Below are 288,358 nucleotides of genomic sequence, written 5' to 3'. Positions count from 1 at the left end.
AAGAGGTTTTTTTTGTTTGTCTTTTCAATCTTTTAATTAAAAGTATGAACATCTATCTTGACATATAATTATTAGATTTCTGTAACTGTTGCCTTTAGAAAAAAGAAATAACACTACAAATTTTAGATAACATCATGTTTTCTTTTTTAAAAATTATGTGCTTAATGATCTATAAGATAAGGTTTGAAATTTAGAATATTCCAAATCGATATACATCTGAATTTAAATTGTTTTTGATAGATTAGGTAGAGAATGTTTGCCTTGCTAATTAAGGATTAATATATTTCTATATCTATCTATCTGACATAGTAGTACCAAAGTAGTTCAATGACATTATGATTTAGTCCTTTACTACAGTAATATGTGTTTGATTTCTCCTAGTATAGTAGTATAGTAAGCTCCATTTAAGGAAGCAGGTGAAGAAAGAATAATGAGGATGAAAAAATATATATCTCTTAAAGCAACAATTATACTAACTACACTTAGATGAGGTATATAAAATAGTCAAACATAGAAGCAGAGAGTGTAATGGTTGTTACCAGGAGATGAGGGGAGGAGAAATGGGGAGTTGCCATTCAGCTGGTACAAAGTTTCAGTTTTCTAGAGATATGTACATCATCTTGCCTATAGTTAGCAATACTACATTAAACACAAAATTTTCTTAAGGTGATAAACCTCAGGTTAAGTGTTCTTCTAATAATAATAATATTAATAGAATAACTGAATGCCTCTTCAGTTTTTAGGTTTGGGGACTTTTTCTTTCCCAGATAATTGGCTCATTTTATAGAAATGTGCCTTAAATTACCAATGTTTTCTATGAAAATTGTAGTTTCCCTTTCCTTTACCTAAAGACATAGACTGTGGTAGTATCCATAGAGCTTTGAATTATTTTCATCATAAAATAAGAAGAATTTACAATTTCTAGGGGCAAAAGGAAGAATGCTATTTAAAGAGTTGCACTTACATGTGCATTTGCTTTCCTTGGTTGGATGGCCTTTTGTATTTTAAGCAGTTCCTCTTGACAGTCACCTGATATATTTATTTATTCATTTGTTTGTTTGTTTTAAAGATGAAGTACTTATACCATAATCGTTCTGTATCAATGTGTGGCTGCCTTCATATCAATGCCTTTTTTTTAAGTGGGAGACCCCCACTTTACTTCTCTCATATGCATACTACTTTTTTTTAGCTTAAGTTGGAGAAAGCAACTTTTCTTCAATATCCCTCCCCTCAAAAGTAAAATAACTAGCTGAAAGAAGTGGGACTCCATTACATCTCAGGAGATAGAGCACTTACAGTTAAAGCAAGGTACATGTGAGACTCACAATCTGCGGTACTCGGGTTCTATACAGTCACTGCATATGTACATCTACCACAAACAGTGAATTAGCGAATACCGAAGCATTGCTTCTAGGAAAAATACAACGGTAAATTTCTGCAAACATCTGGATACGACTTTCTGGTCAACAGAAGAATACATAATCCTGTTTCACGTGTGTTTCTATTTAAAGAAACTTTATAATATGTATTTTTGATTGGTTGACATTGAACTGATGTCCAACAGTACCTAACTTATGCGTGAAGGAAGCTTACCTAACACACATATTTTCTCCATCAGGCACATCACAGCCTTCTTGTGCTTAGAAGCACTAGAAAGCACTTGAGCATTTTGTTTGGGGGATATTTTAAACAGTAGCAAACTATATTGTATAAGATTATATGAGCATATTATATGTGCATACATAACCATTTATGCATATTTATTATGCATTTGGTTGTTTATTGAAAAAACATGTTTCCTCTTTTAACTTTTAACGTAATTTTAGTAAAATATTTTCTTTTTAATCAATATTATGTTGTGTTTTTTTCTTTAGCATTTCCACAGTTTAAGTTTCTGAAACAGATTAGTGAGCACTGAGTTCAAGAAGAGAAGGGAGGGGAAGAGAAGAGAGAAGGCAAAAGAAAAAGACACCATCTATTTTCTACAAGAATTGCTAATGTGAAATTGGATGAATTTCTAGAACATGGTATTAAGATATTGTGGTTATGCTTTAAAAATTGGTCCAGAGTGTTATGAAAAAATAAAATAATTTTGCACTGGGTTTTTTAAGTCTCAGAGATTATAATAAGCTTGCTGTAAATCTTTTGGTATTTGCAAACCTAACCTTATTGTACTAAAGTTTCTTCGGGCAAGAGATGTGATTTTTTTTTTCTTCCTTTTTTAACACTCTCCAACCTGTAGTTTTGTCAATTTGCTTCAGTGCACATTAATTATCTCACCAATAGGAATGTCACTTTGTAGTCAGCTGTTACTATAGTATTGATCAATAAAGCCCTTTTTAACTCTTCAATAAGTCTTAAACCTGGCAGAGGTTTTAAAGTCAATAGTTATATTTACAAAGCATGCAAACCAGCAATTTAAAGGAAAACAAATAGAGCTATGTCTATAGTATCAGGCAACATCTAAATACTAAGAATATTCAGTATATTAACTTCTATAATGTTAAAAGACAAATCTATTCAGTTTGAAACCTACGTTTATTCTAGGTGCTATGAATGTTTAACACAAAGCACTAACATTAGAGAATCATGCAAATGCTGCTATAGATGGCAGGACAGTAAAACTATCATTATATAGCTACTGTGGCTGAGATTAAAATAATAATAATAATAATAATAATAATAATACTTAGTTTTGCAATTGTACATGCCCTTATCTTTGTGTTACAAAGTATGAAACAGGTGACTGAGCTCTGGTCCTAAATAAACCACTGACGTTTTCCTACAATTTTTAGCCATTTACACAATGACACATTACTGATTCAGGGAATTTTTAAACCTCTTCACACTCAATTATAATATTTTAAGAGTTTTTTTCAAGAATCTTATGTTCATGTGAAAAATTATAATAATAATAAAATATAAATTATGCCCCAAACAAGGTATGTTAGGTAAAATGGCAATTATTTTTCATAAAAGAAAATAAATATTCCAGTAGGCCAATTTGACACATTCGTGATCTTAGAGCAAGTAATTAACATTTTTACTCATTTTATATTAAATAAAAATTGTCTTCATAGCTTGATGATGTGATACTTTTGGTTTAGTGTCCAAGACACTACCTCAAAATTTAGTTTAAACTTTGCAAAATATATGTGCTATTCAGTTTCAGAGGGTGTTTTATTTATTTCAACAACTAGAAGCTTTTCAAATGATTTACTTATTTAAACTGAAATTTTATTAATTAAAATTTTATTAATTAAACAGATCTAGAAATTTCAGTGTATAAAAACGTATTAGAGAAATTTATCCCCAAACTGTGTTTATTAGATTTCAAGATGAACACAAGAATCTAGGAAAACTATTGTATGATCAAATACCACAGTAATTCTTACACTAATTAAGGACTCATAATAAGTAAAGTAGAAAATGAGAAGTTAAAAGATCTAGTTAAGTATGTATAACAAGTTTTCTAGTTAAGTGTAGAAATAAAATATAGACTGTAAAACCTACAATATTCTTATAAACAGAGTATAATTATGTAAATGATGCCAAAATATAAGCCAGGATTTAAATTACAGCAATTAAAATTAAAAATGACATACTTATTTAAACACTTATATTTATCACTTTACTATCTCTTTCAGGAATTTTCAAGTAGGTAGCATACAAGCAGGAATGAATTGTGCACAGTTGCCTCACTTTCATCTTTACTTGGTCATATAGATCTAAGAGTTTTTATTGATTTTGTAGTGAAAACTACTTAATGTTAATATCTGGCACATCTTGAACGTTATCTTTAGCTTGTTGTATATACTCATTCTGAAATTAATTCTATGGTAAAATATATGCAGATTTTAAACCATAGTGAAGGTTACAATTCACAGGAACTTCTTCGATTTTGCTTTTTAGTATGTTATGTTAAACTTATCTTTACTTACCATTAAAGATAATCTAAAGCTGGTGAGCTCACACATAATTGCAGTAAATAATCATTGATTCTTAGAAAGTGCTATCTAGATATGCTACATGTTTAACTTTACCCAGCAGAGAAAGTAATGAGCAATTACAAAGTGCTTATGTACCATGCACTTTACTAGCCTCTCTGAGAGAGAGAAAACATATATATTCCTATTTAATTCTCACATTATCCATAAAAGGTAGAGAAGATAATCCTTATACATGTATTAAAGATGAGGTGTCTGAAATAATTGATGAAATTGCTTGTTTAGCCAAAAGTCACATATAGATATTAGGGAGTACAACAAATCTATGTTTGATTAACATAATGACTTCATATATAATAATAAAAAGAAAATGTATTTTTCTTGAATGGATTTCACACTGAACATCAAAAATTTGAAACATCAACATTATCATCATAGACACATCTAATATTTATTGAACACTTATTATTTAGGTCAATCATCCATTCACTTTGCCCAAGATAATCCCAGTTTATATCTATTGTCCAAGAATAATTAGTAAGAGCATCCACATTCAATTTTAAATATCCTACCTAGTTGATAAATTATGTGATATCTCTACTGATAATTAAATAAGAATTTTATTATATTTTTAATGCATTTAAACATAAATTTCTAAAACAACTTCTCACATGAAGAAACAGAATTAGTTTATTCACTAATACAGGTTCATCCAGTCACTAAATGACAGAAACTGGGAATAAAGCCAGGTGCCTGGACGCTCCTACCAATGCAGTGCACAAGTAGTTTAGCTCTTCTCAACAGAGTGAATTTGACTGTTTTAATTCAAGGTAATTAATTGCTTGCAGCTTGCACTGGGTCATAAGTTCTCTGTGAATGAACACTATAAAATTTTTAGTAAAAATAGCATAAGGAAAGCCTTGAGGCAAAGTGAATCTTGACATAATCAGTTGTGTTCCAACAAGGAAAATGAGAGAAGAGCACTCCCGGTGGAGGTAGAAAAAGGAGTATATTTGTAAAGCTTTAGTAGCAAGTTGTCTTTTGGGACAAAAAAAAAAAAAAAATCAAGTTAAATTTTAATATAGGATTAGCAGTTCTTCACAATATCCCCCCACCCTACTTTTTATTTTTTTTAATTCAGTTAACGACTATCTTGTGCCCATCTACATGAGGTGTTGAGAATTAGGCATGGTCCATCCATTCAAAGATCTTACTTCTTAGCAGATTGCATAAGATTCCACTGTATTCCTCCTGATATACCTTCAATATTAATGCTATACCTTTAGCAGCAATGTATTTCATATATGTAGCAAAGCCACAGTATATTACAAGAAGTACAAAACGTATGCATATGTATAAATGTATCAAGAAACATACACATACAAGTGTTTCAGTGTGTTTGTGGATATACACATATACATGTTTGGGTGTGTATATATATCTGCGATGTGTACATACACACATGTTGGCATGCATACACTCACATATACACATGTGTGCACACACTGGGCTGTTAAAGCTGTCAAACTATGAGACTTACCATTTTCTGAAATTTTGCTATTTATTGTAGTAACTTGGAGCTTATATTCCTTATATGTTCCATAGGCCTTGGCATACTTCCTTGCCTATAATATGTATCCACATATTTATTGAAAAAAGAAATGAGGGCTTGGGTTTTATACAGTCCAAAGTTTTCATTATAAAAGCTTGAAATATTTGTTCTTTGAATTGCTCAGTCAAAATTGGATTTTGAAAAGAGGATTTTTTTTTCGTAATTTGATCAAGATGCAACATTCTTCTCAGTTTTTTATAGGTTTGTGCATTATATATATATGAGTGCATATGAAATCTCTTTCTCCATCCCTCTTTCTATACACATACACACATATACAGATACAAACACATGTAAACAATTTTAGCTATTAAATATACAATGTAATCTGCTCATAGATTAAAAAGAAAGTTGCTACTGAATTATCTCCATTAACATGCTATGATTACTATTAATTTTCTCTGCCTTCTCCATTATGATTGTTATAGCCTTCATTATTTCATCCCATTAGTCTCTGTTGGATGTCAATATATTCAATATAATTGTTAACTTTTCAAGCCTGACCTTCTTGATTTATTTCTGGAGGCTATGAAGAGATCTTTCCAACTGCATCGTACTAAAATACAAAATAATTGAAATAATTTTCATTGATGAAAAAACAGTTAACCTTTTGCTTTGGAAAGGGCTGCTGCATTTATGTGAGAGAAGCTTTCTAGTATGTTTCTATGTTTTTTCTAAGGACATATCTAAACACCTGATTTCACAGATCATCTCAAAACTGAAATCAAGAGTACTTTAAAAACTGGCCTAACACTAGCCACTTCAATTTTTTCCAAGACTAAATTAACCAACCATTAATAAATCAGATCCACAATTTCTATTAAAAACATATTTGATCAGAAATTGGCTTTAGTTTATTACACAGATTATTTCCCAGTATCAAGGCAATCTAAATAGATTGCACTTCTATAGTAACATAAAATATTGAAAATAACTTTTGTTTCAAAACTATCTTTTAATGAAATACCTAAATAGAATCTGAAATCCATAATGAGGTAGCACAATTAATTTGATAAACATTTTTATTCATTCAATATCCTATAGTTACAAAATATTTAATCCTTATTGAGTAATCAGTTCCTTTTTTTGGCAGCTGGCTAGTTTTGGGATCAGAACTTTTGACCTTGGTAATTGGGGTCATCAGCACCACACTCTAACCAAGTCAACTAACCAGCTAGCCCAAATAATCAGTTCTTAAAGCTACTAAATTTTGTGTTTATTCAGTGTATTTCTACATTGGCATTCTAAATTTGTTTTAATTGAAACTTCTTGAGGATTTACATTTCTTGTGGCACAATAAGTGGTGCAAATTTGTTTATGCCTCCGTCTTTCTCTTCCTTGATAAACCTTGTTTGCCCTCACTTCTGTATCTTAACATATCATATTTAATCTTAATGCTAACTCCCTTTTTTTATCTAAATTTACAAAGTTCTATTGAAAATCTAAATTCATGGGCTGTCAAAAAGTAAAAAATAAAAAAATAAATAAGATTTTCCAGTATAAGTCCTCATTTGAGTTATGAACAATACCTCAGATGGGGTCTTACGGGGTATTTATGACCAATACAATGTGGGCTGAAATAACGTGCAGCCCTTCTGTGTCTGGACTATTAGTGACTTCCTTCAGTGATTCTTATTCATTCTCCCAAGGTGACCTTAGTAGGTATATGTTGAAGATTATGGTGTTACAGAATGGAAGTATCCAATTGACAGAAGGAATTCCCTGCTAACAATGTTAAACAAGGGCATGGGAGCTCGATAAGATTAAAATGTTAAGCCTGTGTTAATCAGAATTTATCTCTTATAGAACCTGCTTTAATTCACCCTAAGTCACTGTAGGAAAACGAATTTTTGTAGCCCTCCCAATAGATGACTTTTTCCTCCCAGATGGCCTTCAAAAAACTGGGTGTGGAATGCAGTCGGTTTCTTCCCTGTTTGAAGACCATCTCATTCTTTTCCCCTTAAAAACTAGAAGCTTATATTCAATGTCTTTCATTTGATAAATGTTTATCAGCCACTTTCACAAATGGTGGCTTCTTGAATGCAGACATTGTTAATCCCCAGTTCACTCCACATACGTGGCCCCAAGGTTTTAAGACTTGTTTGACTCTGACTCGTTCTAACATTATTGTTATTTTTGTGTGTGTGTGATTTCACTTCCATATAATTGGTTTTTCCAAAAACCTCACTGCTTAATTTCTTGACCGCCTTACATTCTTCTAAAGATAATGTTCTGCCATCTTGTCTCAACCATTTGTTGCTGTGTGATAATTTCTTCCTTGATTTTATTTACTTATAGTAAGGACACTGAATATGAGATCTACCCTCTTAGATTTTTAACTGTACAATATAGCATTGTTATCTCTAGGCGCAATGCTGTATATCAGATCTCTAGAACCTATTTATATTGCATAACTAAAATGTTAAACCTGTTTATTAGCAAATCCCCATTTCATTATCCCCAAGCCACTAGCAATCACCATTCTATCTTTGCTTCTGAGAGTTTCACTACATTAGACACTTAGTATAAGTAAAATCATGAAGTATTTGACCTTCTGTGACAGGTTTATTTCGTTTAGCTTATGTCTTCAGGGTTTATCCATGTTGTCACATATTAAAGGATTTTTTTTAAGGATGAATAATATTCCATTGTATGTATGCACAACATTATTTTTTATCTGTTCATCTGTCAATGAAATTTAGGTTGTTTCCACCACTTAGTTATTGTTAATAGTGCCACAATAAACATGAGAGTGTTAATATCTCTTTAAAATACTGCTTTTAATTCTTGAGATAAACATACGTAAGTGGAATTCTGGATCATATGGTAGTTTTATTTTTAATTTTTTGAGGAACTTCCATACAGTTTTCTGCAGTGAGAGCACCATTTTGAATTCTCATCATTAGTGCACAAAGGTTCCAATTACTCCACATCCTAGCTAATACAGTTTATCTTATATATTTTTGATAATAGCCATCTTATCAGGTGTGAAGTGATATTTCACTGTGGTTTGGATTTGCATTTGCCAGATGATTAGTGATGTTGAGCATCTTTTTATATCTGTTGGCCATTTGTATGACTTCTTTGGAGAAATGTCTACTCAAGTCTTTTGCCCATTTTGTTAATCAGTTTATTAGTTTATTTGCTGTTGAGTTGTATGAGTTCCTTATTTGTTTTGGATATTAACCTTTCATCAGATATATGGTTTTCAAATATTTTCTCCAGTTCTTAAAGTTTCCTTTTCATTGTGTTGTTTGCCTCTTTTGATTTTAAGTTGGACATAGTCCCACTTGTCTATGTGGGTTTATTTTTTCTTTTCTTTTTTTTGCTTGTGCTTTTGGTGTCACATATGTGAAATCATTGCCAAGACTAAAGTCATGAGGCTTTTACCCTATGTTTCCTTGTAGGAGATTTACAATTGCAGGACTATGTTAAGTCTTCAATACATTTGGAGTTGACACTGTGTATGGTGTAAGGTAAGTGTTCATTTTCACTCTTTTGCATGTGGATATCCAATTTAAAAAATGCCATTTGTTGAGAAGCCTATCATTTCCCATTGTGTATTCCTGGCACTCTTATCAAATATCAACTGACAATATATGCATGGATTTATTTGCAGGCTCTTCATTTTGTTTCATTGGTCTATTTGTTTGTCTTTATGTTAGTACCATACTGTTTTTATTACTATGGCTTTGCAATATATTTTTGAAATCAGGTGTTGTGTTGTTTCAAGCTTTGTTCTTCTTTTCTGATAGTTTTGGCTATTTGAGGTCTCTTGTAGTACCATGTGTTTTTTACTATTTCTGTAAAAAATATCTTTGTGATTTTTTTTTTTTTTTTGACCAGTAAGGGGATTGCAACCCTTGGCATGGTGCAGTCTGCTCCATGCTCAGCCAGTGAGCACACTGGCCATCCCTATATAGGATCTGAAACCACAGCTTCAGCGCTACCAGCACTGCACTCTCCCAAGTGAGCCACGGGGCCGGCCCATCTTTGGTATTTTGATAGGGATTGCATTGAGTTATTAGATCTCTTTGAGTATTATGGACATTTTAACACTAGTAAGTCTTCCAATTCATAGATGTGGCAGTCTTTTGTCTGTTAGTGTCTTTAGCTATTTTCAGCAATGTTTTATAATTTTCAGTGTGCAAGTCTTTCACTTTCTTAGTTAAGTTTATCTCTAAATAGTTTATTCATTCTGATACTATTGTAAAAATGGCACTGTTTTCCTAATTTTCTTTTCAGATAATTTATTGTTAGTGTATAGAAATATGATTTTTTAATGTTTATTTTCTATCCTGCTACTTTACTGAATTTGTTTATTTGTTCTTAAAATTATTGGGTTTGCAAATGTTTGTGTGTGTGTGTGTGTGTGTGTGAAGTCTTGAGGTATCTCTCTATATAAGATCATTTAATATGGAAAGAGAGACAATTTTACTCTCTTTTCCAATTTGGATTCTTGTATTTATTTTTCTTGCATAATTGCTGTGGCTAGGACTTCCATTATGATATTGAGGGGAAGTAGTAAGTGTGGGTATCCTTGCCTCTTTTTTTGATTACATGGAAAATCTTTCAGTTTTTCAGTGTTCACTGTTGAATGTTATACTAGCTGTGGGCTTTTCATATATGGTCTTTATTATATTCAGATAGTTTAACTCTATTCTTAGTTTGTTGAGAAATTTTATCATAAAAGGGTACTGGATTTTTTTAAAATGCTTTTTTTGAATCTATTGAGATAGTCCTGTGATTTTTACCTTCCATTTTATTAATGTGATGTATCGCATTTATTGATTTTACATGTTGAACCATCCTTGCATCCCAGGAATAAACCCCACTTGGTCATTTTGTATGATCCCTATAATGTACTGTTTAATTTAGTTTGCTAATATCTTATGGATTTTGTGTCTATGTTCATTAGAGACATTTGTCTGTACTTTCCTTGTGATGTCTTTGTTTGGCATTGATATCAGAGTAATGTGGTGTTATAAAATGAGTTTTGAAGTGTTGCCTTCTCTTCATTTTTCCTAGAATACTTTTAGAAGGATTGATTGAATTCTTCTTTAAGTGTTTGGTATAATTTACCAGTGAAGCCATCTAGTTCTGAGCTTTTTCTTCTTGAAAGATTTTTGATTACTGATTGAATTGCCTTATGAGTTATAGGTCTGTTCAGACTTTCCTTTTTTTATACTTCAAGCTAGGTAGATTCTATGCTTTTAGGTTATCCAGTTTGTTGGGTATGAATGTTTTTAGTACTCTCATGATTATGGTGGTATCAGTTGTAGCAACTCCTCTTTCATTACTGATTTTGAGTCTTTGCTCTTTATTTTATAGCTAGTCTAGCTAAAGGTTTGTCAGTATTGTTTATCTTTGCAAAAAAACCAACTCTTAATTTTGTTCATATTTGTATTGATTTTCTAGTCTCTGTTTCATTTATTTCTACTCTAATCTTTATTATTTCCTTTCTTTTACTAGCTTTGGGCTTACTTTCTTCTTTATCTATTACTTGAGGTGTAAATTTAGGGTTTTGTTTGCTTGTTTGTTTTTATTTGTTTGTTTGAAATATTATTCTTTTCTTGTGTGTGTGTGTGTGTGTAACCAATATATAGAATCCTGAACCCTTGACCTTCGTCTTCTCAGCACCACATTCTAACCAACTGAGCTAACTGGCCAGCCCAAGATCTTCCTCAATGTAGGCATTTAATCACTGTAAACTCCTCTCTTAGAATTACTTTTGCTGCAATCCATAAGTTTTGGTATTCTGTGATTTCATTTTTATTTGTCTCAAGATATTTTTTATTTCCTTTTTATTTATTCTTTGACCCATTGATTTTTCAGGAATATTTTGTTTAATTTTCACATATTTGAGAATTTTCCAATTTTCTTCCTGATGTTGATTTAACTCACCAATCAATAGAAGTAGAGCCATAAATCTATTCCCACTATTTTGCTGAAAATGATATATTTGAATGTGAGGATTAGACTACATCTTGGAGTTGTTGGGATAGGCACTAAGAGAGTAATTTGGAGAAGGTTCTAAAATGGTAGGTATATAGGATGATTCAATACCACTTGTACTTGATCTAGTCAATGGATATTTTTCTTAAGAATAAATACATACTTCATAGAATAAGTTTTGTGGGAGGTCGATACCATTGAACACAAAAATAATATCGAACTGTGATATTTATAAGAGAGTTGATTTGTGACACTTGACACAGAAGGCTAAATATCATTTGAATGTAAATTTCAGTAACAGAACTGACCAATAATTTGTGAACAAAGAGTCAAAGAGAAAAATGGTTTTCACAACAAAAATACAAGGAGATAGATGTCCCCCACACAGCCCACCAGCAACTGTAAGTATGTTTTCTCCCTCTGCAAATCCAACAAATTACTCTGGTCTTTCTTTCTCTTCTTCTGTCTCTCTTAGCTCCACTTATGAGTGAGGAAATGCAGTATTTTTCCCTCTCTGTCTGGCTTATTTCACATAATTTTCTCCAAGCTCATCCATGTTGCTTAGAATGGCAGAATGTCATTCTTTTTTATAGCTGAGTAGTATTCCATAGTATGAATATACCCCATTTTCCTTATCCAGTCATCCATAAATGGATATTCAGGTTATTCAGATATCAGATATCCATATCTTGGCTATTGCAAATAGAGCTGCAGTGAACATGGCAGTGCAGGTATTCCTTCAACATGATGATTTCCATTTCTCTGGGTATAAACCCAGAAGCGAGACTGCTGGATCTTATGGAAGATCTATCTGTAGTTGTTTGAGAAACCTCTGTCCTGTTTTCCATAGTGGTTGTACTAATTTACAGTCTCACCAACAGTGTGAGAGTTTCCCTATCTCCACATCCTTGCCAGCATTTGTTATTCTAAATCTTTTTCATTATAGCCAGTCTAACTGCAGTGAGATGATATTTCAATGTGGTTTTAATTTGCATTTTCCTGATAATTAGTCATGTTGAACTTTTTTTAAGTGCTTGTGTTGGCCATTTTTATATCTTCCTTTGAAAAATGTCTGTTCAGCACCTTTGCCCATTTTTTAATTGGGGCATTTGTTTTTTTACTGTGTAATTGCTTGAGTTCCTTGTATATTCTGGATATTAAACCCTTGTCAGATGTACAGTTTGCAAATATATTCTCCAACTCTGTAGGTTGTCGTTTCACTATTGATTGTTTCCTTTGCTGTGCAGAAGCTTTTTTGGTTCATATAGTCACATTTGTTTATTTTTTTCTTTTGTTGCTTGTGCTTTTGGGCTTTTGTTCATAAATTCTGTGACCAGTCCTACTTCCTGAAGTGTTTCCCCTTTGTTTTCCATTAGTAATTTTATAGTTTCATGTCTTATACTTAATTATTCACTCCACTTTGAGTTGATTTTTGTATATGTTGAGTAGTGCAGGTCTAGTTTCATTCTTCTGTGTATAGATGTCCAGTTTTCCTTGGTGTGACAAGGCAGTACTCCAACCAACTGAGTTAACCATCAAAAATATTGTTGTGTGATAGTCGGTAATGGGACATATGTGGCTTAACTTTAATGTCATGTTCCATTGTGATAAAACCAAGTATGTCCGTAGATGTAGATAAATAAATAAACTGTGAAAGTAAAGGAATTTATCAGGGAATCCATAGTATCTAAAGCTAAAAGAATATTAGAAAACTACTTTGTTTAATTTACTTAAAAGATATGAGAAGCGAATGAGCCATCCAACAACAGTCCATTAAATGAAAATGAAGATAAAGGTATTTTTTGTTCTTAGTTCAGTGTTCTTTTCATTGAACCAAGCTACCCTTACATATAAGACACCATACTAGATCTTGCAAAATTTAGAAAGATGAACTGGGAAATTCTGAATCTCAGAATGTTTATTTTTATTTATTTATTTATTTATTTATTTTTACCAATTCTTTTTTTTTTTTTTGTCGATATACAATGTGGTTGATTATTGCGGCCAATTACCGAAACCTCCTTCCCTCCTCCCTCTCCCCCCTCCCAGCCAACAATGTCCTTTCTGTTTGCTTGTTGTATCAACTTCAAGGAATTGTAGTTGTTATGTTTAGAATTCATGTTTTGTTCATTTTTGTTCAATCATATCCAATAATGGTAAAAATGGTAATAAAATTGTTATTCATTTTATTCATTCACTCATCAATATTTATTTAAACAACTATCAGGTTTAATAATCAGTTGACAAAATGTGATATGCATATTATTATAATAGCATAATTTTTAGTTATATGAGTATTCTGTATTATTTCATATTCATTTTGAAGTTTCTTTGTTCATCTGTTAGGCAACTCTAGAAACCTCTGTTTTCATGAAACTTGGCAATAAGACACATTCATAGTCCTAAAGGGACTTACAATCTGGCTAGGCAAAATAAGCATATGTAAGATATACACATGGAAATACTATAGAATTTTCTATTTAAAGTCAAGGTAAGAAACACAGCCAATAGTTATATACAATTTCAGAGGAAGAGTGAATAAAGGTAGCAGGTGTTGAGAGAAGAGTTGTGGGGTCGGGTGGTGGGAGTTATGTGAGGTATTAAAGGACTGATTTGATTTCTCAAAGTGATGCCTTTATTGAAGCAAATGACACACTTATTAATGACATAGGCTTCCATTATCTGATTAAATGCTTGACTTTACTGACCTGTTACTTTACCATTGAGACTTCATTTCCTACCTGGCTAGCACAATTCTCAACATGTGAAAAAGAAGGTCAATGCTAATCAGAACACTTTTCACAAGGTTATACAAAATGCTAGCTAATCCTGAAAAGTTTGCTTTTTTTCTTATAGAAATATGTTTTTCTGTTGCTTTTACTTCCTTTCTTAAAGGTAGTAGCAGTACAGGTTTTTATTTTTTTTTTCTTTTTTCTTTTTTTTTTAAAGCTGGATGCAGCAAGTAAAATGCATGAGTGCTTATTTTATTTTAGGTTTGGATTAGATGAGAAAAACAGATAGGGCATTTCAGAGTGCCCTTCCTCACCTTGCAATGAATCTGACTCATGGGCAATTTATAGCAATACATACAGTTTTAAAAGTTGCTGCAGTAATAGTCAGCAGTCAAACTATTATAATTTAAACTGAGTAAGATGCCCCCAGGGAACACATTTTACTAGAAAGCTAAAATTTATTGAAAAACAATGTGAGTTAGGTTTTCCATTCGTTGTAGTTCTATTCCTGAGAAAATCAGTGGCAATAATGTTTGTTAAATTGGTGTCCTGCTTGATGCTTTTGCCGTGCAAGTTAAATGTTCAGTTTTAACAACTGAAGACAAGGTCAAAATTGTACTGCTTTTCTGTCCACCTCACTATAATGTAATTCATGTTTAAGAACGTTTCTAAGCGTTTCAATATTGCACATACTGGATGAAATATAAAAGTGTCCTTTCCTGTTTTTATGAAGATTTTCAGAAATATCTAATATAAACTTAAAAAGGTATAACACTATATAAAAATATTATTTTACATTAAAATAAATGTGTGACAATGGTGAGAAGCATGGTCAGGTGTATCTGGTAAACAATGCAAAATGACAAAATATAATGAGAAGAAAACTGCCAGAATTTTTTTTTTAATGTAACAGGAAAACATTTTTTAAAATCATATTCACTAAAATAATACTTTTTGTTATGATAAGTGTATTTTAAAACTTAAACAGAAGTATTACAGTTGAAAATGAAGACCAAAAATTATGGACATAACTTACAATATGTTTAATATTATTGTTTTGATGTTTCTGCCATAATTTGGGTTCATGCTTAAGACAATCATTCAGCCTGGCTTGCCTGAAAGAGCCCCAGTATAAACCTTAGCTCCAGCAGAATTATTAATAATAACCATTTCCCTCTAAACAGAAGGTTTGTATTATAAATTATATAGTAATATTTTTGAGGGATGTATATCAAGAAGCATTCAATCCTTTCTTTGACTTGACTTTCCCACTCGTTCCTGTAAACATTTTATGTTGTCTTCGAAGAATAACATGGCCATTTCAACAGTTTCTACAGAAACAACAGGTATGGAAAATTAAGATTTCTAAGGAAATACAACCTTACATAGCGCAGCATATCTTCAAAAGAATGTTGATTACTTTGTTATTTTTCCTCTCACTATAAAGGTAAATATGAGCAGTTTAGAACTTTGACAAACTTAAAGAATAAGAAAGGACAACCAGAAATTATTGGTATTATACAGGGACAATATCGTGTAATGCAATTTTAAAGACTTCTTTCATTTCTCTATGCTTAGTGTTTTTCATGTCTTTACATACTTGTTATCGAATAATATACACAATGTTCTGACTTAGTTTTATCTCTAAGATTGCAACATAAATATTTTATTATTAAGATCAATAATAATAGTCAACTAATAACCTTTGAGTAAATATACAAATGTTCATTTACTATTTTGTTCTTGGACATTAAATTTGCTTCCAAACTTTTAGATATGATAAACAATATTGGTACCTATGTATTTAAGTATAATTATTTGTTTTGTTATATTTTGTTTTTCTAAATTATTATAATTATTACTATAATTATTGTTATAATCTTTTTCAAATTCTATGTTATAATATCTGAATTTTAAAAACTCAATTTTAAATAGTTTTTCTTGCTTTTATTTTTTTTATTTTTTTTATTTTCTGCCTCTCACATTTGAATAGAAGGCTGTTATTTTAGGGTTCCGAGCACTGTAGAAGAAACAGTTCATGGAAGTAAATCTATTTCAACTGTAATGTCTCTTTCTGCAATTTTTTTAAATCTTTCAATTCTATTTTCCCATGAAGTTTTCGTTGTTGTTGTTTATTTCTCATTATACAATCTAATTGGGTTTTCATGGCCTTTACCAATTCTTTCTTTTTCCTCCTCCCTTTCCCCCTTTCCCACCCCTAGCTACCTCAGTTCTGTTCACTTCCCTTAACATGTTCAAAGAATTATTGTAATTATTGCATCATTTTTCCTATTTATTTGTTTATTTATTATTTATTAATTAATTTATTTATTTTTATTAACTCCCACATATAAGTGAGAAGATGTATTATTTTTCTTTCTGTGCCTGGCTTATTTCACTTAACATAATTTTCTCTAAGTTCATCCATGTTGCTGAAGATGGCAGTATTTCATTCTTTTTATAGCAGAGTAGTGTTCCATTGTGTAAATATACCACATTTTCCTTTTCCACTTGTCTAATGATGGGCAGTTAAGCTGGTTCCAACTCTTGACTATTGTAAATAGCACTTCAATAAACATGGAAGTGCAAGTATCCCTTCAACATGATGATTTCCATTCCTTTGGTATATACCCAGCTGTGGGATAGCTGGGTTACATGGCAGTTCTATCTGTAGTTATTTGAGGAACCTCCAGACCATTTTCCATAATGGCTGCACCATTTTACATTCCCACCAACAGTGTAGGAGGGTTCCTCTTTCTCTGCATCCTCACTAGCATTTGTTATTCTTAGTGTTTTTTGTATTAGGCAGTGTAACTGGAGTGGAATGATATCTCGGTGAGATTTTGATTTACGTTTCCCAGGTGCTGAGTGGTGTTGAGCATTTTTCATGTGTCTGTTAACCATTCTTATATCTTCCTTTGAGAAATGCCTGTTCAGCTCCTTTGCCCATTTTTTACCCGGGTTATTTGTTTTTTGCTGTTAAGTTGTTTGAGTTCCTTGTATATTCTGGATGTTAATGCTTTGTCAGATGTATATTTGCAAATATTTTCTCCCACTCTGTTGGTTGTCTTTTTGCTCTGTTAATTGTTTCTTTTGCTGTTCAGAAGTTTTTTAGTTTGATATAATCCCATTTGTTTATTTTTCTTTTTGTTGCCTATTCTTTTGGGGTTGTATTCATAAAGACCATGCCCAGTCCTACTTCCTGAAGTGTTTCCCCTATGTTTTCTTTTAGGAGTTTTATAGTTTCAGGACTTTAATTTATTTTGAGTTGATTTTGGTATATGGTGAAAAGTATGGATCTAGTTTCCTCTTCTAAATATGGATGCACAATTTTTCCAACACCATTTATCAAAGAGGTAGTCTCTTCCCCAGTATGTGTTCTTGGTTCCTTTGTCAAAGACCAGAAGGCTGTAGATGTATGAGCTGATTTCTGGAATATCTATCCTGTTCCATTGGTCCGTGTGTCTGTTTTTATGCCAGTACTTTGCTGTTTTGGTTACTATAGCATTGTAGTATAGTTTGAAGTCAGGTAGTGTTACACCTGTGGCTTTACATTTTTTTTGCTCAGGATTAAAAACTATTGATAAAAGAGTTGTACAACTTTATACTGCCACCACTTTTTTATGAGCTTTCCCTGGACCTATATGTTTGCAGACATTAAGTATTATTCCTTAAACATATTTTCTAATTTGCTTCAATTTGCTCTTCTTTCATTTTGACAAGAATAAACATGTTTCTAAATTTGTTGTCTTTTTTATCTCTTCTTTTGTGGCTGAAAATCCCTTGTTAAGATATATTCTACAAAAAGATAACCCTGGCACAGAAAGAAAAATATCACGTTTTCACTCATAAGTGGGAGCTAAGAAGCAAAGATGAAAGAAAGAAAGAAAGAAAGAAAGAAAGAAAGAAAGAAAGAAAGAAAGAAAGAAAGAAAGAAAGAAAGAAAGACCATAATAAAACGTTGAACTTTCAAAAAGAAACAACAGACCTACAGTTACTAGAGGTGGGAAAGGGGTAGTGAGATGGAGAATAGGAAGTAATTAGGTAAGGGACTCAAAAAGTAATTATGATTTGTAATGATGTATGTGTTAACAGTATTGATTTGATCATCACATACTGTACACAATACTGATAGTCAACTCTGTAGCCCATAAATATGTATAATAAAAATAATAATGAAAAGAAAGAAAAAAAGAGAAAAAATAGAGAAAATAAAAAAAACCAAAGGTTGATTCTTTAAAAAATTCAACAAAATTTGCAAACCTTTTCTAGACTGACCAAGAAAAAAAAAAAAAAAGAGAGAGAGAAGACTGAAATTACTGAAATCAGAAGCAAAGTGAGACATTATTAAAGAAGAAGAAGAAAAAGAAGAAGAAAAGCAAAGTGCACAGTATATAATTAAACAAAGCAATAGGCTATATTTTTAAACCAGATATTCAAATTGTACTGTATGAATTGGTTTTCATCAATGATTGTTGTTTTTCTGCTAGGCTATCAAGCGGTCAATATGTAGCTTGGTAGATTTACATGAATATATAATAAAAAAATCTCACAAAACTGAAATATATAATTATTCTTCCTATTAACAGATACCCCCTCACATTTTTGATAATGATTATTACTGTATGAGCTACAGAAGCATTTCATTGGCCAGTTAATGTAAAGAACAACCCCAAACTTATGTCCAGTGTTGACTAGGTATTTGATATTTTTCAAAACGCTCTAGGAGACCCCAAGATGGAGCCAGGATGGAGAACTTACTACCTAGGCTAATGGATTTTGTATTATTTAATCTGTACTTTTGTTGTTTTGATTGTGTTATTGACTATTCTTTGATATAGTGACTAAAATAATAATATAATTGCAATAACTGAATAGTATTGAAAATATAAATAGTGAACATATTTCCATTGGGATTGTAGATCTCAATCCACCGATACAAATGAATAAAAGAAATGATGATTTTTAGAAGTTGATAATAAAAGAGAAAGCTTAAAAACCAGGGAGTAGCTCAGAATTTAATTTAATGGTGAGCTATTTCATTTCTATTTCTGTGTTGTCTATTATGAAAACTGATTATCAAATAGTGGATAAAGTCATCAATATTTTCACATGATTTATAAAAAATCATAGTGGCCCAACTACTAAACAAGTTGTTATTTCAGCAAATGCATAGAATAATGTCTTTATTTTTTAATCTATTTTAATACAATTTGTCAGGAAACTAAAGGGACATCATTTAAAAGTGAATAAATTATCATGAAAGCAGGGAATATCGCCCTATTACTGAGAAGTTTGTACAAGCAGTCATATAGTTAATAACAAATCTTAGTGCTGGAGAGAAAGCAAATGAACCCAAGAGCACTGTTGTACATTACATAATATTAGTGGTGTGAAATCTTAAAGAATATTTTCTGTCACATTCATGTTGGTAAATATATTTATTTACAATTGTCTAAAGCCCTTTTCTACAGTGTTAAGAACAAGACTTTGGCATACATGTGGTCTGCATATTAAAGATGTATTCTAAAGAAACTCTTTTTTCCTTTTTATCATTCAAAATTCATGCTGCAGAAAAATAGATTTTAAAATAATTAACAATATTTTGAGAAACACAATGCATACTTAGAAAGATGTGTTGAGAGTCAAAATTATGCTTGGAATAAAAAGGCCATTGCTACTTAAATATAATAATGTGTATCTGAAAGTCAATCCAAACATCATTTATTCTGGAAACATTGCTGGCATTCACATGTGTGCCTCCTCATCTTGATTCCATGTTGGATAAAATAGAGATCATTGAGAATAAAATGAAATTAGATCCACTTTTCAAATATTCTGAAAAAAAAGGGGGGACATAACTTTTTGAGGGAAGTTGCAGAAGCTGTTCTGGGTTAATACATGGAGCCTCTGTATTAGTGAGGAAATAAGACCTCACCAGGGCCATATGAGTCATGAAGATTAACCATTTTTAGGAGCATTCTCATGAGTTTGCAGGCTAGGGGTAAACATTGAACTCATGGACACCCAATAGCTGAGTAATTTGAGTATTTCACTTTTGGGAGAGAAAGTACATGCAGATGAAAGTGGAATGGTTTAGAACTCTTGGTTTGTTAGATTGACTGGAGCAAGATTCATCAGTGACTGTGTTGTTACCACAGGCAATATATATATATATATATGTGTGTGTGTGTGTGTGTGTGTGTGTTTGTGTGTATATATATATATATTTGGAATGGCTAGTTAAAGATTCTTGTTTCCTGATGTCATAAAAAGCATATGGAGAGCATTTACCAGGGATAGTAGAAGAGGGTTTTGAGACATATTTATTTGATGCTCATAAATCCTATCTTACTAAATTAGTTATATAAGACATGTCACATATTAACATTTTCTGTACATGAAATTACACCGAGCCTCCATCATTCTATGTCAGCAGAAAATCCATCTTAGTCATGACTGGGGCTCCCAAAATTAGGCAAAGAAAGCTGGGGATCTTTAACACATTAGAACACTTAGGGAAATCTCTCTGATCTTTGGTTCACACTACTCATTGGTAATGTTTTGGTTGATCCTTGAAGAGAGTGGCCCTGGATCTTCTATGTTATGGTTCAGAATAAACATCTGTTTTAGAATCTTGGAGCCTGCTGTCTATGGCCCAGACTCCCAAGGTGCACCATGAAGTAGTTCCTGTCTGAGATTGTACAAGGAACATTTGTCCTTCACTCTACTATGATGTAACCAAAAAAACTTAATTTTTCAAAATCAAATGCAAATTCACTAATCACAATGAAATTTCTTTTTTCTTGGTGGCACAGTCTCCTTGAAATAAGGAAACAAAAATCAAGGAAGTTATTTAAAAAATACAATGGTTGATGATTACAGCAAGAAAAGACGAAAGTGGAAAAACCAAGAAAAAGTGCAAATTAATATCTCCATTCACTTTTCTGCTGTGATTTGAAAATGCTACTAAAATATCATATGGTAACAGGTGTTAAAGATTGAGAACTGATGCAGAGTAGGTAAAAATTTGCAGAATACAAAATTAGAAATTATTTATTGAATCACAGCATCAATTAACTATATTTTGATTTTGACACATCTGACACCCTAAAGAATCTTCACAGCAAGCTGAATATTTGCCCCTGTTTGTAAGTCTAGTACACAACTATTTCTCCATAAAATTAGAAGGCATATTTGCATGTGTATTCAAGCCAGAGGGAACATTGTGGTCGCCCGTAAAACTGGATGGATTACATTTTGGGTAACTGTACTGCAGCAAGTTAGTAGAGAAATTATTAATAGCTTAGAGACAAAAAAAAAAAAAAAAAAAAAAAGAATTTCCAGAAAACTTATTGGCCAACTGAATGGTTAAACTAATTTTGTAAAATGTGGAAAGATATTTTCTAGGAGAGAGAGAGAAAGAGAACAAATGATAGAATGGAGACCAAATTTGGCACTGGAGAGTGGGAATCAGAAGCCATGCTTCCTTGTCTGACTCAGATTAAATCCCCATTAGGTAGCTCACTGTATGCAAGAAAAAGAACTACACTTAATCTACACAATTTTTTGTGTGACTAAATTTATAGCACTGCTTCATATGCTTCATATGTACACACTAGAAAGTGGTCTGATGGGGACCGAATATTTAGCACAATTAGTTTGTTTTCTCTAGGACTTCTCCAAATTTCCAACACGAACATTTCCTAAGTGGGGGGGGGGAAGGAGAATAATCAGAACAACTCAAATGACACTGTGTTGAGAGGCTTTACAAAAAGGAAAAATAAATAAATATATAAATAAATAAAAATAAGCTCAACCCAATTAGAATAAAATAAAATAATTGCTTTGTGGGTTTGAAGAGGCACGTGGTCCCCAAAGTAAATATTGCAGTCCTCTTTTTGGATATATGCCAGTGATGTTATATTAGAAGAATGTTACAGGGAAACATGACATTATAAATATTTGAAAGCCATCCCTTTCCTCACCTTCTAAAGAGGAAAAAAAGTTTTCTTTTCTGGTAAACCACTTAGCCTTCAGTAAACAGGCTTATGATGGAACAGATCATATATCAATATATGGAAAGGAAAAGAGATTAAAGGGGGTAAAAAAAGAAGTTGTTGAAGTGGAATGCACAGAGAGAGAGGAAAAGGGAGTTGAATGAATAAACAATTGTTAGAAAAAGTGGAACAGTGAAGCAAAATCTGGGTGAAGAAAAATTAAGGATTTTTTCCTATTGTTTAAAATGTAATGCTCCCTTGTTCATCTCCTGTCAGAAACCTACAGTAAACTACTGCATTGCTTTTCAAAGGCTTAACATTGAATTTATGCTTCTTTAAATGTCATGTAATGCTGAAATTGGCCTTAAGATGTCTCCGTTCCATTTGGATTACACATGTGTGAAATGAGATGCGTCTGGGCAGCTGACAGGCAGAAGAGAGGTGGCAGCTGGGCATGGAGAGTAGCTGAGTTGTTTTAGTAGATGGTAAGTTATCCTGTTTGATAGAGTTTGCTCTTTTGGAGTAGCTTTAGGTGCTGAAGCTTGTGTAGCTTTTCTCTTTCCTCCATGGCTCTGGGTTCTACAGCTCTTCCTGGGCATTTATGGCCACAACGTACAATTGTTTCACTTTCCTATATTTTAATATGTGTCCTAATAATATATCCCATCCTAAGTTGGTTCTCTATCTCAGGGAAGCCAAAAAGAGCTGGATAAAAAGGTTAGTACACTTTGTATTGAAGTAGAGTTTTGGATTTTTCAGTCATTCTAGGATATAATACTTTATGGAAAATAATGCTATAATACACAAGATCATCCAAAATTGTGGAGTATATTACAGAGAGATTGGCCAAAATTAACCTTTGTTGCTGTGGGTGCTAATTTTTCTTATTAACTTTTCTCATTGTGCTAAATTGTCATGTTTCTGAGAAAAGCATTTGCTAGGTTTTTAGGAAATATGCTATTCTGCTGCTCTACATGTTATTCACACAAGACAGGACTATAGCAATGAAGAATACAGTGTATACACCTATGCTGAGTCACAAAGAAAGAGCAACGTCTGAATGACCAGATCAAATTCTTTACTTTTTCTTATAAGAAAAAGGGAAAATATATGCAATTCCTGTATGAACTGAACTTTAGTTTCAGAACGCAATTAAAATAGATTACACTTAAAAGAGAAACACAATATTAAATTTTCAAGTCAGTTATTCTTAACACTAATATGTTATTTGCAAATAATTAGAATACATACAATACAATGGTAATATTTTGAGAAGAATCTATTTTTTATATCTAATATATTTTTTAAAATATTAATTTATGAATTAAAGAAAACATTGAAATGGTTCACACTAGTATATTTCTAATCAGCTAACAAGCAATGCCCTATTAATACATGGTTAAACTTCCCTATGCCATTCTATAATGAACCAATTAAAAGAAATATTAGAGCTAATATCAGTCAAGTTCAAAGAGGCATTTTGGAAAATTTATGATACATTCGTATTTTTCTTTATATGATTATTAGAATTCAGCTATCTTTTCCTATGTCTCCATCTTTCTACTTTGTTATATTTCCCCCACTGGATTCATTCATAGATGAGTATTTCCCAACCTTCTAAGTGGGCTTCCATGAAAATTCCAACCTTTCTTCATCCCCAGTCTCTTCATAGAACCCATTGCTCCTGGCTCTAATGAAAATGTGAATATTCTTAAAAAAGAATAACTCCTCCTATTGTTGCATTCTGAAATTGAAGACACTCATCCCTTATTCTCCATCTACCATCTAGGTGGCTGGGATGATCATGTTCTACATAACTGCTGAAATGCATCCAAACCAATAGCTTAACAAAGATGAGAGGACACATGGATGAGATGCAAAAGGAAAAATTGGATATTTTGACAGAGACTGTTGAACTGGTATAACTATGAGAGAGAGTGTGACAAAAAAGTAGACAACATGCTCTGCTTTTATATAATTTTCAAATAATTGCAGTGACTTAGAATCCTCTAGAATTACCATACAACCTGTCAATCCCACTACTGTGCATATGCCCAAAGGAACAGAAATCATCATGTCAAAGTGGTACCTGCACTCCCATTTTCTTCACAGCTCAATTTACAAAAGCCAAGGCATGTAACAAACCTAAGTGTCCATGGACAACTGGATAAGGAAATTGTGATACATACACACACACACACACACACACACACACACACACACACACACACACACACACACAATGGAATACTACTCAGCCATAAAAAGAATGAAATTTTGCCAATTGCAGCAGCATGGATGAGCTTGGAGAAAATTATGTTAAGTGAAATAAGCCAGGCAAGGAAAGGAAAATATCACATGTCCTCATTCATCAGTGGGAGCTAGAATATATTTTAAAAAATAAGAAAGAAGGGAAGAAGAAAGGAAGGAAAGAAGGAAAAAATTAAGAAAGAAAGAGGAACAACAATCATAATAATACATTGAACTTTCAGAAAGATAGAATAAAACCGTAGTTACTAGATGCAAGGAAAGGGGAGGGGGAGGAGAGATAGCAATAAATGGATTAATGGGCGCAAAACGGCTAGTTAGGAAAAATAAGTTCTATCAATGTACAGTCAAGCTAGGCACCTGTAATTAACACTAATTTACTGCATGTTATCAAATGACCAGGAGAGAAGAAATCAAATGTCCTCAACACAAAGAAATGATTATGTTTTGTAGTGATGAATATGTTAATTATCCTGACTTGATCATCACACCTTATACACAGGTATAGATATTCAACTCTACCCCACAAATACGTATAATCAATTATGTTTCAATGAAAAAAAAAAAAAGAAAAAAAGAATCCTCAATGTACTAGTGCTGAAAGAGAATTGAATGGTGAGTTAGGAACTGAAGACCAAGAGGCATTAAACTTCTTATGGTGTTGAGGTAAGCACAGAATTTTTGTGCTGGGGAAAAACAAAGCATCCTTTGCGTAGAGTGGTATATATAGAATGTCATTTAGTGATCATTTCTTTCACCAATTTACACTGAGACTTCAATTCTTCTTCAATTATTCAATTCAGCTCAATTCTCCTGTGTTAAAAAATCATATATGTTCAGGGAAAAAAGAATGTTGTTGCATGAAAGCCAAACTAGAGAAGACAACTAGAAAAATCTGTTGATTTCTAATAAATTAATGGGTTTGTGCATTATTAACTAATAGAAAATTTTATAATTTGTCTTAGGAGATCTACTAAGTGATATTATTACACATGGGCCAGAAAGTCAAAATTTTTAATTTATTTTGCTACAAATTAATGGAAAGAAAACTAACACGAACCATGCAGTTTTCCCCTGTTAAGTGCAAGTTTAAGTAGGAGTTTACATGCTTCTTACATAAATACTCATTTGGATTTCATATAAGCAACTGACTATGTATGTAAAATTAATGATGCATTCTCAGTTCTAACAGCTGTCAGTTTACAGACATTATTAAAACAAGATACTTTTAGAATCACTTCTTTTAGAGTTGCCAAGATTGTATTTACCAATTTCCTATAAAATGCCAATATTGGAATCTGGCACACAGAAACAAAGCACACTGCAGTGTAAAAGAAGCAAATACACTCAAGAAGAATTAGCTTGAAGAAGCTCTAACAGATGCAAAGTGCTCCACAAACATTGTTCTGCGAAGTTTAACATATGTTATCAATTAAAAATTGCTTAAGAAATATTTAACAAGACAAATCTATCACACTAAGAGTCTGAGGAAATAGCTTTTGCATGTATGTGTCTTATTTTACTTTTGCATATTTAAGTAAAAAAAAAGTTTTGTTTGTTCAAGTTGTACTTAATTATCTTTTTTGAAAGATGCATTTTTCTGGGGTTTTTTTATATGTGGTAAAACACATTTCAATTGTTTATATTACATGAGTGACTGTACATAAAAAATTTAACATAATGAATTAAGTGAGGAGATATTTATTTCCATCTTATTTTTTTAGTGTTGTTAATGCCACATGGCTACTTTATTTTAAAAACTAATTATTTCCAGAGAGTGGAGACTGGGCAAATTTGAAAAGTATGAGATACACACACATAAATATGTGTGTATTATATCTTCTATTGCAAGAATAGATGGTGAATTGAGATTTAGAGCCCTAAAGAAACATGTCAACTATAACCCACAAAGTTTACAAAACACACCATAGTCATTGTCAGATTTTGGCAAGACCGTTTGTTAGGTGATAATTTGGTGGTAGGGAGAGTACTACATCTCCAGAAGTGCCTATAGGGATAGGATTGGACATTCTGGCATAGTCCTATATTAAAAGTGGTCTTGCTAGCCATGACAATTACAGTAGGCCTCAGGTAATTGTACTAATGAAGTTTATTGTGGAACCCAATAGATGGAGCTATGATCTAACATGTAAAGAGACAAAGAAATTAATTATGAGGCATAATAAAACAGCTATGTTCTCCAAATCCCATCAGTTTTTCAAGGAGCAAACTGATAGTGTTGAAAAACCAAAAGGGATTTTGGGTCAGTAAGTCCTTTGGTACACACAAACTGATTTAAATGATGAATAGATTTATTTCCTCATTCATTCATTCATTCATCTATTCATACAATGGGGGTGTTGGTGTTCCATGGGCGTTCAGGGGCTTGTGCTGAGTATTGTGGATACGCTAGGAGGTGTCTTTGCCCATGTATCTGTCAATCAGCAGGCCCATCATTTCTATCTTATATTAAGTAAAAATGTCTATGTATCTAACAACATGACATTGCTGAGGAGGTTTCTTCGGAAAGAGCTGCAGTCTTTATGAAGCAGTCTAGCTTTCCTACCTGTTTATAAACAGGGGCTAGTATTGACATTTTACTACAAGGACATCACCTAGATGTATTGATTAGTGTCAGTGAACAGACACTAAACAAATACAGATAGCTGGTGCTCACTCTAGGAATCTCCTACCTTTTAGAGCTGCTCATATTGTAGGTCAGAAAAGAAAGAAAAAAAGAGAGAGAGAGAGAGAGGGAGGGAAGGAGGGAGGGAGGGAGGGAGGGAGGGAGGGAGGTCATTTTGGTATGTATAATACACAAATCATTTTGACCCTTTTGTCATTTTTCTAACATATTTAAAATACCACTTTTGAAAACATTGGATAAGTAGGTTTTATACTTATTATAAATACTGTTTTTTTCAATATTATAATTAATATGTTTCTGAATTTCTAGATAAAAATTTACTTAGTTAACAAAATCTTTTAATTATAAGACATGTGTCTGAGCTTCCTCCTAATCCTCTATTCCTCATCAAATTTGTAAATTGATAATTTTCAAGTGGACAATTTAACTCAAAAAGTCCAATTTTTTATAAATATTTATAGATTTATAAATTCATAACTTTATGTATTTTTTCTCATCTTTGCCATACAATTTCTTTTTGAATGATGAACACATTATGGCTTCAGAAAAATAAGATCCTCTGTTTCTCCAGAGGTTGGAAGACACAGGATGAGTTTATAATCATTCTCTCTTTCTGCCTTGTTGTTGAAATAGCTTTTGTTTTCAGATCAGATGTTCTCAAATTTCATCCATGTGTTCATTCACATCCTTATTTTAGTGAAATTGCTAAGAAGTCTGTAAATATGCATTTATTAATTGCAATTATCCATCGTCATCTTTGAGATTATGATACAGACATCTTTGTATTTAAACTGAAGTTGCCATAGAGATACATGGATAGTCATCAAATGCCAAAGACTAAGTGTTATTCCTAATATTACTAGATAAGAGAAAATAAATTTGATGACTAGTCACACGGATCATTTACAATGTATGTGTATCTGTGTGTGTGTCTGTGTCCTGATGCCTATAGACACTTACTGCTAAGTGTTTTTCCTACCAGTTTTATTACGAGCTCAGTTCTGTACCCAAATCTAACAGCAGAAAATGTCTTCAGAAACAACGCTGCCAAAGCCATGCTTTGAGCTTTCTTTATTTTATTGAAAAGTCTAAATCTCATTTTTTTTTTAACCTGCCTGTCTAGATGTCTCACAGAAAGTGAGAGTTTATAGCAGCAGAGAAATGGCTGGGCAGACAATGACAGCTGAGGTTGAAGTAAATGGATTTCCCATACAAGATCCTGAGCTGTCAGTGCTGTCAGTCTACATTCTCATGATAAGCACACCGTTTTAAACCTTTGGCAATACTTTTGCAAGCCTTCTCCCAGCTTCGTTTAATTTCATGGTGCTTCATATATCTTACTCTGGCTGCAGCAATATGCAATAAGTTCAATGATTGTTTCTACTCTGAAAGTACTGAAGATAGTGCTGTCCTACCTATCACAGAAATTCAAGTGATTCTCCACTCCAAGGAAACTTACATGGAGACTCCCTCAAGGTCCAATATTTATATTCTTTTGATGTTAACTATAATGTTTAAAATATAGAAAAAGCTTATACAATATATGTCCTTCAGTGCTGCCAGTACATGAATGAATTTTTGCATAACATTCCATTTGTTTTAATTCTGCTTGTGGCAATAAATTCAATTTTAAGGATACTCTGTTTCAACTTACTTTTTCTAGTTCTAGAATCCTAAGAATACCCTGATGTCTTTAGAAGATGCACTGTATTGATTCTACCATCTTTGCTCCATATTTCATTCCCATCAGGTCCTTACTTTTTCACCAGGTTAGATTACACAGTTTGTTATGATATTCACTCCTTTGATGACACCCATTTTATTTTACTGCTACCTCCTATATTCAACAAAATATCTGAAAATATCTAAAGAAAAACACACTTTACTTATTTTTTTAACTTTTTTTTTTACAAATTTTATTTATTTGTTTGTTTTTATTACGAATATTCATGAGACACAAAGCTGATTGTCAACCTTTATGCCACAATGTGAGGGCCAGATTCATACTGGTAGCATACCCCTTACCAGAAATTGCTTTTGTACCCCTTGCCCCCTACCCAATTATCCCCAACCTCCCTTCAACTCTCTCTTCTCCCCAATTCCGCTTTGTAGCCTAAGGAATGTTCTCTCCTTCTATAAGACCAACACACTACTATGGTCTTTCTTTCCTTCCTTCTTTCTCTCTTAGCTCCCACATATGAGTGAGTACATGCAGTATTTATCCCTCTGGCTTTGCTTATTTTGCTCAATGTAACTTTCTCCAGGCTCATCCAGGTTGTTCCAAATGGGATTATTTCATTGTTTTTTATGGCAGAGTAGTATTCCATGATGTATATATACCACAGTTTCCTTATCCAATCATCCATCGATGGGCATTGAGGTTGGTTCCATGTCTTGCCTATTGTAAACAGAGCTGCAGTGAACATGGGAGTGCAGGTATCCCTTTGACATTATGATTTCCATTCCTCTGGGTATATACCCAGAAGTGGGATTGCTGGATCATACGGAAGATCTATCTGAAGTTGTCTGAGACACATCTATACTGTTTCCATAGTGGCTGTACTAACTTACAGTACCACCAACAGTGTAGGAGTGAGAAAAACACACTTTAATTTCTTGTCTACTAACTCGAAGTGTCTTTTGTTCTTGTTGTCAACCATGCCTTATTTTTCTGCTGAACTCACTCCACATCTCAGATCTTCCCTTTTTCTTCACACACCAAGCACTGCTTCTCTCATACATCACTCACAGCTGATGCCTTTAATTTTTGATTCATCAGGAAAATTTTTGATTCTCCTTTTACCACAAATCTACCCACAGTCTTGTATTAGCTGCCACACAATCTGCCTATAGGCTAATTACAATGCCTAAACTGTGAGAGCTACAATCCCTTGATTATCAGATCCCATACTTTGTAACCTGCCAAAAGGCATTGCTTCTGAAAGTGCTCCTCTTTCTTTCTCATCAAAGCTTCTCTCTTTAATGCATGATTCTATTACCTTAAAATATGCTATAATCTCTCTCTCTCAAAAACAACAACAAAAAAAAAACCCCAAGAAACAAAAACAAACACCCCTGACTCCACATCACCCTGGGCTTATCACTTATTTCTCTTTCTCCTATAAGAAAAATATCTCAAAATGTTTTAACATAGTCAATGCTCCCGTTTTCTCCCTTTTCATTCTCATTTTAACTCATTTTCCCCCTTTTCACTTGACAACATCACTAATGACTTTCATATTGTTATGTCCAATAGTTAATCTGTACTCTGACTTTGACTATGAACAACAATTAAAAGAGTTAATCATTTCACTTTTCTTAAAGCTCATTTTAACTTGAATTGTGAGTAACAAGTCTCTCTTTGCTCACCTCCTACACGCCACTGGCCAGTCTGTTTCACTTTTTTGCTTGGATTCTCATCAAATTCTTTTTCTCTGAATTGGGGAGTTCCAGAACTCAGTTCTTGGAACTCTTCACTTTACTACATTAACTCTCCCTATGATGACTTCATTATGTACATCTAAACAGGGTATCAGTTCTCAAATTCAGAACTGTCATGTCCCCATGAATTCCAAATTTAGCATATCCAAAATGGAACATATTATTTTCAAGACCTTTCCCTTAGCTAACATCCAATAATTTTCACTGTATTCATAAAAAGCATCTCCGTTCTTCTACATGTTCGGGTCAAAAACCATGCATCTTTGTATAATTTTTCCTAGAAGAAGACCCTGAGGCAAGGATTTGAGTGCAAGTATTTTATTGAGAAGGTGTATTAAACACTGGTAAGGAGTAAGAAGGTAAGGCAATCTAAGAAAAGGAGGAAAATAAAATGTGAGTTTAAAAGCCAACTTTAGTCAATTAGAGCTATATCCACAGGAAAATCTTGGGACGTGAAATAGGAAATCTATGTCAGAGTTATCACACATATAACAATATTTTCAGTGAGACATGGCATGAGCGGCCTCTCAGGATTCTGTAACTCCTATCAGAGAGAGTCTTTAGACAAAAAGATGCAGTTACAGACAGTGGGAAGTCCTTAGAAATCAGTGAGTAGGTAAGCTTTGATTATGGCTGGGATTTTAGCAGCATCTGGCATACTTTACTCTTCACACTTTTGAAATCTATATCCAGTCATCTTTACCTTTGAAATATAAAATCTGGCCATATGTGTTACCTCCACTATTGCACTAAGCCACTGCATTGGTTGCAGGCTCATGTTGGAACTTAACCCCCAATATGCTGCTGGAAGTTGGGGCCTCTAAGAGGTGATTAATTACCTTTAAGAAGTGATTAAGATCTTTAAGACTGTGCCCTCATGAATGGATTGATCCCTTCATGTAGTAATGGGTTGATGGTTTAATGGGTTGTCATAGACGTGGTTCTGAAGGCTTTATAAGGAGAGAAAGTAAGAAGATTTTTTTCTTACTCATGCCCTTCTCACCATGTGATACCCTGCATTGCCACGGGACTCTGTAGAGAGCTTGCACCCAGAAGATGGCCTTTGCCAGAGGTGTTCATTGGACCTTGGACTTCCCAGCCTCTGAAACTGTAAGAAATAAACATTTTTTGTATACATTACCCAGTTTCAAATATTCTGTTATAAGCAATAGAAAACAGACAATATAACCACCATCATTTATTACTGGTATGATGGAGTAGTAGTTGTGAAATATCTTGATTAGAATGGGTTCAAGAATGAACTGGAGACAAATTAGTATAAGGTAGTCAGTGAGACCACTCCTCCTTCTAGTTTTACTGTGCACAAAAGTAGAAATTCAGTGACTTCAAAGAAACGTGTGGTCAAGGAAAATATATTTTTTAAAGATGATGAAAATTACCTCACGTTGGTATGGTAATGAGAATTATCCAAATAGAGACAGAAACTAATGATGCTGAAAAAAAGAGGAAAGAATTTCTGAAGTAAAGTGCTTGAGTATACAAAAAGTGAAAGCACCCCTAGAATACCAGCAGGAGGTTTGGCTTTTGTTACTTTGGAATGTTAATGCAGAAGAATAGAAAAATGCAGAATTTATGAACACAGATACAGGTAAATTGGTGGTGGGAGGTATGCACCCACATTCTCCTCAGAAAGCCTCCATGTTTAAATGTGATAGTGAAGTTATTAGTGTGAATAATGATTATGAAGAGGAGTTGAAGGTTTGAGAAGAGAGGAGGGATTATGAGTTTTCAAGAAGAACAGGAGAATCAATGGAGTAGAGAAATATGTCATGAATTCCAAGTACCTCAAGAAACTACCTGAGATTAATAATTCTTTACACACATAATGGTTATTTTAAGTACAAACATAGTGAAGAATGCAGCAGGCAGGGGAAATAGTGCAGATGAGGAAGCTGTTTTTCACTAGGAAAAGTAACCCACAGCCATGGAGCCCGTTCTCTGGGATCCCTGACGTGTACTGTCCTGCAGACTGTTCTCTAAATTTTAAAGAATGCAGACTAGTTTTGGTGTTATAGAAGTGCTTCTCTGCCTCTAGTGCCCGGGGCTAGTTTTGTGACATCAAAGACCAACTGCTGCTTAAGATAGAGTCCAGGTGAAAAGAGCGACCAACAAATTTACTGCTTGACTTCATTCCCTTTAAATAGAACTTCCTTGATGGTCCTCTTTCAAAGCTCAGTTGTAGACATGCATCTTCTTTATAGGACATCATGTACAATAAAGAGAAGCAGTAACTTAAAATTTAACAAAAGAATACCTTTGAAAAAAATAAAATAAAATGTAAGGTTCATCTTATCACTCTGGACTAAAAATCCATCACTCTTGGGGTAAAAGCAAAGCAGTCACCTGTTATGACTTGTGTGATGCAGCCTCTGGATAATCATTTTATCTTACCACCCCTGCCCCACTCTTCACCATGCTTAATCTGCCCTTGTCACACTGGACTCCTTTGGATTCATCAGCCATGACAGGGTGGCTTCCATCTCTGATATTTTGCCTTGTTTCCTCTGCCTGAAAATCTTTTACCCGTGGTAAGAAATTGGCATACTCCTTCAATTTCTTCAAGTTAGCATCACTGTCACCTTATAAATAGTGCTCCCCACCCCCACGACTATGTAGTCTCCTTTTCCAACGTTACTTTTCTTCATAGCACTTATCAATGGCTGATTTATGATTGTCTGGCTTTCTCCCACAGACCATAAGTTTAGCATGAGGAGTTTTGCTTAGTTCGCTTTTGTTATCCTCAATGCCAAAATCAATGCCTGGAATCCAATTAACATTTCTTAAAATGAATTGAGTCATAAAAATGATAGACATAAATATAAATACCAGAAATCATGTGTTTCTTCTTTTAAATACTGTTTTTTATTTTGAATATCTAGAGCTGACATCAAGAATTATTAAAAGGGAACAATTAGATAGCTAGATAAACAAAGGAAAACAAAAAAGAGTGCATGAAGTGAATACCAGTCTTTTCTGATAAAATTATCAACTGCTGAAAATGTACTGGTGAATATCCTCATCAATTTCACTAAGTTGGATTTTGATATGATGACAATTTTTTGACAATATCTGTCAGCCCAGGACTGATTAAACTAATGTTGTAGGCCAGGTGGGTGGTCCTGTGTGCCACAGTATTTCATCAACTATCTCTGTGTTTTTATACTTTTGTGTGTATATGTTTAATAAAGGAACATAAGTTACAATAAAATATATTTTTCAAGGATGTTCAGACCCTTTTAACAAATGTAAGATATATTTAAATTCTATATGTTATTTAGACAGCCTTAACGTTTAGGCCAAGGAACACATTATCCATTTCATAATTTAAAAAATTATAATAAAAAATTAAATCTCCATAAAATTAAGGTGAAAAATATACTGAATCCTAATGTATGCACAGCTCAGCTTCAAGAATTTCTAACCTTCTGCTAATCTTTTTTCATCTATCCACTCTACTTTTTCCCTTAGATTATTTTAAAGCAGATTTCAATCATTCTGCCATTTATTTTATATGCAAATACTGAATAGATATTTCTAACAAAGGGTTGTATTTTTTAATATAAGTACCATGTTGTAGTCCCTTAATAATACGTAATAACCAGCCCTTTAGAATATCTCTGCATATTTTAAAAATTATCTTTTAAATGTTGTTTTGTTAAAATTTGAATGTAAATAAAGTCATCATGTCCCATTTGATCATTATGTCATTGTAGAACTGTGTAGGCCTTTTTCATGGGCAGAGCTAGAAAATAATATTTTTTTGTGTGTTGAAGAGAAAAAAAAATGTGAGTTCATGCAAAAGTTTCAAACACTTTCTTACTATAAGAATTTTTACTTAATTGTATTTCGTATTTGTATCTATTTTCTCTTACAATAGAAGTTATGGTTCCTTTAAAATATTGGCATAATTACTCATCTACTTGATTTTAAAATATGCCTACAATAGTTTTAAAATTACAATACCAATATTACTAAGGTAGAAAGGATGATTAAATGTTTAAGATCTCTTTGTGGATTTTTGTTTTTAGAATAAATTTCGCTAAGGACATTTAGACAAACATCTGATCTTAAAGTCACCTAAAAAAATTCATTTTTCTGTGTGGTTATGCCACAACTTGGAACAGAATTAGGATTGTTTTTTCATTTTGATTTTACTTTTGGGAATTTAAATTTTTTCTTCATGATATAATTGTAGTTTTTGATTATGGATAGGATTTACTAATATCAAAGTTAAAAAGTATATCAGAAAAATCTTACTGCCATCTCTATTCCCTTTAATCTGTTTTCTCCTTCTTCCTATAGGTAACAATTTTATTTGCTGTTGCTTTATCTCCTTCCACTATTTCTTTTTAAAAATTTTTAGTAAAAGAATAATATATATGATATCCTCATTGTCTATATAAATTTTATATATTCAGTATATCTAATAAACATACAGATAATGCTTGATTCTATATATAAATAATATATAATGAACACTTTTAAGTTACACACATTATGATTATACTTTCAAAACATACATGTATTGCCTATATGTGTATATGTGTGCATGTATTTCCCTCCCATTTTTTAAACAAAGTAAATTTTACTCTCTTCCCGCCATTAGAAATATATCCCAGATATCACTGCATATCAATATTTGGTAATTGTAATAGACTGAATATTTGTGTCCCCCAAAACTAATATGTTGAAATCTAGTACCCAATGGGATGGTATTAGAAGGTGGGGTCTTGAAAGAGGATTAAGTCACTCATGAGTGTGAAACCCTCAGGAATAGAGTTAGTGGCCTTATAAAAGAGGTCCCAAGGAGATCACTGGCCCCTTCTCTCATGTGAAGACACAGTGAGAAGGTGCCATCTATGAACCAGAAAGCCGACTGTCCTTAGGCACTCAATCTGCTGATGCCCTCATCTCTGACTTCCCAGACTCCAGATCTGCAAGAAGTACATTTCTGTTGTTTAGAAGCTACCCCATCTGCGGTATTTTGTTATAGTAGCCCAGAGGGACTATGATAGGGATACAATACCTAGATTTTTGCATAAGAATGTAGACATCATTCTGTGGTTAAAGCAGAGTTTATTCAACTTATTATATATTTATGGTCATTTTGATTGTTTTCTGTTTTTTGATATATTAAAAATTGTCAAAGTAATCAATTTGTTCAGAAATAATTTCATATTTTGGTTATTACAAATTTAGGATAGTTTTCTAAGATTAATGTGGTTGATTCAAAGGGTAAATGCCTATAAAATTATAATAAATATTGCCGAAATCCTCTCCATTTTGTTTATATAATTTTGCCCTCCCACAAGCAAGTCTTTTATAAGGGCACTAATCCTTATGACTTAATCATCTACTAAAGGCCCCACCTCTTAATACTATCACATTGGTGATTAAGTTTCAACATGAATTTTGGGAGGACACATTCAGAACACAGCATTGGATACCCATTGTTAATTTGGGGGTAAAATTTACTTCTGGTGACCTCCCAAGGTAAAAACAGTAATTTTCCGAAATTCGTGGTATTCAATAGATACAGGTTAAGGTTTAGCCAAAACCCTTACTAGTAAGGAAAAACTATTAGTCTGGTTTTGCTGCCTTTTCAAAGTAATTTACCTTAAGGACCTCGAGGAAAAGAGAACTATATTGAGGATAAAACTATGTTATTTGAGATTCCAACTCATAAAATCTTTGTGTCTATCTATCTATCTAATTTATCTATTTCTACAAATAAAAGGATTTCTTTGCATTTTGACAACATTTACCACCTGGTTTGGTGAACTGAGAGTAGTTCAGAAAGATCAAGCCGCATTGCAGTTTTCAACTTCACCCCTCTTTTTTCTCACGCCACAAGTATTCTATACCACATTCTGTCCATTTTCAAGATTTATTATTCACTGGATGTGCCATGGCTGCTGACAGGTTTATGCCCTTTCTTCTAGGTGTTGTTTTCTTCCTGACATGTGTCATCACTTGACAAACACCCGATCAGTCATCAAAATTTAGTTCAAATGTAACTGTGTGAAGTTTTCCCATGTTATATACAGATATTGTCATTCCTTTCTTTGTCCGTGTTTTGTTTACATAAATATTATCATTTAACTGTTTATACTTTTACCTATCACATATGAATGTGAGTCCTCTAAAGCGTGAAATGACAATAAACTTCATTTTTATTTTTCTTGATTATAACTGTCAAGAGAATTGCACACACACACAAATGAGCTACTTGATATTTCACATTGAAAGTAAGAATTACACATTAGGTTCTACATATATAGCACATCTATTACTACTCCCACAGCACACTTCGTTTTGTAATTCTCCTAAATCTGTAGTTCTCAGACTTTCATACATATTAGAATCGTCTGCAGACCTTTTAAAAAATGGATCCTACTGGCCTCCACCAGGAGAGATACATTTGTGCATTTTAAACAGGTACCCTTGATCATTGTGATACAGACAATCCACAGATAACACTTTGCGAAGCAATTTGTTGCCTACACTAAACATTTTAATATATTCAGGACTCCATTGAAGCATAAAATAAAACAGGCCATGCATGTTAAGCCAAGATAGGGTCAGATTAATTGAGACTACATTTTTAACGACGCTTTTGTGGCGATGCCCTTCCACCGCTAGGTGTCATTCTTAATAATGCCTCATTCATTTTGTGATTATGTGACATTTGAAGCTTTTATTCTCATCATATATAGACTTCAAATTTATGAAAGTAGATAATTAGTTTTATAACTCTGAGTAGAGCAAACAGGATTCTTTTCACAAACAAACGTTTCCTGTAGTCTTTTATTTTTCTAATAAGCCTTAAATTCCTTTGTTTCTGTTTATATCAATAAAAGGTGAGTGAGCTTTGATACGTCTGAAACCAAATATGCCAAGGTTGGGAACTGTGACTTGAGGTGATGCCGTCTATTTCCGTGACACTTCAGGCTGAAAGCCTTTCTGCCTGTCTCTTGATCTATACATTTAGACAGGTTTGACAGGCATGCTATTTTAGCAAGAAACCAAAGGAAGAAAAAAATGTCCTTCATTGTTTTTAAGCCTTAGGCTGCTCCAGGCTTCAGCCTGGAGGAATTAGATTCTTCTTCATAGGATGCAGTTGTTTTCTGGACTGAAATTTCCAGTAGGCCTGGAATTATTTTCAATTTACTTTAGACATGACCTCAAGGCAGAATTTTGTATTAGGTGAATAACTGATGGTTGTTATTCCAGAAAAAAGACAAATAAGCTTGAGGAATTGCAAATAAAATGAGTTGAAGAGAGAAATTCAACTGTTACTTGACATTCAAAATAAGAGGGTATTCTGTACGCCACTTTTCTTTGGAGCACTTTGGTCCCTTTTGCAGTGAGAATTTGTTTAGGGATTTTTCTGTTAGGGACTTGGTTCTAAGTTTTAATTGGCATTCTTTTAAATTTAAGAGTCTATTATAGCACTGCTTTCAAAATTTTTAAAGCTTATATTATTTTAGAACTGCTTCAAAACCAACTGCTAAAGTTTTATATTTCTCTGGCAAATGCTAGAGCTTTCCCTTTCTCCAAGTTTTTGTTCATTCCTCGATTCATTTATTTACAAATATTTACTGTTCTATAGATGTTTTTAAAGCATAAGAAGTCAGAGTATTACAATTATGAGTTTTTTGCTACTAAAATGCCACACGAAATATTAATTTAGTTCTAGATTTTTTGAGGAATTATGGTTAACTTACTACAATGACTTATGTCACAGAAAAGTTTTAAAAAGTATTTTAACTGACTATAAAATGTTTAAATAATTGGTAAAAGCGAGTGGGAGCTCTGTAGATACAGACATCTAATTAAATCAAACATTTGAAATTTTAATCTTACAGTAATTAAAATTTAGTCAGCTAATAGCTATTATCTCTATCTGGCATCTTTTTTAGTCATTGAAGGAAATTTCTTACTATTTCTGTCAAAAAGTACTGTTTCAAAAAAATCTAATAGTTCCAAGTTCTGTTCCATGAAAAAGTAGTATAATTGTTTTCTAAATTAGTACAGTTTCTGTAGAGATAAATGTGTCAGAAATATTTCTTGCTCTAAGGTTATGACAGAGTTAACCCGTTTTTTAATTTCATGTTTAGAATTCAAATTAATAACATATTTTATTAAAAAATGTTGAGTTTACATAAGTTTATAGTTCAAGAAAGAAATGGGTAATCTAGTTTAACATTTATTGATTATTTATATATTTCATCCGGGTATAATTCATAAATTTACACAGATTAGGTATGCCACCGTTTTTTTACTTGCAAAGTAAAACAACATGTTTCATCATTATGATGTAATCATTTTCAAAATTTCATATCTATAATGTACTTTAAAATTGAGCTACGTTTGCATATGTTAAGTATCCCAAGCATAATCGATATAATACACATATTAAACAAAGAGGACTGTTATATTTCTATGTCGTCTCCTGATATGCTGCTTGTATTAATTTACACAGGGTTGGATAATTGAAAGGACACAAGGATTCACAGGAAACATTCACATAAAGATTTAACAAATGTAAAAGACAAGACGCAAAAGGGGAAAGGAAGTGCAGTCATGGACATGCCTGAAGTCTTGCAGGCACAGGCATCAGTATCCTTTCTTAGTCACACTCCACTTTGGATTATGAACACTGAAGATATGTGCAAATATCGCAGTGTCAAGGAGCTCAGGCATGAGTTTACTGAGGAGTATTTCATATGCCCATTGGTCAAGAAGCTAAAGCTGGGCTCTATAAGTGATTGAACCAGGTGCAAACCATCGATCTAAACGTCAGGAGAGTTTCAAACTTTAAACAGTGCCACATAAGTCACTAGCTAGCACATCTTACTGTTATCTTGGCCAGAGATTAGTACCAGTCCTCCAGGCATACCCAGAAGTAAGCACAGTGCTGTCCCAGCCCCACCTGTAAGATAATACTATTCTTAAACACTGCTTGTAGTAGATTGAATTATGTGTCCCCAAAACTCACTGAAGCTTGAATTGTGTCCTCCAAATTTTATGTATTAGAATCGTAGCCCCCACTGTGACTCTTGAGAGGGTGGGAAATCCTATTTGGTAATTGAAAGGTGGAGCCTTGAAGAGGTGATGAGATTGCAGGACCTAGCAGTAGTGAATCGGATAAAAATAGTGGTCAGGGGCTAAGAGGAGAGGAGAATCTGTCTCTCTCTCTGCCCTCTGTGCTTCCACCAACTTGCAATGTGAGACCCCTGGGTCACTGTTGCTACCACCAGATAAACTTTGGACTTCCCAGAAACTATAAGCAATAAATTATGTTTTTCTTTATAAATCACCCAATTCCAGATATTTTGCTATAAGTAACAGAAGTGAACTAATACATTGCTTAAGCTGGGAAAGCCATTTAAGATCTCTGTAGTTCAGTATCCTTGGTCCAATCCAAAGTTAAGAGAATAAGCTTGTATTAGCAACCAGCAAGTTTTGCTTCTGTTCTGTGACTCTCAGTGAACTAAAATGACCTTAACTTTCCAGTTCGATAAAATCAGAAATGTTCTTTCTTGCCCTCTAAGCTGAGCTCTTTGACATCTACGTATACAAAGTCAGAAAAAGTACAAAAAGTTCCTTAGAAGCAACTATTCCAATTTTATTTCTATTCATTTTCTTTTGTTGTAGACACACATAGACTCTTTTCTCTTTCTCCTTCTATCTCATATGCCATATCCATTTCTTGTCTTTAAAATGCTAGAGGCTGACTAATGTAGGTGTTGCATATCTTTTTAAATAATATGAATCTAGGACGTGGGCAAAAAATAAGTTTGTCTCCTCAAAATATGTTGCTTTCCTTTTATCTTTTTGACAGCAAAGTATTTTCCTCCTCGTCTTGCAAGGTTAGCAGTCATTACAATATTTTTTTTTTCTATAACAACTAAGCGGTTTTGCTCAAGATAGGGTGTGCCAGTTTAGGTAAACTGATTTGTTGTACCTGACATCACAGTAAATATAACATTTGTCATTGAAAAATTAACATGCCAGCATTTTTTATTATTAGGATAATACTGGCTATTGTGAATAAATCATGGTAGTTATTTGATAATGAGTTAAGAGTTCATTTGATAATCCTGTAAGTTATATGAAAATATTTTAAAATAAAAAAAATGAATATAAAAAATGTGTATATGTCATTGTAATTATGTTATGTTGGCTTTGATTTATACTTACAAAATGTGAATTAAGGCAACAAAATAAGACTAATCTGATCTTACAAAAGTTTTATGTATAAAGTTATATATGAATTTTATGTTTTATACAAATACATCTATACTACTTCATCTTATTTTTTTATCTTATTTTTGTTTTCTGATGTCTTTCTTTTTGATTCATATTTATGTCATTCAAAATATATGTGTGACAACACAATAGCATATATATACACATAGTGAAAGACATTTTTGTGGGAAAATCATATTTTTATTCCTATTAGAACTTCTCTCTAAGTCATGACAGTAATTTAACATGGTGTCTTAATAATATTGCCAAAGAGTATCAGAAAAATCAAAGCAGCTAAAATATAAACAGTTAAAACTTTTAAACTTACTGAAAAATAGTACAGCATTTGTAATAAGCAATCCAGATTATTATACTCATGGCAATCAATACTCTCCTAATAATAATAAATACTGGTATGTTGAACTTTCAATGATGTAGATTATATTTGTTATCATGTTAGGTGCAAAAAATCACTTTAGTTCACCTAAACTGGCACACCCTATGTCTTGAGCAAATAAACATGGAAAAAGAGGAAGAAAGTATTACATGTCTAGGAAAGGCCCAGACATTTGCAAAAAGTAAATATTGCTAGAATGTCTGGAGTGTGCTGGGTAAAGAAGAATACGTAAGATTAATTTGAAGAGAAAGCTACAGGCCAAATCTTGCAGGTCTGGATAAGGGTTTGGAATATTGTCCAAGTGCAGTGGGGAGAGATCTTGTCAACAGAATAATAAGGTCCAAATTATGTTTTTAGAAGACTCTTTATGGTTTCTAGTTGGGGAATGATGAAAGTGGGACTAAGCACAGATGTAATGAAAACAGGGGAAGAGGCTATCACAATAGTCCAGGCAAGATATAATGTAACTTGAAGTAGCTGGTTGCATTGGGAAATAATATGTATTTAATACGGATCTAATATGTTTAGAAGATAGAGATAGTAGGTTCCCCATTTTTCAGTAGAAAATGAAAAGGAAATGACAAAAGAAAAAAGGATTAAACCATAAAAGTTGTATTTGAAGAGAAAAATGTTCTACTTCTCAGAATAATTACATGATATCTATTCTAAAAGTTAAAACCATAACAAACACTTCCAAATTTCCAGGAAACCACTATGATGCCTTTATTGTGACCTCTTTCATTTCCCTTTTGAAGTTTACCAACTTACAGGCCTACAGTCCATCTTCCATCTCCTGCTGAATTTCATGTGGTTTCATCTTCACTGAATAGTCTGAAACCCATCCTTTTCTAATCTCAAGACAGTTTTAAGAACAGGTTTTCAGTTGTCTCAAATTTTAATGTGTTAAGAAATCACAGTGGTTATTCTTTAGTTTCTGGCTTGTTTAAAGCACTCTTTTCCTTCTTTCTTACATACTACAGTTCTTAAAAATTACAGTCTTGTTAGTAAATTTTCTCTCTTACAGTTGAGGAAACAAAGTGATTTTGGCATGAATGGGAGTTTATGATCATCATGGGAATATGCACAGAGGTTAAATAAAATGAGAACTAAAAACACTCATTATGTTATCCATATAAAATTAGTAGTTATCTTAAGAAGAGCAAATTAATGGAGTGACAAGAGTGGAAAAGATAATAGAGTGGGTGGTGAGAAGGCAGGTGTGGCATATGTAGGTAATCTTTTACCTATATATATTTTTAAATAATTTTAATAAAAATGAATATATTTAAGGTGTACAATATGATGTTTTGATATACATATACATAGTAAAATAATTACTACAGTCAAGCTAATCAACATATCTATTTCCTCACGTAGTTACATTTTGTGTGAGTGTGTGTGTGTGTGTGTGTGTGTGTGTGTGTGTGTGTAGTGAGAACACCTGAAATTTACAATCTTGTATTTTCCAGTATACAATACAGAATTATTAACTATAGTTATCATGCTGTACTACTGGCAAAACTTTTAAATTTTGCCTGGAAAGAGAATTTAAGAAACAAAGCAATTAGATAAGATGAAGGAACAAAAGGATATAATATTTATAAAATAAGGTGCTGTGTTACAAACAATACAATGGTTATGGCTTGGTTAGATAAGTCAGTTAATATTTAGGGAAGTAAGTTTTCATTATCAAAGTCCTCTTAATCTTTTCTGTGCAGGAATATATTTTTGCATCTCTTTTGTCAAGTTTGGGGCCTGGTTCACAGCAGGTGCTCAAACATATTTGAATAAATGAGTATTGTACATTAATTACCTGGTGTATCTAAGCTAAAATTTCTTACCTTGAAACATGGTCTCATTTGTTTTGATCATTAAACTTGGGAAATGGTCACTACCATTTGTAAATCCTCATATCAAGATATCAACATTTTATAACCTATTTATTATACTGACCTTGGTAGTATTTTTAATCATCCATATACTATATATTTTTATCATTTTGCATAATTGAAAGATAACTTAGATATTCTTAGTATTATTTAGGGAGATATTGGATACCATTAGATCTAAAACTCTTATTTTCCTAAAACATACTCTCCGGAATTGTTAAATTGATTTATGTTCTTCAATATAACTGGAAGAGAACTACAAAATTAACTTAAGATACATGGCATTAATTCTGACCACATTTATTTGCAGGGATGTAACTTTTAATGTTGATAAAGTAAATTAAATAAAACTTCTTCAAAGGATACTGTAATATACTGTAGGTTTCATTGCATAAGAGTTCAATTAACAACCACATAATAAATTTGTGATGTGAATTATATTCTTATCCACTGCTGATTTAATTATACGTGAAGTTTTACTCAATTTTCTATCAAAAGTAGATTCTTATTTCCAGGAAATTTGCAGTCCGTATGTTACCTGGCGACCAGCGTCAGGCGGGCTGGAGGTCCTCAGTTCTTGCTTTGTGTTAATGAAGAATCAGAAACCAAAGAAAGCACAGTTAAAATTTAAGCTTTATTGCCAAGAATGAAAGAGGTTAAGGAAAGGGCGAAAGGAAAGAGCAATGTGCTGTGCAGAAACAGGTCAGGTCCTGGGCGGGAAGTGACCCAAACCAAACTCCAAGTGCAGAGTGGCCCCATAGGTGTTTGCCTGCAGATTTTTGTCTATTCATTTCGCATAAACATAAACTTGCTTGGCTGGCATCTTGATTGGCACTTAAGGGTTATCTCCCTTTTTCTCTGCTGTGCATGTCCTTACCCACAATTCATTCCTTTATAATGATATGTATTTATGAATTGCATATGCATAAGCTTTAATGAGTATTTAGCACGTTCAAAGGTGATCTTCGGTCTTGTGTTTTTGTATCTGTGCATGCTCCGAGCAGCAGAAACCAACGTTTTGTGGTTAAAATATGGTTGAAGTTCATCTTGTTCTGACTGGGAAATGGGTATTCCATGGGCGGGCTCAGGACGATGGGGGCGGGCTAGGGAGGACAGAGCCGGGTCTGGGACAGGTGTTTGTGGGCTACCAGACCTGTTACTTTCCTTTTTCTCTCTCTCTTTTCTCCTACCCGCTCATGCCTGGCTACTTAACGAACTCATTTTCAAAATCTTCAAAGTATCATTAAATAGAAAGACTCTTAAAATTAAAGATAAACCCATTTTTAAAAAAGGTAAAATTAGATCTATAGTTCACATCACATACAGTAATTAACCTCTAACTGATTATATTTCTAAATGTGAAAAATGAAACCATAAAGTTAATATGGATGAATTTATAAACTGAATAAAGGTAAACTCTTGTTTGTTTTCCTTCATTTATTGTTTATTTTATTTTATATTTAATTTACATGTTTGTGGGGAACATTGCATTGTGTGTATATATATATATATATATATATATATACATACTGTACAATGATTCACTTAGGGTAAATACCTTACTCATTACTTAGACATTTTACTTTTCTTTGTGGCGATTTTTAAATTTACAGATAAAAATTGCACTCAATTATTATGTACACATGATATTTCAAAATATGTATACATTGTGGATGCCTAAATTGAGCTTATTAACACATGCATTACTTCATATACTTACTAATTTTTATGGTGCGAACACTTCAAATCTGTTCTTTTCGCAGTTTTCAAGAATACAATATATTGTAACTAGCTATAGTCAGCGTGTCGTACAATAGATCTCTAGAGCTCATTCCTCCTCTTTAACAGAAATTTGGTATCCTTTGACCAATATCTCCCCACCCCAACCCCCACCAGCCCCTGATAACCACAATTCTGTTCTCTACCTCTGTGAAATCAACTTTTTTAGATTCTGCATGTAAGTGAGAACTTGTGGTATTTATCTTTCTGCATCTGGCTTATTTTACTTAACATAAAGTCCTTCAGGTTAGTCCATGTTGTCACAAATTACAGGATTTCCTTTATAAAGTCTGAATAGTGTTCCACTGTGTATATATACCACATTTTCTTTACCCAGATTCATTGATGGACACTTAGGCTGATTCCATATCTTGGCTATTCTGAATAATGCTGAAATGAACATGAGAGTGCAGACATCTCTTCGATATACTGATTTCATTTCCTTTGGATAAATACCCAGTAGTGGGATTGCTGGATTAGGAAATGCTTTTTAACATCTAAGTTCAAGCAAAAGAAAGAAAGAGAAAGAAAGAAGGACGGAAGGAAGGAAGGAAGGAAGGAAGGAAGGAAGGAAGGAAGGAAGGAAGGAAGGAAGGGGAAAGGATATATTTTATAAAATTGAATTAATAAAAATAAATTAAAACTTTGACATGACAAAAGTAAATCATAAACTAGAAATCAACTGACAAACTGGGAAAAAATATCTGCAACATGTAAAAGGCAAATATCAATATTATTTAAAATTTTTAGAAATAGAGAAAAAGAGGCAACAAGTGACAGAAAATGGACACAAGTTGTGAAAAATTAACAAAAACATAAACATGCTTTTTAAAATTATGAAAAAATTTAAAATTAATCTATACAAAAATATAAAGGACATAGAGATGGTTTTTCTCATCTAGCAAAGAGGCAACAAGTAAAAAAAAAGGGCAACACTTTCTATTAGATGATAAAATGTCACTCATAACTGCTGATGGAATGCAAATTGGCACAATTATTTAGGAAAAAAATTGACAATTTCTAACAAAAATACAACACACATGTATTTACATTTAGATCCAGTGTCCTTCTTTTAGTATCTTACCCAGAAAATAACCATCCAACAATATTAAAATGCATGTTAACAAATTTATTCATTAGGACATCATTTGAAATTAAAATATATACTAAACAACCTAAAAAAACCACACATAAGAAAGTTGTGGAATATATTATGGCACATTCCTAAAATGGTATACTGTGACCTTTAACAAAAAAATAATTAAAAATTAATGTGGAATGATTTGCAGAATATACCATTTAGCAAAAAAGAAAAATGCCAAAGAGCATCTATTGTATGCTAGCATTTGTATATGAAATAAGGGGACCAAATAAAATATACACATATTTGCTCATTTGTGCAAGACAAAACATACACACATACTCAGACACACACACATACACACAAACACACTCATGAAGGATTAAACCAGATCTAATGAGATTGGTCACCTACAATGGGACTTGGACTGTGTGGATAATATGGGGATGAAACAAATGGTGGTAGAAGGAAAAAAGGGATAATATTTTCTGAGTATAACATATTACTTAGAATTTTAGAATCATTATGTTTCACATAATCAAAAAATTATAAAAAATATGATCAAACATGGTAAAAAGTAGAATACAACCAAAAAGGAATGCACCTACTCATTCATTCTTTTAAGAAAAGATATCATACTGGCAGGATTGTAATTTAGGTAAGCCTAATTTAGTAAGCCTAACTTACTAAAGCCTAACTTAGGTAACTCTAGAACAGGACAATTTGACTATATACTTTCAAGTTAAAGGCAAAAAGAACTGTAAGAGATTACTAAACTCTAGTCAGTAATTTATTTTTTATCAAAGTCATTGACTAACAGTTGTGAACTACTTTATGTATATAGTAGCATTAAGAAATAAGTTAATATATTGATAATAATGATAGCCAAGTGTATTACTGTTGGAAAATGGTGTTAAATATCTGGAAAGAGAGAGGTTTAGTATCATCCCTTTGCAGCTGGATTGAAAAGAGGCTGGCTGAGCCAGCTGGGATGAAGCTATCATCTGTGAGATTATGACTGAATGCCAATAGGTCAGAATCCCACCCAAGCTTAAAGATAAGGGAACTAACTGCTCCTGACTGACTGCTTTGAGCTGGGACATTGGCCTTTTTCCAGTTTTCAGACTGAGACAAAAACATCAGCTCCTCTTGGGTCTGGAGCCTACTGAATTTATAGTTTTTCCTGCACACACACACATGCACACACACACACACACACACACACAGGAGCCTACTGAATTTATAGTTTTTCCTGCATACACACACACACACACACACACACACACACACACACACATACACACACACACCCTGTTGGTTCTGTTTCTCTGGAGCACTGTGATTGATACTGATTCTCAATTTCCCTAAGCCATTGAATTATTTTCTCTCCATTAAACCAAGACAGGTCCAGCATTTACAACTCACTCATTGTGCGCTACCTTTAGGTTCATGTTTCTGCCAAACAATCAAACTATTAGAGCCCTTTCTAACTCACAAGCTGAAACATTAAATGCAGAAATTAGTGCTTAGTGAGTCCATATCAATATTGACCCATTGCTTTAGAGAGGTAGATAGACATAGATTAGATAGAGAGATGTTAGATAGATTAGATAGATAGCGTTTTTTATATATAAACCTTCTTTGGTATGGTTTCTAGCTGTGTATACTCAGAAGGTCTAGAACAAATGACACCCCAGAAGCAATAAGGACAACTGGAGCCAAAGTTTTAATTTTTAAATGTAAATCTTCATGGAAAGGAATGGCAGTTCCTTGGAGAATTGGCCAATTTAGGCTGGGTCTTAAAATACAAGATAAATCTGGGGAAAAAGTGCAATGAGAGAAAGTAAAGCTAAATCATGAATGATGGGGTCATGGCAAAAGGACACAACATAGTTTTAGGAATCAGCTTAAAGCAGCTCCCACTGTCTAAAATGACAGAAGTGAATTGTAACTCATAGAATAAAATAAGAATACATGAATCTTCACTAATATAATTGAACAAGTCCACAAATAAACAAATAAAAGAAGAGGAAGGAAATATTTCTTATATTAAAATGGAAATTAATAAATGCAGAAAGAATAAAGGAATTAAAAAATCATGATTTCGTATTAACCACAAAAATATTTTTTCAGGCAAGTATCATCAGTGGATGATAAAGCTAATAAGTATACATTTTTACACAGTTTCACAATGTATCCTCATAAGATATTCCTTAATGATACGGGACAAAAGCACTAACTTTACAGAGAAGAAAACTCAGACACCACCACTAAGGAGGACTTGTAAGTAGAAGAAACACCTTGAAGATTCAAGTCAATTGAAGTTGACTCGGGGTGGTCAATGTAGTTGAAGACCAGTAGTTGTGGAAAGTGTCCAGTGAGGGTGAACTTTTTGGAGGCTATTCACCTTCACTGTTAGCAAGCACCTACAGTATTGTCCAGGCAAGGCCAGGCAGGCCAGACCCATGGTGTGAGTGACTGTGTTCTTCATTGCCACTCTTCCTTCAATAGTGTACATTTTTCTGGGACTGATTCTTCAGCCTCTCTTTGTATTCTGTAAGCTATTTCAAGTCCTTCCAATTGTGTTTTCTCCTTAACAAATCTAGAATCATTTTCAACAACAGCCAGAAGTCTGCATAGATAGTGTCCCCCACCCTAGCCTGTCTTTATTTTCTCTTAATTCCTCATTTTGCAATGCAGTCCTTATGAACAATTTGTATATTTGCAGTTTGCAGACCAGCACTTTTATAGACATTAAACCTTTCTATTTACAATTTTTTTTTCTTTTTTTCCTCCCTTTCTACTACCTCAACTTTTCACTTAAGTATTCTTTGGTTTTCCTTAAAGGAAATCCTGTGAACACCATCATTTCTGGAAATCTGTTCCTGAATCCTCTAAACAAAATGATGTTTTCACCTGTTAAATATTTTCTATTTCTGTTCCACTGTCTACTAGAAAGTGAATCAAACATTGTCAACATTAATGTTACATGCTCAAAGAGGCCAAGAGTGCCTAGTAAATAATAAGCAATCAGTAATGGTATCTATTATCATTTTATTATTATTAAACATATATACAGTTTTAAAAACCAATGCCTCACATTTAAAGAGGTTTCTTTTTCTGTAGAAGCACTTTCCACAAGGTCTCAAAGACCCATACGTGAAGTACCTTCATATCGTTTTCTGGATTCCTCTGTTTTTTAGTCCAACTCCTTCCCACAGCCAGTCACCATCTAATAGATGTTTCAACAGTACATATAATGACTTTCTACTCCATGTAACTTCCGCAGACATATACTGTAGTCTGATGCACTTAAGGCAGTAAAACATGAAAACTTCTGGGCCACAAGTTTACAATAGTCTCTAGCGGTTTTCATGTTTTGGAATGACTACTTGGTTTAAATTACTGGGAGGCTCTCCCTAAGGGTAAAACCCTTATCAACTATTTGAAGACTCTAATGTGGCTGTCAAGAAGAGATAATGAGCAGTTGAAAAACACCCCTAGCAAAATAAATTAAAGCTTCCTAGGACTGGTCCTAGCTTGTGATTTTGCCTAAGGCCAGCTTTTTGCCTAATGCTGCCCTGGATATATTAGGAAATAGGTTCCTCTTTTATCCCTTGCTTTGCAAACCACCAGTAATGTTAAGGGAAATATTAAGTAACAGTTCAGTTAACCTGTGAATATTTTCCTGCAGTTATTTCAATTATTTTTCTGGGCAGGGTAAGACAGTGAGTGTTTGTAACGACAAACTGGAAATAAGAGCAACTTCTACTTTTGTTTTCATTTTGATTTCTATTCTGTCTGTAGTTTGGTGTTGTTGGAAATTGAAATTAATCTTCAATTCTGACATATAAGTTAGAAATGTTAGATTAGATGTACGCTCAGTTCACAACTCTCTTCCTCAGCTTCGTTGGACAGTCTGTATTCACTTACAAACCAAAGAAAAAAATGATGGCAGTGTTAAAAATGATATACAAGTTTATGACAAAGTGCAGAGATGCTTAAAAGCAACAGCGTACTGAAATAGGTACATTTAGGATTATATACTTTTTAAAAATATGTAGTCTTGTCTCTTCAAATGTTCTTCTTAACTAAAAACAACTAAATTCCACCTCTTCCTAACTCTAATCCTAAATCAGAACTATAATGCTGTATTCCCCTAGCCATGTAACAAAAAATACCCTTGTACTCATATTTTATTAGGTTACATAATCATAGAGAATGTTACACTGATTAGCCAGCCCAGGTAAGTGGGTTTAGAAATATTCTTTATATTTCTAAGTGACCCAGAAAATCTGATGAAAACATGAACCCTAGTGTTCAGAGCTTCAGAGCACTGCATGTCCCCACTGACCATACCATTTTTCATGTGATCTCATGGGGTGAGGTGGAAAGGCTTATGTAATCCTCTGGAGTGATGAAGTATCTGTGCTCCATGGTAGTGGGAGGACAAGCAATTCTGAAAGAAAATATGTCATTTATTATTACTAACCCTCCATTTTTTGACACAACCAACCAACATCTCTTCAAAAAGCTAAAGTTAATGGGCCTCCTTATCTTCTGGTCCAGACTAATTTTGAACTTTCAGCTGTTTAAATATTAATATGCTGTGGAAAATAGAGGTTAATAATTGTCCTATCTATAAGCAAAAACATTTGAAAAACATTTGAGAATGAATTCAATTATGTATCAGTGAAAAATTACAAAGTGAATGATTTGTATTAGTGAAGTTATTTATGATATGTATACATCTTTATGATATTTACATAGACATGTTTCATGTTACTCTACTCTTCAAGCCAAAGCAAGTAATGTAAAATTAATCTCATCACTAAACTTTCTTTTTTTATCTTCTGAAAATGTTATTACAGCTAGAACACAAGTGGTAGGGTATAGATTACAAAAACTATACACTTTACTTAAAATTGTTTGATGTTATTGATTGTAACTTAAAATTTTGCATTGTTATAGAGTTTTTAAAGCTTCAAATTAACACTAATAACTTCTACATTTACAAAAATGTTGGCATGGTTTAATGCTTAAGCAAAGATACTGTATTAAATGTTATTTCACACTGACTTGGAAGAGTTCAGGCTTTAAACTTTTTATGAAATATTATATAATTCATAGATTCCTTAATGCACTAAAATTTCTCAAAAACTTTTAATATTGTTAAATAATTTTTAATAGGATACTAATTCCTAGTATGTTCTGATATGTTTGAAAATGTCTATACACATGACAATAAAATTTGGCTATCACAAAAACAAACAATACCCTTTCAACATTACTTAGTATACATAGTACCTGTTTTCATGATATTCATATTTACAGGTCAAAACTTGTAAGAGTTTGCACTTTTCAATTCTGGGTTTCTATGGGTCTATATCCATTAGCATTAAAGTAAAAGTTAGAAACATAAATTTTATAGCACTTTAATGTTCTTTCCATTTAAAATACAAAACAAATACTTGAAATATGAGTAAAAATTCAACAAGCAACAGGTTTACATTTTAAAAATGACCTACTAGCAACATTATACTTCTTCACATTTTCTAATTACAAATTTCACTCAAGATATATGTTATGATAGATTTGAACAAAAGGTTCACTTTCATTTAAATGCATAAAACACACTGAATATCAGATGTATTAAATCATTGAAAAAATTTTTCATACATATTTAGGCAATATTTAATACAACACGTGATTTTTTTAAAAAAAATAGCAACAGCTAATATGTTAATCAATTAAAATTTAAAATAATTATAAAACTGTGGGTAATGCCAAGTTTCCCATATTTATAGATATTTGGGGGAAATAATTCTATGCTTCATGTAACATAGAATGTAAAATACTGCTAATGAGGACTTCTGATTACTATGGCAGAGTAAGCTGAATTGGAAGTACTGGCCACTTATTGGAAACACATAAAGTGCTGGATACTTTCTAATACTACATATTAAATAATATAGAAGCAGAGGAAATAAATAAAAACATCCCAGATATCAAAAATCAGATCACATGAGCACAAGCTGAACCTGAGTCATTCATAAGATACCAAAAGGCAAAGTAAGAGTGATTAGAGAGTTGAGATTTTAATAACAATGTGATGACAGGAAATAATTCCTAAAGTCTTGTCAAAAGAGAGAACTCCAGCTGAGCTTGCATCTGAGCATACTGTGTAAAGGAAATCTGAAAATCTCTGCCACATCTGTGAAACAGGGATTATAAATTATCTATCCACCATCCTTGAGAAGCTACATAAAATCTTATTGATGGAAAGCTGGAGGTGAGGTAGACTTTCAGCCTACAAAAACTATGATATAAAATAGACCTCAAAAACATATCTGTTAGGCTCAAAATCTCACTAAATGTCTGGCTTGTTAATCCCAACCTAAAACATTAATCTGAAAATCACATAACGAGTACATATTACATATCTGTCCACAAAAGAAAAGGCATGTGGTCTCCCATCAGAATAAATCAATTGAAAATGAATCAAGGCAAAAAAAACCTGTTACAAATTTGTAAGGAAAGAAAGCTTCAGAAGATAAATCAGATGACATAATCTCTCACCAAACATATGAGATTAAAAAAAAACCAAACAAATATGAAAGAGTTTTCAAAAAAAGAATGTTTGACATGTAATTAAGAAAAAGGCAGTAATAGAAACCTTAAGCCAAGCACATTGACAGTATGAGAAAAGAATTAAGTGGAATAAAAAATAATTATATAAATAGGATATTGCCATGAACATATTAGCTTTTAGACTAAATATACCTAAAATAAAAAAAAGTTTGTTTTAGAAGATAGATCCAAGAAAAGTATCCATATCAGAGGCAGAAGTGTTAAAGAGTTATAAATTATGAAAGACAATTTAGTAAAATAGAAGATAAATTAAGTCAAATGTCTAGTAGGAATTCCTTTAAAAAGATAAATTCCACTGTACTCCATAGATAAGTACAATTATTATGTGCCAATTAAAAATAAAATAAATCTCAAAAAGTTAAATTGAAAATGAGAAAAAAAAGTATTGAAAATTCTAATAGTTAATAATTTTTAGGATTGAAAGAAAGTCATGAGTCATCTGACTGAAGGAACATTGAGTCCAGAGGATTAAAATGCATAATAACAGTTCTGTTACATAAAGTAAAAATGCATATTATCTTGCCCCCCAACAAAATCAAATCTTAAAAGCTATCAGAAAACAAAACAGAACAGAACAGATTACTTATTTCTATGGTCCGAATGCATTTCTCAAAATTCATGTGTTGGAAGCATAATCCCCAACACAACAGTGTTTGAAGGTAGGGCCTTTTGAAATGTGTTTATGTCATGAGGGCTTCACATTCATGAATGGATTAACACTGTTAGAAAAGGGCTTGATGAAAGGAGTTTGGTCTTTTTTGCCCTTCCACCTTCTGCCGTGTGATGACACAGGGTTCCTCCCTGCCAGTGAACGTAGCATTCAAGGTGCCATCTTGAAAACAGAGAGCAGCCCTCACCAGGCATCAAATGCCAGTGCCTTGATCTTAGACTTCTAGACTCCAAAACTGTGAGAAATCAATTTCTGTTCTTATTAAATTACCTAGCCTGTGGTGTTCTGTTATAGCAGCACAAAACAGAATAAGACACTAATGAAAGAATGGCTCCTTATCAGCAAACTTAATCACCATTAAGTAAACAAGAAAATATTTCCAAATTATTATCCAACTAGCATTGATGAATGAGGGTGAAATAATATTCTCAGACATGCAAATTTAAATTAAGCACTAGCAGAACCATGATGTTGGTGAAAATAAAGTATAAAACTTTTTGTGTATAAATATTGACTAAAAACCATAAATTAATTACTCAGTGGGGTCTTAAATAAGAAGCAGAATATGAAATATGAACAGGTGGCATTTGAAGTTAAAGAATATTAGAGTATATTAATATATGAGTTATAAAGCGATTGAATTTTTTTATACATGTTTAGAATGGATGTCAAACATTTACGGTAACACCTAAAAGAGAAACAGTAGAATGTCAATTTCAAAACCAGTGGAGGGAAAAGAAAAGAGGAAAAAAAGTACTAAAGCCCAAAAGTACAGTAAAAGGAAAGAAGAAAAAAAAGAGAAAGAAAAGAGTGAAGCAAAGAAAAATATGACCAATAAATATTCAAAACATACAGATATATCAAATTAAATCACTAACCACAATATGAAACTTACTGTTAAAAGACAATAAGATTCTGTCTTAAATTCCTATATAATTATGTTTTAGAGAAAATGTAGTTTGATATGGCTAAGTATGTGTCTCAATATATGAGAAAAAATATGAGTTAAAGTCACTTGAAAAGAGAATTTTCAAGAGAAAAAAATCTTTAGCACATGGGAATAAAGCAGAGGAGTGTTTAAAAGGCCTATAAACAAGAATTATGAAACTTTGGGTCTATTTTCCCTTCAGGAACTCCATGAATCCCTTCAAGTTAAATACTAGTGTAAAATTTGTACATATGATTATTAGTACATTTATTTCTTTATTTTTGAGTGTGAGTCCAGAGCTTTGGTCAGATTGTTCTAAGAACTGTAACGTTAACAAAAGAAAACAATGATTGCTATAATTGTAATATTTGAAAAATCAGTGCTTAATCTGAGACAACATTTAACTAAAAGGAAAGGGACAGGTCATTTCCAAAATGGAGTTCTGCCTATCAGTGCTTACAAAATGTTAAGGGCTTGAATACTCATATTTAATTTATTCCCCAGTTATAATTATTCAGGGTGTTTGCAGGCCAAATTTTAAGCATACTGTTTTAGAGCTACAGAGATTTGGTTTGTTATCATTTGGTATAACTAATTAGCCAGAAGACGCATTACAGTAATTTTACACAAATTTTCATCACAGTTTAAAGTACATGAGAAAAACAATTTCCAGAATGAGAGAATTCTGATGTTATTCTTTTTTCTTCTTCTGCTGTTAGATGAGTTACCAAGGCAGAATCAAAGAAGGGGCTTCTATAAAGCCATCACCTCTGTTTACTTTGTTATTTATCTAGTTAATTACCTTTATTGAGATGCTTCTACCTACCAGTCACTCTGTGAGGTGCCAGGGGTAGAAATAAGTAAACAAAACCAGAATGCTTCCTGTTTTCATCTGAATATAATGAGAAAGACAGGTATTAATTATGTAAGTAAAAATCTAGTAACTGTGTTTAATGATTTAATACACTGTTATTTCATGGTTAAGGTGTTATTATTACTTGAAGTTGTAAGTTTCAAAGTTAGTCCTTCCTCTGTTGATGTCTCAATTTATAATTTTGTCTCTCCTCACAATTCTTGAAGTTAAGTATGGGCAAATCTTGTGGGGTTTTTTTGTTGTTCTTGTTTTTGTCTTTTGTTTTGTTTTGTTTTCTCAGACCAGGATAAAGAACTAAATCAGAGAACCTGGGGAAGAAGGTGGGATAAGAGATTTTCTTTGTCTCAGAGAATAACAATAATAAATGTTACTGACATTTGTTGATCACTTAGCATATGTCAAGCACAGGACTAAATGCCACACATACATCATGAGAGAGACACAGGTTAATAACAACCTGCTGTCTCAGAGAAAGGAAAAGGACACTTGGGATCTAAACTTTGGAAATTGACTCCAGGGCCTAAGTTCCTCAAAACTCTGCAACATTGAGAGAGGTAAATTAACCAGTAAACAACTGCTTCCCAAACAGCAAGTAGCTTTTTTTTTTTTTTTTTTCTAATTTACAAATTGCCCATAACCAGTGGAGACTTTAGTAAAATTTAAATGAAAATAAAAGACTGGAAAAATAAATTTAAAAGATGCGAAATAAAAGTCCATACTTTTACTATGTTTATCAGAAATACTTCTATTAAAATGCTATGAGTGAATCATAATTTATCTACCTATTTCAAATTGCTTTACATTTTTAAAATATCTTGTCAAGGACTTGTAACAATAATTTTCAAATCAGTCCAGAGACCTAATTCTAAGTTGCACTGCACTAAATTCAACCTATGGATACATTTCTTCATTAGACATGAGCTGAGAATAAAAAAAAAATATGTAAATTATATGAATCTTAGGATAAAACAAATCTGTATGTTGGACTTTTACTAATTATAAAAAGTTGGCATTTTCTGAAATGATTCCTTTTGTTCACACTCAGCCCTAAATAAAGATAATTTGGAAACAGTAATCACTAAACTGAGAAGAATGAAGTAAAGGTTTGTTTTTAGCATTTTTTTTTTTTGCCAGATCCAAAATAAAGCTATACTTGAGACAGGATTATAAGGGTGAAAAAACTCACTCCTTTAACCATAGAATGTGGTAAATCCAAATGAATACCCCAAGTGAAAAGCCAAGTTCAGGCTGGCTGGTTAGTTCACTTGGGAGAGCATGGTGCTGGCAACACTGAGGTCACAGGTTCAGATCTGTATACCAGAAACCAAGTTCAGAAAAACTGCCACTGTGAATGTTTCAGCCTATCATTCTTTCTTACTTTCTGGAGACTAGTGTGTTTGGTTTCAACAAGTGTAGACAACCTCTTACAATACCTTTATAATACATCCTGGAAATGTCTTTGGAACGCATATAACACATGGGCTTTACAATGTCATTTTCAGTAGTCTCCTGGGTAGTTTTACTCACCAATTATATCTTAGTATAATTTAATCCCGAATGATATACAGCAAATATTTAGGACACTTCTGATAGTGCTTTGAGGAAAAGAAGGATAAGAGTGATAGCATAAAGCAATTTGGTAATATAAAAGATTGGGATAATATTTTTAAAATAATGCATAATGCAATACATCACTATTATGGCATCGTACAGAATAGTATCACTGCCCTAAAAATTCCCCGTGTTCTCCCTATTTATCCCTGCTCTCTTTACATATGTTCCCACAGTTCTGGCAGCCACTGATCTTTATACTGTCTTTATATTTTGCCTTTTCCAGAATTTTATATAGTTGGAATTGACCAACATGGCCTTAATGTTCCCCTCAGTGAACTAAACTATCGAGGCTTCTTTATGAATATAAAAAGGAAGCCCCTGACTTCCTTTTTCTTTAGAACATTTACTTTTGAAAATGTAGTTGTTAATTTTTTTTCTCTGCCCTTTTGAAATGGATGTGAATTTTCTTCCAGCCTCTTGTCAGTTTTACAACCTACAAAATGTCTTTCTTAAGAATCTGGAATTATCTTTTTGAAATGTAAACACAGAAGGGGATTGCACCCCTACCTCCATGTCTCTGTGGAAGGGAGGTGGCCTGACTTCCATGGGCACCTGTTTGCTAACAGATGGGCCTAATCACAGGGAAAAAAAAAACCCTTGTAAACTCAGAAACAATTTGATGTGCTGGGCACATCTCTTTGATCAACATTCCCCTGCTGTCTTCCAGTACCTTTCCACTAGAACACCCCTGTGTTTAAACACCCTCCCAACATTTGCTTCAGCAGAGCTGAATTCAGTATCTCTCCCCTATTACAATAGCTATGAATAAAGTCATCCTGCCTGTTTAATTTTATCCCTTGCAACTTTTACATTGACAGAGTTAGACAATATGTAGCCTTTCAGAGATTTATCTCTTTTACTTAACAGTATACATTTATGGTTTCTCCATGTCTTTTTATGACTCATTTATTTTTTTCATTAAACAGTATTCCTTTGCCTATGGATCTATCATGGTTTCTTTGTGTATTCATCTGTTGAAAGACATCTTAGTTGCTTCCAGTTTTTGGCAATTAAGAATAAAGCTGTCATAAACATTCATATGCAGGATGGAGGTGGGCATTTCCCATTCCCATGTTGATTAGGCTCTGATAAAACCCAAATCATTTAAACTTTGGTAACATAGTTCCCCTCAGAGAAAGACCTTTATTGAAGAAAACCAAATGCTCTGTGCTTATTACAAAAATGGTTACTTCTCTATTTCCTTTGATGGCAATACAAGGAGATTTTCCCCTGATCTTCGCCCTAAGAGCTTGGTGTGGCTTTTGCTGGTAAAACTCATAAAAATGTAGGGGTCCTGTTAATGTTGCCCCTTCCCCCCTGGAATTTTTCTCTCTCAGGCTAGGCCGTACTTAGTCTCTGGAAATTATTCACCTTCCCTTTTAACATTTCTACTGGTCGCCAGCTCCAGCAACAGCTTCTGGTTTGGATGAGCTGTGATTCTCTACATTTGCCTGTCTGCGTAGTTTTGGCGGCAGCAGTTTGACCTGTGACCTCAATTTTCTGACAGATGTAAGAAGAGTTGATTTTCAGTTTATTCAGCTTTTTTCTTATTGTGTGGCTAGATTTGATGACTTTCAAGTTTTGGTACATGTCTGAACAAAAGCTGGAAGTTCAACACCATTTAAAAATAAATAAATAAAAGGTCTGTAAAATTACTTTTAAAAAACTCATTCTGTATCCTTTATAGCCATTAACAAGTGAATTAAATCAGTTCAGAACACAAAATATTATCTTAAGTGTTTAGCCATTTTTCCTCCAAGAATACATGAATCTACCACAAGAAACATTTCTAAATTGAAAATAATACTTCACTGAAAATCAGGACAACTTTTCGATGTTTATCACACTACAAAGAAACCAGTTATATTGCCTTTTTGTCTCTGAGCATGGTTCCCCCCCCCTATAAAATCAGGGAAAGGAATCTGGACTATATATTATCTAAAGCTATGACAAATGTCCAAGCTCTATTAGTCTAGCAAGTGATATTCCCATATGCTTTCATTTCAGAAGACAGCTTATATAAATTTGTGCTATTTCCTTACTAAAATGGTTTTAGGAATAACTACAAACAGTTACAATTCTTTTCTTTTTTCCCTTTTTTTAGTTTTACTTTTTTTACTCTCCTTTTGTGATAGATCAGTCAGCACTTTTACTATTTACAGACCGTGCTAAATATAGATGGATAAAAAGGTTAACATGGAAAAGCAAAACATTTAGTAGAAAAATAGAAAAGTTATTTAAACTCATATCTAATGAAACTACACAGAGCCCTGGGGTTATATACAAAGGAAAACACAAACAAGATAAAGCACCATTCATCAAACTTAATTTCAATATTTTTAAGCCCCCAATTTTCTCTTCTAGGGAGTAGTGACGCTAAATATATTCATAACATTAATAGCCCTGATCTCACCTATAATATGATTCACAAATCTTTAAACCACAGTTATTTGTAGAGTTTATCTGCCTCAGAGTAACAATGGCAGCAGATAGTACTCACAAAGACACACACACATACACACACACATACACACATGCACACTTATAGAAATAGATCTATTTTCAAATGTATTTGATCTCAGTCCATTTCCTTTTCTTTAATCTTTTTGTTTGTTTTAGGTTTGGACCTTTTTTCGGTAGTGAGAGGAGGGTACAATGTTATATAGACCATTTTGGAAATTGTTGATAAGCTTAGTGCTAATAAAACCTGAAACTGAACCCTCTTGGTGTGGAAAGATGGGCAGTTTTAAAATTCCTCTTATACATCAAATAATACAAACTGCACCAAAGACCTCAATTCATAAACAAAGGATGCATTATAAACTCTAAGTTAGTAGTTTCTATATATATATATATATATATATATATATATATATATATATATAAACATTTTTTTTCAGATTATACAATCAAGTAGCTTTCTTTCTGCTCTAACATCTGAAAACTTTAGGCAGTTTGCCAATAACTGGTGTACAAACATGCTATATTAGAAATTGTTTTTATTCCCTTTGGCAAGTTATTTAGAGATTTAAAAATTCAATACTTTAAAAGACTAACAATTTTCCCCCTTTATTCAGACTGTTTTGATACAAAAATCACTTCTATTGAGAATGGAATCATTAATTACCTGCTCCCATATTTTAAAATAAAAGACAGTAATGATTTAGAAAAAGGAGCGGTAAAGTCACATCATAAATTGAGATTGAATGTTAAATGGTGTGCATTATAGGCTATTTTAAGTACAGCTACTAATTCTTTACTGAGACTTCATTTTACAGTAAAGCAAATTGGTTACTTGGCCTGCCCACTGATGGCATCCAAATCTTGACTGCAAATCGTTACTTGAGTTCTTGGGATTTATATACCCTTCCTTAACAATGCTTGAAGGGATTTGTTAACTTGCTACTTTGGCACTACATTGCAAACCAAATAAAACAAGCGAAGAAACATACCAACATACAGATATGTTTTTAACCAGAATTCTGGAATAAATGATGCACGATGTGCTAAATAGTATATCTAAATGGCAACAATTAGACATACTAAACAGAATAATTACATATACAAAATTTTTTTTAAAGCATGGTATTCATATTTACTTCCATCATCTCTTTTAAGGCATATTAATCAGCTTCTGCTGCAGCAATAAAAAAAAAAAAAAAATCACCAAATTACAGTGGCTCAAAACTGTGAACATTTATTCCTTGAGGTTTGTTACATGAGTTTGGCTGTGGCTCTACTGAACTTGGTTGGGGAATTTTTGGCCACATTTGGTTGGATCTGACTCAGCTCCACATGTCTTCTCATGCTTTTGTCATAGCAGAAGGCCAACACTCAAGTATAAATCTAGATAGCAGTGCCAAATCGAACCATGCAACAACATTTTAAACTACAGTTTAGACATGTAATATGTCACATTCATTTGCAGGCCATAAATTGAATCAAATTATGTGGCTAGCCCAGAATCAGTGGGGTGGAGAAATATATTCTTCATGTAAATAAGCATGGCAGTGATGGGTAGGGAACTAAATATGAACAGAGGGTAAACAAGTACAAACAAGAATTAGTACAATATCAGTCTGGCGTAAGATGGGTCTTGTTGGATCTAATACTTGGTATTATATTATGCAATGTTTTTCTCTTTCAGGTTATTTTAGTTTATGTAAAAGTTGGGTTCTTGGCTACTGATATTGTCTATTATCATTGTGTGTTTTTTTTTGTGTGTGTGTGTGTGTGTATGTTTTAACACAAACAGCAGAGTTTTCAGTCTCCCAAGTGTAGGTCTAAGTTTTCTTTGTATATAGAAAATATTTTCCATTCTATCTTTAATGGGTTCATACATGCAACATGTGTATGTGTGCATATACAAGCACACACACATACACACACAATTCTGCAACATAAGATGGTCTGATCATTTTGAAAATGCTTTCTAAAAATCTTCCTGTCTTTGAGCCAGCAAATAACTTTTCTAATTCTTTCTCAGTGCTATTATGCTGACATTTCTCTCCTCTCTGTGTCATCCACAGCACTGGCAAAAGTTGTATAGTCTGCTCTTTCTTTTTTGCGGGATAAAAACTGCTTTCTATAATGAATATAACAATAAAAAAAATCCTTCCACTCTACAGGATTTCTTAACTTTATTATACTACCTGTGGTATAATATCAAATACTTCCACTGGTGTCAGTTTTCCTGTTTAACCATTTAATGGCCATCTTTATTTGTACCAAAAAAGCTACCAATTGTACCTAGATAGAATTAGAGAATAGTTTGTTAAATAGGAATCAGGAAAGATTAGTGAGCTGAAAAATGCATCCACTGGAGAGGCCCATGACACTTGGGTAGGATGAATTGTTAAAAGACAGAACTTTGTGCAGCCAGGTAGAATAGGAACTTAACCTATTGTAATGTGCACATTAAGGTTAATGTGACCTCATTAAGTCACATTGGCCATGTATCATGAGTATGTCAGAGACTGCTGAGCTTCAGTTATACCAGATATTAAAGGTAAAGGCCAATATGCTGGTGGTAAAAGCCATATAACGTTCTTGTTTTTTTTTGCCAAACAATTGCTTATGAAATGTCTAGAAAAGACATGATAAAATTAAGAACACATCATATTTGCTGGTAAGGGGCAGCCTTCAACCTTATCCTAGGCAAGATGCATTCTAGGCATGTTTACTACACTTGAATTGGGCAATCTTATCTTGAAGATTAAAGTTACTTTAAACATTAACATTCCACACATAACTCTTTATGTTTGTTGCTTTCTGAGTCTTTACTTTATCTGTTTAATTCATCTTGTAGAAATTGTCTAATATATCTATCTACTGATGTAATATGTGTTCATATATATATGCACATACTCATATATGAACAGTATATGTAAACATATGTATAGCATTGTTGGTTTCCAATAATAGCTATATTCTATATCATCATCCTAATTTGCATAATGTTGCATATTAATATAGTCTGAAATTCACCGGTTAAGTAATTTTAGGGATAGTGAAATGATTGTTGAAAGGGAGAAGGTTAATGAATTTTAAAGATGAACTGCATTCAATTTCATCAGATAAAAAGAAACAGTATTTTTCAATACGTAAGTATATACCTGTGGATCCTTGCAAATTCTACAATAGCAGGCCTGTGGGTTGCCTGACCATTTGCAAATTAATTATTCCTTATTTATCTCTTAATGAAAGGATTTATTAAGCTGTTATTAAGTGAGCATGATGCAAATACAAGGCTTGAGTCTTTTCATTACCATAAGATAATATATTCAGATTATCAGAGAGAGAGTACATCCAATGCTCCCATCTTATTTTTCTTCATTTACAACTGCATTGAGGTAAAGTTAACATACAATAAATGCCACATATTTAAAGTGTACAATTTGATAAATGTTGACATGTGCATATGCTTGTGAAACCAACATCACAAACAAAAAAACAAGCATGACCATCACCCCAAAGGTTTTCTTATGCCTTTTTGTAATCTCTCTCTCCCATTCCACCCTGTCACCTAGCCCAAGTCCACAATAGATAGTTTGCATTTTCTAGGCATTTATAGGAATGGAATAATCTATTCTTTAGCTTCTTTCACTCAGCATAATTATTTAGAGATTCATTCATGTTGTTAATATGTCTATATTTAATTTATTTTCATTGCTGAGTTGAGTTTTATTTTACTAAATAGTTATATAACAATCTGTTTGCCTATTTCCTTATAAATAGACATTTGGATCGATTCCAGTTTTGGCTATCACAAATAAAGTTACTATAAACACTTGTGTAAAGTCTTTAGACAAATGTATTTATTTTTGTTGGGTCTAACAAACTGCCTTTGATTGAAATACTGAGATTATCTATATTTAATTTGACTACTAATATTTGGTTTTTCAACCTTTTTTACATTGAATATTTGTTATGATACTATATTATCCTTTGTTAGCTTATCAGACACTTTGTTTTGTTTTATTTTTCATGGATTTTGGAAATTATATTATGATGTAGCTTGAGGCAGTTTTCTACATGTTAGTTATGCATGGATTTAATTAAGCTTCTTGTCTCAATTGGTTCATAGTTTTGGAAAATTGGAAAAATTTTCAGTCATGTTATTTCTTTACATAATTTTTCTTCTCTCTTCTTCTTTGAGAACTCCAACTACATATAGATTAAGCCTTTTGGAATTTTCCCAGAGCTGAATGAAGCTTTGTTCTTTTTTATTTTATTTTAGTTTAGTTTAGTTTGTTTTTGTTGGTGTTTTACATTTGAATAATTTTTATCTTAATATTCAAATGACTATCATTTTATTCCTTATTGTCTAGCCTGCTATTAATCCCATCCAGTTTATAATCCTCATTGTCTAGTGTATCCTTTCTTGATCCATTTTGCATTACACCATGATAATTTCTATGTACTTTCTGGTTTGTAATATTTCTGTTGAAAAACACAGAAAGTTCATACATAGATGCCATGAGTAAGAAAATGAAAATAATTATCTGTATTGTTACTGTAGATTACAGTTTTAAAATATTTGAAGATGACCACTTCATAAACATAGAAACATCCATATGAGCAGCAGTTTGTTGTTTAACCAGGGACAATTTTTTTTCTGTCTTCTACTATGAGAAAATGATTAAAAAAAAACAAAAAAAGGAGAAAGGGCATCTCCAATTATACTCTGAATTTCTAAAAGATTCTAGTAAAAGATCCTTATCCTTATCTAGCTTTTAAAAAAAATTATGCATCATATCTGATTATTCTTAGTTTTATAAATTAAAATATTTCACACTGATTTTTTTTCATGAAAATGTATATCTTTCAATCATAAACTACTAGAAGAAAACATAGGGGAAAAGCTCCATGACATTGGTCTGGGCAATAATTTTTTGCATATGACTCCAAACTAACAGTAACAAAAGCAAAAATAGACAAATGGATGGCATCAAACTGGAAAGTTTCTGCACAGCGAAAGAAACAATTGTCCAAATGAAGAGACAACCCACAGAATGGGAGAAAATATTTGTAAACCATAATCTGATAAGAGGTTAATATCCAAAATATGTAAGAAACTCAACCCAATAGCAAGAAAACAAATATTCTGATTTTAAAATAGGCAAAGGACTTAAAGAAACATTTCTCAAAAGAAGACATACAAGTGGTCAATGGGTTCATGAAAAAATGCTCAATGTCACTAATCATTAGGAAAATTCAAATATAAACCACAATGAGATATCACCTCACACCTATTAGAATGGCTTTCATAAAAATTTTAAAAATAAGTGCTGGAGAGGATGCAGAGGACTTATACACTGTTGGTGGGAAGGTTAATTAGTACAGCCATTATGGAAAACAGTATGGAAGCTCCTCAAAAAACTAAAAATAGAGATACCATATGACCCAGTAATCCCACTTCTGGGTATATAGCCAAAGGAACTGAAATCAGTACATCAAAGGGGTATCTGTATTCCCATGTTCACTGCAGCATTATTCACAATAGCCACAATGTGGAAACAACCTAAGTGTCTATCAATGGACGAATGGATAAAGAAAATGTGGTACATATACACAATGGAATACTATTCAACCTTAAAAAGGGGGAAAATCCTGCCATTTGCAACAACATGGATGAAACTGGATGATGTTGTGCTAAATAAATAAAATGAACCAGGCACAGAAATACAAAAACTACATGATCTTACTTACATGTGGAGTCTAATAAAGTTGCTAGACTTCTTTTCTTATACACTTGTAAGGTCTTTCTCTGACAATGATTCCCATCAGCTGTAATGTGTTTATTTACTAATTTGTTAAATAATCCTCTATGTCCCAACCAAGTTGCTTCTGAATACACCATTGACTCCTTGATGCTAATGTGGCCTTATCTATGGACCACAGTCATGTCATTATCTCTAAGGGAAGGGGGGAAAAAGAAAGTTAAGGAAAGGGGATGGATGGAGAGCAGATCTAGATTTTTAATATACCTGTAAACATTAAAAAAAAAAAAAACAATTTATGATTCCATGCTTCACAATCTATTTTGGCCCTACATTAATGTGGTTGGCAGATATTTAAACCTCATCATAATTAGAATGTTTACCTCATTCTTTTTAAAGAGTAGAAGGTACATGGTCTGGAAAACTCAGATGGATTTTCTCTATTTTTAGTCTAAACTAGTTAGGACAAAATTGTTGCTGCTAAGTATACTTGGTTCTTCAAAGGGAGACAGCTCTGCTTTTCTGATTTCAAGTTTAAACCCAGGGGTCAGGGTGAACTCTGGGAACCTACATTTTAAGTATTCTCAAGTGTTTAAGCTCCACAGATGGTCTGTGCAGTCAATCCATTTAAGTTTTGTTGAAGGAGCCTGCAAATTTGTACTATCTTCCCCATTTTGGGAAAATTTCAAAAATTCTTCCATGCTTTATCATATATATTTCACGTTTATCTTTGGGGAATAGTTGTTCTAAAAGCCTTGAAACTTCTAATTTTAACTCAATAGCAGTAACACAACATTAATCATTCATGGAAATGAAGATGTAGAAGGGATTGGCTGTTTGCTCGAGATCAGAAATCATTAAAAATCCAAAACCAATTTACCTTTTATAGAATAGTATTAATTAATATCTAAATACATTTTGTAGAATTTGTTTTTACATTTAATTTTATTTTTTTAAGGAAAGGGGTATTAGTGACAGTTCTGGTAGTACAGGGCATTCTCTGTGTTTGCAAGAGAAGAATCACTAAGGAGAAAATCCAGTCTGCTTACATAAGTATCAGACAAGGTCGCAGTAGTAACTGAGTATAAAAATTGTTATTTATTAAAAAAAACACCTGCAATTAATCAATAATTATGTCAGAGATATAATAGAAAATGGGAGCAGTGGCTAGGGATTAAAGCATAGAAAGATTTCATTAGTGATATCCTAATAATTCTACCTGGCATTTACTCTTCTACTTAGACTACTTTTTCATTTTTTAGCATATGCTCTTTACAGGCCACAACATTATTTCTTCTTTTAATCCATTTTACATTTTAATTTAACTCCAGACTTTACTTTTAATTTGAAAAAGATGTTTCTTGAGAAAAATAATAATAAATAAAATTTTAAAAAGTTCTCTGGTATAGAGCTTTAGAATAGCTGGACATTTCATTTGCATGCTACATAGAGTGGTGAAGACGCCTTAATACTAAAATATTGTAATTTATGCAAGTTCTCAATATTAGTAAAACAAGCAATTATTTTAAATCAATTAAAATAAAGCTTCATTATGCTACTTTTCATATTTAGTTTCATATATTAAATTATTTTATTTAAAATTATTAACGTGTTCATATGCCTTGAATGGGTATTAGATAATACTTAGAATATGACTTCTTACATACTTATGTTTTTTAGCACATTTGAAAATGTAACCTTGGTTTTATACAACCATTGAGACTGATATTGGGGAAAATGAGAAACCAGATGCTTTTACAAACATTCACTCCCTGAAGGTGTACTTACAACTCTTCTATGTATAAGCAAGCAGTGGGATGGTCAGTGTACGGGATTAAAATATCTTTTTAAGCATAGTATCTTTTTATCTTATGATTATGAAACTAGTTGCAGACATGCATTAAAGTGATAATATATAAAGTGAAATCATATATAAAGTGAAGTTTTCTGCCTTATTTTTAATTAATATTCAGTATTTCTGATAATATCTATATATATGCTAATTCTGTTTAATTAAATATGTCTGGAATGATGACTTCATTCTAATTTTACTTTGATTTATATTTCAGCTTTTAGAGGGGTTCCTGGACTTCAATTGATACAGAAAGAATTAAATTATCTGTAATAAATCAAAATATTTAAGACCTGATTCTTCTAGGCACTGCAACTCATATACACTAAATATATTTTATAATAGCTCTACTCTCATATCACTAAAATGTAGCCTCTTAGCTACTCTGTTAAAATGTCCAGGCTAATTAAGAGACTTCATAATAGGTCACATAACATGCACTGCCCTATGAAGGGGCTGCTTTAGATCTTCCATTGTCTTATGATTAGCCTACATTTCTATTTTCCACACAAATTGGAAATAACTTTTAAATATTTGTGATACTACTAATTTTTTATACCTAAAAATCCATGTTTTTCTGTTAAAAACATGTACCCTCATATCTTACCTCTCTTTTGCAAATGTTTTTCAAAAGCATCATTAAAATATACCACAAATAATTCATACTTCCAAATTTAATCAGGCATTAGAAATGTTTACCTATAGTCAACAGTACTATATTGTACAGTTACAATTTTGTTGAGAGCCGATCTCATGTTAAGTATTCTCATTGCAATAAAATATAAATTACAAAATATATTTACAAGTCAGTGAATGAGCTTCAGCAATACTGTGAAATATTATCACTGCAAAATAGTTTGTTTGGTTTTTGGGGGCTGTTTTGGTTTTTTTTTGGTGGATGGCAGGTACAGAGATGGAATCCTGGACCCTGGTGTTATCAATACCACGTTCTAACCATGAGCTAACTGGCCAGCCTGTTTTTTAATAAAAGTAACATTGCTTCTCAAATGTTCAGAATATATCCACTCTATTAAAATAAAATAAAAACATTTCTGTGAAATATAGCTCAAATGCAGAAATATGCACAAACAACAGTAGAGCTTACCAGATATTCATATCTTTTGACACACTGGTTTAGGTTTGCAACTTTCATATATTATATATGGAAACATATACTGTGTATTCTCTGGTGTCTAAATATTTTGCATTACAAAATGTTCATAATATTCATGCATGTGGTTGCATGTGTAGTTTATTTTTATCATATAATGAATCACAATTTTTTCTCGTATGTATGATGAACATTGGTGTTGTGTACAGTTTTAGGCTTTAACAGATAATGGTGGTTTGAATATTTTGTGCATACCTGCTGATATAAACATGAAATGCTCTATTGAGGATAAACCTCAGGAGAAGTAGCTGGATGAGGATGTATGCATGCTTTCAACTTGTCTGTTCAGTGAGGTCTATGGGACCTTTGCTTTCGCCTAGGAAAAAAAAAATTCGTACGCAGGGATTCTCAGAAGGCCAGAATCATAGTACAGAGATCGTTAAGAGCTCTCTTTAGGACTGTTACTAAGATTGTGGAAGGTGTGCATAGCCAGATTGTACGTTTCAGGTGCAAGAACTTTTGAAGCATGACTAGCTATATACAGATGGAAGTAATACACTGGCGGTTGGCTACTTAAGCCATTTCTACTTTTATAACTTTCATGTTAGCAAGCTTAAACTACCACTGCTCACAAGCCAAGAAAATTATTTCTGACAAATTTTAAATTTAAGGAGCTAGGCCTTTGATTCTTTGATAGGTGACACTGGGCATTTAATAGGTACATTATAAGCTTTGTAAGATTAAACAGGGTTTAAAATTACTTATATTTTTGTTTCCTTTTAAATTAATTTGTACAACTTTTAGAATGCATTACATGTTGCACTGAAATAGCAATTGGGATCTTTATATACAAGAAAAAGTACAATCTAGAAAAACAAATGAAATAATAAAACTTAGTGTATCCCAGTTCCATTGGTCAACATGCATCAAGTTCTAAGATCATAAAGAAATACAAAAAATTCTTCTCTCTCTCCTCAAACATCTTTGAAAATACTGATTTAATACATAAAGAGTCAGTTTCTTTTCAAAAATGTGATTTGTGACTATAACTCAACTTTTTTGACCAGAGACCTTTTTGGACAGAATGCTCCCATCAGTGCAACATTATCTTAAAATACATAATATAAAATTAAAATTTATTAGTGCAAAAAATCTACACCGAGATTGTTTATTCTTTAAGGAAAAACTCACCTTTGACAAACACAGTAAGTATTTAACTTCAGATACTAATTCAGTTTAATTGGCCTGCATTAATCTTGCAAAATTTAATCTATTTTTATATTTTTCCTTAGCACAAAAGAGAACCTATAACTAAAGTTAATTAGGTGTTATTGTATGTCACATATGTTCTGAACATATGGACACTTTTTAACTATAAACATTTCTGACTATCAAAGTTCCATGTGAAAATTATTTTAAAGATAGAAAACATCTCTAGGCAATTATAAGACCAGTCAGATTTTTTTTTTTAAAGCAACTATATTTGAAGTAGTGATGAACAATAGAAGGGAGAGAGTATGGCATAGAATAAGCCTTCAATAAATTTTTATTTAAAAAATAAACTAGAATTAAAAAAATTTTGGTTCTAACTATTCTTGTTTTATCTAACTAGTCCTGAGACCATGGATATATTATTTAAATATTTCTGTGCTTCAACTTCCCTTTTTCCAAAATGAGGCTTATGATCCCTGATACAGAATAGTAGCAATTGTCATGAAAATTGTACTAGGAAATCCTAATAGATTTTGGACATTTTTGTTAGTCTCAATGTTGCCATCACTCAGTCATTCACCCATTAATTCAAAAATATTAATTTAACATTTACTATGTGCAAACACTGTGACATTTTCTATGGATGCAAACTTTAAAAAAGGCAACTTCTTGCTTCGAGAAACACATGGTCTGTCAAAGATCAACAAAATTTCAAGAAATTTCCACACAGTGTTTTTATATAGAAATGTAGAGCCAACACAGATGATGAGATCAGGAAACATGTCATAACTGTGTAAAATATTTTAATATTTTCCCTGACACTAAAACTAGTGCATGCATATTGATTCATATGGAATAACCAACATGTTTCACAATGCCTGGCACAGTGTAAAAGCATGGTGGCTTTTGTTGGAAGAATGAATTTTAGTTTACGTTTATTTTATGATTATGTCCATAGAAACATTTTAAATGATTTTACAGATATTAGCCGGTTTTATTCTTATAACGTTCTTGTGCAACTCTCTCCATATTACAATTGAGGAAACCAAGGAATAAGGATGTTTAGCTATGCATCTAGTAAGTGCAATAAGAAACAGAATCTAGGTAATTAAATTGTATAATGGGATATAAAGAACACTCTAAAACATAATGTCTTTAAACAACCATTTACGTTGCATTCTATGTTGTGGGTCCAAGATGTGGATAGGGTTTGACAGTCATCTTTGACTATTTGTTAGTTGGAGTGGCTGAGAAATCTACTTTCAAGATTGTCTCCTCAATCCCACTGCTGGTAATTCAGTGCTCGCCCCTCTGGGGAGACTCCATGAACCTGGGATTCTGACAGAAGGATGGCCTCAGAATAGTTGCACTTTTGATATGACAAATGACTTAACAAGAGCAGAAAAGGAGAAAAGGAAGTAGCCAGAGCAGTTGTGTTACACATCTCTACTGACACATAATGAGTAAAGCGGTTATAACGCCCACACAGACTCAAGCGACTGACGAAATAGGCATGCCTCCTTCATGAGAGTGGAAAGGATAAATTGTAGAACAGGTGGTATGGAAAACATGTTTGAGGCCATCCTTTGAAAATGCCATTTTACATACCAGGCAGTGTGATTATAATGTTCTTACTCATCATAAACATTACATTATAAAATGCTATATTGAATTTATGAGCTCATTTAAATACTGTACTTGGGAAATTCAGGCAAGTCTTGAACATAGTTTTTAAGTCATTTTCTGGGACAATGATCCAAAGAAAGGGCATTGTGAGCAGAGAGAAAAAAAAGAGGCAATGCCGAAAATAGGTCAAATGTGTCACTTTTTTTTTTTTTTTTTTCATGGTAGTTGTTTTGGAAGATGCTCTGGAAAAAAAAAACTGACTTGAAATGATCAGTTTTTTAAAAAAATGTATTTGAAGTGGTCTTGATTTGCATTTCCCAGATGCTGAGTGAGGTTGAGCATTTTTTCATGTGTCTATTTGCCATTTGTATATATTCCTTTGAGAAACGCCTATTCAGCTCCTTTGTCCATTTTTTAATTGGGTTATTTGTTTTTTTGCTGTAAAGTTGTTTGAATTCCTTGTATATTCTGGATATTAATCCTTTGTCAGATGTATATTTTGCAAATATTTTCTCCCACTATGCTGGTTGTCTTTTTACTCTGGCGATTGTTTCTTTTGCTGTGTAGATGCTTTTTAGTTTGATATAATCCCTTTTGTTTAGTTTTCCTTTAGTTGCCTGTGCTTTTTGGGTCCTATTCATGAATTCTGTACCCACTCCTACTTCCTGGAGTGTTTCCCCTATGTTTTCTTTAAGGAGTTTTATTGTTTCAGGATGTATATTTAATTCTTTAATCCACTTTGAGTTGATTTTGGTATATGGTGAAAGGTACGGGTCTAGTTTCATTCTCCTATATATGAGTATGCAGTTTTCCCAGCACCACTTGTTGAAAAGGCAGTATCTTCCCCAGTACGTAGATTTGCTGCCTTTGTCAAAGATTAGATGGCTATAGTCATATGGATTAATTTCTGGGTTCTCTATTCTATTCCATTGATCCGTGTGTCTATTTTTATGTCAGCACCATGCTGTTTTGGTTATTATAGCTTCATAATATAGTTTAAAGTCAGGTAGTGTTATGCCTGCAGCTTTATTATTATTATTATTTTTTGCTCAGGATTGCTTTTGGTATGCATGATCTCTTGTTGTTCCATATAAATGTCTGGATAGCTTTTCTATCTTTGAGAAAAATGTCACTGGAATTTTGATGGGAATTGCATTGAATCTGTCGATTACTTTGGGTAATATGGACATTATCACAATGTTAATTCTTCCAGTCCAAGAGCATGGGATATCTTTCCATCTTCTTGTGCCCTCTTTAATTTCTCTCAACAGTGCTTTGTAGTTCTCTTCATAGAGATTTTTCACATCCTTGGTTAGCTTTATTCCTAAGTATTTTATTTTTTTGGTGGCTACTGCAGTTAGGATGGATAACATCCAAAAGACTGAGAATGACAAGTGCTTTAGACGTTGCGGGGAAAAAGGAACTCTCATACACTGTTGGTGGGGCTGCAAAATGGTGCAGCCTTTATGGAAAATAGTATGGAAGTTCCTCAAACAATTACAGATAGATCTACCATATGACCCAGCTATTCCACTGCTGGGAATATACCCAGAGGAATGGAAATCATCATGCTGAAGGGATACCTATACTCCAATATTTATTTCAGCTCTATTTACAATAACCAAGAGTTGGAACCAGCCCACGTGTCCATCATCTGATGAGTGGATAAGGAAACTGTGGTGTATCTACACAATGGAATACTACTCTGTTATAAAAAAAAGAATGAAATACTACCATTTGAAACAACATGGATGGACTTAGAGAAAATTATATTAAGTGAAACAAGTCAGGCACAGAAAGAGAAATACCACATGTTCTCACTTATTTGTGGGAGCTAAAAATAAATAAATAAATGAACACAAAAACAAATAAAGGGTGTGGGGGAGTAGATGACAGAATAACCACAAAAATTCCTTGAACTATTTAAGTCAAGTGAACAGTTTTACAGATAAGATGTGGGGGGGAAGGGAGGAGGTGGAGAGGATCAGGTAAAGGGGTATGAAAATCAATGACAATGTACATTGAGAAGTAAAATTTTTTTAAAAAGCTCATTACAAAAATGTATTTGATTATTACTCACTGACGTTATGTTAATTATTTCTAGTGAATTTTTTGTAGTTAAGTTAAATTCATGATAATTACATTTTACTGTATTATTTATCACATGTATAAAATAATAGACCCTGTCAAATCCTGTTTTTAAAATCAGGCATTGTGTTATATATGTAGGTTGCAAAAATTTTCTATTATCTTTAAAAATTTCTAAATTACCCTTCTAAAAGCTTGACTTTATTTACAAATCTGTTGTAATCAAGGAAATAACAATAAAAGTCCCATTTTAAATTTTGTTTGTTTGTTTTCATTAACAAAGCCCTCATTGGTCAGTATCTTAAGAGTTATGTCAACATGTAAAGTCTTCCAGGTAATAGTTCTTTGTTTTAAAAACTAATGGATTCCACATGACACAAGTAGTACTTTTAAAAGGTATATTGTATAACTGAATCTGGTTTATTTTCTCTACAGTGCGAAAAAGACTTGGAAAATTATTGAATCTTGACCTACTCATAGTAAGAAAGAGAAAAGCTAGGAGACTGACTGTTGCAGATCCTTCAATAAAGTGAATTTCAAGACAGTACCTGGAAAATACAGCAAGATACAGTACGGTGAGCAGTACTCATCACAGTTGCATTCATTGAGTAAAAACATTTAATGAACAGCTGCTTTGTTCTAGGAACTCTTCTACATGAGGGCGATAAAGTCACCTTCCAGGAAGATCACAGCAGTAGGCTGTACAGGGTAGTCAGGATGAGCAAGACACAGTAAACTCCAACACTATTGCGAATTAGAGGAAAGGAATCAAGACACTGGAAATGTGGAAGAGGATAAAGCCCCTGTTCCAGGAACTTGCATTTGTTTGTTTGCTTCTTTATGTATTTGCTTATCTATACAATATTTGTTTATCTATACTTTCAATTTTAAAAAGAACAACTCCAACTAAATGCTGGCACAATCATGAGGTAATCTTAAAGCCCTCAGCACCCTGGAGATACTTAAAAGGGTGGTCAATACTTTCCTTTTTAAGTCAAATAAAACAGAATGACAACATTCTGCACTGGAGGGGCGCAGCCTTCAAGGAAGTTTTCAGTAAGAATAAACTCTCACCTCCTTCTTTTAGATTATTTAGCATGGTTTTTCACACTGTCTCAATTTTCTTATTCTACATTGTTTTTGAAATTCAATTATCGGAATATAAAGCACACCAAAATTGTTCTTTCTTTTGCTATCTTCAAAGAAGTTCAGCCATTCTGCTTTTTCTGAGGGAAATAAAATCTTCTCTAGAAAAGGGTTGTATGTGTTGCAATACATCTCCTTCTATTCTAAGGACTGTCTTTTCGCATTTTATGGTATTTTCTGAAGCAGTTTTTTTGTTTGTTATAAAACTCTAGGTTGGCAAGAAATTTAATATCAGTCATATGTTTGTTCTCTATTTAATAAATCTACATTTAATGTTTTAATTTTTGGTGCTGATTCTCAAAAATTTGATTATGATATTCTTTGGTATTTGTTTCCTTCTTTCCTCTACCCTAAATTTATTAATTTTTTTTTTGAATCAGAAGGTTTATCAATTTCATCCAATTTGGAAAGTTTTCGGCAATCATATTTTGAAATACATTTTCACCCACTTTTTGGGACTGAAATTACATATATTTTGTGACACTTGATCTTCCTTTTTATATTTTTATATATTTTTTTTAAATTTTAACTTCTCAATATACATTGTAGTTGATTTTTGTAATCCTTTACTCATTCCTCTCTTCCCCTCCCTGTCTCTCCCCCGACATCATGTCTGTTCACTTGTCTTAACAAGTTCAAGGAAATGACACTTGATCTTGTGTGATCCTCTGTACAAATTTTTTCTCTTATAAGAAGATTCATTAAGGTATAATTAATGCACAACCAACTGCACATGATTAAATACAATTTTTTTGAGTTTTGATATATACAAGAGTACTTAGAAAAGTTCATAGGAAAATAGAGTTAAAATAATAAAACTCTGTTCAGGAACTTTTTGAAGTACCCTGTTTAGACCCAAGAAATCATCACAACAATTAAGATAATAAACATATTGGTCACTCTCAAAAATTTCCTCATGCTCTTTATAATCCATTCTTTATTTTCCTAGAGGCAATCACTATTATAGATTAGTTTATATTTTCCAGATTTCATACAAATGGAAATATGCAGTGTGTAGTGTTTTTTGGTGCATGTCTTTATTCCCTCTCAATATTTATTTTTTATTCATCTAGATTCTTTCACATATCAATGATTATTTCTTTTTAATACTAGGTAATAGAATATTGTATAGCTATATGAACATTGACAGAAATTTGAATTATTCCAAGCATGTGGCTCTTCAAAAAAACTGGTATGAACATTTGTATACAAGTCTTCAAGTGAACATGTATTTTAATTTCTCCTATATTAATACTCTAGTGGAATTACTGAATAGCAGGTATATTTAAATTTTTCAGAAACAGTTAAATTGTTTTTCAACATGTTTATATAATTTTATTCATACCTTCAGGGTATGAGTATTCTAGAAGCTTCATGTCTTCAACTATAGGTATAGCCAATCTTTTGAATTTTAGCCATTCAAGTAGGTGTACAGTACTATCTCATTGTGAATTTAATTTGCATTTCTCTAATGACTAATGATGTTGAGGACCTATTCATGTGTTTGTTTGCCATTTATATATCAACTTGGGTCCAATGTCTGTTCAAATGTTCTGCCCATTATTTAACTGAGAAAAAATTATTATTGAGCTTTGAAAGTTTTGTTGTTTTGTTTTAAGTTTCTTTACCAGGATATGTGTCTTAAATATTTTCTCAATGTGTGGTCTGCCTTTTAATTTTTCTACCAGTGTTTGATAGAGCAAATATTCTATCTGAAATAAAGGACAATTCAAAATTATTTTTCATTCCTAATTTTTTATTTTGGTGTCATACCTAAGAAACGTTTTTCTAGCTCAAGTTTGGCAAGACTGTTATTTAGATTTCCTCCTAGAAACGTATGGTTTTAGATTTTATAATAAGGCTTATAATCCATTTCATGAGTTTATTTATTAGTTGCAAATAAAATGTAAATTTTTCAGAAGCACTTGTTTAAAAGTTTATCCTTTCTCCATCGGAGGACTTTTGATCTTTTATTTAAAGTGTCTTGATCATATATGTATAAGTCTTTTTCTGGACTCTTTTTTCTTCCTGTTGAACTCTGAGTCTATTCTGTTGTCAGTAACACAAATTTTTGATTACTGGTGTTATGTTATAAGTAAAGATATAAAAAATTAAGTTCATTTCCAAAATTGTCTCATCTATTTTATTATCTATCATCTGTTATCTATTGTCACAGTTCATTCCCTTTCCATATAAATTTTAGTATCTGCTTGTTCATTTCTACAAAGTCCTGCTGGAGTTCTGATTTGTATACAATACATAATAAAATTAGGAGTGTCCTAACCATATCAAGTCTCCAATCTATAAAAATGTATCTCTCCACTTATTTATGGCTTCTTTGATGTCTTTCATCAGTATTTTGTAGTTTTCAGCATGCAGATATTGCATAGAATTTGTTAGATTTACAGCTGCAAATTACATGGATTTGGATGCTATTTAACCAGCTCAACTTTTAATTTTAATCTGCAATTGTTTATTTCTACTACATAGAATTATAATTAGTGTCTGTGTGTTGATTACATATTCTGAGATTTTGCTAAATTCTCTTAAATGTAGTAATAAATTTCATAGATTTTATAGAACATTCTATATAAATATTCATGTTGGCTTAATTAGAATTTTTTTATTACTTCCAATTTGTATATCTTTTTTTTTTTTTTTTAATGGCCTTATTACACATGCTCATCTCTCCAGTATGATGCTTAAGAGGAGCTGGTACAGCCGGCATACTTGTCTTTTTTCCAGTCTTAAGAGAAAAGCTATCAGTCCTTCACCACTGACAATGATTTTATTTATAGTTTTTTTTTCTTTTAATATGACATCAGATTGAGAAAATTCTCTTCTATTAATAGTTTTCTATTTTTATGTTATTATAAATCGATATTAATTTGTTTCCATTTTTTTAATATTAGAGATGAACATTTACTGTTTCTTCTGTATTCTCTTTATATGGTTAATTACATTTATTTTTAAGTGTTTTGAAGCCTTGAATTTCTTGGACATGCCCCACTTAGTCTTGACAGTTTTCTGTTCTTAAAAAATATATGGCTGGCTTTGGTTTGTTAATAATTTTTTGATGATTTTTTTCATCCCTGTTCATGAAATATATTAGTCTCTAGGTTTCTTTTCTTGTAAAACACTCTTTGGTGGGGGAAGGGGATTTGGTATCAGGTTATTATTAGCCTCATAAAGTTTACTGCACAGTGTTAATTCCTCATTCATTTCTGGAATATTTTATCTAAAATTGTGTGGGGGGGTACTGTTTTACTCCTTAAAAGTCTTCTAGAATTCACCCTATAGCCATTAGAATTACAGTTTGTTTAACGAACAGTTTGAAACTATTAAGTAAGTTAGTAAAATAAATTAGTTTTCAGGAATTTTGTGTAGTTTCATTGGAGTTTTCTATGTGGACAATGATGTCATTTTTAAATACAAATAGTTTTATTTATCAGTTTTAGTTTTTTTTTTTTTTTTTTTATTCCTTATTGAACAAAATAGAATATCCAGTAAGATGTGGAGCAGGAGGAGCAAGATTGGACCTACATGCCTGGCCCTCAAATCTAAGGATTTGAGGAAATCTAAGGAAGTCAGTCTCTCACCACTACAAATGATGTTAACTGTAGGTCCTCTTTTTAACACGTTATTTTTTTTCTGTTCATACTTTTTTGAGAATTTTTGCATGGATAGGTGTTAAACTCTGTTGAAGTTTTTGCTATATCTATTAAGATGATCATATGGTTTTGTAATTTTATCTGACAACCTAATGGACTGCATAAATTGTTTTACAAATATTAAGCCAGTCTTGCATTCTTGGAATAAACCCTACTTGTTCATGACATGTTATCCTTTTCATATATATACGATTTAATTTGCTAATATTTAGCTAAGATTTTATTAATATCTATTCATGACAGATATTGTTCTGCAGTTTTCTTTTCCTGTAATGTTAATTTTGATACTAGAGTAACATTGATTTCATAAAAAGAGTTGGGGACTACTTTCTCATTTTCTGTTTTCTAGAAAGAGATTTCAAGAATTGGTATTATTGTATTACATCCTTACGTGTTTGGTCAAATTCACCAAATAAAGCATTTAGTCAATATATATACGTGTGTGTGTGTGTGTGTGTGTGTGTGTGTGTGTACGTGTATATATATGTATGTATATATGTATATTTATTGAAAGGTATTTCATTAATAATTCAACTTCTTTATTAGAAATAAAACTAGTCACGTTAGCAATTTCTTCTTCAGTAAGGTTATCTGTTTGGTTTTCATAAAATTTTTTCATTCCACCATATCAATTTTATTGCCAGAGTTGTTTGTAGTGTTGCCTATTACTCATTTAATGTCTGTGAGGTCATTAGCAATTACGTTATTTTTAAATTGCTGTAAAATATATGTAATATAATTTTTTCATTATAACTATTTTTAAGTATACAATTCAATGGCATTAAGCACATTCATTTTGTTGTGCAACTGGCACCACCATTTATCACCAAAACCCTTTTTATCTTGCAAAACTGGTACTCTGTACCCATTACCGATAACTATTTATTCACCTCTACTCCGAGTCCCTGACAATCACAACTCTATTTCTGTCACTATGAATTTGACTATCTTAGGTAACTTGTGTGACTGGAATCATACCACATTTTCTCTTCTGTGTCTGGCTTATTCACTTAGCCTAATATCTTCAAAGTACATCCATGTTGTAGCATGTATCAGAATATCATTTCTTTTTAAGTCTAAATAATACACCATTGTGTGTATATATCACACTTCGTTTATTCATTCATCCATATAGACTGAATATAATTGAGTCATTGGATCTTTTCTTTTTAATCAATCTGACAATCTCTATCTTTCAACTTGTATTTACACCATTCATATTTAAGGGATTATAGATACAGTTGGGGAAAAATATATCATAATTGTAACTGTTTTCTATTTATTGCATTTGTTCTGTTTTCTTCCTCTGTTTCTGATTTTAATTGAACATTTTATTTTATTATACTTTGTCTCCTCTTTGAGATATTATTTATGCTTCTTTTCATTTATTTTTGTGTGTGTGTATGTTTGCCCTAGGATTTAAATAATTTAAATCCACCTTCAAATAACACTGTATTGTTTCATTTATAGTGTAGGTACTTTTTATGAGCTACCAGTTATGTGTCTGTTATGCCTCTGTTACGTGTTCTCTAAGATTTAAAGATTAATTTTAGGGGTGGGCACAACAAAGTGCCACTCAAATAAATGAAAGGCTGAAGTTTTTTGTTACCTATAGCTCTAAACTAGAGAAGACTGACACATAGGGTCACACCATTGTTTGTGACTATAGACAGTGTAACAACAAGCTTGAGCTGTAGGAGGCAGCTTATATATAAGAAGTGGGTTAGAGAAGCTAACCTTAGGCTTCCTGAGGATTGGCTAATTTTAAGAATTCTGTGGGCCTCAGGGCATAGGAGCTCTCCCTAATTGTTTAGTACCTGGTCCCAGAGTGTGGAATCCCAATAAGAGGGATACATGTGGTATATACTTAGTGGCCTCAGAGAATGGAACATGTTTGGGGTGGGGAGTTAGCAAACTGCCTAAGAAGGAGGATTGAGAATTTTTGGCCGTAACTTCAAACCCAGTTAAGGCAACACTTGTCAAATATTATATTACAATTAACACCTTGATGTCTTGACATTAGTTTTGAGTCAGATAATTTTGGGTATTTGATTGGTCCAAATAGTATATAGGACACTTCCAGAGAGTAGGGCATGAGTTTCCAGAAAGAATGTAGAAAACATTTTTTTTTACGACAGTAAAAAGGAAGAAACCAAGTCAATGCATGAGAATTCCCTGAAGGCCAATTATTAAGGAGAATCCTGTTCGTTTGGTATTTATTCAGAAGAATAAATCATTGATGACAAGGGTCTCTAGTAATAGTTAAGATGAATTATGGAATATGCTAAAAGTGTGAGTTTTGTTATTTTATACTGATGAATTCATAACTCATTTTTGTTAGAGTAGCCACTTTACTAGTGTTGTTAATCCACATATGAGTTTTAACAATGTCATACTTTGATTTTCTAATAAATAATAAAGGAACTATATATTACCAAAAACTATTTTTGATAGGTTTCCCTGAACTTGTTTAAGCAGGCCTAGTATTTGCTATATTTCATAAACATGAGATACTAGAGTTTGAGACTTTTGTAGATTAGTGTCAATTATTTTTGATTCTTGGGTTGTAGTGATGGTTCCTGCAGCCATTCCAGCAAACCCAAATATTGTAAGCATGAATGCGAAATGCCAGTGATGTTTGGCTAGGGTGGGAGAAGAATGATTGACACTTATGTGAACTGGAGGGCCATGAAAGATTAAAACACATGGATATGGTTTATTGCTTGGAAGTAGAGGAGGTGATCACTGTAGAACACATTCAAAGGAGAGGATAAACACGTTTTGGTTGTTGTTGGGCCACAAACTAGCCTTATGGCATTATCATCCGAATGGAAAATTGTACCTTGCCTTACAGAACTGTGAATTAGTAAAGAACAGGACTAAAGAAAAAGTCTTTTGGGAGGCATTAGGAGACGGTGTGAAACTTCCATTAGGTAGTTCATATGTTTTGTATATTTAGGAAACATGAAAGCAGTTGTCACTCAGCATGAGGAGGTGCCCAAGATACAAGGGAGATGTCAGGTAGAAAGAGGTTTCAATTTCTCTATATATGAATAAATGTGTAGTGTATGATATATGGAAGAAGGCTGATGGCAAATCCAATAGTTATGGATGGTCAAGATGAGAGTATAGTTCAGTTAAATGTATGCTTATGTTGCGCGACTGTGTAAATAGATAAGGGGCTGAGATAATGGGTTTGGATTTTGTCTACTATATAGTCTTTTGGAAGGTGAGAAATATGGGCACTATTAGGATTGGAGAGACTAAGGAGGGCCTATGAGTGTTAATTAATGAAGAAGGTGGAGGGAAAGAGGGTGAAGGAGAATAAGTGGTTTGAGAATTCGGAGGCAACAGAATTCTCCTGTTACACCTAGGAGAGCACATGGCATGGACACTTTAGTAAGTTCACCATTTAGACAAGAAAGGTGGGTGAGATTCGCAGAACGTTAGCCTTGGAGACATTACAGAGGCTTTGGACTTGATCCCATGATGGCTTAAAATGATACAAGCCAGAATTATAATCATGGGTGGCAGAACTTATGGTTTGACAGCTAACACAAAGCAGGTTTGGATTGCAGAGCAAGCAAAGTACAATGTCTGATAAATCACTCCAGGATGGTGGATTGCACCTTTTGAAACAGGACTCCACAGTATGATAAGTCACTGGGCAACAAGTGTGTCTATAGTCTCCTGGTAATACTTTCCCAGCTCTGGAGTAGTTAGAACTCTCAGTAGTTTGATAGGAGGAAGGGTCAACTCATCCCCCAGCAATGTCTTGGGCTTGGGCTGAGGAGATGTCTTCTGAGATGATGCCTTCTCCAGAAACAATCTCTTGGGCTACAGCAGGTGGAAGCAGAGCATCCTTCCTAGGTGAATACCCATTGGGGTTGATGTGGGTCATGTTTTTGTGGCTCTATGATACAAAGAGATTGAGGCAATTTGGGCTTGTGAGCTTGACTTGTAAATCTTAAAAAATAAAAAAGCTCTTTATTTGCACAGTTAGCAGATGTGATGCCAGCATCTGTGATATCGCCATAATTGGACCCAAACCCCAGAACCTAACTGGAGCACTTGAAATTATAATTGAGTGGCTGAAACTAAAAGCTCCTAACAGTCCACAGTTTTGTCCATTCTATGGATCAAATGTGTCCCCCAAAACTTCATGTATTAGAAACTTGATCTCCATTGTATCAGTGGTAAGAGGGTGGGAAGTCCAATTATATTATTTGAAAGGTGGACCTTTGAAAGTTGATTGAACTAATCAATTTATGAACTAACCAGCTATCATGGATGTGGTTCTGATAGCTTTATAAGAGAGTGAGTGAGATGGTAAGGTCTCTTTCTTAGTCCATTCTTGCCATGTGACACCTTGAATCACTGTAGAGATTCACTACCAAGAAAAAGGACCTGTCCAGATGTGTTCCCTGGACCTTGAACTTCCCAGCCTCCAAACAGTAAGAAATAAATTTTGTTTCTTTATAAATTATCCAGTTTCAGGTATTCTTTTATAAGCAACAGAAATGGCCTAATACAGTCCAGGTGGATGATGAGAAGGGTTCTACTGAAAATAGATTTTAAATTATGTGGCTTGTTTTGCTGGATGTGGTTCAGAGGATGACAGTATGTCTGCCAATGAAAATATCCATGGCTGGGACTGGAGTCACAGCATTAGCCTGTAGGCAGGCCCTCCAATTTAGCCAATTATTATTGGCCTTTTGATGCAGCTGTAAGTTTGGTTGGTGATGGGCAAGCCAGTGAGGTCTTTGGGCTCCAAGTCTTGCACTAGCCAAATTTGATGGCATGCAGGCCTCAACGTTTGCCATGTTTGGTTGAAATAATGGTTTATTTTGAGGGACTGATCCTCTGGACTGCAAACCAGTGAAAACACTCAGGTCAATTATCCCACTAAAAGCCAAGATAATGGCATGCTGCTGCATCTTATAGGCTTTCGATTGCTTGACATTTCTTTCTCTCCAATGAGAATTATTATCAAGGATGAGTTGTCCAATTTCATCACAGGGGGGATGGGTATTGTTTCCAACATTATTTTTCTGTGTGATTTTGATTTACTAAATATAATGGCTTATTTCCCTTCTTGGTAGTCCATACCATCTGTGGAAATAATTTCAATTTCCTGGAGGGAATCAGAGGGGAGGTCAGATTTCTCATCCATCCTTTGCAGCCTGAATAGAGCTGAATATTTTTAAGCGGTGGAAATTTAGTCTCAAATGGATCCCATAGCAAGTGGCCAAGTGCCAGACCTGCAGGGAAATCTATCATTAACAGGTCCCAGGAGAATATCTACTTTTGATTGGGCTTCCAGCCTTTGTGGGTTGGGAGTGTTTGAAAATTTACATTCATAGAAGGTGGTTTTATTGAAGGACCTAGTGTACAAAGAGTCTTTACAAGCATAAAGAAGAGGAGTGACCTTCTTTAAATATCAAAAATTGTTATGGAGAGGCTTGTAAAAATTAGTATGTAGTGTAATTCTGCCCAAATGTCTGGAAGTAAAAGAAATTGGGGATTGGTGTAAAACTGAGACCCATTTAGAAGTGCATTTGCCAGACAGAAGTTTAAAAAGCAGTTGTTTAGGGAGATTTTTATGTCTCTTCCTTAAACTGGTCACCTGAGGGCAATATGACAGATGGAAATTCCATTGAATGACATTCCAGGGCCCATTGTTGCACTGTTTGTGCTGTGAAATGGGAACACTGATCTGAATCCATAATGGAGTTCTGGAGGGTATTAGATAGGTAAGGCCAATGATTGTCATTTCAGCACTATGTAGTGAGAAAGGCCAGTAGGAGGCCATTATAGGTATGTATCATTGTTAGAACATAGCACGCGACCCCTGCTGAAGGAGAACACACTCCAATATAATCTATTTGCTGTACACTGTAGGAGTACAGAGAATATTGCTGTATCTCATGAGTTGCCAGTGATACATTTGAGTACAGTTGTACATTTATCAACAGATCATTTTGCCATGGGTTATACTAGAGAAAGTCCTTTAGGTTTGGCCCAATCCATCAGGGAAAGGACTCTTGGATGGCCAAAAGTTACAAGGGCTCAGATTACCTATGGCAATGACACTGAGGAAGAAAGAGCAAGGGAAACTTGGTTCTGTTTATCAGTCCAATCATTGAAGAGAGACAGGTATACTGGCCCTGGCATGAGCAGAAACTTGAGCTACCCACATTTTAAAAGGAGTACTCACCAACTGATGCCAAAAGGACCATACTCATAGTTTGGGGTATTTTTCCTTTTTTTTTTTTTTTTTGGTGTGCAGGGTGTTTGTTTTTTCCTTGGATAAAGATATTGTCCATTTTCCGTTTGCTGTTTGCTAGACCCAGCAGCAAGACCATTGGCTATTGCACAGGGATATGTAAGAAGGTGAATAGCTGATAACTATCCTGAAGATATCATTCCATTTTTAACATGAGAATTCTGTGGTCAGGCTGATCCCCCAAGGTGATGAGTGCTTAGTCCATGGCATGTTAGACACTAAAATATGCAGAGGGACAAGCTGAGGCTTTATAATGGCTTCTATTTCTAGGAGTGCTCAGTACATAGGAAAGTGTTGCTTCAAGAGTGTGTGCCAAGTATCTGCAGCATGAAGCTGTCAGTTCCAAAAATCCCATGGCCAGCTAGTTGGTATCATGCTATATTCATATGCTCAAGAGACATAGTCCTTGCTGACCAGAGTTTCCACTCAAAAGTTGGACCCCAGCAGTAACAAGGGCAAGGCCTCTGGGACAACAAACTGGCCAAGCATCAGAGAACATAATAGTAGATGATTCATGGGTAATTTGCTAGATAGGCCTTAAAATAATAGATAAATGAGGAATGTGTTGCCTCCAAAACTCAGTGAGGCCCAGCAAAAGTCAGGCCTGTCTTAAGGTAGTTTGGGCCTTTACTAGCACCAGTTATATTAAGAGTATCTGCTTAAAATGCTTAAGAATCTTTCCTCCTTTACTGACAGACAATGTCCAATTATTTAACAGATGTTATTGAACTTTGAATTTTATGCAGAACAATAACCCAACTCCATGGCTTGAGGTTCTGTCACTGTGGCATCCAATTTGGCCAGGATGAATTCTAGTTATTTGGATTTTAAGAGATTGCAAAAAAAAGTTTATATTGGATGCTTAGCTTGTTGATCAATAATTTGATTAGGGATTTTAATCCAATCAGTTATTCTGATATACAAAGATGAGTTTCAGTTTTTGTAAGACTCAGTCTATTTTCAGTTAGAATTCATTCTTGGGAAGTAGGCTATCAAGGATCCATACTGAAAGTATAGAGTTGAAAAAAGACCCCTTCATCTTTATGAGCCTTAAACCCTATTTTCCCCCCAATCCTCTATGACAGTCTAATGACTTTTATTGAATTTGGGTCATGTTAGAATTAAAAATTTTAGACATAATTTCAGAGAAATTCAAAGAAACTTCAAAATTCTTAATCTCAGAACTTCAGTTACACTTTCATTCACATGATGCTTTTATTTGAACAACCCATTGAAAGTTAAAATGGTTGCTTTATAGCCAATCACTCTCTATACTGCAAACTTCTCTTCTTCTATTTACACTTAATTTGATATGGTGCTAAACTCTGGCTGTTTGCATATCTAGACTCAAAATTTCAAAAACAGCATAGATAGATAAATGATAGACATATAGAAAAATAGGTAGATCTTTTCTCTCTTTCATTTCCATCTTCCTTTTCCTTTTTAACCTTGTGGTATCTCTCAGAGTTATCTGTTTCTGTTTACTCTTATTGCCACTGCATATATTTAGGGACACATTTCACTTAACGTAATATTTAAGTAGATAATTGGCCTCATTTGGGGGGGACACTCTTTTCTCCATTCCAGTTCATTTTATTCTTCCAGGAAAACTCTAAGCAGGTCATTCCCATGATAATAGTTATCATTACCCGTGTCTTTTCTCAAGAATAATGTCCACATTAGTTACTCAATCATTCAATGCCTACTTACCCTCAATTTCTCTTTGCCATTGTATATCTCATAATTCTTCTTCATCGTGATATTTCCACTTAAAAAGTGCAGAAATAGCATATACATTCAATTGATGTAAGAAATTCATATGATCCAGTATTTTGTTGGACAATATTTGTAAGTATGTCTTTATATCCAAACCTGGCTGCCCTTTCAGTCTCAAAACTCTGACTGTCCATCACTTCATGCTTCAAACCAATACATTCCATCCATAGCACTTATCTCCATATATCTTTTTTTTTTTAACATAAGGTGACTGATAAGGGGATCTTAACCCTTGACTTGATGTTGTCAGCACTATTCTCTCCCAAGTAGGCTAACCAGCCATCCCTATATAGGGATCCGAATGCGTGTCCTTAGTGTTATCAACACTACACTCTCCCAAGTGAGCCACGGGCTGGCCTTCTCTCCATATATCTTCTGAAACGTCCTCCCATCTTGTTAGATAGTTGATTATTTATGTATTTAATCTCCTCAACTGATTGTATATTTTTCAGAGGGCTACCTTCGTATGTGATTTATGATTGCTCATATCATTCAAAAATCTTGCTAGTAAATAAAAATAATTAGCTGAATGAATGTATTGTTTTTCTGTTGCTAAGTAATGCATTACCACAAACTTGGCAGCTTAAAATAACACCCTTTGTTATCTCACAGTTCTGTAGGTCAGAAATCCAGGTGGACTCAACTACATATCTTATGGTTTTACAAAGCTGAAATCAAGGTGTTGCCGAGGCTGGGAACAATATGCTTTCGTGATTATTCAGGTGGTTGGCAGAATTCATTTCCATGAGGTTGTATGACTGAGGTTCTTGTTTTCTGTTTGCTGCCATCCATGAGCTACTCTCATTTTCTAAAGGCTGTTCACATTCTTTGTCACCTGATCTCCATCATCTTCAAGCGAGCCAAAGCATGTCAAATCCTTCTCATGATTTGAATCTCTCTCTCCTTCTGCCACCAGCTGGGAAAAGCTGTTTCTAAACTGTTCACCTGATTGGGTCAGGCTTAGCGAGGGAATCCCTGTAACTTAATTTTCATTAATTTGAGACTTCAACCACATCTGTGCAATCCGTTTATCACAGTACCTAGATTATTATTTGAATGAAGAATCAGGGAACTGAAATCCCGGTAGGGATAGTCATAGAAGTTTGCCTTCTTAGGAGAATAAAAAAGAATCGTCACCATTACTTATCACATTCAAAACTTTCAATCCTTGACTGCAGATGATCTTTTGCACTGAATTTTGCAAAAGTTTTAAGCAGCATGGTTGCAATTATTTTTACATAATTTTTATAATATGCATTCAATATTCAAAGTCTTTGTTTTATTCAAGTTTCATTGTATGCTATGAATTCTAGTGTTTTTATTCACCAAGACTTTTTGAAGCCTTATATGTGACTCATGAAATATTAATAATTAAATCAAAGGAATAAATTTTTATCTTCTTGGAAAATACATTTATGGGAAGTAATGCTATTCTTATTGCCAGGTCTCAAATGTGTTTGGTTTCTCTTTATGAAGTGTTAGAGATAGTATATGATTATAGGTAAAATAATCACAGAATTTTACTAAGTGCTTTTACGTGCAAAATTCTTTGAACTAAACTTAAAAGAAATTTTATTTTTATCTTATTGTTATCTTATAAATAGTTTTTAAATTAATCATCAGAAGCCATACACTTCTGACGAGTGGCACTGATGAGTGTCACTGACAGGTTTTGGAAACTGGGTCTTATTTTATATTTAATGCTCTGTCCACTGAATAACAATTATGAGGTATTACTTCTTATACTTATAAGCTTATTGACACAAATAATTTGATTTCTTTGTAGGCCATATCCCCAGGTCATGAGCTTTAGGTCAAATTCTCAGTGGAACAGTAGCTATTTTAGTACACTTTTCTTCAATTTCTTCAAGTTAAAAAATATATTTGGCCATGTGTTATATGTTAAATGTTATATTTGTAAAGCTCAAAGAGAATATCCAATGAAGTAAAGGTAGATTATGTTGGATAGATGAAAGGACAATTGAATTTTAATTAGCTTAGGGTATCTGTTTTAGTATATGAAAGAGACACTAAAAATTTGCCATTTCATATTCATCAGAATGGCTAAAATGTCTATACAAGTTTTTAGTATTTAAATGATTTATATTTTGATTGTTATTAACACTCTTGACTCTATAACAGCTGAAAATGTAAAGGCAAGAAAAACCTAAATCTAATGTCAGCTGATTTCTTACTTTCTCAGAAATTTCAAGCTAATAATTTTATATTTTCTGTAGTGATTTTGCACACAGTGAAATAAAAGTTTCTACTATATTTAAAAGAAATATAAGTCTTGCAACTGTATCTGAGTTTTATCCCCTAGTCATTGTTTTCTCTTAGCCATTTTCCCAAGCAACCATAACAGTAACTAGGTGCATTCTCAGAATACATCTCCCTGGTGACATTAGTGATTATTGACTTTTTTTCTTTTTTTTTTTTTTCGGTAAAGTACACACACTTCTGGTAAATAACTAAATAAATAGAGTGGCCTTTTGGTAGATGGTGTACCTATCTCCTGAGATTTTACTGTAGTTAGTTATGACATAACACGTCTCCTCTTTGCTTTACACTGCTGCTTAGCCCCATGAATCACAGTAAATTAAAAGAAAGACTAACAGAAAAACAAAATGTCTAGTTGTAAAATTTCAAGATATATTGATGCAATATTTATTATAAGAAAATAAAGACATTTTCAGCATTTTGAGTAGTTTTCTATACATGAGTCCTAAACAGCTTACAGTCATGAAATAAGTTAAATATTTTAGATTAGAATCATGATAGACACAAAGCATCCTTGCAGTGGACTTTAAATCTTTAAGGTGACATTTAAACAACTCGTCTATATTTAAAAGTATGGAATAGGTCAATAGTTCCAAAAATTCTCTCTCTCTCCCCCCCCCACCCCAAGTGCAAAAAAATTAACTTGCTCTCATTTGTTGGTTTATAGCACTATCATTGGTCTTTGCAAGATCCTGCTTTTCTTGGTTATTTATACATGCTATTTCCATCCATATTACTTATTTATATTCCCTACCCCAGTAGCAAACTTTGATTGAATGTTTTCCAACACATGCATTTTCATTTGTTTGTGCAAATTTTTAATATACATAAATTTTAAGAGATGTGTGTGTACGTGCACATACATACACAAATATACATATATACGTGTGTATATATATAGTGGTATGCTGGTAAATGTTTTACAACTTCACTCTCTAGAAAAAAGAAAAAGACTTGGTTGGTAGTGTTTACTGGTTTCTGTGGAATAGACATACCCACCATAACCAAGTCCAACATGATGTCACTAAATGTAGAGTTAGTTAATGATGTGCAACAGCACGCCATTCTGTAGTATTTTTGCCATATAGATACAATAGATATAAATAACCTCAAAAGCAGAAATAAGAGTAAAATGTAGTAAAATCATTATGGAATGGTAGGAATTGGGTATTTATTAACTTTTGTTTGTTATAGTTTAATTGTAAGTTCATGTAGCTTCATTTTTAATTACAACTCTAAAAACTTTTTAGCAAAAAAATCACAATGGCTCCTACTGGTTTGTATGAGCTGGCTCTCATTACACTTATTCTGGGACTAGTGAATTTTCTAGAAAGAAAAATCAAAGCTTACTTTACTTTTCATATTATAGTTTATGTATTAAAGCATTTGCCCAGAAGTTTCTGATCTAAGAAAGTTGAGAGATTTCCTAAGATTGTTGAAATTAGTAACCATATTTTTGTTCTATGCATAAAATGACAAAATATTTTACCTTGAATATTAATAATGACTTTGTATATTTTTATTTTCATTATTATTTTGGACTTTATTATGTATTTTTTTTAGTCCTAAGTCAGTGATATCATCTTCCTCATCCTATAGTGCATGTAATAAAATAAAGTAAATGACAAATTTAATATATAGTCAATGCATATGCAGGATCAGTTACTTTTTTTTGAAAGACAGAATGTAACTTGAATACATAGAGAACTAGATTGGGGGGCAGATGGAAAGGCAACATATAATAAGTATGTCAAATATTTCAGAGAGAGTGTAGATTAAATACATGTCGTATTAAAAATTTAGATATGGCTTTCTATTTACTTTTAAAGCTGACAGTGCTCTTTGAAGCTGACATATATCTTGCTTAGAGATGTTCATCATAATTATGAGATTATAAATAAGATACAACTTTGGAAAGGCAATTTCATAGTATATGTTGAAATCTTTAAAATGTCTTTTTGAAATTTGACCCAGTTATTCCACTTTTACAACTTTTTTTGTAAAAGGAGTATTCTAGATCTCATATATTTTTTGCTAAAATTTTCATTTATGAGGACACAAAGAGAAAAATGTCAAGCAAATTAGGAATAGTATAGGAAGTCTTTGTTTGTTATAGAAAGTCCTTATTTAAACATAAAAATTGTTATTCACACAGTAATATGATTTTTTATGTGTGTGTATGTATAATAGTATAAATAACACATGAGGATCAACTTGTTAGTGACCAATCTATTACTCACTAATTAAGAGCAGTCTAGGATTATTCTTTTATTTTTTATCTTAGTTATATCTTATGTGTATAACTATATGTCAAGGAAAGCCAGTAAACTATTTATTCTAATTATTTTTGGGTTAATTATTATGGATGATTTCTGTTTTAATTTCCCATACAACTGCATCTGTCAGTGTTTCTACAGTTATACAGCTGCAAAACATTTAAAGAGAAAAAAGTAATATTTCATTTAATAATCTATAGAAAATGTGACAAGTAAGTAAATTAAAAATCAAAGACAAATATCATATGATCATCTCTATAGATGCTGAAAAAGCATTTGAAATTCATTCATGATAAAGACTCTATAAATTGTGTATAGAAGGAAAGTATCTCAATAGAATTAAAGCCATGTATAACAAAGTTACTGCCAATATTATCCTGAACAGGAACAAGACAAGGATGCCCACTATCACCACTCATATTCAACATAGTATTGGAAGTACTATATTGCTAGAGCAATCAGGGAAGAGAAAGAAATAAAGGACATCCAGATTAGAAGAGAAGAAGTCAAATTGTCTCTATAGGCAGATGATATGATCCTATATGTAAAACAGTCCAAAGACTGTACAAAAAACTCTTAGAGTTGATAAAGGATTTCAGGAAAATTGCAGGATACAAAATCAGCACTCGAAAATCAGTAGCATTTTTGGACTCCAACAATGAACTGGAAGAAAAAGAAATTAAGAAAACTAGCCCATTTACAATAGTAACCCAAAAAATAAAATACCTGGGAATAAAGTTAGCCAAGGATGTGAAAAATCTCTATGATGATAACTATAAAGCACTGTTGAGAGAAATTAAAGAGGACACAAGAAGATAGAAAGATATCCCATGCTCTTGGATTGAAAGAATCAACGTTGAGAAAATGTCCATAATATCTAAAGTGATCTACAGATTCAACAAAATCCCCATCAAAATTCCAAAGATTTTCTTCTCAGAATTAGAAAAAACAATCCTAACATTCATATGGAATAGCAAAAGACCATGAATATCCAAAGCAATCCTGAGCAAAAAAAAATAAAGCTGCAGGCATAACACTACCTGACTTTAAACTATACTACAAAGCTATAGTAACCCAAACAGCATGGCACTGGCATAAAAGCAGACACTTGGACAAGTGGAAGAGAATAGAGAGCACAGAAATCAACCCACACACCTACAGACATCTGATCTTTGACAAAGGCACCAAGAACACACACTGGAGAAGAGACTGCCTTTTCAGAAGGTGGTGCTGGGAAAATAGGACATCCATATGCAGAAGAATGAAACTAGACCCCTACCTCTCACTATACACCAAAATCAACTGAAAATTGATTAAATAATTAAATATACATCCTAAAACCATAAAACTCCTCAAAGAAAACATAGGGGAAACACTCCAGGAAGTAGGATTGGGCACAGACTTCATGAATATGACCCCAAAAGCACAGGCAGCCAGAGGAAAAATAAACAAATGGGATTATATCAAACTAAAAAGCTTTTGCACAGCAAAAGAAACAATTAACAGAGTGAAAAGACAACCCACAGAGTTGGAGAAAATATTTGCAAAATATACATCTGACAAAGGATTAATATCCAGAATATGCAAGGAACTCAAACAGCTGAACAGCAAAAATACAAGTAACATAATTAAAAAATGGGAAAAGGAGCTGAATAGGCATTTCTCAATGGAAGATATAAGAATGGCCAACAGACACATGAAAAAATGCTCAACATCTCTCAGCATCCAGGAAATACAAATCAAAATCACTTTGAGATACCATCTCACTCCAGATAGGATGGCTAATAATAAAAGACTGAGAATAATAAATGCTGGTGAAGATGAAGAGAAAAGGGAATCCTCCTATACTGTTAGTGGGACTGCAAAATGGTGCAGCCTATATGGAAAATGGTATGGTGGTTCTTCAAACAATTAAAGCTAGATCTATCATAAGACCCAGTTATTCCACTGCTAGATATATACCCAAAGGAATGGAAATCTTCATGTTGAAGGGACACCCGTACTCCCAGTTTTATTGCAGCACTATTTACAATAGCCAAGAGTTGGGACCAGCTTAAATGCCCATAATTGGATGAATGGCTAGGGAAATGTGGTATATCTACACAATGGAATACTACTCTGCTTTAAAGAAAAATGAAATACTACCATTCACAGAAACATGGATGGACTTAGAGAAAATTATATTAAGTGAAATAAGCCAGACACAGAAAAAGAACTACTGCATGTTCTCACTTATATGTGGGAGCTAATAAAACTAAATGAATAAAAATACAAACAGGGAGAGAAAAAAAGAGAACAATCACAATAAATTTTTGAACTTGTTAAGATAAGTGAGCAGATATGATGCTGATGGTGGGAGCAGGGAGGGGGGTAAAGGAGGAATTGGTAAAGGAGCACAAAAATCAACTACATTGTATGCTGATAAATTAAAATTTTTAAAAAGTCGAAGTAAAAAAGAAGAAACATATATATATATATACACCCACCCCCCAAAAAAGCCTGCTGGGGCAGGAATTAGCACATATTCAATACGGCATAGAGCAGCTTTGCCATACCAAGAATAGTCTCTTGGGACAGCTAGACATTTTACCACAGCTCTCCACTGAATCATCACATTTTTCCAAGTCAGCAGAATATCTTGTAAGTCTGATATATTGAGTTAGTTTTCTCAATTGCTCCCAAAAGATATTGAAGAACTAAGAAAATCACTGCAAAAAAAAAAAAAAAAAAAAAAGATGGCACCATCAGAACCTTCCAGGAAGATAATCAGAAATGGTTGGATGTGATTGTTGTGTCCTCAGAAATAGCAAAAAAAGAACACAAACAAATTGATTTAGAAATTAAGCAGCGAAAAGAGAAACAAAATGTTCTACAAAAGTTACTAACAGGAAATAATCTTTTCATGAAAGCCAAAAGGTGTCAATTACATTATTTGAGGGAAAGTCTTGCTAATGAAGTCAATGAAAATGAACATTTGAGGCAAGTGGTAAGAAACCTGGAGAGGATGTGAATTTTAGAAACAAATATGTGGAGACTAAAACAGGAAAATGAAATTCTGCATTTATATAACAAAGTATTACTGTTCAACCAGGAGCCAGAGAGATTACATAAACATTTTTTAGAATCAGAAAATGGTTCTCAAGCCAGAGACATTTAAAGAAACCAAGACTTTTATGGTTATTTGTTTGTTTGTTTCTTTGTTTTTTCCAGCCAGTATAATTTTTCTGATTTTTAAGCATCTTTTGAATTGTGATCAATATCAAGGTGAAAAGCCATAGTAATAATATGACATAAATTAATATACCTTTTTATTTATTTTTTTATTTTAATTTATCAATATACAATGTAGTTGACTTTTGTGTCCCTTTACCAATTGCTCTTTCCCCACTCCCTCTCCCTGAAACTTACTGTAGATTTGGATTTCTATAAGTTTATTTTATGCTGAAAATTCATTTTATATTAAACAGAGCCAAATAAAAATATTATGATTTTTGTGGTTGTCAAATAAAGAAAGAAAGAAAGCAAAGAAAGAAACCAAGCTACTATGTGTATGTAGTTTATCACGAAGTGACCTTTCGGAAACATTTATTTTCAATTTTACTTTAAATTTAATAAAAAAATTTCTTAATTCTTTTTCTCTAAACACATAAATAAATAAATAAAATCCATGAAATTCTATGGAGCACACTTGGGATTCTGGGTTTGAAAAATTTCTCTGTATTGGAAAGAGGTCTGTGCATGCCATAGAAGAGTTTCACTTATTTGCTATGCCATTTATGAGTTGCCTAAACTTAGGTGAGTCATTTTATTATTTTCAGCCTCAGTTTTTCTATGCTATGTACATCATCGTACCAATGTGAAAGAAATTGTATAAGAATTTAATATTCTAAGTAAGAATTTATGTAACAATTGTTTAACAATCTAAGATCCTGTAAATATTAATATAAATATATATTTAATGTATATTTAATATGTGTGTACACAAGACATCTGTGTGTGTATATGTGTAACTAGACATATTAGTTCTGAGACCTGCTATGCCCCATATTCCCCTAAGGAAGCTGCCTAATACACAGTTTCCTTAGTGTATTCCTTGGTGGACACGTTTTATGGCAGATTTGCCTTTGGTTTTGGTTACTGCATAGCTCAGAAATGTATATTAAACCAGTAGCTTCTCTGTAAGAGAATTTGACCTGTAAATAACATGAGAATAAGGTACTTATTGTCCAGAATTAGAGCAGAAAGGATACATAGAGAAAAACCATTTAAGTGATATTGTCAGTAATCATGGCAAGCTAAACGTAAGAGAAAGCTGAATTTCTGAGCAAGCAGAGCCATGAGACTGAGAAGTAATAAAGAAAAGATGAGAGTCAGCTGGTATGGGTAAGAAGAACAGGAAGATTTATAGGGGAACAGACATGCAGATAAAATTGTCGATTCTCACTATAATGACTATCACTGTAGTGCAGATACATCGGCCTACACTGTTAATGACCGTAGCATAGAGAACTTAGGGCAAGTATCACTAAGGTTAAGTCTCAGTTGTCCCAGAGTTCTAAGGATGGAACTGGCATGTAGTCAATCTCATTTATTTGTCAATTTATATCAATATACTACACCTTTTTTATTCTGATACTATCAGTGCCATGAGGCCTTGTGTCATTTTCACTGTTATTGTACCCTGCAGCAACCCTCAACCACCTACAGCCTGCTTTATATAACCTCCAAAGGTGGTAAGTGAGCAGTGAGTCAAAATGAGCTCATGGATTTAGGTGAATTCAACATCTGCTGTATTCAGAGTCAGAGGTGGCCATTCGTTGGGAGCACAAAAAGTGGAATGTGACCTTGAAATTTCCAGAAAGCTTCCTAAATACTACACCTGAGCTTGTATATATGTGACTATTTCTGACTCAATGTCTGCCTCATCTATCCAAGCAGGAGAATATACTAGAAGGAGAATAACAAAAATAAATCTGTTTTAACTATTGAGTACACTGAATGAATATGCAAAAAGTCAAGCTTAACTTAATAGGTAATTATTTTTAAAACTTAAAAAAAAAACTAAATAAATGTTTATACAAATATCAAGAAAGAAGAACTGAATAGTAGGCAAAGTTTGTTTAGAATAACAACAATATGATAGCTTTTCAGTGAAATTAACTAAGGTCTCTGGTACTCAGATACAATGCAAAGAATTATTAATAGCATGAGTAGAAGCAAATATCACTTATCATTCCAAAGTGATATTTATTCAGAATAAAAATATTAAAAACTAAATTCAAATTAAAGTAGATTTATCAGTACAATTATTCATAACTAAAAATTCATAAGAACACACAAAACTTGTGGCAAATGAAGTTTCAAGGCTAGGATAGGTCCATCTGTATATAATCATTCAATCATGACACAACAAAGTAGTATTTATCGAACATTTACTCTATGCTAGGCCCTGCTATAATCACTTTATACTCATAAAAATTACTATTCTCAGTTCTGACAACTGTATGACATAGGTGGTATTGATATACCCATTTTACAAATTAGAGAGCTGAGACAATTAGAAGTGACTTGCCCACTTTCATAGAGCTTGAAGCAGAACTAGGATTTGAACCCAGCCAACTTAACGTTTTGTCCTTAAACTCTGAAATATGATTATTCTCCAACAAACATAAATTGGTACCTGTAATAAGAGCTGAAATAAAAATATACATGGTTCCATAAGAGCTTATTTCAGGGTCATAAATCATGAGGAGATCAGGGTTTTCTTTCTTTTCTTCTTTCTCCTCCTAGGAATCATAAGGAGATCAGGGTTTTCTTTTCTTCTTTCTCCTCCTAGGCTTGGATACTAATTTTTTTTTTTTTAATTGTGAAACTAATTTTTTAAATTAAATTCTGAGTACTTTTTGTTTGTTATTTTTTTATTGTGGTAAAAATACTTAACATAAAATTTATCCTCAGATTTTTAAGTGCACAGTACAGTATTATTAATTACTTGCCTGTGTTGTTCTAGATCTCTAGAACTTTTTCATCTTGTGTGACAGAAATTCCTACCCTTCGAACAGCAATTGAACCTATTTCCCTCTTTCCCCAGCCTGTGAAAACCACCATCGTACTTTCTGTCTCTATGAGCTTATATACATACAACACAATATTATTCAGCCATAAAAAGGGAAATCCTACCATGTGTAGCAACCTGGATGAACACTGAAATAAGCCAGTCACACTAGACAAATACTGTGGGATTCCACTTATGCGAAGTGTCTAAAGTAGCCAAACATAGAAATTGGGTGCTCTTTTTGAAGTATGTGAAGCTTTAGCTGAAATGAAAAAGATAAATAGCAGTTAGCTCAGGAGAAAAGTTCTAAAACCTTTTGAGTATCAGTAGCCAAATTTCACCCCATTTGAATACCAAATCTCCACACCAAAGTGAACATGGGATGTACGTTACATGTATGTTTACCCACTGTGCACAACATGACTTCCCTCATAAATATTCATAGAATTTTCCCGAACCTGCTAAATATGTATGTAAAGCTGACCATGCAAGATGTAAATGCCATTTTCTCTGTCCCTCCTTTGGAACATGCATTCTCAGTTTTCCCTGGTGGCCACATTTCCCCAATCTGCAGACTGCTTTTTCTCTGGAAATAAAGTTTTTCTTTTTCTTCCTCCATAGATCTCATGGTCTCTTGTTAACACTCTTTTCATCTAATTTAGTTATTTAGTTGTTATTGTTATCCTTCTTGGTAATTTTAATCTCTACCACTTTTTAAAAAGTATCTGATTAACAGTGGATATTTATTCACAAAGAAAATGATTACTTTGGTGGCTTACTTCCATAACTAAGTAGGTCTTCAGATCTTTATTTTCTGCAATTATCTTTGTCTCCAAATGGATAGTTTGAGTGAAGCTCTGAATATATAGATGGCTCTGAATATATGGACAAGCTTTACTTTAGACTATTTGAAAGTGGAACTGTGTACCACACTGTCATTTGCTCCATCTGTCCTCTCTTCCCCTCAGACCACAAGATAAACTATCAGGGTCATCAAAGGTTTCTGTCCATGGTTTGAGGGCTAAGAGTAGAAGTCATGTTGGAAGATATATCAGTTCTCAACACAATTTTTTGAAATCTTTTCTGATAATTGCCTCAGATTCAGAACAAGGACAGTGAAGTTAGAGTGTTGTATGGCCATCCAACGTCTTCAAATCCATGATGATTTCAAGATTAAAGTCTCAGGAGACGCTCTGCACTAAAACAGCAAATATTTGAGGAAAGAAGCAATACAGCTAGAAATTAAGGACATGGCTTTAATGGAAGAGGTGTAAGAGTGATATGAATAGTCATCTAATGAACAGTGGTGATTTGTAGTGACCAGCCCTAAAATAAATACTAGAAAATCATTTCTGAGAAAATAATACAGTAAATTCTGTTTCTTTTATGTTGTGATCAGAGATGTCATATGGCATCCAAATACCCAAATCCAGGATATGTAAGTGTTGAACTTAGAAATGGAGATAGGCTGGAAAAGCAGATTTGTGGTTATTAGCCTACAGGAGGTACAGTCATTGAATAAATTACCCCGACTGGAAGAGTGAGTACAGATAGAAAAAAAAAATGAAATAAAGGAAAAAAGCCTGGGAAAATCAACATTTAATGTTTCAGTGGAGCATGTGGAACTCATAAAAAGGACTGAGAAGAAATGGCCAAAGAAGTAGGAGGATATGGTGTCAAGGAAGCCAGTGTGGGGAGGAGAGCAAACAATATAAAACAGAGACCGATATTGCTGAATTACAATAAGAAAAAATATATAGTGTATATACTTACTTGAATTAGTACCAAAAGTGTCATTAGTGACCTTGGGAACTCAAGTTCAGTACAGTGATAGGTTTGAAGTAATAACTCAATGAGTAAAGAAAGGAAGGGCATTGAAGAGTGGCAAGGGGCAGAGAATTTGCTCTCCAAATTTTTAGTTTGCTAACATAAGCAAAAGATTAAAAATCACTATCAGAAGGGCACACCAGAAGTCAAGAGATACTTTGTTTTATTTTGTTTTTCAATACAGAAGATACTTAAGTAAATATATAGGAAAGCACTTTAAAGAGAACCTGCTTAAATATAGTGAAAAAAGTGGGGATAATTAAAATGGGAGCAGGAGATTTAGTCTAAATAATAGACAGATAAATCCAGTTTACAAAGAACTTGGCTTCTTTCAGTGGATGCATGAAAAACACGTTAGAGAGAAAAAAAAATCTTGGAGGTTCTCCAAGTGTTTTCTAATTTGTCTGAGAAAAAATTAATGTTATAACTGAGTAGATTAAGGGTTGTATAGTATACATTTTATTTTAGTCAATTTCTATCTAGAGAAATAATGTATATTACCTTAACAATATATGTTTCATTTGTATTAATAATCATATTAATATAAATACTATTGAAACAATAATAATAATAATAATAATAGTTATTATTATATTGCATGTGTAACATAGAAATTCTCTTGACCTGACTACTTGAATTTGCTTTGCCTGATTAAAAAATACAGGCTTTTTTTCTCTTTTCTCCTTTTTTTTGTTCCCAGGAAATCAAAGTATTGAACTGCAGCAGTTGGCTTATGGAAGCTTAGGTCAGAGGAAAGTGTATTGCTCTGGTTTGCTGATGTTTCAAAAGTTTTATTCAGTCTTTGTGAGATAAGGAAATAATCTCAAATAAAACTTTTCACAACCCTATTGTACTTTCTTTATTTTCTAAGTAGAGCCCCTTGTCAGCCTTTGATGTGATTCTACTAAAATTTTCAGTAATTCAGCTGTCCCAAAATGATACATTCTACAGCATTTCTGTAATTTTGAACCAGCTGATAGAACTTTGAGAGACCAAAAAAAAAAAAAAAATCTTAAAAGGTTATTTAAAAAACTATTAGCTGCTAAATTACAATAATTTCCCTCACCACTTGAAGTATTCTGCCTGTAAAATATGTTCAGGATTACCTAATTAAAAGAAAAAAGAAAAAAATTTTCTTGCAATCTACCTTCATACAAATGCATATTTTTGTAATAACCCTGAAGTTGTATTTTTCTCCAGTGCCTTTTTATAACAAAATGTATGTCATTTTCAATAATCCTTTCACCTGTAGGTCTATTGGGCACTGCTAATAATAACTAGATTTTTGCTATTTGTAGAAAAAGCAGCCCAGTGAAAATGGGGTCAGAAAAATCTCTTTTTCAATGGATGCACACCTTCCTACCTTCTCTGTAGAAAAGAAAAGAAGGCATGTGAGGTTGTCTCCCTGATAAATAGAAACATAATTTCTAAATAAGGCTTGCGTATACGAATATATACTGTGCAAATATAACTGTGGTAGTTTATCAATCGTGTAAATGATCTTTTATTTTTAGGCTTTTACTAAAGTCATATTTTTCCTTCCTAATTAGAAGGTTTAACTGGAGGTTAATGACAGTTAACTTTGACCTGAGTGAGCATGGAGGGCAATTTGACAAAATTTGATATTTTGGTGATATTACTCTTTGACTTTTTCTGAAGTTATATTGAGTTTTTCAACCTATTTTTTCAAAGCATTTTAAAGATTTCACACTGCAAATGTACTACACTGGTCAGAACTGAAAGGACCGATGAAATTTAGTTTAACGTCTCAAGCCAACGGAAGCATTCTCTTTTCTACTTTCTTTATTGATTTTTACCCAGGCTTTTGTTGGTAACTTCAAGGAGCAATAACTCAATAAACTACTTTTAAAATCTCTGTGCAACTTTATGTAGAAACTGCACATAACAGATTTTTAACATATTTACAATATTATTCCCTAGATTTTTATAGGACCTGCCTTTTAAGGAGGTCTCTAGTCTAGATTTCCTATTATTGTTTGTTTATAATAATTTATTAGATTTAACATACACAACTAATTACTAAATTATTTAAAAGGGAAGAAGGTATCTAAAAAAATGCTTTTATTTATTCTTCTGTGCATGATGTTTAATAATGATTGTAACAAAGAATCATTGCTTAACACCTTAAGGGAAGGTCAAGGCACTCTGAGAGCTATGTAATATTTCTAAAATTATATGGCCCTCTAATCTAGTGTAATGAATTTTAAATCATTTAGAGGCTTTTCGTAAGAATATGAAAGTGTTGTTTGAAGCATTAATCTTCCAGTACTTATATATGTACATGTTTAATATATAAACATTCATCTTCTACAAATATAATTTTAGCTAAATTATGTTATTAAAAATTCAGGTAACTCTTGGAATGCTCAATGAATAATTGGAACAGACAGTTGGGTGATTTTATGAAAAATTTGAGTAAAACTCCAATGTGAGTAAACCTTCATACTCAAACTTATTCTTTTTCTCTCTCTTTTTTTTTAGTTACTTTTTCTTAAAGACAGATTTTTTTCCTTACATTTGTGAGATGATGTAATTTTTTTCCTTGGATATTGTTTAAGCATATTGAAATTTCAGCTTTGAGGATGAGTGATTTTTGCCATCAGTAAAACTGGCAAAACCAATATATTTTTCAAAGAAAATAAAAAATAATATTTAGCATACATTTTATTTTATTTGGCTATTTAGATTGCCCTTTTTCACAACTCTGTTGGCCAAACATTGGTGAATAGTAGACAGAAGTATATATATTGAAGTTAAATATGTGATATTTCAATTCAGTATCAAACAGAAAAGTAGCTCATTACCAGCATAGTGAGAAAAAAACGTACGGTGATTACTTTTCAGTTTGATGGTGAATAAAAAGGTTACAATTTTTATCATTGAACTTAGGAAATTAAACCCACATGTGTGAGCTAAGATTAGTATTTGAACTTTGTTTGTTTACCCTTTATAGGCAGCCAAGTATTTCCAATGTCATTTAGAGAACTAGAATTACAAATGTGTCTCTGTACCTTAATACCATCTTGTGAAGATAAAGAAAAATTGGGGCATCTATTGAGTTCCTTTTCTCTCTCTCTGTTATTTTTTTTTTTTTACTGTTTTTTCCTATGGTTTACTTTTTCTTTTCCTTCCTTCCTTCCTTCCTTCCTTCCTTCCTTCCTTCCTTCCTTCCTTCCTTCCTTCCTTCCTTCCTTCCTTCCATCCATCCATCCATCCATCCATCCATGAAAAGAAAAGAGTTATGGCTTTGTACAACACCCCCTTGAGAAAATCCTTTTAGCATACGAGTGATGGTCCTGTGGTCTTTCCAGAGAGGGGAAAAGTACAAATTAAAAAAATTAAGAGTAGGTATTCTTACTTCTATAGCATATTTGAAAGAGATCTTGAGTACGTTCTTTGGGAGATATGTAATTAAATATGTTATTTTGTAGTTTTCAACGAAGAACACACCATGAACTCTATAGTAGTAAAGCCTTTTTTTTTTCTTTCTTTCTTCTTTTCTTTTCTTTTTTTGAAGAAAGAATGAATTTTACCACCAAAGAAGGGCTGAAAGATGAAGGATTAGAGACCTAATTTGGAATGTAAATGAAGGTACTAGGAAGACAGGCAAGATACAAATGGTCAGTTCATTGGAACACCTCCTGAATAGTCAGAATGATTCCGGCAGCAATAACAGGAGGAGCCACTACAAGGAGATCCACCATTCAATGTATCCCTGGCATATTTTTTGCTGATCTATAAAGGTTCCTCAATCTAAATTTGGGTTGGAACAGGTGAAGTTGAGCAGATATCTATTCAGGTTTAGGTTAGAGCCATTAGTCTTCCCTTAAATCTTCAAAATGTGTGTTGTTAGCATTTTCACTTACACAGAACTTTCTTCATACCTCAAGTATTGTCACCACCTATTATTACATTTGGTTTGTCTCTTCCTTCCCTTTCTTTCTTCCTCCTCAACCTTCTTCTGGTCCTACTTTGCTCCCTCTTCCTATCTCTCAGCAGCAAACCAATAAAGATGAGAGACTGAGCAGAGATATAAAATTAATGAAAGGTGCAGCCACAGTAAAGAGAATGGGTAGCAAATAGAGAGGTAGAACAGACTAGTGTGGGTTAGATAGAAGGCTATTTTAGTGATCCAGTGGTATAATTAACACTTGTATAGTTGGATAAAAGTAAAAATGTGAAAAATGTTTAGCATGAAAAATCATCACCACTCTTGGCTGATAAACTGGAAATGGGAAAGACACTGACTTTATATTTAAGTTTATCATTATTTAGTTCCTTTGGACACAAGCCTACTAGGAAATGGAATTTAATAGTATCCCTGGAACATTCATAACGGAAGGAACTTCAGTATTCAAAATTTGGGCATCTCTGTAATGTTGAAATTTTTTATATTTTTATACAGTTTTAACTTATTATGAAACTTCATTTGAGCTATTACAAAATAGCATTGCTGAAACATTATTTAGCAGGTAAATTTAACATCAGCATTTAGTGATAAATTAGATAGATATGAATTTAAATTAGAGAAATGTGTTATGAATAATTATTTGAATTGTGACATCAGCAAAAGGGTAAAAGATCAATTTTAAAGTGATTATATGTTTACTTTAGGTTATATTAAGATACTGGTGAAGCATTTAAAATGAAATTATTATGAGAGAACAGGTATTCCATATTGTCATGCTTTCACGTGAAAAAAAAATTTCAAAAGCATATCATTTCAGGGTTCTGTTCATCCCTTCACTCACTTCTCTCCAAGAGAGAATGTATGACTGAACCGCCTTAAGAGTTTGAGGGAAAAAAAGCTTACAGATAGCTCCGAACATTATATATCCTCTTTTTGCATGTGCCTGCCTCCAGAAGAGGTGAATTTGATGTCAACTTAGCATGCTGTCAGAGACTGGCCCCTCCGTGGTATAGCCTGTGGTTTTTCTTAAGTAGCCGTGTTTTGAGTATATATACCTATCTTGCACACTAACCAAGACTCCACTTTTCCATTCATTTCAAACTGGATTTTTCCATAACGTTTTTTAACTTGAAAAATTTCAGACATGAAAATTTGAAAGAAGTGTATGATGAATGCTCATATACATACTACTAAGATTCAACAAATGCAAAGATGGTTTAAAGTTAAAAATTCAATCAACTTAGTTGGCTATTTAGTCAAATTTGGAAAGAAAATATGCATGTATATATTATTATCTAAAGATACAAGGAAAAATATTTGATAAAATTTAACCCCTATTTCTGATAAAAAGCAAACAAATAAAGAACCTTTTAGGACATTGAGAATGAAAAGAAACTGCCTCATTTTGATGAAGGATATCTTCAGAATACCTACAGGATACATCATATTTTTTTAAAAAGTATTTAATATTTACCAGCTGAAGTCAGGACATAGCTAATACATTAATTAGCACAACTCATTTTTAACAAGAAGAAAGAACTACAGGTATAATGTTTGGGAAAGAATGAACAAAACTGTCATTACTAGCTGATGTCATAATTGTGTACAAAGAACATTAAAAAAATTTTTTTTTATAAAGTGACCAGTAAGGGACTCTTAACCCTTGACTGACTTGGCATTGTCAGCACCGCACTCTCCAAGTGAGCTAACTGGCCATCCCTATATAGGGATCTGAACCCTTGTCCTTGGTGTTATCAGCACCACACTGTCCCAAGTGAGCCACGGGCCTGCCCTTAAATATTTTATTTTTTATTTTATTTTTATTTTTTTGGTAAGAATTTTGAAATATTTTCAATTAAAAATAATAAGTGAATTTAGGAAGAATGGTGGATATTTAGCCAATAGATATCAATTTTAATTCTATATACAACCATCCAATAATAGGGAGATTAAAGAATGAAGAGTGATACCACCTTTATACTTTGTAAGATTCAGTATTGTTATAATACCAGAGTTCTTATAATTAATAGATATATTCAATATAATCTCAATCATAATCTCAGTATGTGTATGTGTAAATTGACAAACTTATTTGAAAATGGAAAGACAAAGGATCTAGAATGTCAATATTATGTTGAAGAAAAAGTTTGGAAAAGTTACAATGTGAGAGCTCAAGACTTTTAATAAAGAAACAGTGACTTAGATGGTATATTATTGGTTAAAAAATGCAAAACTAAAGTAATAGAAAAGAATAGAGAGTAAAAAAATAGATCCATACATTTATGGTCACTTAATATTTAAGACAATTTTATAAGATATCACTACAAATCATTCAAAAAATGGATGCTTATCTCAATAAATATTGATTAAGCAATTGCATATCTGTATGAAAAAATAAAACAACATGACATATGCTTCACATTCAAGACAGTATATAATTTAAGATGGACCATAGATCTAATGATAAGTATATATAAGCATCCTGAAAAAAAAACTTTATAACTTTGGATAAGAAAAGACTTCATAAATAGACCATTAAAGTATTAATGGTCAAAGAATAAATCAATTGAACTCATTAAAATTAAGATCTTTTGTACAACAAAGGACAGCATTAAGGGTGAAAAGTCAAACCACAGATCATAAAAAAAATTCATAAAATACGTAATTAACAAAATATGTGTCATCATATCTAGTGTATAAAAAATCATTCATATGAAGAGATAAGAAAAAGACAATCCAATTTTAAAAATGATCAAAAACTTGAGCAGATATTTTACCTATGTCCAATAAGCAAAAGAGAAGTTGCAAAAAAGGTGCACATAAAATCTTACTTCAGAATTTTATTTGTAATTGCTCAAAACCATTACAACACAAATATCCACCAACAAGACAATGAATGAACATTTTGTTTTATTTTTTTGGTGAAATATCACACAGCAAAATAAAAGCAAACTGCTGAGATATACAAAATCTTGCAGACCTAATTTTGAGCAAACAAAGCAAATTTCAGAAGAGTGCATGCTGTATGATTTCATTCAGGTGAAATTTTAGAACAGGTAACTAACCAAAGGTGAAAGAATTGTCACTATATTGAGGAGGGCATATTGACAGGGACACAGTACAAGTTAACCTCTCAGACTTCTGTAAATATCGTATAGATTTATCTGGTTACACTGCGGTAACATTCTTGATTATTTATTACTCAGTCCACTTTCAGCACTTTAATGTACGTTATCAAGTCAATAAGAAAGTTAAAAACAAAAGAGAAAAGAAAATGACTGACATTTTGTGAGCAAAATAACAAAGTTTGACACTTCTTATGTGATCTTTATAGGTTTAGGTCCCGATCATTATTAAGGATGGGGTGTGTGGTATCTTGCCTTTTGTTCTTTGCTTCAACTCTGGAAAACAGTCCTCCTCCTATTCTTTTCCCCCAAATAAAGAAAGAATTGTTTTTGGAATGAGAGAACCTTACTGCAAAGACAAGACAATAGTGTGAAAGCAGCCGTATCTAAATTCAAATATTAAGCTGATTATGTACATTTTTTCCTAGTATTTTAAGAACTACTACAGCAATAATTAGTTCTTAAATGAGAATTGGTAGACAGAACAATTTAATATTTTAGTTTATTTTCAGTTTGGTCTGTAGGCCAAAATTGATTTTACATTTCAAAGTGCGCTAAGTTTGTTGTGAACCACAGGGCCCTAATTTGTGAGGTTTTCTATCAACTATTGTTGCCAAGCTTAGATAGACAATGCAAAACTTACTGTGCCAATTTTACTAATTTCATTCAAGGCCAAGGCAGATCTGAAAGAATTAACTTCTTTAGGGGCATCATTTTATGTTAGCTCTCACCTGGTTCTGGATATGTTAATTTTATAAACTCCAAAAAGTATGAAGGTAATAAAAATGCTTGTGCCAAAAATACTCTGCCTCAAAGAGTAAAGAATTCTCAGGAAATAAATGAGGCCCTATAGTGATTAGTCACATGTTTGGGTGGCCTAGGCCTAAAAGCAAGGTCAAAATGGAAAAACTAAACAAAACAACAACAACAACAACAACAACAAGAAAGAGGCAGGAAATGATAATGGGAAACTTTATTTCCCATTGGTAATGCTTTCAAGAAAAGGAATCACGATTAGAACAAATCTCCTGACCTCTCCAAGGCTTCTAACTCATTCTTCCACAGGAGAGAGTGACTTTTCTAGTTTTGAATGTAATTTGTGGTATATTTTTGGATGTACCTGTTAAAAGAGGTAGATTCATTTATAAAATTCAAGGCCATTTGCCTGTATATTCAATCTATTTCCTACAATTTATTTTAGTAAGTAATAAAGACAGCATTTTAATTTCTATTTATCTGATATTTTGTCTATTTTTTAATTGGTAAATGGATATGAGAGAGGAAGATAGGATAATTTAGACAGGCTCCCTCGACATTTCTTTTAAACAAATTGTGTGGATGGAGTTAGTGTGCATGTGCACTAATGTATCTTTTTAGTTTGCTGCTATTGTGTGTTCTTCAGTTTGTGAAGCAGGCTGGCCAGCAGAGAGCTTGTGTCTAAAAACAGACATGTTTACTCTGCTTGCAGCTGCTCAGTTTCAGTTTCTCTTTGGACCTTGCCAGTAGCAGTTGAGTTTCTGAGTTTCTCTGTGGACTGCTTGGCTCATAGTGTTGTGTGTGCTGAATAAAGACTATTCCTACTTCAGCCAAGGCTCCAAGGACCTTTTTGCCAGTTACCTAGCTCATAGACCTGTGTGTGAAGGGTTTGTGAATGGGCTTGAGGGGTCTGTGAGCTCCAGACCCTAGCTCTAGCTCTACAGAGCGATAACCTTTTACTTATCCCCTGAAAACCATAACACAGGCTATTTCTAGCGTGTGTGGATATGGGAATTAGAAATGGAAAGGAGAAACCTAGACTAATGATGCACATTTTTCAATAACAAAATTAAAGTTAATAGACAGAATGCCTTAAGGAGAATATTTAGAGTAGGAAAAGAGAAATCTTGATGAACCCAACTTTTAAATACCATTATAAGATGAGTTTAATAAGGAGTATATAGAAGCAGTGCTTAGACAGTAGCTGGAAATTCAGACTATTTTATCTCTGAATTAAGAGTGTAATAGTTTCAAGGAGGGAAAGAATGCCATTGTGTTCCTTTCATTGAGAGGTCAAGTTAGGTGTCTGAAAAAATGTGTGCTGTTTATAGGAATGTGAACCTTTTTGGTACATTAGTGAGTGTTCATTTGGGGAAATGTTGCTAGTCATTGGGTCGGTTTGTTTGAGAAGTTAATGGAGATGGATAGACAGCAATTGTAGACAACTCTTAAAAAGTGTGATTGTAGGGATTGCATTGAATTGGTAAATAACTTTGGGTAGTATGGACATGTTCATAATTAATTGGTTAATTCTTCCAATCCAAGAGCTTGGAATGACTTTTTACTTTTTTGTGTCATCTTTAATTACTTTCAGTAGTGTTTTGTAGTTCTCATTGTAGAGATCTTACACTTCCTTGGTTAAATTGATTCCTAGGTATTTTATTTTCTTTGGTGACTATTGTAAATGGGCTTGCTTTCCTAATTTCTTTTTCTGCTACTTCATTATTGGAGTATGAAAATGCTACTGATTCATGGGTGTTGCTTTTGTATCCTGCAACTTCACTTAAGTTGTTAATCAGCTATAAGAGGTTTTTGGTATGACCTTAGGTTTTTCTACATATTGGGTAATGTTTTCTGCAAACAGGGATAGTATGACTTTGTACTTTCTGATCTGGATGCCCTTTACTTCTTTCTCTTCCCTGATTGCTCTGGCTAGTACTTCCAATACCATGTTGAATAGGAGTAGTGAGAGTGGGCATCCTTGTCTGGTTCCTGGTCTTGTTCTTGTCTTTCCTGTTACAAGATGATATTAGTGATGGGTTTGTCATACATGGTTTTTCTTGTGTTGAGATACTTTCCTTATACAGCTAATTTGCTGAGAGCCTTTATCATGAAGGGATGTTGAAATTTTTTGAGTGCTTTTTCTGCATCTATTGAGAAAATTTTATGGTTTTTGTCCTTGATTTTTTTTTTTGATGTGGTGTATCACATTTATTGACTTGCATGTGTTTATCCTTGCATCCCTTGGATGAATCACACTTGATCATGGTGTATAATTTTTTTGATGTGTACTCGTATTCAGATTGCTAATATATTGTTGAGGACATTTGTGTCTATGTTCATCAAGGATATTAACCTGTAATTTTCTTTTTTTGTTGTTTCTTTGTATGGTATGGGTATTAGAGTGATGCTGGCCTCATAGAATGAGTTTGGTAGAGTGGCCTCTGTTTCTTTCTTTTTGGAATAGTTTGAAGATAATTAGTATTAATACCTCTTTAAAAGTTTGGTGGAATTCAGTAGTAAAGCCATCTGGTCCTGGGCTTTTCTTTGTTGGGAGACTTGATTACTGCTTCAATCTTGCTGCTACTTATTTCTCAGTTCAGGTTTTCTATTTCTTCTTGGTTCAGCCTTGGTAGTTTGCATGTTTCCAGAAACTTAGCCATTTCCTCCAGCCTCCAACTTTTCATATTTGTTGGTATATAGTTGTTTATAATAGTCTCTAATGATTCTTTGCTTTTCTGTGGCATTGGTTGTAATGTTTCCCTTTTAATTTATGATTTTTGCTATTTGGGACTCTCTCTCTCTCTCTCTCTCTCGCTCTTGCTCTCGTCCTCGCTCTCACTCTCTCTATTAACCTAGCTAATACTTTGTCTCTTTTATCTTTTCAAAAAAACAATTGTTTTTCACTGATCTTTTGTATCAATTTTTTGTATTTCTATTTCATATAGTTCTGTTCTGATCTTATTTCTTTCCATCTACTACTTTTAGGATTGGATTGTTCTTTTTTTGCTATTTTTTTGAAGTGTAGTGTTAGGTTGTTTATTTGAAGTCTTTCTGTTCTTTTGAAGTAAATGTTTATTGCAGTTAACTTCCCTGTTAGTACTGCTTTTGCAGAATCCCACAGGTTTTGGTATGGTGTGCCTTTATTTTCACTAGTTTCAAGGAATTTTTTGATTTCCTATTTAATTTGTTCTAGGACCCATAGGTAATTCAGAAGCCTGTTGTTTAGTCTCCATGTATTTGTATAGTTTCCAGTTTTGCTTGTTATTTATTTTTAGTTTTTATCCATTGTGGTCTGAAAAGATACTTGAAATGATTTTGATTTTCTTAAATTTATCGAGACTGTTTGTGACCTAACCTGTGGTCTATCCTGGAGAATGTTCCATGTGCTGATGAGAAGAATTTATATTCTGTATTTGTTGGATGAAATGTTCTGTAGATATCCACCAGTTCCAGTTGGTCTAAGGTGTACTTTAAATTCTGTGTTTCTCTGTTGATTTGTTGCCTAGATGATCTGTCCAATGCTGATAGAGCAATTTTCAGGTCTCCCACTATTATCTCTTTCTTTAGGTCTACTAGTGTTTTCTTTATATATCTGAGTGCTCTGGTGTTTGGTGCATAAGTGTTTATGACTGTTACATCTTCTTGCTGAGTAGATCCTTTTGTCATTATATAGTGGCCTTCTGTGTCTCTTTTCATGGGTTTTGGTTTAAAGTCTATTCTATCTGATACAGAAATAGCTACTCTTGCTCACTTTTGGTTTCTATTTGCATGGTATATCTTTTTCCATTCTTTAAATTTTAGTCTGTGTGTGTCTTTGAAAGTGAGGTAAGTCTCTTGAACACAGAACATAGTTGGGTCTAATTTTTTAACCCAGTCAGTCAGTCATTGTCTTTTGAATGGGGAGTGTAATCCATTTACATTTACAGCTGTTATTGGCAGATACTGTTTTACTCCTGGCATTTTATTGCTTTCTGTTTAGATGTTTGAAATATCTTTTTCCCACTTTCTTCCTCTTTTATTATTTATCCTCAATGTTGGGTTTTTGCAATGATATGATTTAGTTTTCTTTTGTTTGTCATTTGCATTATTGTTTTTACAGTGGATTTTGTTCTTTCTTTTGTATTCAAAATAGTGATTATCATTTTTCAGATTCCAGATGTAGGACTCTCTTGAGAATTTCTTGCAGGGCCCATTGTGTGGTGGTGAGCTCCTGTAAATTTTGTTTGTCTTGGAAATACACTATTCTCCCTCGTTTCTGAATTATAGCCTTCTGAATTCTATAGCTGGGTATAGAATTATTAGATGACAAATTTTTTCTTTTCATATTTTGAATGTATCATCCCATTTTCTGATGCCCTATATAGTTTCAGCTGAGAAGTCTGTTATTATTCTGATGAGGGCTCCCTTATAGGTGATGGATTAAATTTTGTCTCCCCCCAAATCCCTGAAACTTGAATTATGTCCCCCAAGTTTTATGTATTAGAAACTGGGTCCCAACTGTGACTATTAAGCAGGTGGGAAATTCTATTATGGTAATTGAAAGGTGGAGCTTTGAAGAGGTGAATAGATTGTAGCACCATGCTGTAGTGAATGGATTAAAAATGGTGGCTAGCGGCATGTTTCTGAGGGCTTTAAAAAAAAGAGGAAAGTCTGTCCTTCCCTCTCTGTGCTCTCTCTACTTCCACCATTTTGCAATGTGAAACCCCTGTGTCATTGTCACCACCACCAGATGGACTTTGGGTTTACCATCCTCAGAAATTGTAAGCAATAATTTTTTTTTCTTTATAAATCACCTTGTTCCAGGTATTTTGTTATAAGCAATGGAAATAGACTAATACAGGTGATTTGATGATTTTCTTTTGCTGCTTTTAAAATTCTCTTTGTCTCTGAGCTTTGACAGTTCAACTATAATCTGTCTCAGGGAAGGTCTTTTAGGATTGAATCTGCTTGGGGATCTTTTGACTTCCTGGAGCAGAAGGTTCATGCCAATCCCTATACCTGAGAAGATTTCAATTCTGATTACATTGAGTAGGTTTCCAATGACTTTACCTCTCTCCTCCACTTCTGGAATGCCCATTATTCTAATGTTTGAGTGCTTAAGGTTGTCTGCTAGCTCTCTTAGATTTTCTTCATTTTTTAAAAATGCTTTTTTTCTTTTTTTGTCCACCTACATTATTTCAAAAAGACCATCTTCATGATATGAAATTCTTATGCTTGCTCTAACCTGCAGCTTAAGCTCTGAGTTATGTTTTTTATTTCATTGGATTAGTCCTTCAGTTCATGGAGGTCCGCTATATTCTTTTTAAAGGTATTAAGCTCTTTGTAAATTTCCTGTTTCATATCCTGGATACTTTTTTTTTCTTTCATTATGTTCTCTAATTGAGTCTTCTTTTATCACTTTAAGTTTTCTTAAGATCATTGCTCAGAATTTGTTTTCAGGCATTTCAAGGTTTTCATGCTCTAAGGAGTCTGGTACTTGAGAATTACTGTATTCCTTTGGTGGTGTCTTAGTTTAATATTTATTTGTATTTCTAGTGTCTCTTTCTTGATGCCTTGCTATCTGGTAGAGCAGTTGTTTCTTCTATTACTCTGCAGTGGGCTTTGAGGAAAAAGATTTCCTCCTTTATTTGCAGGCTCTGCTGGTGACTCTCCTTATGTTGATGCAGTCGAGTATGCAGTATGGGCTGCCTACAGGGTGATTCTTGCTGTTACTGTGGAAGTGGGCCATCCTTGCCCCTGCAATAGCTCTGGCAATAGCTGTGGTGGACCACCTGCATGGAAAAGGTGTTTGTGCTGATGCCTGGTGACAGGACACACAATCACCTTCTGGTTGATTGGCAGGAGGGGAGGGGGCTGCCACTGGTGGCTGACATTCTTCACAGAAATAGGAAAAACAATCCTAACATTTATATGCAACAGAAAAAGACTACAGATAGCAAAAACAATCCTGAGCAAAAAAAAAAAAAAACAAGAAAACAAACAAACAAAAAAAACCCCAGAGGCAAAACACTACCCAACTTCAAATAATACTACAAAGCTATTAACCAAAACAGCATGGTACTGGCATAAAAACAGACACTCTGACCAATGGAACAGAATAGAAAACCCAGAAATCAATGCACATACTTACAACCAACTGATCTTTGACAGAGGCAACAAGAACATACATTGGGGAAAAGACTGCCTCTTCCATAAACGGTGCTGGGAAAATTGGACATCAGAAGGATGAATATACAGAAGAATCTATACAGAAGAATGAATCTAGACATTTACCTGTCATTATATAACAAAATCAACTCAAAATGGCTTAAAAACTTAAGTATAAGACCTGAAACCATAAAACTACTAAAAGCAAACATAGGGGAAACGTTTCAGGAAGTTGGACTGGGCAAAGACTTTATAAGTATACATAAAAGTACAAGCAACCAAAACTAATAAACAATTGGGATTATACCAAACTAAAAAGATTCTGCACAGCAAAGGAAACAATCAGCAGTGAAACAACAACCTACAAAATGGGAGAAAATATTTGCAAACACTACATCCAACAAGGGATTAATATCCAGAATATATAAAGAACTATAACAACTTCACAGTTAGAAAACAAATAATCAAATTTTAAAAAATGAGCAAAAGAGCTGAATAGACATTTTACAAAGGAAGACATACAAATGACCAGCAGGTACATGAGAAAATGCTCAACATCACTAGTCATCAGGAAAAGGAAAATCAAAACCACATTGAGATATCATCTCACCCTAGGTAGATCAGCCAGTATGAAAAAGCCTGAGAATAACAAATGTGAGGATGTGGAGAAAGGGGAACCCTCCTACACTCTTAGTGAGACTGTAACATAGTATAGTCATTGTGGAAAACATTACAGAGGGTTCTCAAAAAACTACAGATAGAACTACCATATGACCCAGCAATCCCAGGTCTGGGACTGGGATTCCATACACAAAGGAATGGAAATCATCATGTCGAAGTAATACCTGTACTCCCTTGTTCACTGCAGCTCTATTTACAATAGCCAAAATATAGAACCAACCTAAATGTCCATTGACAGACATTTAAGATGGACATTTAGGATGGAAAATGTAGTATATATATTGAATGGAATATTACTCTGCCATAAAAGAAACTAATGATATTCTGTCATTTGCAGCAAAATGGATGAGCTTGGAGAAAATTATGTTAAGTGAAATTAGACAGACGTAGATAGAAAAATACTGTATGTCCTTACTCATAAGTGGATGCTATGAAAAAAAAGAAAGACAGAAAGAAAGAATGAAAGAAAGAAAGACCCACAATAATACATCAGTCTTACAGAAGGAGAGAACAAATCTGTGGTTACCAGAGGTTGAAGTGCAGGAGGTAGGGGGGTTGGGGAGAGGTTGGGTAAGGGGCATAAGTAACAATTACAAATTTCAATAATAAATATGCTTATAATATTGATTTGATCAACACAAGTTGTACAGAGGATACTGTTCAATGTTGTTCCCCCAAAATATGTATAACCAATTATGTTCAATTAAAAAAAAAAAAAAAAAAAAGAAAGGTATGGCTGTAGAGGAAGGAAAGAGCCAGACATTAATCACAGTGGTAGATAGTAACAAGTGATTGCATTTTCTTTCTTTAGTAGGAAGACATGAAAATGTTTAACAACCAAGAGAAATAATTGAAAGAAAATTAGAAAGAAACTAGTTGAATATATAATTAGAAGAAAATAGTTGAGTATATATGGTAGTAAAGAGGATAATTTAAGCAGTAAGCACAACTTTGCCTTCAAATTTGTCAGTATCATGTAAAGCTTTTCAATAAATATCACAGAAAAATAAAGGTTGTATTTACTGGATATCTTCAAATGTATTGTCTTTTTAAATCTGAGGTTTTTTATTGTTTTTTTTTTTTTTTTTTACTTATTAAAAAAATATTTTGGAAACTCTTGAGATAAAGATATGGATTTTTGCCTTGGGCCTGATAAAATTCAGCACTGTCGATATTTACAACATGGGCTTTAGACTCAGGCAGACCTGGATTTGATTCCTCACGGTACTTACTAGCAGTGACCTTGAGGTCTTTACTTGTCTGTGTTTATTGCTTACTCATGCTGTTTGTCCAATTTTTCATTGTTGTTGTTGTTTCTTTTTATCTCTTTGATTTAAAAAAGAAATTCTATAACAGTGTCTCTACCATATCTTACCAAGTACTATTGCCTTCTATTTATTTTATTTGTTTGATTTATATAGGTATAGATTTATATAGGTATGCTTCCATTACTCACTATGATTTTTTGCTATAATTTTATGCTTAGAAAAACTAATTTCAGTGAACTTTTTAAATATTCTTGCAAAAATTGAACACAATTTTATTCTGGAATTGATCTCATGAATAATTTTATCAAATATTAGTGATCTGAAAACTCAGATGTTTATTTAGCTTAGGAAATCATTCATTTATTATGTTCTTAATCCATATTTTCAAGTACATTTTAAAAATAAAAAAGATAATTATAAAATATATGTGAAAAATGAAAAATGAGAATATAGTGTAGAGTTCTCAAAACCCATCTTGTGCAAAAGAATATTACCATCATATATGAAGCACTATGAGCCATTTTAGATACTATTTTTCTACCTTCAAAAGTATTTACAATCCAATTTTTTTGTAAAATTTTCTTCCTTCTCTTGATAGCTTTATCACCTAACTTTGAATCCCTGAATTCCTGTACATTTGCATGTTTTTTATTTTGAAAATGGAATATACTACACATATTTTTCTGTACTTTTCTTATATAAAATATTACTGAGATTCAACTATGTAAATTCATGTATCTATAATTGATTTTTTTACGGGTATATATCATTATACTATGATTATAATACATTATGAATGTACTACAATTTATTGATCCATTGAATATCAATAGTTATTGATAACTATTTGGGTTGTTCTCTTTTTCTATTTTACACTCACAAACAATACATATTTTACATATTTGCTTTTACCTGTTTATGGGTGACCATGTGTAAAATATGATGTAAGTTTTATATTTAGGAGTAAATTGCTGGATCAAAATTTTCAACTTTGTTAGTTGATGCCAATTTTTCTCCAGAGTTGTGTTCATTTATATTTTCATATTTCAAGAAATAGAGATATGAAGATAATTCTTTCAAGGATATTTCTGTAAGAAATTGGGGCAAGGTGCATGGTAGCAGCTGCATGAAAAAATGAAAATCTTTTATTTCGTTTTATTTTATTTTTGTATGATTAAAGGAATAAGACCAAGTAAATAAGCTGGTAAGAAAAATCTTCTAGAATTTTACACATGATGATAAAGGAGCAAAAGTGGGAAAATTGCTGGCTTATTGATTTCTTATAGATTAAAGAGTTATGGCTTAAAAAAGCATGGACCCTTCACTCAGTGTCAAAAACTGGAAAACAGAATATGTGAGTACATATTCTGCTTTGGTGAGTTGAAATCATGGAAGGGGTCTGTAGAATTCATTTGGCTCCTTCCCCTCACCCCAGTAAAGTATAGGTTGTTGGTTAGAATTGTATAGACTTGTTTTCTTTAAGTTAAAAAATATATATATACAAGAGCATTATCAATTAAGCACATTAACTTTAGCTATGCTTAACTTTATCCCCAAATCTCAGCTCCCTCTTCAGTTTTGCAGACTTAAACACAAATGTGAGCTTGATTTCCATTATTCCATCATAAAATAAAATTACAAACATGCAGGAATATGTATCTCTATAAACAATATTTTTAGATATTACTTTAAAAAATAGTTATAACTGGCATTCTATGAGAAACATTCTACTACTTATTAATATTCAAAAATATGGTGTATGTGTGTGTGTGTGTGTGTGTGTGTGTGAGAGAGAGAGAGAGAGAGAGAGAGAGAGAGAGAGAGAGAGAGAGAGAATGTAGCTTAATTCCAGACTCCCTGGGTTTAGATTTCAGCTCCAAATTTTACTAGCTCTCTGACTCTAGACAAGTTTCTTAAGATTTTCTGCTTAAAAAAATTTAAAAATGCTTTTTGTGGGGTTTCATCTTTAAAGTAAAGATAAAACTGTACCTGCCTCATAAGATTATCTGCACTATGTAAATTAATATTTGTAAAGAAGTTACAACAGTGCCTAACAAATATTAGGCACTATTTAAATAATTGTTCAATAAATATATGAATATTGCTACATATCATTTCTGGTCATTTATTTTAATTACTATATAATATTCCATAGTAGGTATATATTTAATCTCTTCCTTTTGGATAGTTGTTTAAGTCATTTCTAATTACTTTTGTCTACAAACAAGATTATATTAACATTCCTTCTCTTTATATACATGTGCTAGTTTTTATTTGTAATTAATAAAAGGAACTGATATTGCCAAAGCAACTATATTGTATGCATATTTCTTGTCTTAATAAAGATGTGGCATAAAGAGTAATTGCTATAATATATGCACTTTCTTACAGTATAAACTCATTTTATGACGTACCAGCATTTGATGTTGCCAAACTCAAACTTTTGATATTCTATGATAATTTAGTGTAAATATGTTTTTATCATAATATACATTCTCCTGATTACTACTGAGAAAGAGTGTTTATTTAGTCTGTACCATGTGCCAGACATTGTTCTAGGAACTGTACATACAGCAGTAACAGCAGTTCCTCAAAACTTTTAGGATTCTCTTTTGACCCCCGTTGCTGGTGGTAAGGAGTTGAAACTGGTGATTATTTTATATATTTATTACTCATTATTATTTCTTCTCAAGTGAATTGTCTAATCATATCTCTACCATTTCCACTTTGAGTAGTTTTTACTTTGAAAAAATATTGTGATTTTCATGTTTTATATATTTTACTTGCATTATATGTTTGTTTGGGGTGCTTTAAAACTTTTTATTTTTGAGATAATTATATGTTCAGATGCAGTTGTAAAAAAGTAACAGAAATCTCATGGAATCTTTACATTGTTTCTTTCAATAGTAACAATTTGCATAATTATGGCTCAGGAAACCTATACATTGATACAGTCTACCAATCTGATTCAGATACCACGTTTTACATCAACTTGGTTGTTGTATATGTGTGTATTTAGTTCTAAACAATTTTATCATGTGTATGTTCATGAGACTAGCACCACAGTCAAAATGCAGAACAGTGTCATCACAGGTATTCCTTACACTATCCTATATAGGCACGCTCACCTCCCACCCTCCCCTCTTCTCTAATCCCTGACAACTAACCTATTCTTTCTCTCTATAAATGATGTGAACTTTTGAGATTGACTTCTTTTTTAAAATCACATTCTGTATTGTTTATTTTTCCCACTTCTTTTTTCTGTTTTCAATTCCATTGATATTTTTATCTTATCCTTATTATTTTCTTCTTTCTGCTTGCTTCTTCTTTTTGTTTTTCCTTTTATTGCTTGTTGAAGTCTAATGTTAGATTACTTCTTTGAAAATTTTCCTCTTTGCTAATGTATGAATATAATGCTATAAATATTCCTCTCAATGCTGCCTTAGTTACATCACACCTATTTTTGATCATGTTACAGTTTCCTTTTCATTCAGTTTAATTTCCTTTTAAACTTCATCTTTAATTCACGTATTATTTAAAAGTGTACTGCTGGATTAGAAAATGTTTAGAAATTTTACTGTAGTCTTTCTGTTGTTGGTTTTTTGTTTGATTCCATTGTGGACAAAAAGCATCCTCTATATGAATTCATTTCTTTTAAATTTGTTGAGGTTTGTATTCTTCCCTAGGATATGTAGTATCTTGATAAAAACCTGAAAACAGTGTATTTTGCTCTTGTTGGTAGAACATTCTATATATGACAATTAAATACTGTTGATTGATGATGTTGTTTAAATCTTCTATATCCTTGATGATTTTTTTTCTCATAGTTCTATCAGGTGCTTAGCGTAGGGCATGGAAGTTTCCAAATATAATTACAGACTTGTCCATATTTCCTTTCAGCTCTATTAGTCTTTGCTTCATATTTGAGGCTCTGTTATTTGCTGCTTAGAATTTTAGAACACATTTAGGATTATTCCGTGTTTCTGGTGAGTTGATCCTTTCATCATTAGGCAATGTCCCTCTTTCCCTGTGGTATTTTCTTTGCTCTCAATTTCATTTTATCTAATATTTATATAGTCATTCCTGCTTTTCCTTTGCAATTCATGTTTTCACGGAATATATTTTTTGTCTTTTTTTTTTATGTTCAACCTGTATATGTTGACAAATTTTAAGTGATATTCTGATAAGAAACAAGATGATGTGAATTTTTTCACTTGTTTGTTTTTTAAACTCATTCATCCAATCCAGGCATTTTAATTGCTGTCTTTAGACCATTATGTTTGGCATAATTGTTGATATGTTAGAGCTCTAACATTTTATTAGAGCTCTGCTATTTTTTTTTCTTTTGCCATTTCTCTTTTCTTTACTTCCAATGGGTTACTTGAATACTTTTTAGAATTTCATCTTGATATATTTACAGTGTTTCTGAGTGAATTGTTTTGCATATTTTTCTTAGTGGGTCATCTAGGTGTTATTTTATATATATATATAAATGTGACTTATTACAATCTATTGGTATCAGTGTTTTACTACTTTGAAGTAAGATGAGGAAACCTTAACTCAATATAGGTCCCTTTAATTTCCCAAGTTTGTCAATCACTATCTTGTGTGATAATGCTGGTATAATTTTGGTTCAAAGATCACATTTTTTTAAACTTATGAGGACAAGGATAGTCCACGGTACTTACCCACATTTTTGCGTTTTTCTTTTGTTCCTGATTTCCCGAGATTCCTTCTTTTATCACTTACTTTCTATTTTTTTAAATGAGTTCCTTAAGACATACTTAAGTCATTCTGTTCATGGCAAATGGTGACAAATTATTTTACTTTTCTTTTTATCTCAGAATGCTTTTTGTCTCTTTAATGCTAAAGGACAGTTTTGCCATCTATAAAAATTGTAGTTGACTGTTGCTTTCAGCACTTAAAACATGTGCCATTTCCTTCTGGCTTCTATTGATTCGTATAATAAATATGCTATCATTGAAATTGGTGTTCTCCTGTAGGTAGTGTCACTTTTCTTAAGCTGCTTTAAAGATTTTTTTTTTTCTGCATCTTAATATTTAGAAGTTACCTTATGATGTGTCATGATGTGGATTTCTTCAAGCTTATCTTAGTTTGTGGTTCTTTTGTCTTCTTGGATCTACAGGTTTATGTTTTTTGCCAAATTTGGGAAGTTTTCAGCCATCATTTCTTTGAATACTCTCAGTTCCATTATATTTTTTCTCTCAGCCTGAGACTCCAATCATCTCTATGTTTCATCTTTTGTTATTGCCCCACAGGTCTCAGGGGATCTCTCCATTTTGCTATTAAATTACTTTATATCTGTGAAATTTTAATAAATTCTATAGCACCTTTCTCAAGCTCATTGATTTTGTCCTCTGCCACAGCCACAATATAACTATTGAATCAATTCAGTGAGTTTTAATTTTCTTTATTTTTTTTTTCAATTTTCAGATTATTTCCAGATTATATTTAATTTTTCCAATAATTCCCAATATAAGTTATTTTTATAATTTATACTTGGTTTGCTTTTATAAGTTCTTTTTCTCTTATGATTTTCTATTTTTTAAATTTAACTCAAGATAATTTATTACTTGAAGCATTTTCATGATGACTAATTTAAAATTATTGTCTGATAATTCCAAATCTGATTTACCTCTGGTTTGGTGTGAGTTGATTACTTTTCTTCAGTTAAATTGTAATTGCCCTGGATTCTTCATGGTGGTCAACTTTCAATTGTATTCAGGACATTTGGCCTAATAGAAGATTCTGGGTTAAATTTAAATGTTCTGTTTTAGAAGGAAGTCATTATATTTAGGTTTAATCACACAGGTCAACTTTTTGGGGGTATGATTTCAATAATAATTTTATTATCAGAATTTTTGCTGTGCTATTACAGTCTGCATAGTTTGGTTTACTGATCTGGTCCCATTTTTGGTCTACTGGAATCCCCGCTGTTCTCTTCATGTGCTACTTGACTGCATGGAAGAAGTTTACTCAGACCCTGATGTTTGGTAGCTCTAGGTGGAGGAGGGGATTTTCTGGCCTGTGGGAACAACAATACTTCTCAGATCTGGTGCTTATTAAGAAGGTATTGGTCTTTTCTGGGTCTCCTGGATGTCTGGTGCCTCTCAGTTGTAAGAATTCTTTGACTCAAGAAATGAAGCTTGCTTTCTAAACTTGGTCACATGTATGAGGAATAGTTTAACTGACAGTCTTGTCTGGCTACCCAATAGGTTTAGTGAGGAAAGCAATTTTACAGTCTAAGGGGACAGAGACTATTTCCTAGGCATCTTGCTATGGGATTTCCCCTGCAGAAACTGCTCCAATGTTCTTGTCTCTAGTTAAGAGAAAGGACTATTTGATTCACAGAGGAATCATACTTCCTGGACAGGAATTTATTGTGGTGGAGTGCTTTGAGCTGGATTTCTTGGATATCTGATGTCTCTGGGCAGAAGAGAGTTCTTTGGGTTGCTTTATGGCATGTGGGATTTTCATGGATTCTCCCTTGCTGGGACCATTGTGCTTTCCAGGACACTCCTTTCACCTGATGAAAAAGTGGGGCTATTCCAATTGCCTTCTATTACTAGGTTGGAAGACATTGGACCTTCTTCTTTTCAATGAGGGGTTATAAGAAGCCCTACCTGAATATTGTTCTTCTAGTCCTGAGATTTTTTTAACGTACATTTCTCCTTCTATTTTTACGACTACTCTTTTGGATTCCTTTTGCTTTGTAACTATTGTTGGTACTGGTATTTTGGGGTTGGAGTATGAGTGATCGCAGGAAGAGATAATCTACGTCATCTTGTCCAAACTGGCTTTCTTGATTGGTCTTGTCAAACTTTTGCCTTACCTTTGCTTCTACATTATACATTGAAACAGTATTTTCTGTAATTCTGGAAAATAATTCTTTTCATGTCCATTTTTCTTGAAATAGTAAGTACTAAATGATATTTGTAATCATGTAGGTAACAGTGGATGTAGCACATGCTGTAGCAAAGTAATCAAAATCTAACGTGGTGCTCGTTTAAAACTCTAGTTCCTCAGATTGTCTTGTTTTGTATATCTTGTCTTCCAAACATCTCTCTAATTAAATTTTTCTCTAATGCATTGTATTTAAATTAATCATATCAAACTCTCCTCCTGTTTTATATCTGTACTTAGTAATTTTATTGATAAAATATAGCTTCTGGGTGCCTTCTACAATGGCTAGATAGCTAACATTCTGGGTCACAAGATTGTCTTCTGTATAATTTATGCATCAATTTGGTGTCTATTTATGCCTGAATTTATTGCCTAACAGATGTCTGTGTAGTTAAGAGACCCACAAGAATACTGTATCCTGTGGCTTGTAATGCTTTTCAGTTTATCAGTTATGACTGAAGCTAAAAATCTTTGAATTTAGAAGATAACTTAGCAAAACTACTAATAATGGCAAAATGACAATTGTGTCATTTTTCACATTACATTGATGATTCTAAAAAAAAGTTTACATGTATATAAAGCTAAACTAAAGAAAAACTGGTCAAATGACAATCCGAATTGTTAAAGTGTTTGAGCACCCTATTGTGTGCCTACCACTATGATCACTACTCTGCATGCATTTTTACTATTAATAAAAATTAAATATAATAACAGTAAAAACCTTTAGCTGTTGAGTCACCAAATTTATGTGATTGTTGTTTAAATAAATTATGTAGTAACAGTTATAATAAATCAAATAGCTAATTTTTTAAATTATAAAGTCAATGATCACAGGAAAAATAGAATAAAAAATTACTTTGTATTCATAATTTAGTGACAGAGAGTAACATAATAGTAATAATAAAAATAACTTTAAGTATAAAAGTACATTACTTTTCATAAATGAATGAAAAAGTATTATGTGTAATAATTAATTATTAAAAAGCAGCATCATTAGCTAATTTTTAATGGATGATGCTGGGTTAACATTGCTGCAGTGTGTATTTCCATTAGAAAAACTTACATTTATGATCACTTTTATCAAAAATATCAATACTATATTTTGCTAAAAAATATAGCAAAATTTGAACTTATCCTCATTTTATTTTTTAAATATTAACTGTGTGAAGAAGGAATATAGATTTTTAAAATTATTTAGGATTGTCGAGCTCTCTTACCTGACCATAATCCTGCTGACTGGGCCAATTGCTGAGCTAAGACTGGGTCTTGAGTTCACAGACCCCTGAAGCCTATTCACAGACTGGGTCACAAACCCTTCACATGCCAGGCTGGGTCCCCAGACCCCTCACACACAGGTCTATGAGCTAGGTAATTGACCAACAGGTCCTTGGAAACCATAGGTTGGAGAGCATGGCCACACAGAGCAGAGCCCAAGGCAGGCACCAGCCAAGCTGTGGCACTGCACATATGCACTAACTCCACCCACACAGTTTGCTTACAAAGAATGTGCTGCACCACCCCCCCCAACTGCACCTAAGGCAAGGAGGTCTGATTAAATTATTCTATTTTCCCAACAATCCACCCTTCAGGGTCCCTCAACATACAATCTATGCATTCAGGATCTTCCCTGATGTTCCCTTAGCAAGGATAAATGACCCTTACATTTACATAACCTATTGCTTGTTCAATATGCCTTAAGGCTTGCAGTTCTGTCCTTTTAACTATTAGCCGCATATGTCCAGTTAGTATTCATCATTGGTGTGATTCTCCATGGGAATCCTGCAGTCACACTGATGGGCAGTTCAATGCATATTCAGTAGGCCGACACTTTGATCATGCGACTCTGGTGCTGTGCCTGCAGCCTGAACACTATGGGTGAAAGACAGGAGAGTTATTGGTACCAATGGGGGAAGTTCTCGCCTCTCTGGTAAGATACATGCCAGTTTGCCATCCTGAAAAAGGATGGTTGCAGGAATACGTATCTTACTTGGCTTATGATACCATACTTTATCTGCCAACACTGTTGGATCTGTAGGTTTTACATGTAACAGTATAGGGGAACTCATAATTCGCCATAACAATAATACAAATGTGCCCTTTGGAATAGAGCACTTATCTGTTCCAGGCCAGGTTAACTTCACTCAAGGAGGCCAGGTACTTGTCACCCAAGGTGAAACTTGCAAGCCTTCCTCTAATTCTTTTCTCCGAGGCCTTATTAAACCTGCCCAGTGTGTGTGTGGGAGGGGGGCTTTTATTCTTCAAGGCCATTCCCATTGTACTGTCTGTCCCCGTTGCAAAGAGGTTGAGGCTGGTAGGAGAATATCTCCATTCTTGCCATATCCTGGCTTCAAAAGCTTATCTTTAGTAGTGATTTGCAGCTGTATAGGTGCTGCAACCCTATGCAACAGAGCTTCGTCTGGAGAGAGTCCACCCTTGTAGGGTTTCTCATTTAGAATCCTGACTGTTGTCCATAATCGCTGTGTCCAACCCTTCAGGGGTGGGGGTTGCATAGATAGCCTTAGTCCCTTTTTAAAAAGGCCATTGTACCATTCAATCATTCCCACTGCCTGGGAATGATATGGCACATGTTGGCACATGTAACTTCCACTGAATGGACAACTGGGAAGCCCACCTCTGAACCCCATGTCCGGTAAAGTGGGTTCCATTATCACTCTGTATGACTACAGGCCAGCCATACACAGCTGTAAGGCTATCCAGTACCTTCACAGTGTTTACCTGGTCTAGAGTCTTACAAGGCCATGCAAACATATGATGAGTAGCCGTATCAACAGCAATGAAGATATATCTGAAATTCTCTGAACTTGGCAGTGGTCTGACAAAGTCCACTTGTCATCGAGTCAGGGGCACCCTTCCTTTAGTTATTTGCCCCTCTGTATAGGACACCTGCTGGGGGTGTGGACACTCTTGAGCACATACTGGACAAGCAAAACAGGCATTCACTACATCTTCCCATTTTATAGGCAGCGCCCATCTTTGAGCCACCATCCACATGGCTTTACTGCCAGCATGCTGCATTCTTCGATGTAACCACTGGGCTACATCAGTAGCTCGGGCTCTCTCCAGCCATCTTACCCTAGCCAGGGCATCGGCTTCATCATTTCCTGGACTGGCTAAGGGGAAGTGTCCTGTGAATGGAAAAGAGTTACTTCTTTCTCTTGCTCCAATTCCCATAGCTCTTCCCACATGGCTTCTCCCCACAGGGGTCGGTGGCCTGCCATACACTGTTGATATTTCCAAGTAGAAATCCAAAGTGTTAAACCTCTATACACAGCCCAGCTGTCAGTACAGATGAATAATGTCCCAGGTTCATTTTTTATCACCATCCATACTGCTCTCAATTCAGCCCATTGACTGCTTTGCTCTGTGCCATTTTCATACCACATGGTGTCTGTTAAGGGCTGGGCAGTAACAGCTGTCCATGATGCTGAGGATCCCATGCTAGATCCATCTTTATACCAAACTTGCTCTGTGATAGGTCCTTGTCCCTCATGGAAAGGTGTAACCTCCACCTCCATGAGTAATGTTTGTGTCAAAGTTTCCTCCACAACCTCTACTGGGCCTAGCACAGTTTGCAACTCTTTGGACAGAAGACTCAATGATGCAGTGCTCCTTTGTTCTATACATGTTCCCCATTTAGACAAAGTGGGAGTCTGAGCTACACCCATTTTAGGTTTGGTGCTCCACATGCACAGCCAACCTATTATGGGGTATGTCATCCTTACTAGGACTTTGGCAGTTCCAGTGATAGCTTCAGTGGCTATCAAGGTAGAATACACAGCTGCTAACTGCTTTTCCACTAGGGTATAACACACTTCAGCACCCTTCCAGAGTTGAGACCAGAATCCTACAGGTTTATGGAATCAGTCTTGTCTCTGCCACAAACCCCATCCTAACCCCTCTTGGGTTATATGTACATCTAACTCAAAAGGCTTAGTGGGGTTGGCCACTTGTAATGCCTGTACTTGCTGTATTGCCCTTTTTGTAGCCCAGTAAGCCTGTTCTATATTCTCAGTCCAATCCTAGAGGGCTCCTTTCTTTGTCAATGCACATAGTGGGCATGCCATTTGGGCCATATGGGGTACAAAAGCTCTCCAATACCCCAAAAGTCCCAAATATGTCTGTAGCTGAGCCACAGTCGTGGGTTGAGGGTATGCCTGTATATTATCTATAATAGCTTCTGGGATGACTATTGTCTTACCAGACCAGACCACTCCCAGGAATTTGACTGACAGCCAAGGTCCTTGCACTTTTTCTGTGTTCACAGCCCACGCACATTGTTCCAAACGAATTAACAGTTGGAGCTGCCTGGGTTAAGTCTGCAAGAGAATCAGAGGTTAGTAACACATGATCAATGTAGTGAAACATTGTAACCATGCTGGGCCTAGTCCACTTGGCTATGTCCGCAGCCACCAAACCATGACAGATGGTTGGGCTATGCAATAACCCTGGGGCAATACTTGAAAGGTCTACTGTCTTCATTCCCAGGTGAAGATGAACTGATCTTGGCTATCAGCCGAGATTGGAATAGAGAAAAAAAGCATTTGCAAGGTCCAATACATAATGATAAGTTCCCAGCTGAGTCATCAGCTGATCCATCGAGTCATGAACTGAAGGCACAGCTGCATGCAAAGGAAGCACTACTTTGTTCAGTTCTTGATAATCTACAGTCATTCTCCAGGTACCATCAGACTTTTTCACTGGCCGTACTGGAGCATTAAATGGGCTATGAGCCAGACAAATAATGCCAACTTTCTCTACTTCCAATATAGTGGCACTTATCTCTGCATATCCTCCTGGTAGGCGATACTGCTTTATATTAACTACACGTCTTGGCTTGGATAACACCTGTGGGTCATGTTTAGCATATCCTCATAACACAGGCTTTACTGTCTGTGTTCACAGCCAAAACTCTCCAACTGTTGTTTGCAGGTGCAAACCATAAAGTACATCCATACCCAAGATGTATTCAGCTACGGGGGATACATATACATACACACACACACACATATATATATATATGTATATGTATGTATATACATGAGGAGGTAATCTTCCTGTGCCCAATGGCAATGACACAGCTTTGACCTCAGTTTTATTTCCTCCATAGCCATCTATACAAACTTTGGCCCTTGGAAATTTATCTGGATTGCCATATATTGGGCTAGATTCTGCGCCTGTATCCACCAGTGCCAAAACATGCTGCACATTTGTTGTCCACCACTGTATTGCCAATTCAACATGAGGCCTCCGGTCCTAGCCTGCCCCCAAAAGATGAGCATCTTGGCCTGCTCCCTATTCAAAACTGATCATTTCATCCGCCTCCTCAGGAGCAATCAAAAAGTCCTTTAAATCCACTGATCGAACCTTGCTATCTGTTTGCAGATGTTTAGCAAAATGCTGTTCAGGGTGCAATTGCAAACATAAGGCAAACAGAACTGAATTTGGCTGCCAGTCAATTTTCTTTTTATCAACCCCTGCTGCAAGCAAGTCAAGCCGCATCTGCTTGTGGCTAGTCCTGCTTGGTCCCTTTGGGATAAAATCCCAAGCATTTCTTGGGGGTTTAGTCTTAGCCACCTTTCGGACCCCTTTTGCTTGTCTTCTATCCTCTACTTCACTGAAGCTATGGGTCCAGTATGGCCATCAGTGACCCAAAGGACATTGATGGGGCATTTTACAGCACTGTGTCTCTCATACTGTCTGTAAAATTTTCATCATCCAGTCCATGAGTGTTCATATTAAACATGGACTGCTGCATCCCCAGCTCTCAAATTATTTGAATTAACTCTGCATACGTTTGCCATTTGCTAACAATCTTGGGCAGTTCTCCAGCATTTGCCCACACAGTTTGGGGAGCTGCATTCACCCAGTCCAAAGGAGTGATTACCTGGCCCTTGTGCATATCTGTGGCTATTCTGCAGCTGCTGCCTCAGGAAGGGTGTGTGGTAATGGAGGCCAATTTCTCCATCTCCTCACCAGAGCACATCACACTATCCACCCCTGGGTCCCATAACCACAACAGCCAAGCAGCCAGGTTCTCCTCATGTTTCTGCCTGAACTGTCTCCCCAAGTCAACCAGTTTAGCCTAGCTATATGGGACATAGGTGGTAAACTGGGTCACCTGTAGATTGCCCACCAGTTGTCCATCTGGTCCCATAGGCTACTCATGTCTCATTTTCTCATGAACAATAGTTCATACCTGGAGACACATGGTTTCCCCCAACTCACCACTGGGTTGTTCATCTTCCCTGGTGTGAGGGGCAGGAGTGGCCAGTCGCTGCATGTCATACTCCAGGATAATCATTACACTTCCAACAACTCTGCTTTCTACCACAAACCTCGATCAGTGTGCAGCATCGTTAGCAGTAGCCAGGCTCCAATCATCAGAAAATTGGCCATCGGGCACCACGTGGTCAAGGATAGCCACATTTTCTCCCCTTCCCAAGGGGTTGTCTGCCATAGTACCTGGTCTATGCTGCCTTGCAATACAGTGTGCAGCAACCAGATCCTGGTCAACAGGAAAGTGGCCACAGGGCAGAGCATATTCACAAGTAGCCATATTTCCTCCTTCTTCCAAGGGCTTTTGGCTCCTGCACCTGCTCAGAATCCTGTTGCAGACTATGCCAATTGTCAAGCTCTTTACCTGCCTGGATTCCTGCCAACTGGGCCAATTGTTGAGCTAAGGCTAGGTCTCAAGCTCACAGATCCCTCAAGTACATTCACAGACTGGGTCACAAACCCTTCACATTCCAGACTGGGTCTCCAGACCCCTCACATTCCAGGCTGGGTCACCAGACCCCTCACATGCAGGTCTATGAGCTAGGTAACTGGCAAACAGGTCCTTGGACCTTTAGGTTGGAGAGCATGGCTGCACAGAGTGGACACCTGAGGCAGATGCCAGCCAAGCCACGGTGCCATGCATGCACGCTAACTTCACCCCCCTCACACACAATTTGCTTATAAAAAATGTGCCGCACCATCCCCAACTGTACCTAAGGTGAGAGGGCCTGATTAAATTATTCTATTTTCCCATCAAGAATAATGAGCAAAACTGTTTGCAAATCACCGTTAGAAACATTGCATCCTATAAGTGATTAGCAGTGGGAGGAATTAATGTGGTTATTTACATTAAAGTTAATATTGATCCAAACTAGGGAAAATATGATGGAGTAATATATCAATGAAGATTTATACAAGAAAAATAAAAAGTCAAAATTATGGAGATTGGAATGAACATGATTTGGGTCAGCATTTAGTAAATTTTGTTTGCCTAGATTGGGTTTGACATACTGATTTTTAGGGGAAGTTTGAAGTTATATCTGAACAATTACATATTATAGAGGTTATTGAGAAACTGGAATGCCAGATACTAAATTTTATAACTAAGAATTAAAAATGACTTATAATTTATCAGAAATGATGACATGATACAATCTTGCTTTAAAAAATTATTAATCCAGGACATCAGAAGGATGACAAAATAAGAAGCCCCAGGGCCTTCTTTCTCCCATGAAGACATGTATTCAACAACAATACGCTGACCAATTTCCTTTGTAAGTAATCCAGACAGCAGTTAAAAAGTTGCTGCACCTCAGTATAGTGTGAAACCTGCCACAGTGAAGCTGGCTGGTAGAGAAATTTGTGGTGCCTACTCACCACGGTTTCTCATTTCAGCACAGCACCATGTGAGAAAATTCCTCTAACTGGCTTTTCCCTGGGGAAGGAATGAGAAAAGTGGACTGTATGTCTAATGTTCTGATCCTTCAAAGGGGCTGCCAAAGGAATTAATTTCTGTTTCTTCTCTTTAAAAGTGCTGATATATCATAGCATACTTTAAATGCCTGGGGGTTGATGAGAAGAAAAAAAGAGCTGGTGATGTGCTGATGCTTTAGAGGGCTTATGGTACAACAGACAGGTACAGAGGGAGAAAAAGATTTTGAGCTCAAAAAAAGAAAACAGAAAATGTCTCTAATTATAAATTTATATGCTCAAGTTCAGAGAAAACATACCCACAAAAAGGTGTGAGAGGCTCCCAGAATATCTGGCTGTGCTGATTGGTAAAGGTCTTTTTCTGTACAAAGCCAGTCCATAAAGATTAAGGGAAAGTTCTAGGAACAAAAAGAAACAAGAAAAAAATGTGACTCAATCAAAGATATACGTAAATTTCCAGAAGCTGCTCTAAAGATATGGAAGTAAATTAATAACCTGACAACAAATAAATAACCATCATAAAAATGCTCAACAAGTGCAAGAAAAAATGTGTAAACAAAATCAGAAACTTATTAAAAAATATACAATATTTAACAGAGCAAAACAGAAATTTTGGGCTGGAGATTGCAGTGACTGAACTAAAAAATTTACTAGGGGGGTTCTTCAATGGAAAACTTGATCAAATGGAAAAGAACCAGTGCAGTTATACACTTAGAGGAGCAAAGAACTGTATAAACAAATACAAATCTAAAAATTGAGAAAAGCCATCATCAGGCTGACTGATAAATGCATTTTGGAGAAAAAGTGTATGAAGCTTATTAAAAAAAAATAACAAAAACAATAGCCACAAAACTTTCCAAATCTAGGAAAGAAAATGGACATCTAGATTCAAGAAACCTAATGGATCCCAATGAAAAAGAACACACAAAAGTTTATCCTGAGACACATTATAATGAAATTGCCAAATATCAAACACAGTGAAAATTTTAAAAACAGCAAGAGAAAAGCAACTTGTCATGTACAAGAGAATGAAATAAAACTGTTACTGTTTTTCTCATTTTAACCTGCAGGCCAGAAGTGAGTGGGAATATATATTCAAAGCACTGAAAGAAAATTACTACCAAATGAAAATACTATGTCCAGCCAAACTATTCTTCCAAAATGAAGGAAAAATATTCTCAAAGATAAACAAAAGCTGAGGAAATTCGTTACCACTACATTACCTTACAAGAAGTGGTAAAGAGTGTTCTAGAACTTTAACAATGACACACTAAACAACACAAAAGCATACAAATTATAAAATTTACTGCTATATGTAAATAAAAAGACAAATATAGCATATTGTAACACTATAATGGTGCATAAATCACTTTTAATTTTTTTTTTTTTTTTTTTTTGGTGATTGGCCAGTATAGGGAGTCAACCCCTTGATCTTGATGCTATACCACCATATTCTAACCAACTGAGCTACCTGGCTACCCCTAAGTCACTTTCAATTCTGATACATAAATTAAAAAAACAGAATATAAAAAAATACTGTAACTATAAAATATGCTGATGGACACACAATATAAAAACATGTAATTTGTGACATAAATATCATAAAATATGAGAAAGAAGTAAAAGTGTAAACTTTTTCTATGTAATTGAAATTAGTTGTTCTCAGCTTGAAATAGATTGTTATAAGTCATTTTCTGTAGGCTCTATGGTGACCACAAAGAAAATATCTATAAAAGATGTACAAAAGATATTGAAATAGGAATTAAAACATGTCACTTCAAAAAATCAGTGAAACATAAAGGTTACAAGAGATAAAAGGAGGGATAAAGAACTAAAAGAAAGAAAGAAAATGAACAAAAATAACAGTCATTCCCTATCAATAAGTACTTTAAATGTAAATAGATTGAACATCTCAATCAAAAGACATATAATGGCTGAATGGTAAGAAAAAAGAAAAAACTAAATATATGCTGTCTACAAGAGACTCAGTTGACATTTAAGAACATAAATAAACTAGAAGTGATTTGATAAAAGAAGATATTCCATGGAAATGTAAGTAAAAGGGATGGTCATGATTGTAAGAAAAAAATAGATTTTAATACAAAAACTAACTCAAGAGACAAAGAAGTACCTTATATATTTATTAGAGAGTAAATTAAAGAGGACAATCTAGCAATTATAAATATATATGCACTCAACATCAAAGCACCTAAATATATAAAGCAAACATTGACAGAACTAAAGGGATAAATAGAGGGAAACATAATAATAGCAGGAGATTTCAATACCACACTTTCAATAATGGATAGTATATGCAGACAGAAGAAGTAAAGTGAAACATAACTTCTACAACACAACAGACCATGTGGACCTAATAGAGATACAGAGAACATTTTACCTCACACCAGCAGAATACACATTCTTCTGAAACACACATGGAACATTCTTCAGGTCACCATGCTAGATAACAAAGGAAAGCCTTGGAAAATTTAAGAAGATTAAAATCATACCTCATATGATTGAAACCCTTAGAATGAAACTAGAGATCAATACATAAGAAAAAATTGAAGTATTTACCAATCTGTGGAAATTAAACAACATACTATTTAATAACCATTGGGTCAAAGAAGAGATCAAAAGAGATATTAGAAAATATCGTGAAAAAGTTAAAATGAAAATAGAACAGAACAAAACATATGCATCAAAAGCAATACTAAGAGGAAAGTTTATCATGATAAATACCTATGTTATCAAAGAAAGGTCTCAAGTGTATGACCTGACTCTACACTTGAAGGAGCTAGAAAAAGAACAAACTAATAAAAAAGTTAACAGAAGAAAGTAAATAGATTAGAGTAAAAATAAACAAAATAGAGAATAGAACAACTATATAAAATCAAGAAAATATGAGTTAATTTTTCAAAAAGATCAAGAAAATTAACAAAATTTAACTAGACATTAAGAAAAAAGGTTGAATACTCAAATGAATAAAATCAAGAATTAAATAGGAGACATTAGATCAAATGCCACAGAAATAAAAATTATTATATAGGATTACAATGAATAATAATACACAAAGGAATTGGAGAACCTAGAAAAACATGGATGCATTGCTAGAAACTTACAACTGAATAAGAGTGAATCATAAACAAATAAAAAATCTGAATAGACCAATAACTAGTAGGAGATTGTATCAGTAACCTTCTCAACTTTTTCCAAATAAAGTGAATATTTCCAAACTCATTTTATGAGGTCAACATTACTCTGATACCAAAATCAGACAAAGATTCTACAAGATAAGAAAACTATAGGACAATATCTTTGATGAACATAGATGCAAAAATCTTCAACAAAATAGTAGCAAACCAAATTTAATAGCACATTATAAAAGATTATGTGCAATGATCAAATTCCCAGGGAAGCAAGGATGTTTTAACATATAATAATAAATCAATGTAATACACCACATTAAGAAAACAAAGGATTAAAATGTCACGATTATGTCAAGAGATGCAGAAAAAGCATTTGACAAAATTTAACACCTTTCATGATAAAAACAGTCAGTAAACTAGGGATAGAAGGAATTTACCACAATGTAATATAGGTTATGGAAAATCCACAAATAACATTATACTCAATGTTGAAGAACTGAAAGCTTTACCCCTAAATTTAGTAAAAAGTCAAAGATGCTCATTCTCAACAATTTTATTCAACATAGTTCTAGAAGTCCAAGCCAGTATAATTAGGCAAGTAAAAGACAAGAAAGGCAAATCTGAGAGAAAAAAGTAAAATTATCTATTTATATTGGCATGATCTTAAACCTAATGATTCCTCAAAACAAAACAAAAAACAAAACAAAAAAAAAAAGAAAAGAAAAGGTCAGAACTAATAAACTTATTCATTAAATTGGTGGGATACAAAATCTACACTCAAAAATCAGTTGTGTTTCTATACACTAAAAATGAGCAATCCAAATAGAAAATCAAACAGAAATCCCATTCATAATAATATCAAAGAGAATAAAATACTTAGGAAAGAACTTAAGAGTTTTCACTAGTACCCTAAAAACTACAAAACATTGTTAATATAAATTAAAGGAGACACAAATAAAAGGAAAAACATCCCATGTTCATGGACTGGAATACTTAGTAGTGTTAATATGTCCAAACAGATTCAATGTGATAGTTATAAAAAATCCAGATGGCATTTTTTAAAGAAATAGAAAAAATAATTCCAAAATTTATAAAGAAGCACAAATAGACAAAGCAATCTTGATCAAGAAGAACAGCTGGAGGCCTCACCCTTCCTGACTTTAAAACATATTACAAAGTTATTGTAACCAAACTAGTGCTGCCGTAAAAACAGACATATAGAACAATGGAACAGAATATAGATGCCAGAAGTAAACCCATTTGTGTAAAGTCAACTGATCTTTGACAAAGGTAACGAAAATACAGATTGAAGAAAGGATAGTCTTTTCAACAAAAAGTTTTGGAAAAACTGGATATTCATAGGCAAAATAATAAAATTGAATTGGATCCTCATCTCACACCACACAGAAATATCAACTCAAATGTATTGAATTCTTAAACATATGGCCTAAAAAAATTAGTATAAGTTTTGTAAAATTCTTAGATGTAAACAGAGAAACAGTTTCCTTCCTTTAGTCTTGCCAATGATATCTTGGATATGACACCAAAAGCATAGGCAACAATAGCAAGAATAAGCAATTGGAACTACATCAAACTATAAAACTTCTGTACAGCAAAATAAACAATTGAGAGACTGAAAAGACAATCTACAGAATGAGACAAAATATTTACAATCAAATCATTTATCTGTTAAGGTCTTTTTATCCAAGGTACATAAGAAATTCCAACAACAATGAAAAAAATAATAAAATAAAATAACTTGTTTAAAAATAGGAAAAAGACTTGAATAGACATATCTCTCAAGAAGACATAACAAATGGCAGGTAAATTAAAAGAGGCTCAGTATTACTAATCATCAAAGAAATGCAACTGAAAATGACAATGAAATATCACCTCATATCTCTCAAGATGGCCATCATAATAAACAAAACTAAACTAAACTAAATGAAAAACAAGAAATAACAAGTGTTGAACCCTTGTGCCCTATTTGTTGAAAAGGTAAAATGGGGAGGGGTTATGGAGAACTTTATGGAGATTCCTAAAAAATTAAAATACAGCTACCATATGATCCAACAATCTCACTTCTGTGTATATTCAAAATAAACAACATCAGTATTTTAAAGAAATATTTGCAATTCTATGTTCATTGCAGCATTATTCACAATAGCCAAGGGGTATAATCAACCTAAATGTCCATTGATAAATAAATGGATAAAGAAAAAGTGGAATATACATATAATGGGATTCAGTCTGAAAAATAAGAGAATACTGCAATATGTGACAACATGGATAAACTTTGAGGACACCATGCTAAGTGAAATAAGCCAGACACTGAAAGGCAAATACTGCATGATTCTACTCATATGAAGTATCCAAAATAGTCAAATTCATTAACACAGAAAATAAGATGATGGTTGCCAGGGGATGGAAATAGTGGGAAATGGGGTTGCTCTTCAAAGGGTGTAAAGATATTGTTATGCAAGACCAAGAAGGTCCAGAAATCTGTTCTACAAAATAGTGCTATAGTTAACAATACTTTACTGTGTGCTTACAAATTGGTTAGAAGCTTAGATTTCATATTATTTCTAACCACAATAAATAAATATTGATCTGAAATAAAGTGATTGATAGGTTGAAGAAAATGGATGGAATGATTAGTAGGCCAGTTGAGAAATTTAGCAGGAAATGAAGAAGGCCCAACATAGGATGATAGTAAACAATTTATTTTTCTTAGCAAAGAAATAAAGAATAATTTCTATTCTCTTATATACATGATAAATGCAGGGGAAAAAACCCACAGTTCAATAAAAAGGGACAGAATACCGAGAACAGAGGATGTTTTCAATACCAAATGTGTGGAACAACAGGGATTCTCATTCATTGCAGTGGGGTTACAAATTGGTATAGCCACTTTGGGAAATAGTTTGGCAGCTTTTTAATTAAATTAAACATATACTTACCTTATGATTCAGCAGTTATATTCCCAGGTATTTATCTAACTGATTTGAAAAATTATCACCACATAAAAATCTGCACATGAATATTTATATCAGCTTTATTCATAATAATAAAACTACAAGCACCCAAGATATTCTTCAATAGATGAAAGCATAAAAAATAAACAAAGAGCACATCCATACAATGAAATATTACTCAGTTATTAAAGGAAATGAGCTATTAATACAACAGTAATGAATCTAACTTGCTAAGTGAAAGAAGACATACCTGAAAGGTTATATGTAAGAACACCATTCATATGGCATTCTGAAAAAGGCAAATCCATAGGAATAGGTAACAGATAGTGGTTATCAGGGGGCTTGGGAAAGAGTAGTGCTTGACTAAGGGAAAAACAAGGGAAGATTTAGGAAATGGAACTATCTGTACAGTATTGTGGTGGTAGAGAAATTATGCTAGTTATCCTATCAACAATGGAATACTACTCTGCCATAAGAAAGAATGAAGTGAGCACATTTGCAACAACACGGATAAGCTTGGAGAAACTTATGTTGAGTGAAATAAGCAAAGCACAGAGGGATAAATACAGTATGTACTCTCATAAGTGGGAGCTAAGAGATAAGAAAAAAGGAAAGAAAGACCACAATGGTGCATTGGACTTGCAGAGGGAGAGAATATACCTAGGGATACAAAATAGAGTGGGAAAAGGGGAGGGAGGTTAGGGATAATTGAGGGGGTAATTGGGTGGGGGACACAGGGTATCATCACAGTTTGTGTTAATGGACATGCTGCCAGTATGGATCTGGTTGTCACATCTTAGGCATGAGTGGTGACAATTTGCTTTGTATCCCATGAATATTCATAATCAGTAAAAACAAAAAAAAAATTTAAAAAAACATACTACTTTATAGAACAAATAGAGAAATTTAATGGATACCAATTTAAACAATACAAAAACAGTAAGGGGAGGAAGAGATTTCATCAAAATGGTGGAATAGACAGAGCTCAGTGTCACTTTCCCACACAGCCAATCAATTTACCACTATTAAAAAGCAAAGGCTGCCAATCTGGGACTACTGGAGCTCAGAGAAAAAGAAGGAGAGATCCACAGAGTTCATGAAGGTAGAAGAATTCATGGTGAGAAGAAGGAACCACTCCAATCATTTCATGCCCCGGCTACTTCAGGGCCAGTCCCGTGAACACAGTGGGCAGGAGCTGACAAAAGCTAAAGCTGAGCCCTTTGCATGAACTTGCTTGGAGTCTGTAGGGTAGAAGAATGCCTCTGAGTGCACAATACCAGAACCAAGTCCAGTGAGACCACTGAAAGGGTTCCTGTGGATCCATATAGGAGCAAGGGGCCACAGCTGACCAAAGAAAGGAGTCAGCCAGAGGCTAGTGAGTCATTGTGAGAGACCTACACATGGCCTATCCCAGGGGAATCATTAGGAGTATGAAGATGGGGTTGGTCTATGAGGGGGACATTGGGGTGCAGTGTGGGTACCTGATCTGTCCTCCAATCAGCACAGGTCCACTCAGTGGAGACTGATTAGGATGACAGAACTGCAGAGGGTACAGATTTATGGAAAGTCTCAATCCCTGGCCAGAATTTCCACCCAACACAGGTATAATCTGACCTCACAAGACCTGAAAGTGATTAAAAGGCCAATTCTTAAGATCCAATCTGCACACAAAAATCCTTCCCCAGAGAATCAGCAGCAAAGAAGCAATTTAACTCAACACAGGAAGTTCCCCCAATTTTAGAATTGCCCAATGGTCAACAAATGAGTTCCAGTGCAGAGTTTAAGTGGTGGTTGTAGATAATAATCCAGCAAGGAACTGGAAAAGACAAACAAACAAACAAACAAACAAAAAACAGACAGAGACAAAGCTTTGATATTAACCAGTAAAGGTATAACACCACCAAAGAATATCTACAAAACCTAGAAGAGGTAGCAGTCTCCTCAAATACCCAAATGTCAATGTAAAGACACAAATATAGAGAAAGAACAGAGACATGTGACACCATCAAAGGCAATAAATACCTGTAATAGACCAAGATGAACCACAAATTTATGAAATGTCTGACTAACAGAGAATTCAGAATAACCCTCTTAAGGATGTTCAAGGAGTCACAAGAAAATACAGATAGAATATTAAATAATATTTGGAAAACAATACGAGAGCAAATCAAGAAAGTTGAAAAAGAAACTGAATCAATTTTAAAGAATAGAACTTCTAAAAATAGGGAATACATTATCTGAATGATAGAAAGCTCTAACAGGAAGCTTGATCAACCTGAGGAAAGAATAAGTGAGCTCAAAGATAAAACATATAAAATTATCAAATCAGAGGAGCAAAAACAAAAAAAAGAATAATAAAAAAAGAAATATAAATACAGCAGCTTTGAGACTCCCTCAAGCAAAATAACCTCTGCATAAATGGCATAACTGAAGGAGAGGAAAAAGGAAGATAAGCAGAAAGCATGATCAAGAAAATAACGGTTGAAAAATTATCAAGTATGGGGAAAGATAACAGCATCCAGGTACAGGAAGATAAGCAGAAAGCATGATCAAGAAAATAACAGTTGAAAAATTATCAAGTATGGAGAAAGATGACAGCATCCAGGTACAAGAAGCTCAGAGGTTGGCAATCAAATTCAGTCCAAGGAGGAACACTTCAAGGCATATCATTATCACATTATCAAAAGACAATGACAAAGAAAGAACACTGAATACAGCAAGAGAAAAGAAACACATAATATTCAAAGGAGCTCCAGTATGTCTCTCAGAAGATTTCTCAGTAGAAATCCTGCAGGCCAGAAGAGAAAAGGATGATATATTCAGAGTACTGAAGGAAAAAGACTGTTAGCCAAGAATTCTTTACTTAGCAAAACTACCTTTCAGATATGAAGGAGAAATAAAGTCTTTCCCAGGCAAACAAAAGCTAAGGGAATTCATCAACACTAAACCTGCCTTAAGAAATGCTAAAGTAGTTCTTCAAGATGAAAGATGATGCTGAAGACCAGCAAGAAAACATTTGAAGGTATATAAATAACTTGAAACAGCAAAATGACAAAAAGTGCAGGGGAATTATGTTAAAGCATAGAGCTGGCATTGCTTTTTTTCTGTTTTCTTAGATATCAATTTTAAATTATTACTAGTCTAAAATAATTTGTTATAACTATAACTTCGTAAGTCTCATGGTAACCATGACACAAAACTTTTAAGAGACATACTAAAAATAACACAAGAACTCAAAATACACTGCTAGAGAACATAAGTCAATCACAAAAAAGACAGAAAGATTGAGGAAAAAAAAAACAAAAAGAAAAAAAGGATCAACAAAAACAACAAAAGAAAAATAGTAACAAAATGGCAGTAACAAGTCCCTATATATTAACAATAACTCTAAATGCAAATGGATTGAATGCCTCAATTAAAAGACACAGAGTGGCTCAATGGATTATAAAAGCAGCACACAAACAATATGCTGCCTATAAGAAATTTGCTTCACTGATAAAGACACACACAAGTTGAAAGTGAAGGGATGGACAAAGATACTCATACAAACAGAAACCAAAAAAGAGCAGGAAGTAGCTATATTTGTATTAGATTAAATAGACTTCAAGCCAAAGAGATTAAAAAAAAAAAGATAAAGAAAGTCATTATATAATGATAAAGGGATTGACTCAATAAGAAGATATAAGAATTCTGAATATATACTCACCCAAGTCCAGAACACGCAATTATGTAAAGCAATTACCATTAGACCTAATGGGAAAAATAGACTTCAATACAATGATAGTTGGGGACTTTACACTCCACTTTCAGAAAAGGACATACAATCCAGACAGAAGATTAACTAGGAAACACCAGAATTAATCTCTGCAATAGAATAGTTTGACCTAACTGTCATTTGTAGAACATTTCACACAACAGTGGCAGAATGCACATTCTTCTCAGAAGCACATTGAACATTCTCTAGAGTAGACCATATGTTAGATCAAAAACAAGTCTCAACAAATGTAAAGAATTAACACAATAAAACATTGGTGGAAAAAATTGAAGGGGATGCCGATAAATGGAAATAAATTCCATGTTCATGAGTTGGAAGAGCTAACATCATCAAAATGTCCATATTATCCAAAGCAATCTACACATTCAATGCAATCCCTATCAAAATATCAATAACATTTTCTATAGAAATAAACAAAATGATCTTAAAATTTGTATGGAACCACAAAAGACCCCGTATAGCTAAAGCAATCTTAAACAAAAAGAACAACGTTGAAGGCACCACACCTCCTAACTTCACAATATACTATAAAGCCATAGTAACCAAAGCAGCATGATACTGGAATAAAAATAAGGCAGACCAATGGAACAGAATAGAGAGCCCAGACATAAACCCACATACTTATAGGCAATTAATTTTTTGACAGAGGTGCCAAGAATATACAGTGGGGAAGGGACAGCCTTTTCAATAAATTGTGCTGAGACAACTGGATATCCACATGCAGAAGATTGAAACTAGAACTTTATCTCTCACCATATACAAAAACCAACTCAAAAGGGATTAAAGAGCTGAATTTAAGATGCCAAAGGAAACTACTAGAAGAAATGGGAGTGGGCAACACCCTTTTGAACACAATTACAAAGGTACAGGCAACTAAATCAAAAATACACAAATGGGACTACTTCAAACTGAAAAGCTTTTGCACAGCAAGGGACACTATCAACAAAGTGAAGAGAATACTACAGAATGGAAGAAAGTGCTTGCAAACTGTTCATTAGACAAGGGGCTAGTATCCAGAATATATAAGGAACTCAAATAACTGAACATCAAAAGACAAATCCTAATTTAAAAATTGGGCAAATGACTTGAATAGACATTTCTTAAAAGACGTATAAATGGCCAAAAAACACATGAAAAAATACTCAAAATTACTAATCAGGGAAATGCAAATTAAGACAACAATGAGATATCATCTTATGCCAGTTAGAATGGCGTGAGATCAACCAGACAGAAAATAACAAATCCAGGTGAGGATGCAGAGAAAAGGGAACTCTCCTACATTGTTGGTGGAAATGTAATTTGGTACAGTCACTGTGGAAAACAGTATGGAGTTCCTCAAAGAACTGAACATAGATCAACCTAATGATCTGGCTATCCCATTATTTGGTATTTACTTTAAAGATATGATATCAATATATCAAGAAGACACCTGCACTCCCATGTTCATCGCAATGCTATTCACAATAGCTTTGAGAGGAATCAACCTAAATGCCCACAGTAGATGAATGGATAAAAACACTGTGCTATATATACACAATGGAATACTATTCAGCTATAAAAATAAGTGATATTGTATCATTTTCAGCAACATGTACAGTACTGGAAGCCATCACGATAAATGAACTAATCAGGAACAGTAAGACAAATACCACATGATCTCATTCCTATATGGAATCTAAAAAACAAAAAACAAGCAAAAAAAAAAAACCAAAGTGGTCCTCATAAAAATAAGAGAGTAGTGTAATGATTACAGAGGTAGAGGCTGGGAGGGCAGGGGAGGGATGTGCGGGGCAGGAGAAGTGGTATAGTGTGGACCAATAGGTACAAAACTATGCTATCTACCCTAAGTGTGTCATTGTGCAGTATATGCATATATTGAAACAACACACCGTACTCCACAAAAATAAATATGAGTAAAATTGGAAATAAACTATTTTAACAAGAACAGCAAAACAACAGGAAGAGAATCTTAGGATGGTAATGAAAATGACACATGTATTTCACTGTATTACAATGTACATCATCGTATCACTGGAGGGAGAACTTTGGTTAAAACTGTGCTGACCTGAGTACCTTTGGGAAAAAGATGTTTTGACTGTAAACTGTAAAACTGAAGAGAAAAAATCCGTATATAGATAGTCACTCTAGTTGGTAAAGTTCCTCGTAATAGTATGGGTTAACAATAATGAATTCTTATACATATGGTATGGATGTATCCCCTAGCTCTGTTCATTGACAGGGCCTATAAACAATGACAACACAGTAGCAATGAGCACACCTAGCACCCACAGCTTGGTTTCTAACAGCATTCTTCAATGAAAGGAACCAGAAGTTCTTGGAGAAATGGCTAATTCTAGGACAGAGCAACAAATATGTAGGAACAGCCTGGAACACCCTGTGCCAGAAAAGAAAGTAGTGCTCAAAAGCAAATGGATAAGAGCTTATCAAAGGACACAGGAGTCAACTGATAGGGCTCTCAATGGAAATTTCAGCCCCAGAATAAATAACATCATATTGGATTATAACCCAAAGTGTAAAATGAATATCCATATGTCTCTATTGAAATAAATAAATTAGTGATGCTTCAATAAATAGAGGAGAAAAGTCAAATTTTCTGTACAAAATTCACAACAATTTATGTGGATACTCCCCCAGAGGTTGCTCTGAAGCTAAACTGGTGATCTATTGCACAGCATGGTGACTATAGTTAATAATGATGTATTGTTTATCTCAAAACTACTGAGTGAATTTTATAAGTTGTCACCACAAAGAAATAATGAGTATATGAAGTGATGAATATGTTAATTGGCCTGATTTGATCAGTCCACAATGTATACATGTATTGAACACATTGTACCCTGTAAATATATAAACCATTATTTGTTAATTAAAAATAAAATATTTTTTTAAAAAAGATAATGTGTAAGAGATATCCCAAATTTAGCAAAAAATATAGAATATGCGTACTTCCCCCATAATAACTAATTGGATATAGGCTGGCTCTGGAGATTTGGTATTACCTTAGGGCAAAAGCTCCTTGCGATAGAAAATAATTTTCAGAAAGAGATGTAGCCGCAAGCCACAAGCTTTCCTGGTAGGAGAAATAAATTCCTTGGTCATTAAGGTAGAATCTATCTTAGTGGCACACTGAAATATCAACTATCTTTTTTTCTCCTTGCAGCTGTAAGTTTCTTCCATGAATTAAAATTGTAACTAGATTGGTGGATCTTTTAAATACTGTGTAGATACTTATTTCATGTTTTTCTTAGTTAAGTAGATATTTCCCAGTCAAATATTCATATATATATCCACAATATTATTGTATATGATATTATTTTTCTATTAATATAATAAAGATAATAACAATATAGCTGAATTTTGTTAAATCATGGTTTCATAGGGGTAAGTAAAATAAGATCTCTTTCAAGGGAATTTTAGTAACCTGCAAGGAAGTTTATGGATACTAGACAATTTTATTTTAAAAGTTTGACCGGTGGATTCTGGTTGGTAAATTTCTTTAATCTCTTTCTAGGTTTTAACTTTTCCCCTTTAAAAACTCTCTTGTCTCCTTCATATCACCTTCTTGTCTGCATTCTGTTTTAACTTAGACCTTGAATCATCTGTGACAAGGAGAGAAAATATTTGACACCTTACTCTGCACTGTTACAATCAAATGTTGTGATGGTGTGTTTTCCAGTGCTTGGCTAAATACATATGTTATGCATCCTTTTATAAATGGAATGATTTCCTTATTGAGATCAGTTTTTACAGCCTGTGTCTGAAGCCCTTCGTGAAGTCAATCGTAGTGAGGCTCTCATACTCTCCTGGCTGTGCCCCGCCCTGTTGTCATGCATGTCCGGCCACACCCACCCCTGCTATAGATACTGTCCTAATAGAATTTTACACTCCAGAGAGAAAAAACATCACTCTATAAGGTCACCCTTTACCTCACTGTACCAAACGAAAGTACTATGCTATAAGAGAAACAGCCCTGCTGTACTCGGGGCTCAGTCTTTATAACTCGAGTCTGCTGAGCTGGTGCTGGTGCAGTAAACTCTGCTTCCTGCCTCAAGTTCTCCCTCTCCTTGAGAGTTTGCTGTAACATGCTGCAACATTTCTCAGGGCTTGTCTGGGATGGTGGAGATGGAAGCTTTACTTCCTCCCTTGTCTCTGGGTCTCGGCTCCTGGGACACCAGGTGACACAGACCACACTCGGGCACCAAGGGAGAAGAGTTCTCCATGAGTGGGAAAGAATTTGCCTGGTGGATGCAGGGGACAAACCCTGAGCACAACGGAACTCAAAGGGGCTCAGGAACCAGATGGGCAGCTCCACCCAATGGACAAGGTAAGGACCCAGGTCCCAATAGTTTACTACTCTCATGAGAGTAGAAGGGGAGTCTGATCAACTCCCAGTGGAGGGAAGGTCTTTGTACTCTATCTCACATAGGAAATCATATTCTCCTGTCAGGATTTCAGAATCTTTGGGTGGTAAGTGAACACATGTGACTGCATTTGAGCAGATGAAATGAGTGTGCAGTCCCAATCTAGGGGTCTGTGGCAAAACTCATACAGTTAAGGGTGACTCTCTCAAGACAGGTACTGTCTGGGGATTATACTGCCTCACCAAAGCCAAGAGGCACCTGAAATATCACCCAGAGGTGAGCAGCCAGAGACAGAAAAAGCAGTTGAAAAAGAGTGACTGTTGCAACACTGAACATGAGTGGGAAACTATGGGAGGAACACCCAGCAAACAAACCCCCCTTGCTGGTTTGCTGAAGAATTTAAAAAAAGGCTTCTCTGGTGACTATGGTGTAAAATGATCTCCTTATAAACTCAGAACATTCTGTGAAGTAGATTGGCTGTCTTTCAATGTAGAATGGCCCTCTGAGGGGTCTTTTGACCTCTACCTTATCCATCAAGCCAGACAGGTTATTACTGGCCTTCCTGGTCACCCTGATCAATACCCCTATGTTTTAGTCTGTTTTGTGCTGCTATAACAGAATTACCCGAGACTTTATAATTTACAAAGAAGAGAGCTTTATTAGGCTTACGATTCTGGGAGAGCTGAATCTGGCACGGGCCTCAGGCTGCTTCTACTCATTGCAGAAAAGTGGCAGGCAGCCAGCGGGTACAAGCAGATCATATGGTGAGAGGAAGCAAGAGAGAGGAAGCGAGAGAGAGAGAGAGAAGGTGCCAGGGTCTTTTTAAGCAACGAACTCTTGCGGGAACTAATAGACTGAGAATTCACTCATTAATTCCCCCTCCCACAGGGAGAGCATTAATCCATTCATGAGGGATCCGCCCCCATGACTCAATCAGTTTCCAACACTGCCACATTGGAGATCAAATTTCTATTTGGAGGGGACAACACATCCAAACTCCATCACCCTATATTGATTCTTGGGAAGACTTTGTTTGTTCTCCATCCTCCTGGTTAAAGGCCTGCATGGAAAAACACTGCCAAATCCTCCTGGACTGAACAACATCAGCCCTGGATCAGACTCAACCCCAAAGGTGATTACTACATGTGGTGCATAAGGCCTCAGATCCAGAAGATCTGCCACCTCCCTACATGACTGGGCCATATTCTCTTCCTCCTCTATGGTCCCCATCACCACCTTCCACTCCGGTGGTATCCCCTGCATCTCCTCCAGACCTATCCAACAGGAAAACTTCACCCCTCACATCTCCAGCCAGACCCAGCCTTCAACCTGGTTACTACAGGAGAAGGCTCTCCAGATGCCACTCTGAGAGACTTGGGGTCCCTTATACTATGATTGGGATGGGTGCCTGCAAGGGGGAAACCCCACCTTCATCTATCAGCTACTCACAATGACTGGCCTTCTGAATTAGAAACATCATACACCCACATATATCAAAAAGCCCCAGGCTATGTTTGATCTGGTCCAGTCCATAGTCCAAACTCATCAGCCCACCTGCCTGGACTGCAGGCAGCTCCTAATGACTGTTCAATATGGAAGAGAGGCACCAAATCAGCCAGGCTACTCTAAAATGGCTCCAAGATCATTCCCTAGCTGGGACACTGAATGTCCAAGCATATGCTCAGACCCATTTCCTCGATTAGCATCCATAATGAGACCCCAACACAGATCAGGGCCTACAGATGCTGGAACGATACCAAGATGCTCTCCTGGGAGGCTTAAAAGAAGGACAGAAAAAGCTGATCAACATAAGTAAGATCTCTGAAGTCCTCCAAAATCCAGATGAAAGCCCCAATCTGTTCTGTGAAAGGCTCTCTGAGGCATTCTGCCTCTATGTGCCCTTTGATCCTGAACAGCCTGAAAACCAGAGGATGGTCAATGCCACTTCTGTTGGACAAGCATGGGCGGATATCCACTGCAAACTACAAAAGCTGGAAGGATTTACCAGTATGAATGTTTCCCAGCTCCTAGAAATTGCAACCAAGTTGTTTGTCAACCAGGACCAGGAGGCCCACTGCGAAGTAGACAGGAAAATGAAAAAGGAAGTGGACCTCCTAGCCACTACAAAGGCCAAAAAGTCAGGGCCTCCAAAAGGGCCCTGGTGCTGGGGCCAAATGCCAACCAAAGGTTGGCCACAGGGCATACCCATTCCCAGAACACCTCTGATGTCCAACAAATATGCCTGCTGTCATGAAGATGGACATTTGAAAAATGAGTGTCCCCAATGCCAAACCACAACAAATGGCTGATTCCAGCCCCCAAAGAAGGGACAAGCCTTTCAAGCATATCACAACCCAGGCAGACTGGCCACAAAGGCAACCCAGCAAGATTTCATCAGCTTGGCTGAACTTGAACGCTATGAAAGTGAATAGGATGGACTAGGTTCCTTTCCCCTGGGCCCCCAGAGGCTTTGGTTCAAATGATGGTAGGGGGCCAACCTATAAACTTCATGGTGGATACTGGAGCCAAACATTCAGTAATCACACAACCTCTTGGACCTTTTTCTCAAAAGCAGACCACCATAGTTGAAGCCACGGGGAGCTGACAGAAACATACCTTCTCATTGCCCCGAAGATGCAATGTCAAAAAAAGAGAGATTGTTCATGAGTTTCTCTACCTGCCCAACTGTCCAATACCCCTACTTGGATGAGATCTACTGGTAAATTACAGGCCCAAATAACTTCCTTGAAGACTGGAGAAATGTCCCTAACTTTGGGACATTTGGGGTCTCAGATCTCGTCCCTCACCACTCCCCAGGGAAAGAATGCTGGTTATTTAATCTTGAGGCCACAACACCAACATTGCTGAGCTTCCCTTCCAAGTGTCCAGAGTCTGGGCTGAAGTCCAACCTGCCCGGTCTGGCCAGGGACATTTCCTCAGTCCTGCTGGAACTGAAACCAGCGGCAACACTGGTCCAACAAAAATAATACCATATCCCCTGATGGGCTCAACAAAGGATACAAAAACATCTAGATAGACTCAAGTATGGTCTCTTAAGACCATGCCATCCCCCCTGGAACACACCCTACTGCCAGTTCAAAAGCCAAGGATCAATGAATTCCAACTGGTACAAGATCTCAGGGCAGTCAACCAAGCAACTGTCACCCTGCACCCAGCTATTCCCAAATCCTAAACGCTTTTGAGCTTAATCCCTGCTGATGCCACTTACTTCACCTGCCTAGACCTTAAAGATGCCTTCTTCTGCATCAGACTGGCCCCCAGAGTCAACCCATCTTCACTTTCCAATGGGACAGTCCCAAAGGAACCCAAGGGCAATTAACTTGGACATGGTTGCTTCAGGGATTCAAGAACTCCCCAACCACTTTTGGCACAGGTCTGGCTTCTGACCTACAGACTTTCCCAGTCAAACAGAGTGGATGTACTCTGTTTCAATATGTTGATGACCTGTTGCTGTCAGGAAAACCCCACCAAGAATGTATGAATGAGACTGCACTCCTCCTCAACCTACTTTAGGAAAAAGGATACAAGGTATCTAAGATAAAGGCCCCAAAATGCCAGGAAAAGGTCAAATATTTGGGGTTACATGTCTCCTAAGGACAACGCCAACTGGGACCAGAACACATCTATCTATCCCATCCCAACCCCCAACACATGAAGACAGGCTTGTGAGTGAGTTCCTGAGGGCAGCAGGATTCTTCAGGATCTGGATCCTGAACTTTGCAGCACTGGCCAAACCCCTATATGAAACAAGCAAAGGGGGTGAAAATGAACCACTAATCAGGTTAACAGCCCAACAAATGGCCTTCATGGACATAAAAAGGGTGCTTTCAAGTGCTCCAGGACTGGGATTGCCTGATTTAGAAAAACCCTTCTTTTTATATGTCCACGAGAGACAGGGTATTGTGGTGGGAGTTCTAACTCAGCTTCTGAGATCCTGGCACCGCCCAGTGGCATACCTTTCAAAACAGCTAGACATAATGGCCTGAGGCTGACCACCCTGTCTCTGGGCAGTAGCAGCCATGGCCTTTCTAGTTGCTGAAACTGACAAGTTAACCCTGGGACAAGTAAACACTGTGAAGATGCCCCATGCTGTCCTCACCCTGTTTGATTCTAAAGGACATTGCAGGCTCACCAATCCCCAGATAACCAGATATCAAGGGATGTTATGTGGAAGTCCTCACATACATCTAGAAACAGTTAAAACTTTTAATCCAGCCACATTGCTGCCACTTGGGCCTGGAGCTCTAGATCATGACTGCGTAGAAGTGCTCAATGAAATATACTCCAGCCACCTCTATTTACACTCCCCAGGAAGTAACCTGGCTCAAAACAGAGAATGAAACACTTCTCCTGGAAGGATGGTGGAAATTCCCTGATGGATGAGTTTTTATCCCTAATATCCTAACCCCAATGATAGTTAAGCAGTTCCATGAAGATTCTCGTTTTGGGCAAACAGCGTCCGAAGCCACCTTGAGCTGCCATTTCCATATTCCACATCTTGACAGTCTGATCCAGACCATCTGCTCACGATGTGCCCTGTGTGCATGCAATAACCACACGTCCAACTCAAGTGTCCCTCTGGGAATCCAGGCCATGTGTGCAACTCCATTCAAAAACCTTGAAGTGGATTTCCCCAAAGTGCCCCTGTCTCAAGGCTATAAGTATCTCCTGGTCTTGGTGTGCATCTATTCCAGTTGAGTTGAAGCCTTTCCTACCAGAACTGAAAAGGCCCATGAGGTGGCCCGAGTACTTCTGCAAGAAATCATCTCACGGTTTGGACTAGCTTTAGTCGTTGGATCCAACAATGGACCAGCATTTGTAGCTGAAGTTATTAAACTGATAGCCTGGAATTTAAAAATTATCTAGAAGCTACACACTGCCTATCTACCCCAAAGTTCAGGAATGGTCAAACATATGAACAGACTTTAAAAACTCACCTCAGGAAGTTATTCCAAGAAACTCACCTACACTGGAACAAAATCCTCCTCATGGTTTTGTTCTGGATCTGATCTACACCCACCAAGTGCATAGGCTTCTTTCCTTTTGGAATCCTGTATGGGAGGCCTCCCCCTCTCATCAAGGCTATTCAAGGTGATCTAACAGAGGTTGGACATGTAACTTCACAATAACAACTCCTACCCCTAGGAAAAATCATGTGGGCCGTTCACCAGTGGGTAGGAGAATGACTCCAGGTCTGCCTTAATCTCCCTGTACACCCCTACAGGCCAGGAACTTCAGTTTGGGTAAAAGAATGGAATGTACAGCCACTCAAGCCCCTATGGAGGGGAACTTTTACTGTCCTGTTGTCTACCCCTACTGCAGTTAAGGTGGCTGAAGTCAACCCATGGATACATCACAGCAGACTCAAACCAGCCACTACTGCTTGGGACTGCATTCCTCACCCCACTTCACCCTGCAAGCTGACTCTCTGTAAAAGAGGACCTGAAACTGCCTCAGAGACCCCAGATGACAAAAACCCTGCTCTAGTCACTCCAGGGGCTGACTATTCCATGCATGGTGTGAGACTGAGAATCTCCACACAAGAAATGAAAAATATCGCCCCTGCTGAAGTCGCTGGACTTTGCTTTCTGGGGCTGGTGATACTCTTCTTTGTTTCACTTTTCAGTTGTGTGTATCACATCATTTCTTACCCTTGTTAACAAGTTCAGGGACCTCCAGACAGGCTATACCACTCCCCAATCATATCCTTCCCATTTCCCAAGGGAACATGAGCCCTGAGTTACTTTACCTCCTGATGTTGGCTCTTCAAGTCCCCACTGGCTTAACGCCAGTTAGGGGCAAATATGAAGATGATGGATGGGGCAACGGTGACCCAGAGGTGACACCCGAATGTAAATACCAAGATACTGGCCCCAAGGTTAAAATGATTCCAAGAAAATGTTGTCTCCTATCTGATGGATCTGTGGTTTAGGGTGACTAAGGGCCAAATGGAGTTTACTTTTGGAGAGGGGGCAGTTTTTGCTCCAAAATTCCACAACCTTACTAAATACAAGAACAACTCCTGGTACCCATTACTTGGTCTCCCCCCAGGGCTCCTCCCCCCACAGGCTCAACCCTTGGTCTCTACAACAAACTCAGAGTCACCCTCCAGGACATACCCACAGTCACCCAGAACCTGTACATCCACCTGGCAGAAAACATAGCCCAAACCCTAAATGTGTCAAACTGTTGGATACGTGGGGGACTGCTAATGAGTGAAAATTGGCCATGAAGGGATCTAGCCTAGGGGTTTCCAAAATCTTCCTGTGGAATGGGACCATAGTCCCATGGGCATCTGGCCCCCCTACCAGCTGGGTCCTATCCTCAGAAATCATTGGGCAAAATTGCCTAAGTAGACAGGGCAAAAATTTCACCCAATGGGCTGGAAAAACCTTCTGCCACGAGGTGTACTCATTAAATGAAACCTCCTACACCTGGTGGCCTAATGCCACCACTCAGTACTGGTCCCGACCTTCAGCCAATACAATGGCCCACCAAGAGTCTTGCATACCAAATTCAAATTACCCTCAGCTACAAAATTGTGCAGGGTCCTGGCCCTTCCAGAGAATTCCAAGAATCAACCAGTACTGGAAAAATATAAATTCCACAGACCCCAAAACTTGAGGAACACCTGAAAGGCTCTTCTGGATCTGTGGAAGAAGTCCTTATACCCATCTTCCTCCAAAATGGAGTAGATGCTGTGCTGTAGGAATCATTCAACCAGGTTTCTTCCTGTTGCACCAGGATCAGGGCACACAACTGGGAATTCCCCTCTATGATGACCTGAGATCCAAATGGTCCTTTGAATTGGGGGGAAAACAGACTTGGAAAGGAGATGAATGGCCACCTCAATGCATAATACAGTATTATGGACCTGCCACCTGGACTCAGGATGGTAGCTGGGGCTAAAGATAGGGATCTACATGCTAAACCCTATCTTTAGACACCAGGCAGTCTTAGAAATAGTTACTAATGAAACTGACACAGCACTGGAACTCCTGGCCAACCAAAAATCTCAAGTGAGAAAGGCCATTTATCAAGATTGGTTGGCGTTACACTACCTCCTAGTGGAGGAGGAAGGAATCTGTGTAAAATTTAAAACTTCAGACTGCTGGGGCCGAGCCCGTGGCACACTCGGGAGAGTGCGGTGCTGGGAGCGCAGCGACACTCCACCGCGGGTTCGGATCCTGTATAGGAATGGCCAGTGCACTCACTAGCTGAGTGCCGGTCATGAAACACACACACACACACACACACACACACACACACAAAAAAAAAAAACAAAACAAAACTTCAGACTGCTGTTTACAAATAGATGACAACAGAAAGGTAGTGACCAACATAGACACAAAAAAGGAAATTGGCTCACTTTCCAGTACAAAAATGGTCAGGCTGGAACCTAGAAAACCTCTTCAGAGGGTGGTTTAACATGTTTGAAGGGCTCAAAACCCTTGTTATTATAGGTTTTTTTCGTAATGGGCACATGTCTCATCCTTTATGCCTGTTGCCTCTGGTAATTTTCACAGTCACATCCTCCCTAGAGGCTATAGTGAATCAAAAGACCACAGCAAAAATGTTCTCACTATGGCAATACCAACCCTTGGCTCAGCTACAGCCCAAAGATGATTCTGCATGACTAGGGACATGTCTGGCCACAGTCAATGCATCAAAGGGGGGAATGAGGCATTTATACTGTCCTGGCTGTGCCTGGCCCTGCTGTCATGCATGCCCAGGTACACCTGCCCCTGCTTTAGACACTGAATTTTCCACCCCAGAGAGGAAAACATCACTATATAAGGTCACACTTTACCTCACTGTACCAAATGAAAGTACTATGCTGTAAAAGAAACAGCCCTACTGTACTCGGGGCCCAGCCTCTGTGACTCTAGTTGCTGAGTTGGTGCCAGCACAATAATCTCTGCTTCCTGCCTCCAGCCTTGGTGTCCTGCCTCTCCTCGTGAGTTTGCTGTAACACACTGCAAGAATAACTCTTGCTGCCTGGCATATCAGAGGTTTACATAAATTAGTTCAGCATAAGAGGAAACTTGCTTAACTTGAATCTCCATATTCATTCATTCGACTAAGGATCAAGAGTAGAAATCACCTGTGTCCAACTTCTGATCAATTTTTTTCCTCATGTTCATATTCTTCAGGCTCTTTCAGTGAGATTTTACATAGAAACATTGAAAGGTAGATGCTCAAATCAACACCTTGAAACAAAACAATGACTAGTATACATGGTATTTGCCCATTGGGCAAGTTTTAAAATTATGTTTTATAAGCATGTATCAAAATGTGGATTTTTCAGTATTTGAAATGGCAGTCATCAATTGATAAATGTATTTTGAAACAAATTCCCTTGATTTCTACCATTCAGTTTTTTTTTTTTTAAGACATGCAGACAGTGGCATATGTGTCTTGTAAAAGTAAATTTAATTTAATTCACAATCATTATTAAGGTTATATGCCATTTAAAAATTTTTAAATTTTAAAGCAGTATATTTGGACTGCAATTTGTGAAATATGCATGCTTGAATTTTCAGTGTACTACAAAGTTTATCAAAAACTAAAACAAATGGTTTGAGGAGCATCAGTGATTTACTATTGGAGACAAAATAATAAATTTAGAAATGTTCTCCTTTTGTCAAAAAAAGAAAAAGGGAATATTTTACATAATTGTCTAATGGATTAAAAGAATTTCTAAAATGACTTAAAATAATTGTGTAAGATTCAGTCACATAAAATTTTGTTCTACAGGATTTGTAAATTTCTAAATATTATACTGTAAGGTTTATAAGTCTTTGGTTAAAAGCTTTCAAATTATATTTTCTGACCCTACGGAAATTTCTATGTCTACTTTTAGTGTTTCCTTAAATTAATAAAAGTTAAAATGATATATGATTATCTGAGTTTCACTCTAGGACATAAAAATTGTTCCTTATTTGAATGGAGTATTCAAACAACAAAATAAGAAAGTCACTGTGCTAGCAAAAGTATTTATCAATGTATTTACTGATATAATTATATAATACATAAATTATGCACAATTTTATTTCTAATAATAACCTCTGTTAAGAAAAGAGAGGCTTAGTATAGAAAACTATGCTTCATAACTGTTAACTTCAACATTTGTGATTTAAACAATTTTATGTTTGTCATATTTCACAATATTAAATATTTTAAAAAGAAAAAATATGTAAATAATGCAGAAATGTGGGAGCATTGCACAAGTCTCTGCTACTCCTCATTTATTCTTAGAAATAGGACATTTATCCAAAGGCATTGCACTTAGAATAAATCCATAATCGTAACAGAGTCTCACGAGTATTCAATATTTCCCTGTCTGTATGTAGATTTTGTTTGTTTATCTTGACACCATATGGTTTATCTTTTAAAGAAATCTTTTTTCTGCACATTATTTTTTCAGTAGCTCTTTTACATCTCTGAAGAAGTTTAACTTCTTTTTGTCATATACAATCTGGCAACTTGGGATATTCAACAATAATATCTTGGTCTCATCTCCAAAAAACATCAGGATTTGTTGATTATAAAGATAAGAAACCCAAGAAATAAGCATTAAAGTACCAAACCTTTTTGCCTGATCCTTGATGGGATTCAGATGATGAGTTAATGCTTATTTTAAAAGTTAAATTCTAATATATAACTTTAAATGAACTTGAGATTTTCATATTAATTCCTTCTGTTGTAGCTCTTACCTTCAAGTTATTACTAGCCAGCTGAGTTAGGGAGGGGTACACAGAAAATCTCAATTTCTGGGAGAAAGTGAAAAAGTGCAGTAAATATAATATAGTATAGTATAATAAATATAATATACATAGTGGTATACTATATAAATATTTATATAAAATACATACCAATAAAAGTAAATATAACATGTTTTTCCTACATTTCCAACTCAATCTTTTATCTATTTTTGTTTTGTTAGAGATTGATTTTCTACTTTTTGTTTGAGACATGAAAAATACATAGCTATCTTCATACATCAGAGTTTAACAGCAGAATGACTTGGAAAATCAGATAATCATTTCCATTTTTCCAATACAATTATCTAGGGAATAATACATATGTTAGTTTTAAAATTATGTATTTAAAAGATTTTGAAGGGAAAGTGATCAGATTTAAAATAATATTTAAAGGAGAAAAACATAAGTTTTAAGAAAGTGACAAAACTCGATATCTATATACATAGAAAAGCTCTAGTTTAATCCGTTCTAATAGTTTTGGAAAAATATTTTCCTTATAAAGTGATATTAACGGTGGCAGCTCTGTTATAAGAAGTTATTGTGTAATAGGTAGTATGAATTTAGTAATATTGTAAGGAAATAGGCATTGGTTAATTTAAATGGTGTGAAATTTCCTGAGTCTTCAAAATGCTTACAAAAGCAAACAGCCTGTCTGTGTCCTTCTTTATTCATGAGGCACAGTTAATTCTAATTCTGTGTGATAGTTGCATTCTCTTAACTTATTTAAACAAGAATTTGCCTTGTAGTCCGTTTGACTTGGACAATGCTTTTGACACTTATATACTGAAAATTTAGTGTCGTCCTGGTATTTTACTTTTTGTCTCAGGGATATAATTTGAATCACTATGAATAAGATCAAAGGCTTTGTACACCTTGCAGAGTGCGGTTATTTGCATCAACATAATCAAGACAGTCTTTGTGCTTCTTGCTTTTTACATTATTGCACTATTATAGAGTGAGTGTGTGTGCATTTGTGTGTGAGAGAGAGAGTGAAGGAGAGAGATAGCGACAGGGGAGAAAGAAACTAAGAGAAATAGAGATAGAGACAAAGTGAGACAGACAGGAGTAAGGAGAGGAAGAGAGGAAAATGAGATGGAGCAAAGGGGGTGCTTTATAGGGAAAAGGACAGAAATAATTTGACATTTAAATTAGATTTACATATTTTTTGATGAATGCATACTGAAAAGTGTCATATCATTTTCCTATTTCTACTGCTCTATGAGCAGTATTTATACAATTGTGGTGATGTAATATCAGACAGAAATTTATATATATTTTAAATTAAAATTTATGCATTTTCACCATGGATGAGGTATTAGTGCTCTGAGAGCCATAGAGGATAAGGAATGGGTCTTTTCCACACCTTGGAGTGAATAATTGATAGAATTCAGTGAGGAAAATGTCACCTAAATTGGTCAAAAACAACCATTTTGCAACAACATGCTGAAGGACCTAACTAATAAAATAGAATGTTTAAAATAAATTGCTTAACTCCGGAAAATATTCTGAAGAAAAATGTGGGTGATAGAGAAAGTCCTTTAACGGTTTTTACACTGGGATGGGGATTGAAGGCTTTCACACCTTTAACATTCTCTGGATTTAATTTTCTCCAAATGGTAGGTTTCCACAATCCCCAAATATTCATCATTTTTTAAGAACAGTAAGAGCAAAATACAGTATCATGTATACTTACAGAATATATAGATTTCCACATATTTTCTCCAAACTTTGTGTTCATATTGTTTTGCCAAAGAATCATTTCAAACTGACTTAGCAGAAAGAGACAAGTTGTAGTTAGTTTCTTATACTGAGTGGGATTTCACATCATAGTTCAATGGCACAAAATAGTTTCAGGCTTTACATATATGTATGAAAAATATTACTCAAATTGGTTCTAAAATAAAATTTCCTTAAAATGCTTGGAACTTAACTGTCTAAGAATACTTTGCTAGTTTTGGTAAAAAGAAAAGTGCATGTGCAGTTTTACATCCATCATACTTGTCAGCAATTTACATTTAAAATAATAATAATAGTGTTTTCAAATGTCATTGAACAAGTAATATGTCACGCGATGTAGGCCAAGAACTTTACATACCTTATGTTGTTTAATTCTCTCAAATATTACACGTGAGGAAGCTGAAGTGTTGAACAGTTAAATAATTTCATAGAAGTCTTACAGCTAGTAAATGGTTTATTTGAAACCTGAAGGAGGTTTCTCTGAACTTAAAGCTCCTGTTTTTAACCATTCTGTTACCTAACAATTATTGAACACTAAATATTTGTGAACAAAACAAGTATAAATTCATTTATTTGGAAAATTACAAAAAGTGTGGAGTAGGCTTTGTTTTTTTTCTTTTTTCTTAGATACCAAGGTTAAGGTGTTGTTAGTGTGAAATAATCTGTTTAAACTATAGCATGTTTTTTGTAATCTTCATGATAACCATAACAAAGAAACTTATAAGAGACATGCTAATAATAAATAGCAAGAAATAAATATGTAAAGCTTAAGAAAACCATTCAGCCACAAAGAAGACAGTATGATGTGAATAAGGAAGAAAGGATCTACAAAATAACCACAAATAAAAAAAGCAAAATGGCAGTAACAAGTTTCTATATATCAATAATAACCCTAAATGTAAGTGGATTAAGTACCCCAATTAAAAGACAGAATGACTGGATGAGTTATAAAACAAGAACCAAAAATATGCTGCCTACAAGACTCACTTCATCTATAAAGGCACACACTGACTGAAAGTGAAATGATGGAAAAAGATATTTCATGCACATGGAAACCAAAATAGAGCAGGATTAGCTAGACTTATATCAGATAAAATAGATTTCAAGCCAAGGAAGGTAAAAAAAGTTAAGAAAGGCCATTATATAACGTTAAAAGGATCAATTCAACAAGAAGGTTCTAAATATATATGCACCCAACTCTGGCACACCAGTTATATAAAGCAATTACTATTGCACCTAATGGGAGAGAGAGACTCCAACACAGTAATAGTTGGGGACTTTAATACTCCACTTTCAGCAATGGACAGGTCATCCAGAAAGACAATTAACAAGGAAACATCAGATTTAATCTCTACGATAGGCTGACTTGGTCTAACAAACATTTATGGAAGATTTCATTCAACATTCTTTTTAGCAGCATATGAAACATTCTCTAGAATAGACCGTGTGTTTGGACACAAAACCAGTCTCCACAAATGAAAGATAATTGAAATCATATCAACTTCCTTGTTTGACCACAATTGAATGAAACTAGAAATCAACAACTAAAGGGACACTAAAAACTGTACAGATATATGGAAATTGAATATGCTCCTAAACAATGAATGGATCAAAGAAGAAATTAAGAAGGAAATTTAAACATTCCTAGAGACAAATGAAAATGAAAACACAACATTCCAGAATCTGTGGGATACAGTGACAGCAGGTCTAAGAGGAAATTTTTTAGCAATAAATGCCTATATCAAAAAAGAAGACTCCAAACAAACAACCTAATATTACACCTCAAGGGTCGGGAAAAACAAGAACAAACTACACCCAAAATCAGTAGAAGGAGAGAAATAACAAAAATAAAAGCAGAAATAAAGTAATTAGAAATTTTTAAAAGCAACACAAAAGATCGATGAAACAAAGAGTTGGTTTAGTGAAAAGATAAACAAAATCTATAAACCTGTAGCTAATCCAGAGACAAAAAAGAGAGGACTCAAAATCAGAAATGAAAAAGGAGATGTTACAACTGATACCACAGAAATACAAAGGATCATAAGAGACTACTAAGAACAACTATACATGAACAAACTGGAAAACCTAGAAGAAATGGATAAATTCTTGGACACATACAACTTACCAAAGTTGAATCATGAAAAAGTAGAAAACCCAAACAGACCAATAGTGAGTAATGAGATTGAAGCAGTAATAAAAAATCTCTCAACATAGAAAACCTCAGGACCAGACAGCTTTACTCCTAAATTCTACCAAACATTTAAAGAACTAACACAAATTCTTCTCAAACTCTTCCAATAAATTGAAGAGGAGGGAATACTTCCAAACTAATTCTATGAGGCCAGCATTACCCTCATACCAAAAGACACAACCAGAAAAGAAAACTACAGACACAAAGGTCCTCAACAAAATACTAACAAACAGAATTCAGCAACATATTAAAAAGATCATACACTATGATAAAGTGAGATCCATCCAAGGGATGCAATGATGGTTCAACATATGCAAATCTATAAACATGATACACCACATCAACAAAATGAAGGAAAACAAATATGATCATTCCAATATACACAGAAAAAGCATTTGATAAAATCCAACACCACTTCATGATAAAAACATTCAACGTACTAGGTATAGAAGTAACATACCTCAATGCAGTAAAAGCCATATCATACTGAATGGACAACAAAGCCACAGCTAATCTCATACTGAATGGACAAAAATTAGAGGCCTTTCCTCTAAGATGTGATTGATATTGTGCTTTTAGTATACTGTTTGAATAAAAATTCTGCATCCCTTTTTATCACGTATGCAATTTTGGAAGCAATATATGTAAAATTTTTTAAACAGCACATGGTTAAGTATTCTTTAAATTCTAGTAGTAATCCTCTTGTCCTATAAATTTTCATATTGTATGAATTTTACTTTCAAATCTCATGTAATAACTATATTTAAAACAGGATAATAGTTTGTGTCTCCTCACTACAAAGAGGAGAAGAAAGAAAAAAATGAATATCATGGAGTAAAGTAAAAAATCTGACATTTCAGCAAACAACTGCTAATTTGGTTGTGGTTTGTTTTATGCAAAAAACAAACAAACAAAAATCATGTAATTTGTGCTTTAAATAGTAATGAACTATTTAGACTTAGAATTTCCTAAAGAGTAAGTTGGACATATTTTTTCCCCTGACAATCGCTCTGTGTATAGAAAAGTTACATTATTTTCAGTTACCATCTGTGAGCAACAAATTTACTAGAGAAAACTCTTTCTTTCTATTTCCTTGATGTATATAAGGAAAGAATAGCCATCTATGTAAGAGAGGGATTAAAAACCAGTGGGAGCAGGTGGAGGTCCATTCAAGAACAGCAGCAACTGAAAATACTTGCAGGCCCCTGATCAAGTGGGAATTTTAAGTTACTTCCTGCCCCTGGAGATTGTACAAGGCAGGAACAATGAGAAAGGGGTTTTTTGTGGCAAGGTTCATAGTGATTAAATGCACATTTAAAGAATGAGGTGGACAGGCAGTCTGTTGAAATCCAGATTATTTTCCAGTTATTTGGTCATTGGAACAGCTGTTTCTTTACTTTCTCACCATTTCTTTCTCCTAGAATGAAAAAAAATCACTTTATTTTATGTCTTAGGTGGATTTCTGTATATTGAGGGATTAATTAAGAGTGTAAAGAAAGGAAGGGTTATGCCAATCAGAAGCCCAAGATGACGTCAGGATTGTTTCCATGTAAGCAAAGGTTTTTTCATAAACTTTATTTATTTACTTATTTATTTATTTTTACATAGTGGACATCACATTCAATTATTTTCTTTATCCCCCAAAGAAAGCTATTCAGTGAAACAATGACATTGTCACTCAAAAAATAACAATAAATTTAGCTCTAAGCATATTTAAATATTATCAAAATAATTCTGTAGCATGTTTTAATAAAATACTCACATGTGTAATTAATACATAATATTGTTAGATTCCACAAATGTGCATTTCATAATGATTTTATCTTACAAATTGTAAACTCCAGAGGTTATAAGAAATATTTATAGAAATAATTGCAGACTTTTGCCTGTTTCTTGTTCCTAGAAAACAAGACCTTTATTCATTTCTTTCCATGATAGACACATTTGGTTGAATTTATATAGAATATAGTATTTCACTGCAGTTCTTTTAATAAATATAAAATGTGAGCCATATTACCAAAATTAACACATCAGATATTTAATTTTAATAATAATTTCAAAATGAAGTATGTGCATACTCACATCAGCAAGAATGTTTAGTAGAATAAAGTTACCTAGAATAAAATTTACTATATTTTATTTGTAATGTAATACTGGAAAAAAGAAACATATAATTGCAAATGTTATTGCTTTTAAAAATAACGTAATGGGAAGATGGAAAGAAGCCTCTTTTTTTGACATCTCAAATCTATGACATCTCTAGAAAAATAAGTTCACATTCTTCTATAAATCAGGAAACAGAAATCTTTAACTATTTGCTGACAAGCTAATCTTTGATAATCATAGATTATTTTTCTTCTATATTAGTTCTCATTATTTTCTAGTTTCTTTAGAAATCTTCCATTATTGAGAAAATGGTATTTAATTGCAATTCACATTAAACTAATAAATGGAAAGAAACAGTATTTTATATCACCTCGTTTATGGAATACCTATGGAAAAGTAACAAAAAAATTTTTCAAAATATGTATGAAATTTTTTGTGCATACTTTCTTCTCTTTGGCTATCTTAAAATTCAAATATTTGTTATGTTTTATTATGTATATTATCATACATTGTTCAAATATGTAAGATTCCTGTGTAGCTTTATAAATGCTATCTCAACCCTCTGAAGGTAGTAGAAATCATCCTGAGAAGGGATTCAGAGTAGACAGTCAACAGTGTGAAATCAGGCACTCCCTGTGCCAGCCGTGGCTGGTATGAGACTTTTCCATCTTACCTGGAAAAATTCTAATTATGTATATTGATAATATCTCATAACCCCGTGTATTTTTATGGATAGTTACATTAATATTTATATTGAGAATGAAGGGAATAATTGTTTTATTACTAAAAATACAATTAACAAGTAATGTTACAACTGTAATGGATATTTTGATGTTAGACTTCCTATGATATAATCTCTTGCATATAATGAACAGTGAACCAATTCTTCTGTGTTTTGCAAGGTGATACAAATATTTTTTTTTAAATAAGCAATTTCCATTTGTCACATTTATATTACAGTGAATGTTAAAATGAAATAGGCAGAATAACAAAATTCCCACAAAAACATTTTTAGAGGAACATTCTGTCATTCTGTGTTATGGAGATAACAATTTATAATTTGTTTGGCCAACTACAAATTGCCGTTTGCAATTAAATATGTATAGTTATATCTGTGTGATGGACAATCTGAATATTTGACATGCTTTCAGAAGTAAAATGAATTATTAGAATGCTTTTTTCTTTATTTCATATTTTAGATTTTTAATAAAGCCAAAAGCTTAACATTAGAGGAGAGATGGTACCTGTGAAAATAAACAAGCAGGTCTTATTGATAATGCAAAAACATTTTATGAATGCTTACTGGAACTATGATCTTTAAAATAACAAGATTTCAGATTGTTTTTAAAAATATGTTTGGGACAAGATCACCAATATTCGTTGGAGAACTAAGGTTGTTTTCTTTTAAATAAACATTTAAATTAGGAATAATTTTACATTTACAGAAAAGTTGCAAAGATTTCATAATGAGTTCCTGCGCATACTTTACCCACTTAATGTGTCTTACATAATCAGGATACGTTTAAGAAAAATAAAAACAATTTTGTTTCATAACTACTAACTACACTCCAATCTATTCCTATTTCTCCAGCTTCTTTCATCACAGTCTTTTTTCTCTTCTGGGATCTTATCCAGGGCTCCATGTTACATTGAGGCATTTGTTATCTTTATCTCTGCTGATCCATAAAAAGATTCCCCATCTTTTCTTGTTTTTCATGAACTCAATAGTTTTGAGAACTGGTCCAGTTTTTGTAGAATGCTCCTCAGTATAGGCTTGTCTGTCGTTTTTTTCCTCATGCTTAAACAGATATTATGGATTTCTGGAAATAATACTACAGAGGTAAAGTTTTCTTCCCATTACATTGCACCATGGGTTACATGACAGCCACATAAGATCATTGGCGATGTTAACCTACATCACTTGGCTTGGGTATATTTGCTAGTTTTTTTCCACTAAAAATTTAGTTTATCCTTGTCTTTATTCTTTGGAATTTAACCACTAAGTCAAGCTGACAATTAAAGAGAAGGGAGTAACTACATAAATTATTTGAAATTCTTCTGTAAGGAAGATTTGTCCCATCCCTCCCATTTGTTTATATCATCAATCAAGTATTCAAACCAGTATGGATTTAGGCTTATGCATTTAATTTGCATTCTAATCCAGTACTATGTTATTTATTTGTTGTTCAAATTCTTTTGTTTGAACAACTGGTGATCTTAGGGTGTGGCACCTGAGTGCCTTTCACATGTCTTGCTTTTCGTTTTCTTTTGAACAATTTCTTGTAACTGACATGGCAATATGTTCCAGGCTTATTTTATGTTCTCCTACTCCACCCTAGAGTCAGCCATTTATTCAGAGTTCTACCTATATTTTTTTAGCCAATTAATTTTGAGCAGTTTCTTGAAAAAAAATGTGAAATATGACAAAATCCCTCCCTGTAGGCTCAAAAGTTTATAACAACATTCATTTAATATTTATTGACTTGAATTCAATTACCTCTGATTACTCAAAGTATTTTCCTAAGTTTAGTTTAGAGAACTTTTATTAATTTTCTGTGACCAAAACTAATAGGGCTTCCCATAGTGAATTCCTGCCCGTTATAGCCATCTGATGACTTCTTGAGTGATTTCACTTGTCTAAAGTTTATGCGTACTTTGGATATATCCTATCATTTATTTACATTTTACCTTTGTTTAGCATTTGTTTGATGTGATATTACTTGTTTCCATGTCAACAGAAGTGTTTCAGTGATTCTGTTTGTTTTAATGACTTATTCATTAATTATAAATTTACAATTGTATTCATTTTAATCATGTAATCTAAAAATTTTACTCTGTCATTCAACTATATTGATTTAGGTACTTTTTTAACTCAAGCTATCTTAACATATTTATTAATTCTTTTTCTTTTCCTTTTTTTTTTTTACTCATTTCTCCAAAGCATGTTCCAACAAACAATTTCCTTGAAATACTTATTAATTTCATCAGGAAAAAGTCTCTGACACAAAATGTATTGAAGTAAATTTACTAAGTTTCTTCACTGCAAGGCTTATCAAAATCTTTATTATGTGTGGTAGGCCTAGTAACGGTCATCCAAATAAGTCCACATCTTAATTCCCATAACCTGCAAATATGTTACCTTATATGGCATAGGGACTTTTGCTGATGTGATTAAATTAATGCTTCTGAGATGAGAAGATCAATTTGTATTATCCAGGTACACCCAAAGTAATCACAAAGGTGCTTAGAAGAGGCAAGCAGGTATGTCAGAGTTAGAGATTGAGATGTCACAATTGAAGGTCAGGGTGCCAGGGGATCATGAGCCATTAGAGGCTGGAAAAGGCAAGGACAGCTGTGCGCAGCATAACAACTCTTTGATCAAAGACAGACCTCATATACGACGGTGGTCCTACAAGATGACGGTGGTCCTACAAGATAACGGTGCTGAAAAACTTCTATCGCCTAGTGACATCGTACTGCAATTACTGTATATTTTTTATAAATTTAGTGTAGCTCAAGTGTATAGTGTTTATAAAGTCTACCATGGTGTACAGTAATGTCCTAGGCCTTCATGTTCACTCAGTGCTCACTCACTGACTCACCTAGAGCAACTTCCAGTCCTGGTAAGTGTCCTACACAGGGGTGCCATTTTTTTTATCTTTTACACTGTATTTGTACTGAACTTTTTCTATGTGTAGATACAGAGACACCATTATGTTGCAGCTGCACACAATAATCAGTACAGTAATATGCTCTACTGGTTTGTAGCCTAGGAGCAATAGGCCATACCATATAGCCTTGGTGGGTAGTAGGCTATACAATATAGGTTTGTGAAATACACTCTGTGATGTTCTTCTAATGGCACAATCACCTAAGGGCACATTTCCCAGAACCTATCCCTTTTACTAAGCAATGCATGGCTCTAAGCAAATTTTCTCCTAGAGCCACCAGAAGAAGCACAATCCTGGCAAAATCTTGATTTTAACCTAGTGAACTAATTTTAGACTGCTAACCTCCAGACCTGTGAGATATGTAAGTGATGTTGTTTTAAAACATGTTTTAAGTTTTTTAAAAATGAATTTTCAAATTTTAAATTTGTTATTATTTTTTTATTTTTTTAACTTTATTTATATTTATTTTTATGGGGTACAGTGTGTTGTTTCAATACTTGCATATACTCCACAATGATTCACTTAGGGTAGGTAGCACAGTTTATAAAAAAAACTCACAGATTTATTTTGCAAGGATAATAAAAGTGAAGGTTGAATAGGAGAGATTTGCTCTTCTTCCTTTCTTTCCCATTTATTTTCACCAGGTGGTAAAACATATTGTACCTCAAAACCTACTCAAATAAATAAATAAATAATCTTAGTTTGAAATATTAGATGTGGAATGGTGTATTCTCTGGGTAAACACAAATGAAATACCTACTTTAAAAAATCGTATCAATCTCTGATATTTATTCCAGTTATATTACTGAGCACTGAGTTGACTCTATTAATAGGGAAATACTTTTTTAACATGGGGAGATGATGGAGATACTTTATTTATTGAAAAGAATATATAAATCAATAAGAAAACAACTAATGGAATACAGTTATTGACCAGAATTTTTCAAGGTATTTTGGGAAATAAAAATTACCCAATATTTTGTTGAATAATAGAATAGTAATAACAATAATATTAATGATGATACATTGTATAACAAAATGGCAATTAATGACATTAGCAAAATGTATAAAGGTCACATTATTATGTGAAAAGATCATTTGGATTATAGAATGAGATTACACACCTGTTAGTGAGATAACAATGCCCCCAAGAAGGACAAATATTTTTGCATTGCTAGGTATCCATTTATTATTTTATTACACTACAAATATAGAATAAAACTCTAGATTGTCTGGAACTATGCTGTAATCTATGGATACTACTGTGAACAAGTAAGCAACCAAGACATGACCCTTTTCACAAGGAGCTTAAGTGTATTAAATAAAACAGAATGCTGTCAAATAATGACTCTGATAAATATAAAATTAGAAATGGGACACGTGGATCAGTGGAGATACACATTTTGTAGTTAGGAAGATCAGGAAAGGTGTCCTTGAGGAAACAGTGATAATGATTGACCTGATATGTGATGGAGGAAGAGAATTACTAAACCAACCGCACATGAGAAATTTCTAGCAGGCAAATAAATAGCAAAGGTCTAGAAGAGACAGGGCATGCAAAAGAAATCAGGGCACCTGGAGAATAGGGCATATAATGCTAGATAAGCAAAGGAGAAAGAGGTTAGCACATGACTTGGTCTCCCTCTTAAGAACAACTGGCTTCCCTTTATTAATTTTAATCTAGGATGACATAACCAATTGTTTTGAATGATTAGTTGGTTAAGGGTGTTGGTGTCATTTTCTTTTTCTTAACTAAGTTCTCTATTTTATTATATCACTTCCATGACTTCTTGTGAATGGCAACTCTGCTAAAATCATTTCTTCTTGGACAGTTTTATTTCCCTGTTGCCTTTTAGAAGAGGACCACAATTTTATAGGTTAAAAGATTTTAACCTTTATAGGTTAAAAGGACATTTTGATGCAAGGTAAATTTTAGTCCTTAAGTGTAATAATGAGTTCAAACTTGTATATAGAAACCTGAAACTCACTGAAATGATTCGGAATGTCTAGACTAGAGATCATACATTTTTGAATAATTGTCTTTGGACATGGTTTATGATATCTAGGGAGAGAACATAGAGTAAGAAAAGGAAAAAGCATTTGATAGATCATGGTTCATTCCTATATCAAGGAATGTTATTATCAAGAATTCGATCTCATCCTAGGATGAAAAAGTTAATTTGCTCCCTAGGGTTGTGTGTATATTTGATACAGATGCATAGATAGGCATGAGGAAGCGTAAAGAAACTGAACTGTAGATGTTACAAAGCCTTGTGAAGAAATATAAATTGTCATCTGTAGTATAATTCCTGGCCATTTTCATTGGGCTCTCAGTACGTCTCACAGTAAGATATGTGACTGAAGACATTAGGGAAAGGCTTGTTACCACACAGGAAACCCAGAGCGACAGAAGGAGTCACCAGGGAAAGGCAGTTTTGCCCAAAAAGCAATGATTCCATCAGGATTACTAGCCACAAGCCAGAAGAGAGATTATGCATTGAACTTGAGAGTTAAATTTTATTTTTAATTATTGGCCATCAGGAAACAAATTGATATTTTTTGCAGCATTTTACTTGTCTTCAGTATAGAATTCAACTTTTAATTATACATAGTGTCTAAGAGGATTTATCCTATTTTGTCAATAGTCATATCATGTTTAATTAAATAAGAATTCCAAAGGGATCCCAGGATCTTGGAAAAAGATTATCTGCCTGTGAATTGTTATAAGCAGGAGTCTAGAGTCCCGTGAACTCAGAGGAAGAAGGACCCTCTGCTGGCCTAAAGACACTCCCTAGCCAAGTCCCACAGCCAAGTCCCACAGTTCTGTGTGCTTCTGGTAAGACACCCCATCCTTTTCTCTCTCTTTCTGATAATATCTGCTGTGATCTACAAAAAACAAACATAGTCCTTTTTTCATGGTTCATGTCAGTTTAGTATAAACTTAACTGCCAAACCTTAACTGGTTATGTGCCCCTACCAAGTTTGGTTACCTCTAAATCCAAGCCCTCATTTTAAAATTATTCCCATGTAATATTATTAGAAAAATTAGAGCAACCAATGTAAGTGGTCTATTTCTAACATTTTTTATATAAAGGTATTAAAGTGAATCTATAATCCCAGCATTAGTGTGTGTGTGCATGTGTGTGTATTTATCTTGATTAAATCTTCTTATTTAGTGCCAGATTAACTGGCTCAAATCTCAGTTCCACCACATACCACATGTGTGACCTAAACCCTTCCTGCCTCAAAACTCATCTGCAAAATGGAGATTTAATAGTGTTTCTATCAAATGATTGTTGGAAGAAATTAAGTTGTTAGTTTTATAATGGCTGTATCAATCAGGAAAAAAAGTTTGTATGTCAAGTTAAAATGATAGAAAGTGGATATAATAAAGAAGTTATTTACGAGAAGGGTAAAGAATAGACACAAGAGATATTTCAGTTTCCCAGGACTCGTAACAGCAGCAATGTTGCCACTCCAAATGTGAAAGGACTAGTGGAAGTACAGTTAACTAAAACTTTTACAAAGAGAGTTGTATAGACAAGGCAATCTTTAAAGGATCTGTGTATTAGAAGATTCAATCAGTCCAAACTGAGCATGCCAGAAGGGAACTATTGGAATAAAGATTCTGTCCTTACTCTCTTCACTTTCGTTTATATTGTGCCATGCCTTTTTATTGGCTGAATCCAACTAGAAACCAGATTTAACAGATCCCACAGATATAGTCCAAGAAGCTTTGGTTCCCAAGGTGAAGAACAGATTGGAGAATTGATCTGAAAGGATAACTGGCATAAAACCCCTGAGAATCATGTCTGGTATGTAGTAAACAAAACGTGTTAGCTATTTGTTCACAACTGCCTACATTATTAAAATTATAGACTTTCACAACTCCTCTGTCATTTGTCACTCTACCTCTGTTTAAATCTATAGAAACATTCAGAGTAAACATGATTAACTGTGTTATAGCATTTCATAACTAGCTTCGATTATACTATGGATTCCAATTAAAATATTTTTTGTCTAGATGCTAATTTAAAAATAGTTAGCAATAACAATGATGTAAGATTTTATTTGTGAGAAAGTTTAAAAATTTCCAATTCAAATAGAAAGAGAACTTATTAAATTTTCACTTTTCCTTTTAGAGGTTATTAGTTAAAATATTTAGTATTACTGCATGTGTAAAGAAATAAAATAAAATCAGTCTATTCATTTACTATTATACCATGGCAATATTCTTAGTTAAAAGACATTAGTTAGCTTTATATCCAATATTTCAAGTAATAGAAAAAGAATAAATAATCAATTCTGAAAGTTGATACATTTTCATGAATTGTTCAGAATGATAATTGTACTTACATTGTTTTATTCATAATATGACAATTAACTATGTTTTAAAAACTGATTAAGATAATAATTTGAATTCTAAATGACATATTTTAATATCTAGATCAGTAATTTACTTTAATATTAAATTACTTCCAATTTTCAGCACTGGCAAGTTAAAAAATGTAATATCACAGGCACTTAGTTATAATAGGTTCTCAAGACAAACACCAAGCACTAACCTAGAAATTGCCACCAGAAGAAATTTTAGTTCATAATACTCTGAGGAAAAGTTGAACTTTCTTCTTTTTTATTTTTATTTTATTCAAGTGCATCCTTTATAATTGTATGTACGTATGATATGGTTCTCTTGTATGTATGTATGTATGTATGTGTGTGTATATATATATATATACATGAATGTATATATATATAAACATATATACATATATATGTGTGTGTGTGTGTGTGTGTGTGTGTATGTGTGTATATATATGAGACATCAGACTACAGGTGACTTTTACATTTGTGTGAGGTGTGGACAGAGAAAACATGAACTTATAGTACCCAGCTTCAAGAAAACCCCACTGTAAAGCTAAAGACTACGCCAATTATCTGGTTTGGCAATTCATAACCAAAGCCAAAATGTTTCGTTATTTTAGTTATACTAAGTTTCCATTTATATTGTCAGGGCTAGGGCTCAGACCTTTCAAACTCATTGTACAGACTGGATCACCAGACCCCTTATATGCCAGGCTGGGTCCCCAGACCCCTCACACACAGGTCCATGCTAGGTAATTGGGAAAGATTCCAGCAGCTGTTGGCAGATGACATGAGCTCAGTCCTCACCTTCCTCAGTGGCAGCAGCTTAAAGGTCCGGTAGCTTATAGGTCTGGCAGTGGCAGTGGCAGTGGCCTTACAGAGGTTCCCGGGGGCACTAGCAGAAGCAGCCTCCAGCAGCAGTGGGGGCATCCCAGGGATGGGAGGCGCTGTGGATCAGAGCCACTCATCCTTATACCTAAGTCCATAGCCCAGGACACCTGGGTGCACATGCGCAATTACATTAGAAAATAACCAAGAAACACTTGGGCGCACGTGCCTGTTTACATCAAAAGCCCGGCAAGATTCTGAACATCTGAGCGGCCCTGACCATTTTTCCTGTATTTTCCCAACAGTAGGAAATGACAGAGAGGGCCCAGTGGACTTCAAATCATGGAGATTATTGGTGGCTTTGATAAAGTTTCAGTGTATCAGTGGGTGCAAAGCCTTTAGGTGAAAGAACCAAGAAGATAGTGAAAGGAATAATTTATTGCTAAGGTTTTCAGGTAAACTTACAAAGGAAAAAGAGACAAAATTTGAAGGTATTTACAAATCAGTGACTAGAATTATGGTGGCCTATGGGTGCTAGACTAGACTACGAATGTGCTTACAGATAGAAAGAGATATAGTGGGTCAGTAGAGAGATTGATATGGTTGAAAAAGTGTATCCATGTGATTGTTCAAACAAGTAGAGTGGAAAAATATTGGTAGGTTGTCAAAAATAGTATATGCTAAACTTATCATTTTAGAGAGGTTCAAGTTACTGTTGGAGACAGGAGACAGGCTGTGCTCATGAGACTTGTGGCTCATCAATATCAGAAGACAGTGGCTTTTACAGATGAATTTCAAGGATCTCATTTTTTTCCTCTCAAAACCTCAGTTGATTCTAAAGATAAAAATTTATACCTTTTCACTTCAGTATATGCATTTATGAAAATGAAAAGTGTGACTCATACAACCTTTGTCAGATATTTTTCTCTCAAATAAAAAAAAATTATGGAAGATTTCAAATGAAATATCATTCTACATGTACTTCAAAGGCCAGGCAGAAATAGTCTTACCAATAATAATAGTGAGTTAAAATGTATAAATTACCATTTAATGAAGTGCATAGCAGATAGAACATTTTTGAGAATTTAATGCAAATTAATTACAGTAGAATGTCACAGCTGGGAGAGTGAGGGGTTTGGATTCAATCTGACCTTGATTTGAATGATTGTTCTACCACTTACCATGTAAACCTGAACAAGTATCTTTAATTTTTCTGTGCCTCAGCATCCTCAACTGTCAAATAGGGTAAACAGTATTAACCTTGTATCAATTCATTTCTGTTGCTTATAACAAAATACGTGGAACTGGGTAATTTGTAAAGAAACAATATTTATTGCTTACAGTTTTAGAGGCTGGGAAGTCCAAAGTCCAGGGAACACATGTGGTGAGGGCCTTCTTTGGTGGTGACTTCTGCTATGTGGGGTATCATGTGGTAAGAAAGGCAGTAGCCAGAGAGTGAGTTCCTCATGCATTCTCTGTTGAGAGCCCTCAAAACCACACCCATGACCATCACTAAACTATCAAATGGATTAATCTTCACAATCTAACCACCTCTTCAAGGTCCCACCTTTTGATTGCCATAATAGGATTTTTCAATCTCTTAACACTGTCATAATGGAGGTTAAGTTTCTAATATATGGACTTTGGGGGTCACAATTTAATCCACAGCAAATCTCAATCAAGATTTTTATGAATTAAAAAAATATGATTTTTATAACACAGTGGCTGTAAAAATAAGCACTGGGTAAAATAGTGTTCATGAGACTTATTTTTCTTGATACTTAAAGAGACTAATCAACCAACCAGAAGACTCCATTTCTCATTGTTCATAGAAGTGATACCTATAGATTCAACTTCCAAGTGAAGTGATGTTTTCCCCTCTCCTAACTGGTTTAATGGAAAAATTCTGATAAACATAGGATATGTGTGTGTGTGTGTGTGTGTGTGTGTGTGTGTGTGTGTGTGTGTGTGTGTGTGTGTGTGTGTGTGTGTGTGTGTGTGTAATAAACTCTTGAATATATTAATCTGGCTCGAAGATTAATTAATTTAAATGTGTCAGATAAATCAGAATATTTACTTCCAACTCATCCCTGGCCATTAAATATCTCAGTACTTGGTACTATTACCCACACAATTGACTAAGCTAGAAGTCTGGACGTTATCCTTTACTTTGTTTCCTCTCCTATGTAAATAGTCAATTAATCACCAAATGCTATATTTGTATACTTTACAAATAGTTTTATCACCTAACTTCTCTCCACCCCTTTTCATTTTTTTTCAAACACACTCATTTTTATTATCAGGATCTTAGCAATGGTTTCCAAGGGTTATTCCCTATGTGTCTATGATTTTTCTATTTCAATTTATTCTTTCATTTTAGCTTTTAAAGCACAATTTTTATCACATTAGCTGACATAAAGTAAATGTTCAGCTAATATTCATTGAATCAATTATTTAATCATTAGATAAACACTAACTCCAAAGTATTTTTTCTAAGCAAATTTGGTTATGTAATTTCCTATATAATATTTTTCAAAATTAAAATTTAACTTCTTCTATTACAAAATGCTTATGATATAATCCAATATCCAAATTCATCTTTCAACATTATTTTGTTTACATCTATTGCTACAATCATCATAAATTATTTTCTTTTCACTGAATATACATCTATAAGGTGTCTCTTTTTCACAAAACTTCTCTTTATAAAACATTAGCCAGTATTCTGCACTTCTAGAATTCAATATATGTTCTATAGTACAAGTTAGCAATTTTTTCAAATTCAAAATTGACCATGTTATTCCTTTGCTCAAAAATTTTTAATGTTTTTTTATTGCTCCTGGAATATGGAACAATGTTTCTCATATGGCTTATGAATATCTGTATATCATGACTTCTATGAACTTCTCAATTCTATGTCACTTTTTCCATATTTCTCCACTTTTTCCATAATTACCTTTTTCAGTTTATCAAAAATTCTGTACTCTTTAAGGAGTTTGAGTTTCCTCTTATCTACTTATAGCTTACATGCCTTTGTGATCTCAATTCAGATCTCACTTCTTATGAGAAACTTTTTCTGAAGTTGCCAGACTTATACGTATTAGAAAACTAATGGCAGTAGTATGAAATAACGCTTGTATAACACTGACTATTTGCCTGAATGTATTCCGGGTAATTCATACATATTATTTGATCTCACAACAATTCTATGAAATGTGAGAACACTGAGGCACAGATGAGAAAACCAAGGCACTAACTTATGCAGTTACTTGCTCAAGGTACCTCATCTATTAAGTGGTGAAGTCTAAATTGAAACCAGGCAAACTATCTCCACAGTTCTGCTCCTATGTGCTTATTTGTTAAAGGCTCTTTGCTTCAAAGCATAAATATACTTTATAATAGACTCCGATTTATCAGAGGATATATCTAAATGAGGGTAACTTTCAAGCTCGTAAAATATCCTAGTAATGCGGATAGTCTAAATTAGCCAGAGAAAAAACTAAAAATAGCCTTTAGTGCCCTACTTAGGTATGCACTTTGTTTTTGATGTCATCAGTCATAAAGAAAAATCAAATAGGACACAACCTGAGGCCAAAATTAGATTTCTATAAAAGTGGAAGGCAGAAGCACTTCGACTGAGGATTGACATAATTGTTATAAAGCTCTCACAGTTGGAGGTAGTGAGGAATAACTTCCAAGCACTAGGTTCTTATTCAAAGAAAATAAAAGCTTCTAATAAATAAGATTCTGAAATTGGTACTAGTTAAGACAGTTGCCAAAACTGAAAGGAAAGAACACCTAAAAGTGTTACGATAACTGTATTCCCAGAAATATACCAAAGAGCTGTTGGTTGTTACACGAAAGTAATTCCTGAGACTTTTTCAGCAGACCTACTTGCAATGGATGTTAAAAGTTAACTTTCTCCTACAAAGTTCTCCCAAGGGCTCCAGTCTCAGGAATCATCATGGAGATTCTGGACAAGAAAATCCTCTTTCCCAAGCATAATCAGGATCAGTCAGATTCACTGTCCGAGGATACTGCTCCACTGTCAATGACGCATCTGTGTTATTGTCCCACATTACATACTACATAGATGAGCTTGGTGTCTATTATTTTATGATTGTCATCTTTAAAAAAAAGTATAAAGCTTTTTATTGCTATTTAATTTTCCTTCACTATTGTATGTTTGGTTTGTGTAGCCTGAAAAATAAGGAACATGAGAAAGTTCATCAGAGACTGACTGAGAGAAATAGTGTCAGCTGGAGATCCTGGAACCTGGGGAGTAGTAGCTCTTGACATTGCTTTGAATTATGGAGCTGAATATGAATTTGGCTTTTTCCTGTTGGGAAATTTATCAGTAAATTTATATGGGTATATCTGATTAATTTATATTAACAGAAAGAAAGTTTGAAACTACAAGTATGGGAACAAGATTGTACAAGGGATCTTCAAAAAAGTTCATGGAAGGATTCGTATTATTTTAAATTAAATTTTTGAACAAACTTTTTGAAGTATCCTCATATGTTAGACATGTGCATTTATTTGTGCCCATGCTTGGTAACCAACGTGTGCATGAAAGTGGGAGAGAAGAAGGCTGGTACTCAACATGCATTAGCATGCTTGACACATTCATAGGGATAGTCTCCAGGGACTATGTATTAGTCTGTTTCTGTTGCTTATAACAAAATACCTGAAACTGGGTAATTTGTAAGAAAACAAAATTTATTACTTATAGTTTTAGAGGGTAGGAAGTCCAAAGGCCAGGGAACGCATCTTGTGACAGCTCTGTTGGTGACAGCGATGCAGGAGTCTCACATGGCAAAATAGTGGAGCAAAGAAAGAGACTAACCTCCTCATTCACTCTCCTTTTAGATAAAGCCATCAGAGCCACACCCATGACCCACCATTAAACCATTAACCACGGCATGGTCCTCATAATCTAGTCACCTCTTCACAGTCCCACATTTCAATTACCAAAATAGGATTTCCCACCCTCTTAACACTGTCACAGTAGGGACCCAGACTCCAACACGTTAAGCTTTGAAGGGACACAATTCTATCCACTGCAGGCTATATCTGTGCAATTCAGCACCTCTCTCTTTTTGATGTAAGTCCCCACTTCTGGTAATATGGTGGATGCCCCATGCATACTTGATGCCTGACTTAATAGATCCTATTTTCTTTGCCTAATTTGCCTTTGCAGCACAAATTTCTCATTTGCAGAATTTCTTATTATTCCTCAAATCTTAGCACAAGATTTCAACACTCTGACTTTCAGAAGTGAACATATGTGTTAGGCTCCTTGAGTACCCTCCCATATCCTTGTAGAAGAAAATGACTGATTTATGGTTAAACGATTATTTGTAGACTGGGTTCTTGTTTAGCATAAACTTATTAAAGACAAAGTATATATTCTCATCTTGTATTTTCAGTCAACACAAAATCTGGCACAGAGGCACTAAAAAATATCTGTCATATCATTGGATGAATGTCTTTATTTCCCAAAGTAAGGTGTTTGTGTCCGCCAAGAAGGAAAATATACAAAGATATAAAACTAAATCTATCAAAATTAATTTCTTTGCATTTCTAACAGAAATCATGGATATGCACTGATATTAGTGCTAGTCTAATAAATGACATTATTTCTCCTATAAAGACATATAAATATAGATATATAGAAAATGGGAGTAGTATTTAAGAAAAGCAAACACAAAAATACTTGAATATATAGCTATTTACATTTAGTATGTTGGTTCATTTCAAAAAATGTTGTAACTCACCTAAATTTACTAATTGTGTAGGATATATTATTTCAAGAATGCAATATTCTGGGGAAAATATTTAGTAAAGTATAGATAAGTTTTTCTAAAATATTAGTTACTTTTCTTCTTCCCAACTGTAAGAAAGTTTAAAACTAGAGGTACACATTTTAAAAAACAATTAAACGAATACAGAAAAATATCACTCGAATACCTTTATCATTTTAGTACTACTCTAGCTTACATATTTAGGAAAACAAAAACCAAAAACACACTTTAACTACTGCTTTTGAAGCCTATTTGCAACAAATCATTTCCTCTGGCAAAAATGATTTGTAATTAGTTGAGACTCATGTCAACAGCTCCAGTGATTTTTATTAACATTTCTTTACATAAATGTAGTCTTTTTATTTATTTTTAGTGTGAAGGTGTTAAATATAAAGTATATTCCTGAATTTGATGCATATTTATAGGAAACAACATATCATTCTTATGTACATCGAGGAGAGGGTTGTTGTATTATCTGTTGACATGTTATATATATGCACTTTTAATGCTGAAGGCTTCTATTATGATATGACAATCACAGTGCATTAAATTTGATATACATACTGATAAAATAGAGAACCGAGTATATTAAATCATTTATGGAACAAGCTAGGAGGTGCATAAAATAAATAAATGAATAAAAGCATTGCATTTAAAAGCACTTATTACAAATTGATTCTATGTTCTGAGAAACATGACAAACATGAAGATATAATAGTCACATCATCACACTAATCACCTAAATAAAGTATCCACTGAATTTGAGACAAATCCTTTAAAAATGTGTGCATTAAATTTTGAAGCCCTTAAAATTCCAGTATAAGAACATCTATAAGTACAACTTCAACATAAAACATTCTGACTAACACTTGATTTTTTTAAAAATTGTGTATTTTTATGAAATTGAGATTACTATAGTTTAAGACCATAGTTACTTCAAGAAATATTTATTGAACTACTACTATGTGAAATGTGCTGTCCTAAATATTGCAGACCTTTTATTATGGTCCCCTTATTTTCATGTTAGTACACTGCTTAATATTATTCGCTGCTTAGAATTTCCAAATCAAATGCTTTTGCATGAATATTCATAAACAATATTTTAATGGGGATCTTTAAATACAGAGTAGTCACTGTGAATCACCTACATGTGAAACTTGTCATTTGGATTATTGGCTTATTTCAAGACTATGTTGTAGCTTACTCAAATTTGTTTATATACTGGGATTTTTTTAAGTGCAAAAGTGCAAATGTGAACACATATATTTAAAAAACTTTGTACAGTATTTTCTTTGCCTATTATTAAACTGATTGTAGTGGATTGAATTCTGTCCCCACAAAACTCACTGAAGCTTGAGTTGTGTTCCCCAAGTTTTATTATTAGAAACTTAGCCCCCACTGTGACTGTTAAGAGGATGGGAAATCCTATTATGACAATTGAAAGGTGGAGCCTTGAAGAGGTGATTGGATTATAGGACCATGCAGTAGTGAATGGATTAAAAATGGTGGTCAGGGACATGGCTCTAAGTGCTTTAAAGGAAGAGGAGAGTCTGTATTTCTCTCTCTTTCTGCTCTGTCTGCTACCACCATCTTGCAAAGTCCCTGGATGGACTATGGACTTCCCAGTCTCAGAAACTGTAAGCAAAAAATTTTGTTCTCTTTATAAAATGCCCAGCCCCATGTAGTTTGTTATAAGCAACAGAAATGGACTAATACACTGATAAAAGTTCCTAAAAATTGTAATTCTAGACCTGTTCCTGTATTCAATCACTTAATGTTTCATGAAACCATGTGACCTAAGTTACTCTGTGGAATTTATATATGTTAAGTACAATTTAAGTGATTAAGTAGTCATTGATTTTTTCACATTATTTGCCATTCTCTTGATTCTTCAAGGTATTACTTCCATGATATAGATAAGATGTTAACAGAAATCACTGTGGGGAGACAAATTGTAAAAATAATATTAATGATCACATTTGAACAGCAATGTATATTTAGATGCTAATTCATAGGTAGAAAAATAATATTATTGGTTTAACTCACTGTATAATGTCAAGTTTGTTAGTCAGCAAAGGTTCATAATATTTCTTGATTTGTTATGTGATAATAAATCACAAAGTATTTCCTCTGTGGCATATCATAAGTGGTTTTAAAATAATCACACTATATTTGGCATTTAAGCAACAAATCATGAGGTAGTTAAAGCAACAGATGATTACTAAAACGTACTAATAAGAGAAATTTTTCAGTCTTTAAACATTGTTTTTCTCTTTAAATTCATTTAAAAAATTTTTCAGCTTATAATGATTATGAGGGCATAATCATCCTATAATCTAGTATATGAACAATATCAGTAATTAATTAGGTATGATCAAACTAATTTATTTTTATTATACAAGTTTTTGTATATATAAGCATTTTTCTTGTAAAATAATGTTAAACATTATTGGCTTTTAAATTTCATTATTGATTTCCCTTGTAATCAAGCTTCTGTCCTAATGGGAATCATTTTGTGGTATCAGTTAGAACAAATTCCTAAGGGCCTGTTTCACTACTTATTCATAGCCATGAATAATAATTAAACTTGCTCACTTTATTGTAGTTTTTATGGAGAGCAAAAACATTAAATGACCTATTCATTGAACTTAAAATTCTCATTTGCTTTTGACAATGCCATAATTTTTACTTATATAAATATATTTTAGATAGCAGCAAAGATGAGTGATTCCCCAAGGTTGGTTACTTTGTAAATAAATATAAAAACGCTGGTGCTATCAGACCAAATGAGTGGTCAATTCCAGCCTGTTAAAAGGGTAGACAGGTATGGTTTTGTGCATGTGTGGGGAGTGTGTGTGTGTGTGTGTGTGTGTTATTAGATTCCTTTATGTGAACATATATTGTTTGGGGATTATTTAAAAAATAATAAAAAGTATTGAAAATTCTCCAAATAATCAATTACCCAATTTAATCATCATAAATGGCTATAAATATATTTGAACAGTTAATTTAGTGCTATAAGTACATTACAGTAATAATTCTTCCAGAGTATCATGAAGACTGACCACTATTTTTGTTTAATTTTAGTTATTTATTTTAATGTATATAAGACAAAATTTTAAAGTTAAAATATTATTTAGTAATATTATTAATTTATTGATACATTTGTTCATATTTTTACTTTATTGACATATTTTTACATTTAAGAGTCTCCCTCTGTTTCTGTTCCCTGATCACCTATTTATTTTGCCTAGAAGCAGCCAATATAATCAGAGAACAAATCCATGTCTTGAGTCAAATGAACTTATATGAAATGGGGAAGAAATCATACTCTTAATAATTAAGAAGATAGCCGCTAAATTTTGTTTATTTTGTTCTGTGGACCATTCACTATATAAAGTGCTTTAGGAAAACAACTTTTATTTCATCCTCACAAGCAATTCTATATGGTAAATACCTTCTTTAATTTCAGTCGAGAGCTGAGGAAACTCGGCAGCAAGAGTGTCCAATTAACTCTTCAATTATAAAGATCTTGTAGCCAAGAAGTGACAAATTAGTGTCTGCACCTAGTCAGAATCACTCCACAGGTCATGTTCTTAAGCACTGTGATACACTCCCTCCAATAGGTTGTAATTATAAGCAAGATATGGACATATAATAAGTATTAAAAAAATTACTCTCCGTAAAACATTCATTTAATGTGAATACTTTTAGATATGTTGGAGAAGATAATCCTTAAGAAATCAGACTTACAACTTGGCCAGAAATGTTTTAAAAAGTTAGAAAATAGTACTACAAACTTAAGAACAGGCCAAAGCTTGTTACAAATTCCTATAAAACTAACTGTCCTTCTGACATCTACCCACATGAATGAGGTTGTACAAATGAGAGTTTTCAAAGTTAGTCTTTCTTACCTATAAACATAGCAGTATGTTCAGGTATGTCAAGAGAATCAGCTGCAACTTGCAGATCAGCAATGCCCTGGGTGGTAGTCTATAAGAACAAGAATACACAACAAGGTCTTTTTAATGTGAAAATCATTTGGTATTGCATATGTACAATAATATGACAAAACATTGAGTAGATTGTTGTACTTTCACTATTTATAATAGGATGATATTAAAATACGTTAAATATTATTTAGTAATTTAGCATGCTTATTACATAATTTTAAGGGATTTTCATTTTTGGTATTGATAGTTTTTAAGTGGAGCTAGACTTTCCTTGCCATTATAAACAACCAGAAAGCTGGACCAAATATATGAGGCAGAACTTTTAAGACATTGAATTATAGGCACCATTGGTTTATTGTCACTAAGTGAATAAAACAAATAAAGTAAGCTCCATAGTGACTCTAGCTTCTTGCCTGGAGGATCTTATAGGAAGGACCATAAAGAGGTACCCACACATGATGAGGAACTCAAGCAGAACAGTTTGTTTCTGAATTGAGTTATACAGGTTTTAAGAGGTGAAGTTGATTGGAATTAAGGAACAGTGTGATTGTGAAGAGACACATGCGGAAACAATACCAAGAAACCTGCATAGTGGTCACTTTAGGTTTTTTTATGAATGCAAATCCATGAATACTGTACTAGTTGGGGTTCTCCAGAGAGACAAAACCGATTGGCTGTGTATATAAATATTGAGAGGAGATTTATTTGGGGAATTGGCTCATGCAGTTACGAAGGTTGAGAAGTCCCACAGTATGCCATCTGCAAATTGGATGTCAGTAGTGTGGCTTAGTCCAAGTCTGAAATCCTCAGAACCAGTGATGGGGTAATTCCCAGTACAAGGCCAAGGCCTGAGTTCCCCGAGGTTCTGCTGGTATGAGTTCCAGAACCCAAAAGCTGGAGAGTCTCAAGTTCTGATGATAGAGAGAAAACTTCTCCTAGAGGCATTGCAGGTGTGGTTGCTGTGTCATGGTTGTGTTATTAGGTGGCAGCAAAAAGAGAGGCTATGTCTACACTCAGTGTTCTGACCCGTGAACTTTTGAATGATTAACAGTCTGTCACTGCACCGTGCTCCGGCACAGCGATGTGTGTTTGTGGTTAAAGTGAAGCCTATTGTCTAAAACTTTAGTCCTTTCCTAGCCAGCCCGAGTTATTTGACAATCCTGCCTTTTCACAGTAGGAGGTAGAAGTGGGTCAGGGCAATGGTGAGCAGAGGAGGAAAGGAGGCAATTGTCAACATGGAAGATCCAGTGTGAGCATGGGCCAGAATGAGTGGCCCTCGAAATCTCAGCACAGGTCCAGTGCAGAGGCCAGCTCTATACTGTGTGGCCAGTGGGAACAGAGTGCAGATATGGGCTCTGGGACCTCGGGCATCATGGGTGTGGCTGCCATGTCACCTCCTCAGGTGCAGAGAACTCCTTGCATGTTTGCAGCCTCACGGCTTATTTCCACATCTGTTCTGAGGTCCAGCCACTTGCCTCTGGCCTCCTCCTCTTCACCTAGGCGGGGCTGTGCACTCCATTAGTTCGGCTGTACCACAGCTGGCTAGGGACAGCTGCAGGACCACTGAGCATAGCCCACCTCTGCAATTAGTGAAGGATGAGCCAGCTCTTGGTGGCTGATTACTCAACACTTTCCTCTTTGTATCCAGATTCTTAAGGTTGTTCTGCCACAGTATTCTGATGGTAATGGTGAATATCTTTTGGAAGAGTTTTGGAACTATCTAGGACCCAAGATCCCAAACTATATTGTTACATTATTACTGTATTTGGGTTATCTTGGTTGGCTTTTTCTTTTCTTTTTTTTTTTTTTTACCCAAAGAGAGAAAAAAAGTCATTTTAAAATATAGGATGAGGTTTAAGAATTAGCATTAAGAATATGTGCTTTATAGTTGAAGTTTTCAAATTGCAACTGGAACTATAGTTGAAGTCTTAAAATGAATTAATTAAAAGGTTTATTTAATTCACTTTCCTTCAAGGAAATTCTTTCTTTCTTGCTGGCAAAATTTGAGAATAATTTGTTCTTGAATTGTAAAAGAGAGAGAGAGAGACAGAAGGAGAGAGAGAGAGACAGAGAGAGAGAGAGATTCATCTTTCCCTCTGTTTTTGTTCTCTTCAGGCCCCCAGCAGATTGGATTTGTCTGCCCATGTTGAGGGCAGATCTTTTCCACCTAGTCCACTCAGGACTATATGCTAATCTCCTCTGGAAACCCTCACAGACAAAAAGCAAAAGTAATGCTTTATTAGGATTTTAGGTTTTCCTTAGTCTAGTCAAGTTGACAACTAAAATTAACATCACAAATACACAATCCATGAAACCAGGTACTTGTAAGCTAATCAGTTCCCTTTTAGTTTTGACCACAATTCCTCATGGCACCTGAGGCATTCAGGAGAAACACTACTAGCAGTGGTGGTGGTGGTGGTGGTAGTGATAGTAAGTTCTAGTAGTTGTAAGCTAACCTTTGAATAAAATCTACACTAAACCCATCTTAATAAGACCTTAACAGAATTGTTGAATGTTTTATGCTCACTTTCAAGTAACTTAGCAGGAGTGAGGAAAACATCCAACAAGATTGAAATAAAAGGAAAAAAATCAACTCACATAAACATAAATTTTTACAATGCACAGCATCCAATCAAAACGTATTTTACATTCAAAGACACATGAATATGTGACCCAGAACCAGCAGCCAATAGAAACAAAGAAAATAATAACAGATATAATGGAATTAGTAATAAACACAAGAAGAAATATTTCAACTAGTTATTTAATGAAAAAATAATGTAATGAGGAAGAGTGAAAAAAAAATATTTAAAACAAATGAAACATTTTGGGCTTAAAAATATTTCCTAAATTAAAAAGTTTTAGATTGAGTTGGTAGCAGAGAGACAGTGCAGAAGGAAGAACCTGAATACATAACAATGGAAAATATGAAAGATGGAGCATAGAATAAAATAATACAAGAGTATGAATAGATTTTCAGTTACTTGCAGAAGAATATCAGGTGTTTTTATACCTTGTGCACTAGTCTAGGGTTGTCATAAAAAATTATCACAAACTTAGTGGCTTAAAAGAGCAGAACTGTAGCTCTCGATTTTAAAAGTATGAAATCAAGGTGTCAGCAATTTTGTTTCCTTCTGAAGACTCTAAGGGAAGATCTGGTTTATTCTTATCTCCTAGATTCTGGCAATTTTTGGTGTCCTTTGGCTTGTAGATGCATCATCCCAATCTCTGTCTCTGTATTCACATGGCCATCCTCTCTATGTGTCTGTCTGTCTGCTGACTTCTAAGAACACTTCTCATTGGATTTAGAGAAGACCCTAAATTTAGTATGATCTCATGTTGAGGTACTTAATTAAATTTTCAAAGACTTTTATTCCAAATAAGGTTAAATTCTGAAGTTCTGGGGAACATATATTTTGGGGACTGCAGTTCAGCCCACACCACCACGTGATCAGAGTCAAAAAAGGAAGATAAGAGGAAAAAGGAAAAATATCTGAAAACATAATGTTCCTCAAAATTTCAAAGTTGATACCTTTAAATACATACAACCAAGCAGCTCAATGATCCACACACAGAATAAGTACAAAGAAAGTTATATATTAGCACATCATAATAAAATTGCAAAATATAAGAAAAGTACCTTAAAAGTTGCTAGAAATTATGCAAGCTAGAAAACAAAGGAACATAATTAAAGTGCTGAGAGAAAGAAAGCATGCAGAAAGAAAAACTATCAACTTGTAATCATTTATCTAGTGCAAGTATACAGGCAAAATAAAATTTGAAGGAAAACCAAATCTAGGAGATTTCGTCTTTAATTTCCATGCAGCCCAATACTAAGAGGCATTCTTCAGGAAGATGTCCATGTAAGTCTGATCTGCACAAAGGAATGCATAATGCAAAAAAATGGCTACTAAGTGGATAAGTAGCAAATATACTTTTTAGGGTTTACTTTCTTTAATATGCATTTTAACAACTAAATTGCACATTCTATTGTGATATTTTCTTACATTTCTATGTTTATTTTAATATTATTATCTTGAAATTTCAGCTATTGCCCTTCCATATCAGCTTTTTTTCCTGATTGTTTCTTTCCCTTTGTGCAAATATCAATTTCCAGAACTCTGCATTAAAAGCACTATTTATAGATTTCTGATTTTGCTAAGTAGAGAAGCCACATTCCTCTAAGGTTATCCCTTGTGCAATAAAATGTCCTGTATAAAACACAACAAGCAAACATAGGAAGACTCTGAAAATTAGAAAGAAAGAAGAAAACTGTGTAGGTACCTTAGACACTGAGGAATGATGAAGAGGTGAGTTCCCTGATTTTCCTCATTGCCTCCCATATATCTTAGACAGGACACTTGAAAGGTTTCCAACCTGCTACCAACACACCAAGAGGCTCACACAAATTAAAGCTCCAAGAGAAGCCTGTTCCACATAATCAAAAGACTAGAATAGATGGTCCAACAACATAAAATTATTATTATTTTTTTAACTATCCACCCTACTCCAGCAAAACACCCAAAACACCAGTAGTAAAATTGTACCTTTCCTTCTGTTGTAGTTTGAGAGGGTCTTGGTGAGGGGCTGATATCTCTAGCCTGCCTGCCTGTCATGTTTCTTGTTTAAGAAGACATAATTTTGTTAAGATGGCAATATTCCTCAAATAAATCTACAGATTCAATGCAATCCTTATAAAAATCCCAATGGCCTTTTCTTGCAGAAATGGAAATGCTGATCCTCAAATTAGTATAGAATTGTAAGGAGCATGGTTAACCAAAACAGTATTGAAAAAGGTAAACGGATTTGGAAAACTCATGCCTCTTGGTCTCAAAACTTATTATAATGCTACAGTAATTAAAACTAGGTGGGACTTGTGTGAAGATAGACATACAGACCAATGGAATAGAATTGAGAGTCCAGGAATAAACAAACATCTGTAACCAATTGATATTTAATGAGGTGACAAGACAATTCAATGGGGAAAGAATGGCCTTTTGAACAAATAGTGCCTGGAAAACTGGATACTCACATGCAAAAGAAAAAGCTGAATCCCTCTGTCAGTTTATATACACACACACACACACACACACACACACACAAAAAAAAAAAAAAACCCCACAAAATTTAAAATAAATCTGTGACAAGACTAAGAGATAAAACAATAAAACCATTAGAAGAAAATGTAGTGGTCAATCTTCATAAACTAGGGTTTTAAAGGGATTATTAGATTTGATACCAAAAGCATGAGCACTCAAAGATAAAGTAGATAAATTAGACTTTGTAAATTTTTTATTTTACAAAAAAATTGTCCCTTAACATCATCATAAAGAAGATAAAATTAAAAACTTCAGAATGGAAGAAAAATATTTGCAAATCATATTTTTAATAAAGGTTTGGTATCCAAAATATTTAAGAATATATATATGGAAAACTCTTGCAAATCAACAACAAAAAGCAACCCAATTTTTAAAAAATGGGCAAAGGACTTAATAGACATTTTTTTCAAAGAAGATATACAAAAATATAACAAGCATAGGAAAAGACATTCAACATTATTACTCATTAAGGAAAAGTAAATCTAAACTGTGAGATACCATATCACACACACTAACTATATATTTTTTTCTTTTAAGAAAATAAAAAGTGCCTGTAAGAATATCAAAAAAATAAGAACTCCTGAGAGCTTCCAGTTAAGATGGTGGAATAGACAGTCACCTGCATCACTCTCTCCCACAAATCAACCAATTTACAACTTTTAAAAGGCAACCACAGCAAAGCTGGGGCTGCTAGAGCTCAAGGGAAGAGGAGGAGATACCTACAGAGTTCATGAAGGCAGGAAAAGACACGATGATAGAAAGAAAGGATTGCTCTGATCATTTCGAATCTCAGCCACTTCAAGGTGGAGCTGGTGGGCACATGGAGCAAGAGCTGGAAAAAGCTGCAGCTGTGCCCTTTGTATGAAGTTGCTTGGAGGTGGTAGGGAAAAGGAGGGCCTTGGTGGCCATGAGGCCAGCAGGACCACCAGCAGGGTTCCAATGGACCCACAGAGCTACCAGCCACTGCAACAGAAAAAAAGAATTCACTCAGAGGCTGGTGAGTCACTGCAAAGGAACAATGCACAGCCCTTCCTTTTGGAAGTGTTTGGAGTGCGGGCAGTGGGGAGATGGGCCCAATAGGGAAACACTGGGGCACAGCATGGACAGCTGATCTTCCCCCCAATTCAGCACAGAACCACTCTGTGTAAACTGATCAGGAATATAGAATAGCAGGAGGAACAGTTTGCTGAAAAGACTCAGGTCCAGACCAGAGTTTCCACACAACCTAGGTGTACCATACCTCAGAAGACCCAGAAGTCAACTATTAAAACATGAGCTACACAAAAAGCCTTCCCTAGGGAATCAGCAGCAAGGTAAATATTTAACTCAGCCACAGGGCTCAAGTGCTGGTCCCCACAGGAAGTTCCCCCATTTTAGAAGTAAGCAAAGGACAACAAATTAGTTCCAGTGCAGAGTTTAAGTAGTGGAAACAGCTAATAATCCAACATAGAACTGAAAGAAAAAACAAAATACCCACAGACCAGAGACAAAGTTTGATATTAACTAGCAAATGTCTCAATTCACCAAAGGGTACCTATTAAACCTCGAAGAACCAGTAGCCTCCTGGGCCCTCAAGCCAGGGAGGAGGGAGGGCTGTGGGCCTCAGCAGTACCCCTTGACACCCACAGCCAACTCATTGACAACCACTGAGATGCTGCAGGAAGTGCCCTGGGTTCCCAAACCAGGCCAGTGAGGGCCGAGGGCCTCATGTCCCTGTGACACTCACAACTAGCCCAACAATGACCACTGAACCACTGCTGGAAACACTCCAGGCTCCTGAGCTGGGCAGTATGGGGCTGTGGGCCCCAGCCATGAACACCAACACTCACACGCAGCCCAGTAATGACCACTGAGCAACCACAGGAAGTGCCCTGGCTCCTAATTAGGGGTGGTAGGGGGCTGAGGGCTTCAGCCACACCCCACTGACATCTGTATTCAGCTCAGCAATGACCAAGCAACCAATGGAACCCCATGGTCTTCCCTGTAAGAATGAGGGAGGTATCACAGGCCTCAACCATGCCCCTCCTTTTCCTTCCTTCTCCCACCCTATTACCTTCCCCCTTCCCATCTCCCCTCCTACCCAACTGCTCCACGACAACAAGTTAGAATGTAAAAGCAGGTAGAGCCTGGGACCAACCCCTCCTCTCACAACCGGACATGCTGCTCCTGCCTCAGGGCCTGCCCAGGTTCCTGAGGCATGGATCCAGGGACCAATCCCTACTCCTGCAACCAGGCAAGGAGCATGCCAAAAACATCACTTTCATGTGGGTGGCCCACCACAGCCATCACAATAGCCATGGCTGTGGCAAAAGTGGCTAGATGCTACAACCACCATGCAGATGGCATACCAGCCACTGGAGTGCATTGACACAAAGAGAGTCACCAGTGGAGACCAAAGAAAAGAAGAGGATGTCTCTCTCCACAAAGCGCATTCAAGAGTGACGGAAGAAGCATCTGCTCCATGATAATAGTGGGGGACCTGAAAACACTTTCTCTCAGCACTGGCCAGATCATCTAGGCAACAAATCAACATAGTAACTGTTACTCTTTCAGAAGGAGAGAAGAAATCTAGGGTTATCAGAGGTGGTAGGGCAGAGGGAGAGGGAGATGCGGAGAGATTGGATAAGAGGCATAAAGAGTAAGTATTATTTGTTATAATATATATGCTAATAATATTGATTTGGTCAACATACATCAATGTTGAACCCCCCAAATACGTAAAATCAATTATGATTCAATAAAAATAAATAAATAAATAAAAATGAGAACTCTTGCACATTGCACTTGAGTGTGTAAAATGGTGCTGCTGTTGTGAAAAACATTTTGTCAGTTCAAAAAGTTAAACTTAAATTAACAAATTACCCAGCCACTGTACACCTCAGTATATGCTCTAGAGAAATGAAAGCATATGTCTACACAGAAATTGTACACAAATGTTTACAGCAACATTGTTTATAATAACTAAAAGGTGGAAACAACCAAAATGCTCATTAATAAATTGATTAATTGGATAAATGGATAAAATGGAATAGCATTCAGCCACCGAAAGGAAAAGTACATATTGAACATGGGTGAACCTCAAAAAATTACAATAAATAAAATAAGCCAGACATAAAAAAGTCTTGTATATTTTCGTATTAAAGATCCAGAATAGGCAAATTCACAGAGAAGGACAGAAAATTTGTAGTTGCCAGAGAATTGTTGGGGTTGGGGAGATGGAGAATTATTACTTGATGGGTATGAAGTTTTTTCCAGGGTGATGAAAATATCTGTAAACTAGAGAGTTGGTCAACACACAAACATTGTGAACACAGTAAATATTATCCAAACTTTAAAATGGTTAAATGTATGATATTTTAATTTCACCTCGAATAGAAAAAAAGTCACTTTTAAATCCACCACCCAGATAGAATATTGACATCTACCTTTCCAATTTTTAGTCTATTCAGACTTTTATAAATATATTTAAATACATAGGAATAAAAAATATTCAGAACTAAAGAAAAATAAATGAGTTATGAAGTCACACAAAAACACTGAGGAAACTTAAATGCATTTTGCTAAGTGGAATATGTCAATCTGAAAAGGCTATATACTGTAAGATTCCAACTATACGACATTCTGGAAAAGACAAAACTATGTAAAAAGATCAGTGGTTGCCTGGGATTCAGGAGCTGGGAGGGAAGGAATGAATAGGTGGTACATAGGGAAACGATTCTGTATGCAATAGTAACTATGAGTGCACTCATTACTCCTACAGAATTGTATAACGCAAAGAGTTAAACCCTATGTAAAGTATGCACTTTAGTTAGTAATAACCTATCAATATTATCTCATCAATTGCAACAAATGTACCACATCAGTGGAAGAAGTTAATGATAAAGGGAACTCTGTGTGTGTGTTGGAAGCAGGGGTGGATAGGATATGTAGAACATTAGGTACTATCTGCTTAATTATCCATCTGGTGACATCAAAACCTGGCAATGGCAGACCTTTCCCAAACCAACAGAGTCTGCCCCAGTAAATCTGTCACTCAGGAAAAAGGAAGGCAAGCTTCCTGGATGTCTGTTGACTCCAAATTTGTAGAATATTTTTCCCTCCCCAAATCTTTTGAATGTTTTTTTTATTGGTTATGAATATTCATGAGATACAAAGCTGATTTTCACCCCTAGTGCCCATGATGTGGGGGCCAGATTCATACTGGCTATATACCCATTACCACAAATTGTATTTGTACCCTGTGTCCCACAACTAATTATCCCCAACTTCCCTCCACCATCCACCTACCCCCAATCCACTTTGTAGCCCATAGAATGTTCTCTCCCTCTGCAAGTCCAATGCACTGCTGAGGTCTTTCTTTCCTTCCTTTTTTCTCTCTTAGCTCTCACATATGAGTGAGTGCACGTGGTATTGATCCCTCTGTGCTTTGCTTATTTCACTCAGCATTAGTTTCTCCAAGCTCATCCATGTGGTTGCAAATGGGAGAATTTCTTTTTTATGGCAGAGTAGTATTCCATGGTGTATATATATACCACAGATTCCTTATCTAATCATCGATGGACATTTAGGTTGGGTCCATGTCTTGGCTATTGTAAACAAATCTGCAATGAATATGGGAGTGCAGGTATCCCTTCGACATGATGATTTCCATTCCTCTGGTATGTTTTTGACTTTTTCTCTTCACAATGTTTTTATAGACTCCTTGTTAATCTCTTATTGATCTCAATTTACTCACTTTTTTTAAATGCAAGTGTCTCAGAGGAGAGAGAAACAACTGTGGGGATTTATATAACATAAGAATAGAATTTAGGGGACCTTATTTATTTTATCTCTCCTTCCTAATATCTATAGATGTAAATACAAGGGTACTTCAAAAAAGTTCATGAAAGATCTGTATATTCTCTTTTAATTCTATTTTTTTCTGTGAACTTTTTGAAGATCCCCATAGCTGTTGCCTGCTCTCTGAGACACTTGTATTTTTCAAAAATGAGTAAATGGAGATCAATGAGATTAACAGAGAGTCTATAAAAAAAATACTGCAAGGAGAGAAAGTAAAAAACATACGAAAGATTTGGAGAGAGATATATGCTTCAAATTTGGAGTAACTTTTGTTTGGTTGGTCGGTTTTATATTTTTCTTTCCATGCATGATATCGATTTACTGGGGCAGACTTGTAGTTTGGGAGAGGCATGTGAAAAAATAGTTTAGCACCCTACCTAAAATTCTACTCAAAGTTTTATTCCAGCTGGATTTTAGGTCTAAATATAAATACAAACATTAAAGTTTCTACACAATAATATAGAAAATATATTCATCATCTTAAAGATAGATGTATTTCTTAAAGAAATCTAAAAAGTACTAAACACTGATGGAAATATGGAAGTGTTATATTGCATTAATGGAGTCTTTAAAAGATTTTTATTAATGGACTCTTCAAAAGAGAATTTAAAAGCAGGTAATTTGGTAGAAAAAGATCACTGCAATATTTGTCTTCATTAAACTCTTATATTCAGAGGATGTAAAAAACTTCTAAATATCAATCAAAATAGAGACAATCTAAGTTTTAAATATGAAAAAATTCTTGAATTCACAATTTAAAAAGAGCAATATCCAGATGATCAATACAGTTCTCAAGTGTTCAACCTCATTTGGGGGGGAGGGGTCAGTATTTGTTTATTTATTTATTTATTTTTATTTTTAGCATACTCATTATTACAAATAGTAATTTTTCTTTATTCCCTTTACCCGACCTATCATTCCCCAAACCCCTTCCCTCTCTTCCCCCATCTCTAGTATCCTTAGTTTTGTTCTGAATGTTCAATGTATTGTTGTGGTCTTTTCTAACTTACTTATTCTCTCTCTCTCTCTCTCTCTCTCTCTCTCTCTCTCTCTCTCCCCCCCCTTCTTTCTTAGCACCCAGTTATGAGTGAGAACATGAAGTATTTCTCTTTCCGTGTCTGGCTTATTTCACTTAACATAACTTTTTCCATGCTCATCCATGTTGCTGCACATGGCAGAATTTCATTCTTTTTTATGGCTGAGTATTCCATTATGTATATATGCCACATTTACTTTATCCAGTTGTCTATCAATGAACTTTTAGGTTGGTTCCATATTTTGCCTATTGTAAACAGAGCTGTGGTGAACATGGGACTGCAGGTATCCCTTCAACATGATGATTTCCATTCCTTTGGATATATGCCCTGTAGAGGCATTGCTGGATCATATATTAGATAGTTCTATCTGTAGTTGTTTGAGAAACTTCCATACTGTTTTCCAAAATGGCCATGCTAATTTAGAGTCCCACCAACAGTATAGAAGAGTTTTGCTTTCCCTGCATCTTCAACAGCATTTGTTATTCTGGGTCTTTCTAATAATGGCCAGCCTAACTGGTATGAGATGATATCTCCATGTGGTTTTGATGCGCATTTCCCTGATGGCTAGTAATGCTGAGCATTTTTTCATGTACCTATTAGCCATTCATATGTCTTCCTTTAAAAAATTTTTATTCATATCCTTTGCCCATTTTTTAATTGTATTATTTGGTTTTTTACTGTATAGTTGTTTGATTACTCATATATTCTGGATATTAATCCTTTGTCAGATGTGTACTTTACAAATATTTTATTCCATTCCGTGGGTTGTCCTGCTCTGCTGGTTGTTTCCTTTGCTGTGCAGTAGCATTTTAGTTTGATATAATCCCATTTGTTTATTTTTTTTCTATTGTTGCTTGTGTTTTGGAATTTTATTAATAAAGTCTTTGTCCAGTCCTTTGACGGGAGACGGTGGCTGGCTGGTGCTGTGATCTGAACCCTTGACCTTGGTGCTACCCACACCAGGTTCTAACCAAGTGAGCTAACTGACCAGCCCCCTTCAATCTCATTTGTCATGCAGAAAATAATATCAGTTCCATAAAAACATACCTTCATAGATATACCAGCATTCACTGAGGAAGTAATAGGGAGAAAACACCACGGATTTTCAATGTTTTGAAGCTATTGGATTTTTACTCATTGCTGGTAGTTTTGAAAATTCATTCAACTACATTGGAAAGCAATCTGGCAGGGTTTAAATATTGAACATAGCATATACTGTGAATCAGCAGTGCCACTCCAAAGTGTATATAAAAATACACTGAAATGTAATCATTAGTTCACCCAGATACATGGATAAGAATCGTATTGTTAGTATTAGCCTGAAATTGGGAACAACAAAAACTGAATGACAGCAATCAAACTTAACACTGTTAACTTATATAAGTAAAAAGAAGAAACTGCTACATGAAACAACATAGTTGAGTATCACAAACACAACACCGATCAATTGAAAGCAGAAAGCAAAGGTGGCAGACTACATCATTCTATGTGTATGAAACCTTAAAATAGAAAAAAAGTACTATATATTACCAAAATTCAAAAATAATGGTTAATTTGGGGAGGAAGAGTGTTAGCTGGGCGATCAAGGAGGACTTCTAAGGTGTTCATTAATGTTCTATTTCCTAATGAGAGTAATATTTACATAGAGATGTTTATTTTGTGAATATTGGCCAAGTTGTGTGATTATGATTTATCTGCTTTCCCTTATGTATATTGTGCTTTATTAAAAAGGTTTACAAAACTTCATTGACATTAAAAATAAAGATAAATTTAATTGAATATAAGAATATAACATTTTTAATGTTTTTATTTATAAAAACTAAATGAAAACAACTAAACACATTTTCTGTATTAAGGTTATGTAAAATAAAAACAAAGGAGGGGATAAAAATTCAGAGCTGACTTTAATTACTTAGAAAACATTATAACAAAACATTGCTATTGGTAGGTAATTTCAGGGCTATTCTGTATTTATTTTTATTTAATTTGTTTTTAACATTTCCTTGTACATATTTGTGAGACACAGTGTGTTGTTTCAATACATGCAAATACTGCACAGTGATTCACTTAAAGTAGATAGCATAGTTTTGTACTCATTAGTCCACTTCTCCCTCCTGCCTTGCCTCCCCCATCAGCCTTAAGTAATCATTATATTCTACTGTCTACTTATATTCTATAAGAATCACTTTTTTTTAGACTTCACATATAAATGAAATCATATGGTATTCTTCTTTCTGTGCCTAGCTTTATTTCACTTAACATCATAGTTTCCAGTTGCATCCAAGTCATTGCAAATTATAGGATTTAATTTTTTGTACCTGAATAATATTCCATTGTGTATATGTACCACAGGTTTTTAATCCATTCATCTGTTGATGGATACTTACGTTAATTTCATCTCTTGGTTAATATGAATAATGTTCTAATGAAAATGTTTTAATGTCTTTTTGATATATTGATTTCATTTCCTTTGAGTATATACCTAGTAGTGGGATAGCTGGTGGATAAGGTAGACCTATTTTACTTCTCTGAGGAACCCCCATACTGTTTTCCACAATGATTGTACCAAATTACATTCACATCCAGGTAGGAGAGTTTCTTTTTCACAAAAGCTATTTTTTAAAAATAAATTCGCCAGGACAAGGCTAATGATAAAGCATAATGGGATAACACAAAAAATTATAAAAGGGGTATTATGGACTAAATGTTTGTGTCCTTCCCCCAACAACAAAAAAATTTAGATGTTGAAATCTTTACCGCTAATGTGATGGTGCTAGGAGGTAAAGACTTTGGTAGATAATTAGGTCGTGAGAAATGCTCATGAATTGGATTAGTGTACTCATGAAAGAAATCCCAGAGAGCTAGTCTCACCAGAGACTAGAGAGCAAGCCCTCACCAGACTTGGCTATGTTACAGTCTGACCTCAGACTTCTAGCTCTAAGAAATAAATTTCTTTTATTTATAAGTTACCCAGTCTATGGTACTTTGTTATAGCAGACCTTACTGACTAAGATAAAAAGAGATCAAATGTTACAATAATGCACTATGAATATCAATAAATTTAAAGTACTGACTATGGAGGATTTCATAAATTATCAAAATTTGACATAAGAAGATATAGAAAATGTTAACAAAAAGTACTTATACAGCAAAAATGAAAAATAATCACAAAATTACTCTGTTAGACATTGCACAGGGCTTGTAAAGCCTTAATTATATATGAATTGATCTTATGTAAAACGTTGTTAGAATATAGGAAAAAAGCAATAGACTTTGTCCATTTAATCTGTACAACTAGAATAAACTTTGTACCAAGCCTAAAAAAGAATGAAATAGTTTATATAATATATGATATATAAAAGCTCAGAACAGAGAATTAAATATATTTATATATTGTAAGATGTTGACTTTCATAGTATGCAAGAACAGTTCCACATTCAGAAACCTACTATTAAAATGTATCCTGGTGTCAGCTAAATTGAAAATATGGAATAAATCTATTAAAAATTTACTATCAAGGTCTAAAAGTAATAGCTCATGAAAATTCTTAACATATACAAAGTAAAATATTGTTTATTTAAGATGATAAATAGTACAAACAGCCAATGAATTTCACAAAGAGATATATCAGATTTACCCATTACAATGTCTTAAAAGATACAAATGAATAATACCAACAATATTTTTGAAATTTTTGTGCATTTATAAACAATGAAATTCTAAAAGAAAACAATGTTTGTAATCATTTTATTTTTAATAAGAAAATAAAATTTAAGCTTCTTACAGTTAGTAAGAGGATTTATACAGAACATAAAATAAAATACAAAACCTGTATTTTCTTATGACTCACAAATAAGGTGTTATAAAATGTTAAAAGGCTGAACTTTATAATGGCAAGAAATACAAACCAGTATGGAATAATCTTAAGCTCAGACATTTTGTTTGTTTTGGGTTTTGTTTTGTTTTCTTTTAAAAAGGACAATAGCCTGCTATTTATATAAGAAACTGAGCTTTGGGTTTCTAAAAGGTTAGTTTGCTTTCCCATCCTATAATGATTATATGATTTTATATAAAATAATTATATTCTTGAAATTGCTCATTTTCTTAATTTTATCAGCACCACACTCTCCCGAGTACTCGTTTTCTTAATTTTAGATAATTTATTAATAAAAAAACATAAAGCATAATGCTGAATAAAGGACTGACAAAAACAATTTTATAAGAATTCATTTTTATAAAGCAAAAAATTCGAATTATGAAGAAATCAAACAAAATATATTTATAACTAGATAAATTAGAATTATAATTAAATATTCAAGTTAACTTTAAAAAAGTTTCTCTTACGAGGTGACCCTGAGAGGCCCAAGAACGGCAGCGACCATGTGCCCCGAGATGAAAGTGTGACCAAACAGGGAGGCGGCACTGCAGCTGGACTCCACCCCCAGCCCAGGTGAGTTGGTGCTGACCAGAGCCACGTACTGAGGTGCCCACTTGGGAATAAGGAGGTGCTGCTGCTGGACTCCCAGTCCAATCCCCACAGCCCAGAGAGGCCTGAATCTGCCACCCACAGGCACTGAGGCAGCCATGCCAAATTGGCAGTCCTGGCAGGATCTTAGCCAGACTACAGTGTAAAATGAGAGGACCATGAAATCCCTTGCCACAATGACTAAACACCAAAAAAAAAAAAAAAAAAAAGATACCAGAAATATGAAAAATCAAGAAAGTACACCACCAAAGGGTAATAACTCTCAAGCTCTAGATCCTATAGAACAAGAAGCCCTTCAAATAACTGACAAGGAATTTTGAGTGACAATTCTAAGGAAACTTAATGAGATACAACAAAACTCGGCTAGACAACACAAGGAAATGAGGAAAAGTATGCAGGACTTGAAAGAAGAAATGTACAAGGAAATCACTGCCCTGAAAATGAATGTAGCAGAGCTTGCCAAACTGAAAAATTCATTCAAAGAAATAAAAAACACAGCAGAGAGTTTAACCACCAGGCTTGCAGAAGCAGAAGAACTTCTGACCTTAAAGATGAGTTGTTTGAAATAACACAGGCAGACAAAAAAAAAAGAAAGAAAAGAAAAGAAAAAGAAAAAGAAAAATTAATTAAAAACATTGTAGAAAATCTAAGAGAGATATCAGACAACCTTAAGTGCTCAAATATCTGAGTCATGTGTATTACAGAAGGGGAGGAAAAAGGAGATTGCATTGAAAACATATTCAACAAAATAGTGGCAGAAAACTTCAGGAAGCTCAAAGATTCCCAAATGTATTAAACCCCAAAAGGTCTTCTCCAAGACATGTTATAGGCAAGTTGGCAAAACTCAGAGATAATCTTAAAAGCTGCAAGAGAGAAGCATCAAGTCACCTGTAAAGGAGCCTCAATCAGACTAACATAAGACTTTTTATCACAAACCCTAAAAGCTAGAAAGGAATGGAATGATATATTCAAAATATTAAAGACAGAGATTGCCACCCAAGAATACTTTGCCCTGCAAGGCTATCCTTCTGAAATGAAGGGCAAGTAGTGTATTTCTCAGACAAACAGAAACTGCAGGAGTTCACCACCACATGACCACCCTTACAAGAAATTCTCAAGGGAGTTCTGGGTTTGGTACCTGAAAAATAACTACCACTGGTATAAGAACTCAAGAAAAATCAAAACTCACTAGTAAAAGAAAAATGCTAACAATTAAGAGAAAAAAAAAAATTTACCTACCACCCAAGAAACCAACAAATACAGAAGAAAAACAGTAAATCAGAAAGAAAGGAACAAAAGACACCTAAGACAACCAAAAAACAATAAAAAAAATGCTAGGAATAAATCAACACTATTCAATAACAACTCTTAATGTAAAAGGCTTAAATTCTCCAATCAAAAGACACAGACTGGCTGACTGGATTAAAAAGGTGGACCAAACTACATGCTGCCTTCAAGAGACTCACCTCCCCTATCAAGACACACATAGACTAAGACTGAAAGGATGAGAAAAAATACACCATGCAAATAGAAGTGAAAAATGAGCCAGAATAGTTATTGTTATATCTAATAAAATAGACTTTAAACTAAAAACCATGAAAAGAGATAATGGCCACTACATAATGTTAAAAGGATTGATCCATCAAGAAGACATAACAAATATAAATATTTATGCACCCAATGTCAGAGCAGCCAGATTTATTAAGCAAACTTCATTAGACCTAAAGAAGGAGATAGACATTAATGCCATAATAGCAGGGAACCTGCACACCCCACTATCAATATTGGCCAGACCATCTAGGCAAAGAATCAGCAGAGATACACAAGATCTAAACAACACTCTAGACCAATTGGACTTGGCAGATATCTATAGAACATTCCATCCAACAACCTCAGAATATTCATTCTTCTCATCAGCACATGGATCATTCTCCAGGATAGATCATATGTTAGTTCACAAATCAAGTCTCAACAAATTCAAAAAAATTGGAATTATCCCATGTATTTTTTCAGATCATATTGGATTAAAATTAGAAATCAATAACAAACAGAATTCTGGAAACTATACAAACACATGGGAGTTAAACAGCATTCTATTTAATGACATATGGGTCCAAAAATAAAGCAAACAGGAAATCAAAAAGATGATTGAAACTAATGAAAACAATGATACATCATAACAAAACCTGTGGGATAGGGCAAAAGCAGTACTAAGGGGGAAATTTATTGCATTAAATGCTTATTTCAGAAGAATGGAAAGATGGCAAGTAAACAACCTAACACTTCACCTTAAAGAACTAGGAAAACAAGAACAATCCAAACCCAAAGTTAGCAGTTGGAAGGAAATCATTAAGATCAGAGCAACCTTATGAAATTTGCCAGAGACCAGCCCCATAGGATACGTTGGACCTGAATAGGTGGTGTGAATTTGGTGAAAAAAGAAAGACATGGACCATAGATGTCTAGTGCAAGTGTGGACAACAACCACATGAATATTGTTTTATTTATATTTTTTTACTTAATCCTCTACATAATGATTTATCTTTAATCAAAAATTTTTTTATTTCATGTCTATTGAAAAGGAAAGGTCAAAATGTTCCAAAGCACTCATGCTCTGACAAAAACATCTACTCATGCATCAGTAGTTCACCCCAAAGACTGTGGCTTGTGGCCAGAAAACTACACAATGCTTGGCTTTAAAACATCAGACTTTTGGTCTGAATCATAAACCTTAACCTTTTTAGCTTACAATTTAACCCCTTTTTGATCTTACTTATACTTACTACTCTTAATTTTAATAACATTGATTAGTTATGGTTAACAATTTAATATTGCTTATACTCTATATTGATCATCTTAATTTATAACCAAAATCATAATGTTTATAACATGAATATTATAAAATTTAACTATAAATCTTTATTAAATTTCTATGTTATTGTTACAATCTGATTTAAACAAAACCTACTAATATCAAAATTTGTTTGTGTTTCCATACTATTAATTATTTATTTTTTAACAAGAACTTTTATTTCCATGCCAATAGGCTCCAGGAACAGCACAGGGGACAATCTGAAAAGTTAAATGATCCTACTCAAACTAACAAAAACACACTATATCATTCTTATTATTACTAGGGAAACAACATATTTTTCGTAAATCAAGTGAAACTGTCGGAATGGGGAAAAACAAAGAAATCTGTAACTGGTTATGATCAAATAGTTGTAAACATCACTGCACTCAGACCCACCAACTCCCTGGGGGACGTGGATAAAATTCCAACATAACAATTTCATTCCACACATACAAGAGCATGACCACAGCCACAATGGGTCAATGTGTACATACATCACTAACAGGAAAAATCAATAACAAAATTAAATCGAGCCAACCCATACCAGGAACACACGTTAAAAACACCTTTAGTACTGACAATGCCTTTTAAATAAGCCAGTTAATTTTGATATATTTTTAACATGTCCTTTGAGAAAACCCAGGGTCCTCAGAAACTCCCAAAGCCATACTAAGCCAAAGGTGAGTCCTTCTAATTCCAGGAAGCCTTGTTTAGTAGCCAAAGGTGAACAAACAGGAAATTCCAGAGAGCCATGCCAAACACGTGGGATCCCCCTGTGGCCTAGCTGAACAAGGGGTGTTGCTCTCAGCCTCCCAAACTTTTCCCTATAGCAGGATGGCTCTCGACAGAAATTGAAACTCAAAGAATGATACAAAAAATAAAGGAATTAAAAAGTTGGTTTTTTTTAAAAGATAAATAAAATTGACAAACCATTAGCATAGCTAACTAAAAAAAGAAGAGAGAAGACCGAAATAACAAAAATTAGAAATGAAAAGGTGATATTACAACTGATACCTCAGAAATACAAGAAATCATTACTGACTACTATAAACAACTATATGCCAACAAATTTGAAAATCTGGAGGAAATGGATAAATTTCTAGGCACACACAAACTACCAAAACTGAGCCAAGAAGATGTAGAAAATCTGAACAGACCAATAGCAATAAAAGAGATTGAAGCTGTTATCAGAAGGCTCCCAGCAAAGAAAAGCCCAGGACCGATGGGCTCACAGCAGAATTCTACCAAACATTCAAAGTGTAATTGACACCAGTTCTCTACAAACTATTCTAAAAGATTGAAAGAGAGGCAATTCTCTCAAACTCATTCTATGAAGCAAACATCCACCCTGATACCAAAACCAGATAAAGATACTACAAAAAAAGAAAACTACAGGCCAATATTCTTGGTGAATATAGATGCAAAAATCCTCACTAAAATACTAGCTAACTGAATACAGCAACACATATGCAAAATTATTCACCATGATCAACTGGGATTCAACCCAGGGATGCAAGGTTGGGTCAACATACACAAATCAATAAATGTGATACACCATATCAATAAAATAAACACAAGGAACATATGATCATCTATATAGATGCTGTAAAAGCATTTGACAAAATTCAACACTCGTTCATGATAAACACTCTCTACAAGTTAGGTATGGATGGAAAGAATCTCAACATAATTAAAGCCATATATGACAAACCCATTGCCAATATACCTGAACGTGGAAAAGCTGTAAGCATTTCCCTTTAAACCAGGAACTAGAAAAGTATGCCCACTCTCACCACTCCTATTCAACAGAGTTGGAAGTACTAGCCAGAGCAATCAGAGAAGGAAATAAAGAGCATCCAGATTGGAAAAGATGAAGTAAATCTGTCCCTGTTTGCAGATGACATGATCCTATATATCGAACAGCCTAAAGCCTCACATAAAAAACTGTTGGAGTTGATAAATGATTTCAGCAAATTTGCAGTTTACAAAATCAACACACAAAAATCAGTAGTGTTTCTATTCTCCATAGTGAACATGCAGAAAGAGGAATCAAGAAAGCTAGCCCATTTACAATAGCCACCAAAACAAAAAAAAAAAAAAAAAAAACCAGGAATAGAGTTAACCAAGGATGTTAAAAATCTCTACAATGAGAACTACAAAGCATTGTTGAAAAATTAAAGAGGACACAAGAAGATGGAAAGATTTTCCATGCTCTTGGATTGGAAGAATCCACATTGTGAAAATGTCCATACTACCCATAGTGATATATAAATTCAATGCAATCCCCATCAAAATTTCAATGACATTTTCCTCAGAAATGAAAACAAAACTATCCAGATATTTATATGGAATAAGAAAAGACCACACATAGCCAAAGCCATCCTGAGCAAAAAAAATAAAGCTGGAGGCATAACACTACCTAACTTTAAACTATACTACAAAGCTATAATAACCAAAACAGCATGGTACGGGCATAAAAAAAGACACACAGATCAATAGAATAGAACAGGTAATCCAGAAATCAACCCACACACCTACAGCCTTCTGATCTTTGAAAAGGCACCAAGCCTATACACTGGGGAAGAGACTGCCCCTCAGCAAATGGTGCTGAGATGACTGGGATATCCATATGCAGGAGAATGAAACTAGAACTGTACCTCTCACCATATACCAAAATCAACTGAAAATGGATTAAGGAATTTAATTTACACCCTGAAACATAAAACTTCTTAAAGTAAATGTAGGAGAAACACTTCAGGAAGTGGGACTGGGCTCAGACTTCATGAATATGATCCCAAAAGCATGGGCAACCAAAGGAAAAATAAACAAATGGGATTATATCAAACTAAAAAGCTTCTGCACAGCAAAAGAAACAATTACCAGAGGTAAAAGACAACCAACAAAGTGGGAGAAAATTTTTCCAAAATATACATCTGTCAAAGAACTAATATACTGAATATACAAGTAACTGAAACAACTTTACAACAACAACAACAACAACAACAAAACACAAGTAAACCAATTAAAAAATGGGCAAAGGAGCCAAATAGGAATTTCTCAAAGGAAGATATATGAACGGACATCAGACACATGAAAAAAAGCTCAACATCACTCAGCATTTGGGAAATGCAAGTCAAAACCACACTGAGATGCCATCTCACCCCAGTTAGGATTGCTAATATTCAAAAGACTATGAATGATAAATGCTGGCGAGGTTTTGGAGTAAAAGGAACCTTAAACACTGTTGGTGGGACTTCAAAATTGTGCAGCCTCCATGGAAAACAGTATGGCGGTTCCTCAAACAATTGCAGATAGATCTACCATATGATCCAGCTATCCCACTGCTGGCAATATACCCAGAGGAATGGAAATCATCAAGTCAAAGGTATACCTGTTCCCAAATGTTCATCGCAGCAATCTTTACAATAGCTAAGAGTTGGAACCAGCCCAAATGTCCATCATCAGATGAGTCAATATGGAAAATGTGGTATATCTACACAACAGAATACTACTCTGCTATAAAATAGAATGAAATACTGCCATTTGCAATAACACCGATGGACCTAGAGAGAATTGTATTAAGTGAAATGAGTCAGGCACAAAAAGAGAAATACCACATGTTCTCACTTATTTGTGGGAGGTAAATTGAGTAAATAAATACACAACTAAACTGGTGGGAGGGAAGAAGACACAACAATCACAATTCCTTGAAGTTGTTACAACAACCAAACAGATCCGAGATTGTTGGGAAGGTGGAGGGAGAGGGAGGGGGAAGGAGGTTTTGGTAATGGACCACAATAATCAATCACATTGTATATTGATAAAATAAAATTAAATTAAAAAATAGGAAAAATAAAGACTTTATGTTATCAAATATATATATATATCAGAAATAAAATTATTTTTAAAGAAAAAAAAGTTTCTCTTAAATGATTGTGTTTTTTAATTAGTTAAAAAATCCACAAGTTATTTTGAGTTATTGCTAAAAGGAGACACTTTCATCGTAAATTCTTTTTTTTTCTTTGTATAGATATGTCATGAGAGACTTTTTCATAAGAAAAGATGAACAGATAGATAAATATATTTAATGGACAACTTGAAATAAATGAAACTTTCTGCAATTCTTTGTAGTACTATTAAATTGAATTCCACAAAAGACAAAGTATCTTGATATCTTCTCTCTCTTCTCTCTCTCCCTCTCTATATATCTTTCTATCTATATAAATGTATACATTCATAAATATGGATATGAATATAGATATAGATACACAGGAGGACAAAGAGAGGTAGATAGACATCTATTTATCTATTTATCTACTTTGATGAAAATTCAGTTAAGTTCTTCATATTAAAGAAATTTGAGAGGCACTCGAAAGGTCCTTTATTGAAAAGGATTTAAAATTTAGTCATTAGAAACATTCAGTTTATTTCTGAGAAGTGTATTGGAAATCTTTATTAAGATTTAACACATGACAACTAATTACACTGGTTAATGTTTGTATTTAAATTAAAGACATGTATTTAACATGATTTATTTAGAGCAGGTTGGAAAAATAACAGGAATGTGTTTTTCAGTACTCTATTGCAGTATTTTAATAAATATTTTATCTTACCATGTGCTTTAAATACATTTATCACAAAACTTTGGAAGGACCTTTAGTTTATAAAAAATATTTTGCCATATAACACAGTTACAAAAACTAATTTTTAAAAAATGCAATCAGAAAAAAAAACATTTTATGGAAATGTATCAATAGCTAATTAGATCATGTTTAATAAAATATAAACCACAGAAAAATAAATTATAGTGTGAAACTTATTGAACTATATTAATCAAATAAGTAATTCAGGATTAAATCAACCTGGATCTAAATAACAAATCTTTTTTTATAATAATTTATGAAAGAAGATAATTAATCAACTTTTACCCCCATTATTATTTTCTGGACATACAATGTAATATGTAGAAAAAAACTACATGGTATAAATGAGGTAAGGATTATGACCAACAGCTTTAAATTCTTTTGTATATGTGCATGCGTGCGTGTATGTATGTGTGTTTGGAATTATATGCATTGATTTGAAGAATAAATAAAGAGGGAACAAATATAATTATGCACTGTGTGCACATACAAATATTATTGTGTGTATGTGTGTATGTTTGTGTGTGTATAGCTATCTAAGAAAATGAATCAAACTGAAACAAAAATTTAAAAATGAATGTAAGAGAAATTTTGGGAATCTATTTGTGTCTGAAAGCATATATATATGCATTATAATATACAGTATGTATTTGGTTTTAACACTTGTTTGAGGGTATTGAATTATATTTTGTAAATATTTTTTCTTAGGACATTGAAGACATTTTCCCACCAAAGTCTCCCTTTTGAAATACTTTATCATAGTTTAGGGATTTCTCCAGGCCCCCATTGATCAAATACAAATGAATATTTTTAAATTACCTGGTCATAATTATGCTAAGTGAACAGGCACAGAGAGATAAATATCACATGATCTCACTTTCTAAAATAAGTAAAACACAGAGAAATAGAGAGTAGAATGATGGTTTCCTGGAGCTGGGGAGTGTGGGAGGAAAAGGATGGGCAGCTGTTGGTCAAAACATACAAAGTTTCATTTAGACAGAATGAATAAGTTGTTGAGATCTATTATACAGAAGGATAACTCTAGTCAATAATAATGTATTATATATTTAAAAATGACTAAGAGAGTAAATTTCAAATGTCTCACCACAAAAAATAGTGAGGTACTGTATATGCTAATCAGGTTGATTTAATCATTCTGCATTATGAAAACATATCAAAATACTACATTGTGGCTCATTAATGTGTACAAGTATGATTTGTCAATTAAAATAATATTAATTAAAATTAACTGGTTATTAATTTTTTTACATTCATTACTACAAATATATTGCTTAGATGATTTTCAGATATTCTTCTCATTTTTAATTATCTGCTTTTAAAAACTTCCTAGTTGTACATTGTTAAGTTGTATTTATGTATGTTATTGCCAAATATAGGTCTAAATGTTTAAAAGTCTATAAGTTCATAATTACAATTCTCTGTACTTGCCTGCTGGTCTCATCTTTTCACTTTGGATAAACATGGCAGGATTTTTGTGTGCATTCAATTGAAGTATGTACAAAATGAACTGCTGTCAACAGTATCAAAATATATTACTCTTTACATATTTCACTAAATTCACAAAGCCACAAGCACTTGATAAATGACATTTGTCACTATAAATTCTTTTAATAAATTATACAATGTTAATGAAAGTGATAGAGAAGTGGAAAAGCAAGATATTTCTAGGAGCATAGAAAATCATTATCTATAGTAAATTATAATCTATTATTTTTACAATTTTTGTTTAGTTAGTTCTACAAAAGTACTAAACTTTCAAAATATCAAATTGTGTTAGCAAACCTCAAAGTCCATTTATTTAATTGCTATTGTCTGAGTCTTTCTTTTTCTCCATGTGTAAAAGTTTCAACTTTTCCTGAAGTTCAAAAAAAGATGTAGTGTTTTTGACAGAGAATGACTTTCTCTTTTCTTCTTAAGGTTTTCTTAAGTATGATCTTATACTCATTTAGAGTACTATAGTATCCAGCTATTCAACAAATAAGCATTCCCCCTAACAACTAAGAAAGGTCTTACTGCATACATTTGGCCAATGTAATTCTACAATCCTGGGTGGGATTTCTAGTAACATACTTAGTAAGGGGCTGATTTTGTTGTCATATGCCCTTTCTTTCTTTATTCTTTATTATCTCCTTCTTGGAATTTCATATGCTGGGTGGTGCTCCAGTACTTCTTTTTTCAATTAAAAATATGAGGACCAAGAGTTCAAGATGGCTGACTAGAGGTGAGCACCCAGCTTTTGCCTCAAAGAAAGGCCAAACAACAAACAGATAATCACACATCAAATAGAGTGCCTGAGAGAGAACACTGGAATTCAGCAAAGAAGTGGAGGAAAATCCCTGAAGCACAGAGACTATGCAATAACAACATAGAAAGGAAAGTGAAGTGCCTGGGATGACAGCACAGAAAGAGAAAGTAAGTGCCTGGCTGGATGGCTGGCTGGGATCATTTGGGAGCCAGGAGAGTCTCCTTAACATGGAAAAAAAGGTGAGTGGAAGACACTAGTGGTCTATTTTCTCACTATGGATGCCTGTAATTCTAGACACAGGAGAGGCTTCCAGCCCTGTGGGCTGTGGGCCCAGAATTTGGAGTTTTCCTGGAGACAATGCAGCTGCATTGTTCCAAGGAAAAAATCAACACTGGACAGCCCCTACCCTCCAGCTGAACAAGTCATCTTTTTGGAATCAGAGCCAACACCATAGTGCACCCTGCCCTCAGGGCCCAATAGCCACAGCATTGTTATATATCTGGGACCCTGTCACCTCCCACCATACCCACCCAGAGAACTATATCATCACCCTCTCCTACAGAGCATTTGAGAGCCTCTCACATATGGTACCAGCAACCCTAGCCATGGCCACTCATTTCAGTGCAGTAGTCACTGAGTGCACCACCTCCTCTCCCAGGTGTGCAAAGTACTAACATTAATAAAACAAATGTATTTCACAGGACCTAACTTTTTAAAATTACACATAGAATCCCAAACTCATTCTATGAAGCAAACATCATCCTGATACCAAAACCAGGTAAAGATATAACCAAAAAAGAAAACTACAGGCCGATATCCTTGATGAATATAGATGCAAAAATCCTCACTAAAATACTAGCAAACAGAATACAGCAACACATACGAAAAATTATTCATCACGATCAAGTGGGATTCATCCCAGGGATGCAAGGTTGGTTCAACATACGCAAATCAATAAATGTGATACACCATATTAATAAACTCAAACACAAGGACCATATGATCATCTCTATAGGTGCTGAAAAAGCATTTGATAAAGTTCAGCACTCATTCATGACAAAGGCCCTCTATAAGTTAGGTATAGAGGGAAAGTATCTCAACATAATTAAAGCCATATATGCCAAACCCACTGCCAATATCATCCTGAATGGGGAAAAGCTGAAAGCTTTTCCTTTAAGTACAGGAACTAGACAAGGATGTCCACTCTCACCACTCCTATTCAACATAGTGTTGGAAGTACTAGCCAGAGCAATCAGAGAAGAGAAGGAAATAAATGGCATCCAGACTGGAAAAGATGAAGTCAAACTGTCCCTGTTTGCAGATGACATGATCCTATATATCGAACAGCCTAAAACCTCTACAAAAAAACTGCTGGAATTGATAAATGATTTCAGCACAGTAGCAGGATACAAAATCAACACACAAAAATCAGTAGCATTTCTTTTCTCCAATAGTGAACATGCAGAAGGAGAAATCAAGAAAGCCTGCCCATTTACAATAGCCACCAAAAAAATAAAATACTTAGGAATTGAGTTAACCAAGGAGGTGAAAAATCTCTATAATGAGAACTACAAACCACTGCTGAGAGAAATTAGAGAGGATACAAGAAGATGGAAAGATATTCCATGCTCTTGGATTGGAAGAATCAACATAGTGAAAATGTCCATACTACCCAAAGTGATATACAAATTCAATGCAATCCCCATCAAAATTCCAAAGACATTTTTCTCAGAAATGGAAAAAACTATTCAGACATTTATATGGAACAATAAAAGACCACGAATAGCCAAAGCAATGCTGAGCAAAACAAATAAAGCTGGAGGCATAACACTACCTGACTTTAAGCTATACTACAAAGCTATAATAACCAAAACAGTATGGTACTGGCATAAAAACAGACACACTGACCAATGGAATAGAACAGAGAATCCAGAAATCAACCCACACACTTACTGCCATCTGATCTTTGACAAAGGCACCAAGCCTATTCACTGGGGAAGGGACTGCCTCTTCAGCAAGTGGTGCTGGGATAACTGGATATCCATATGCAGGAGAATGAAACTAGATCCATACCTCTCACCGTATACTAAAATCCACTCAAAATGGATTAAGGATTTAAATATACACCCTGAGACAATAAAACTTCTTAAAGAAAACATAGGAGAAACACTTCAGGAAATAGGACTGGGCACAGACTTCATGAATACGACCCCAAAAGCACGGGCAACCAAAGGAAAAATAAACAAATGGGATTATATCAAACTAAAAAGCTTCTGCACAGCAAAAGAAACAATTAAAAGAGTTAAAAGACAACCAACAGAGTGGGAGAAAATATTTGCAAAATATACATCTGACAAAGGATTAATATCCAGAATATATAAGGAACTCAAACAACTGTACAAGAAGAAAACAAGCAACCCAATTAAAAAATGGGCAAAAGAGCTAAGTAGGCATTTCTCTAAGGAAGATATCCAAATGGCCAACAGACATATGAAAAAATGCTCAACATCACTCAGCATCCGGGAAATGCAAATCAAAACCACATTGAGATACCATCTAACCCCAGTTAGGATGGCTAAAATCCAAAAGACTATGAACGATAAATGCTGGCGAGGCTGCGGAGAAAAAGGAACTCTCATACATTGTTGGTGGGACTGCAAAATGGTGCAGCCTCTATGGAAAATGGTATGGAGGTTCCTTAAACAATTGCAAATAGATCTACCATACGACCCAGCTATCCCACTGTTGGGAATATACCCAGAGGAATGGAAATCATCAAGTCGAAGGTATACCTGTTCCCCAATGTTCATTGCAGCACTCTTTACAATAGCCAAGAGTTGGAACCAGCCCAAATGCCCATCATCAGATGAGTGGATACGGAAAATGTGGTACATCTACACAATGGAATACTACTCAGCTATAAAAATGAATGAAATACTGCCATTTGCAACAACATGGATGGACCTTGAGAGAATTATATTAAGTGAAACAAGTCAGGCACAGAAAGAGAAATACCACATGTTCTCACTTATTGGAGGGAGCTAAAAATTAATATATAAATTCACACACACACATACACACACACACACACACACAAACCGGGGGGGGGGGGAAGAAGATATAACAACCACAATTATTTGAAGTTGATACAACAAGCAAACAGAAAGGACATTGTTGGGGGGGAGGGGGGAGGGAGAAGGGAGGGAGGTTTTGGTGATGGGGAGCAATAATCAGCTACAATGTATATCGACAAAATAAAATTAAAAAAAAAAAAAAAATTACACATAGAAATGTTAAGCTTGCAAAAGACAGGAAACTTTCCCCAGGCTAAAATCTCTGTTGTAGATAAAGAATTGTAACACAGCAAAATTGCTGGCTCAAAGGGTTGATGTCCCTGGTACAAGTTAACCTACTAATTGATATGCTGAGAAAGTTGCTTGATTGTTGTGTAAATATACTGAAGAAATTGATGTAGGAAAAGAAAGTATTTGCTAAGAACAAGCTTTTGTTGGTGGATCAACTTAACCTTTTACAAATTGCATTAAGGAATGTCACTTTGTTTATTTCACTGATGTCTCTAGTTTTCATTGTTAAAACTATACTTAGCCATAACTCTGCCCATGTCCTTGTATTCTTTGTAATAATTAAATCAACTAAATTTTCTTATGAAACTTCCTTGTCTTTATAATAAAAAGGAAAAGCTAACTTTTAATCGGGGATGTCACATTTAGATTTCTCCTCCTAATGGGGAAATTACTGAAGTGCAGTCATTCTGGGCTTCTCAATGCATTCATAGTGCTTTGAGTAATGGAGTAATTCATTTTTACATTTCCTTTACATGGGGGAAGTGTAACACACAGGGTCCTAAGATACTGCCTGATCCTTACAAACCCCACCCACACCATCAGAGGAGCAGCCAAACACCCCAGGGTCCCTCTTGGAGGCCTGAAGTCATGCTCATTGCCCAAGCAACCCTATGCAGTATCAATCACTCCAGAGGAGGAGGAACTAAGTGCCACAGATCCTCTCCTGAGGGTCTAAGTTTATACCTGAGAACCTAGAGACCCTATTCATTTCAGTAAAGGAGCCTGCAAGACTCCCAACACCTCTCTCAGGGGCTCGAGGTTCTGCACACCCCCCATCTCACCTTCACAACCTTGCTCACTCCATCTGCGGAGCTGCTGAATTCCTGAGTGACCCTCTCAGTGGTCCAATGTTTTGCCCAACTCTTTGCCCCCTGGCAAATCCTAACTCAGCAGAAGATCAGCCGAACTTCTGAGCATAAATCCGAATGGAGTCTGGCCTGTCTATGGCCTTCCTACGTCCCTAGTGACCCTACATTCCTGGACAAACAAGCTTCTGAAATTCTATGCACGCTCCTCCAGGGCACAAGAACTGGCCCAGGCATTTGTCCCCACCATTGGAAAAGCTGTGTCACAGCCTCCACAGACACTCATGGCTTAAGCCCCTGAGTCTCTTGCAGACATCTTCAATGTTGAATAAAGTCAAATGAATGACACAAGGTCTACATTACTGTGCCAATACATAACCAAAGCCAAAACACCCTACCCAAATGAAACTATAGAACAAACTTTGAAACAAAAGTATTTCCCTACAGAAGTTACTCCATAAAATGACTGCCTCACTATATGCAAAGACATCAACATAAGTTCACAAAAAAACAAGAAAAAGCAAAGAAACACAGCATCCCCAAAGAAACACAATACTTCTTCAATAACAGAACTCAAAGAGAAGGAAATCTATCGAAATATTGCAAAAGGAATTTAAAATAATAATCTCAAGGAGAGGCAGTGAGATAAAAGAGAATACATATAGATAATTCAGTGAAATCAGGAAATCAGTTTTTGATCTGAATTAGAAACTCAACAAAGAGACAGACAACATTAAAAGAAAATCAAACAAAAATCTCAAAACTGAAGAATGCATTGAATGGAAAAAAAAATACAACCTACAGCTTCAACAACAGAATAGAACAAGCAAAAGGAATAATTTCTGAACTTGAAGACAGATCTTTTGAAATAAGCCAATCATATAAACAAACAAACATACAAATAAACAAACAAAATAAGTAAAGCTTACAAGAACTATGGACAACTGTAAGCAATCAAAATTCAAATCATGAGCATTCCTGGAGGAGAAAAGAAGGAAAAAGTATCCAAAAACTTCCCTAATAAAATAATATCTGAAAATTTACCCAGTCTGATAAGAGATATTGACATATAGACACAAGAAGCTCAAAGGTTCCCAAAAAGATTCAGCCAAAAATTATTCTCTCTGAGAAACATTATGATCAAGTTATCACAATTCAAAGACAAAGAGTGAATTTTCAGAACAATGAGAGAAAAATGTCAAGTGTCATATCAAAGAATCCCCATTAGACCAACATCAGATTTCTCAGCAGAAACCTTACAGGCCAAGAGAGAATGAGATGATATATTCAAAATGCTAAAAGAAAATAAACTGCCAGCCAAGAATACTATACATAGCAAAACTATGCTTCAGAAAAAAAGGGGAAATAGGGTCTTCCACAAACAAACATAAACAGAGAATTTGTCATCACTAGACTAGCCCTATAAGAAATCCTTAAAGGAATCCTATAACAAATAATGAAAGGACAATAACACCATCATTAAAATACACAAAGAATAAATCTGACTGTTAAAGCAGATATGCAAATGAGAAAGAAATTGGAATCCTATAACTACAGAAAACTATAAACCAAAAAGATAAACAAGAAAAGAGAAAGGAATTCAACATATACAAAACAACCAGAAAACACAAAACAAAAAACAGCAACATGAGGGGATTAAGTCCACACTTTTCAATAACAACTTTGAATGTAAACAGATTAAATTCACCATCTGAAAGACATATACTGCGTGAATGGATTCCCTCCCCCAAAAACCAACTATATGCTGCTTACAAGAAACTCACTTAGCATATAAAGACACAGATAGACTAAAAGTAAGGGAATGGAAACCAAAAATAAGCAGAAGTAGTTATACCTGTATCCGATAAAATAGACTTCTAATCAAAAAATAAATAAAGTAGTTGATTATATGGGATAAAGAGATTAATTCAGCAAGAAGATATAACAATTATAGATACTTATGCATGCAACACTAGAGCACCCTGATAAATAAAGCAAATATTGTTAGAGCTAAAAGAACAGTAGATCCCAAATACAATAATAGTTGAAGACTTCAGTGTTCCAATCTCAGTATCAGACAAATTATTAAGCATGAAAATAAACAATGAAATATGGGAATGAAATGGCACTATTGACCAAATGATCCTAATATTTCTTTATGTTCTATACCTAAATGTTCATTTATAGAACATTTCATACAACAGCTCCAGAAGATAAGCATTCTTTTCCTTAGTACATAAAATATTCATATGGATAGACCACATGTTAGACCACATAATAAGCCTCAGCAAATTAAAATATAAAATAAAATCATATCAAGGAATTTTTTAGACCACAGTGGAATAAAACTAGAAATAAATAACCAGAGGAACATTTGGAACTTCAGAAATTAAATAACATGCTTCTGAACTACCAATGGGTAACAGAGGAAATTAAAATGAAGAAAAAATCCTTGAAAGAAATGAAAATAGAAACACAACATATCAAAATCCATGAAACTCTGCAAAGGCAGCACTAAGAGAAAAGTTTATAGCAATGAATTTCTACATCAAAAATCATATCCCAAATTTAGTAGACATAAAGAAATAATAAAGATCATAAAAGTACTAAATGAAAATAAAGACCACAAGAAGATACAGAGGATCAAGAAAATGAAAAGTTGTTTTTCTGAAGAGATAAGTAAAATTGATCAACCATTAGCTAGACTAAGGAAAAAAAAAAAATAGAAAGGACCAAATAAAGAAAATCAGAAATAAAATGGAAGACATTGCAACTGATACCACAGAAATACAAAGAATCATGAGAGACCATTATAAACAAGTATATGCCCCAAAATTGGAAAACCCAGAGATAATAGATAAATTTCTGGACACATACAACCTACCAAGACTGAACCAAGAAGAAAGAGAAAACCTGAACTGATCAACAGTAAGTAGTAAGACTGAATCAGTAATCAGCAGTTTCCAACAAAGAAAAACTTAGGACTGGATGGCTTCACTGCTGAATTCTACCAAACTATTAAGGAAGAATTAATACCAACTCTACTAATACTATTCCAGAATATTAAAGTAGAGGGTGTTCTTCCAAACTCATTCTGATGCCAGCACCACCCTGATACCAAAGTCAGACAAACACACAACAAAAAAGGAAAACTACAAGCCAATATCCCTGATGAACGTAGATGCACAAATTTTTAACAAAATATAGTAAACCCAATTCAACAGCACACCAAAACTCTTATACACCATGACTGAGTGAGATTTATCTCATGGATACAAGGATGGTTCAACATAAACAAATCAATTTATGTAGTACACCGCATCAACAAAATGAAGAACAAAAATTATGTGATCATCTCAATAGATGCAGAAAAAACATTTCATAAAATTCAACATGGCTTCATAATAAAAACTCCCAATTAATTAAATATGGAAGGAAAGTATCTCAACACAATAAAGGCTATCTATGACAAACCTACATTTAACTGTCCCTGTTTGAAGACAACATAATCTTATATGGAGAAAAACCTAATGATTCCACTAAAAATTTCTTACAACTGATAAAGAAATTCAGTAAAGTTGCAAAACACAAAATCAACATACAAAAATCAATGATGTTTCTATACACCAGCAACTAGCTGAAAAAGAAATCAAGAGAGCAAAAGCAATCCCACTTAGCACAGTTATCAAAAGAAGAAAAAAAACCCTAAGACTAAATTTAACCATGTAGGTAAAGGTTAAAAAGCTCTACAAAGTGAACTACAAAACACTGATGAAAGAAATTAAAGAAGGCACACAAAGAATGGAAAGACATACCATTTTGATTAATTGAAAGAATTAACATTGTCAAAATGACCATACTACCCAAGGTGATCTACAACAGATTCAATGTCATTTCTATCAAAATATCAATGACATTCTTCACAGAAATACAAAAAAATCTAAAATTTATATGGAATCACTGAATGTCCAGAATAGCCAAGAAATCTTGAGCAAAAAGAACAAAGCTTGAGTTATCTACACTATCTGACTTCAAAATATACTACAAAGTTCCAAGAATTACAATAGTATGGCACTGGCATAAAAACAGACACTTGAACCAATGCAACAGAATATAGAGGCAAGAAATAAATCCTCATGTATATCTTTTTGACATACCTGCCAGGAACATTCACTGCATAAATGAAAGCCTCTTCAGTAAATGATGCTGTGAAGACTGGATATGCTTATGCAGAAGAATGAAAGTAGACACCTATCTTTCACCATATACAAAAATCAACTCTAAAATAGATTAAGAACTTAAATGTGAGACCTGAAACTCTGTAACTACTAAGAAAAAAAAAATAGGGAGAATGCTTCAAGACATTGATCTGGGCAAGATTTTAGGGAGAAGACTTCAAAATCACAAACAACAAAAACAAAAATAAACAAATGGTACTACGTTAAACCAAAAAGCTTCTGCTCAGCAAAGGATACCATCAACAGAGTAAAGAGGCATCTTGCAAAGTATTCATCTGACAAGGGATAAATAATCAGAATATACATTGAACTCAAACAACTCAACAGCAAAAATCAACCAAGCAAATAAAACCAGAATATCTGTTTAAAAAGTGCACAAATGACCTAAATAAACATTTCTCAAAAGAAGACATACAAATGGCCAAACACATGAAAAAAAAACTCAACATCACTAATCAAAAGAGCAATGTAAATCAAAACAACAATGAGATATGATCTCACTCCAGTTAAAATGGCTATTATCAACAAAACAAAAAATAATGAATGCTGGTAAGAATGTTGGTGGGAATGAGAATTAGTACAGCCATTATGAAGAACACTATGGAATTTCCTCAAAAGAATTAAAAATAAAACTACCATATGATCTAGAAATCCCACTGCTGGGTATTTTTCCAAAGGAAAAGAAATTGGTTTACCAAAGAGATACCTGTACTTCCATGTTTATTGCAGCACTGTTCATAATAGCCAAGGTAAGGAATCCACCTAAGTGTCCATCAACAAATGAATGGATTAAACAGAGGTACATATACACAATGGAATACTACTCAGCCATATGAAAATAATTAAATTCTGCTATTTGTAGCAACAAGGATGGAAATGGAGATCATTATGTTAAGTGAAGAAAGCCAGCCCCAGAAAGATAAACATGACATGTTTTCACTCATATGTGGGAGCTAAAAATGTTGAGCTTTCAGAAGTAGAAATTAGAAAGGTGGTTACTGGAGGCTGGGAAGAGTAGGAGGGAGGGTAGGATACGGAAAGTTTGGCCAACAGATGCAAACTTACAGCTAGATAGGAACAATAACTTCTAGTGTTCTGTAGTAGTGCAAGGTGCCTCTAATTAACAATTTATTGTATATTTCAAATGGCTAGAAGAGAGGAGTTCAAGTGATCTCAAAACAAAGAAATGATAAATGTGATGATGGACATGCTTACTACCCTGATTTGAACATCATACATTGTATACATGTATTGAAATATTACTCTGTACCCCATAAGTATGTACAATAAATGCATTTTTAAAATATGAGGCCCACCAATAGGTATAGGGGAAAATTTAAAAACTCCCAAGAATGTGATCATATCTAGTGATAGCATGCTCTGCTTAAATCTAGAACTTACTTTACATTCTAGAAAAGCAAGCAATTTATCTTGGTTGTAGCCTCTAGTTTGTTTTTGTTTTTTTTTTCTTGTTACTAACTATTTTATTTGTTTTCTGAATGAAAATTAATATTGTATACAGATTTGTATGAATATTACTTTTATATATCTAAAAAAGTGATCAATGCTAGGTATTTAATCATGTAACAACAATGTATATGTGTCTGTATGTCTGTATGGTTGTGTGTGTGTGTGTATGTAAATTACACTGGTGAAGAAATGGAACATCGTGAAGGACTGAAAATTTCAGCATAGAACCTGGAGTACAATCCCCAAACTCCAAAAACATTAAAATAGTAGTTTAGAAACAAGTGGGCAATTCAGTGGTACAGAACCCAAATGAGTTCGAGTTAGCATATATAGTCATTAATGTATAAAATGGTGGCACAGAGATAGTGAGATAAGTTTGAAGTGTTAGTAAATAATGCTGAGATAAAGTCATTGTTTAGGAATAATAACAGAAAGTGGAGTCTTATTCTTAAGCCATACCCAGAAACTAATTTTAGATGAATTCAAATTTGAATATAATAAAGTAGAATTTTAGAAAAAAACACAGGATCAATAAAATTTTAACTTTTATATAAAATAAATACACAATAACAATATAAAAAGAAATAAAACAGATACTGGAATATGTGATCCATTAAGATTTGATAACAAATATAAAGGGCACTAACAAATCAGTAAAGCTGAAAAGTTCCTTAAAGAAATAAAGCATACTAGTTGGCAGTTACGTACATGTAATTACATATATAAATAAATAACACATATACACATATATAATTATATATGTGTGGGTGTATATATAGCCAAGAAATACATAAAATGGTGAACCTGATGCATAATAGAATTTGTGTCTGTGTTGCTCATTTTTTCTATTTTATTTTCACTATACCGTTACTGTGTATTACAAAATATGGGAGTATTATTCAGTTTAACTTCTATTAAACTGATTCAGTTTTCTCAATGATATAATTATTCTTTTCTAATTCTATGGACATTTTTAAATTGAAAATAGTCATCTTTATTTACTTGAATGATTTCTGTACTTAGAATATTTTTTCTTTAATGTAATGGATGCACTCTTGTTGAGAACTGAGACTAGATCTTCTCAAATTCTCCTTCCATTTTTTTCAATCTATCAATTAGTTAGACATTTATTTCTATCTTAAACCCTTTTCATTCGTGATTTTTATTTATTGGTTTATATATTTTTGAACTATAATATTTATTTATTTATTTATTTATTTTAAATTCTCAATATATGTTGTAGTTAATTTTCATGTCCCTTTACCCGTTCCTTTTTCCCCCCTCCCTCCCTCCCTCTACCCTCAATCCCCCCCCCACCACCAAATCGTATCTATTCACTTGTCTATGACCCAGCTATCCCAATGCTGGGAATGTACCCAGAGGAATGGAAATCATCATGCCAAAGGGATACCTGTACTCCCATGTTTATTGCAGCACTATTTACAATAGATAAGAGTAGGAACCAGTCCAAATATCCATCATCAGATGAGTGGATAAGGAAACTGTGGTATATCTACACAATGGAGTATTACTCTGCTATAAAAAAGAATGAAATACTACCATCTGCAACAACGTGGATAGACTTAGAGAAAATTATATTAAATGAAACAAGTGAGGCACAGAAAGAGAAATACCACATGTTCTCACTTATTTGTAGGAGCTAAAAATAAATAAATAAATATACAAACAAATAAAGGGGCAGGGGAGAAGAAGACACAACAATCACAACAATTCCTTGAACTTATTGGTTTATATTTTTAGAAGGATATATATATCTGTCAGGTATTAGAATAGAAAATGGATTCTCTCAAGTATTCCATAAGTCTATGAATATTTAAGTCCAGATAAAAAGGAAAAGTACACTTTTAGGTTTATTATCGTTTCATTTTCAGGTAGAGAAATCCACACATCATGCGAGGGAGAGAGGCAGGTCTTGGGGTGATGATGTAGCAGGAATTATCCTTGCTACTTCTATAAACATCCCCAGCCTTTTCTACATTGATAACTAATACTACTCTTAGTGCTTCTACAGTAGCAACAAAAATATCATGTATTAAGCACTTACTATTTAAAGAAATTATCTTTAGTATATAGTTTAATTCTCCTAAACCACTGGTTCTCAACATTGCCTACACATTAGACTCTCCCAGGGAGTTTTTAGAATACCAATGCCTGCGACCCTTCCTAGATAAATAAGAAACTCTGGGAGTAGCATCCCCCCCCCCCAAAAAAAAAGAAAGAAAGAAAGAAATGTCTGCTGCTTCTGCTACTTAACTATGATTACTATTCCTTCGAATTATGTAATATAATCCCCATTTTATATATATTTTAAGACTCTAAGGTCAAGGGAGGATCTTTAAGAGTATAAATGATTTGTCTAAGATATTACCATTTTCTTTCTTTCTTTTCTTTTCTTTTCTTTTTTTTTTTTTTTTTGCGACCAGTAAAGGGATTGTAACCCTTGGCTTGGTGTCGCCCGCACCACGCTCAGCCAGTGAGCGCACCGGCGGTCCCTGTGTAGGATCCAAACCCGTGGCCTCGGCGCTCCGAGCGCCACACTCACTTAAGTGAGCCATGGGGTCGGCCCAAGTTATTATCATTTGTAGGCACAGATCAGCTCTCTCATTCCTCTTTGACTGACTCTGCTTTTAGACTCTTAACCACTTAGCTGTGTTACTTTGTATGTTGTATAGCAGAAATGATTTAGCTCTGTTAGTGTCCACATTCATCATCTGGCATGATCATCTGCTCCAAGATTTATGCTTAGATAGCAAATTGAGTTCTTCACTCTTACCTTTCTTAAAAGATTGGAATGGAGAGGTCTTTATTTTGTCTTCTGTGTTCCCCAGCCCTTGTTCCCATGATGTTATGCCTGGACTCAACTCTTACCTTTCCATGAGATATGAGTATTAGTGATATCGAGAACAAAACCATTACTTAATATCTAAGAAAAAGGTGAATTATAGTTCTCTCTTATGTAAGGGAGATCTAGCCTGGCATGGTATGGTTTCATTAAGCAAAGCAAATTCCTGATTTATATTGAATTTTTAAAAAGTATTTCTTTTGTGGTTTTCTCAGTCACAGAGCCAGGGAGACAGGAGTGTGAGTTGATGTCAGCCTTGGAAACTGGTTCACTGTCCTGTGTCTTCTGCCAACTGACTGATTTTTGAAAAGAGGGGCTACCACTGATTGGTTGGCTGCCCAATCAATGAGTATTTATTAAAGCAAGATGTCATTGATTATTCAGACATATTTCTAACCAGTTCTGGTATTGACTTGTTATCATGATAATAAAATGGTCAGTTTTTTCATAGGACCAGGTACCTTTTTCTTCTCAGTAAGACTCGCTTAAGTCTATAATAGTCATCCACAGAGGCAATCAATTAGGTCATGTCTGTACAATATGTGGGGGTTTAATCTTTCTTTCAGACACCTTCTTTCACATATCAGCTTCACTGACTACACAGGAATCATGTGGGAAATCTGATAATCTCTGTAATCATATGTAAAACGATGATAAAGTAGGATAATAATGCCAAATTTATAAACCTACTGTGTTAAATTAAATGATATAATATTGGTAAAATAACTAGAAATCTATTGTAATACTTTTTATTTTTGGTAAAATGCTGTATACTAATTTCAGTTCTATACACACCTCAAAGTCAGCAACAATTTTAAGTTTGCTTTTATAATTTCTTGTTTAACTGCTATTTATTAATATTTTTCTACTAAATAGTGACTAATATTAATAGTTATATAAAAGTAACTGAAATTTTATGCTTAAATATATAGTAAGAGGACTGCATACCAGAAACACATTAAATAAAATCACTCTACCAAATATTGATTGGATATAATAGCTTAAATTACACATAAAAAGCATATCGACTTTAAAATTTTTCATAATAATATAAATAGAAAATACTTTCATCAGGATATATCTGAAAAATAGTAATGGTAGTACTAAAAATGGTAATAATTAATAGCAATATTTGGGGTCGGTTTTAGAGAACTTACTATTACAGTCACCTTCCTTTATATGCATTATCTCATTTTATCATCACACGAAGGATATTGTATAATTGCTCTTTCCCCAATTTCCATGTGATGGAGATAAATTATAGAATTTGCCCAATATTTCTTTTTTAGTAAGGGATGGGGCCCACCATTTAAAAAAATCTAAATTTCTTGCTAAAAATTATATGATCTTGCCCACTCCTAAGACTTTTAGGTGTTCCTCTTTTGATTTGCTTTTATCTGGGTTTTTCTCTTTACCAGTTAGGCTGAAATATATCTTTATTACCTTGATGATAGATTCCTTGGTCTTTCACTTCTTAAGACAAAATAATGTCAAGTCATTACCTGGATTTGGGTGATAATCTTAAAATGGGTGAATTTAAGAATCTCTATTCACCTTGCTGAAAGAGAAGAGAATTCAAAATGGGAAAGTGCTGTTTTTGTTTTGCTTTGATTTGTTTTTTTTGTTTTTGAGACAGATAGCCTCTGCCCAAACCTCTACTCTAAATGACACATGCACTGACGTAGGGAACCAAATCATCATTTTTTTTTTTAACACCAGAATAGTATCTTTGAAAACTTTTGGGAAACCTTAGCACCTCCAGGTTAGAGATAAGATTGCAGATGTAATATTTTCCTCAAATTATTCCAGTAATACATTTATTTTTTGTATTGTATAAAGGACAATGTGGCATCAGCATTCTTCTGCATAGTGCCTAGATATGAATCACCATCTTAAAGAGTGTTTGAACAGGAGTGAAAATTAGTGCTTATGAACTTTTACATGTCAAAGGGGTGTGTGTATGTGTGTTTGATAGCAATGTGTGAATGTGCCTGCATTATGTGAAAAACTTCATCTCACTGCAATTATTTCAGGTATTGATATATCTAAGTTGCATTACTGACACTCCAGCAGACAGCAAGATGATCTATGACATTTAATAGAATACAGAGAAGATTAAAAATGTTATTTATATGTACATTTATAAGTGTAATTGTTTTAAAATTATTTTTGCTTCATGACTCTAAACAAAAAACTTGAAATTCTGTTTATGTCTTTGGCCAGCGTTAGAGTAATTTTTATAAGTAATAGTCATTTGATACCATGTAAAGCTGAGTATAATATTTTATACGTACAATATTTGTTTACCATAAATCTTGTTATCATTTTTGGTTTTTAACGTCTTTTTGTCTTTTTAGCTGTCAATACAAATTTTTGAAAAGTGTTGGTATAGTAATTTTACTATGAGTCCTTTCCTCTTTTTTTCCTCTTTTCCTTTTCTAATGGCAAATCATTATGAATAAAGATAAAAACTGAAACATAATTAGTGATGTTGTACTTAAAATATTTAGGTTTTGCTGACTCTGCTTTTCATGATTTTTCAGATAATATGATACAAATATTTATTTATTCTTGTAAACAAGATACACATTTTACATTTGTGTTACTTTTAAATTCATGATATTGTGAGATTGTGCATAATTCCAATTAAATTATTGTAATAAATTAAATTCTTGTATATTAGAGTCTAATTTTTTAATCCACAAATATAAAATAATTTTGGAACAGAAACCATCTTTTAAATAAAATTGTGAGAGTTAACTCACATTTAAAGGGTATTTATTATTTACAATACACTAATAAAAACACTGCTGAATATTGAGATTAATTTTAAGATTCTAAGGTGATGAAGTCAGTAGAGGATGGAGATATCTCTCTAATGCAAAAAGGACAATGCCATATGTACAGAATTAGTGATCAATATCTATGTGTTAGCTTGCTTTTCATTCATTTGCTCTTTTACTCATTCATGAAGTATTTGTAAAATACAGGATGATATATATTAATGCATGTAAAGAAACTGACAAAATCTGTTGAATTATTAAACACTTATCTGAATAATATTTAAGCTGATATATAATCTATGCATATTCATATTAGTGAAGAATAACAGTGTACAAAGAATACATGCTTTGGTACAAATAACATTCTTAGTAGATTTGAATCTCAATTCTTCATCTTCCAAGTATATTGCTCCTACAATTTCTTTTATACTTGACTGTTCTTTCCTCTTTGGCTAACATAACCATGCATGTTTAGTGTTCTCCATCTACAGACAATTAAAACCTCTTCTGAAAACACATATTGCTAGACTTACTGACCCATTTCTCTGTTGCTCTTGATAGTGACAATATCCACATCTCCATCTAAATATTATCCTCTTTCTCAGGCCTTCCACACACACCCAATCCTACCACCTGATTTCAGTCTCATCATCATGCATGTGTCTAAGAGTATGCCTATTTTTTTTATCTGTTTCTTTAGCTTAAAAGAAAGTTTTGTGAGAATAGGAACTTCCCTTCTCTTCATCTCTGTCTTTCTTTAACCATGTCTACTTTTCATTCGAGAACAGTGCATATTAAATAGTAGGTCTTATGTAGGTGTTATATATCAATAAAAGCAGAGGAAATGTGTAAAAATTATAAATCTGAGGAAGTATAGCTTCCTGACAGAAAACGGTTGTCTTTTTGATGGTGTTGGCCTTGGATATAAGGGCAATTTCTTTTTTTACAAGGGGAAAACTGACATAATATGTATTAATACTAGCAGGTTTGGCAGTTTTATCATGAGACGTTGCTATCTCCTACTTTCTCACAGTTTATAAGAGGCAAAGACATTTGCTGGGGGTGGTGTGTAGTTCATATATCACATGATACAATACTGAACAATGATAGAAAACTAATGAGTTATCACACTGAACAATTCCTACATGAGTAATTCACCTATCATTCGATCTTAAGGAATATATCTCCTATTGATAAACTCTAAAAGGGAACTGTCATTCTTTACTTCAGGGATTATTTTTCCCCAACATGCATTTTTTTAAAAACTTTACTTCATTTCCCTTTTTTCTTGAGGCTACCTTTATGTTTTATAGGTAATATTCAAAGGTTTTTCAATAAATACCATAATAGTTATTGTTTGTATATTGAAGAAATGGCAGACGGGTAATATGATCCATGTATTTCTTCAGTGATCATTAAAAAAAATTAAATCTTGGTAAAGTGAGACTCAAACAATTGTATATTTATTTTAATATAATACCATAAAATCAAATCAAAAATCATAGTTAAAATAACACACTGCCAGAGTAAGAATAAAACGTGTAGTAACTGTGTACTTGGAAAAACATAAATCAAAGAAATAGGTAAACTCAGTCAGTGATAGGAATTCCAAACAAGCATTTTAAGAGACTAACGAACACTAAAATTTCCCATAGCTATTTGCCTCATACTTATATGAAAAAGTAAAATTAAACGCTGAAATTGCAAGTCCTAAAAAATGATGTCACATAACAGAGATTCCAATGATTTAAAAAGCTTCTTCAGCTTAAAATTGGAGATATTGCTGAAATGTCTCTAGGTTTAGTAATAACAGAGGGTGGAAAAAAACAAACACTGAGCAAAAGAAAAGTGATGTTACTGATTTCAGCAAAGGTTTACCAATGGGTTGTAAAATGCAGGGTATTATAAAGATCTAATTATAAAAACTTCTGTTTTTAGCAAAATTTTAGATGAAATCCAAACAGAGATGCAAGTCATGTAACAATGGCTGAGGACCAGATGGCTCATTGCCCATGTGAGGAAAAAATATCCCCAAACAAACATTTTGTTTACGATGGTAGCAGATTGGCTGGGAAGACAGGAGGACTAGCATGCCCAGATGACTTTCAAGGAAGAATTCTGCCTGCTGCCAGCGCAGTGTGGTCAGCTGCAGAGTGCTGCCTCCCTCAAGGTCACACCCTTCCCTGGGCAGCAAACAAGTAATGATGAATAAAGGCTTAAACATTTCAGAGGGATGAGGGATATTCAGACAGAATTCCAGAGTTTCCCTCCAAATTGGTATAGGCTTTTTCAAATTTGAATTGTAGTTCATCTTCCTTTGCTCAGTTCTGCTTCTTTTATCACTTTATGGGTATTTATCCCTAATACATACTCTGCACCTCAAATTTCTTCTCAGTCTCTGCTTGCATGAAACCTAACAGGCAACAATCGGTAATATCGCCAAGTGCTTGGCAGGTCTTCAAACAGGTCAAGGGGAGTTTCAAGATGGCGGCGGCTGCGGCGGCTGGCGCTGAGTAGCTGAGGTGTAAAAGGCGGCCACTGGGCCTCAGGCAGCCGGGAAACTTGTGGACCTTCCTCTGGCCATCTCTTAAGGGAGGACTACAGCTGCTGGCCGGTCGTGGGGGCTCAACGCCACTTTGCCCCTGGCAGGAGAGGCTGCCTCATATACAGGCAACAGCTTTGAAGTGTGGAGCAGGAAAAGAACTGATTCTTAGCTGCAAAAGCGAGTCTTGAAACACGGAACACGGCGCCAGGGCTGCTGTGGATGCAGCCAGGATCCCGGAGGCTGAGGCCGCACTGAAGGCGGCCAGCTGCCCTATTCAGGATTCGAGGTTTCAGGCCGGCATTAAAGAAGACTCCTGGGAGCGCCCGAGCCGCGCCACGACTGAACAGCCCGAGGCGGCAGCGCCGAGAACACGGAAGGCGACAAACCAGAGACAGAGCAAGCGCCCGACCTGGCACAGCACTGTGAGTGATCCCTGGCACAGCTCTGTTCGGGGGGTGGATGCCCACGCGGCTCCCGGCCACTCACCGCCCCGGTGCTGCCTCCATTTTCCCAGGTGCGGGCAGCTCCGCCCTGCTCGACCATCACTGTGCCCATTTGCTTGGCCTGGTGCGGGGCTTTCCGGACCCTGCGGGCCGGCCTCCTCTCCCACTCCCTCCGCAGTTCTCTGGCGGGGCTGGGGGCATGGGGCGTCCCGACCAGTGTTGGGAGGGCAAGGAAGTACGGGCGGGCCGACTGTCACTCCACCACACCCTGGACTCCGGGCCCCGGTAAACTTCCTGTTACTGGGAGGCAGATACCATCTCTGCGACCACCAGTTTGGAAAAAAGCCTAACGAATTTCTGGTTGGGAATAGTGTGGTAGGAGAGTTCCCAGGTCCGCTTGAACCTGCCGGAGAGCAGGCTGCAGGCGGGCACTAGACTCGGTTTATACCGGGGGGATACAAAGGTGAACAAGACCCAAGAAAGATCTACACAGTGCTACAAAGGCACCCAGAGAGACCGGTCGTCTGTGCCTAGCAGAAACCTGGTAGACTTCCTGGGCGAGGTGGTGCTGAGCAGGGTCTTTAAGGCCCAGCTGATAGACAAGGGGTGCAGAAGACACACCCCAGCCCAGCACAGTGTGCACAGAGGGGGGAGACGTGCGGCCAGGGAGGCGGAGACTCGACAGAAACCACACACCCGGTAGGGTCGCCACTGCATGATCTAACAGCCTGGGCCAGAGCACACGGAACGGGGAGAAGTCCTGTACAGGAAGTGAAAGCTCAACAGAGATCACACACCCTGTGGTACGTGATCCACCAGCTCAGCAGAGTCCAAGCTGACCAGAAAGGTGGATCCCCGGAGAAGCCCAAGACCCGAGGCAACCACACACACAAGGCACTAGATGCCAACTGAGCAGTCACGGTGGGAGCCATACGAAAGTGGCAACCACAGCAACATCCTAGTTAGTCATTAGTCTCAAACCGGTGGACTGTGAAACCCCCTGCCACAACGAATAAACACCAAAAAAAAGACACCAGAAATACAAAAAATCAAGAAAGTACACCACCAAAAGTTAATAAATCTCATACTCTAGATCCTATAGAACAAGAAGCCCTTGAAATAACTGACAAGGAATTTCGAGTGATAATTCTAAGGAAACTGAATGAGATACAAGAAAACTCAGCTAGACATCATGATGAAATGAGGAAAAGTATACAGGATCTGAAAGAGGAAATATACAAGGAAATCAATGTCCTGAAAAAATTGTAGCAGAACTTGCTGAACTGAAGAAGTTATTCAGCGAAATAAAAAACACAACAGAGAGTTTAACCAGCAGGCTTGTCGAAGTTGAAGAGAGAACCTCTGAACTTGAAGATGGGCTGTTTGAAATAACACAAGCAGACAAAAAGAAAGAAAAAAGAATCAAGGACATGGAAGAAAATCTGAGAGAGATATCAGACAACCTCAAGCGCTCAAATATCCGAGTCATGGGTATTCCAGAAGGGGAGGAAAAAGGAGATTCCAATGAAAACATATTCAACAAAATAGTGGCAGAAAACTTCCCAGGGATAGGAAAAATCACAGATCTTCAGATCCAGGAAGCTCAACGATCTCCAAACATATTCAACCCAAAAAGGCCTTCTCCAAGACATGTCATAGTCAAATTGGCAAAACTCAGAGACAAAGAGAGAATCTTAAAAGCTGCAAGAGAGAAGCGTCAAATCACCTATAAGGGAGCCCCAATCAGGTTAACATCAGACTTTTCATCACAAACCCTAAAAGCTAGAAAGGAATGGGATGATATTTTCAAAATACTAAAAGACAAAGATTGCCAGCCAAGAATACTCTACCCTGCAAGGCAATCCTTCCGTAATGAGGGGCAAATAGTATACTTCTCAGACAAACAAAAACTGCGGGAGTTCACTACCACACGACCACCCTTACAAGAAATCCTCAAGGGAGTACTGGGTTTGGTTCCTGAAAAATAACTACCACTGCCATAAAAACCCAAGAAAAATCTAAACCCGCTAGTACAATAAAAATGGCATTCATGAAGAGAAAACAAGCTAACAAAAAACTATCTACAACCTAAGGAACCAACAAACAAAGAAACCAAACAGTAAATCAGAAAGCAAGGAACAAAAGACACCTAAGACAACCAAACAACCAATAAAATGCTAGGAATAAATCAACACCTTTCAATAACAACTCTTAATGTTAAAGGCTTAAATTCCCCAATTAAAAGACACAGACTGGCTGACTGGATCAAAAAGCAGGACCCAACTATATGCTGCCTACAAGAGACCCACCTCACCCATAAAGATTCACACAGACTAAGAGTGAAAGGATGGAAAAAGATTTACCATGCAAACAGAAAAGAAAAACGAGCTGGAGTGGCTATTCTTATATCTGACAAAATAGACTTTAAACTAAAAACCATAAAAAGAGACAATGAGGGACACTACTTAATGATAAAAGGACTGATCCATCAAGAAGACATAACAATCATAAATATGTACGCACCCAATGTTGGAGCAGCCAGATTTATAAAACAAACTCTATTAGACCTAAAGAAGGAAATAGACACTAATACCATAATAGCAGGGGACCTGAACACTCCACTGTCAATATTAGACAGATCATCTAGGCAAAGAATCAGTAGAGAAACACAAGATCTAAACAAGACTCTAGACCAATTGGAATTGGCAGATATCTACAGAACATTCCACCCAACAACCTCAGAATATTCATTCTTCTCATCAGCACATGGATCATTCTCCAGGATAGATCACATATTAGGTCACAAATCAAGTCTCAATAAATTCAAAAAAATTGGAATTATCCCATGTATCTTCTCAGACCACAATGGATTAAAACTAGAAATTAATAACAAACGAAACTCTGGAAACTATACAAACACATGGAAATTAAACAGCATTCTACTTAATGACATATGGGTCCAAGAAGAAATCAAGCAGGAAATCAAAAAGTTTATTGAAACTAATGAAAACAATGATACATCATACCAAAACCTGTGGGATACTGCAAAAGCAGTATTGAGGGGAAAATTTATTGCATTAAATGCTCACTTCAGAAGAATAGAAAGATGGCAAGTGAACAACCTAACACTTCACCTTAAAGAACTAGAAAAACAAGAACAATCCAAACCTAAAGTTAGCAGACGGAAAGAAATCATTAAGATCAGAGCAGAACTGAATGAAATTGAAAACCAAAAAACAATTCAAAAGATCAACGAATCAAAAAGTTGGTTTTTTGAAAAGATAAATAAAATACAAATCATTAGCATGGCTAACAAAAAAAAGAAGAGAGAAGACTCAAATAACAAAAATTAGAAATGAAAAAGGCGATATTACAACTGATTCATCTGAAATACAAGGAATCATTCGAGACTACTATAAACAACTATACGCCAACAAATTTGAAAATCTGGAGGAAATGGATAAATTTCTGGACACACACAAGCTCCCAAAACTGAACCGTGAAGACGTAGAAAATTTGAACAGACCAATAACAATAAAGGAGATTGAAGCTGTTATCAGAAGGCTCCCAACAAAGAAAAGCCCAGGACCAGATGGATTCACAGCAGAATTTTACCAAACATTCAAAGAGGAATTGACACCGATTCTTTACAACTATTCCAAAAGATTGAAACGGACGCAAATCTCCCAAACTCATTCTATGAAGCAAACATCATCCTGATACCAAAACCAGGTAAAGATATAACCAAAAAAGAAAACTACAGGTCGATATCCTTGATGAATATAGATGCAAAAATCCTCACTAAAATACTAGCAAACAGAATACAGCAACACATACGTACAATTATTCATCACGATCAAGTGGGATTCATCCCAGGGATGCAAGGTTGGTTAAACATAAGCAAATCAATAAATGTGATACACCATATTAATAAACTCAAACACAAGGACCATATGATCATCTCTATAGATGCTGAAAAAGCATTTGATAAAGTTCAGCACTCATTCATGACAAAGACCCTCTATAAGTTAGGTATAGAGGGAAAGTATCTCAACATAATTAAAGCCATATATGCCAAACCACTGCCAATATCATCCTGAATGGGAAAAAGCTGAAAGCTTTTCCTTTAAGTACAGGAACTAGACAAGGATGCCCACTCTCACCACTCCTATTCAACATAGTGTTGGAAGTACTAGCCAGAGCAATCAGAGAAGAGAAGGAAATAAAGGGCATCCAGACTGGAAAAGATGAAGTCAAACTGTCCCTGTTTGCAGATGACATGATCCTATATATCGAACAGCCTAAAACCTCTACAAAAAAACTCTTGGAGTTGATAAATGATTTCAGCACAGTAGGAGGATACAAAATCAACACACAAAAATCAGTAGCATTTCTTTTCTCCAATAGTGAACATGCAGAAGGAGAAATCAAGAAAGCCTGCCCATTTACAATAGCCACCAAAAAAATAAAATACTTAGGAATTGAGTTAACCAAGGAGGTGAAAAATCTCTATAATGAGAACTACAAACCACTGCTGAGAGAAATTAGAGAGGATACAAGAAGATGGAAAGATATTCCATGCTCTTGGATTGGAAGAATCAACATAGTGAAAATGTCCATACTACCCAAAGTGATATACAAATTCAATGCAATCCCCATCAAAATTCCAAAGACATTTTTCTCAGAAATGGAAAAAACTATTCAGACATTTATATGGAACAATAAAAGACCACGAATAGCCAAAGCAATGCTGAGCAAAACAAATAAAGCTGGAGGCATAACACTACCTGACTTTAAGCTATACTACAAAGCTATAATAACCAAAACAGTATGGTACTGGCATAAAAACAGACACACTGACCAATGGAATAGAATAGAGAATCCAGAAATCAACCCACACACTTACTGCCATCTGATCTTTAACAAAGGCACCAAGCCTATTCACTGGGGAAGGGACTGCCTCTTCAGCAAGTGGTGCTGGGATAACTGGATATCCATATGCAGGAGAATGAAACTAGATCCATACCTCTCACCGTATACTAAAATCCACTCAAAATGGATTAAGGATTTAAATATACACCCTGAGACAATAAAACTTCTTAAAGAAAACATAGGAGAAACACTTCAGGAAATAGGACTGGGCACAGACTTCATGAATACGACCCCAAAAGCACGGGCAACCGAAGGAAAAATAAACAAATGGGATTATATCAAACTAAAAAGCTTCTGCACAGCAAAAGAAACAACAGAGTTAAAAGACAACCAACAGAGTGGGAGAAAATATTTGCAAAATATACATCTGACAAAGGATTAATATCCAGAATATATAAGGAACTCAAACAACTTTACAAGAAGAAAACAAGCAACCCAAATAAAAAAGGGGCAAAAGAGCTAAGTAGGCATTTCTCTAAGGAAGATATACAAATGGCCAACAGACATATGAAAAAATGCTCAACATCACTAAGCATCCGTGAAATGCAAATCAAAACCACATTGAGATACCATCTAATCCCAGTTAGGTTGGCTAAAATCCAAAAGACTATGAACGATAAATGCTGGCGAGGCTGCGGAGAAAAAGGAACTCTCATACATTGTTGGTGGGACTGCAAAATGGTGCAGCCTCTATGGAAAATGGTATGGAGATTCCTTAAACAATTGCAAATAGATCTACCATACGACCCAGCCATCCCACTGTTGGGAATATACCCAGAGGAATGGAAATCATCAAGTCGAAGGTATACCTGTTCCCCAATGTTCATCGCAGCACTCTTTACAATAGCCAAGAGTTGGAACCAGCGCAAATGCCCATCATCAGATGAGTGGATACGGAAAATGTGGTACATCTACATAATGGAATACTACTCAGCTATAAAAACGAATGAAATACTGCCATTTGCAACAACATGGATGGACCTTGAGAGAATTATATTAAGTGAAACAAGTCAGGCACAGAAAGAGAAATACCACATGTTCTCACTTATTGGAGGGAGCTAAAAATTAATATATAAATTCACAGACACACACACACAAACCGGGGGGGGGGGAAGAAGATATAACAACCACAATTATTTGAAGTTGATACGACAAGCAAACAGAAAGGACATTGTTGGGGGGGAGGGGGGGAGGGAGAAGGGAGGGAGGTTTTGGTGATGGGGAGCAATAATCAGCTACAATGTATATCGACAAAATAAAATTTAAAAAACAAACAAACAAACAACAAAAAAAACAAACAGGTCAAGCAGATTGTCACCTTAGGGCCTTTGCACATGCTCTAAGTGAAACTTTTTGTTCACTCTAAATTACAACGGGCTCCAGATCTCTCCATCTCATTGATTATTATTATTTATTTATTTTTTTGCTTTTTGTTTCCTCAGTACTGATTTCCATTTCATCTACTATATTTTTAATAATTTATCTTTTAAATAATCTCTGTTCCCTCAGCAAAATGCTAGCTTCGTTAGGATGTGGATTTCTGCTTATTCTGTAAGCTGATATAGTCTCTGTGCCATCAACAAAATCTAGCACATTGCCAGTGCTTATTATTTATGGTACAAGTAAATAGTAGTTAAAATCTGAAAGTAACCCCCAAAGTCATTGAATATAATCCATATAATTTCACTGTAAGTAAAAAAGCAAACAGAAAGCACAGGAAAAACCAGAAAACCAAACAATATATTTTAGCTTACTTTAATATGTGTAAGCACTATAAAAAACAAGATAATTTTTGACATGAGATATTCGATGATGTCTTCCTTGATATGAGAAGGGCACTTTCTTCATTTGAAAGGGAAGTATAGGGGCATCAGTTGTTTCAGTAACAACACAGTTCTATTTTGAAAACTTGTTTATGGAAAATCATTGCTTGTTTTATTATTATTTCCTTGGGGTTACATAATTACTAGAAAGATTATCCTGGTTCACTTCTTTTCAATTATAGCAGAGAGGCATCTATAAGTAGGTTATTAAAACCTATTTGATAATGATGAGCATGCCCTATAAATGATTATATCAGCTGGCATTTAAATCTCTATTTTTCTTTAGCATGACGTATGTATTAATTTGCAATATCATTTTATTATTTTTTGTGATTTTTCTTTATTGGGCAATTTAGATTGTTTAAAAATGTACACATCAAAAACCATTAAACATGAAAATTTTGAAAAGTGAATAAATCTACTAAGAACAATTGTGTTTCTCTTCCCAAATATAATGGGGTCCTGATTTACCAAATGAGAAATACAAATTCACACTCAAGTGAATTGAAGTACAAAAAAAACATTCTTTCCTTTACAAATATAATTTTATCCAAGAATAATTTCAACACTTTCTTCACTGAATTAAATATGTTGTAATGCTTACTTGTATGTATGGGACAACTATATAATCATTAGCAAGAACTTCGATAAAGAGCTTCTAGGATAAATGATTTTATCTGGATTTACAGGACATGTTTGCTTTGAGCAATGCTATCTTTGCACTGCAGACACTAGCTTGTTCAATCTCAGTGGCAAAATATGTGAGAGGAAAGACTGGATAAAAAGGTAATATCCTCCCTAACTTAATCAGTCTTCCATGGTGAGCAGCTAAGCTTGTAACTTCTATTCAGAAAGATGTTCATTAAGGTTTCTGAAGCGTCCTTCACCTTGCAGGAGACAGGCCAGTTTATCGGATTGCTTAAATTAACAGGCAGGATGTTCTCTGCAATACCTTTTAACTGAAGCTCATTATACTTACTCTCTGCCAGCCAGGAGCTGTATTTTGATAGTGAAATATGCTTTTGATATGTGAATCCCAGGGTCGCTTTTATGGTTTAGTTTGTAAATCTACCTGAGACATATTAAGGAAAGTCCATAGTGTTTTAGGGGTTAAGTTTTTAAAATGTGGCTCTGTGGTACTAAAACCAGGGATAAATAAAGAATTTTGATATGTTTCTAAGTCAGAATTTTTTAAAGGAAATATCAGGAGGGACAATATCAATCATCTTAACTCTAAAATCTATAGGATAGTACAGTTTGGCATACGAAATATCACTCAGGGTAAATAAAAGTTATGAATGTACATCCGAGTGTAATGGTATGTACAAAGAGGAAATGGGGGAATAACCAAAGAATCAGTTTTTGAAATACAACAGTAAGCAGCTTTTTGTTACATCACCTGAAATAAGATGTAGCATTGTCATAGTTGCTCTTACAGAGCAAAGTCTAGAATCTGTCCTAACCTGTTCTCTGATGGCTGTGTTTAATAGTGTGGTGATCTTTCAGCCACCTCTCCATTCATTAACACTGTTTACCGAGTATCTTCTTTGTCCTGGGCACTGGGCACTGAGAGGGAATAAAAGGAATGACGCGTGCAGTCCATAGTGAGTCTGAGAAGGAAGGTAAGAAAATTGCTCCTCTCCATTATCCCAGGAAATTGACCTTCTTTTTAACTTACTTCCTTCTTCACTGACTTTGTCTCCATAATGATCCATTTCACCGTGAAAAGTAGACATAGTGTTAAAAACTGCATACTGGGTCTTTGAGTCGATGTCTGAATCCGCATATTCCTACTTATGTAAACTTAGGCAACCTCATTTAAGCTCTCTGTTAAAAGCCCTGTCATTATTCAACCTTGCCTGCTTCTTTTCCTTTTTGTCTTTATCAGATGAGTTCATTAATTAATTAATTAATTTGAAAAACCTCTACAATACTGTTAGTCAAAGACAAACCTTTAGAAGAAAACATATGAAACTTGGAAAAGTCATAAAAAAGAAAAGGAAAAAAAAAAAGTTAAATATTCTGGGCACCGGTTGCTATATATATGTTGTGTCTCACCATAAAATGTTATTTTTTTCTCATGCTTGATGAAACAACTATAAAGACAAGTACTTATATTTATACTTACAAATAAAGAGTCATGTTTAGATACTTTAAAAGTAGTTTCTGTGTAACTACTAAAAGTGTAAAATTTTTTTCTTGCTTGTCTGATATCCAGCAAAATGTTCTTATCCATGCCACTTATTATAAATGTGAAAATATAAATTTATACATAAATTGTGAAGAAATGTAATAATTGGGCTCAAAATTATTACAATTGTAAATTGCACACTTGCTAAAACATCAATTTTAGATACACAGCATGGTTTTTGCTCTATTTTGCTACATGGAATAATATTACTGAAGGAATTTCATTTTCCTCTTATTCTTTAATCCTTTTTTTTTTGACGTAGTTGGTGAGAATTATCATGCCTCAATAAAGGAGAAAATGAGTCAAAAGTTTAGTGTTTATATTCTTAATTAAAGAAATCATATATCCATATATCCATCTTTAATAGAAAGTAAGGTTTTTATCTGTCGAGATAAAAACCATAATTTTTATAGCAAACTAATAATCTGCAAAGAAACATCAAAACTAAAATCAAAATAATTTCAAAAATATGTCCACTATTTATACTGTAATGTGCTTAGGTATATTTTGAAATAAGTTATGGTATTATTGATTGAAGTATAGTGTAGACCACAATCAATTGTGACTACCTAAATACTTAGTTAACTTCTTGGCATATGATGCATTCTGTAACATCTTTATATTTTATACAAATTCTTGTGGAATAAACTTCAAATGTTGTACAAAATAGAAAATCAAATTTCCAGTATAACTGAATCGCCAAAATGTATTAGTTAAGGTTTAATTTTTTTAAGTAATATCAAAATTGTTTTAATTATGAGTATGATATTTCAATTTTCTTCCCATAAAATATGCAAGAAGTGTAAATTCTCAATGTAAATTGTAGACATTTCTATCATTAAAGAAAATATTTTTGAGGAATTTTGGTAATATATTTCTAGAAAGACTTTTACTATTTTAACATTGTCTAAAACGGCAAACACCATATGAAAGCTAAAACTGATGCTAAGGTAAAACCTGTATTTCTCCAGGAGCAATATCCATACTGATATTCAATACAATGTGTGCAACATAATTTTTCTACTAATATTAGTGAGTTTTACTAGATAATTCTTATATGAACAATACCACATATACATTTAAGATAAAGACAAATTTGATATGTAACAGATTACCATACATACAACAAAAGCTCCACCAAGAGCATGAGTAAAGCAACATAAAAATCAGAGAATGTCTATAATCATATTACTAAATTGATTAAAATTTATTTAAGTCATGACATGGGAAATTATTTATAGAACTATTACAAAAATTCAGGCGAATAAAAGAGTTATAAATTGGAGCAAACTTAGGAGTGCAATGTAAGAGTAGTCTCTAAATCAAATAGGGTAGCTGGCATTCAGATAACGAACAGGGAACAAAGTTAAGAATCCATTTCAAAGCCATTCTGGAATCATGAGAATATTAAAATGCTATTTTTATGATATCAGAATCAGTATACCAAACTGATCATATATTACAAAATATAAATAATTCACTACTCTGATTCATAAAATGGTGAGTTGTGGTATTGACAACTAGATAAATTTACCTAAATAGCTAAATTTTGTAGTATTAAGACATTTCTCGTTGATATTTTGAATATCTGTTACAGAGTGACATGGGGGAACAAAGAAGACATGTCATCACATGAGATATAGAAAATATGGAAATTATTAGATATTTCAGAATTGTTCCATTTGAGTAATCACAATATTTTTTCTAACACATTTTGTATCTTGAATTTAGTAAGTGTACATATTTCTATTGTGTTTATATTCTCTCTGTATTAGCATGTTTTATTTGTTTGATGTCTGGTTCTATCCTCAAATAATAATTTGGGAATTGAAGTGCAAGTTTTTGATATTCCACATTCTGGAGCAAATGAACGTAATGGTAGTAGAATTGATATTATTGGATTTAGTTATTATAATTTAGTTTCCCATGTCCAGAAGATAGTAGATGAAAAACTGGAAAAATAAGATTGTATTAATATGATGTTTATTCCTATATAACCATACATTAAATGTATACTTATCAATTCAAATGTAATCACATATACTTCTATATATGAATATGTATTACATTTTAGTTTCAAAAATTAGCCAAAAGAAAAAAGAAACAATTTTACACTATCTTCAAAAGATTTTACAAAATTAAGAATAAAAACAATATTTTTATTAAATATTAAAACAGTGGTTTTTGTAGATACACATCAAATCAGATTGAATATATATCCCGTTGATGATTTCTCTGAAACTTCTTTCTGTTCACCAGATAGAACTCCTGCTTTTCCTATTTATGAACAACCATAATTCTGTTATGAATCTTATAATTCCTTATGCACATAAGTTGCTAATGTCATGGGCTATATTTCTATTAGTTTGTATGTACAGTATATGACACTGAAATAACATCACTGCAACACTATTAACTCCACAAATGACAAATATAAAAGGTTGTTTAAATGTAATTTTTGGAAAAATTTTTAAATGTAACTTTTGGATAATTAGGGAAAACTGTAATAATATCAGAGCAAGAAAAACAGCTGAAAATCAAATGGTAGAGTCTAGTAATTTTTATCTCAAATTCCATTTAATAAGTTAATTTTCCAAAAAAATGAAGAACAATGTTTCAACGATATTGAAGTAAAAATATATCAGTGTCAATCTGACTCCTCATTAATCTGAGAATAAAAATATTTTATAAAGAACATCCTTTCCTTTAAGTCAATATGTTTTTATTATAAACTATTTTGAAATAACTTTTGATTTCCTGAAAAGTTGCCCGGAACTGCAATACATTCCTGTGCATGCTTTATCAGCTTCCCCGAATGTGACACAAACTTGGTATATTTACTAAACTAGTAAATTAACATTGGTTCATATCATCAAGTAAACTACAGACTTTATTTGGATTTCACCAGATTCCCTGCTAGAGTCTTTATTTCTAATCCACTATACAGTTCAAGGATATCATGTTGCACTTAGTTGTCTGGATATAGCAACAGTTTGGTTGGCCTTAGTCTCCTCCAATCTATGACAGTTTCTTAGTCTTTCACTGTTTTTTATGACCATGACACCTTTTAATACCAGTTGAGTATTTTGTAGCATTTGGAATTGTTGAGTATTTTCTCATGATTAGAGTGTGGTTTTGGATTGGATTTTTTGAAAACTACATAGGTGAAATGTCTTTCTCATTAAATCATATAAGTGGTGACATGATGTCAACAGGAATTTTACTGGTAATCCTAACATTGATCATATAATTAAGAAAGTACTGTGGTTTGAATGTGTTTGTCCCTCCAAAATTTGTATATTGGAACTTAAACCCTAAGGTGATGGTATTATGAGCTGTGTCCTTTGGGAGCTGATTAGGCCATGAGGGCTCCATTCTTGAGAATGGGAGCAAAGGGCTTGAGGAAGGGAGTTTGTCCTTTTTGTTTCTTCTTCACAATGCGAGCACACAGTGTGCACCCCCTATAGACCACAGGGCGATAAGGCGCCAACTCAGAATCAGACACCAGCTCTCACCAGACACTGAACCTGCCAGTGCCTTGATCTTGGACTTCCAGCGTCCAGAGCTGTGAGAACAAATGTCTACTCTTTACAAATTATTCAGTCTCAGGTATTTTGTTACAGCAGCACACATGGACTATGATAGAAGGTGTCTGTCAAATTACTATCTTTCCCTTTCTGTATATTTATTCTCTTCTACATTTATTAAAAACACGTTACCAAGTCCAGATCACTCTTCAGGGGAGAAAAATTAAGCTCCAGCTTCCAGAGAGAAGAGTGTCAAAGAACATAGGTAAAAACAGATGTTAAAATACATGTTAAAGGGCCGATCCCGTGGCGCACTCGGGAGAATGCGGTGCTGGGAGCGCAGCAGCGCTCCCGCCGCGGGTTGGGATCCTATATAGGGATAACCGGTGCGCTCACTGGCTGAGCGCGGTGCGGCCGGTCACAAAAAAGACAAAAAAAAAAAAAAAAAAAACAAACAAAAAAAAAAACCATGTTAAAAACATATGAACATATGTTAAAACAAACACAGTGAATAATAAATATCATGTGGGAGATACTATGAAGACTGTGCAAATATCCTTTTTCTCCTTTAAGTTCCACTCATTATTTTTTTCTTTTAGGCTGAGTACCCTATATAGTTTACTGATGATACGTGACAAGGTAGGGGTCTTCAAGACCTATCTCTTTGGAGTGCTGGGATAGAAACTGTGTCAAGGTTGAAAGATTCTCAGAGTATTGAAGGATCGAGTTGGGGTAAGGACTTGCCAGCAGCTGATGGCCTTTTACTTCCTTTCGTGTTCTTGCTGGGGCAGGTGGTCCAGGAGACTCTTACTCCTGGAGGCTATTTGGACCATAATGTTCACCACTTTTTTCTATATCCAACCACCTATTGATTTTTAACATGCAGCCTCTAATGCGTACTTGCTATTTTTTTGAGCTATCCAATATTATTGTTTCTGTTTGTTTTTTGCTTTTATTTTGTACCATTTTAGACCTGAAGAACTCTTTCTGGTTGCTCTTGTGACTTTTTCATGTTGAGGGGACCAGCTCCTGGTTAAGAACCTGTGTGTGATTTTTCAGACCTAACTCACAGTTACAAAAGCTTTATCTCACAGGCCTTACAGGCAAAAGCTGCCCTACCACCCCAGACTTGGTGCACAGCCAGTGCCTTGCAGTCTCTGAGGGAAGTGGCAGTAAAGGACTCAAGCCCTTCTGGACAGTGGAATGAATAGCCCCAGCACCTTTATTCCTGCATCTCTTTATCTGAGGCTTTGGACAGAAGTCTTCTTTTGGTGCTTCTGCAGAGGCCTTCTTATGGGTGGCCTTGAAAATACTTTTCCCCACTCTGACTTAGTGCCCAGTACTTTTCCACTCCTAACCCTCTCCTTCCTCCTCCTCAGGACATCAGGTCCATAAAACTACCAGAGCCTTTTGTTTGGGGCTCCTTCAGTAGTGAGTGCTGATTCACCTGGCCCTCAACCAGTGTGCCTTTCCATGGAGGAAAATGAAAGAAGGCGGTTAGGCAATTTCTTTGGTTTTAGACTCTTGCTTATACCATTGTGGAAAGTGATGAAAGGCTTAACACTTTCACTTTTGGCGTGTTTTAATGAACTACTCCAGCAACTGACAGCTCATCTCTCTCCCAACACAGCTGAGCTCCTGACATACCTCCTCTTTCATTTTCTTTTTTTTTTCTTTGCATTTTCTTTTTAGCTCGTTATATATTTTATGTGATCCATCCCTAGAATAAGCCATTTCTTATTGGCTTCTTTCTTTTTTGGAACATGGTATTTAGAAAAGAAGACCTGGGCACTAAGTACAGTCATTGCTGTTTGAGTGTCTCAGCCTATAGTGCCTCTCAGCAAGCAATGTAAGGAATGCCCCTGCATATATGCACACTAGCCCTTGTATAAACACATATTCTTTATTAGTTCTATAGTTATATGCTCACATATACATGTTCATACTTATATTTCTGACTCTAGTCCAGTGTCACTTGGTGCAGTAGATTGTTCCTTCCTTGCTTATTTGTAGCTTCTTTCTTTGACAGTGAGAAAGCTTGCAAATCAATACGCATTTAATAAGCTTATTGCATCCTTGATTTATTACTAATTATTAATAATTAAAAATAAATTCCGTTATAATCCCTAATGAATATTGAATCTTTATAAGACATTAATTTGAAGAATATCTGGGCCTCCAACTAAAACTTAAAAGTCAGAATCAAGTTAAGTTTAATAGTTTTTAAGAAGCAAAATGTATATTTAATGAATAAAAAAAACTGGATTATTACGGTTACAACTTATTGCCATGATGGAATGATGGGTATAAGACAGTCTTCTTTACAAGTGTGTAACATATATGAGATAATTGTTTACAAAGATTGGACAATAGCCAGTATAGAACATGATATTTTATAGAGGGAAGTCACAAGGTAAATGCATGTTTTGCCCTGGTTTTCTGCTTAGTGGCACCTTCAAAACTGGGTAGGAAAGTAGAGTCCAAGTAGAGCTGAACTTAACTGAATAGGCAGAGAATAGAGTTTAGGATCACTGAAGTTCCTAGAATTTAGGAACAGATAACCTGATAGGGGGAATTCTGGAAAGCGTGGTGGTAGAAATCTGTGTCTTAGTTTTCCATGTTTTTTGTTTGTTTTATTGATGGCTGGGCTTTGTATGTACAGGGCAAGATTCAGATTAGCAGAAAAAAGATACTGTGAGGCTGATAGCTAACAGAGATATCAGGAGTTATGCAGTGATGAAGATGCTGAAGTTTAATAATAGCTGAAGTGAAGAGACCTTGCTTAACATCTCAGGCATTTATTTGAGACAAGCAAAATGTTAGAGAAGTAAAGGCCAAAATCTAGATTATATATCGCCACCTATTAATAAGACAAAACTGAAAGAGACCAATCTTAACAAAAAAATAAATTAATTAATTAAACCATACCTGAATAGAGCAAGAGGATCCACCAGTAATATGAGTACCAGTAATATAAGTATTTCATAACAACACACATCCCTTCTAAAGGAAACAACATAATTTATGCTCTTTAGACCATAGCATCCACACTGTGAAACATGAAATTTACAAAACACTGGAAATGTAAAGAAGTAGGAAAATGTTAACTACTAGTACCACTACAATTAACAATAAAAGTAATAAAAAATAAAGCACCATTAAAATGGACTCCATGATGTCCATTGGAATCTTTAGAGAAGAACTTAAAACGTGCTATGAGGTAGATTGTGATAAATAAGGATGCATATTAAAATCCCTAGTGCAAACAATAATATCAGCAAAATAGGCAAAATGAAAATATAATAGATGCAAAATCCCAGTATAATGTTTAAAAAGTTATTCAATCAAACAAAAACTAATGCATGCAAAATATCTAGATAAACTACTTGATGCTAATACAAATTAATGATTAAAGTGTCACCTATTTCATATACATTGAATACTTTAAAAAGATCAAAACCAAATAATTCTATATTGAATATTTAAATATTTAAATAGTTAGGTAATTGTATTGGACTTTACCTAATTCTTTTAATATCCAGGCACCATTTCAAAGTTTGTGTCTATTTTTTAATATACTAGCTGCCCAAAGTATTCAAAAGTGTATATTGCATTTTGGGAATGATTTTTCTTTGTTCTGGAAAATTTGCAAGTATATGTGCAGAAGGGAAACTGTAAAGCTTTTAATGATAGAGGTAGTAACTTTTCTGTACTTAATTTTGTGGTGGTGTTTAATACCGATAAATGAAGAACGATAAAAAAGTACTAAAAGATTTATCCTTTCAAGTAGATTAATAGTAGGTTTCAGTTACATTGTGAAAATAGCCCCACTAAAATCATACAACTACTAAAATGTTATGGGAAAGGTATTTCTAATGGAAAATCATTACCATGATTGGTGGTAAATGTTTTAAACTTTTCATCTACTCTAAATACAGGATTCTAGCACTATTTCTCTGCCTTTTCATCAAAGGCAGACTAGATTGGTTATTATTGAAACGTGTGATTTCATTTTCAAATTTGAAATACTTATATTTCATAAATACAATGGACAAGCATAATATTAATAAAAGAACTTAAATTCAAATAAAAAATATTATAATTCCTATTGCTAACCTGATACACATTAAACTCAGTTATAGCCAGTAATCACAACTTGTGAGAAATGGCAATAGCTTGATCCTTGAGAAGGTCAGTCCAAGAAAACCAAGGAGAAAACAAAATTAATACATTTAGTTTGATATATTATTTTTTCCCAATTAGGAATTGCTCTCACTTACTGATGCATGTGTTCATTTCTTGAGCATCTACTAACTCTCCGGCATTTTTAAAAGTAGAAGATCAGCATGATTTTGCTTTCTTTGACCTCTTTTGATCAGCCTTCATTTTCTTTCTAGAAACGCTCTGTCCTGCTGGCCCAAACCATGCTGTATTTAAGACACATAATGAGAGACACACGTCTTCCTGCCACCTTTTCCTTCATCAAAATTTGCCTCCTTCTCCAGTTGTGTGTGTGTGTGTGTGTGTGTGTGTGTGCTGCTTAGCTTGCTAAAAGATGGAATTATTCAACACATAATGAACTGAAAATATAATTTAATATCATGTATAAGACATAAAGTGTTTTTGAGGAAAAATTAGACAAAGAATATCTTTCTGAAACAGTTCTAAATATGTTTATTATATTGAATATCACAAAAGTGAAGTAAAAACAAAACAAAACAGGAGGATAACATTAAAAAACAGTTGCTGTGGAAATGGGGTGGGTCCCTGTTCTATCACATTAATATATCAATTAATCCTAAAATAGGAAGAAATTTGGGGTGGTCCATTTGTTTTTATTTCTTTGTAGCCAAAATAGAACTTTTATCATTTGATTTTGTAAACCATCTTCCAGAGTATGTATCTGTCAGTGTCATTATTACGAGCACATTAACCATGTGGTCAGCATTCTAGGCGAACACTGAACGATGGTCATCCCACTGGCTGCACAGGTTCCACTGATAAACAGGACTGTAAATTATGTCAGGCAGCACAGGTAAAGCACTGTTCTACCCCTTCATTCATGTGAGAGCACGGTTGCGTAGCTCTCCATTTCCTCTGACATTCTAATTCCCTTTGTGCAAGATACAAGGTCCACACTAAGAGGGAAGTGGATTAGTGAAAAATTGGAATTTATAATTACCAGCTAATACTTCAAAAAAAAATTCCCAACATTCTTAAACAAAATTAATTAAAATGTCAGACTGATTTTGACAAGGTGCTCAAGATCAGATCCTTTTGTTGACATTTTAGAATACTGTATATTGAATCAGTTACCACCAGAAATTTCAGATTTTTAAACTGGCTACATTTCTTTGACCTGTCTACTTAAAATACAGAGGATGAAAAACCGCTAACTACATTTTTAAGAAGGTCAGAAAAATTAGCAAATATTGTTTTTTTAAGAATTTGGGCTATATTAAGCACTATAAATTGCAAAACAAAATAATTATGGAATGTAATTTGAGTAGAGTAACTTATTCTTATAATTTCCCTAATAGAAAAATTAATTTCATGAGTTATATTTCAAAAATATATTCCACAGATTTATTTATGTATCAACTTTTTTGAGGGATTAGTAAGTGTGAATACTACAATCTAATACAGCTTGCAGTCTAATAGAAGAATTTTAAATTCTTAGATTGATCTCTAACTAAACAGAATAAATTAATTGAAGGTGAGTGTATGTCACTGTGGGATAGAAATTAGTGCTCAGGTGAACAAATTGTTAATAAATCACAGAATCTCAGAGAGTGGACAGTATATCCTTCAGTTACAAAAGAAAGATTATGCATTTCCTGGAAGAAGGAACAGCATACTGTGTCTTCATGTGATTTTCTTTGTTCATCCTTTAATTTTTTAGAGGACTTAAAACAAAAATCTCTAACTTTAAATATTGTCCCCATTAAGTGTTTAGTTTGTTTAGATATGCTTTATCTTAATCATAATGCTTTACCTTCATATGCTGAAATGACATACTACTAGCTACTTAGAATTTTAATATAGCGGAGAAATATTAATATTATATTTTACCTGACACTTTATTGCAGTTGGCATATTTTGGAAATTCTCAAAGTTATTTATTTTATGTTACAGAAGGTTTGGAGAAAACAGTTTTAAAGGAAATTAATCATAAATATTCAGACATTTGGCTTATTATTTTTCTGAGTAAAAACTACAATTAATCTCCCCTCATTTTGGCTGCACCTGACCCTATTTTTTTCAGGGGTTTCAGCAGAGTTTATGTAAGCTTTGAAGATTATAGGTGTTGTTTAGTGAATGTTATTTATAGTTTTGAGTTAGTCGTTTGCACATGCACTTCATGTATTTAACATTACCGAAATCAAGACTACGTAAACATGAGTTATCTTTGTCAAATGTTCTATGTGCTTGATTCCTTATGGCAACTTAATGTAGTGATGCTTTAAACCATACCGAGCTGCAAATGTTTGTTAACTCTCAATTATTTTATTGAAGTAAGCAGATTTTTGACAGCCATCTGTTTAGAGTGTACTTATTTCTGTTAATAAATCCATTTGAAAGTGAAATAGTCATTAAAGCAAGGAAGTAAGCACAGCATCTCTGGGAAGCTGGAGCTATAGATATTTTGTGACACATCCTGTGCAATGTTAGTGATGGAGGCATAAAATGAGTGTAAAATTTCTGCTAAAACAAACAAAAAAAGCTGTATTTATATTGTGCTTATACAAATATCATCTTTAAAGCAAACCAATTACAAATACGTCTTTAGACTTAAAAATTTGTATAATTTATGTTAATATCAGGAAAATATACAGAAGAGTTAATAATATTCTGGCACTTTATTATTCCAGATATTTCTCATTTGCACTTTATTTTTAATAGTGTATTTTTTTGTCTAGTGTCCCCAAAGGATACATATGTATGTATGATGTATGTATGTGTGTGTGTATATATAAACATATGTATTATATTATATAAATATATAAATGTTCGAGTATATTCTCTCTGAAACACATGACACAGAGTTGCTTGTTGGAAATCAGCTCGATCACAAGTTAATGTCTGCAATTTTAAGTGTCTACTTGTTTAACGTCATTTGATATTTAAAATTATTGTTAATTTTGTTTTTAATGAAATCTTTATGTAACTCTTGTCTTTCCTACTTTACAATCAAATGAATCTCTTACTTACCTAGGTTTTATTCTCTTTATGAGTGAATGCCTAGGTCGCTAAAGTGATCCCTTCTAAGCTTATCAAAGTGAATTTTTTTACAGCTTCTATATTATGTATGTAAAGTTAGATTATCCCAATCATACCCTCCAGATTTGGTAAAAAATCTATCCAGGCATTTTCATGTAATATGTTAAAATAAAAACAGTTTTTACAGGCTTTTTTTATGAATAGTTTAGGACTCTTAGAATGATATAATAAAATTTTAGTCAGAAAAATATATATATGATAAAATAAAAATGGCTGTTCTATTGTTAAGAAAAGTTTAAAAAGATGGTTACACATCCTAATCAGAACATGTGCCTAAATCTTCTAATGTAGGTATTTCCTTAATCTGATCAAACTTATACTAGTACCTGATCATGGAAGGCTCACCTTTTTGTTCCGTGAATATGAAGATAAGCTTCCTGGGAAATAAAAAAGCCATCAGCCTAACTGAACTAATACCCCTTTCATTAAATGGCGAGTACTTGTGATGAGAAAGGTCTAAGGGAAAACCAGCAAGAATATCTTGATTGTTCTAGCATCTTCAGGAAATGCAAACGTTCATACCATATGATTTAGGAATCTCACTACGGGATATATATCCAAAGGAAATAAAATCATTATGTCAAAGAGATATCTGCATTCCCATGTTCATTGCAACATTATTCAAAATAACCAAGGTAGGGAAACAACCTAAATGTCCATCCATTAAATGAATAAAGAAAATGTGATATATATGTACAATGGAATACTATTCTGCCTTAAATAAGATGGAAATCCTGTCCTTTGGGACAACATGGATGATCCTGGAGAACATTTACATTAAGTGAAATAAGCCAAGCATAGAAAGACAAATACCACATGATCTTATTTATATGTGGAATTTATAGAAACAGAATAAAATGGTGGCTACCAGAAGCCATGGGTAGGGAGATTGGGGAGATGCTGGTCAAAGGACACAGCATTTCAGATAGTCAAGAGGAATGAGTTCAAGAGATCGTACATTGTGATTAAATTATGGTGACTACAATTAATAATGATATACTATGCATCTGAAAGTTGCTAAGAGAATATATTTTAAGTGTTCTCACCATAAAGAAATAAATATATGAGGCAATATATATGTTAAATAGTTTGATTTCACCATTTCTCAGTGTCTAAATGTATCAAAATCTCATGTTGTACACCACAAATATATGCAATTTTTATTTGTCAATTTAAAAAATGAAACATGAGGTTTCAGAATATCAACCATGGGAGGAGATGATAGGAGAATTTATTCTCTGCTTACACTGGAGGTGAGCAACCCTGCAGAGTAAGCAGCAGCCACACTGGCACAGTTGGATGACAATACAGGGATATATGAAATTAATATTACTCTCAACACAAAATAGAAGAGGGGTTTTTGGAAGACTGTTAAGAGAGCATTATCAAAAAGTTGAAATTTTTTTTTCTCAGTGTAACTTCACCCATTCTTTACCACATAGTGAGAGAAAAGAAGGTTTTCAAAACCTCTTTGACCATGGATGTTAGTTCCTATAATACTCTGGAGGATAAATCTACTTAGTGCCCTTTCCCATATATCAAAATATCTAAATTACTAAAATTTTATATAACATGTAAAATGGTACAATGGTACAAGTGGTAAAATGTGCATGCCACATTACACTCTGACCATCTACTTTCTGGCTTTTAAGGGACTGTAGGTGATTAACTTTGTTGAAGTGAACAGGACTGAAGACATATTGGGACCATACCACCTGGGCGGTGGTCAGGGGGGAATTTCAAACAGGACAGGTTTTTTGTTGTTGTTGTTGTTGCTGTCGTTGTTTTGTTTTGTTTTTTTCTCTCTACTCTATCTTACCATCCCCTGACTTTCTTGTCTTGCTTGATAAATGGGGGAACAAGGCTAAGAAGTTAACCAGTACTTTGCAAAGCTAACAGTTCTTTCTTCGAGACTTGTAGAGTTTTGAGAAGTAATCATGGCCAAATGACGGGAAGCCAACCTTGGGCATCAGGTAAATCAAACTAGAGTTCTTCCAAGTATAACTTCGCAAAAAAGAATTTGCAGAAGAGTTGATTCTACTACAGAGAAAATCAAAATCTTGTAGGGTCCTGAGATAACAGTGAAGATGAGAACAGAAACCAGAAGAAGCCTTGCCGAGATCTTGTACTTTACTCACAGACACAGACTCTTCATAGCTCGTCTGACATTCCTTTCCCTCAGTAGATCTAAGCAGATCTAAGATAGCCTACCAAGTCCTTCAGCTGAATACATCTGTTTTTCTAATACCAACCATTTGACTTCTGAGTCTTTTTGTCTTTCCTTCTCAAGGGGGTAGGCAGCTGGACCTGAATTTGGTAACAACTTTGGGTTCCAGAAGATTAAAGAATAACCAAATTATTTTATCATTACATCAAAGTAAATGAACTAAAGCTTGATGATACAGATATTCCACATGAAGAAATTTGAACAGAGACATCAGAAAGTATAGTTATAGAGAGAACATGAGCTCCAACTCTGAGATACAGAAATGATTCAATACGGAAATTAAGAATATTTATAATTTCTTGAGTAATATTAATGAAAATAGATTAATGCATACATCCAGTTTTACATATAGTGAAAAATTAAAATCACCAACAAAACAAGAAAATTCAAAAGAGATCTTCAAACATTTGTTTTGGCACAAAATAGCAGATTAAATAGAGGAATACCGAGTAGAAGACATTATTTGCCTGCATATAAGTCCTTTCTTTGGTAAAAAGGATTCTCTCTTAATGGATTTGTTATTGGTGAGGTTGTCAATCACAAGACCCATCACCACTGACCACATGAACACATGACCTCTTCAGTCATAGAACCCTATCAAACCTGAAAACAGTGAGTAGTGGAATGGAGAAGTAAACGGCCCAAGTAAAGTTCCAACGACAATGGAAAAAAGAAGCCCTCATTTGTTTTGATTGACTAAGTTACTTTCAGTCATGCATAAATAAAATTACTTAAATTGACAGTTAAAAGTTGAATGGTTCAAATCGTGTATCTAATGATACAGTGTTGGTTGATTATAAGTTTGATTGGTGTCAGTGCTGATCCCATAATACGTGAGCTGTTATAGAAAAACCTTTTTGATGCACACTAAAGAAGCCAAACTTTTGCCTGTGGTATATTGAGCCTCAGATTACTTTTGACTGGCAATGAAATTTAGGGGAACTAATGGGAATACTACCAGAATGTTGGAAAATTAGATACTTCTTGTCCTTGTACATGCTAGGATGTATAAAAGCCAGAAAAGATGAACATAGAATTTATTGCTTTTTTTAGTCAAGAGCAATTCAAGATGGATAATTACTAGGTAATCATATGACTTGCAGACATGATTTTTTTTTTTTAAATCCTAATGTCAAGTCACCTTGAACAATTACTGTGGATAAAATTGTGAAAGATAATATGGGATATAGGAAAATCCAGAGACTTGTAGAGATTTTAATCCTCAAAACTCTTCAGAGAGACATGCTGATTTTTATTTCCCACATGATAGAGGAAACAATTTCTTCCCATTGGATACCTCAGTTGCTTGTGAACATGGGGCTGTGGTGAGGAGGGGTAACTCCAGCCATTTCTATTATGTTGATTCAGCACAAAATCCAAGCTGAGAGCTAAGTTATGTGGTTTTGGCACAAAACCTTTTTGCTAAATGAAATATAAACTTAAAAAGTAGAGATGATATTTCTACATCATGATTCCAAAGAATTGATAGCTATGAAGGTATTAAGGGAACTGCACTTATGAATGACTCTCCACTTTACTAAAACAGTAGCGTAGATTTCTGATTTGGGGTAATATGGAGTTAGTATACATCTACTGCCTCTCCCACTAAATGCAATTATATAAACTTGACAAAATGCATGCAGCAACTATATGAGAACTATGCAAAGGAAACAGCATTGGGTGGATCAGCAATTAGCATCAAGATTCAAAGTACCATGAAACTGGCAGTGAGTTTACCATTTTTCCCTCCAGTATCCTTCAGCCTCAATGTAATACAGTCAGCAACTTGGGAATGGGCACAGTGGCACAGAGCTCTATCTCTTTAGTCCTGGCTTAAGAAGACAAAAACCGAGATCCTAATAGTCAATCAGTGTGCAAAAATGCAATTATTTTTCTCTTCTTTTTTATCTCCATTCTCTCATACTCAGCTCCTCAGCAATCCCACAGTGGCAGCAGCCAGTAAAAAAGGTCAACAGAAGCCAAACTTCGAAAGAGGGTAAACTATCTCTCAGCACCTTGATTCCACAGATGTTGGGTCAACACTTCTGCTGGTTTTTTTTTTTTCTTTTTTTGTGCCCTCCAATGCTTGGGTATGAATGTGTTACCAAACATGAAAGGGCATGAGAGAGTGAACTAACTATAGACTCAAGTTTATAGTCAGAAGACCAAAAAGGGAAGCTTCAGGCAACAAAAAAGTCTGGGAGAAATATTGAAAATGAAACTTTTGAAAACAACGCTGTAATTTTTATTTTTTAATAAGTCCAAAACTTAACTCTAAGAGGCATGTGCATATATCAGATCATAACTAGTATAACAAAGACTGTGAACCACATTAATAGATAGATCACTGACCAGGTCACATACAGCCCATTGGGTGGTGCACAAACAGAACAGATACAAAAAGTACTACATAGTTTAGAAAACTGAATTGGTATTGGAAGTACAGCCAATAGAAGGCAGGCTGAAACTTGAAACCCAAAATTAAAAAGGTCAATTTTCTGCAAAAATAAAAATACCAACATTTTCTATAGAGTTTAAATAAGACCTAGAGTCTCATAACATAACATTTAAAATGTTGAGAATATACAAATTACTAATTATATAAAGAACCAGGAAAATCTCAATTCACATTGTTAAAACAAACAAAAAAAATAGGCAACAAATGCTTACACAGATGTTGAAAATATCTAATAAGCATTTTAAAGCATTTATTTAAAAATGCTGTTAATATTTTGCAATTCAGCAAGAATAAATATCATATTCTGGGATTTTTCCATCGTTATCATTAAGGCCATAAATATATCCATTACCTCCCAAAGTTTCCTCTCAGCCCCTTTATTTTTATCATTATTATTTTGCATGTGTGTGTGGTAAGCATATTTAAAATAAGATCTACTGTCTAAGCAACTTTTAAGTCTACCGTAAAGTATCATTAGTTTCAGGAACTATGTTTTATCATGTATCATGTATAACTTATATTGCATAATTGAAACTTAGTATGATTTGACCTCTGGCCCCTGTCAAACACCCATTCTACTCTCTTCTTCTACGAGTTCGACCATTTTAGATTTTACATATACATGAGATCATACAGTATTTGTCTTTCTGTGTCTGTTTTATTTCACTGCCATAATGTCCTCCAGGTTAAATGAGTGAATGTATCTGTATCCAAGGAAATACATATGTTTTTCAATTTTTCTTACACATTAATGTTTTTAAAACTATATTCAGTGAGCTTTACTATCATACTAAATAAATGTTGATGAGAAGTAAAGAAAGTAAAGAAATGTAAAGTTGAAACTTATATTTCTTGAATGCTAGAGAGGATAAATGTCAGAATCTCCAAACATAACATTTTAAAGATAATATATTTAGGGGGAAAATATTACATTTTTGACATGAACATATGGATTTGTGTGACCTACAACTAAAATTAGAATTAAACTATAATAGTTCAACAAAGCAAATGCCATTTGGAGATATTGTTTTATTCACAGGATTAGAAAATAACTTAGATTAGGAAAAATGTAACTTAGAAAAACATAAAAACAAAAAACCTGCCTCTGTTTATGACATTTACACCAAGGAACTTTTTGCCTCTGGACAAATTATTTAAATTAATAAAATGTGAGAAAGTTATTAAATTATTTTTAATGCTTCTATGTTTTATGTTCTAAGGTAAGCCTGCAATTTTATGAATGTAGTGATTTCACTGTTCAAAATCTATTTTTCCCATTGAAAATATTCCTGACTGATTTTTAATAATGTGTTTATTTTCTTAATAAAAGCTTCATTCTTACAAAGGCAGAGTCTATCTCTGATTTTTTTCATGCTCTATCACGAATGCTTAGTCCAAATGAAAAATAGTAGGTATTTTTAAGTGTGCTGTATGAATAAATAAAAGAATCAACTCAATAAAATTTATTTTATTTCTCAAATTCTTTAATGTGTACCTTTCTACTCTTCAAGGTGTTTTATACTTTTAAATGATTTTACTCCTTAATAATCAGTTTATGCTATCATTTGATTTGATTTTGTGTATATAGCTTTAAATATTTTGATTCAACAGATATAGCACCATTCACTGGGTTATTAAATACATTTCACATTTCACATTATTATAATATATGGAAAACTTACTACTTAGCCTATCGAATTATTTTCATTAACTTTTATAACAAAAAAATCAATAGAATATAAAAATGTTACATATTCTGTTAAATAAAAATTTTTCTTCATCAGTCTTAGAGAGAAAATTTTCAAAGATCATTCATAATCTGATTCCTTTAATGCACAATGCTAAATTTAATTCAGTCTTCTGAAAACTATTAACTGTATTTTAGCAATATAATTTAATATACAGTATTTCAGTTCCTTTAAAAGTCTACTAAAAATCTTGAATGTGTCTTTTCTCATTCATTTTCCCTTGCACGCTTTACAAAATGGTTACATAGTTAAACAAAACCAAGGCAGTCAAGTAAGTCATTGTATTTAGTTATTCAGTATGTATTTATGGAACACTATTATGCGTCAGCAATGCGATAGCATTAAGAAAAAAGTCAAAGAAGAATAAGTCATGCTTTTTGTCCTTGACATGTATTCAGTCTCACAGGTAAGAAAAGCATGTGATGAAGAAAAGGACATGAAGAAGCACAATCCATTGTAATGAGTACTGAAAGAAGTCCAAAGAAAAAGTAGTTTTGAGATCAAAGGAAGCGTCTCCAGATGAGTAGGGATAAAAGCTTTGACAAGGGAATGTTTATGCTTATCCATAAAGGATTAGTATCACAGAAAAGAAAAAAAAAAAGAATTATGGTCAGAGGCAAGAACAGACACATAGAGGAAGCCAAAGCAGTCTTCAGGAAAGGTTTACAGTGTATCTAGAATGAGGTGGAATGAAATGAAGAGAGCACGTTACAGATAAATGTGAGTAGTCTCATAACCCATGAGTAGGTGATCCATTTTATTATTCAAACCAGTGAGTGAAAGACGGTGTTACTTATAATCATGTTGGGGCAATGACATAAACCAAGACTGCTCTGGGGGACTAGTTCTTGGGATCAGCTGGATGTGTGTCATATAAATGGAATGTTTTAATTTTGCAGATGATGTACAAACAGCACAGTTTTAACCAGGAAATTCATATGGCAAAACAACTTTTAAATGATAGGGCGATACTTATGATGGGAAGGAGAGGCCATTTGAATTATTTAGACCTTATATACATTGAAAACACATGCAACACGCACGTGCAACACTCATACACCCATATACACAACATTCATCTCAGAACAAATGAGTTGTAGGCTTTTGCATATTTGCTAATTTCATCACTATTCACTCAAAGAAGAAATAATTACTATCTCAGCTTTGGTGAATGTCATGAAAACAGTACTAAAAATATAGGCAAGAGAATCCCTAAGTTATATATTCCTAAGAAGCAGCCTATTCACATACTCATTATTTTTTTCCCAAAGCTGCTGTACCAATTTCCATTCTTAATACCAGTGAATTAAGTTGTGGTTCTTCCACATCTCTGTCAACACTTGCTATTACCAGTTATTTTGTTTTTACCCATTGAAGTAGATGTATAGTGATATCTCAATGTGCTTTAATTTGTGTTTCCCTAGTTACTAATCATATGAAGCATTGTCCTTACATGCTTATATCCACTTCCTGGATATATTTTATGGAAAATGTTTATTCAATTTTTTTTTTTATGTTTACTCATTTTATATTCTGGGTAAAAGTATTTTCTTAGTATATGATTTGAAAATATTTATCTCCATTTGTGCCTTGTCTTTTCATTTGCTTTAAAGTGTCTTCTGAATAAAAATAGTTTTTAGTATCTATAAAATACAAGTTTTCTTTTTAAATTTATGATTCTTTTTCATATCTGATAAACTTTTGCCTAACACAAAATCACAAAGATTTTCTCTTGTGAGATTATTTATTGAAAAGTTTGCACTTTTAGCTTTTCCATTTAGGTTCAGGATCTACAATGAGTTAAGTTTACTATACAGTGCGAGGTAAGGTTTGACATTCATTATTTTAAAAGGTGGGTATCTAATATTTGGCACCTTCTATCAAACATAATATAATCCATTCCTGTAGAATTGCCTTGGCACCTTTGTCAAAGCTCAATTGGCCATATGAGTATATTTCTGGATCATATGACTCATTAATCTATATATTTGCTGAGTTATTATGTATTAATAAATCCATATTATCTTAATTACTAAAGCTTTCTATTATGCTTTGAAAGATAATGTAACTTTGATTCCTGTTTGATGATATTCTGAATATCTTCTTGAAAATAGCTTAAATGCAATGATAGATGAAACAAATTAAATTTTTTCTATCAATCAAATAAATCTGAATAGCTGACAGACAGACTTATTTCTGTTTTATGAATGAGAAATATAAAATTTAAGTTGAGTACTCTGCCTATGATTTCTCACATAGAAAGTAACTTGTTTATTGTAACATCCAGGCTATTCTGACATCCAAATCACAGTATCATGATAAAGTTTAAAGTAACATAAAATACAGAACCTAGCATTCCTTTGCCACTTAGCTGCTGTAGCTGCCATGAATTAATACAATGAAGACAAAATTTGTTAAATGATTTTTCTTTGACTTGCATCATAATTGTTTTTTTTTTTGCATACTACAGTTACTACTCACATTAGAGTATTAGCTCCTTGTGTGAAGAAACCTAACATTTGTTTACATCTTGCAAATCCTAGGCAGGCGAATCAATGCTAGAGCAGGAGTCACTGTGAAAAGCTGATATTTCAAGCTCCTCACAAAGTGAACGAGCCATGCGTTCAGACATAGAATGAGGTAGTAGAGCATATTGATGAATATATTGTTAAACACTTAATCCCTATAGTTAAAAACAAACAAAATAGAGGAGTAAACTAATTACAAGGAAGTAGCCAATCACTTTATTCCCTATTTATATAATATAAATTAGAGGCACTTCTATTTATAACACCTACTTCATAATTGCTTAAAGTTAAATGTAGCAATTAAATAAATTGTTTAATACAATGCCTGTGATCAGAAGTAGTGTTAAAGTACTTATATTGCTATTGTTATTATTTTTGTAATTGTTGTCTTTGGCTTTTGACAATAATCACAAAAAGAAAATCTATTTCAATGATAAAATTGAGAGGTTGCAGGAGAGCTTGCTATATTTGGGGTTTGTAGGGAAATGAGTTTATATTACAGAAAGCTTCCAGATGAAGGATGCAAAGATGAGAGCAGAGAATTTCATTCTCTGAATGCTCTGCACAGAGAAGGAGGTTTTGTTTTTCCACTTGGCAAGGAAAATGGAGGAAAAGCATGAAGGGCTTCTTGATAGGCCATGTTCTTCCTCTACCAGGAATCAAAAGATTTGGGGTTTATTTTATTTTAAAAGAATGAATAGTGAAATAATTGGATAGAAAAGCAAATACAATCCTTGTCTTCCAAGGCTTTTCACTATTTATGCATCCTTGAAAAGGTAACTTGGGACAAGGGGCAGTCAGTGCATTCTTCCAAGGCTGTTCACTGTTTATGCATCCTTGAAAAAGTGATTCAGAACAAAGGGCAGTCAATGCCATGATGGAGAAATGCAAATGACTGGTAGATATTTTGATCCCAACAGGTGTATAAAATGAGGAGTCTCATAAATCCTGTTAAGACCCCTACTAAGTGAAGGTGCTGTGGTTGCTACGATGATGGTCTCTGTGGATCCAGCAAATCTTGTGGCTGTTATGTGTTTTTAAATGAAGTATATATCCGATGGAACAAATGAGCTGGTTTCTTTCATGATTTTGTCAGGGCCTGGAAGAGGTTCCTGAATAATCCGATTTCACTCTGGTCTCTGTGCACTACAGATTTCTCAACGTCTGCTACTTCTTCCATCTAACCAGCATTATGAAGTCACATCACCCGTCATTTCAGCAAGCCACACAGAAGCCAGGTGGCACTTAATTCAGCAACCACACTGCCTGGAAATTGACCAGGTCTTGGGAGCATTATTGTCCTTTAACCCAGGACAGCAAGACCTTTTCTCAGGATCCATGCCTCAGAGGTCCCAAACTGTGGAGAGCCCTCCTCAATATTTTGTATGCCCCCCGTCAATTCCTGGGACCTGACAATGTAGGTAGTGCCATCTGAACAGGAAACTCCCAGAGTGGACCTGATCTGATCCCCCATGCATGACAGAAAACAGATGCATAAACTCAAAATTATTGAAGTTTCCCACTCATAGTTGAAAAGTGTCAGGATCAACAGAACTGTCTGTATAGGGTACCCCAAGCACAGATCGTGACTTATATGGGCCCTGTCCTTGTTTGTCCTTGGTATTCTCTGATCTTTTACCCTGAATGAAGAATCACCCAGGCACTCCAAAAAGCTCCAGTACTTCACCTGTGCTGTTGTCTTGGGGGCATAGGTAGGCTCTGGTTCTAGGCAGGTGGCCTGGTGAGTAAATTTCTCCTGCTGGATGCTACGGTATTTTTTAAAAGAATCGAGAGATAGGCCTGGTAGAAAGGTGCTGACGCTTGGATTTGGAAGACTTGAATCATTTATATAAACAGAGGCAAACATAAAATCGCTTCTCAGGTCTTCCACACATTCTAAGGGTGGCCAAGCAACATCTTCTCTCTTTGGTCCCTTCTCCTCTAACCCCATAAAGGAGCTAAGCTCTCCAAGGGTGGTGTAGGGCAATTCTTCCAATGTTATTATGCACAATTTTTACCATACTCTACACCAAGCTAGGTTGGGGGAAAGATGAAATCAGAATTTGTTTCTAATTGTTTTGCTCTTCAGCTCTCTCTCTCTCCACAACCAAATTTATCAAGGTGGTGTAATTTTATAAGTGTTTCCATTTGAAAGATCTTTTAGAATGATGGTTTTAATGGTGGTTCATGTCATTACCTTTATATTATTTTGGTACTATTATTATTACTTAAGGTCCTTTCCTCAGAATAAAATCTCTACAATAGCCTATATTATCCTATGTGACCTGACTGATAACTCCCAGGACCTCTATTATATCTTCTCATTTACTTACCAGATCATTCTTCATCATGACCTTTGCTTGGAAAGCACTTTCCCCATAAACAAGAAAGCCCCATCACACTTCTTCACAAGTGGACTTTGGTTAGAAGCTGTGGTTTGGATGTGGTTCATCCTATTGAAATTTGGTTCCCAATGTAACAATGTTGAGAGGTGGTGAGACCTTTATGAGGTGTTTGGGTCACGAAGGCTCTGCCCTCATAAGGGGATTAATACTGTTCTCACTGGAGTGAGTGGGTTCTTGTGAGAGTGGGTTAGTTATCATAAGAGAAGTTTGCTATAAAAAGTATATTCAGGTTCCTCAGCAACCCCCCCCCCCCCCCCGCCGCCGCTTCCTCTTTCAACACGTGACCTCTTCCACTTTTCTGCTATGAGATGAAATGGCACAAGGTTCATGTCAGATATCTGCATCATGCTCTTGGACACCCCAGCCTTTAGAACTGTAAGCCAAAATAAATTTCTTTTCTTTATAAATTACTCCATCTGTGGTATTGCTATAGCAACAGGAAATGAACTAAGACAAGTACCTTCCATAAAACAATATCAGCTGTTCTATGTTCCCTTACCCCACTTTATATTTGTTATTCAGCATACATTGCCTATACATGGACATTTTTTGCTATTTTAAAATTTCTACTAGACTCTATGTACTATTAGGGCAAAAAATGATCTATTTTGTTCTCTGCTATAACTCTATCCCATAGTAGAATGCCTGATCAAAAGTGGATGATTGACAATATTTGTCAAATGAATACGTGTAAGATTCCAGGTTTTGGGTTTTTTAGATTTGGCTCTTGATATAAAAAATGAAGATAAAATAATTAGTTTGCTCTTTTTCCACACAATACCTGAATTTCAAAGACATTTTAAATCCTGCTAAGATTGATCCCTAGTAAAAATATTATATGCAGAATTTCATCTTAGCTACTAACATGGGAGAACCTATCCTGTAAAGGGTGCGTGGACAGTATTAGACTGGTGGACTACAACATGGGCCTATGTAGAGTATGCATAAAGCATATGTACTTTACAGGGCCTGGTTTTCCAAAGCCTTGAAGTTTCAGATATTGACCTTACAAAAAACAGCAAATTTTCCCCAGGCTATTGAGTCTCTGTTGTGAGATAAAGAGTTGTAACACAGCAAGGCTGCTGGGTCAAAGACAGACAAGTTACTGATTGATATGTAAAGATACTGGGAAATTGTTGTAAGAAGAGAATGTTTGCTAAGATCAAGCTTTTGTTGGTAGATCACTTAATTGCCTAATAGAATGTCATCTGACTTGTTTTTACTGAATGTTACCAGCTTCTATTGTTAAACTTGTTAAAACTTTAAGCCCACCTATGTCTCTTCCTGCCTTATGGAATGTCATCTGGCTTGTTTCACTGAAAGTTACCAGCCTATATTGTTAAACTGTAACCCCACCTATATCTCTTGCTGTAACTTCCTGGGCTAGAGAATAAACACAGGAAGGGAACCACAATTCATGGTTAATTTCCCAAATGGAAGGAATGCCTCTCTCTTGAGGATTCTGGGAGAGTAACCACTTTGGGGTCTCACACTGCTCAGAAGAGATGGGCTTTGAGTAATCCTTTGTGGCTCCATCACCCAGAGGATGTGGGGGAAAAAAACCATGGGGGGCAAAGCAACAGATCTTAAAGAATCTCAGACAAAAGTTCAGGGTATTTGAGCAAATCCTGCTCATCAGAGATTACCAATGTTAGGTCTCAATGACCAGATTTTTACACCCCTTTCTTGCTAAGTCATTGAATGTGGCTTCTCTGGGAAGAGCATGGCTCTGGATCTCTACAACCAAGGAAGACACCAAAGGAGCATTTGGGCAGTCAGTCATTTGTATAAAGAGGATTTGAGTTGCACATTTTTATGTCTGACCCAGTCCACCACTTGTGCTGAGTGGATCTGTATCTCCACATAATTTGGTGGAAACAGCATTACATAGACTCTAGAGGTCCTGCCTTTCTGAGTCTAGATGTTAGCCATAGCTTAAAGCTCAATCATTTCTGTGTACAGTGGCGAGAGTCTGGCCCCTCTCAGGACAAGAGCTCCTAATTCTACAGAGCCCAGAATTACAACAACAGGAAATGCAAAGCCTCCAACTGTGTTACTGGGAATGAAGATTAGTGCAGTTACCTGCTTCCATTCCATGTATCCTAGACTCACAGCCTTTTTACTAGGGAGATGGAACCAAATATGTTACTTATTCAAATAGATTGTTTTCCCTGGAGATTGACTGTCCATCATCACAGATTATTTCCTCTAGACTGGCATTTTATCAGTGCCTTCAGCAAGCTGTCCTACTGCTCTATGAAGCTGGTAGCTTCTTGGTAGTGTGGTATGTTATACAACATGACCATGTGTCTCTTCCCACAACTCACTTGCAGTAAAGTGTTTGACTTTGATGCTAAGTACTAGGGAAATTAATCTCATGAGATGAGATAAAACAATCTTATGTCTCAGACAGTGATGCTGGCTGAATCCTTATGGGCAGTAAAGGTAAACCCCTGGAATAAATGTCTATTTCTATAAAATAAAGTATTGGTACTTTTTTAAAAAAGCACAGTTTAGTCACCATAGCTCTTTCCTCTTCTTGAGGATTGGTTTCAGTGTTGATCTTTGCCTGCATGCTGGATGTTTGGCAATGGCAACTAGAACAACCATGGTAAGTGAGAGTCCATATTTTAGTACTTATAGTTTCTATCCCTGGTACTGGGGTTTTTTTGTTCATCCATCCATCATACTAGAACTGTGTTAGCAGATAACAGGCTGGCTAATAGTGCCTCTTCCGTGACAGATGCTCTCTGGTGAGTGTTAACATGTCATACATAGATTTAATACTGTGTTCTTGCTACCAAAGGTCATTTCCCAGACTCCACTGCCTGAATCTAACCTCTGTTCATCTGTCCTTCAGCATACAGTGCACAACCAAATGCACTACCTAAAGCTGAACTCACTGACAATTTTTCTTCACCCCAGTCTTTCAAGGCTAACTCTATGTGAGGCTTTAGTGCATCTGTCATCTCTCTTGTTTGCACAAAGCCAAGAGCCGTGAATAAACCTTTTAAGGCCTTGGGTCCTCATCAAGGAACGGGCTACATGTGCCAGGCTAGATTTCAAGATTGATGTGAACTTCTGGGTGTCTCCTGTTTTACTCATTATTGTGGACAGGAATGTCAACAGCAGTTATCTTATGTACTACCATTGTATGTTGGAGGTGGAGGAGAGATAACTTGTTTTTGTAGGTCACATATCATCCTATTTGGATTAGATCACAAGATGCTGGACATCATACTTGTATAAACAAGAATGAGAATTTTGAGGGTATTGGGAGTGAATGTATTTTCAATAGATAAAAAAATATAAATAACTTGTGGTCAGTAAAAAAAAGTACTATTGTGGTGTTAAAATATGTTTATAATACTTTGGAATTTCTTTTCAAATTATTTGACCTAATTATTCTATCTGACTATGAGCTGAATGTAGTGGCTTGTTTCTTCCTTTCTTTAAAAAAAAAATTAACTTTTATTTGTACATATTTGTGGTGTACAGTGTGTCCGTATGTTGTTTCAATCCATGCATCTACCGCACAATGATTGACTTAGGGTAGATAGCATAATTTATTTCACCACTTCTCCTCCTCCCAGCATCCCCTCCCACACGTCTGGTAACCATTATTCTACTCTCTACTTCTAGGAGAAACATTTTTCTTTTTTTAGATTCTAAATTTGAGTGATATCATGCAATATTTGTCTTTTTGTGCCTGACTTACTTCATTTAATATGATGATTTCCAGTTCCATTTATGTTGCTGCAAATGATAGGACATCATGTTTTCTATAGCTGAGTAGTATTCTGTTGTGTATATGTACCACTGTTTTTTATCCATTCATCCATTGATGGACATTTAAGTTGATTCCATCTCTTGGCTGTTGTGAGTAGTGCTGCAATGAACATAGGAGCACAGGTGTCTTTTTGATATATTGTCTACTGCCAGAGACCAGCTCCACAGGATTCATTGGACCTGAATAGGTGGTGTGGATTCGGTGAAAAGGAAGAGATGGACCACAGATGTCTAGTGCAAGTATGGACATCGACCACATGAATCTTGCTTTATTTATATTTTTTACTTAATCTTTTACATAATGATTCATCTTTTAATCAAAACATTTCTTATTTCATTTCTAAATTGAAAAAGAAACATTAAAATGTTACAAAGCACTCATGCTCTGACAAAAGCACCCACTCGTGCATCAATAGTTCACCCCAAAGCCTGTAGCTTGTGGCCAGGAAACTATACAATAGCAGCATGTTCAGCTTTAAAGAGCATCAGACTTCTGGTTTGAACTATAATTCCTAACCTTCTTAACTTACAATTTAACCTTTTTTATATCTTATTTATACTTACTACACTTGATTTTAATAATTGATTAATTATGTTTGACAATTGTTTATACTCTATGTAATATAATCATTTTAATTTATAATCAAAATCAATATTTATAACATGATTTTATATAATGAAACTTAATTATAATGTTCTATTATATTTTGTACTACTATTAAAAATAATTACCCATTAAACTAATCTAAACAAAATCTATTACTATCAAAACCTTTTTATACATCTCTACTATTTTACCTATTTATCTCTATAGCAAAACTTCTTGTTTCCTTGCCAATTAACTCTGGGAACAGTACAAGGAACAAAGTGAAAAATTAAATGATCCTACTCAAGCTAACAAAAACACGCTATATCACTCATCTTTACTAAGGAGAGAACATGTTCTTGGTAAATCAAGTGAAACTGTGGGAACGGGGAGAAACAAAGAAATCTGTAACTGGTTAATGATCAAATAATTGTAAACACCACTGCACTCGGACCCACCGCCTCCCTGGGGGATGTGGATAGAAATCCAGCATAATAAGTTCATTCCACACATACAAGAGCATGACCACAGCCACAATGGGTCCATGCACACATCACTAACAAGAAAGATCAATAACAAAATTAAATCAAGCCAAACAATACTGGGGACATGCATCAAATCACCTTTAGTACTGACAATGTCTTTTTTTTTTTTCTTTAAACTACATATTTAGAAACTTTAATAATGCATTTCTAAATAACTCATACATTAAAGAGAAAATCATAATGAATGCCATTGAAAATATGACATATCAAAATTTGTGGAAAGTGGAACTTAGAAATCAGTGGTACACATCTATTAAGAACAACTAACGAGGGACTGGATGGTTGGCTCAGTTGGTTAGAACATGTGTTGGTAGTACCAAGGTCAAAGGTTCGGATTCCTGCACAGGCCAGCCACCAAAAAGAACAACAAGAACAATGACAGTCAATTATCTACATTTTGTATCTCTGGTTCTCTGTTTTCTGTTTTAGCCTGTATACTCTTCTGTACATTCTGAGAGAGTTTTGTTAATTGTCTTCCATATTAAGCATTTTTTTTTTCTGTAGAGTTGATTTGTTCTTCAATGTTTTATTGCATTTTAAAACTCATTGAATTTTAAATTTTATTACATTTTTTCTCTCTCTTTTTCTTTTGTCTAGCTCACTTTGTTTTTTTATTTTGTTTATTTATTTATTTGGCAGCTGGCTGGGACAATGTCTTTTAAAAAAAACAGTTAATTTTGATGTATGATATCTCATGTGGTTTTAATTTGTCTTTCCCTGATGATTACTGATGCTGAGAATTTTTTTCATGTGCCTGTGACCGATTTGTATATCTTTTCTTGAGTAATGTTTGTTTAGGGCCTTTGTCTAATTTTTAATTGAGTTATTTGTTTTTCTGCTGTTGAGTTGTTTAAGTTCTTTATATATTTTGGATATTAGCCCCCTGTTTAATGTGTGATATGCAAACACTATCTCCCATTCTGTAGGTTTTCTGTTCACTTTGTTGGCAGTCGCCCCTGCTGTGAAGAAGCTTTTTAGTTTCATGTAGTCCCATTTTTTTTTTTTTTTTTTTGCTTTAGTTGCCTGCGCCTTTGTAGTCTGGCTCAAAAAAGTGCTGCCCACGCGCATCGCATTTCGTGTAGTATTTCTCCTGTGTTTTCTTCTAGTAGTTTCATAGTTTCAACTCTTAAATTAAGATCTTTAATCCATTTTGAGTTGATTTTGATGCATGGTGAGAGACAGGGGTTAGTTTCAATGTTTTGCATATGGATATCCAGTTTTCCCAGCACCTATTGTTGGAGGCTTTCCTCTCCCCATTGCAATCCCTATCAAAATACCAATGGCATTCTTCACAGAAATAGAAAAAAAGATCTTAAAATTAGTATGGAACTACAAAAGACCCCTTATAATTAAAGCAATCTTGAACAAAAAATAAATGAAGCAGGAGGTATCACACTTCCTGACTTTGAAATATGCTATAAAGCTATAGTAACAAAAGCAGCATGGTACTGGCATAAAAACAGACAAATTGACAATGATAGAAAATGGCAAGTGGAAGCCTCTAAAACTGTTGGCCCTGACTGGCCAAAATACTAAATTTTAAAAAATATATGTATACATTGCATCCCAAGGAGATGTTAGAGATTAGTGTCATTCTTAAAGATCTAAAATAATAATTCATATAATAATAAAGCATATAAAAAATAATAATATCTTCTTATTTCATTAGTCTGGACTTGTAGAACCTAAATGGATTTAGTAGATCATCACTGACTGCCATCAGATCAACCAAGTGGTAAGAATGATCTCATTAGTCATACTGGATGGGATAACTTTATTAGACATGATTATTATGATTTCAGATGCATGCTCTGTGGTCATTGATTTTCAGATGTCTTATTTTCTTCCCCATCAAAAAAGATGTTTAGCAACTGTTCATATTCATATGAAACAAAAAATGTACATATGAGCATGATATTGGTCCAATATATTGACAACATGCTGAGATAGCCAGTAGATCTAAAGTTGTCTAGCATAATGAATTTTTAATATTTGCAATATAAATGTTATGACATTTCAGGGAATCTGCCTCATCAGTAAAGTTTGAAGTACCTTGAGATATACAGAAAACAGTCTTGGAGATATGATAAGAAGTCTCTAAGTTGAAGTAATAGATATGGAAGTCACAGAAGTACAGGCTATTGTATAGGTTAAATGAGATTTTCCACATGGGACTAGTACTATGAAGAAATGTCAGCTAAGAATTAAATTAGACTCCACACAGAATTATTTTTATTAAGTGCTATATTTTAATTCTGTAAAGAAATAATACTGTAATTTTAGAGTAGCCATAAGTTTGGTAAATATATATGGTAGCAAGATAATGGAAGAGCAATTATAATGAGTTTTTTTTCAAATATATGGAATCATTTCTCATATTTATATGTACAAAGAGGATTTCAAGGAGAGATTCAGAATGCAAGTACAAGATGGCACAACTGAGGGGACAGAATCCTGGACAACTGTGTGAAGCTTGATTGTATCAAAGACCTATATGAGGGAGGTACAACTTTTTGATGAGGATCTGTTAAGTTATTAGGCTGAGTGGATGACCTTGGATCTAAATTTGCCTCTGAAACTTTTCTAGGTCCGGATGTCAGTTTTCCTGTCATTCAAAGCTCTTACGAAGATTACTTTATCTGTGTACTCGGTGTAAATGCAGTGATGGTGAGAGAATTTAGAGTAGATTGGACACTTTTTCTACCCTGTTTTTTGCAAAGTTCTGAAGTTTGTATTATATGACTTGGTATAATTTTGTGATTTATATTTATTTATCATCATCTATGTGTGATAAATATTAAGGGTGCAGGCAACATGCAGAAAGTCTGTTTGGGTCCTGTCCTGAGCATTCACAAAATGGTCATCATTATTATAGCATACAACAATAATTGTGTTTCAAACTTTTGAAACACCTAAAATTTTTAAGGTTCTTTTAACCTATTAACGTCTTCAGATGTACAATGTTTAGAGAGATTCCTGAAAGCATAGTCCTCTTAAAAGGAAACTGACATTCTCAATTGCCTTGATGCTGAGAACTTGCTCTCTCCACATCAACCTTGGTGTAAATATTTAGCATACTTAAATATGGTTTTAGCATTTTTCAAAAATGTGTAATGGACAAAATGCAAAGATGACTTTACCCTATTTTTCAAATGTTTTTAGTTTTTACTTCAAAAAAAATTTAAAAAGCAAAGGAATATTTGAAAAGAGTATATGTTTCAATTATTTAACAGTATTCTGATATCAATGCCATTTTCACTAGCATCTCAATTTTAAAATTCAGGTAAATATCCTTGGTTATCATTCATAACAATAATGCTTAGTTTTTTTCCACAGAGTAATTTATATAAGTAGTAGTTATTTCTAAAATCAGGATTCCAAAAGCATAATATCGTACAAATAATCTTAATGCCCTTAAGCTATATTTCAAATAAAAATGGTATTTTAACACTCTAAATTAAAAACAAAACTAGGAAATTTTTTTACAACTTCACTGAGAGTAAGAAAATACTATGTGAATTAAAAAAATGTATAAACTGAGGGATGGGGAGATGACATTTATGGAAATCTTCGATTAACTATGCTTTTATTTATTTATTTTTCTTTTCTCCCCAGTGTTGCCAGTGAAGCTCAAATGAACTGTATGGATTGGTATATCTTGTACTTGACTGTTGAAACACAGTTCGCTAGGGGAAAAGTCCCAGGATATATTTATTCTTGCTGAATTGCAGAATATAACAGCATGATGCAAAATATATCTCAGTAAATTGTAAATATGCATATTTAGCTTTTTTTGAAGTTTCCCATGTGGAAGTTTTACAAGAGTCTAGGAGGAAGTATTTTCAGTGTTCAGGAGATTGTGATCACAGCTGCTTTGCAGTAGAGTAATAGCCAAATTAACAATTTTTTTTCTGCTACAAAGCAGCAGCATGACAAGTTTATGATCAACTGATAGATCAGACAATGGAGGTCGTGGTGTGAACACAGTACTTAGCATTTACACTCCACAAATCATCCCTAGAATCCAAGATGCTATGATAAATAAAATGTGATGTTTTCTTTTTTACTTTCATTTGTAATATTTTAGACATTTCATCTTAGTTTTAAACTGGTACTTTGTTGTGTTTTTTTGTTTTGTTTTATCTTTGATTTTGCTCATTTTTTGTAAAGTTATTTCAGGATACTTAAAAAGCTGTTGATGTTCCATCTTACACACTGGTAGAAAAAATGTAACTTATGGACAATCTGCTGAGAAAACATATTGGTTCTCTATTTTCTCTACTTCTGTTCCTTATTTTTGGTGTTTGCATAAAAGAGAAGAGTATTTTGCTAAAAAAAAAAAAAAAAAAAAGAAAACTTCTATTTCTATTTATTTACTCTCATTTGATAATTTTGCTAGAAGTGTATTACAAAAAGGGAGCAACTTGAAACCAGTTCTTTAAATTCAGTTAGGCTTGTATTATCCCCTCCAGATCCATTTTATTAAAATATTACCTCAATCATATCATGTCTATAGGTAAAATATTGCGAACATTCCATTACAAGTGTTGTACTGGGTGTCTTTATGAACTGTCTGTAGTCCTTACCATAGCTTTCAAAATAATTCTTTCAGAATTAAAGCAAGGTATGGTTAGCTCAAAGAAACACTGATGAAACCTGTGATGACTTTTGATAAGTGGAGTTATGAAGAATATATGTGAACACTGTAACAAACTGCATGGATGCATGTTGTGCAAGAAAAAAATGATTAAACAAGCCTTCTTGAGTAATACTTAAATATTCTAGAAGGGGAAGCTGAGACTGACTTTAGCTTAAATTGTGGCAAGAGTATGCATTTTATTTGGTAAATTACTTCACATTGTTTTGTTTTGCCTCCCTAAATTCATATTCAAAACTGAAGGCTGTAAACACAGGAGAATTAGAGTTAGGCAAGGAATTACAGAACGTTTAAAACTAATGCAAATGGCCAATACCTGTGCCTACAACATCCACAGTTGAAGTTCATTCCATGTGTGATCATTATAAACTATTTCTCCCTCATGGGCACCTTAGTAGAAATAACCACTGTCACCCGTCATATTTTCACATGTTCATAGAACATTATCACCAATAAAATGTCCATATTAAAAAACATTTTTTAAATGAACGAACTTCATTTTAGTGATAAATGGATACTTCTCCCAAGAGATTTTATACCTGACCAATGCCTTACTGTCTACTGTTTGGTGATTAACTATTTATTTTTTAAATTGTAGGTTTTCAAAAAATTTCAAGTGCTCTCACTTAATTCAATAGAACTGGTTGGTTTTCATTATCTAAATCTTATATGGTCCAAATTGCTACTGTACTATTTCTCATATGCAGAATTTTCCTGAGATAGTCTTATCCCAAATATTTGACTATCTATAGTTTACATATTCTCCCGTTGTTTCTCTAGTCCATTTATCCAGGGATTTTATCTTTATGAACTTTCAATATATTGAATATATAGGATCACTTACATTTCACTTATGTAAATGTAATAGTCATGTTGTATACTTTGCAATATAGAAATTCATACACATGCCTTCTCTGAACTGTTCTGAGAAAGCAGAGACTTTTTCATATGTATATTTAATTTATACCTTCTAGATTATGTATGATAGTCCTTAAGAGGTGTTCTACAAATATTTGACTAATTGAAGAGAAGAGAGAAGTTAAGGCAGGCTTTTGTATTAATCCAATTTTTTTTTTTTTAAATCTTGTCTCTTTTGCTATAATTTAGAACCAGTTTTCCTTATGTGGCCAAGACAGTTGTGATGAATGATTTAAAAATAAACCTATGTCATTATTTAGCAAATGGTATTGCATATACTAAATATTTAATAAATATTACTTATTTTCCATGTCTTAAAAGGTGTAATTGATATTGAAATTTTTTGTGTCCCCCATTGAATTCACCTCCCTCATAACAGCAGGATTTCATATTGAGAATCATTTTTTGCCATTTTGTGAAGTCAGGGTGGAATTGTAATTCCAGTTAAAACACAGGGCAGTGTATCATCTGATAAACCAGAAATGTGCCCTGACCACGGTAAGCTAAATTCCTGATAGCCTTGGGGAATCTGAAATTGGGTGATAGCCATGTCCACACATTCTAAAACTATTTCCACAAGACTATCTTTAATCTACCACTGGACTTACTGGTTCCTAAAGAATTTGTACTAACTTCTGAGTGCTTAAAATGTGTCTTGTGACCCTTACTCATACATCTGTACCTAGCATGCAAGCAAAAACCAATCACTAACCTATGTAATGCCATGTAACCAATAGAAAAACTGACGTGCTAATTAAGGAACTATCCCTTCTTTCCCCTTGGTTCTCCACTTTTCTGTGATTATAAAAATGCTGAAGTTCTGCTGGCCCTTCGGAAAGTATTTCCCAAGGCAACTTGGCAGTGTTTTCCTTGGCTATGGCAACATATATTCAGCTCAAATAAATTCTAATATTTTATCAGGGCCTCAGATTCATTTCTTAGGTTGACGTCCTTCTCCCATTTCTGGTAAAATTGTGATACACAGGCAAATGTACTTCAGCCAATCAAGCTATTGTCCTGGGAATTTTAATTTTGTGTGATATGCACATGAAAAGAAGAAGTCCTTCGAAGATTTTCATCACAGTGTGAACACAACAATGGGACCACGAGCAGTAGCTGCAGAATATCGGATTGTTCATTTATTCATTCCTTCATTTAGCCAATAAAAATTAAATACTTTATGTTTAAGTTAGGCTCTAAATATTGGAGTTTACCTAAGAAAGAAAAGAGAGACAATGTAAAAAAACCGAATAACTTAAAATAATATGATACAATATAATATGGAAAACCAAGAAGAAAAAATACTATGGAGAAAAATAGATGGGAAAAGAGGAACAGGGAATGCCAGGGACGTAAAAATTTCAGTAGGGGCCGAGAACAGCTCATTGAGAAGATAACATGTGAAAACACACACACACACACACACACACACACACACACACACGCCTGTGGAAGAGAAGGGGCTTTGCCATACATATATATTAGGGGAGAATATTTGAAAAAGAAAAAGCACAAACTGCATGACCTGAGGTCACAGAGGTAAGTGGGTGGGTGTAAGTATTTTAGTGTGTGGTGGGACTTGAGGACAACTGCAAAGACTTCAGTATTTACTTAGATTGAAATAGGAAGCTTCTGGAGCATTTGAGATGAAATGGGAGATTATGTAACTAATGCTAAATGGGCATTCTCTAGCTGGTATATTAAGTAACAATAAATTAAAAAGTCAGAAACAGTGAAACCAGTAGGAAGACCAATGTAGTAATTCAAGCAAAAGACGTCAATAGCTGTTTAGATTTAGAATATGTCTTGAAAGTAGAACAAACAGCATTTGCTGACAGGTTGAAAGATACAATTTAGAATGATCCTAATTCATTGGCATAATATAATTGTGGGAAACATGGATTTAGAGGGAAGAGCATAAGATCATTTTAGGGCAAGTTTAACATGTTCATTAGGTGCCTAAATACAGATGCTAATTATAGACTAAATTAGAGGTACAAATGTTGGCCTTGTCAACACAAAGAGGGTATAAAACAATGAAAATAGACAAGATTACCAAAGAATAAGACAAGAAAGGGAGAAAAGAGTTTGGGGATTAAGCTTAGAACAGATAAATATTTAAGGATGGTGAAGATGAGGAATAATCTTTTAAAAAGTTAATGAAGGATCAGAAAATAAGATTGTAGGAAAACAAGAAGAAAATAGTATGCTGGAGGTCAATCAAAGTAAAGTTTTTTTTTTTTTTTTTTTTTAAAGAGAAAAAGGCAATTAATTGTTACAAATGCTTCTGGTAGAACAAAGACAAGGATAGAGAACTGTTTTTTATTATAAATTAAAAGGCTTCAGGTGAAAATAATTTTGATGGATTGTTGGGTAAAAGCCTCTTTAGAGAAAAAATGGATGGAGTAGAAATACAGAAATGGAGTAGCTGACTCTTAAAGTCGGGAAAGAGGAGACGGTAAATGCAACAGATGGCATATATCACAGTATCAAAGCTGATTATTTACATAAACTTACAATAACAGGACTATCAGGATCTATGCAAATGCCCAGGCTCATAAATATTAAGGTTGGATTCTAGAAGAGACATCCCAAACCTTTGCTCCTGTGTCTCATTAGGGACATGTATTATGTGAACTTTGAGGGAATCAGGCATTGTTTGGTAACAATGGAAGATACAAGGGTACTTCAAAAAGTTCATGGAAAAATAGAATTAAAAGATAATACACATCTTTCCATGAATTTTTTGAAGTACCTTAATGTATTTTCTGAGCAAAGTAGCTTCAAATAAGAATAAGAACCTTGAAGTTCTCATTGACATTCTCCCCTAAAAAGGTGGACAAGTTTCTGTGCTGTATTTTAGACATACTAATCTGAAGGAGAAATTCTTATAAATATGTGTAAAGTAGTTCTATCCACTTGGTAAATTGGTTGTATGAAAAACAAAACTAAAATAAAAATAAAAAATGGAATTGGAGTCAAATCCGATACATCTTGAGTTGCTGTAATAACTAAGACGTGGTTTTATAACAGTAACTTGTTTTTATAAAACTTGAAACTTACACAATTTATTGGGCCTTTACAATCAAATAATACAAAATTACAAGTGATAAATTCCTAGAAATTGTCCCAGAGATTTGAAAAAAGCCTAGAAAAGTGATCAGTTCTGACAATTAACTTTATTACTTTACCATAAATTTTCTTAGAATTATCTCCATTGTACAGGAGTGAAAGAAGGCAAATACATACCTGACATCTAAACAGAGGAAAAGAAAAAAAAAAAAAAAAACATGTCAGAGAGAACTATCTGATATCCAGATCAGATCAACCTTATGGATATAGGTGGTAGCACTAGTATATTTTGGGGGGCAGATTGCATTTAATCATCTTAAAAAGAATGATTAAATTAGACATAATGAAAAAGGTGGAGAGCTGCCAACAAGGGCTTGTGAGATTTCTTCTAAATGTGTGCTCATCCCAGACCCAGTAACACCAGTAACACGCAAGAGCTGGTGCTTTATATTGAGCATATCAGATTATGCCAGGAATGATGACAGCTGCTTCCAGGATATGGGATAACAAGGGGGTTATTCACTACTATATCCACTTAATGAATACATATCCAACAGAATGATGGTGTTCTTTGCTACAGCTGGGAAAAAATCACAGGAGATTATTGGATGTTGCTTGTTTGTGTCTTTATGTCAAGGTCACAAATGTGCTCCATCTCACCAGTTGAGATCTGCCATTTAATTCTAGGAAAACCCAGATTGTCATTTTCCTGGAGGAATGAGCTTTAAATAGGAAATTTGAAAAAGTATTTGCCACACTCTCACTGAATGTGTCCCTTGAAAATGGGGTGGTGACTTCAAAAAAGAGGGGGTCTACTGTACAGGCCTAAGAGCCATGGCAACTTCTCCTGTTGTGAATGGGGTATATTACATAATTATAGAACCACTGATGACAATAACCATGTCATCCTTTCAGTGTATATGGCCACAAATGTCATTGTGAAATAAAAAGAAAAAAAAGACTCAAAAGTTTGTCCATCAGTCATCCCTACCAGAATGCCATCTTAGCCAACATCAAGAGTAGGAAAGAAAAAAAAGAAAACAGTCAGTGTATAAACACTGTCAGTTCTATTACATCAGATGGGTTTAACTTCTTTTTTTAACTTTACATCAGGATTTATTTATTTATTTATTTATTCTTTCTCTTTTCTTTTTATCGGTTATGAATATTCATGGCGTACAAAGCAAATTGTCACCACTTGTGCCTAAGATGTGATGACCAGACCCATACTGGCAGCATGCCAGTATAATCACAAATTGTGATTATACCCTATGTCCCCCACCCAATTATCCCCTCAATTATCCCTGACCTCCCTCACATCCCCATTTTCCCACTCCACTTTGTATCCCTAGGCATATTCTCTCCCTCTGCAAGTTCAACACACCACTGTGTTCTTTCTTTCGTTCCTTCTTTCTCTCTTAGCTCACACTTATGAGTAAGTACATGTGGTATTTATCCCTCTGTACTTTCCTTATTTCACTCAAAATAAGTTTCTCCAAGCTCATCCATGTTGTTGCAAATGGGAGAATTTTATTCTTTTTTATAGCAGAGTAGTAGTCCCTGATGTATATACACCACATTATCTTTAATCAATTCAAAATGGATTAAAGACTTAAGTATAAGACCTGAAACTGTGAATTACTAAGAGAAAATATAGGTGAAACAATTCAGAAACTAGGTCTGGGCACAGACTTTATGAACATGAGCCTGAAAGCACAAGCAACAAAAGAAAAAAAAAACCAAAACAAATGGGACTATATAAACTAAAAAGATTCTGCCAAGCAAAGGGAACAATCAACAGAGTGAAATGACAACCTACCGAGTTGGAGAAAATATTTGCTAACTATGCATCTGGCAAGAGATTAATATCCAGAATATACAAGGACCTCAAGCAATTACACAGTAAAATAATAAATAACCTAGTTAAAAAATGGGCAGAGGAACTGAATAGACATTTTTCATAGGAAGACATACAAATGGACAACAGATACGTGAAAAAATCCTCAACTTCACTAGTCATCAGGGAAATGTAAATTAAAACCACATTGAGATACCACCTCACCCCAGTTAGACTGGCTATAATCAAAAAGATGGTGAATAACAAATACTGGTGAAGGCGTGGAGAGAAGGGAACACTCCTGCACTGTTGGTGGGAATGTCAGTTAGTACAACCACTATGGAAAACAGTATGGAGGTTCCTCAGCAACTACAGATAGATCTTCCATATGATCTAGCAATCCCACTTTTGGGTATATACCCAAAGGTATGGAAATCATCGTATTGAAGGGATACCTGCACTCCCATGTTCATTGAAGCTCTGTTCACAGTAGCCTAGATATGGAACCAATCTAAGTGTCCATTGATGGAAGATTGGATAAGGGTTTCTCTTTCTTGTTTTCCATTCTTAAACTCCTAGGTACCTGTTAGTTTTACCAGGTAGTGAATCCTTGCAGTGTATTACTATATTCATTTCTAATAGGTTTTGTTGGAAAGTTCCTTAGGTTAGCCACTTTGGAATTTAATGGTTCCTGCCACATTTAGGTACAATCGGCAATGAAACAGATAGAAAATTCTATTTGGGCACTGTCAGTACCTGGGGAAAGAGTTTAATTTTTAGTTTGCATCAATCTGTTTACATCACACATAGCTTATGTCATTGAAATTATCATTAAATGCCTTTATATCTGTGTTATCCATCCAGCTAAGAAACAGCACTTTATTATCCTGAAACCATAGATTCTATCATAGAAGTGGTAGGGAATTGAATAAATTGTAAACTGCTCCAGATTTGTATGGTACTAGGCCCATCTCACCTTGAGCTGTATGCTCATATATATAGCAAAAGATAAGTTTCTGAGAGTTCCATTAGGCATCTGATAAATTTCTGGCTGGGTATACAGGAATTGCATTTGACTTTTTTAACTATAGTAGCTGAAACGTTTATCTTTGAGTTACCAATCATATGATGATTGTGCAATCCTCAACATATTCTAGATCCTATTCTCTCTGGAGGTCCCATTTTCAGAGTATGTGGATTTGTAAAATCAGGTTTAGTTTGTAATTTGATTGCTGTACTTTCTTTCATAAGAGCATATGTTATATGCCTAAACAGTCTTACTTTGGATGACCTAAAACTGACTGCTCTGCTAGGCCATTAGAAATAGCCCCTGACTAAAGATATAGTTTAGTCAATCTACTTTGGCTTTCTATAGCCAGAATTTGGCCTACTACACAAAATTACCAACAAAAGACACTGACAATGCTTAACTATACTTTTGATGGGTTGTTGGATTTTTCCTCCCCACAAGTAAGGATGTCCCATTGGTTAATCTTGATTCTTTTTCAGGTACTAAGTATTGTTGTTAAAAAACTCTACAGTCAGAACGCCTTTAAGTTTTTTTTTTTTGGACCGGTAAGGGGATCACAACCCTCGGCTTGAAATTTATAATGAACAGTAAGACACACAAGTAAATAATTGCAATATAATATAAGTATAAATAAAATAAAAATCTGAAATAAAATAATCTACAAAAAGAAATTTAAAAGTAGACATGAATAAAGTTTCATGGGAGGGCCTTGAAAAGATGCTGGTTTGTATTCACTCCCTATTCCAAATTATCTACATGACTTAGCTTCCTGAGTCAGGCTCTTACTGGACCAGGAAAGTAGCGAAGTGAGAATTAGACACAGGGTTCTGTAGGGATCTGAGCATACACAGGCTATTTTGGTTTTCTACCCTATGGACTGGCAGCCCACAGATCAGTGTTAGAAATTTCATGGAGGAGCAACAGAAATCAGCAGAAGCAAATCCCAGAAGAAGTTTGTAAACAGATATTCTCTACCTCAGAGAAAGAATTTTGCCTAATCCATCTGCAACCAGGAAAAAAAAAAAAAGTAAGAAGCAAGCAGACCCTGCATGCTAAAGAGAGTTTAGGTAAAGCAGGGAGAAGATAAGATCCTTCCTGACTCACTGGTGGTATAATAGCGGTCAGTATACCAAGACATAAGTGAAAGAAACTATTTCATTTCCTGGAAATTGTGGTAAGATAATCCAAGAAGTGATTCCCCAGGAAAAGAATTAATCAAACCATGAGAACAGAACACAAATGAAAAACTAAAATAATCTGAAGAGGACAAACCTATTTGAGAAGATCAAAAAATCGATTTTTTGGTCTGAATTCAAAGCATGCATGTGATTTTTTATTTTTAATCAATAGATACTGTGAAGTAAAATGTGGTTGTTCATTATTGGGTCCCACTTTAGTTACCAGGAAGATCAAGAGCAGATATGGTAGAGCACAGAAACAAAATACAATAAGGTGCAAATCATAAGGGATAAGATAGGGGAAATAGAACATATTTTAAAAAGATTATTAAAAAGTGAAAGACATGAGTTTCAATCGTTTTTTTTAAGAGATAGAAGAGAGGAGAAGGTTATACAAAAATTAAAAGAAAATTCAACAAAAAACACTTTTGAATCTGCAGTTGAAAGTTCTCACTGAGATTCTAGGGGATTTATCAGAAAACTTACACACAAAAGAATAGACAAAAATCTCCAATTCAAACGAGGAGAAAAAAGTGAGATTCTAGGAGAAAAAAAATGTTAAGATGCTTTAGATACAATTTGTCAGACTGCAATCTGGTTTCTCATTTGCAAAACCACACCTGGAAAATTGTGACAGAAAATCATAAGACTTCTGTGAGAAATATACTGCCTCTAGCAGTGTAAAATCTTACAAAAATATACAGATGAGAAATAGAGAAATATCTATCTATCTATCTATCTATCTATCTATCTATCTATCTATCTATCTATCTATCTATCTATCTATCTATCTATAGGTAGATGCAGTGAGAGCCATGGGGTTGGGGTGAGATAAAGTGTCTTGGCGCAAGGACCAGTGCAGGTAAATGAGGAAAATAGTGGATATCTTGTTTGTAAAGACAATAGAGAAATCTCTATCTACTATGAGTAATTAGAAAAAAAAAATTGTAAACAAAATTAGAAATTATATTAGCGCTTTTCAAAGAAACAAACAGAAAAAATGAAGTTATTTCAACAATTAAAATTATGTACATAAATTGCTAAAAAATATAAATTTAGAACAAATATGAGTTTTAAATTACCAATCATTATATTAACTCGTTAAAATATCAAGGGTGACAAATTCTTCAAAAATAAAAATATTTATAAAAAAATATTTATTTGACACATAAACATATGCACATAAAATAATGTCATTTAAAAAGTATTTTAAATAAAAGTTGCGGAAAGTAATTCCAGGTAACAAAAAAAAGCAGTAGTGATAAAAATATTAAAACAATATAGATTATTAGTTAAAACATTACATTGAATTGATAGACATATTATATAAGACAGTTTTAATTTGCAGTAATTTGTTGTATGTCTCAAAAAATGAGATCACATTTATAACTGCAAATTTAATATAAATTTCTAAGAATATGAAAGGCCTAATAGATATGAAATATGATATTAACATTTTACAAATGAATATTAAAGTAATCAACTTCTTAAGGATTACACTTTAAATGTGTCTGTGTGTTTTTATTTGATGTTAAAAATGGACTATGTATTCTGCCACAAATACTTGTAATCTTCATTGCAAGTAATTCATGAGTTCCAGAAAAAAAATGAATTACATATATTTACCTAAATTAAATAAAAAACTAGAAAAACCAATTAAAACAAAGATTGGAAAGCTGGTTAGAGATTTACATACACAAATTTATCAGGACCAGATTGTTCACAGGTGAGATTCATATAACCATGAAAGAGCTTTTAATTCAAATGCTGTTCAAATTATTTCAGGATTTAGAAAGAGATGAAACTATTTCAATTGCTAAAAGCAGCACAGCACTACCAAAACTTTACATACATAAGAAAAATCAATCTAAGAAGCAAATTCTGCTATAAAAATTAATGCAAAAATTCTAAATAAAATGCTAGCAAATATCCAGTGATAAAACAAAAACAGAGAATCCAATCAAGAATTCTTAATATAAACACATTTTATCATTAAAATTATCAAAGCAGTCTATTAGGTTAAAATTTAGGTGAACAAATCATATGCCTCTAACAAAGGATGCTAAAAGGCCATTAATAAAACTTAGCATCTATAGCAGGTAAAACCTCCAAGTAATGTTAGAATACTATAAAGGGTAATGGCATTCAAGAAATTCTACTTTTGAAAAACAAACAAACAAAACCCTCTAAATATCCAATTTATCATATTCTAAAAATCATATCGTTTGAAACCAGGAATTAGGCAAGATTCTTTGACATAATCATTACCAATCACTAGAGACTTGAAAGTTCTATCTATGAAATAAAGAATACACACACACACACACACACACACACACACACACACACACACACACACACACACACACACACAGAGGCATACCTGAATGCCTACACACATGAAAAACACACAAAAATCCTAATCTATGTATTTAAACATGCACTTATGAATATACATAAAATGTTTTTGTATTTTACATTCTATTGGTGTATTAAATATTCCATTTTTTATAAAATATGCCAATACCTTTGTTGAATTAAATTTTATTTTCCAGCTTATTTGGTTTTGCCATTCCTCAATGTATCCATATATCAAAACACCATGTTGTATATCTTAAATATATATACTTTTTGACAATTAAAAATCAATAAAGCAATGAAATTATTGCCATAATCAAGCTAATTAACATATGTATCACCTCACCTTTGTGTGTGTGTGGGGGGGTGAGAACACTAAAGATGTACTCTTTTAGCAAATTCTCTTATGTACATTGAAATATATGTGTTTGAAAGCACACGTATGAATTTTCACATGTACATATTCATTGTTAAGTAATATTTGTATATAAAATATTAAATATTTATATATCTTTGCATAATTTTATGAAAATGGTTGCCTGGGTGAAGGTGATATGAACAGGTGTTATGGCAAGAAATTTAGAGGTTGGGAGTCTAAAAAAATAAAACTAACCAAAAAGGATTACTCAAAAGGCCTCAACATATAATATGTTACCCCTTTTAGGCATTGATATAGCATGGATATGTGTCTATATATGTTTATGAGAATATTACCAGAATATTTTTGGATTTTTAAGTTTTTATTAAAGAATAATATTCAGTCTCCACGTTAGTGCACAAGTAGCATTTTGCCAGGTAAAAATGACTTGGAAGACACTGCAGGACATAGAAATATAATTTGAAAGATAGGTGAGTCCATTTATTCAATAATTCTTTTGGAGTGAACTTGTGAATGAGGTACTGTCCTAGGTACAGGGATCACAACGATGTCTTCATGGAGGTCTTATTTAGGGAGGGATTCAAGCAAGTAGAAATGCAATCACAAACTGGTAGAATAAGTGCTAGCACACAATAGTAGTGGTAGCACAAAATGTAGGACCCTTTAAGCAACTCCAGTATTTACTCACTGAAGGACAATAAATATTCAGCCAGTTGGGTCGAATTCCAAGTATATTGTTGATAAACACATTTCCAAACCTGGAAGTAACTATACTTTAGGCAAGTGATGGACTGATGACCTTATGGGTCTCCTTAGCCATTTGATTTCAGAATTTCTCCAACAATTTGTTCAGTGTTTATTCTGCTAGACAATATGCTGAGCACTTTTGGCTAAAATGAAAGATTATTTGCTTTAATTTTTTTTTTATTTTTTGACTTTTAATAATATAGTATTCTTACAGAAAGTCAAATCAGAAAACTAAGAAATAAATAACAAATTAATGACATAAAGCATATATAATGATAAGATTAATGGGGATGATTACCCTGATTTGATCACTGGATATTTATACACTAATTGAAATATAAATTCCATAAAATGTGTATGTATCAATTAAAAATCAATAAATTTTATAAAATAATGGCAACGGCCACAGGGTGGCAATAGAATTCTCTAGTGCAGGAATATGTAAACTGAGAAATAAAGGATGCTATGTAGTTAAGGTGCTGGAAAGAGTATTTCAGGAAGAGAAGCACGTGTTTTGTGGTAGGAAAAGGTTGCTGTGCTTGACAAACTGAAAGAGATCAGTCTATATAGATTACAGAAATTGAGAGAAACCAGAAAAGATGAGTTGGGAAAATGTATTAGCTAGAGTTGTTCCAGAGAAACAGAAAGAACCGATAGGATGGATATATGTGTGTGTGTGTGTGTGTGTGTGTGTGTGTGTGTATTTTCATATATATCAGTGTTTGAAAATATATGTGATACATGTCTCCATCCTATTATATACATATGCATATATACACACACTATATATATACACACACACATATATATATATATATATTTGTGTGTGTGTTTGTATATGTTTGTGTGTATATATAAACTATGGGGATTGACTCACTGATTATGGAGGCTGAGAAACCTAAAATCCACAATCGGTGAGATGGAGACACAAGAAAGCCAATAGTGTAATTTAATCCAAATCCAAATGCTTGAGAACAAAGGAAGTCAAAGGTGTAAATCTGTCTGAGAGTGGGAAAAAAAGAGATGAAATTTCCCAGCTCAAGCACTCAGGCATGAAAATAAAAGGAGAGGTGGGATGTGAATTTCTCCTTCATTCACCTTTTGTTTGTACTGGCCCTCAAATGGTAGGAGGATGCCTACCCACGTTGAGGGGGATGATCTACTTTACCAAGTCTACCAATTCAGATGCTAATCTCATCCATAAAGGCCCTCACAAACACCCAGAAAAATTGCTTATTGTGGGTACATTGTGCAAACTTAAGTTGACACATAAAATAAACCATCACAGAGAAGATGGGTAGGATATCAGATCATGCAGGGCCTAACAGACCTTTATCACAAAAAGGCTCTAAGAGACAAGTTCTCTCATCAAACACAATAGGCAGCAATGAGAGAGGATTAGATTTATTTTTAAATGAGAGATTCTTGTTGGAGTTTTGACCACGTTAGGCACTCAAATTATGAGATCTCAGCATTTAAGTGCATAGAACAAGTAGAACTAAAATTAAAATATTGGGTTTTTTTTAGATGTCTTTGATTCATTCAGTGAGAGACTAGGTATTATACGCCCCAAATCATGAATGTAACTTTTGGAATATGAATATAAGCATAAACTTGTATTATAACCAAACTGATATATATATGTCCACCAGTGTTTTTCTGCAGCCTAGATACAGGGGTAAATTTAGGATAAATTTATCCACATGGTCAATATAGAAAAATATTGTGGCATTTGCTGCAATTGGCAAGAGATTGGAGGAAGCAGTAGACCACATGAGCATGTAATATAAGCAAGATTGGGAAGTAAGTGATGAGATGAAAGAATGAAATTTGCTGTGAGATCATTTATAAATGCAGTGAATATAGGTAAGGAAAATGATGGAGGATAGGAAGATGTGATTCAAACATGGAATATTCAAATTTGCAGTCAGATGTGGAGCAAGTCCAGGTGATGAGACTACCTATGGAGGGCGATGAGAGTGCACTAATAAAGTAAATTGAAGTTGGTTATTTACCAAGATGGTGCTAAGAATAACAAATGTCTAAATAATTTGTATTGCACAGTCTCCAACAATGGCTGTAGGATTTCGAATAGGAAGGAAGACACTTATTTTAGTAATAGGCAGCATAAAACTATATTCAAAAGCACAGACAGCCTAGATTTGAATTTTGATTTCATCACATTCTGGCCTTGGAAAAGTTGCATAACCACTTTCTGCTTTAATTTTCCCATATTTGAAATTGGAATAATAATAGTACATATCACATACAGTTGCTTTGAGAATTATGGACTAATGTAAGGTACATAGGAGAATTCCCAGCATATAGAAAACACTGTAAAGTGTTAGATGAAAAAGCTCATGAAAGGGTTTGGGAAGAGTGACTAGTTTAGCCTGGCTGCAGCATAAGGAGCATGAATGCTGGTGTGCAGTCAGTGAGTACACTAGGTAACAGTAATATCATCAGGCCAGGAGTGAAGAAGAACCTGGATTCTATTAAGAAACATGGCAGAGAAACAGAGAGAGAGCATAAAGAGGAGAGAAAAGAAAAGACAGTGTTACAAAGCCAAGCTCAAGAGCTTTTCAAGGACTTGAGTTTTACTCTTCATTTTCACTGTGCTATCATAGAAGTGGTAGCTTTGAAACTTATTTTTCCTTTTTGCTATTAAAAGTTGCTCTAAGATTTCATGCCAAAGATAGTTTTCAAGCTACTGCTTCGGTGAGTCGTTTACTTTATTGGCTGTATTATTAAACCTAAAACAAAGTCACATTTTAGAATATGCTTCTCTGCAATCCATACTAACTAGTTTTGGGTTTGTGTGTGTGTGTTATTGGTTAAATTTGCTTTTCTGTTGATCCTTATCAAATACTACTGGACTTTCTTTTGTAACCTGTATGATAAAACTAGAACATCCAGATGGAACATTAGTATTTTTAAAGATGTATTTGCTTTATAGAAAGGAAAAATAAATAAATAATATAGAAGGACAATTTTTGGCAATAAACTAGGGTGACAGTGAGGGAGAATGTGATTTCTAGGGGTCTGTGCATTAGCAAGGTACAACAAAAAATAATGGAAAATTGAAGTATATCTTTGGAAAAAATTAAAAATTGATGTATTTCAGTACTAATTCGATTCACAGAAGCCATTCCTATTTACTAGGAGGGGCATATTACTCTGCTAACAACAGTGCACAATAATTTGACAATTATTTCATTATCGTTGTACACAGATGACTATTTTAAGATGAATGGAACATTTAACTTTTTCTAATTTTACTAAAAATGTTGATTAAGATGAAAATGGAAAAGTGTTCACAGAAGTTTGTAATATCGTAGAACTATTCTTGCTGCTAAATATTGATTTTCTTCAATCTTTTAAAGATTTGTATTGTGTATTTTTAAGCTATTGAGTACTTCTAAGTCTTTCTAGTATTTTCAAGTGTGAGAGAACCACATATATTTAGCAATGTCTGGATATTGCTGATGTATACACAGCTCTTTATAATTTATCCTCAAGTGCTCAGATCCACCAGAGAATGATTACTAGTTACTCTACTTAAATACATAGTTGTTAAGTATTTATGGGTGGAAAGCACATAGGTAGAAGTTGAATTTTTCCTTTTTCTTTTAACATAATTCAGTCATATCTCTCATATTTTACAACAACTATCTCCTTCTGTCTGATAGGTGATAAGCTTTGTTTCCTCCTGATGTATTTAAAATACAGCTTAAATGATTTATGACATTCCACTATATGGATAAACTGGGAAATCCCTGTGAAATATGTAGGAGTATGTAATAGAGATCTAATGAATTTTTTTAGATCCTTCATTACATTTTTCAGAAGCAACATCGGTAAGTACAGATACCTGTTACAAAATGAATGAGTCTTGAAAACAACTGAAAGAAGCCAGTTACAAAATGCCAGATATTATATAATTATATTTATATGAAATATCCAAAATAGACAAATCCGTACATTCATGATTGCCAGTGGTTGGGCTGATGGGGAATTTGAAGTAAGTGCCAATAAATATATATATTTTTTTCTTTGGGGGCTGATAGAAATATCCTAAAATTAGATAACAGTGATGTTTGCATAACTCTGTGAATATACTAGAAAACAAAAGCAAAACAAAACAAAGACTGTTTTATGTAATTTAAAAGGGTGAATTTTGTAGAATTGGTGTTATATCTCAATAAAGCTGTCATTAAAAAAATTAAAACTGCTAACTAAAATTAAGCTTATTAGTATCACATTTATACATTTATAGTGAGTGTCTAAACTGGGTTTTATTGTTTTTCTTCTGCTTTAAAGATATTTTTATAATGCAAGAGAAACATCTCCTTGGATGGATTAAACAGGCAAGGAAGGCTTTATTCAAGACTATTGCAATAGGAAACAGAGATTGAACCCAACTCTAGTGAAAGAGAATCTGAGAAAGTTAAGCACTGGGTTGTGCTAATAGGGAAGTACTGGAGGACATTAAGGGTGAGGCTGGTCTCTGGGACAAAGCCACATGGGCTCGCTAATTGTGCTTACTGTAGTTAGGCTCCTACCTTCCCACAGAGACTGAGAGACAGGGCACTATCTTTTTTGATGATTACATTTTAAAGAGAAGGTTCTCAGGTCCTTGAGAAAGATACTCTTGGGTTGTAAAACTGGGAAGAGGCTGGTAGAAGATTTACATTTCAAAGGGGCAGAGAAATAATTTACAATTGAAAGTTTGCTAAAGTAAATTCTCTAAGAAAATAGAGATTAGAGGTCTGTATTCAGGAAGAAAACTGTATAAAGTTTAGTCGAGCTGAGGTAAATGTTCAAAGCTATCTTGGTCACTAATTATTTAAATCTAAATCATTTTTGTACTGTTGATGTTTTGCAAATAAGCTCAAGAGATAAATAATTAAGAAAAATGTTATTGTATTAATGTCTAGCTGTGAGCAATTTCTCTCTAAGTGCTTTTCAATAATGATTTGGGCATAAGATATTACAAATAAAAATTAAGTAATAAAAGAAACTTCAAATTCAGGAAGACCCTGGGAAGTAAATATGAGAATATAGATGAATTTGTTTTAAAAATGAAAAAGCTGTGATTCCATGACAACCAATTATCTTTTAATATATTTTGGAAGTATAAGGGGGAAAAGTCAAGGAGAAAGAAGAGATTGGGTGTGACTAGGTTACATAAACTTTAAAATGATTAAATAGTATACAAACATGACATTAATTGATAAATAATATTGGAAGATATTTCTGAGATTTATTTCACCCAGCAAAGATGTATAACTAACAATGAAACATCCAAAATGAGAGATTTTTAAAAATTACATGAAAGTTTTAAAAGATAATGTCCAAATGAATAGATTGATGGAAAGATAGAGATATGGAGACATACGTATAGACAGAAAAGTATCTGTCATTCACTATTTTCTCCTTGCACACACAAGTAGGTACTTTATGGAACGTGCAGATATTTAAGTCCCTTATATAAAATGCCATGGTATTTGCATATAATCTATGCACACCCTCTTGTATATTTTAAATCATCTCTAGATTACTTATAATACCTAATAAAATGTAAATGCATTACAAATATTTGTTGTACTGTATTGTTACTTTTCAGTTTTTCCCCCAATATTTTTGATCTGCAGATGCGGAACTCACCGATATGTAGGGCCAACTGTACATTTTTATAAAAAATAAAATATGTATATTGAATGTAATCAGAGACAAATCATCATGATGCTATAATTAATACTCTGAAGAAAATAAGTGTTTGCTTAATGCTTCATAAGCTTTAGAATAACATAATTAGATAAAATAATATCAGATCTCTATGTTCTTACAGCTATTAATCTGTTATCTGCCCATATAATTATAGTAACAATAGCGATGGCCATAGTAATAGGAGTGGTAGCAATTCTATTACAGGAATCCTAAAATTAATATGAGGTAAGTGGAAAAGATTACCAAAGACAAATTTCTGGATATATCGTTATACTATTCATCAACATAATAAAAATAATTTAATTAAACTAAAATTTTTTAGAATCAGGTGATAACAATTAGGTTCCAATGTTTGGACTATGAAGTAATGAAGCTTGATAAAAAGTAAATTGCTGGATAAATTTTTATTATAAAATGCAATATGTAGCAGACCTGTCAGTATTTACCTGTTTTGTTACAAATCTCTTTACCAATTTGATCACACTTTCAACAGCCCCCACCTGTAAGTCTTTGTAAGAAAACTCCCCACAGTTTTCCCAAACCTGCTTTGCCAGTACTTGAAGAGTCACAAGAGTCTGGGAATTTATATTCCCCCAGCAAAATCCAAGTACAATATTCCAAATTCCTTTCTTCCTCATCAATTCATACTTGAGATGTGACCCAAACTAACCCCAAAATACGGCTGCAGAATTGAGCCAAAATTATAGCCTGTGAGACTTTGCCCTTACCACAACCTTGCTTAATCCTCTTACCTACTTTGTACCTATTTCCCATTTCTCTACCAGTTTTTCCAGGGGATACTTCTAATAAATCATGTTACATACATTACCTCCTGAGAATTGCTATCAATGATAATTGCCATCCCTACTATAAAACATTTCAGGCAAAGTTTCTGGACAATGTGATAATATATTGATAATGATTTTTAAGGTTGTAAAAGTAATGTTTTTGAAAATATAACTACTTAGGTATTGATATAATAGATATAACAATAAAGAGAGTAAGAACTAAATATGAGAGATTATTTTATTTCAAAAGACTTGTAATTTAAGTCATGATAGGTACATGGTGTAAGTAGAGATGTAGCACTATTTCAAGGTCTACCAAAATCAGTTCAGTATTCCTGTTTTGAGTAAGTTTATAATTGGAGTCTTTTAATTGAAATTACTAGACTTAAAGTAACTGAGTTTAATAATAGGGTGATATTTTAAGTCTCATTTTATTTTCTATAAATTGCCATGTCAAATTCTGCCTTCACTGCCTGAAGATTGGAGTGTCTCCTTTAGCAAACAGCATTAGGTACTTAAAATAGGCAAGTCTCACTCTTCTGCAAGCTAGAAACAGAGGTTTTGTTTCCACATCAGCAGACAAAATATTGCAAGCCTTATGTAACAATGTTTTCTTACAAAGCAAGAAATATTCTGACTTAGACTTTTATAAATATATAACCTAACATTATGTTTATGTGAATGTAAATGTACAGAAACTTTACAGAGAAACACAAAGCATATCATTATTACAAAAACAAAACAAAGACTTCTGGAAAGGGCAAATATATTTCTCATAGCAGCATTTCAATTTGGTGTTCTTGTTCCAGAGCAACATTTGACCCCATGTGTTTTCTAGAAGAAGACTAGATATTACTTTTTAGGAACATTATTGCTTAGTAGGTCAGAGTTAGGTCTTTGTACAGAGACTTTACAGGTAAATGTGTGTGCGTGTGTGTGCTTGTGTGTGTGTGTGTGTGTGTGTGTGTGTGTAGCTAAAATACAGAGACATACTTATGATGACGGTGGTCATAAAGATTACAAGAACAATTAAGAAGTAATACCTTGCCAGTTATGTGTAGAGAAAAAGAAAGCTGTAAAGTACAAGACAGGGCAGTGAGAATGTGAAGAGACTATATTCCATATTACGGGAGGATTTAAAACATAAAGTACATTTGGGGAGTGGAGGTTGGATACAGTCTGTACATTAGTTGTTAAAAAAATGAACCAAACAAAAAGTATATTTTATTCTATTATATGGCAGGACTTCAAAAAGTTTGTGCAAAATAGACTTAACAGATAAAAATAAAAATATAAACTATTTCTCAGCAGGAGTTCCCTCACATTCAAGACACTTTTGTAAGCAATGATAATAGCCATTTAGTTTACACCTGTAGAATTGGGGTTTGTGGGAATTTAACCATGCCAATGCAGTATTTCTTACATTGTTAACTGAAGAAAAATGGCACCCTTTACAGATTTATTTAAGCTTAAGAAACAAAAAGAAGTCAGAAGATAAATCAGGACTGTACAGTGTACTCCTAATGATTTCCCACTGAAACTCTTCCAAAATTGCCTTAGTTTGATGAGAGGAATGAGCAGAAGCATTGTCATGGTGGAGAAGGACTCTCTGTTGAAGTTTTCCTGGGCATTTTTCTGCTAAAGCTTTGGCTAACACTCTCATAATACCGGATGTGATCATTCTTTGATTCTCAAGAAAGTCAACAAGCAAAATGCCTCAGCATCCCCCAAAACTATTGCCCTGGCCTTTGCTGTTGACTGGTCTACTTTTACCTTGACTGGACCACTTCCACCTATTGGTAGCCTGGGTTTTGATTATGCTTTGTCTTCAGGATCATACTGTTAAAGCCATGTCTTATTTCCTGTTACAATTCTTCAAAAACATGCTTCAAGATCTTGATGCCACTTGTTTAAAATTTCCATTGCAATCTCTGGATTTGTATCTGATCTGGGCTCAACAGTTTTGGCACCAATGGAGTGGAAAGTTTGCCCAACTGCAATTTTTCAGTAAGAATTGTGTAACCTAAACCAATTGAGATGTCTCTGGTGTTGGCAACTGTTTTACTGTTAATTGCTTGTTAACAGTAAAGCAGGACATGCAGGACAGGCAGGACAAGCAGGACATGAACAAAATTAATTTTTTGCTCGCAAATTGATGTGGATGATCTGCCGCTCTCTGCTTCATCTTCAACATTGTCTCATCCCTTCTTAAAATGAGTTGTTTGTAAAAAGCTAATGTCTTTGGAGCATTGTCCCCAAAAGCTTTTTGTAAAGGATCAGTGATTTCACTGTTCTTCTACTGAAGCTTCACCGTACATTTGATGTTTGTTCTTGCATTGATTTTAGCAGAATTCTTGTTTCTGATAGGGGCTTTTTTCAATCCGATGTCTTATCCCTCTTAGTGCTTCAAATTAGCTCTTGTTCAGACATGTTATAAATAGTTAGTATGAGTTTATTGTGATGTAGAAAAATTTGAAATCCATGCATAATTTTTTTCATAATATGCATTTTCCACGAACTTTTTGAAGACTCCTTATATAGTTAAAATAATTTTTTAGCTTTGTCCATGCAGTCATGTCATGGATCATCATGAAACATTCAAATATTTCATGTATCAAGAGGATTATATTAAAATGGTCTTTATTTGAGTCTTTAAGATGCAAGAACATGTATATGAACCACATTTTTAATGATTCACTCCCATGCTGGCAAATAATTTGTGCATAAAGACCTCCAGAGTACCTTCCAAGACATTCTTTTCAGCTAATAATTCTACAAGATGATTTTACAGTAATGCTTTGCATATTGTAACAGATTAGGGTTGCTATTTCATGGAAAAAAAAAAAAACAGAAACAAAACGATGTAACTTTTACTTTGTATCATATTGTTCACCTATAAAGATTTCTTTATGCCAATAAAGATACTTAGTAATGAAGATTATTGTGGATATATTAACCTATTTTATGATAAGTATCATAAAGCACAACAGCAAAACACCATCAACTTAAGCACTAAATTGAAGCATGTAGATGAAAGAAATAAATTCCAATAATCAAACTCATGGAATTGCTTGACTGGAAGTGACTTCAGGTGGTCATAATTCACACCACATTCCTTCTGTATTTCTGTATTTAGTTCCAAAGAGATATATTCGGTTATTGCTATTCATTATTTTTAAGGATATGTATTTCTGTTTATATATTTCTGTGTTAATTTGCTGATCCTTTTATATAATATATTTGCATTATCTTTCTAAATTATATTTAAACTTACCAAAAATAAAGTCACATTACACAACTTTTCAAATGTACTTTTATATTTTACATTTTCAATTCCTCTACTCAAATACTACCCCTGCCCCCTCTCTCTAGCTCTCACTCTGGCTACTTATTAGTTTCAAACTTATAAAAAATAGAAAGCATATTAGTATGATGAACACAGCACCCATCAAAGCTAAACCTCTTTCTCTATACCTCATTCCACTTTCCCCTCTCCTGTTTAATTTTTAAGTAAATCATGAGCAAAATGTTAGTTGTTTTGCAAGCATTTCAGTAATTAAAAATAGTGGATTTTTAAAAACATGGTTAAAATCTCATTATTACACCTACAATTAATAACCATAATATTAATAAACATCTAGTTCATGCTCCAATTTTCAGTTTTAATTTGTGCACTAAGTTGATTTTTGTTTGTATATTTGTGGACTTTTGATATTTTCATTAATTTTACTGCACCATAAAATCATGAATTTTTCATATTTATCATGATATTATATGGGAATGCATTATAACACAACAGTAAAAAAGACATTTATGATAAATACAAAAACAGTCCATCGGAACATTAATAATTTATAATGTTCTAGAGAAATATAAAAACAAAAATAAACTGAAACAAAATATTAGCAGCAGAGTAAATCTGAACAATGTGCCTTCCCTTAAGGACTTCATACACAGAGACAAAAAATAATACAGGATAAAAACAAGTCAAACATAATGGAATAACGCAATGCCAAATATAATGTGGATGCCCAGGGGCTAGAAACCTTTGCTCTTCCAAATGTGAAAATCTCAAATTCCCAAAACCAAGACAAAGTCTATTATTCACCATTATGATTCAAATTACAGATCATATTTATTGAAGCTTGAAGAAAAAATGGGACAAATGAGTCACAACTTGGCAGTTGAGTAAAATATAGAAGAGAGAAATACTGCGTTAGTAACATAAAACTTTTCAAGTTCCCAGTAAAGACAGAAAGTATTGGTCTCACTTGGAGGAAAAAAATATATTTTCCTGCAGGCACCCACTTTTTAAGTGTCACAAATGCGAAAGCTGATTTTATACCTCGATGATATTGCTAATGTGTCTATATCTTCTTCTACCGTTATAAGTGAAGATGTAGAATTACAAAATAATACAATTTCTTGGGCACATTTCCAATGTATGTACACTATTGGATTTATGGAGTTTAAATATTAAACTGTAGCTGGCCAATTAGCTTAGTTGAACACAGTGTCAATAACATCAAGGTCAAGGGTTTTGATCCCCATACTGGACAGCTGCCAAAAAAAAAAAAAAGAGTACTAAATTGTAGGTTTGCAAAATAAAAAAAAAAAAAATCTAGGCATACAAAATAGTTTGGGTGAATATATTTACAGACTCTACAAATTATTATGAAAGTATTATATTTTATATTTCTTATAATTTAATGAAAATTGTAGTGTAGGTGGTTTTCCCCTAATTATATCAATGAATCTAAATATGAAAACTTTGCAAGGTAAGTCAAGTACTAAATTAGAAATACTAAATTTCTTTTTAGACATTTTTACAAAATAGCCTATGATAAAGTCATTTTAATTCTTTCAGTTTCATTTTAATTTTTTTCTGAATTGAAGTTACCACTCATATCTAGGAATAGCTGGTACTGGCTTGCTTTCCAACTTACACATGTAGAAAACCGGACAAATATGCATGAAGTAAGTGTCTTCAGACATTATTCAATGAAAACCCTAGAATGTGATAGTTTAGAGTAGGAGAAGAAACAAATGCAATGGAAAAATTGGTACATCACATATAGAAGTACCTGTTCAAGTTCTTCAAAAAAGTAATAAAGAGAAAAAATGAATATATAAAAAAGAACAAAATGTAACTTCTGTAGCAGAAATCAGAGGAAAAAATGATGCACTGAATGGAGTTAAAAACCGATTAGGCACTCCAAAAGGAAAGATCGATAAACTCAACATCATCACAAAAGAATGTATCAAAACAGACTATAAAAGACTTTAAAAATGGACAAAACTACAATTCCTTGAAGTTGATACGACAAGCAAACAGAAAGGACATTGTTGGGTGGGAGGGGGAAGAGGGAGGAGGGAGGGAGGTTTCGGTAATGGGCCACAATAATCAACCACATTGTATATTGACAAAATAAAATTAAGAAAAAAAATAAAAAAATAAAAATAAAAAATGGACAAAACATCTGAAACCAGTGGGAAAACAGGTGTCGAAATCAAATCAAAAAGTACAATTTAATATGTGCAGTTTATTGTATATAAAAAAACAAAATAAAATATGCAAAATATGGGGTATAAATAAAAGCAGATATATTAGAAATCAAAATAAGTATAAGAATAATAAATAGTATCAATCATACATACACACACACTTATGAGTATATGCATAACACATATATGTATATATATAATGAAATATTTAAAGAATTAATGACAAAAATAATTCTAAACTTTATCAGATTATTAAATCACATATACAAGTATCTCAATCAACTCCAAGTGGGATGAAAACAATAAAAAGCTTTGTGGCATTTCATAATCAAAATGCTGAAAACAAAACATAGGGATAAACCTCAAAAGCACCTAGAAGGAAAAAAAAAAACTGGGTATACAGAATGTTAAAAATGACTACAAGCTTCTCAGTGGACATATTGCAGGACAAAATATAATTAAATTTCAGTTACTGGGAGTAGAGAGCTAGATTTCTATAGCCAGCTAAATATCCTTCAAAAATTAGAACAGAATAATGTCATTTTTAAACAAAATGACACCAGGGTAATTCTTCAATTACTGTAGGTAATTTCAAATCTCCTTTGAGAAATATATGGACATTTAAATAGTTAGGGTACAGATATCACGAAAAACACTAAGATACTAGAACTATTTGAATTTTATAGAACATGCTGACCCCAAAGAGAATACACATTCTTTCCCTTATACCTTGTGCATTCACCAAGCTAGTCAATAATCTAGGTTATAAATAAATCACAATAAAATTAAAATGATTAGAATTACACAAATTATATTGTCTGATTACAAGATAATTAAATTAGAAGTCAATTGATTAATGTGTGTATGTGAAACCAAAAAGTATTTGCAAATTAAACACAAGTGAAAAACTTGTAGATTAACAAAGTCACTGGTAAAAAAGAATTTTAAAAATTGAATCATAATTAAAATGCAATATATCAAAATTGGTATGAAGCACTTTGTGTTCAGAAGGTAACCTATATCTTCTATTATATTAAAAAGTAGAAAGATACCAAATCCATGACTTAATCCTTCACAATAAAGAATACATTTAAAGGAATAAATTAATCTCAAAATAAGTATAATAATGAGAATAAAATTCAGAAATTTGTGGATAAAATAAGCAAAACATAGAAAATATCATAAAATTAAAAACTATTTTTTTAAAAAATATTAAAACCGACAAACTTCCAACTATACTGATGAAGAGAATCAGTGAGAGAAGTCACTAATTACAAACATCAGGAATGACAGGATATTACTAGAGATTCATAAGCTTCTTAGTAAAACTGAACAAATTCCTTGAAAGCCACACATTCTAAAACATAACAGAAAAATTTAAAAATTTAAATGATTTTATACCACTTAAAATTTATGTTTAAAAGTCGTTCAGCAGAGAGGATTCCAGGCATGATTTGCTTCACTGGTATATGTAAAACTAAAAGAGAGAGAGAGAGAGAGGAGAGAGAGAGAGAGGAGAGAGGGGGGGGGAGGGAGAGAGGGGGGGAAGAGAGAGAGAGAGAGAGAGATCCGTGCATTATAAAGTCCATTAAAAAACAGAAGCAGAGACACTTGCAAATTTATTTTCAAGGTCATAATTAAAAACCAGACACAGACATTATAAGAAAATAAATCTATATTTCATGAACACAGATGCAAAAATTCTTAACTAAGTTTTGAAAGATGTAGTCAGTAACATACAAAACAGTATGGAGCTTTCTCAAACAACTACAGAGAGAACTACTATATAATCCAACAATCCCATATCTTAATACATACCCAAAGGAATGGAAATCATCATGTTGAAAGTATACCTGCAATCTCATGTTCACTACAGATGTATTTACAATAGTCAAGATACGGAACCAACCTGAATGTCCATCAATGGGTAACTGGATAAAGAAAATGTGGTATATATACACAATGAACCACTATGCAGCCATAAAAAAAGAATAAAATTCTGCCATTTGCAGCAACGTGGATGAACTTCGAGAAGATTATGTTGAGTGAAATAAGCCAGGCACAGGAGGAGGAGGGGGGGAGGGGAGGAGGGGAGGAGGGGGAGGGGGAGGAGGGAGAGGAGAAGGGAGAAAAGGGGAGAGGAGGAGGAGGAGGGGGAGGGGGGAGAGAGAGAGAGAGACCACAATAAAACATTGAAGTTTCAAAAGGAGAAAACAGACCTTTAGTCACTAGAGGCGGGAAAGGGGAAAAGGAGGGGAGGTAGGGAGTAACTGGGTAAAGGACACAAAGAATAATTACGATTTGTAATGATGAACATGCTAATAATATTGATTTGATCATCATATACTACACACAAATACTAACAGTCAACTCTGTTCCCCATAAATATGTATAATCAATCATGTTTCTATTAAAAATAAATAAATAAACAACGACAAAAATCTAGTTCAAGTGAAACCAAATTAAGAATTTTAAGAAATAAAAATAATAATTTTCAAAAAATTAAAAAGGATTGTGTATCAGAATCACATGTGGTTTATCCCAGACAAGCAAGGTTGCTTTGACAGTAGAAAATAAATTAATCCATTTACCACATTATAAAAAAATGGAGTAAACTATTTTATTTTTTCAGTAGATGCCAAAAAAGTTTTTTGGAAAAACTTAATAATTATTCAAGGTATACATTTAAGCAAAGAAGGCAGAGAAGGAGATTATTTTTTAACCTCATAAGGGCTTCTACAAAAAACTTTTGTCCAGCATCATATTTAATGATGAGGGAATGAATAAATCCTCTGCATACCCAAGATTGGTAACAAGCCAAATTTTCCAGTCTCACCACTTCAGTTCATTACAAAGGTATTAATTACCTTTGTAAAGATATTTACAAAGTTAAAGATATTTACAAAG

General features: G+C 34.0%; 1 non-coding gene across 1 annotated transcript; it reads left to right on the top strand.

Moving 5' to 3' along the window:
* Positions 1 to 178,403: 178,403 nt before the first annotated feature.
* On the top strand, positions 178,404 to 178,535 carry LOC134382877 (small nucleolar RNA SNORA17). Its single transcript, XR_010024139.1, has one exon. It is a non-coding gene; the product is annotated as a small nucleolar RNA SNORA17 (small nucleolar RNA).
* Positions 178,536 to 288,358: the final 109,823 nt, after the last annotated feature.

The sequence above is a fragment of the Cynocephalus volans genome, chromosome 7, assembly GCF_027409185.1.
Source record: "Cynocephalus volans isolate mCynVol1 chromosome 7, mCynVol1.pri, whole genome shotgun sequence".
Lineage (NCBI taxonomy): Eukaryota > Metazoa > Chordata > Mammalia > Dermoptera > Cynocephalidae > Cynocephalus > Cynocephalus volans.
This window is presented reverse-complemented; position numbering and strand designations above follow the sequence as displayed.